This window comes from Molossus molossus, unplaced genomic scaffold (assembly GCF_014108415.1).
Source record: "Molossus molossus isolate mMolMol1 unplaced genomic scaffold, mMolMol1.p scaffold_m16_p_14, whole genome shotgun sequence".
Lineage (NCBI taxonomy): Eukaryota > Metazoa > Chordata > Mammalia > Chiroptera > Molossidae > Molossus > Molossus molossus.
The window spans coordinates 35523559-35771011 of NW_023425349.1; the positions used below are offsets into that span (position 1 = coordinate 35523559).

Genomic DNA, 247453 nt, shown 5'->3' on the forward strand with positions numbered 1-247453 from the left:
AAACACTGTACTATAATTATAAACCTTTATCTCCTGCATTATTTTATTATTTTAGAAATACTTTATTTTTTTTAGAGAGAGTAAGGAAGAGGGAGAGAGAGAAACATCCATGAGATACATGGATTGGCTGCCTCCTGCAAGCCCCCCATTGGGGATTTGGCCCACAACCTGGGCATGTGCCCTGACCAGGAATTAAACCAGTGACCTCTTCTGCATGGGTCCATGCTCAACCACTGAACCACACCAGCCAGGCTCCATTATTATTATTATTATTTTATTTATTTTTTATCCTCACCCGAGGATATTTTTCCATTTTTTTTGTACAGATAGAGTGGGAGGGGGAGAGAGGAAGGGAGAGAGAGAGAGAAACATCGACATGAAGGGACACATCAAGTGGCTGTCACCCACACGACCAACCAGGGCTGGGGACAAACTGCAACCGAAGCACGTGCCCTTAGCGGGAACCGAACCCGCGTCTCTCCGGACCGCAGGCCGACGCTCTAACCGCTGAGCCAAACTGGCCAGGGCTCCATTATTATTTTTTTAAATTGATTTCAGCCCTGGCTAGTTTGGCTCAGCAGTACAGCACTGGCCTGCAGACCAATGAGTTGCCAGAAGGGCACAAACCTCCATTGGGGTTTGTCCCTGCCCTGATCCTAGGTCTTGCGGGAGGCAACCAGTCCATGTGTCCCTCTCACTATGATCTTTCTCTCTCTCCCTCTCACTTTATCTTAAAATAAATAGAAAAATATCCTCTGGTGGGGATTAAAAAAGTGATTTCAGAGAGGGAGGGGGGGAGAGAGTGAGTGAGTGAGAGAGAGAGAGAAAGAAACATCAGTTGCCTCCTTTTCGCGCTAATTCTCAAACCCTGAATCCAGGTATGTGCCCTGATGCTCTGACCCTGCACGGAACCGCGAACGACCTTCCGGTGCACAGGAACATACTCCAACCAACCAAGCCACACCAGCTAGGGCTCCATTAGTCTTAATTGGTAAAGTTAAAACAGGTGAGATCTTGAGAAGATTATTCATGGTTTGGGAAGAAAAAAATCTGGCTTGGGTGTGAGGCAGGAAACAACTGAACCTCTCTAACCCTTTCTTTTGTGCTTAAAATGGGGAACAATCCCTTTTCTCAAAAAGTTTATATAACTTAATAAAAGCAGCTGGCCCTGGCTGGTTCGGCTCAGCGGTTAGAGCGTTGGCCTGCGGTCCCGAGAGACTCGGGTCGGTTCCCGCTAAGGGCATATACAAAAAATAATAATAAAAATAAATGTTCCTGTTTTCAAACACAAGGGGCTTGGGAATGCAGAATTCGATCCCACATTTAACAAGAAAGCCGAGAGACCCTCCGGTCCTGTAGAGGTTGCTTTTGAAGTCCGCTGGGTGCCGCCGATACCATAGCTAGCCTTGGCGTTTCCCGCGCAGGGTGCGAGGCTGAACGGGAGCTCCGGGTTGTGGGTGTGGAAACCTTCCTCCGCCAGACTACTTCTCGCAGCAAGAACCACGCTCGGCCACCTGGGAGGAGGCACCCATTGGGTATTAGTGTCAGATGCTGGCTCCGTCCGCTTATCCTTTCGGCCTTCCCTGGGCCACACCGCCTATAAACCTACGAGGCAAGGCTGCGCTGACGGGGGCCTGTGCTGTGCAGCAAGCTGGGAGTCGTAGTTCCCTCGCGCAACGTTTGTTGCCTTGAGTGGTTGGACCACGTCATATGATGCGAGCAGGGAAGCGACCTGGGGGGGGGGGGGAGGGTCTTGTGAGGTCATCACAGCGCGACACCGAGTTGCAGTTGTGGGCATCCTGGATGCTGTGAATAGTTCGGTCTTGATAATGCCGAGCACAAGAAATCCCGTAGAATCTCCCTTATGTACTCCATCCTTGCACCTTCCCCCGCCTCGGCATTGTGGGCCTTCCCCGGGTGGTTCGGGAGTTGCTAGATGAAGCAATTCCCTCCAGGAGCGGGCTGATGAGGCGCGCACAGCTGCGCCTGGTGACCCCTCCTTCGACCGTGACGTATAGGTCACGTGACGGGACGGGCCGCCTCTGCCGCCGCCGCCGCTTTGTAAGAAGCACATTGGCAGGTAACGAGCGGCGGCGGCGGGTGCCGAGTTCAGCGAGAACAGCAGCGGTAATTGGCACTCTCTCTCTCTCCTTCCCAGTTCCAGGCTCCTCAGTGCTATGGCGTGCCCTTCCTAGCGTTGGATTCAGGTCTTCTTTTCTTCAGACCCGTCTGTCTTGCCCCGGTGCGCTCCCGTGAGGAACGGGCCGAGCTTCCCTCGCCGGCTTCATGCGTCCTCAGTATGCGCAGGCCCGGTGTTCTCCTTCCTTTCCTCGGCCTGTTGCCCCGAGCTTCTTCCTGCCTACCTGGGTCCTAGTGGCCTGGCCCCACCCAGCCCCAGGGGGCGCCTTCCCCTCCCCCCCTTCTGGTTTCTGCCCTGGAGGGTGTGGTTTTTTACTTCCCACCTCTGTCTCTTCGTGACTGTCCTCGAGCTCCGGCGCCCCGCTGAAGCTCCCGGTCTTGACCACCTTTCCGTGTTCACGCCTGTCGCCTGCTAGTCCTGGGACTGGACCTCTTAGAGCTCAACTTCTGGGCTCTCCTTTCCCGGCTTAGCCAGAGGCATAGTTCAACTCTACTTCTTCTTTTTAATCTGGAAGGCTTTTGGTGTCAACTCAGTTTTCTCCTCAGTCCCAGTTCCTGTTGGCTCTTTGTAAACTAAAGCGCTTTATGTTATAATACATATAAAATATTATTCTTTCCTTAGTGTATTACATCTTTTTTTTTTTTTTGCCTCTGAATCACTTTCTCACTAGGCTGTCCCACCTTTCCCCCCGCGTTTTCAGTCTAATGAATTGCCCAGGCATCTCAAGTGCCACCACTCTGGTTTCTTATCCTTGTTCTTTTTAGGAGTTGATCCCGTCATCATTCCTGGTTCTTCCACCTCTGATATAATCCTGTAGTTTACTACCACCTCATATTGTTTCTACTTATATCCAAGGTATATGTCTGCCAGAATTTAGGCTTACTTGTCTTTCTTCAGCACTTGAGTATCCTAACAGTTGGGAGATTTTTAGGGTCTCCATAAGGTATCCAAACATCATTTTTTATTTGAAGGGCATATAATTAACTTCTGGGTGAACCCAGTTCTTTTGTATTTTCTTCTCTATTATGATAGTCTTTTTTATTTATTTATTTTTTAAGATATGTTTTTATTTTATTTTTATTTATTTATTTTTAATCCTCATCCAAGGACATTTTTCCAGTTTTTGTTCGGATAGAGTGGGAGGGAGAGAAAGGAAGAGAGAGAGAGAAACATCGTCAACATGAAAGGGACACATCGAGTGGCTGCCTCCCGCATGACCCAACCAAGGCCGGGGACAAATCGCAACCAAGGTACGTGCCCTTAGCGAGAACCGAACCTGGGTCTCTCTGGACCCCAGGTGGACACTCTAACCACTGAGCAACCGGCCAGGGCTGATAGTCCTTTTTAAACCAGGAGGTATGTGAGTAGTTGGGGTGTTCCTCACTCTTTGCCATGAAATTTACATCCTTTTTAGTGTTAGTGTCTCATAAAGGTGTTTGGAAGATGGACATAATACCTAAACATTAAGTGCCTAGTTTGGGATGGTGCCCATTTGCCTCAGGAAGGGGAATATATTCCACTCTTCCAGTATACCAACATCTCTTATCTTCCTGCAAGGGCCCCTTGGCTAGAGCTATTCTCCCATTGCTGTGAAGGCTTCCCTTATCTATCATTAGGCAGAAATAATTAGATTCCCACACTAGTCTTCTGCTTGCTTCCAGTGAGTTCCTCCTGATTTTACCCCCTTATGGCTAGTTCACATGTGTAATGAGATTTCTCCTCACCCCTGTCCTGCTTGTTTTCCACAGCTCTGATTTCCCCTTTTTGCTTCCTTGTTGCCTCTGACCCTCAATAATTAAGAAACAATTCAGAGAAGGGAGATTTGTGTTATGATTAATATGTGGCGGGAAATGGTGGCATGGGAATGAGGCCATGGGAAAGGCTTGTAATTGCCTCTCATGCTTGTTTCCTGCTGCTCTGGTTTCCTCTGGTCTCTCTCTTTAAATGGGGGCTGGACCAACAGTAGTCACTTGAAGCTGCCTTTAGCAAAAGGCTGGAACAATAACACCTCTGCTTCCCTTTCCTGGTAACTAACTGGTGCAGCCTGTACAGCACTTACCAGAGTATTAGCCTGAGTGACTTTTACTGTTTGGGAGGAAATAGTACGAGAACATGGTGAATAGGTTTACTGTAGAATGTATGAACCAGTCTTGAATATTTGAACTGGTCTGAGGTGAAGCCTTCAGTTTGTAAGGGTTAGTCTTGAAGTGTTGATTGTCTAGTCTTTTTTTTTTTTTTAAAGACACTTCTTTTTGGTGTAAGTATATTGTGACACTGTTCAAAAGAAGCTGTCTGAGTGAATTCACAGACTGAAGTTCCTTTGCTCTTAAACATCTATTTTATTTTATTTCTATTTGTGAGATAACTTGTAGGTCAGCAAATATCAGTTAGCACTTGTTAATTCGAGTAAATGGAATGTCCTTTATTTTTTTAAAATATGTTTTTGTTGATTTTTTTTTTTTATTAGGAAGGGAAAAAAGATAGAAACATCGATTGGCTGTCTCCTGCATGCCCCCTACTGGGGATTGAGCTGGAAACCCTGGCATATGTCCTGATCAGAAATTGAATTGGGACATCTCAGTCCAGGGGACCACGCTCAGTCCACTGAGCCACACGAGTCAGGCAATGGAGTGTCCTTTAAAAACTGAGTGTTTCAGTTGGGTGAAAAGGGTGGGTGGGGGGCATCTGTAATACATTCAACAATAAAGATAAGTTAAAAATAAATAAATAAAGGTTGAGTGTTATGGCACCTGTGGTGTTCTTTGTTGAGGTGGTGAATCGATATATTTTAGAAGCAGCTGTTTTCTCCCCCCCCACCCCGAAAAGAGAATGGAGATGTAACTTGAAGGGAGGCCAAAAGAGGGAAGATTTATAGGAACTATCACAATGTAAGCCTGTGGTAGGTTTTGAAATAATTTTGACCCCAACTATCAAATAAATATTTAGGAATAGAATCTTTTTTTTTTTTTTTTAAAGTTCAAGAACCAAATTAATAAGTTCAGACAGTTAACTGCATATGCTGATATTTTCTACTTTTTTTTTTCAGTTTTCTTGACTGCTTTTTTCAAAGATGTTGCATTCCTGTACTTTTTTAAGAAAGTAAATTAAGTTTTGAAATTTTTTAATATAGGTTTTAAAGACTAGGTTTGTGATTTCTGGCTGACAAAGCATGTGTGCTAGAATGAGTTTCAATTTTCAGATAATTCATTTCATACTGGAGTAATGAGCCAAACTGAATTGGAACCCAGTTAACTATGTGGAATTAATTTATGAAAGTGGGCTGGGATTAAGGAGTAGGTATTTTATTTAAGACTAGGCAGTGAGCTCTATTTTTAAAAGTTAGTGGGAATTTTTCGCTTGTTTTTCTCCATTTGGAACCCTAAAAGTAATAGAGCATGTATTTGATTGGGTTAAAACTTGAAAAATGTTTGTTAGGAAAATATTTTCAAAGATATATAGAGGAGGTACCCTGGCCAGTTTAGCTCAGCGGTTAAAGCGTCGGCCTGTGGTCCAGAAAGACTCGAGTTCAATTCCCGCTAAGGGCACGTACCTCAGTTGCAGTTTGTCCCTGGCCCTGGTTGGGTCGTGCAGATGGCAGCCACTCGATGTGTCCCTTTCATGTCGACGTTTCTCTCTCTCTCCCTCCCATTCTATCTTAACAAAATATGGAAAAATGTCCTCGGATGAGGATTAAAAAAAAAAAAAGATATATAGAGGAGAAAATTTCATTTGGATTTAGACTTGTTACTGTAACTTTGTTTCTTGCTATGATGGTGTGATAATTAACCTGTAAGACATCACTTAGGAACTTTTCTCACTTAAAGTTACACGTACATACATAATCCAGTAATACTTAATATGATTCTCAATTATTTTATTGATTTTTAGAGAGAGGAAGGGAGAGAGTGAAACATCGACTTGTTCCACTTATTTATGCATTCGTTAGTTGATTTTTTTTAAATAAAGAAAACTGCTTTCATTTTATGTATTTATTTATGTATTTATTTAATCCTTACCCAAGGATATTTTTCCATTGATTTTTCAGATAGAGTGGGAGGAAAGGAGGGGGAAATATAGATGTGAGAGAGATACATCGACTGGCTGCCTCCTGCATGACCCCAAGGGCTAGGGCTCGAACTGCAACTGAGGTACATGCCCTTGTCCAGAATTGAACTTGAGACTCTGGTCTGCAGGCCGAAGCTCCAACTGTTGAGCCAGACTGGCCAGGGCTCACTGGTTAATTCTTTTTTTTTTTTTATCCTCACCAGAGGACATTTTTCCATTTTTTGTACAGATAGAGTGGGAGGGAGAGAGAGGAAGGGAGAGAGAGAGAGAAACATCGACGTGAAGGGACACATCGAGTGGCTGCCCCCCGCACGACCAACCAGGGCCGGGGACAAACTGCAACCGAAGCACGTACCCTTAGCGGGAACCGAACCCGGGTCTCTCCGGACCGCAGGCTGACGCTCTAACCGCTGAGCAAAATTGGCCAGGGCATCACTGGTTAATTCTTGTATGTTTCCTCACTGGGCATGAAACCTGCAATGTTGGCTTATCAGGAGGATGCTCTAATCAGTTGTGCTACTGGGCCAGGGTAAGACTCAAATATATATATATATCTTTTTTATCCTCACCCGAGGACATTTTTGATATTTTGTTCAGATAGAGTGGGAGGGAGAGAGAGAGAGAGACATCGACGTGAAAGGGACACATCGAGTGGTCGCCACCCACACGACCCAATCAGGGCCAGGGACAAACTGCAACTGAGATATGTGTCCTTAGCGGGAACCGAACCCGGGTCTCTCTGGACCGCAGGCTGACGCTCTAACCGCTGAGCAAAATTGGCCAGGGCATCACTGGTTAATTCTTGTATGTTTCCTCACTGGGCATGAAACCTGCAATGTTGGCTTATCAGGAGGATGCTCTAATCAGTTGTGCTACTGGGCCAGGGTAAGACTCAAATATATATATATATCTTTTTTATCCTCACCCGAGGACATTTTTGATATTTTGTTCAGATAGAGTGGGAGGGAGAGAGAGAGAGAGACATCGACGTGAAAGGGACACATCGAGTGGTCGCCACCCACACGACCCAATCAGGGCCAGGGACAAACTGCAACTGAGATATGTGTCCTTAGCGGGAACCGAACCCGGGTCTCTCTGGACCGCAGGCTGACGCTCTAACCACTGAGCCAAACCGGCTAGGGCAAGACTCAAATATTTTTACATGTGATCCTCAACTTTCTCAGTGAATCAGACCTAGATATTATACCTATGAAGACTTTTGGAAGCTCACAGTTGCTTCTTGTTAATGATATCTTTCTCCCTTTCTGCTTTCTTTTGTTCGATCCTCTCCCACCCTCCTTTCTCTTTTTTTCTTATTTTTTTCTCCTTTTCCCTCCATTCTCTTTTCCTGCCTCCTTCTGTCCCCTCATTCCATACAAAAGCACTCTTAACACTGTCTCAACTGAGGAGATTGTAGGCCTTTTTATTCTACTTGGCACCATAATGTACTGCTTCTCAAGCAAGCAGATGAAAACCAAAAATATTTTTTCATCCACATGGGCCTGGAGCAAGGTGTATTGTGTGTGTCTACCCAGCTTGAATGTGTATTCTTTGGAGGATGGGAGTTTTCACTTGATAACAGTGTTTGGTGTTGTCAAATAATTAAATGAGATAAGTGTGCTTAAAAAAATACAAGTTTGGGTTGTCAGTGGGGGAAAAGGGAGAAACATCTGTAACAAAAATAAATTAATAAAAAAATTAAAGAGAAAAAAACAAGTTTGCCCTGGCTGGTGTGGCTCAGTTGGTTGAGTCTTGTCTCATGCACCAAGATGTCTCCAGTTAGATTACCAGTCAGGGCACCTGCCCATGTTGCAGACTTGATCCCCAGTGGTGGAGTGCAGGACTCAGCCAGTAGATCTATGTTTTTCTGTCCCTCTCCCTTCCTCTCTCTCTAAAAATCAGTAAAAATAAATATAAAGGAAACAAAGGAGAATAATAATAATAATAAAATGTTTTTAATCCTCACCCAAGGGTATTTTTACATTGATTGTTAGATATAGCTGGAGGGGGAGGGGAGAGAAAGAGAGAAAGATTGAGATATGGCATCGAACCAGAAACTCTTTTGTCCCAGGACTGACACTTGAACTGCTGAGCCAAGCTGGCCAGGGAAGAACAATTTAAATTAAAAAAAAAAAATACAAGTTTAACTGAAATATGGATTAGGGGGAAAAATGATTGGCTTTAGGATTAATGGATAAGCCTAATTTGAAATTGTATTTTAGACCAAACCAGCCCCCACCCCCCCTTCCCAAAATAATTTACCAATTTAGAGTAGGTTTTTGGGTCAGGTTGGTCGGCACTATTTTACCTAACAAAATATATTTGGGAAAATTTGAAAAACTTTGAAAGTACAGTAAATAATGACTTAATGCCCTGGCCGGTTTGGCTCGGCGGTTAGAGCGTCGGCCTGCGGTCTGGAGAGACCCGGGTTCGGTTCCCGCTAAGGGCATGTACCTCGGTTGCAGTTTGTCCCCGGCCCTGGTTGGGTCGTGCGGGTGGCAGCCACTCGATGTGTCCCTTTCATATCGATGTTTCTCTCTCTCTCTCTCCCTCCTGCTCTATCTGAACAAAGAATGAAAAAGTGTCCTCGGGTGAGGATAAAAAAAAAAAAAGACTTAATGATTTAACATTTTAATAGAAATTCTTGCTCTTTTTTCTTTACATAAAGTACTTTTTAAAAAGTCAGAGAAGAAGGTATATGAGGTATAAAAGCACATGTAGAGCCCAGGCTGCTGTGGCTCAGCAGTTAAGGTCACAGATTTGATTCCTGGTCAAGGGCAGGTACCTGGGTTGCAGGTTGCAGGTTCCACTTCCCTGACCCCAGTCAGGGTTGTGAGGGAGGCAACTGATCAGTGTCTCCCTCCCTTCCTTCCACTTTTTCTTTTTTTTTTTTAATCCTCACCTGAGGACATTTTTTCATTTTTTTGTTCAGATAGACTGGGAGAGGGAGAGAGGAAGAGAGAGAGAGAGAGAGAGAGAAACATCGACGTAAAAGGTACACATTGAGTGGCTGCCACCTGCACCACCCAGCCAGGGACAAACCGCAACTGAGATATGTACACTTAGCAGGAACCAAATCTGGGACTCTCTTGACCGCAGGCTGACGCTCTAACTACTGAGCCAAACTGGCCAGGGCCCTCCACTCTTTCTAAAAATCAATGGAAAATTATCCTCAGATGAGGGTTTACAGGAAAAAAAGCAAATGTAGAGCCCAGCCAGTGTGGCTCAGTGGATTGAGTGTTGTCCCATGGACTAAGAGGTCCCGGTTCGATTCTCGATCAGGGCACATGCCCAGGTTGTGGGCCTGATCCCTAGTGAGGGGCGTGCAGGAGGTAGCCAGTCGATGTTCTCTCTCATTGATGTTTCTAACTCTCTCTCCCTCTCTTTTTCTCTCTCTCTAATATCAGTAAAGGAAGAAAAAAAAAAAGATAAAAATAAGAATAAAATGACCAATCTAGAAGTAAACCATTGCGGCTATCTAAAAGCCCCCTACTCCCCTATATGCCATCTCTCAAGGCATTCCTTTCTCTTTCCTAGAGGTAACCATTATTCTACATTTCGGGTTTATTATTATTATTTTTTTAGAATAATTTTTACTTCATATATGTATATGTCCATAAATAATATATAGTTTATATTGCTCATATTCAGTCTTGATCTATATGGAATATTATGATTCTTCTAATACTTCTTTCACTCTTACATGTCTTAGATTTATCCCCAGTTGATTCTTATAGCTATCAATCACTTTCAGTAGTATGGTAGTCCATTATAAGGATATGTGATGGATGTTTGTCTCATTTCTAGTTTGTGTGTGTGTGATTACAAACCATAGTTGTCTTCTTGTGAACATTTCCATGTCCTCTCTCCCACCAAAACAAATAGATTTCTTAAGATTATATAAATAATTGGGAGTGGAAATTTGGGGCTGTATGTGAGATATGTGTAACTTTGCTAGGTAATCCCAAACTGTTTTCCTTGGTGGTGTACAGTCATTCTTTTTTTTTAAAATTTTATTTATTTTTTATTTGTTATCCTCACCCAAGGACATTTTTTGATATTTTGTTCTGATAGAGTGGTAAGGAGAGAGAGAGAGAGAAATATCGACGTGAAAGGGACACATTGAGTGGTTGCCACCCGCACGACCCAACCAGGATCAGGGACAAACTGCAACCGAGGTATGTGCCCTTAGCGGAACCGAACCCAGGTCTCTCCAGACCGCAGGCCAACGCTCTAACTGCCGAGCCAAACCGGCCAGGGCTGTACAGTCATTCTTAATTAGGCTCCTCATTGAAACACAGAATTTTGAGTGACTTTTTTCTCAGTTCACTTGAGGATGTTACATAACTGGTATCATTGTAGAAATCGTAAGGAAGAAGTTTAATTCAAACATATAATGGATACCTTAGACATTGGAACTTAATTTTCAAGAATGAATAGTTAAGAGTTTCACATCCTTGCCAACATTTGATATTGCTTTAATTTTTAATTTTAGCCAATTCTAGGCGGATGTTTTAGATCTTTTTAAAAAAAATTTCTTTATTGATTTTAGAGAGAGAGGAAGGGAAAGGAAGAGAAGGAGACATAGAAACATAGATGAGAGAATATCAGTTGGCCACCTCCTGCATGCCGCTCACTGGGGATCAAGCACACAACCTGGGCATGTGCCCTGTCTAGTAATCGAACCAGCGACCTTTTGGTGCATGGGTCAATGCTCAACCACTGAACCATACTGGCCAGGCTAGATACGTCTTTTATGAACACCACACAGCTGGATTTTGCTTTGTTTATACAACCTGCTAGCTTTAACTGGAGCATTAAGACCATGCACATTTATTGTAATTATGGATATTGTATTTTATTTATTTTATTAGTTTTTTAATCCTCACCTGAGAATATTTTTCCATTGATCTTCAGATAGAGTGGGAAAGATGGAGAGAGAGAGCAACATCAATGTGAGAAAGACACATTGACTGGTTGACTCCTGCACAACCCCGACCAGGGCTGGCTATTGATCTGTAACTGAGGTATATGCCCTTGACTAGAATCGAACCCTTAACTCTTTTGTGTGAGGGCCAGTGCTCTAAATGCTGAGCCAGACTGCCAGGGCATACTTATGGATATTTTAGATACATTTCTGCCACCATAGTCTTCTACTTGCCTGGTCTTTATTGTTTTTCTATTCTTTTTTAATTTTGATTTTTTTCTGTTTGGTTTCCTCCAACTTGTTTTTTTTTATCCTCACCTGAGGACAGTTTTCCATTTTTTGTTCAGATAGAGTGGGAGGGAGAGAGAGGAAGAGAGAGAGAGAAACATCTATGTGAAAGGGACACATCGAGTGGTTGCCACCCGCACGACTAACCAGGGCCGGGGACAAACTGCAACCAAGATATGCGCCCTTAGCGGGAACTGAACCTGGGTCTCTCTGGACTGCAGGCTGACGCTCTAACCACTGAGCAAAACCAGGCAGGGCCAACTTTTTGTTTTTTTAATTGATTTTAGAGGGAGAGAGGGAGGAGGAAGAGAGAGAGAAACAGAAACATTGATTTGTTTTTCCATGTATTTATTGGTTGCTTCTTATATGTGCCCTGACCGGGGATGGACCCTAAACTTTGGCACATCAGGATGTTGCTCTAACCAACTGTGCTACACGGCCAGGGCCAGTTTCCTCCAACTTTTTAATTTAAGATATTCAAATCTATAGAAGCTTAGAGTATAATAATGAACACATGTATACCTACTTAACATTTTGCCACAATGACTTTTCTTTGTAATACACACAATATCTTTTAAAGCTAAGTAAGTTAAAAGTAAAGTGCAGCTGGCTGGTATGGCTCAGTGGTTGAGTGTCAACCCATGCACCAAGAGTTGCAAGTTCGATATCCAGTCAGGGCACATGTCCAGGTTGTGGGCCTGATCCCCAGTGTGGGGCATGCAGGAGGCGGCCAATTGACGTTCTCTTGCATTGATGTTTCTATCAATTTCTCCTTTTCCCTTCCTCTCTCTCTAGAATCAATAAAGAAAAATATATAAAAAAAAAGTAAAGTGCAAATACCTTGATATTTATACCTAAGTATTTCCTTAGTAAGTATCTTTTTACAGTAAAGAGCTCCTCCTACAAATTAACACTATCATTCCTAGGAAAATGAATAATTATTTTATAATATATAATGTATAATATCAATAATTACATCTGGTGTGAGTTCACATTCAGATTTTTCAAATTGATTACAAAATGTCTTTTCTTTTTTTTTTTTTTTTTTTTTTTTTTTGTTCAGGTAGAGTGGGAGGGAGAGAGAGGAACAGAGAGAGAGAGAAACATCGACGTGAAAGGAACACATCGAGTGGCTGCCACCCGCACAACCGACCAGGGCCGGGGACAAACTGCAACCGAGGTACGCGCCCTTAGCGGGAACCGAACCCGGGTCTCTCAGGACCGCAGGTCGACGCTCTAACCGCTGAGCCAAACCGGCCAGGGCGAAAATGTCTTTTCAATCTTCCTGTCCAATCAGGGTTTCTGATTGACCCTATTTATGTATTATCACTGAAGTACAGGACTGAGTGATAATCCATGTGTTTTTATTGATTGTTTTAGAGAGAGAGGAAGGGAGAGAGATACAGAAACATCAATCAGCTGCTTCCTGCACAGTCCCTACTACTGGGGATCAAGCCTGCCACTCTGGCATGTGCCCTGACCAGGATCAAACTGGGATCTCTCAGTCCATGGGATGACACTCAATCCACTGAGCCATACAGGCCGGGCGATAATTCATTTCTTAAATGATTATTTTGTCAAATGTAATTGCTAGTCTGACCATCTGATTAGTAATACTGTACATAAATACTGCTATTACTTAGTTCAGATAATTCTTGCCACTGTTGAATACATTGTAATTTATTGTAGGATAAGTGTAACTGTCTTGGGCTTTTGGAAAGGCTAAAAAACGTTCTATGTATCCAGTTACTGCTGTGCAAACCTCAGGTTTTGAAATACCAATGAGAGATCCCTTTGATGTGTGGGAATGAGGCCAAGCTGTTACATTAATAAAAACTTTAGGTAGTATATTCTTATGCCATTTTATTTCTGTGAAATGCTCAGAATGCAGGTTAATTTAGACTAGGTCTAAGTGATAGTTTTTTTTTTTTTCTTTTTTGTTAATGATATACCATACTATACAGGTGCTCACTTGAACAAAGATTCATTGTTGAAACTTGTTAGCAACTGTTAGGTGTTACAGATACAGATGAATAATGTACTGTTCCTGTTCTTTAAGTGTTTACATTCTAGTGGACAAAGAGGCACAGACACAGTGCAGTTGGGAGTCAGGATGCTGTTGGAAGTGACAGGGGAAAGCACTAGCACTTAAGTCTGGATATTGGGCAGGATTCCTTGGGTGGGTGGGAGATTGAGCCTTGCTTATTCCTGTGTTCTTCCTATAGGATCAACTACTGCCAAATTCCTAAAGTTATAATTTTTTCTTTTGTTAGAATACTTTGAATTTGCTGTTTTTTTGATTACCATATTATATCTTTTGTTTGGACTTGATTGTCATTTATTTGTAGCAGCTAGTAAAAGAGAAACAAGATCATTTATTAATTTAATTTACTTATATTCTCCCTTACGGACATCTTTCCATTTATTTTTAGAGAGAGTGGAAGGAGGAGGAGAGAGAGAGAGAAAAAAAATCGATGTGAGAGAGACACATTGATTGGTTGCCTCCTGCACAACCCAACCAGGGCCAGGGATTGAACCGCAACCGAAGTACATGCCCTTGACCAGAATCAAACCTGGTCTGTGGGCCATTGCTCTAATTGCTGAGCCAAACTGGCCAGGGCGAAACAAGGTAATTATTATTTTTTTTTTTTTAATAATTTTTTTGTTTATTGATTTTAGAGAGGAAGGGAGAGGGAGAGGGAGAGAGACAGAAACATCGATGAGAGAGAACATTGATTGGCTGCTTCCTGCATGCCCCCCACTGGGGATTGGGTCCACAACCTGGCCATGTGCCCTGACCAGGAATCAAACTGGTGACCTCTTGGTGCATGGGTCAACGCTCAACCACTGAGCCACAATGGCCGGGAGAAACAAAGTAATTCCTTTTTTTTTTTTATCCTCACCTGAGAATTTTTCTATTTTTTGTTTAGATAGAGTGGGAGGGAGGGAGAGAGAGATAGAGAGAGAGAGAAACATCGAGGTGAAAGGGACACATTGAGTGGCTGCCTCCCGTAGGGCCCAACCAGAGCTGGGGACAAACTGCAACCGAGGTACATGCCCTAAGTGGGAACTGAACCCGGGTCTCTCCGGACCACAGCCTAATGCTCCAACCGCTGAGCCAAACCGGCCAGGGCGAAACAACGTATCTTAATGTAAGTTAAATTAATTTTCTTTGGGTCAACTTTTTGTTTTTTTTTAAGAGAGAGAGGAAGGGAGAGGGGGTGGGAGATAGAAACATTGATGAGAAAGAACATCAATTAGCTGCCTTCTGCAGGCTCGCCACTGGGGATTGTGCCCACAACCTGGGCATGTGCCCTGATCAGGAATCGAACTGGTGACTTCCTGGTCATGGGTCAACTTTTTATAGTAACTTATTGAATGTCTCAGTTTGTTTCCTCCAATCAAGGTCTCATTTTATTTTTATTAGAAATTTCCTGGTCTAATATCTATTCCTTAGTGAAATGCTTTTTTGAATTGCTGGAGACCAGATGACCTTTTGAAAATTCAGCTTATTTAGAACCTTTTAAATTCCTTGTGATTGGATGTGCTGAGGCAATGGTAGAAAAAAAATACCCCTGTATTTTCAGGAAAATCTAGGTGGTAGTTAAGGAACAAAACTCTTATTAGTTAAAATAAGCCATCTATTATTTTATTATCACCGAAGAGTTTACACTTTTTTAAAGAAAAAATTTGAGCTATTCTAATGCTTACCTCATTTTACCAAAAGATCCCAGCTGTAATGGCATGTAGCTAGCATTCCATGAATAGATTTATGTACTCTGATAGTCTAGCCATCTGTGGGACAAAAGACTAACCAGTGTTACAAAGGATTTTATTGGAGTGATAGTTGGCCATAGGTGTACAGCTTGGTAAATGCTAAAAAAATCATTGAATTGTATACTTAAAAGGGGTGAATTTTATGGTATTCATTATATCTCAGTAAAGTTATTTAAACTGAATAAATAGGTAATATTTTGAAATAGTATCAGAAAAGAAGGTGGTCAGTGTACATTAATTTTATAGTAGCTGCCATTTATGGTAGGTAGCTATTAGGGTCTGGGCTAAGTACTTGAGGTGTACATTATCTTGTTTGGTGCTTCTCACAGACTTGAGAAAGAGTAACATACTTGATCAGGGTTACTTAATCTAGTAAGTTAGGGAACCCAGGTCTATGTGACTTCCAAACCTGTGCTCTTGATCACAATACTGTACTACTGTACCTGTCTGAAATATTGCTATCTGGGAATACAGCCAAGTGCTAGCTGATAAGTCAAACAGTGTCCACATTTGTGGTACATAAGGCTGGGATTTTGCACTGGGTGGGGAATGAAGGATGGATATGCAGGTGGGCCCTTGAGTTTCTTTCTGTACTAGGTTCCACTAGGCCCATTTCTATAATTGAACCCCCTTTAATCTGTTTTGTATGCTGGAATTTAGTAGAAATTTGCTTGGACTTGATTTTTGCAATTCAAAAACAAACAAACCAGCCTTTGCTTCAGTTTGTCATTCTGGTTTTCCTGGCTGTTCTAATCAGTATGGTGAGCTGGTCTTTAAGGCGTCTGCCAATTTAGGTGCATCCTATGAGAAGGTCAGGAATACAACACTAAGAAGTGGCAATTGATAGCATACCCTGAGAAGAGAGACAGAGAGGAAGGCTATAAAATTACACTTAAGAATTCAAGCTGCTGTTAAGTAGTGCTGTTTAGTATTTTGTTAAGTGTCCCTAAAATGCCATAGTTATTAATGGACATTGAATAGAGTAATTGCTGTTTACATTTAGAGACAGAAAATGAGTAAAGGGAGGGTATGTTCAGTATGCGGTTGAGAAAACATGCTGGTGGAATGTGGAGGCAAAAAAGAAGGTACAATTTGGGAGAATGGTAGGGCCAATTTTAGGGAACAGAAAGAAATAGCTGTATTTTATCAAAAAGTTGATGGTTTGTGAACAGAAGTTGATGGTTTTTAGCAGTATTCTAGGAGAATAACAGTTCACTTTGGCATCAGTTTCACAATTTACATGGTTAAGACAGGTAAATAAAGGCATGAAGTTTCAGTGAACTAGAAAGGAGGCAATTCAGTAGTTGATAAAGGTGCCTTATAACTGATGGATTATATATATGACAGATTGACATGTCAAAACTAGTACTAGACAAGGGTTACCTAACTTACTCCTAAAAGACAAAGAGGAGGCTTAGGTACAAATAGTGACCCTTAATTCAGATACCTGTACTAAATTGATGGCAGAGAGAATGTAAAGAAAGATAGAGATCTAAAACCTTAAATCCTTTATGACTTAAATGTGTGTGGAAAGAAATGGTAGCATTAAAAGAATGGCTTAAAGGTTTTGAGCTCTGAAACACTTGAAAAATACTAGTGTCCCTTTTTTATTTTTTTATCCTCACCCGAGGACATTTTTCGATATTTTGTTCAGATAGAGTGGGGCGGGGGTGGGGGATGGGGTGGGGGGAGAGAGAGAGAGAAACATCTACGTGAAAGGGACACATCGAGTGGTCGCCACCCACACGACCCAACCAGGGCCGGGGACAAACTGCAACTGAGGGACGTGCCCTTAGTGGGAACCAAACCCGGGTCTCTCCAGATCGTAGGCCGACGCTCTAACCGCTGAACCAAACTGGTCAGGGCTCGATGTGTCCCTTTCACATCTCTCTCTCTCTTCCTCTCTCTCCCTTGGATGTGTGGGAAGCATCCAATTGATGTGTCTCTCTAGCATTGATGTTTCTCTCTTTCTCTCCCTCCTTCCCTCCCTCCCTCCCACTTTATCTAAAAAATCAATAGAACCCTGGCCGGTTTGGCTCAGCAGTTAGAGTGGTAGCCCATGGACCTAAGGGTCTTGGGTTTGATTCCTGGTCAAGGGGTTCAGGTTTGATCCCCAGGCCCAATCAGGGTTGTTCAGGAGGCTACCAATCAATGTGTCTTTCAAGCATCAATGTTTCTTTCTCTTTCTCTCTTTCTGTCTCCCTCTCTCTTTTTTATACTCTATCTAAAAAATCAATGGAAAAATATCCTCCAGTGAGGATTATCAAGAACAACAAAATCAATGGAAAAATGTACTCAGGTGAAGATTAACCAAAAAATCCCCAAATATGCTTTGAAAAAAAACTATTCAAGATTTTATTTTCTGGATTTATGAGGAAAGTTGAGGAACTATAATTAAAAAGTATGGGTCTGAAGTACTTTTTAAAAAACTAGTATTTCAGCCCTGGCCAGTTTGGCTCAGCGGTTAGAGCGTTGGCCTGCAGTCCAGAGAGACCTGGGTTTGGTTCCTGCTAAGGGCAAAATTCATCTTTTATTTTATTTTATTTATTTATTTATTTTTTGGTGGTACGTGCCCCTAGCGGGAACCGATCCCAGGATTCTCTGGTCTGTAGGCTGACACTCAACCGCCGAGCCAAATTGGCCAGGGCTTTTTTTTTTTTTTTTTTGGTGCAAAATTCATCCTTTAAAAGTATACATTTCAATGAGCTTTAGTATATTCATAAGGTTGTGCAAACATCACTATTTGTAGAATATTTTCATTCCCCCCCCCCAAAAAAACAACCTATATCCTCTAGCTATCACTGTATTGTTCTTTTCTCCTTCTAACCCCTAACAGCCACTAATTTATCTTTTCTCTATGGATTTGCCTGTTCTGGACATTTCATATAAATGGGGTAATACAATGTACATATGTGGTCTTTTGTGATTGGCTTCTTTTACTTGGGATAATGTTTTCAGGGTTCATCTATGTTGTAGCATAGATCAGAACTTTATTTCTTTGAGTGCTTGAATAATATTCAATTGTATGGTTATACCACATTTTTATTCATCAGTTGATAGACATGAGTTGTTTCTGCTTTTGGCTATTATGAGTAATTCTGCTATGGACATTCATGTACACTTTATTGGGTAAACATGTTTTCATTTCTCTTGGATATGTACCAGGGAGTGGAATTGCTTGGTTATATGGTAACTTTATGTTTAACTTTTTAGGAACTGCATGGAGAACTTTTAAAAACTTTTGGTGTCTGGGTCCTATTCTGAGCAACTCTGATTTTACTAGGACCTGGTTTCATTTTTTCAGAAGTTCCTCAGCTGATTGTACGGTGCAACAAGGGATGGTGGTGGATGGTGATCCACTATTCCAGTGTCTTAATCTTTATTTGATGATGAGACTTTCCTGATGTTTCTGGAGATATTACTACTTAACGTTTGGACATGGATAGAATGCCGACAACCTGGGTTCAAACTTTCTAGTGTTTCATGGAGTAGTGGTTTTTCTGGGCTCCTCCTAACTTGTTTTTACCATCCTATTGGTTCTTCAGGCCCACTGTGCCACCACAGGATCAAAACATGGCAGGAGAGGATAATAGCATAATTATTCAGTACAGGCATACCTTGTTTGATTGCGCCTCACAGGTATTGTGATTTTTACAAATTGAAGTTAAGACCCTCCACTGGCAAAAAAAGATTGCTAATCACTTTATGATGGTAGTCGAGCTGAAACCACAATATCTTGAAGGTATACCTGTCATTTCTTGTTACCAGAGCCTGTGAGGAACTTGGAAGATTTTAGAAATGGAGATTTAAAGCAAAAAACAGACTATAGTTCTGCCTCTGTATCTGTAGGTGGGTACAAATTCTGGGGGAGCAAGATCAGAGAATGTGAACAGAATTTGCTGTAAGTAGAACAATAAAAATAAAATGAGAGACAGAGACTTTATTTAACAAGAATTATTGGATTTATGAGAAAGTCATTAATGTTATGTTGTAAGTGGATGATGTATAAAAATTTTGTTTTAGCCCTGGCTGGTTTGGCTCAGCGGTTAGAGCGTTGGCCTGCGGTCCAGAGCGACCCTGGTTCAGTTCCCGCTAAGGGCACGTACTTCGGTTGCAGTTTGTCCCCGGCCCTGATTGGGTCGTGTGGATGGCAGCCACTCGATGTGTCCCTTTCACGTTGATGTTTCTCTCTTCCTCTCTCTCCCTCCTGCTCTATCTGAACAAAAAATGGAAAAAATGTCCTCGGGTGAGGATTTAAAAAAAAATTGTGTTTTAATTTGGCTAGTCTTTTTTTAATTAAAAATTTTTAATTAAAAAAACCAGATCCTTTATTAGTACTTGTCTATGAAGTAGTAACCTTCTAATGAAGGTATCATCTTGGTATTATTTGGTGGGTACTTATATGAATGTAATCTAAATAAAGTACAGTATTCCTGTAACTTGATAGGTCTTGTGAAATGCTATCTAGTATAGGCACCCCCCCCCTTTTTTTTTGGAGAGAAAGTACTTTTAGAAGGAGTAAACTGGTCATGATAATGAAAGGCTTTTCAAGGGCAAGGAGGGTAAAGAACCATAAGGTAGCTGCTGAACTAGGGTTTTGGGTAAAGACAGGGTTTAGAACCAAGAGAGTTGGAGCAGGACAGATGTCTGGAAACTACCATAGGCAATTAAATACTTTTTCCTTCCTGACTTTAGTTAACCTGAAAGAGAACTGTGAATATACCACATAATTTTTAATGTTTAATGTTCAAGAGTTCACCAGTACTCATCTTTTCCATTGGCAGATTATATACAAAGAATAGCAGATAATATTGTGGTTCCCTTGTCAACCAGCCCTGGGTTTAGGGGAGTTCAACCTTGTCCACCAGCTGCTTGAGTCCTGACCCTGCCCTCAGCAGCTGTGGAGAATAAAAGTATCAGCTTGGTCAGCTCCTGGCATGCAGGACACAAGCAGTTGAGCTGCATGGAATTGGATTTCATACTAGAGTTTCTTGGCACTCTAGCTGCTTTACTCTACCTTGGGTTGGGGATATAGACTCCTCTTGTTGGCTGCTCTGGGCCTCCCAAACCAGTTGAGATTCTTAATCGAAACTAAGCCGGTTCACTGTAGGAATGAATAAGTGAATTTCCTCTTCAGAAAAAGATTGAGAATAATGGGTATTTTTTTCCCCAAACATATTTTTTATCTTTCAGACAGTTGACATACAGTATTAGTTTCAGGTGTATTTTCTCAATAGAATAGGGTATTTTCTTAATAGAAAAAGCAAGAACACAGATTAGAAGTTAAATAATAATAAAAGCCCCCCCCCCCCCACCAGTTTCCCATATGTATCCCAAGGATAGGGGTGGGGATTTATCAGACTCTCTGAAATTCCTAAAGGGTTCATGGCACAGCCTCCTTCCTACCCCAAAGTGAGGAATCTTCCTCAGGCAGGTGAATTAATGAGTTGCAGGTTGGCTAGGAGGCACCATCTTTGCCTGGTAGGAGCTAGAAGGTGTAGAGGGTGGGGAGGGCTGGAAGACTGGGAAAAACCTTTTCTGCTTTTCTCTATACCAACCAATCTGTGAAAGTCCCCATCAGGGGCAGTGACTTGCTCAAGGTCACCAGCACCTTGGAGGCTGAGTCAGGGCCATGGAGCCAGTCTCCTGTCAGGCAAGCCACATAACCCTTCTGAGCTGCAGTGGCCTCACTGTGAACTGGGGACTCTTATGCTCACTGGCAGGGCATGGGGTGGAGGAGCCATTGAGGCTGGGTCTGCCACCCCCAGTAGGCACCTGTTTGCTTCCTAGTTTCTTTCTTCCTGGGCCCGGCTGTTGGTTTCTTCACCCAGTACTTAGAGCCCACGTCTGGTGCCTGGGATGTCAGGGACTCTCAGAGCTCAGGCCTCTCCCACACTTTCCCTCAGCTTATTCTCTAGGGTGGACGGTGATCACAACCCCTGCAGCTTTCCACCTCAGATCAGTTGGAAATTTCACAATTGTAAATTTTCACACTACCCTCCCTCCCTTTTAAAAAAAATAAAATAATAAAACAGAACTGGTAACAAAAACATTACAATATAGAGCCAAAAGGAGCACCTATGGGTATCTGAAAGGTTGGGGTGCTAGGTGAGATTCTGACTTAGAACCAGATCTTTTGCATCAGATATGAACTATACAGGTGATGCCAATAGTAATTAGGTGGTCTTAAAGAAGAAGAAGAAGCTGAATTAGAGTCTATTATATATCTATAATTGAGCAATTAGCCTTGTAGCATAGCATAGTGGGTTAGGACCAGACTGTGGAGCCAGATGGCCTGGGTGTGAGTCTTGGCTTTAACCAGTTACTAGCTGTGAATCTCTGTACGTATTAGTTTCCTGTTTGTAAAATGGGAGTAATATTATTTTGTACCTCAGAGTGTTATTGGGAAGGCTAATGACTTAATACTATGTATACTATAAAGCACATAGTAAAGCACATGGTGTCTGGCACATAGTAAACAGTATGTGTTTGCTTCTACTAATACTTACTGGATTTAGGCTTTTGGGAATGAGCGAGTAAGTCCTTCATTGTTGCCAGAGAGTCCCAACACCACTGGCTTCAGTATTGAGTGAACAGCATCTCTGAGCATTTTTAAAATAGATTTTTAGAGAGAGAGAGTGAGAGACATGGATTTGTTGTTCTACTTATTTATGCATTCATTAGTTTATGTGCTCTGCCAGGGGATTGAACCCACAACCTTGACATACCAGGATTTACTCTAATGAACTGTGCTACCTGGCCAAGGCCTCTCTCTCTGAGCATTCTTTTTTTCCTCACCCAAGAACACTTTTGCATTTATTTTGAGACAGAGCGGGAGAGAGAGAGGGAGGAAGAGAGAGAGAAACATCGATGTGAGAGAGACACATCAAGTGGTTGCCACTCACACGACCCCAACCGGGGCAAGGGACAAACTGCAACCGAGGTACGTGCCCTTAGCGGGAACCGAACCCAGGACTCTGGTTCACGGGCCGACACTCTAACCGCTGATCAAAACTGGCCAGGGATCTCTGAGCATTCTTGATGGAGACTTGCTTCTTGAACATAAATTGTATATTCTGTTTTTAGTGATAGAATCCTTGGCTGAAGAAGTATTTCATGTAATTTGGATTAATGATATTTGTTTGAAAGAAGATGTTCATATTCTGGGTTGTGAATTTATTTGAGGTAGTAGATGAGATATGCTGCTCCATTGTGTGAACCTCCTGGTTTTAGAGGTATCTTTCATTGTTGACATTTTGTGACACTATCTTAAATAAAGTCCTTTGGTGCTTTCACCAAAATCTTTTCAGTTCCTCAGCATGTTAACAGTGTTCTGTAGCTTTTCAGAAGGATCAAATGTGCCCTTGCTTTTGTGTGTGTGTGTGTGTGTGTGTGTGTGTGTGTAGGACTATGATATTATTATATGGTTTTTAGAAAAAAGTTTTCCTTACCTGTGTTTTTCAGTGTCTTAAAGTTAGGGTCAACAGCCCTGGCCGTTTGGCTCAGCGGTTAGAGTGTCAGCCCGCGGACCAGAGAGACCTGGGTTTGGACCCTGCTAAGGGAAGTACCTCAGTTGCAGTTTGTCCCCGGCCCTGGTTGGGGTTGTGTACCCGGGTTGCAGCCAGTCGATGTGTCTCTCTCACATCGATGTTTCTCTCTCTCCCTCCCTCCTGCTCTATCTGAAGATGAATGCAAAAATGTCCTCAAGTGAGGATTTAAAAAAAATAATAAAAAAAAGAGTTAGGGTCAACTTATGAATTAATAGAAGTTTAGGTGACTGTTAACTGTTATTTTCAGTTCATTCTAAACTCTGGAATCACTTGAAAACTGCAGCTGTTTCAATGAGGCATTTTATCTTCAAAAAAGTTCTTGAAAAAATAGCAGTCGATAAAACATTTTCTAAAAATGTCCCTCTACAGAAAAAGTCTTCGTAGTTTAATCAGGTTGGTTTATTCTGCTGGTGTACTTTTCTTACATTACAACTAATTGAGGCCATTCTTGCATTTAAATAATCTAGGAAGCTTTGTATAGTATTTTGCTGATTTCGTTTTTAGAAGTTAAAGATAAGAATTTGAGATCTTGCTCCCCTGGCATGTGTTGTTAAGTTTGGCTCAAATAAACTTATGAAAATAAAAAATAAAATAAAATAAAGTAAGAGGTTAAAGATGTAGTAGCAATTCTTACCTGTGTTAAATTCTGTCCTATCTTTTTAATTTAGTTTGAGGTGAGGGTTTTAAAATTTAGTTGGATAGATTGAAATAACCTGGTGCTTCCTTCAACTCAAGAACCTGTGGCATGCATGTTTGAGTTTCTGCTGAATTATTTTTAGAATCTCTTGCTCTTGTCTGTTTCTATTCTAAGAATTCTCTTGGAACCTGTTTCAGGGTAGTAGAACTCTTGGGGATGGAGAGGGATAAGAGGGGATGGAAAACAAGTGTAAACGGAATTCCTATGGTTTGGCAACTGGGTGCTTATTACAGAAGCATTCCTATTTACTGCAAATAACTCTGTTTCCAGAAAAGAAGACATAGAATTTTCCCATATGACAAACATGCTGATTTTTTAGCCTAGTTTCCATGCCATATTCATTGTCACAATTATTGGTGGCAGCAATTTTTAAGGGTATTGGTCATTATTTTGGTAACTTATGCTGTTACCTTGATTTATGAATTTACTGTCTGTAGAAGTTTTATATAAAATTAATATAAGAAAATTTATCTGAACCATACATCCTGTTAACTTGATATTTCTGAACTCTATTTTTGCAGAGGATTTTAGTACCCCCACCCAGGCTTGCACGGTGAACTCTCATTTTTTTTTTCTAGAACAAATACTCCAAAAGTTTATTTATTTATTTAAATTTTTATTGTTGAATGTATTACAGATGTTCCTCAATTTTCCCCTATTGACCCCCCACCTCCCCACTCCCGCCCCCCTCCCCCCTTTCCCCACACTATTGTCTGTGTCCATTGGTTATTGCATATAAGGTCCTTGGTTTATTTCTTCCCACCCCCCAACCCCTTTCCCTTTGAGGTTTGTCAATCTAGCAATGAATTTGTGCTTCTTAATCCCTTCACCTTTTTCACCCATTCCCCCAACCCCCCTCCCATCTGGCATCCAACAAAATGTTCTCTGTATCTATGAGAATGTTTCTTTTCTGCCTGTTCATTTTGTTTGTAGATTCCACTGTCGATAGATATGTATTCATTGCCATTTTGTTTGTTCATATATTTTATCTTTTTCTTCAAAAAGACCCTTCATCTCTTCATATAATAACGGTTTGGTGGTGATGAACTCCTTTAACTTTTTCTTGTCGGGGAAAGTTTGTATATGTCCATCGATTCTAAAAGACAGCTTTGCAGGATAGAGTAATCTTGGTTGTAGGTTCTTGCTTTTCATCACTCTGAATATTTCTTGCCACTCCCTTCTGGCCTGCAAAGTTTCTGTTGAGAAATCAGCTGACAGCCTTATGGGAACTCCCTTGTAGGTAACTAGCTGCCTTTCTCTTGCTGCTTTTAAGATTCTCTCTTTGTCTTAAACCTTTTGCATTTTGATGATGATGTGTCTTGGTGTGGGCCTCTTGGGGTTCATCTTGTTTGGGACTCTCTGTACTTCCTGGACTTGTATGTCTGTTTTCCTTCACTACGTTAGGGAAGTTTTCTGCCATTATTGTTTCAAATAGGTTTTCGATTTCTTGTTCTCTCTCTTCTCCTTCTGGCACCCCCAACATGCAAATGTTGGCATGCTTGAAGTTGTCCCAGAGGCTCCTTACACTATCCTCATTTATTTTTATTTATTTATTTATTTATTTATTTATTTATTTATTTATTTATTTTTTGCTGTTCTGACTGGGTGTTTTTTGCTTCCTTATATTCCAAATCGATGGTTTGCTTCTTGGCTTTACCTACTCTACTACTGAGTCTATGTAAATTACTCTTTCTTTCTTTCTTTCTTTCCTTCCTTCCTTCCTTCCTTCCTTCCTTCCTTCCTTCCTTCCTTCCTTCCTTCCTTCCCTCCCTCCCTCCCTCCTTCCTTCCCTTTCTCTCTCTCTCTCTCTCTCTCTCTCTCTCTCTCTCTCTCTCTCTCTCTTTCTCTCTCTCTTTGTTGGTATGTACCCCTAACAGGAACCAAATTCAGGTCTCTTTGGCCCGCAGGCCAATGATCCAACCGCTGAGCCAAACCAGCCAGGGCAATTATTCTTTATTTCAGTTAGTGCCTCCTTCATTTCTGACTGTGCATTCTTCTCTCTGACTGGTCCTTCTTAATGCTCTTGAGGCCCTTACTAAGTTCATTGAGCATCCTTATAAGCAGTATTTGAACTCAGCATCTGTTAGGTTGCTTATCTCCATTTCGCTTAGTTCTTTTCTTGGGGTTTTGTTCTGTTCTTTCATTTGGGACCTGTTTCTTTGTCTCCTCATTTTGGCTGCCTCCCTGTGTTTGTTTCTGTGTATTACTTAACAAGAGGTATGTGGCTAGCTGAGACCAGACGCTGCTTGTTTGAAAGCATTTAGGAAAACCTGAAGCAGGATCCAAGACAGGCCAATCCTGTGGTTAAGCAACTGGCAACAGCTTGGGTGGTCCTGAAAGTTGGGTGGGGCGGGGCCTCAGGGAATCACCAGGGCGGGGCAACCAGTGTGAGTCAGGTTGCTGGAATCCCAGATATGGCAGCTGTCTGCCACCCCAGGGAAGGGCTCACCAAAGGAACAAAGGCCTCTGACAGCACGCCTGTCCAGGAGAAAGCCCCTTCTCCAGCCCTTGCTCCAATGCCAAACAGCTTAGTTCTTCCCTGTATGTCTCTGGTGCCCCTGGAGCTGCCTCCCCTCCAAGCTTAGAGGAAGTGAGTTCGATAAGTTTGTTCACGGGCCCTTTAAGGAGCTGCCTGGGGCTCCAGCCTCATCAGCCTCCCTGAGCTTCAGTTCCCGCTGGTTTTTCCAGCCAGAAGTTATGAGGACTTCTCTTCCTGGCACCGGAACCCTGAGTGGGGTGTCTGGTGTGGGATGGGGACCCCTCAGTCCTCAGGAAGGACCTTCTTAGCCGAGGTATCCTCCTGATTTTTATCTGCCACACGTGGGTGTGGGGCCACCTCGTCCCCCTCCGCCCCTCCTACCAGTCTCGATGTGGCTGCTGCTTTAATTCTGTAGTTGTAGGACTTCCATTCAGCTTGATTTTAGGTGGTTTTGAATGATGGTTGTTCTGTAGTTTAGTTGTAACTTTGATGTGGTTGTGGGAGGACGCGATACCGTGTTTACCTACACCGCCATCTTGACCGGAAGTCTCTGAACTCTTAGTTTTATCTCTGGAAGTTTTTTGCTAAATATATTAAGCATTAAGACTTTTTTATGAATAGGAATTCAGCTATTCTGACATTTCATTGTTAGTCAGAATAGGAGAACCACATTGACAGAAAATAAGCTAGTCTGAATTTGTTTAGCAAGCATCCTTTTTTAAAAATTATTTTAATTTATTTTTGTTACGGATGTTTCTCCTTTTTCCCTCATTTTAGCAAGCGTCCTTTAGAAGCATGTTCTGGGGGTCATCACTATTATTATTTTTTTTTATCACTATTATTATTTTTTTTTCCCAAGGATTACATTTGCAATATTCATGGCAATGACCTTTCATAGTAACAATTTATGAATATATAACCCAGAACAATAAACTTCAATAAAAGAGAAAAATGAGCCCTGACCGGTTTGTCTCAGTGATTAGAGCATTAGCCCACAGACCAAAGAATCGCTGGTTCAATTCCAGTCAAGGACACATACCTTTGTTGCGGGAGGCAACCAGTTGATGTGTGTCTCTCTCATATTGAAGATAAATGGAAAAATAACTCGGATGAGGATTTTAAAAAAAGAGAGAGAGAAATGATTATTCCTAAAAAACGATATTTAAACTTAAAGTAAGTGATGTTCATGTTTCACAAAGCAGTTATTCTGGTTCAGCCATGGAACTGGGGCCATTATTATAGTCTAAGGACCCATTCATTATCCAGTGTGGATTGATGATTGGAATGGAGATATAAATTTTTATTTTTTTATTTTATTTTATTTTTTTTATCCTCACCCGAGGATATTTTTCCATTTTTTGTACAGATAGAGTGGGAGGGAGAGAGAGGAAGGGGAGAGAGAGAGAAACATCGACGTGAAGGGACACATCGAGTGGCTGCCACCCACACGACCAACCAGGGCCGGGGACAAACTGCAACCGAAGTACGTGCCCTTAGTGGGAACCGAACCCAAGTCTCTCTGTACCGCAGGCCGACGCTCTAACCGCTGAGCCAAACTGGCCAGGGCGAGATATAAATTTTTAATATCTATATTGAGGCAGTGAATTAGTAACATTTTAATAGTTTGAAACAAAATAGAGTTCATGGTTTTCCTGATTGACAAGTGAGGACTCAGATATATCAAAATAATTGGTTGGAATAGCAAGACTACATATATTAAAAGTCTGTACCTGAATCTTCAGGAAAACCATGAACTCTATTTTGTTTCAAACTATTAAAATATCAGAAAACTCAATCTTATTTAACTTTGGGTGGTGGGCACACAATGCATTATGCAGATGATGTTTCATAGAATTGTACACTTGAAATTTATATAATTTTATTAGCCAATGCACTACAGTAAATTTAAAAAACTCAATCTTGCATTCATTCAACTTAGCTGAAGTTTATTTCTGTACATGCAGATTTTCATCACCAGTTGACACTCCTGTAAGAAGAAATGTTTATTTTCATAAATGGGGGCACTGAGGAATAAACAGTTTAAAAGATAAATGAGCGCTGGCTGGTTTGGCTCAGCAGTTAGAGCATTGGCCTGTGGTCCAGAGACCCAGGTTTGGTTCCCACTAAGGGCACGTACCTCGGTTGCAGTTTGTCCCCAGCCCTGATTGGGTTATGTGGGTGACAACCACTTATGTGTCCCTTTCACATTGATGTTTCTCTCCCTCTCTCTCTCCCTCCCACTCTATCTGAACAAAAAATGGAAAAATGTCCTCTAGTGAGGATTAAAAAAAAAAAGATAAACGAGTCCGGCCAGTGTGGCTCAGCAGTTGAGCATCGACCCAGTACCAAGAGGTTGCTGGTTCGATTCCCAGTCAGGACACATGCGCAGGTTGTGTACCCAGTGTGGGGCATGCAGGAGGCGGCCAGTTGATGTTCTCTCTCATCGATGTTTCTCTCCCTCCCTCTCATTTCCTCTCTCTCTAAAATCAGTAAAAAGGGGGAAAAGAGTAAAATCCTGGAAAAAAAAGATAAATGAGAGAAGGGTTATATAATTCAATAAAAAAACAACTGTTGGAGATCTGTAAGTACAGTCGTGTGCCATTCTGAGAAATGCATTGTTAGGAAGTTTCATCATTATGCGAATATCATAGAATGCACTTACACAAACCTAGATGGTATAGCCTATGCTGCAAGCCTATGCAGCATGTTATTGTATTGACTACTATGGGCAGTTGTAAAATAGTGGTATTTGTATATCTAAACATATCAGATACAGTAAAAATACTGTAAAAGATAAAAAAAAAAAGGTATACCTCTGTAGGGCACTTACCATGAATGAAGTTTATAGGGCTAGAAGTTGCTCTGGGTGAGTTAGTGAGTGAGTAGTGAATGAATGTGAAGGCCTAAGTCATTACTGTACACTACTGTTGACTTTATAAACACTCTACACTTAGGCTACACTAAATTTATAAAGCAACATGAGATTAAACCAAGCACAAGAGAGGATGCTGCTGCTGCCAGTGTAATACAGCATACTGTTTTTGTTTTTTGTTTTTCTTTATTGATTTTAGGGAGAGGGGGAGAGAGAGAGAGAAACAATGATGAAAGAGAACATCAATTGGCTGCCTCCTGCATGCCCCCACCACTGGGGTTCAGGCCCACAACCTAGGCATGTGCCCTGACTGGGAATTGAATGGCAACCTCTTGGTGCATGGGTCCAACCTCAGCCATGTGGCCACAACAGCTGGGCATTAAAGTTTTTGTTTGTTTTTTTAATTCTTACGTGAGGATATTTTTTCATTGATTTTTAGATAGAGTGGAAGGGAGGGAGGGAGAGCGAGAAAAACATTGATGGGAAAGAGAGACATCGACTGGCTGTTTCTCACATGACCCCTACAGGGACTGGGGATTGAACCTGCAACCCAGGCACATGCCCTTGTCTGGGAATTGAACCTGAGACCCTTTGGTCCACAGGTGGATACTGTAACCACTGAGCCAAACTGGCCAGGCATGTTTTTGGACATTTTAAATGGACTTTGATAGAAACCTAAGGACTTGTTAGTGTGATCTCTTCTATTTGAATTATTTGCCTTTATATTTCTGTGTTACTATACCAAAAGGTAAAATGGTCCTGAAACTTTGTGTTTTAATTTTGCATGTTTGAATATGTTATCAGGGCAAATTGTTCTTTTTTAAGGTAATGTTTTTCAAGTATACATTACATTTTTTTTTTTGTTTTTTGGTTAATCCTCACCTGGGGATATTGGGAGGGAGTGGGAAAGAGAGAGAGAGAAACATTGATGAGAGAGACACCAATTGGTTGCCTCCTGAATACACCTCAACGGGGTGGGGGGGATTGAACCTGCAACCCAGGTATGTGCCCTTGACCAGGAATCAAACATGGCGCACTGACCACTGAGCAAAACTGGCCAGGGCAGTAGCATTGCCTTTTATTTTAACTGATGCTCCTCATTTCTCTGAAACATACACTTGGAAAACAAGATCCTTTCATAACTGTCTCTTTAATGTCTAATGGGTGACTCCAATATTTCTGGTTTTGATCTAGGGTGTTATCATTTATATTTTGTATTTTTCGTTAGGAAGTACCTCTTGTAGACCCAGAACCTTTAATTTTTGCCAGGAGCTGTAGATGCAAAGGTATCTCCATGTGGTGATGGTGGTAGAGTGCAAGGCTGAGGGAAATAAGAATTTAGGGCCTTGGTGATTATCTGAGTAGAGATGATCATAGGTACATAAGTGCATGCTTGCTCCCTGTCCAGTATGGCTCCATGGATTAAGTATTATTTCATGGACTGAGAGGTCCCAGTTCAATTCCCGGTCAGGGCACATGCCTGGGTTGCAGGCTTGATCCCCAGCAGGGAGTATGCAGGAGGCGGCTGATTGATGTTTCTCTCTCTCTCCCTAAAAAAATCAGTAAAAACATAAAAACATGTGCATGCTTGCTTATTATTTATTAACAAAGAAAAAAAGTTCTTGAGAAAATGATTAACAAGCCCTGGCCGGTTTGGCTCAGCGGTTAGAGCGTCCGCCTGCGGTCAAGAGAGACCCGGGTTCGGTTCCCGCTAAGGGCATGTACCTCGGTTGCAGTTTGTCCCCGGCCCTGGTTGGTCGTGCGGGTGGCAGCCACTTGATGTGTCCCTTTCACATCGATGTTTCCATCTCTCTCTCTTCCTCTCTCTCCCTCCCACTCTGTACAAAAAAAAAATGGAAAAATGTCCTCGGATGAGGATTTAAAAAAAAAAAAATGATTAACAAAATTTCCTTTCAGCCCTGGCTGCTGTGGCTCAGTTGGTTGTCATCCCATGCCAGTTCAACTCCCAGTAGGAGGCAGCCAGTCAATGTTTCTCTCTTGTCAATGTTTTTCTTTCTCTCTCTCCTTCTCCCTTCCTTTCTATGTGAAAAAAAATAATCGATAAAAATATACTTAAAAAGAGGACTTTGATAATGAGCTTCTAGGATTTCCTAAGAGGGAGGATATAATCGAGCCTAAAGGAGAGGAGTTAGAATGGTTAGGGCAGCATAGTATGTATGCTGCTGCTTCTTTTATATCTATCTATCTATCTATCTATCTTTTTTTAAACCCTCACCAGAGGATATTTCTCTATCTTCAGATAGAGTGGGAGGGAGGGTGAGAGAAAGAGAAAAACGTTGACGTGAGAGAGACACATTGAATGGTTGCCTCCGCATGACCTTGACCAGGGCCTGGAATTGAACCCACGACTCATTGGTCCATAGGCCAATGTTCTACCCACTGAGAAAAACCGGCCAGGTCAGTATGTATGCTTCTTTCCTGGACATTTCATCCATTGAATCATCTTGTTAAGTGGTGTACAGTGTAAAATTTTCAATTTTAATTTTCAGTATAGTAGCCTCAACATTCAAAAAAGTTTCGATATGAAGTACATTATTTCATGTGCCATATTTAGGCCAGTTCATTCAAACATATATTTGTAGGTCACAAGAGGGTTAGTCTATATCCAGTTTATACGCTTAAATGTGGTTCAGAGAGAAGGATATATAGATTTTCCCATTAATTATGTTAATCTAAAATAGCAGACCTTTAACGTTACTACTAGTTTATTGGATCTGTACCATCTCAGTGAACCTTGATGGGAAACATTTTCTCTAGAAAGGACATAGATAGTATGTTGATTAAATACCAAAACTAAGTGAAAGTTTATCGAGGGTCAGAGAGTATGTGTTTTCCCTAACTGTTCCTTTGGGGATAACTTTTGTTTTTAGGGGAGTTGAGAACCCATTTTAAAAAGTTTGAATTCTAAAATTTTGTTTTATGATCAAATTAATAGTTATATTTTTAATTTTGTACAATCAGGGATACCCTTAATCTTTGCAGATATTGTAGAGTTCTACTAAATTTTTAGAGCTGGATGTTTAACCTGGGTGCTCATGGACATTGGAGTAGAGTGGGGTCTCTCATGCAGGCTTTGGGGAGGAGTATGGGATATATAAACCTCATGAGATTTCAGGTAGCATTTTCTGTGAATACGTATTTTTCTGAGGAGAGAGCACATAGTTTTCATCAAATTGTCTTAAGTACTTAGTGACCCAAAAGGTAAGATTCACCATATTAGAACAAAACATCTTTAATGAAAGACATTATTTTAAAGAGTTATTTTACTGTTAGTGAGATTGTAAAAAACAAATCTGACAGCCAGGATTGTAATAAGCTGGAGAGCATTCTTTTAGGAGGGATGCTCTTAAATATGTATTGAAGCTTAACACCTATGGGAAAGGCCTCAGTGAATAGCTCTTCACCTGGCCATGTTGTCTGTGCCTTGTATAAGGCACATGTTGTCTGGACCCTTTCGAGTTTAAAATTAAAATCCTTTTTATGTTGTGGGATATTTCAGCAAGGGATGTGTTTATCTTAATCCTCTTTTCCTTTGATGATTCAGTTAAGTTGTAACCTTGAATTGACATTACAGTTGCTTTCCTGGTAACATGTGGATTAGTGCCACTAGCTATTCAAGATTTTTTTTTTTTTATTATCCTCACCCGAGGATATTTTTCCATTTTTTGTACAGTTAGAGAGGGAGGGAGAGAGAGGAAGGGAGAGAGAGAGAGAAACATCAACGTGAAGGGACACATCGAGTGGCTGCCACCCGCACGACCATCCAGGGCCGGGGACAAACTGCAACCGAAGTACGTGCCCTTAGCGGGAACCGAACCCGGGTCTCTCGGGACCGCAGGCCGACGCTCTAACCGCTGAGCCAAACCGGCCAGGGCTATTCAAGATTTTTTTAAATTTAATTTAATTTTTTATCATCACCCGAGGACATTTTTGCATTTATCTTGAGATAGAGCAGGAAGGAGAGAGGGAGGAGGAGAGGAGAGGAGAGGAGAGGAGAGGAGAGAAGAGAGAGAGAGAGAGAGAGAGAGAGAGAGAGAGAGAGAGAGAAACATTGATGTGAGAGAGACACATCGACTAGTCGCCAACCACACAACCCCAACTGGGGCTGCGGATAAACTGCAACTGAGGTATGTGCCCTTATCGGGAACTGAACCTGGGCCTTTCTGGTCCGCAGGCTGATGCTCTAACCGCTGAGCCAAACCAGTGAGGGCGCTATTTAAGATTTTTGCTTTTAGCCCTGGCTGGTTTGGCTCACTGGTTAGAGCATTAGTCTGCGGACCAAACGGGGTTTGATTCCTGGTCAAGGGCCCATACCTGGGTTGCAGGTTCAATCTCTGGCTCTGGTCACGGTTGTGCAGGAGGCAACCAATCGATGTGTCTCTCACATTGATGTTTCTCTCTCTCTCTCTCCCCTCCCCCCCTTCCACTCTGTCTGAAAATCAGTGGAAAAATATCCTTGGGTGAGGATTAACAACAACAACAACAACAAAAAGTAAAGATAGATACAACAAACTCCAGACCTCCTAAAAATTTTACTGCTGCCAAACCTGTACATTTCTTCATTTTACTGGACTCTAAAGAGGGATCCCTCCTCTTGTCCAAATGAATCATTTCCCATTATTGCTGTCTCAATTTATTTCTTCTCAGTTATCTCCTCTTCAGCTTCTAGGCCTCTTTTATTCAGTAAATTAAACACTTATCCCATATTAGGCCCTGGAAGAACAAAGGTGAAAGGGTAGATAAAATTGCTCTCATGGGGCTTACAGCAGTGTATTAGACTTGCTTAGTGTACTGCACCCTTGGAAGATTCTACTTTTTTTTTTATTAATCCTCACCAGAGGATATTTTTTCCATTGTTTTTTTTTTTTTGAGAGTGGAGTGGAAGGAGGTGGGGGCGGGAGGTGGGTAGAGAATGAAACATCCATGTGATGTGAGAGAGACACATCGTTTGGTTGCCTCCTGCACACACCTGGACTGGAGAGCAAACCTGCAACGCAGGTACATGCCCTTAACTGGGAATCAAACCTGCGATCCTTTGGTGATCCTCTGGTGTGTGGGCTGTCACTCTGACCACTGAGGCAAACCGACCAGGGCGGCAGATTCTACTTTGATGCTTTGTATATCGCCTCTTGCAAGTACAGTTAGTTTGCCATCTCTCTTCCTCACTTGCCTTGGCATTTTCTTCACCATTGTACCAAAACCATATTGGCAGTGGTCACTGGTGACCTCTTCATTGCAGAATTCAAATGGATATTTGATTCATGCAGTAATTTTAACTTCTTGAAGATATAAAGGGTTTTTCTTCCATATTAAATGTTCATGTCGTTCAACATTGCTATTTTTTGAGTTCATGTGACTAGTAGGAAAAGTTAGGAAGAATGATGGTAAAATATGCTTCAGGAGGGCTGTAAATTGTGTCTCTTTACATATGTCTTGTGCTTTGGAGACTGCATTGTCTACAGCTGGATGCTATGTGGTTTGTTTTCATAATTAAAAGTTTTGTCTCTTCCAGCCTAGCCTCTAGCCTCTGTTTTGCTAGTTTAGGATTGTGAAGACAACAGTTATTTTATAATTTAGTACCTATTTAGGTTTGTAGATTCTGTATGTCAAGAAATAAGCAGTTAGGACTCACTATATAGTACATCTCATTGATCTGTATAGAACCTTTCTAAGTTTTATTTCTCTCTGGACCGCAGGCTGACGCTCTAACCACTGAGGAAACTGTCCAGGGCGCAAGTTTTATTTCTGATTCTTAAAATGGGGATTATACCAAGTTTTTTTTTTTTAATCCTCACCAAAGGACATTTTTGCATTTATCTTCAGATAGAATGGGAGAAAGAGAGAGAGAGAGAGAAACATCGATGTGAGAGAGATACATTGACTGGTTGCCACCCACATGACCCCAACTAGGGCCGGGGACAAACTGCAACCGAGGTACGTGCCCTTAGCGGGAACTGAACCCGGGACTCTGGTCCGCAGGCTGACTCTCTAACCGCTGAGCCCAACCGGCCAGGGCTATACTGTTTTATAGAGTATTGTTCAGGATTACAGGGATTCATGTATATAAAATATTAATCTTGGTGATCAGCACATAGTACATTTGAATAAAAAGTTGTTTTCCAAAAAGTTCTGTATGTCTACAGTAATTCCCTACCTGTTTTAACTTCTTCCTGGATGTCATTCTCCAGAGGCAATCATTTTCAAGAAACTGTTAGGTATTTCTTCTGTTATTTATGTTTTCCCTATCTCCCTTTTTTCTCAGTTTATATTTATACTTTCTTTTCTATCCTTCCAGTATTTTATAATAATTTGTGGCTAGATCAGTATGATAATCATGTAAATGTTACAGTTGAGCCATGTTGTCCTTTTTTTTGGACTTAACTTTTTTTAACAGTTGCTTAGATTTCTATGTACCCATCACTGATTAACATCTAGGCTTTATTTCATATGTGAAAATTAACTTTGTAGGGTGGTCAGAAACATTTTCTTGGAGGCATCTCTTTGCTAGCCCTCTCTTATCCTCCTGGTCTGATTAGATTTGGTTGTGCTGAGGCCTGCTGCACAGCTATCATCTTGATCTTTTTTCGCTGTCATTTGTGAGAGCCTCCTCTCCTGTGTTGGACCCCCTTGTTATTCTCCATTAATCCGTTTTCTGTCCCTATAGATTTGTCTTTTACAGAATGGCATAAAAATGGAATCATACAGTATGCAGCCTTTTGAGTCTGGCTTCTTTTTATTTATTTCTTTATTGATTTTTAGAGAGAGAGGAAGGGAGCGGGAGCGGGAGCGGGAGACAGAGATAGAAACATCGATGAGAGGGAACATCGATTGGCTGCCTCCTGCATGCCCTCATCTGGAGATTGGGCCCAGAACCTGGGCATGTGCCCTGACCAGAAATCAAACCGGCGACTTCTTGGTGCATGGGGCGACGCTCAACTGCTGAGCCACACCAGCCGGGCGAGTCTGGCTTCTTTTACTAAGCATAATATATTTGAGAATTATCCATGTTATGTGCATCAGTGCTTGATTTCTTTTTTTGCTGAATAATATTCAGTTGTATGGCTGTGCTACAGATTACTCACTCTTTGAAGGACACTTGACTTATTTCCACTTTTGGGGGACTGTGAATAAAACTTAGACAGTTTTTTGAGAAAAGTGGCCCGTGGCTATTCCAAGTTACAAGGGAGACTGAGAAATTGTATTTAGCTTTTTGCCTTCTTTACCAGAGGAGGACAGAAAAATAGTATGTTGTGAATGGATTTTGGTAGTTAATTCATGGTGTCAATTGCCAGCGGCTGCCTCTTGGTTTGCTCTCTTGTTTTTGTTTTGTTTGTTCCATGAACTTCCTGAATTTGAGATATTGTATATGTGAACTAAACTTGTTTCTGTAATCGCATTGATTAGTATTTTGCTGAGTGTAGAATTCTAGGTTGGAAATTAAACTAAGGTGTTGCTGCACTGTTTTTTTAAAATTGTAAAATTTATATTAAACAATAATTGTCCATTTTCCCCTACTCCCAGTCCCTGGTAACCACCTTTCAACTTTGAATTTGATTATTTTAGATAACTCATATAAGTAGTAATACAGTATTTGTCCTTTTTTGACTGGCTTATTTCACTTAGCATAATGTCCTTAAGGTTCATCCATGTTGTAGCATGTGTCAGAATTTCCAGCCTTTTTAAGGTTGAATAATAAGTAGTTCATTGTATGCTTATCCATTCATCTGTCTATAGAAACTGGGTGGCTTCCACTTTTTAGCTATTGTGAATAATGCTGCTATGAACATGGGCATGCAAATAATCTCTTCAAGACCCTGCTTTCATCTCACTTATATGTGGAATCTAATGAACAGAATAAAGTGATGGGATAAAAAGGTCCATAGATATGAATGCATAGAACAGAATGACAAATCTCAGAAGGGAGGGGACGGGAAGAGACTAACCAAAGAACATATATGCATAGCCTATGAGCACAGTCAAAATACTGTGGGGAAGGCCTGGGGTGGGGTGGAGGCTGGTTGGAGGCAGGTATAAAGTGAGGGGAAATGTGGGATGTGTAATACTGTCAACAATAACAAAACAGACCCTACTTTCAATTTTTTTTATATATATTATTAGAAGTAGAATTACTAGATCATATGGTAATTCTATTTTTAATTTTTTTGAGTAACTATTTTATTGTTTTCCATAGTTGGCCACACCATTTTCAATTCCTACCAGCAGTATAGAAGGATTCTGATTTATTTGCATCCTTGCCAAAACTTGTTATTTTCTATTTTTAATTTTTTATTACAGTAGCCATCCTAATGGTTGTGAAGTGGTATTTCATTATTATAATCATGTTTTTATGGCATATTATATTATTTTTTATTAAAACACACTTTTTTTCCTTTATTGATTTTAGAGAGGGAGCAAGAGATAGAAACGTCAATGAGAGAGAACATCGGTTGGCTGCCTCTTTCATGCCCCCCACTGGGGATTATGCCCACAACCAGGCATGTGTCTTGACGGGGAATCGAACCGGTGACCTCTTGGTGTATGAGTTGACGCTCAATCACTGAGCCACACCAGCTGGATGATGACATATTTAGTTATATGCTTGACACTTAAGTAGCTATTCAGTAAATATTTGTTGAATAAATAAAGTAAAAATATATGCACGATTGTTTTGTCTCTTTGGAAGATTTGTTGTTTATAAGTGGCTTTTGCCTTTAGGTATGGCTTGCTCCTGGACATCACATTTTGAATTGGATTATTGCCAGGTAAAATCTTGGCTGGACACAGTTTTTGTCTTTGCGTTCAAATACCAACTGCAAATGGGAAGAGCAAATAAAACCACGTGTAGTAGTAACTATATGTAGTATAGTGGTAAAATAATTGCTGGTTAAAATTCATGGTTTTTGAGATTTTTATTTAGAATTGCTATACTTAAAAACCTTAGACTTCTTTTTTATCTTCACTCGAGGACATTCTTTCATTTATCTTTAGACAGATTAGGATGGGGGGAGAGAGAGAAACATCAACGTGAGATAGACGCATCGACTGGTTGCCTCCCATGCGACCCTGGTATGTGCTCTTGGCCGGGTCTCATTGATCCGTGGGCCGACGCTCTAACCGCTGAGCCAAACCAGCCGGGGCTAAACCTTAGACTTTTAGATTGCATTAGTAAAATTGGCTTAAGAATTGCCAGGAAAATCTAAAATCCTGCAGGATTGTTTTCTTGAGAAATTGTATTTTAGAGAATCTTTGATTTATCTCATGTTTACTCCTTATCCCTGTATTTTATCCTTGCTTTTTACTATGATTTGCAGGTTTTGCTCACCATGCCTGCTTTTTTGCAGATTTTCTATTTTGTATACACGTTATTTTGTATATACTGTATATGATGACTTCGGTGAGCAGTGACCGTTCCCGAGGTGCTCGGGAAAAAACACAGATTTCAGCGGCACAGGCAACACAACTACAGAAACAAGTAGTACAGGTAAGTTTTTGTGGAACTCTTGTTTGCTTTGTTTAGAATTATGGAAATTAAGGGAACATATGTGTTTTAAATGTTGTCCTTTGTAGGAAACCTGAGAATTTTAATTCTTATTTTTTAAAAGTAGATAGTATTCCCCGATCGGGTGGCTCAGTTGGTTGGAGCATCGTCCTGTATACACCAAAAAAGGTTTCGAGTTTGATTCCCAGCCAGGACACATACCTAAGTTGGGGGTACAATCTTCGACTGAGGCATGCATGGGAGGCAACCAATCGATGTTTCTCTCTCACATTGAACTTTCTCTCTCTCTCTCTCTCTCCCTTCCCCTCTCTCTAAAATCAATAAAAAACCTAAAAACATATCGTCAGGTGAGGATAAAGAAAAAGTAGATCGTATATAATAGGAAAGAGGAAATAACACTCAGGTCCAGTTAGATGTTGTTCCTTAGCTTTTTAATCCTGAACTTTTTCCTGCTACCTATTAACATCTAAGCCATCTCCTTTTCTTTATTATTAATCTAGGTGTATGCCTGGGTTATAATATGAAAGTTGAAATATACAGAGAAATACTACTCTGAAATAGATATATGTCTGAATTATAAGAGACTTACAAAAAGCTGTCGTTTCTTTCAAGCATTGTTACCTGGACAGAGTGTTTTAATTTTAGAATGTCTTTTTTTTTTTTTATGAATTTTTTATTTATTTTTTGTTACAGATATTTTACCTTTTTACCCCATTGGCACCCCCCACCCCACCCCCCCTCCACCCTGTCCCCGGCTTAGTTGTCCATGTCCATTGGTCATGCATACATGCATATAAGTTCTGTGGTTTATCTCTTCCCACCCCCCCACCCCCCATCCCCTCTTCTGAGGGATGTCAGTCTGTGCCTTACTTCCATGTGTCTGGGTCTAGTGTATTCCTCAGACTGTTATGTTCATTATATTCCGTATATAAGTGAGATCATGTGGTATTTGTCTTTTTCTGCTTGGCTTCTTTCACTTAGGATAATACTTTCCAGGTCCCTCCATGTCGTCTCAAAGGATAAGAGATCTTTCTTTCTTACCGCTGCATAGTACTCCATTGTGTATATGTACCACAGCTTTTTGATCCATTCGTCTACTGGTGGACACTTGGGCTGTTTCCAGATCTTAGCTATTGTAAATAGTGCTGCTATGAACATGGGGGTACATATATTCTTCCTGATTGGTGTTTCAGGCTTCTTAGGGTATATTCCCAGCAGTGGGATCACTGGGTCAAATGGAAGTTCAATTTTTAATTTTTTGAGGTAGCACCATATTGTTTTCTATAGCGGCTGCACCAGTCTGCATTCCCACCAGCAGTGTATTAGAGTCCCCTTTTCTCCACACCCTCGCCAACACTTGTTTGATGATTTGTTGATGGCGGCCATTCTGACAGGTGTGAGGTGATACCTCATTGTTGTTTTAATTTGCATCTCTCTGATGATTAGTGATGTTGAGAATTTCTTCATATGTCTCTTGGCCATTTGTATGTCCTGTTTGGAGAGGTGTAGAATGTCTTAATTAACAAGATTCATTTGTGTAAATATTTTATGTTAATAGTCCCTCCTTCTCTCCTTCTCAAATTTTTTATATTATTATTTTAAAAGAAGTATAACAATCCAAGTGAAATGCTAAGCACAGTACCTGGAATGAAATTGAGCACTTTATAAATGTTATTCATTAGATTCTCAAACCTTTTTTTAGAGGCAGTATAGAACTAAGTAAATAAACCTTATGCAGTCTATTATAATTGAGATTGATGATTGATTTTACTTTGATAGCTAATTACAAATACCTTTTATAATTATTTATACTGAAGTGCCCTGTTGATACTAAGGTACATAGGAAGTGGACTATACTTTTTATTTATTTGTTTATTTTTATCCTTACCTGAGGACATTTTTCCATATTTTGTTCAGACTGAGTGGGAGGGGGAGAGAGAGAGAAACATCGACGTGAAAGGGACACATCGAGTGGTTGCCACACGCACTACCCAACCAGGGCCGGGGACAAACTGCAACTGAGGAATGTGCCCTTAGCGGAAAATGAACCTGAGTCTCTCCAGACTGCAGGCCGACACTCTAACCGCTGAGCCAAACCGGCCAGGGCAGAAGTGGACTATACTTAATTGTTGCATCACATTTTAAAATATAAGGTTAGTCTTATATTTTGCTGCTATCAACAGATGTACATCTCTGTATTCAGTGCTTGCTCCTAAATACACCTGTCCTGATAGGTATTTATTTATAACTGACCAAGAAAGACTGTCTTGAGCCCTGGCCAGTTTGACTCAGCAGTTGGAGCGTCGGCCTGTGGACCAGAGAGTCCTGGGTTTGGTTCCCACTAGGGGCACGTACTGAAAAAAAAATGTTTGCTTCATGAATAGCCTCTCTCTCTTTTTGTTGTTGTTAACCCTCACCTGAGCATATTTTTTTTATTGTTTTTTTTTTTTTTTTTTTATCCTCACCCGAGGACATTTTTCCATTTTTTGTTCAGGTAGAGTGGGAGGGAGAGAGAGGAACAGAGAGAGAGAGAGAAACATCAATGTGAAAGGAACACATCGAGTGGCTGCCACCCACACAACCAACCAGGGCCGGGGACAAACTGCAACCGAGGTATGCGCCCTTAGCAGGAACCGAACCCGGGTCTCTCTGGACCGCAGGCCGACGCTCTAACCGCTGAGCCAAACCGGCCAGGGCAATTTTTTTTTATTGATTTTTAGAGAGAGTGGGAGAGAGAGAAACATTGATGTGAGAGAGACACATTGATTGATTGCCTTTAGCAGACCCCAACTGGGGCTGGAATGAGACCTGCAACCCAGATTTGTGCCCTGGACCAGGAATCAAACCCAAGACCCTTCAGTCTGCTCTAACCACGGAGCAAACTGGCCAGGGTATTTTTTTTTTAACAATCCCCACCCAAGGATATGCCTTTTAAAAATGGATTTTAGAGAGAGAGGTAAGGAGAAGGGGGGGGGGGAGAGAGAGAGAGAGAGAGAGAGAGAGAAACATCTATTGGTTGCCTCCCATACTCGTTCTCACCAGGATCAAACCCAAAACCTGGGTATGTGCCCTGATAGGAAATCAAATCCTCAACCCTTCAGTGCACGGGACAGTGCTTCAGCCAACTGAGCCACATCAGCCAGGGCAGGAATAGCCTCTTATCAAAGAAGAGATATAGTTATGAGCAATTATAGGTGCAACCCTGATAATAATGCAATATAAATTAAGCCCTGGCCGGTTTGGCTGAGCTGTTGGAGCAGCGGCCTGTGGACCAGAGAATCCTGGGTTCGGTTCCTGCTAGGGGCACGTACCAAAAAAGAATAAATAAAATAAAGAGGTGGGTTTGTTTTTAAAAAAAGAAAAGATATTTTGTTTTCTTTTTTTATCAAATCAGTAAGGATTAAACACATGGTCTTTTGAAGGAGAGTCAAATGAAATGGGAATATAAACTGTCTCCCACTCAAGTAAAGTCCTTGGGCTGATTTCCAAACAAGCAGTCTCCAGATTGGAGGAGGGAGGACTCCCTTCCTCCTACGGGTAGTCACTAAGAGTTTTTCCATGGACCTTTTGAGAATGGCTCATTTTCTCTCATTAGAAGAAAAACTGCCAACTGAGTTGTGGGAAGGATTCCTAGACCCTTAGTTTACTAATTTTTATTTTTATAAAAGTACTGTGAGAATTTCTTAATATTTACATTAGAATTTTTCATGTTCATTAATCCATTAATCTCATTCTGGGAAATAAATCCTAAGGAAAAACCTTAAAGGGGAAACTTTATTTTGTAAGATGTTTATGGCCCAATTCTAAATGTGTGTAGAGGAATTCTGAAATAACCTATCTAGGTAGTGGGATGAAGAGAGAAAACCATGAGCTCTTTGAATCTGAATAAACCTGGGTTTGGGCCCGGTGTCTGCCACTTTACTAGTTAGCTGAATTACGTAAGTCTCTTTGAACCTCAGTTTTGTTTTTTTAATTTATTTTTTATTGTTGACAGTATTATAGATGCCCCTCATTTACCCCCCTTTGCTCCCCTGTACCCAGGCCCCACCCCACTCCAGGCCTTCACCACATTATTGTCTGTGTCCATGGGCTGTGCATATATGCACATAAATTCTTTGGTTAATTTCTTCTTGTGTCCCCCACACCCCTCCCCTCTAAGATCTGTCAGTCTGTTCCATGCATCCATGTCTCTGGACCTATTTTTTTTCGTCAGTTTATTTTGTTCATTAGATTCCACATGTAAGTGAGATCATGTGATATATATATGTTATTTATTTATTTATTAGTTTGTTTGTTTATTTATTTATTTTCTTGCCCTGGCTGGTTTGGCTCAGCATTTAGAGTGTTGGCCCATGGACCAATGAGTCCCAGGCTTTGATTGCAGCCAAGGGCACTTACCTAGGCTGCGGTTCTATCCTTGGCCCCAGTTGGAACGTCTGGGTGGCAACCAGTCAATGTGTTTCTCTCACATTGATGTTTCTCTCTCTCTCTCAACCCCTTCCCCTTCCACTCTGTCTGAAGATAAATATAAAAATATCCCCATGTGAGGATTAAAAAATATATATATATTTTTTTCTTTATTGATTTTTGTTTTTCTAGAGAGATGAAGGGAGAGGGAGAGAGAGATGGAAACATCAATGAGAGAGAACATCGATTGGCTGCCTCCTGCATGATCCCCACTGGGGATTGGACCCACAACCTGGGCATGTGACCTGACTGGGAATTGAACCTGCGAATTCTTGGTGCATGGATCCTTGCTCAACTACAGAGCCACACCTGCAGGGCAAAATCATGTGATATTTGTCTTCCTCTGACTGGCTTATTTCGATTAGCAAAATAATCTCCAGGTCCATCCATGATGTTGAAAAGGCTAAGAGATGAACCTTAGTTTTAGTTTTTTAAAAACATGCTTTGAGAATTAGAAAAAAATTTCAAGAGCTGTACATGTTATTCCCGGATATCTTTTGCCCATATTCCCAGATGTTAACATTCTTACCATTTTTACTTTATCTTTTTCCTCCTTCCTACAAAGGAGAAACTACACGAACCTTTTCCTCTAAACCTCTTGAGAATAAGTTGCAGATATGATGCTTCTATACCTGTAAAAACTTGAGTGTGTATAGTATTTTTTTAAAGAAAAAACAAGGACCATCTTTGACACAATCACAGCACAATTTTCTTTTTTTAAATATGTTTTTATTTTTATTTTTTAATTTTTTTAATTAGAGAGGAAGGGAGAGAGATACGTATCCATTGGCCGCCTCCTGCACGCCCCCTACTGGGGATCTAGCCCACAACCCCAGGCATGTGCTCTGACTGGAAATCCAACTGGGACCTCTCAGTCCATGGGATGATGCTCAATCCACTGAGCCACACTGGCTGGGCAACAACACAATTTTCAAAAATCAGGAAATCACCTCATTATCCAACCTAGTCTGCAGATCGTATTTATATTTTCCCAGTTCTCCAAATAATATCCTTTTTAGCTAATTTAGTCTTTTTTAATGTGGAACTTCCTATTTCATGACATTGACATATTTGAAGAATATAGGCCAATTATTTTGTAGAATGTCTCCTAATTTCGGCATGTTTGATATTTCCTCACGATTAGAATGAGGTTATGCATTTTTGATAGAGATAGTACAGAGGTGATGATCTGTTCTTTTTTTTTTTTTTGGTACCTGCCCCTAGCAGGAACTGAACCCCGGACTCTCTGGTCCGCAGGCCAACGCTCCAACCGCTGAGCCAAACCAGCCAGGGTGATGATCTGTTCTTAATGCATCATATACTGGTGATCAATTTTTATCATTTGGTTAAAGTGGTGTTTCTCTAATTTGTGTGAGGAGAGGAAAAATTTTAGTTTTTAAAATTTTAATATGGTGTAATATATTCTTTGCAGAGAATGGTTGTAAGGAATTAGAAATTGCAATGAGGTATGATCAGGAAGTGGTAACCTTTATTTGTATTTTATATTTCACATGTTATGAAATTGCTATAATATTTGAAATTATGCTGGGAAATGCCAGGTTTTTTTTCAACTGAGAAAGGATGCAAAATTATACTTACAATATAGCATAACTGTTAAGACATTTAAGAAAAAAGTCTAGTAGCCCTGGCCAGTGTGGCTCATTTGGTTGGAGCATCATCTCATGCACCAAAAGGTTGCTGGTTCAATTCCCAGTCAGGGCACATACCTAGGTTGTGGGTTCGATCCCCAGGGGTGTGCATACGGGAGGCAACTGATCGATGTTTCTCTCATATGTTGATGTTTCTCTGTCTTTCTCTCTCTCTTTCTTCCTCTCTCTCCCTCTCTCCCCCTTCTTTCCCTTATTCCTCCCTCTCTAAAATCAGTAAAACAGCCTGGCCGGTGTGGCTCAGTGGTTGAGCATCGACCCATGCACCAAGAAGTCACCAGTTTGATTCCCGGTCAGGGCACATGCCCAGGTTGTGGGCCAGTCCTCAGTGGGGGGGCATGCAGGAGGCAGCTAGTCAATGTTCTGTTTCATCGATGTTTCTATCTCTCTCTCCCTCTCCCTTCCTCTCTCTAAAATCAATAAAGGGGAAAAAAATCAGTAAAATATATCCTCTGGTAAGGATTTTAAAAAAGAAAAAAGACTTGTAGATTATGTAAATAATTTCTTTGGTTGATGGGCATATTCCTACTTTATCATATTTTCCAAATTTTCTGGCTGACAGGTCCAACAAAAAACATTTGAGTGTGCTATAAAAGCTATCAACACTTTCTTTATTATGACAGTAGCTTAGCTCAGTATAAGCCAAGTGAATGGAATAGAGATCCAGAGGAAGAAATTAATAATGTTGCTTTTCTTGGCAAGACTTTTTCAACCTGACAGTAGTGTCATAGATGTCACTAATGCTTATTGTAGGAGAGAGTGCACTAACGCTGTTTAACTTTGAATTACCAGTTGATTCTGCTTATTCCTTTGATTTCACAAGCTGCATAGACTCCTCAGTTCTTTGAGCTCAGCCTGGCCTCTTTCCTATCATACTCTAATTAATGTTTGGTGCTTTGTTTAACTAATACTTTTTTTTTTTTTTTCTTTTTTCTGGTTGAAGGAGAATTTTTATTACTTTTATGTACAAAAAACTCAACATTGTATACTTAACCCAGCTTGGTGGCCAGTTATTTAGCCTTTGCCTTTTTCAGCTTAGCAATGTGAGCCACCAACTTTGGACCCAGGATATTGCCTCCCCAGAGGTGGCGGATCTCATCATATCTGTTGTAATTGGTCTGGATAGCCTCTACCAGCTTAGCCAGAGCTTCTTTGTCTTCCCAGTTAACCTGTGTGAAGGTGACAGTGGTGCAGGTCTTCCTGTGGTCTAAATGCCCCAACTTGGCCTTCCCCTTGATAATGCACTAGGGAACCCCCATCTTATGGCATAGGGCAGGCAGGAAGATAGCCAGCTCAATGGGATCCACATTGTTTGCAATCACTACCAGATATATCTTATTCTCCACCAGGGTGGTGACAGTGTTAACTCCTGCTCAAAGGACAGGTGGCCTCTTGATGGGGACATCTCCTTTGCCCACAGTTTTTTTCTCAACCTTGGGCAACCATATCTGCTTTTTTCTCTTGCTTTGTCTTTGGTTTGTACTTGTGGAGAAGTTTAAGCAGTTGAGTAGCTGTTTGGTGGTCCAAGGCTTGGGTGAACTGGTTAATGGCAGGAGGCACTTTCAGATGCTTATAGAGAATAGCCCTTTGCTACTGCAACCGAATGTAGGGGGGCCATTTGACAAAGTGGGTGAGGTCCCTTTTGGGCAGTATGTCCTGTCCAATGCCAAAATTCTTGGGCCTTTTCTCAGACAGGGGATTTACCATCTTCTTGGCCACCTGCTTCTTCAAGACAGCAGGGACTGACATCACCTTTTTCCCCTTAGCCTTCTTTCCTTTTGGCATCTTGGGCAGCAGGAGGAAAGAGCTAATTTTCTTCTTGACTCTAGGGTAGCTGGCAAAGATAAAAATATATAAAGGTCTAATTTAAAATGCTCTGTAATTCACCCAGCTGGTGTGGCTCAGTGGTTGAGCATCAACCCATGCACCAAGAGGTTACCGGTTGATTCCTGGTCAGGGCACATGCCCAGGTTGTGGGTCCAATCCCCAGTGAGGGGCATGTAGGAGGCAGCCAGTCGATGTTCTCTCTCATCGAAATTCTCTCTCATCAATGTTTCTAGCTCTCGCTCTCCCTCTTCCTTCCTCTTCCTTTCTAATATCAATAAAGAAAAAAAAAGCTCTGTATTTCATTAATATTCTGTGCTAGTATTGCAAAACTGGACTTGTTAAAAACTGTTGAGCCCTGTCCCGTTTGGCTCAGTGGTTAGAGTGTTGGCCTGCGGTCCAGAGAGACCCGGGTTGGGTTCCCGCTGAGGGCACGTACCTCGGTTGAGGTTTGTCCCTGGCCCTGGTTGGGTCGTGTGGGTGGCAACCACTTGATTCCTTTCACGTTAATGTTTCTCTCTCTCCCTCTCTCCCTCCCACTCTATCTGAACAAGATATCAAAAAAAAAAAAAAAATCCTCGGGTGAGGATAAAAAAAAACACAAAAAACTGTTGAGTGCATCAACTGCTTTTTCAGAAGTTATGTCTAGATAGTCTACACCCTTTCGAGAATACAACAAATTATATAATTGAAGAGAAATACAAAGAATGTTTGAGTCATAGTACTTAAGCTTAAAAAGCTATATCTGAATAAATTAGTAATTGTACTTACCTTACATATGGTAATGAATAGTGATTTGTAATGTAGGGGGAAACCAGTATAAAAATGAAAATATAGAAATATGTAGAAGTCCCAGACTTTTGGCCTATAGCAAAATATATATATATACATGTATATATGTGTGTGTGTGTGTGTGTGTGTGTGTGTGTGTATACACACACATTTTTTTAATCCTCACCTGAGGGTATGTTTTCACTGATTTTTAGAGCAGGAGGAAGGGAAAGAGCGAGAAACATTGATGTGAGAGAAACTTTGATTTGTTGCCCCTCTCATGATGCTCCAGCCAACTGAGCCACTCAGTCAGGGCTTCTTGTTGATATATTTGTAATGTATTTTAATGGAGTCAGGAGACACTTTTTTGTTTCTGTGATTTGTGTACATTTAGGAAACACAGGCAGTTCTCAGTTTTCAAGTTTAAATATTGCTATCTTTAGTGTTATTATTTGTGGCTATTTACCCCCCTGTTCCATTATTTTTTATTGATCCTACACTCTTTATCAGAAAGATATTAAAGACAGAGTCCCTGAGTTTGGTCTCTCTTGTATTCTGTGACATTACTGTGTGCTGAATTTTCTGTCTGAAATGTCTTGAGCTAGGAACATTCTTCTAATACACATTACACAGAGAGTGATTGTGTCCACCACTGGTCTGCAATTCACTTTCTTGGATTTTTTTTTTATCTTTTAATTTTAGCTCCTGTTTAACATCTGTTTCTTTCCCCCTTCTTTTCCTTTGCATTTTCTTTTTTACCTCCTCCATGGCTTCTTTTGATCTCTTGACATTTTTCCCCCTAATATTTTATTTTGAAAATGTTCAAAGACAAAGAAAAGTTGAGAGTTGTACTTTGAGCACCCATGTAACTCACTATGCTATATTTGCTTTATCACATTTCAAAATAAGTTCAAGACAACACTTTAGCATACATATCATCAATATTTGTTTAGGTCTCCATTTTTTTTTTTGAGAGAGAGAGGGTGGAAGGTGGGGCGAGAGAGAAACATCGATGTGAGAGAGACACACTGATTAATTGCCTCCCACATGCACCTCAACCTGAGCGGGGGATGGAACCTGCAACCCTTCAGTGGGTGGTCCGACGCTCCAACCACTGAGCAGTACTGGCCAGAGATCCTTTTTTTGTAAAGGTGAAATATACATACAGACACATTTTAGGTATATGAGATCATTTTTTGTTGTATGCATATACCTGTGTAACTTAGTTTCCTGTCAATATACAGAACATCATCCTCATCCTGGAAAGTTCTGCTGGTTAAATTTTGTTTTCTTGGTGCAGACATCTTGACTGTTTCAGGCTAGTGATTTTCTTTATGTACTGCTTTCACTTTCCCCCCGCCCCCAGCTCCCCCGTCTCATTTCTTTGTACCTCTTCACTTCAGACTCTTGTAGGTAGCCCATAACTCTAATATGGACTGTGTTCTAGTTTGCACATGTTGTATAGTCTCTTTCCTCAGTCTTTAAGTATAAAATGACACACAGAAAATCATCTCCCTTTACATTCCTTCCTTTTAATGGCAACCACGCTAGTCTAGAACTTCACTGCTGCATTCTTTGTTAAAATAGCTTCCTCCGCCACTGGGACGCAGCATGATATATATATATTGTTCATCTGGTAGATAAGAGGCCTATATGCCATTAACACCCACCATAAAAGTGTGAGTAAGGTACTTAGCACAGCACAAATTTGAAATGGATTACTACCTCTAAGATCCTTCCCATCAATAAACTAGAAGCTCTATTTTGTGATTTAATAATTTTTGTAATAGAAACTTTTTTTATCTTTTAGAAAAATGACGCTTCATGGATGAGTAATTTTGTTTTGTTTTGTTAATCCTCACCTGAGGATATTTTTTCCATTGATTTTTATACAGAGTGGAAGTGGGGGAGAGGGAGAAACAGGGATGTGAGAGAGACACATTGACTGGTTGCTTCCCACATACCCCAGCTGGGGCCTGGGATTATATCAAATCTACAGGCCAGCTCTCTAACCTCTGAGCCAAACTGGCCAGGGCTATGGTGTAAATAATTCCATAATGGTTGTTTTCCAGATTGTTGTTGGCCCTATTCTGTATACACTTTTAATATGTTTTTCTCAAGTTTGCATGCATATTGCAAGGGTGTATATTTGGATATTTTCTATTTTAAAGCCACAAGAAATTAGTCTACTTTTCCTTGCCTAATTGCCTAAGGACTTTTCTTTTTTATTGCTTTAATTAGACTGCCCAGTTCAAATGGCTAGAATAGTCATCCTTGTTTTGTTTTGGTCTTAGTGGGAAGGTTTTCAGTTGTCTTTCACCATTAAGTGTGATATTAACTGTGGATTTTTTGTAGTTGTTTTTATTAGATTGAGGAAGTCCCTTTCTAATTCTAACTTATTGAGTGTTTTTATCTTGGAAGGGTATTGGACCTTACCTACTTTTTCTGTGTCTATTGAAATGACTGTGTGGTTTTAACATGTTCTACTTATATGGTATATTAGATTGTTTGATTTTGAGATGTTAAGTTAACCTTGTATTTCTGGGATAAACTCACTTGGTCATGGTGTACAACTCATTTTGTTTGTTACTGGTTTGCTAAGATTCTGTGGAGGATGTTTTACCTATAATGATGAGATATTTTTCTGTAGTTGTCTTTTCTTGTGATGTCTTGCTTTTGGTATCAGGGTAATATTGATAGATTGAGTTAGGAAGTGTTCCCTTTTCTGTTTTTGGAGAAGTTTGTAAAGAATTGGTGATTTTTGGTGTTAATTCTTCTAATTCAAGCATTTGTTAAAGATTTTTAATTTTCCTTTAATCAGTTTCAGTAGTTTGTGTCTTTATTAATTTTTGTCTAGGTTCCCTAATTTTGTGGCATACATTTGTTCATGGTATTCTCTTATAATCCATTTTATTCCTCTGAAGTTGGTTGTAGCATTTCCTATTGCATGTCTACTTTTAATAACTTCATCTTCTCATTGTTTTCTTGGTTGTTCAAGCTAAAGTTTTGTCAACTGTCAATTTTGTTGACCTCCCCCACCTAGGACCAAGTTTTGGTTTCTTTGATTTTTTCTCTCTCTTATTTTTCTGTTCTCTATTTCATTATATCCTACTGTAGAAAATTTTGAAATAATTTTAAGATTTTCCAAAAAGTTGGAAAATATTACAGAGAGATCTCTTTAACTTTCACCCAGCTTCCCTTAATGTTAACACTTTATATCATGTGTTGGCACACTTTTTCTATAAAGGGTCACGTAGCACATATTTTATGCTCTGTACCACATACCATCTCTGTTGCATGTTCTTTGTTTTTGTTGTTTAACAACATTTAAAAAAAAATCCTCACCTGAGGATTGTTTTTATTGATTTCAGAGAGAGAGGAAGGGAGAGAGAGAAACATCAATGTGAGAGAGAAACATGGATCGGTTACCTCCAGTGTATGCACTGACCAGGAATCAAACCCACAACCTTTTTGGTGTACAGGACAAAACTCCAAACAACTGAGCCACCTGGCCAGGGTTTAACGACAGTTTTAAAATGTTAAAAACTTTCTTAGCTAGCACACTGTACAAAATCAGATCCCAGACTGTAATTTGCTAACCTCTGTTTTACATAACTACTTGTTAAAACTTAAGATAATAACATTGGTGCAGTATTTTTAAATAATAGATTTTATTTGAGAATAAAGTCTATTGTTTATTCATGTGTTTTTATTTTTTATTTATTTATTTGTTAATTTTCACCCAAGGATCTTTTTCCATTGATTTTTAGAGAGAGTGGAAGGAGAGAGTAAGAGAGAGAAAGAAACATTAATGTGAGAGAGAGAGACACATCAAGTAGTTGCCTCCCGACCTGGGCTGGGGATCAAACCTGCAACCCAGGTACGTGCCCTTGACCAGGAATCAAACCCATGGCCCAACACTGTACCTCTGAGCCAAACTGGCCAGGGCATAGGATATTACTATTTTGTTTTTAAGGACATTATAAGGGATACATACAGATGAACATTGAGATGAAGAGGCTCTAACCACTTAGCAAAACTGGCCACTAGTTTTTAGCGGGAACTGAACCCAGAACTCTCTGGTCCACAGGTCAACGCTCAACCGCTGAGCCAAACTGGCCAGGGTCACTAGTTTTTAAACTAAGATTCCTTTTCTGTTTCAGGATCCAATCCAACTAGTCCCTTTAGTCTCTTGTGATCTGCCATAGTTTTTATTTTTATTTTTTATTTATTGATTTGAGAGAGAGAAAAAAAACATTGATTTTTTTTGTCCCACTTATTTATGCATTAAGTGGTTGATTCATATATGTGCCCTGACCAAGGATTGAACCCATAACCTTGGTGCGTATCAGGATGACTGTAACCAACTGAACTACCTGACCAGGGCCCACAGTTTTTTCAGTTTTTGCTTGCTTTTCATGACCATCACACATTTCAAGTGTATATTTATTAGTTTTAAAAATAATTAGTACCTTTATTCTCTGAAAGTAAATAATTAGTATTTTTAAAAACCATTATGAATTTATGGATTTAAACATTTGATTGGTTTCAGTTATTTCTAGTTATTTTCCTTTTTGAAGTTCAAATTATCCCATCATTGGCCAGTGCAAGTGTTTTCAAGTTGACTCCTGAGTGGGTTTTTTTAAATTCATTTTTAATTATAGTTGACATAAAATATTCTTAGTTTCAATTGTATAACATAGTGACTAGACATTTTTATACTTTGCAAAGTGATTACTACAATAAATCTAGTAACCATCTGTCACTGTACGTAGTTATTATGATATTATTGACTATTCCCTATACTGTATATGACATCCCTGTGACTCCTGAGTCATGGCTTCTGAGTGCTTTCTTACTTGGTCCTAACAAGTTTTTGATAGTTTCTTCATAAGCTGGTGTGACAGGGTATTTCAGACTTACCTTGTACACTTCCTGCTTTATGCTTAGAGTCAGCCATTGCTTTAAGAAACCCTGCATTCTTTTAGTGGGAAATTTTATTTAGAGATCTCAGTCTACTAACTGATGGATGATGTTTATTATTACTGGGTTGGTCATTGGTCATAGGTCTTCTCAGTGGACAGAACTATGAAAAATTGCCTCTTGAGTTAATGCTTGTAGTTCAAAATCAGGACCACTTTTTTTTTTTAATCCTCACTTGAGGATATTTTTTCATTTATCTTCAGATAGAGTGGGAGAGAGAGAGAGAGAGAGAGAGAGAGAGAAACATTGACGTGAGGGAGACACATCGGCTGGTTGCTTCCTGTAGGACCTGATCAGGGCCGGGGACGAACTGCAACTGAGGTATGTGCCGTTGGCTGGAATTGAACATGCGACTTTTTGGTCTGTGGGCTGGCACTCTTAACTGCTGAGCCAAACCAGCCAGGGCCAAATTCAAGACTACTTTTATGTCACATGTTTATCACCTCCACTCTGAGAATCCTGGTTCCCTGAGAACTGGAGATGGTAAAATTAGGATATGCCAAAATCACTCATTGTATATAAAATCACTTTATGTATATAATACAGCACCGCCATCATGTTTTCCCCATTCTTACTCTGATTTCTCCTGAGCACAGTCTTTAACTTTTTTTTTTTATCCTCACCGGAGGATATTTTTTCATTTTTTTGTTCAGATAGAGTGGGAGGGAGAGAGAGGAAGAGACAGAGAAACATTGATGTGAAAGGTACACATCGAGTGGCTGCCACCTGCACAACCCAGCCAGGGCCAGGGACAAACTGCAACCGAGATACGTGCCCTTAGCAGGAACTGAACCCAGGTCTCTCTGGACCGCAGGCCGACGCTCTAACCCCTGAGCCAAATCGACCAGGGCTCTTTAACATTTTTAAAAGAAGTAGAAGCCCTGACCGTTTTGGCTCAGAGGTTAGAGCGTCAGCCCGTGGCCCAGTGAGTCTCTGGTTCTATTCCAGTCAAGGGGACGTACCTCCGTTGCGGTTGTCCCCAGCCCTAGTTGGGTTGTGCGGGAGGCAACCAGTTGATAATGTCTCTCTCACATTGATATTGCTCTCTGTCCCTCTTTCTCTCCCTCTCTCCTACTCTATCTGATGATAAATAGAAAAATATCCTCGGTTGAGGATTAAAAAAAATTAAAAAGAAGTAGATGCTCCTTTTTCATTCCAGAGACCTCCATAATTGTTGGCTTGTTTTTATAAAATATCTTGGTCATTGGCATCAGAAGTTGACAAGCTCAATATAAATGTTTAAATTCTCTGCTGGAATAGCAAGGTGTGCATCAAGCTCTGTATAAGAATTTTCTGGATTTAGGATTTTCAGCTTTACCTTCAAGTCAGTTGATAAAACAAATGTCTAATCAAATATTTTCTGCACACTTATTTCAAGGAAACTGCTTTGTTCAATTGATTTAACACCTTTCTGTAGTAGCTTTTAAACCCACAACAGTAACATGCAGGTTGATCACATTTGTAAACCCAAGGGTCTTGGTCTTTATCAATATTGGTGAAAATCATTCAACAACCAAGAGGCACTCTGTGTGTAGACCTGGGAAGTAGACCTTTTATACAACTTGTTTTTACTGTTGACTCTCTCATAATGTTTCCCTGTATCTGGGAATCATTGTCAGCTGCAACTCCATTATTCTACTACATAGCCACTATTTTTCTTTTTTTTTAATTCTCAAGATATGCTTACTGATTTTCAGAGAGGAAGGGAGGGATGAAGGGAGGGGGGGAGAGAGAGCGCGCGCACGACATTGATGTAGGAAACATTGATCGGTATGTACCCAACTGGGGATCTAACCCGCAGCCTAAGCATGTACCCCTGACTGGGAATCGAACTTGCAGCCTTTTGGTGTATGGGACGACGCTCCAACCAACCGAACCACCCAGCCAGGGCACCACTGTATTTGGTTATCTAGAATAAATTAGTCACTCTGCTAGAGTTGAGTAATTTGTCTTTTGCTTTCTTCTGTGTGATAGTTACTACATGGTTTTTCCCTATGACAGCCTTAATATAAGGCCCCTCAATTAATAGCCTTAAAAACATATTTTACTTAATAGAAGTGGCCCTTAGTTGAAAAAAATGATAATGTGACAGCCAATGCCAGACTGAAGTACAGATAGGTGTACCCACTGCTTCAGGGTACTGCTTTGGTACCTATGGCACCTGAATCTGCTATCAGGCCATCTGGAAGTTACAGAGATTTTTAAATAGTACTATGTCTACATGCTTTGTTCACGTACACATTGTATTTTGTACTTTCTCCCTTTGAGACATCATTTAGTTATTTATAAAATTTATTGATTTTAGAGAGAAAGGAAAGGGGGGAGGAGAGAGAAAGAAAAAGAAAGAAATACTGATTTATTGTTCTACTTAGCTATACATTCATTGGTTGCTTCTTGTATATGCTCTGAGCAGGAATCGAACCTGCGACCTTCTGATGCACTGGATGATGCTCAACCAACTGTGCCACACCACCCGGGCAGGCTCATATTTTATTTGCTTGAGTATCTTTTTAAAAAAACTTTTTTTTGTTAATCCTCACCCAAGGATACTCTTTTCCTTTGATCCTTTAGAGAGAGTAGAAGGAAGGGAGAGAGAGAGAGTCAGAAAGAAAAACATCGATGTGAGAAAGACACATCGATTGGTTGCCTCCTGAAGGACTCTGACTGCAACCCAGATATGAGCCCTTGACTGCAATCGAACCTGAGACCCTTCGGTTTGTGGGCCAATACTCTCACTACTGAGACAAATTGGCCAGGGCTGCTTGAGAATCTTTCTTTTTTTTTTTAATAATTTTTTTCTTCATTGAGTTTAAAGAGAGGAAGAGTGAGGGAGAAAAAGAAACATTGATGTGAGAGAGAAACATCAATTGGCAACCTCCTGCATGCCCCCCACTGAGGATCAGGCCCACTACCTGGGCATGTGCCCTGACTGGGAATTAAATGGGTAATCTCTTAGTGCATGGGTCGACGCTCAACCACTGAGCCACACCGGCAGGGCTGCTTGAGTATCTTAAATGTTACTGTATTTTATTTTTTCACAAAGCTTTTGACACATTTATTGATGCTTTTTATGTGGGAATTTTTTTCTTGTATAAGTCTCTTGCCCATTCTGCCTAATACCCAATGAATAGTTTTATTTTCCTAATTCAAATCTTTTACTAGAAAATGTCCAGTGTGGGTTGTTATGGGTTGATATTCTCAAGTATATGATGTGATTTGTTTCATATATTGAACATTGTTTTATTTACTTTCCAGACATTTTTCTTGAGTTGTTGTTGTTTATTGGCTTTTAGAAAGAGGAAGGGAAAGAGAGAAATATCTATGTGAGAGAGCTACATCAATCAGTTGCCTGCCATATGAGCCTCGGCCGGGGATCAAACCCACAACCTAAGTATGTGCCCTGACTAGGAATCTAACCCACAACCTTTTTGGTGTATAGGATGATGCTCCAACCAACTGAGCCTCCCAGCCAGGCTTGAGTTTTAGTTTTAAGCATTTGTACTGTTGTTCCCTTTCTGTCTTTTTCTTCTTTTTTTAAAAATGGTTTTGTTGATTTTAGAGAGAGAAGAAGGGAGAGTGGGGGAAAGGGAAAGACAGCCATTGATTGGTTGCTTCTGATATACAAGGGGACAGGGAATTGAATCTGCAACCTTGTTATGTGCCCTCCTGGGAAGCAAACCAATGACCTTTCTGGTGCTCAGCCAGGGCTGTCTTTTTCTTTTAAGAGATTTATATTATTCACAGGTTCAAGTTGGATTGTATTATGCCTATGTTCAATATTTAACGCTTCCTTTTCTCTCATTCCTTATCTTTTCATTTCTTAAAATTACTTTAAATATATTCCCCTTTCACTTTATTTCTCTGGAGGCATTCATTAACTGTTAAAAGTTTGTTTTGTGTTTCCTCTAGTTTAGTCTTCATTTTCACTTCTGAATTAGAAAAATCTAGATAGTCTTTTATGTCTTGTATCATTTTCTTCATGTTAAGTATCTTTTAGTACATTTTGAAACAAGATAGCAGTTTTGCTTTGTTCTCTAGGCACTTTTTTTTTTTTTTTTTGCCATGTTTTTATTGACTATAGGGGTATTATCCTGCTCCTTATTCTTTTTTAATTTTTTAAATTTTTGTTACAGACATTTTTCCTTACCCCCCCAATTGACACCCACCACCCCCAGCATTGTTGTCTATGTCCATTGGTTATGCTTATATGCATAAGTTATTTGTTTTGTCTCCCCACCATCCCCTCCTCTGAAGTTTGTCAGTCTGAACCCTACTTCTGTGTCTCTGAGTCTGTTTTGTTCATCACCTTATTTTGTTCATTATATTCCACAAATAAGTGAGATCATGTGATACTTGTCTTTCTCTGACTGGCTTATTTTGTTTAGCATAATACTCTATAGGTCCTTCCATGTCGTCTCAAAGGATAAGAGATCTTTCTTACAGCTGCATAGTATTCCATTGTGTATATATACCACAGCTTTTTTATCCACTCATCTGTTGATGGACATTTGGGCTGTTTCCTTTATTCTTTTTTTATTTCTCTTGTAATAAGTTTGCATGTAATTTGACCTTTATTTTTTTTTGCTGCTCATTTAAAAAAACATGTTTTTATTTATTTTTTAGAGAGAGAGTTAAGGGGGAGAGAGATGGAAACATCTATGTGAGAGAGAGACACTGACTAGCTTCCTCCTGCATGTTCTGTACAGCGGATCAAGCCTGTAACCTGGGTATGTGCCCTGTCCTGGAATTAAACTGGGACCTCTCAGTCCATGGGACGATGCTCAATCCACTGAGCCACAGCGGCTGGGCTTCTACTGCTCATTTTCATGTGAAATGAGTTTCCTTGTAGTTTTAGACAGCAATATGGTTCAGAGTGGCTTTCCCAATATCAGAGTGTTTCTTCTTTTTTGTAATTAGGTTGGCTTACTTTGTGAGATTTCCTCGCTCTGTTCTCCCACAACATGGAGTTTTTTTTCCCTGCGTATGTGGCTCAATCATAATTCTGTCCCTAGTTGTTTCTCTTGATGGGAGCTCTAGCTGGTTAGTTTCAAGAGTTTATGATGATAACAACCCCAGCTTTTTGAAACCTTTCTACAGTCCTGGCACTTAGTTTACTATTGGAGTTGTCAGCCCTGCCCAGTTTGGCTCAGCGGTTGGAGTGTTGGCCTGCGGACCAGAGAGTCCTGAGTACGGTTCCACTAGGGGCACGTACCAAAACACACACACACACACACACACACACACACACACACACACACACACACACACACACCCCCCCCCCCCCTACAGCTGCAGTTCTCAAATTGACCCACTTTACTTTCCAGTGAATACTTAACTACTTGGGTTTTTTCTGTTCTTAGATCAGTCAGACTCCCTAGTGTCTGCTGACTTTGCATGGACAAATTGATACCAGGCAGATCTTGTATCTGTTGGTGGTTTTTCTTTACTTGTTTGTATTTTGAGGTTTGTGAGGGATACAGTGTCACCTAGTTTTGTTGTTTATTATTGTGCATGTGATTTTGGTTTTGCTGTAAAGTTGCAAGAGTAGTTTAGAGAACTCTCATATATCCTTTATCAGACTTTTAACATAGTGCCACTTTTGCTGTATCATATTCAGTTTTCTATATTTTAATATCTATCTATACACATACACACATGCATTATTTGTTCTGAACCATTTGAATTTATTAAATACATTTTGTAGTATTTCCTAAGAATGAGAATGTTCCTTTGTACAGACACAGTTGCACAATAAAATTTTATGAATTTAGCATTGCTACAATGTTCTCTACGGTTCATATTCCAGTTTTGTCAATGTGGAATTGTTACTCATTCCAATAATATTGATTAGTTTTTTACCTCCAGTACAGAATCATCACATACCCCATTTTTTTGATACCTCTTTAGTCGCATTAATCTGGAACAGTTCTTAGCCTTTTTGTGCTATCCATAATGTTAGTGCTTTTAAAGAAATATAGTCCAGGTATTATATAAAATGTTCTTCAATTTTAGTTGTCTAATGTATCCTCATAATTATATTCAGGTTGTAGATCCCTGATTGCATTTATCTTCGGATAGAGCTGGAGGGAGAGAGGGAGGAAGAGAGAGAGAGAGAAACATCGATGTGAGAGAGACACATCGATTGGCTGCTACCCACATGACCCCAACTGGGGCCGGGGACAAACTGCAACTGAGGTATGTGCCCTTAGTGAGAACCAAACCCGGGACTCTCCAGTCCGCGGGCCAACGCTTTAACCACTGTTCCAAACTGGCCAGGGCTAGATCCCTGATTGGAATACTATATAACTGATACTGAGTATTTCTCAAAGTACCACACGTGGTATCACATATCTATCGGCTCTTCATGGAGGATGTTGATTTTAATCACTGCAGGTTTTGCCCATTTCCTCTGATTTATTGTTACTATGTTTTGTCTAGCAACTAAAAAACAATCTTGTGGAGGCACTTAGAGACCATGTGCAAAGTGCCTGCTCCTCATAAAACTTCCCCCCTAGCATTCATTGATTATTCTTTCCTGAACTAATATTTACGTTGTTGGTTGCAAAATTAAAATGTCTGTCTCTTTGTAGTCTTTTTATCACTGCCATATTAGTAAGTATATTTTTTAAAGTTTACCCTTCCTTCAACACCCTTCCATGGGCCACCATGGGGGTGAGCCTTACTGCTGCCTGTACCTGCTAGGACCTGTTTCTGACTGCCCCCACCTGAGCTGCTTTAAGTCCCAGACGTTAGGACAAAGTACAGTTCAAATACTCTGGAAAAATTATAAATTATTTGCTAAAACAATAAAATAAAATAAAAGTTTACTCTTACCAGTGATATAAGAAATTAAAAAAGAAATAAAAATTAAACCAAATACAGAACATTTTAAAATTATTAAATTGGCATTTGTTAAAGTTAGAAAAATTTTGAGGAAGCAGACTCTTTATTTTAAGATATGCTTTTATTGATTTTTTTTTTTTTTTTAAAGAGAGAGGTAGGGAGAGGGAGAGAAAGAGAAACTTTGTTTGTTTTTTATCCTCACCCGAGGACATTTTTTGATATTTTGTTCAGATAGAGAGGGAGGGAGAGAGAGAGAGAGAAACATCGACGTGAAAGGGACACATCGAGTAGTTGCCACCCGCACAACCCAACCAGGGCCAGGGACACACTGCAACTGAGGTACATGCCCTCAGCGGGAACTGAACCTGGGTCTCTCTGGACCGCAGGCTGACGCTCTAACCGCTGAGCCAAACCGGCCAGGGCGAGAAAGAGAAACTTTGAACAGCTGTTTCCTGCACACCCACCACTGGGCATCAAGCCTACAACCGGGCATGTGCCCTGACTGGGAATTGAACCAGTGACCTCTTGGTGCATGGGATAAAGCTTAACCAACTGAGCCACACCAACCAGGTGAAGTAGACTCTTTTAAACTGCTGGTGGAGTATACATCTTTGCAGACTTTGTGAAGAGTATTTTTTTTAAAAATATGTTTTTATTGATTTTAAAGAGGAAGGGAGAAAGAAAAACATCGATACGAGAGGGAAACATTGATCAGCTGCCTCCTGCACTTCCTCTGCTAGGAGTCCAGCCTGTAACCCTGGTGTATGCCCTGGCCAGGAATCCAACTGGAGACCTTTTGGTACATTGGATGACATTCAACCAACTGAGCCACACTGGCCAGCGCTGTGCAGAGTATTTTTGAGTAGATGGTATGAAGTTTCTTTTAATGTTTTTTTGGACATTTATTTCCCATCTTTATATTTATTCTAAGGAAGCTACTGTATATCCTTTTAGAGATATATATCCATATAGTATGGATATAGATACAAATTAGATATAAATTGGTTCTTTATAGTGTTTATAGTATATAGTGTATATCTATCTGTTTATATATCTTCCTTTGGAGATAGATATATATGTATACACACACACACATATACATACATATATCATGGCTATATATTACAACTTAGGTATAAATTCGATCTCTAGTGTTTAGGTAGTAATGAAAAATTTATAGATAAAATGCAGGACCTATCCAGTAGATTGGTAGGTAGCCAATAGACATTATGCTATAGATATTCACAATAAATTGTGTGTGTGTGTGTGTTTCCCTACAAAGTAGTATGTTTAGTATTCTGTTTTTTATATCAGAGAAATATGTATGTACCAAGTAACTAGTTTTGGTACTAGATGGTTATATTATGGATCACTGTAATTTTCTTACGGGGTGTGTGAGAATTTTGTAATTTAAGGAAATTTAATTGTTTGAAGCAATGAATATTGGTGTGCTTGGAACATAGCAAGGTTGAATGAATAAGAGTAAGAGACAACTTTTAGATTTGAGATTCAGAGAGTGGAAGATATTGTTATTAGGGAAAATGGATAAAAATTAATCATGTAGGCTTTCAGCTTCAGGGGCACCAATGGTTTACTTTCATTTGTAAAAGGTTGCCATTACCCAAAATGTATAACGGGGCAGTGCCATCTTTCCACAGCTCATCTTCCCTTTGATTTTTTCATTTTCAGTCATTTCATGCCTTTGGTACTTTTGGCTCTAGCACTGGGACTTCTCAGTTGGTTATGGGTCAGGGAAATGATTGTCTAATGTGCAGGTAGTTATAGTGAAAGTATATATGTAAGGGCCTGTATACGCTGGGTAACATTTGAGGTTAAATTGGCCATATGTGTAGACACTGACTTTGTGTACAAACATTTTTCTGGTTGTAATGGTGTAGCATTGTAGCAGTTCAACTGAGGTCACAACGGATAGGCATAGGTTGGTTTGAAGGGATTGGCCATTAGATTGGAGAGAACAGGACAAAGCTAGCTGAATCTTGTATAATCAACCACCCACATGGACTAGAGATTATTTGAAATATATATGTATTTAAAGCAGAGAAGAAAAAACTTGTTTATTCTTAGCTCTTGTGGGGATCATTCAGTAATTTGAACTGTTTAACTTTTTAACCATTTATTTTGGGAGTTAATATAAATTTTAGCTAACAAGAGTCATAAATTTGGGGGGGGGGACCATTTGGGAGTATTTTTACATTTATCAGAAAGTTGTAGAGATAGAACAGAGAGTTCCTGTATACTCCTCACATAGTTGCCCTGTTGTCATAACCATGAAATCTTTGTCAAAGCTAAGAAACCAAATTGCTATATTACTATTAACTCACTGCATAAAAGAGTAGCTTTTTTCATACCTTTCTAATTTATTACTCTTAAAAACACCACAAAACAGCCCAGCCGGTGTGGCTCAGTGGTTAAGCATTGACCCATGCACGAAGAGGTCACTGGTTCGATTCCCAGTCAGGGCACATGCCCAGGTTGTGGGCCCAGTCCCCAGTCGGGGCATGTAGGAGGTGGCCAATCGATGTTCTCTCTCATTGATGTCTCTATCTCTTCTCTCCCTTTCCCTTCCTCTCTCTCTAAAAGCAATAAAGAAAATAAATTAAAAAAAAAAAAATCACCACAAAATGAAACCTTATAAATTAAGTAATTTAATTTTTTAAAAAAGAGTTTTCAGTTAAAAAAGCAAATGGAAAAGAGTTTTCTCTCCCACTTCTAGGAGTATACCCTAAGAAGCCTGAAACACCAGTCAGAAAGAATATATGTACCCCATGTTTATAGCAGCACTATTTACAATAGCTAAGATCTGGAAATAGCCCAAGTGTCCACCAGTAGACGAATGGATAAAAAAGCTGTGGTACATATACACAATGGAGTACTATGCAGCTATAAGAAAGAAAGATCTCTTATCCTTTGAGATGACATGGGGGGACCTGGAAAGTATTATCCTAAGCAAAACAAGCCAAACAGAAAGACAAGTATCATATGATCTCAACTTATTTGTGGAATATAATGAACATAACAGTCTGAGGAATAGGGTAGTCCCAGAGATGTGGAAGTGGGGACTGACAATCCCCAGAACAGGAGGTGGTGGTAGAGACATAAACCACAGAACTTACATGCTTGTATGCATGAACAATGGACATGGACAACAAAGCTGGGGACAGGGCGGGGAAGAGGCGGGGAATCAGTGGGGGAAAAAGAAATATCTGTAACAAAAATAAATTAATTAAAAAAATAAAACAGTAAAAAAAAGTTTTCTGCAGAACTGACTGATTTCATATTTGAAAGTTTCTTTTTTAAAATTTTTGTTAAAACTCTTTTTTATTGCAATTATAAAAGAGTAACTGGCCTTGGCTGGTTTGACTCAGCAGCTAGAGCGTTGGCCCTTAGACCAAAAAGTGTCGGGTTTGATTCTGGTCAAGGGCACATACTGGGTTGCATGTTCTATCCCTGGCCCCAGTCGGGGTCCTGAGGGAGGTAACCAGTCGATGTGTCTCTCTCACATTTATATTTCTCTCTCTCCTCCTCCTTCCCTTCCACTGTGTCTAAAAATCAATGGGAAAATATCCTCGGGTGAGGATTAACAACAAAACAAACAAAAAAGAGAGTAACTTTAAAAGTAAATTTTATTTAGATGAATATAACCTTTTTTTTTTTTTTTTTTTTTTTTTTTATCCTCACCCGAGGATATTTTTCCATTTTTTGTACAGATAGAGTGGGAGGGAGAGAGAGAGAGAAACATTGACGTGAAGGGACACATCGAGTGGCTGCCACCCGCACGACCAACCAGGGCCGGGGACAAACTGCAACCGAAGTACGTGCCCTTAGCGGGAACCGAACCCGGGTCTCTCCGGACCGCAGGCCAACGCTCTAACCGCTGAGCCAAACTGGCCAGGGCCATATAACCTTTTTTCTTCAGAACTGACCATGATACTTTTTAGAGTTCACAGCAGAGCTTTTTTGCCTTTTTGACAGTAAGGCTGGCTCTAAGCCTGTGTCCTGGCAGTTGTTTATTTTCAGTTTCCTATTCTTCCACTTACTCTTGTGTTGGTTATTCCTATCTCCCCAGGGGAAAGAAAATTCAAATGAGTCAATGAAGATGAACAACAACTTTAGGTCATTTAGCCAAGTAAATAGAACCTTTACATTATTTAATTTGATACTTATTTACTTTATGCGTGCAGGTTGTATATGTTTTATATTACCATAGTGCTGGAGTGCTTGAGAGCTTTTATCTGTTTTGCATCAGATATTTGGCATCCAACATATTTTTGGTACTCAAATCTTTAACAATTGTTTGTACTTTTTAGGCAACAGCTGAACAGATGCGTCTCGCTCAAGTGATCTTTGATAAAAATGATTTGGAATTTGAGGCTAAAGTTAAACAGGTATGTTTCTGGCAAAGGATATTATCATCTTTGTAATCTATTTTTGTTATGTTTTAAAAGATAATTTTATTAGAGATTTTAATTTTAAAATATGCTTCTTGCTTAACTCTAACTTAATTGTATTTTGAACTTGTGATTAAATACCTGTATTGGCTAGAATGAAGGAATTGAGTATGTACCTCCTCTTGGCAGCAGAATCTTTGAGTTACTAGTGTTAAATATGAACAATGAGCTAGACTTTTGTGAAAGCACATTGACATTGTCTATACTTTTATATAGAAAGTATATTTAGTTTTTGGCAAGTTCTCAGAAAATTTCGTTTAATGTTAAAGAAGAATTTAATTGCCCTTTCAAACATGGTGGCGAGTGAAACATAGAAAAGTATAAAATTAAATTTTAGGATGATGTCTACATTTAGAATTTTAATGAGAGGACTTTTGGATAACATAATCTTAATTTCAAAATTTTTTTTCTGATAACACTTCTTTTCCCTTCAAGATTTTAGAAACCAAGCTACTATAACCCTTACCTCAGTTCAGACCTTGATGGAGGTCTACTAATAATTGTTCCATGAAGTGAATATGCTGCAGTGAACTCTTTAGCCTTTTACTGTGTAAAATCTTTGTTCTTATAGTTTCTGTCATCAGACTAATGATAATATTTTTGGAAGGGCACAAAAGAATTTATTAAAAATTATAGTACTTATTCTCTGGAATGAGATTTATGTACAATTTGAGACACACTATAAGTTATATTGCTTTTTATCTGAATAGCATAGCAGATACACAAGAGAAGTCACTGGTTCAGGAGTTCAGAGTTTTAAGTGCTAATTTTAGTTCTGTCTGTTACTGATCCAATCACTGGAGGGATTTTGATACTTAATGTGCTTCTTAGCAATTGCATATTGGGTTAGTCCAGATCACTGATAAAAATCTGACATTAGTAGTAGATATCTAAGGACCGAAGTATAATGGAAAGCTCTAAGAGTATATAGAACTTTTTGCTGTTTAATATAGGGAGGAAACGAGAGAGACAGATGGTGTAGTACAAAGAGCAGTATTTATGAGATCAGGAGACCCGGATTCTAGGTAGGCTTTTCTATTAATTAGTTTTTTGACTTCAGAGAGGTAACTTCAAATGTTGGGGTCAAACTATTTGGAACTGCAGCTAGTACATACTAAAATAGTTAAACACAGTTAAAATACAACAGATACTTAAATCATACATTTGTTAATTGATGATTGAGAAACCTGTATTGTGCCTAATCTGATTGTTCCTTGTGATGAAAATGTTAAGTAGCTTAATCTTCCGTGTTAAAGAGAATGCACCAAGGAGATTTCTTTGATTGCTTCAAACATAGCACCTTGTGGAATCTGCTCGAAAACATAATATATCTAGGAGTGAGTTTTGTGATAGCTGCAGAATTCCTTGTGAGACCTTAGGTGTTGACATATGTTATAATCCAAACAGTAATAGCCTATGTGAGGAACTTTGTCACTGTGCAAAATAGTTGGACTGGATGTTCTTTTAATGGTGGCCATATACACTTGGTCTTTGGGAAACATATAGTCCCACTTAATATTTGTGTAGTTTAGAATTTTAGGAATCCAGGCTGTGGAATGAGTTTGAGTAACTGATCCAGAGTATTCTGAAGATGTTGGTCTATACATATGTGTGTGCTGCTGATTAATAATCTTATATTGGTCAGCTTGAAGGAGGATTGATTCATAGTTTGACTCTTCTGATATTGGTGAAAAGACATGGGGTGGCCACAGACAAAACAGATAAAAGTTCAGAGTATAGAAGAGGCCATCTTCACATGGAAGAATGAAATGATTTCTGTCTTTATGGAGAAGAATCTTAAAATTACTATAAGTACCATTTTTTGGGTCTCCCTAACCCTTTTCTTATAATTTCAACAGCTTATGGAAGTGACAGGAAAAAATCAGGATGAATGCATAGTGGCTCTACATGACTGTAATGGAGATGTGAACAAAGCTATCAATATATTGCTAGAAGGGAATTCAGACACGGTACGATTATTAAGTGTTATTAATTGATTTGCACTGCTAAGATTTGTTCCCAATCCCATATTGCATTTTAAAATTAACCTTATTTGGGGTGGAGGTGGAGGGTATTGTGGGTGCCATTCCATATTTTAAATTCCAGAAAGAACACTAACCTGAAATGACTGTTTTGTTATATATGGTTTCTTCATGAAGTTGTAGAATCTGAGGACTCAAAAGAGAACTTGGTCATCTGCTCCAGTCTTATATGGTTTCCAAAAATCTCTGGGCCTGTGGACATTTTCACCACCTGAGAAAAACTTCTCTTGGATCCATTGCTCATATTTGTTTCTTCATCTCACTGGTCACCTCTTACTATTCTCTTATATCTCTAGACTAATAGAAAACCAGGATTTGCTGGTATATCTATTTACATATGTGTGAATATTCTACAGACACATTTTCATGACAGTTTGACAGATATATAAAAGGAGAAAAGTTTTTTGTTTGTTTGTTTTAAGCTTAGTAAAATTTGAGGACAATTTGCCCGGCTCATGTGGCTCAGTGGATTGAGTGCAGGCACCGTAGAGCTCATGTCTTTTATTTTAGGAAGGGTACAACTAAAGCCACACCAAGCAGTTATCAGCCCTAATCTTTTGATTCCTATGTGGAGACTGCACAGTATTTCATTTGTATTTTTACATTGAGTAGATCACTTCAGAGCAGATTAAAACAAATAGTAATTTATCGAAAAGGGGGTACAAAGATGAACACAACAAAAAGTGCCTACTTTGCCTGGCCAGAGTGGCTCAGTTGGTTGAGTGTCTGTGCACTGAAGGGTTGCCAGTTCAATTCCTGATCAGGGTACATACCTGAGTTGTGGATTCAGTTCCCGGTCCTGGGTGGGGGTATGTATGGAAGGCTGTCAGTTGATATTTCTCTCTCACATTGATGTTTCTCCCCTCCCCCCATCTCCCTCTCCCTTTCTCTCTCTCTAAAACAAAAAAACCCCATGTCCTCAGGTGAGGATTAAAGAAAAAAATTTAAAAGTGCGCCCTGGCCGGTTTGGCTCAGCGGTTGGAGCGTCGGCCTGCGGACCTGAGAGACCCGGGTTTGGTTCCCGCTAAGGGCGCATACCTCGGTTGCAGTTTGTCCCCGGCCCTGGTCGATTGTGCGGGTGGCAACCACTCGATGTGTTCCTTTCACATCGATGTTTCTCTCTCTCTCTCTGTTCCTCTCTCTCCCTCCCACTCTACCTGAACAAAAAATGAAAAAATGTCCTCGGGTGAGGATAAAAAAAAAAAAAAAAGTGCCTTCCTTGTCAGTGCTTAGGTTTAATCAGGTTCTCAGTTTTAGGGATAGGCTGTATAAAAATGAACTGCTGCCCAGCTCATGTGGCTCAGTGGATTGAGTGTCGTACCATGCACCAAGAGGTCGCCGGTTTGATTCCCGGTCAGGACACATGCCCAGCTTGTGGGCCCGATCCCCAGTGGGAGGCATGCAGGAGGCAGCCAATCAATGTTTCTATCTCTCTTTTCTTCTCACTTCCTCTCTCTCTAAAATCAATAAAGGAAAAAATAAAATTAAAGGTAAAGCCATGAGCCCGGCTTGTGTGGTTCAGTGGATTGAGTGTCATCCTAGTCAGGGCACATGCATGCAGGAGGCAGCTGATTTATGCTTCTCTCTCACATCAGTGTTTCTATCTCTCTCCCCCTTGCGCACACTCTAAAAAAAGCAATAAAAACATTTAAAAAAAATAAGTCATGAAAACAAACTTTGTCCTATTGACTAACTTTACTTTGTGCCATAGTCTTCTGAAATGAAATTATTACTTTGAAAAAATGTCAAGTGGACCTGTTCATGATTTTGTTGTTATTAATCCTCACCTGAGAATATATATTTTGTAAGTTAATTTGTTTGTGTTTTGTATGAGGGGTAGGAGAATTTTTTTGAATGAGCTGGTCTGGAAAAGCTGCTTTTCTGATTATTAAATGTGATGTCTGGGTGAACCATTTCTGTTGGACTTTCTTCAGACCTATTCTACAAGTAGCCAAATACAGATGACGAAGGTTGACAGTTATGTTGAAAATCTACGTAACTTTTTTACTTTGAAGGCCTGTATGCTTGTAGACTGTTGTGCAAAAATAAGTGATATTCTCTTTGGCATTTACTGTGGTGTTAAACCAATTGCCCCTTAAAGGTTCCTTTTCTACTTTCCCCCACAAATAAGTTCTTAGTAGACTCTTTGTAGAGTTCACAAACCCATCCTTTGCTGAATGAAATGGAGTAAGATGTTTCTCTCTTTCAAATGTTTTACATAGAAAGTCTGTCCCTTTATAATGATTATGTACTTTTAGGTCTGGCAGTATAAAGACATTTTAAATTCATACACACACACACACACACACACACACCCCTACCTTATGCTCATCCCTACTGTGTATAAATTTTCCAGGACCTCTTGTTAAGAGGACAAGATTCTGTCTTACATAATTGTCTTGTTTATTCATATTAGTGAGCATAATAAATTGTATTTGTACACTGGAATATTTTCTGGAATAAATAAGTTTTATTGTTCTTTCTAATTAAAAAAGCAATGCAGAAAGCGATAAAGGTCAAATATATTTAAATGTCCTAACTTAGCCCTGGCCGGTTTCACTCAGTGGTTAGAGTGTTGGCTGATGGACCAAAGAGTCGCGGGTTTGATTGCGGTCAAGGGCATGTACCTCGGTTGAGGTTCAATCTCTGGCCCTGGTTGGAGTTGTGCGGGAGGCAACCAACCAATCTCTTTCTCTCTCTCCCCTCTGCTCCTCCATCTGGAAATCAGTGGAAAAATATCCTTGGGTGAGGGCTGAAATAAAAAAGATCTTTATCAAACATTGGAGGTGGAAAATAACTTGTTTTAATTTGCAATTTTTCACATCTGATCATTTTCACATGAGTTCATCAGAGGTTTATAGATATCAAAAGTTTTTCTTTTAAAAATGTTTTAAATTTGACCTCCACTGTTTTGGAAATAATTTAGCTATATCTCTTAATTTCAGTGTATTAATTTCTAGTGCTTATGTTTATTTGGATCTACAATGTTAGTAATTTCTTTAGCTTTTTTCTTTTAAGCTTAAAATCGCTATTGCTCATACTTTGGGGATTGAATAACTTCAAATCTTTTGTGAAATAAGGTAGATTATGAAAAACAAAATAATAACAAATGGACCAGTTTTGCAATTTTCTAGTAACACATCCTGATTGATATCCTGCTACTTACATTCACAAGAACATATTGTCTCATTCTTTTATCAGCAATTTTTAAATACGGGGTGGGGCAAAAGTAGGTTTATAGATGTTCGTATGGAAAATAATACAATGATTAATAATAATATACAAGAATAAACACTTTTGTGTACTCATAACTGTAAACCTACTTTTGCCCTATCCTGTATATGGTATGATTTGATTTGGTATCACCGTTAGAGGAGAGGTAGAGAAGGGAGGTTATATAAATAATTGACTTCTCATTAGAACAAGTCTTTGAGGTTAAACTTAGGATACTTAACTTTATATAAAAAAAAAAAAAACTAACCCAAAATTTTATTCATCTATTAAAATTTTTTTGATGGTTACTTTGTATAACTGCATAGGGAAAGCTGTATTCCTGAGAATTTAGGGCATCATTTTTTTTTATCCTCACCCGAGGACATTTTTCCATTTTTTGTTCAGATAGTGGGAGGGAGAGAGAGAAAGAGAGTGAGAGAGAGAAATATCGACGTGAAAGGGACACATCAAGTGGCTGCCACCTGCACAACCAACCAGGGCCAGGGACTAACTGCAACCGAGGTACGTGCCCTTAGCGGGAACTGAACCCGGGTCTCTCTGGACCGCAGGCCAACGTTCTAACCGCTGAGCAAAATCGGCCAGGGCTTAGGGCATCATTTTATGTAATTTTGTAATCTTTGAGCTAATCTGTGTATTTAATAGATTTAAACCTTACTACTGAGGTATGTGAGGGTGGCATAGAGTGGAACTTGGGGGAATTACATTTACTTTATCCTGAAGTCACTATACGAAAAGGCTTTTTGGTGAAACAACATATAATATGGTGTCAATTCAGCTAGTTGCTGTAATCTTTTGTGCTCTATATAGCAAAGGAGCTTAGCAAGAGGTTTGCCGTCTTTATCATCAGAAAGGAGAACTATATGGAAAAGAATTAAAATGATAGGAAAGCAAGCTGCAAGTCATGGGTTATTAGTTTTGGAAGATGCATGCACCTACTCTTGATAATTGCACGTACTTTGAATGACAACTCTGAAAATGACAACTCTTATTTTCGGTAGACTTCATGGGAGACTGTAGGGGGGAAGAAGAAGAATTTTGGAAAAGAAAGTTCAGAAAACAAAGAGAATAGAGAGAAGAAAAGTGAGAAAGAAGTGAGTCGTGGACGTGTAAACAACAACCGGAAAGGAAGAGGTGGCAATCGGAGAGAGTGTAAGTATAGACCTTTCTACTCAACTTTTTTTTTTTTAATTCTCACTCGAGGATATTTTTCCATTGATTTTAAAGAGAGTGGAAGGGAAGGAGGGAGGGAGGGGGCGAAAGAGAGAGAGAGAGAGAGACAGACATAGATATGAGAAAGAAACATGAATTGGTTGTCCCCTGCACTCGCCCCCACCAGGGCCAAGGGATGGAACCTGCAACCCAGGTTCATGCCCTGACCAGGAACTGAACCTTTGACCTTCACGTGCATGGGACAATATTCTTAACTCACTGAGCTACACTGGTTTGGGCTCTCTTCAACTTTTTATGATGAAAATTTTCATGCATATTGAAAATCTGAAAAACTGGTCCAATGAATGCCCATAAATCCACTATCTCAATATGCCATTTGTTTTTAATGTTAACATTTGAATTCTTATGAACTACTTAGTTAACTTAGTAACTGATGCAATTTTATATCAGCATTGACCTGGGCTGCAGGTAGTTGTATTGTGTATTAAGACTGCCTTCTGTTGTGACTCAGGTTGTGAATCCTCTAATTTTAAAGGAGGATTTTCATTCACTGATAGATGAATCTGTTTATTCTTCCCCACCTAGAGATACTCATGGTATAGGCAAAGGTTAAATTAAGTGTGTTGTTGAATAGGGAAGATTTTCTCTAAACTTTACATTTGACCCAGATTTTGTCATGATTTTCTGAAAATGACAACCTCCTGTATAGACATGCCAAAGTAGCTAAATTATGAATGAGTAAAATGTAAGTTTTAAACATATCACTGTAGAAACTGTTTTTCTTATCCTCACGTGAGGCTATATTTATTGATCTGAGAGAAAAAGAGAGAGAGAGTAAAAGAGAAACATCGATGTGAGAAACATTGATCCGTTGCCTTCTGTATGTGCCCTGAGCGGGGATCAAACCCGCAACCTAGTTATGTGCCCTGACTGGGAATCAGACCCACAACCTTTTGGCATACAGGACAATGCTCCAACCAACTGAGCCACCCAGTCAGGGCTCACCTTATAGACTTTTGCTAGTTTATTCCATGAATATTTATTGAGTACCTACTAGTAGCAAGTTCTCTTATAGGCATAAAGCAATGAATGATTCAGAAATCTTTGCCCTCCTAAAACTTACATTTTAATGGAGGTAGAGTGAGATGTAACAATAAAAAAGTAACATATTTCATATTAATATATTTTAATGGTGTTTTGTAGAAATTATGTTAGGGGAAAAATAAGAGCAGAGGGGTGGGGATTATAGGGAGAGGTGTAGCAAATTTATTTAAATTTATTTTTATTGATTATTTTTTTTTTTTTTAGAGAGGGAAGGGAGAGAGCGATAGAAATACCGATGTGAAAGAAATACATCATTTGGTTGCCTCTTGCATGCCCCCAACGGGGACCAAGTCCGCAACCCGGGCATGTACCCCAACCAGGAATCAAACCAGGACCTCCCCATCCATGGGACAAAGTTCATTCCACTGAGCCACACTGGCTGGGTGTGGTGTGGCAGATTTAAATGGAGTGGTTCCTCAATGACAATTTATAGGAGTTAATCCCTGAAAGAGATCAGGGGAACAAGCTGTGCCAATATCACTCATAAAATTTCTGTATTATGTAGAATCATTAATGCCAATATAGGTATGAAAAGAAGAAAAATCTTTTAGCATCTTCTGGACAGAAAAACCTATCTCTAACAGTGATTTCTTCAATAGCTCTATATTTTCTTGGTGGTGTTATTTTGCTATTCTATGCCTTTCCAGACCTTAAACCTAACCAGTGATTAAATTTGTGGTATATTACATAGTTGAATAATGAAAATGGCTTTTTGAAGGAAACTTACTTTAGGGGAGGGCAAGTCCAAATTGAAGAAAGAAAAAGTGGTATGTCATTTTAATTTCTTTTTAGGATTTTTCACCTATGCATTAATTAGAAAGATGTGCTATTACTCAGTTTTTGAGCCACTTTTGTTTTTCCTCTATTTTTTTTAACCCTTTGATTACATTTTAGCCTTTTTAAAAAAGTGTTTTTGTTCTTGCCTTTGATAGCCATCTGGTATGATTATAAGAGGTGCTCTTTTATTTCTTAGTTAGAGGTGAAGAGAATGGAATTGATTGCAATCAAGGGGACAAGATTTCGGACCGTGGCAAGCGAACCCGTGGTAGAGGTAAGACAATGAAGGAGAAGGAGATGCTTGTGATCGGAAGAAGGAGACAGGCTGTTTGCTGTACTGGGCTTTAAGGTGACAGTGTACTCTGAGAGAATGGTTCAACTTCTGAAATCTTTTGATTCATTTACTGGTGTATAAATGAATAAAGTGTTTGGATCATGTAATTTTGAGGAAACCTATTGGTTATTTTCAAATGAGCTGTGTATAGGACAACGTTCCACCCAGCTGTGCCACCCTGCCAGGACTACCCACTGGTTTTAAAATTAAAATTATTTGCCCATTGATTATTTCCTTCCCTCCTCCCATTTTCTGTTAGTGATCATTTCTTAACATTTATTAATTTGGGATGTCACTTTAAGAATATGGTTTTGGCCCTGGCCAGTTTGGCTCAGCGGTTAGAGCATCGGCCTGTGGACCAGAGAGTGCCGGGTTCAGTTTCTGCTAAGGGCACGTACCTCGGTTGCAGTTTGTGCCCACTCTGTTTGGGGTCGTGTGGGTGGCAACCAGTCACTGTGTCTTTCTCACATCGATTTTTTTTTCTCTCTTTTTTCCCCCTCTCTCTCTCCTGCTCTGTCTGAGGATAAATGCAAAAATGTCCTCGAGTGAGGATTAAAAAAGAATGTAGTTTTGCCCTAGCCAGATAGCTTAGTTGGTTGGAGCATTATCCCATACATGTAAAGGTTTCAGGTTTGATTTCTGGTCAAGGCACATACTTAGGTTGTAGTTTCAATCCCCAGTCTGAGTGGTAGGGAAGGCAACTGATCGATGTTTCTCTCACTCTCCCTCTCCCCTTCCCTCCCCCCCTCTTCTCCTCTCTCTCTCCCCCCTTTCTCTCTCCCTAAAATCAATAAACGTCTTCAGGTGAGGATTTTTTTAAAAAAAGAATGTAGTTTCATATACCTTAGAGTCCTTACTGAATTTCCTCAAGATTCTGAAATCAAATACATGACGTAATAATGTATAGACCCTGTTTTGATTCAGTGGAGGGGCTACCTGAATTAACTCACATTGTGTTTGATCCATTATTCAATGCACTTGTGACTCTTCTCTAAATGAGCATTTTATAGTGACAGACTTTTTCAGAAACACTATGCATAGAAATAATGCAGGTAGTACATATACTACCAACTCTCTTATCTGTTTATTCATCTAACAATAATTTACTAAACCTCTACTCTATGGGCCAAGGTAAATGATTTCCAGAGATCAGAAAAGGACAAAATTATGTACGAATTTGCCAGGCACAGTCAAAATAAGATTGGAATTATCAAATAGATTTTAATTATTATTCCCTGTTCTGGACTTTTTTATTATGACCAATTTTAAATATAGAAAAAAAGTGGAGAGAGTAGTTAAATGAACCCCATGTCCCCTCACTTTTATTTAACAGTACTTAAAGTTTTTAGCTATTTTGCTTTGTATGTTTCTTTTATTCCTTCTTTCTCGGCAGAAATATTTTATTTATTTTTTTATCCTCACCCGAGGATATTTTTCCATTTTTTGTACAGATAGAGTACAGGAGGGAGAGAGAGGAAGGGAGAGAGAGAGAGAAACATCGACGTGAAGGGACACATCGAGTGGCTGCCACCCGGACGACCAACCAGGGCCGGGGACAAACTGCAACCGAAGTATGTGCCCTTAGCGGGAACCGAACCCGGGTCTCTCCGGACCGCAGGCCGACGCTCTAACCGCTGAGCCAAACTGGCCAGGGCTCGGCAGAAATATTTTAAAGTAGGTTTTTGTTTGTTTTTTAATCCTCACCTGAGGACATTTTCCCATTTTTTATTCAGATAGAGCAGGAGGGAGAGAGAGGAAGAGAGAAAGAGAAACATCGATGTGAGAGAGATACATCAAGTGGCTGCCACCCGCACGACCCAACCAGGGCTGGGGACAAACTGCAATCAAAGTACATGCCCTTAGCGGAAACTGAACCCGGGTCTCTCTGGACCACAGGCCGACGCTCTAACCGCTGAGCCAAACCGGCCAGGGCTATAGTTCATTTTTTAAAAATGTTTTTCTTTGCCCTGGCCGGTTTGGCTCAGCGGTTAAAGTGTCGGCCTGTGGTCCAGAGAGACCCGGGTTCAGTTCCCACGAAGGGCACGTACCTCGGTTACAGTTTGTCCCCAGCCCCAGTTGGGGTCATGCGGGAGGCAGCCACTCGATGTGTCCCTTTCACGTCGATGTTTCTCTCTCTCCCTCTCTCTTCCTCCCACTCTACCTGAACAAAAATGGAAAAATGTTCTCAGGTGAGGATAAAAAAAAAAAAAAAAGATTTTCTTTATTGATTTTTAGAAAGAGAGGGAAAGGGAGAGAAAGATGGAAACATCGATGAGAGAGAACATCGATTGGCTGCCTCCTGCATGCCCCCCTCCCACCTGGGATCAGGCCCACATCCTGGGCATGTGCCCTGACTGGGAATCGAACTGGTGACCTCTTGGTGCATAGGTTGATGCTCAACCGCTGAGCCACACCGGCTGGGTGAATATATATTTCTTTTATAAAACCCTCTCTTCTCTTTTATGCACATCTTGCTTTCTGGTTCAAGTATTTTAGATATCATTTAATCATTTAATGATTTCTTATCAGAATCCCTTTTTAAAGTTTTGCCGATATTTATTTAATATTTAACCACTGTTAGCGCAATTTGCCACATGAATACCATTGAAATTAATTCTCTTTCGTCATGGGTGCACACGAACCCGTTTATGAAGAGCAATTATGTTTTTTCTTTTGCTTTCTTTCTTGGTAACAGTGTTCATTATAGCAAAAAAGAAACTATTCTTGAGATATTATCTACATACCATATAATTCATCCATTTAAATTATATAATTCAGTGATTTTCAGTGTGTTTATAGAATTATGCAACCATCACCATCATCAATTTAAGAATATTTTGATTGCCCTGGCTGGTTTGTTTCAGCAGTTGGAGCGTCGACCTGCGGACCAGAGAGTCCTAGGTTCAGTTCCCACTAGGGGCACGTACCAAAAACAGAAAAAAAAAAGAATATTTGATCACCTCAAAAAGAAATTCTGTACACTTTATCAATTTCCAGTTTCTCTATCGTCCTCATACCACACCCTAGCAATAAACAGCCAGTAATCAACTTTCTGTCTGTATAGAATTCCCTATTCTGGACATAACATGTAAATAGAATCCTATAGTGTTTTTTGTTTGTTTATTTCACTTTCTTTTTTTATCCTCACCCGAGGACATTTTTGCATTTATCTTCAGACTGAGTAGGAAGGAGAGAGTGGGGAAGAAAGGGAGAGAAACATCGACATGAGAGAGACATGAGTGGTTGCCACCCGCACAACCCTAACTGAGGCGGGGAACAAACTGCAACCGAGGTACGTGCCCTTAATGGGAACCAAACCCGGGATTCTCTGGTTCCCAGGCTCTAACCGCTGAGCCAAATTGGCCAGGGCATTTGTTTCACTTTCTTTCACCTAGCTTAATGTCTTAAAGGTTCATCATTGTTGTAGCATGTATCAGTACTTCCTTTTATGGCTAAATAACATTTCATTGTATGGATATATGGACAAGGTAGTGTTTGGTTTTTTTTAACCATTGCTTTTTGGCAGTGTTACAATAGACAGTAGCCACTGATAGGCATTGTTATTAGGATTCTTTTACTTTTTAGGGCATTTCCCTCTATTCCATCTCTGGGAATAGAGTAGATTTGTTAAGACCATATTTTTTAATAGTTTAACTGAAACTGTTGGATAAGTTAACTATACATGATTAATATACATTTTAGTTATATTTGCATAGCTTATATAGCTCCTGGCAACTGCCTTTCTCTGAATTTGAAAGGTATTCTTATATACCTCATATACATGGAATCAAAATATGTGTCCTTTTCTAACTGACCTGTTTCACTTAGCTCAATGTCCTCAAGGTTCATCCATGTTGTAGCATGTGTCAGAATTTCCTTCTTTTTAAGGCTGAATAATATTCTACTGTATGTATATACCACATTTCACTGATCTATTTATCTACTGATGGACACTTAGGTTGTGTCTACCTTTTGGCTATTGTGAATAAGGCTGATATTAGTGTTCAGATATCTTGTTAAGACCCTATTTTCAAATCTTCTTGGATATATAGCCAAATATGAAATTGCAGAATCATGTGGTAATCTATTTTTAATTTGGGGGGGAACTGCCATACTGTTTTCCATAGTGACTGCAACATTTTGCATTCCTACCAAAAACAGAGCGCAAGGGTTTCAATTTCTCTACATCTTTGCTGTTATGTTCTATACATTTTCTCTCTGTTATCAGGTTTCCCTAATGATTAGTGATGTTGAGAATCTTTTAATAATGCTTTTTGACCATTTGTATATCTTCTCTGAAGAAATATTCAAGTCCTTTGCCCATTTTTGAATTGGGTTGTTCATTTTGTTGTTGAGTTGTAGTTCTTCATATAGTCTCTTTATCACTCCTTTTCAAATATATGATGCGCAAATATTCTGCAGATTGTTTTTGTACTCTATGGATAATGTCTTTTTAAAATTTCTTTTTCTTTTTTTTTTTCCAGTCCGTGTTTTATTTTATTTTTTTATTTTTTTAAATCTTTATTGTTGAATGTAAAGTGTATTACAGCTGTTCCACATTTTTCCCCCATTGACCCCTCTCTCCACTCCCGCCCCCCTCCCGCCTTTTCCCACACTATTGTCTGTGTCCATTGGTTATGCATATAAGTTCTTTGGTTTATTTCTTCCAACTCCCCCAACCCCTTGCCCTTTGAGGTTTGTGAGTCTAGCAATGAATTTGTACTTCTTAATCTCTTCACCTTTTTCACCCACTCCCCCAACCTCCCTCCCATCTGGCAACCAACAAAGTATTCTCTGTATGTATAAGAATGTTTCTGTTATACCTGTTCATTTTGTTTGTAGATTCCAATGTCGATAGGTATGTATTCATTGCCATTTAGTTTGTTCATATATATATATATATATATTTTTTTTATCCTCACCCGAGGACACTTTTTCATTCTTTGTTCAGATAGAGCAGGAGGGAGAGAGAGAGAGAGAAACATCGATGTGAAAGGGACACATCGAGTGGCTGCCACCCGGACGACCAACCAGGGCCGGGGACAAACTGCAACTGAGGTACATGCCCTTAGCGGGAACCGAACCTGGGTCTCTCCGGACCGCAGGCCGACGCTCTAACCGCTGAGCCAAACCGGCCAGGGCCATATATTTTATCTTTTTCTTCAAAAAGACCCTTCATCGCCGGCCTGCGGTCCAGAGAGACCCGGGTTCGGTTCCCGCTAAGGGCACGTACTTCGGTTGCAGTTTGTCCCCGGCCCTGGTCGGTCGTGCGGGTGGCAGCCACTCGATGTGTCCCTTCCATCGATGTTTCCCTCTCTCTCTCCCTTCCTCTCTCTCCCTCTCACTCTATCTGTACAAAAAATGGAAAAATATCCTCGGGTGAGGATAAAAAATAAAAAAAAAAAACAAAAACAAAACAGACCCTTCATTATTTCATATAATAACGGTTTAATGGTGATGAACTCTTAACTTTTTCTTGTCTGGGAAAGTCTTTATATGGCCATCGATTCTAAATGACAGCTTTGCAGGATAGAGTAATCTTGGTTGTAGGTTCTTGCTTTTCATCACTCTGAATATTTCTTGCCACTCCCTTCTGGCCTGCAAAGTTTCTGTTGAGAAATCAGCTGACAGCCTTATGGGAACTCCCTTGTAGGTAACTAGCTGCCTTTCTCTTGCTGCTTTTAAGATTTCTCTCTTTGTCTTAAACCTTTTGCATTTTGATGATGATGTGTCTTGGTGTGGGCCTCTTGGGGTTCATCTTGTTTGGGACTCTCTGTGCTTCCTGGACTTGTATGTCTGTTTCCTTCACCAAGTTAGGAAAGTTTTCTGCGATTATTGTTTCAAACAGGTTTTCGATTTCTTGTTCTCGCTCTTCTCCTTCTGGCACCCCCAAGATGCGAATGTTGGTACACTTGAAGCTGTCCCAGAGGCTCCTTACACTATCCTGATTTTTTTGGATTCTTTTTTCTTTTTGCTGTTCTGATTGGGCATTTTTTGCTTCCTTATATTCCAAATCGATGGTTTGCTTCTTGGATTTACGTACTCTACTATTGAAGCTGTGTAAATTATTCTTTATTTCAGTTAATGCCTCCTTCAATTCTGACTGTGCATCCATGATTTCTGACAGGTCCTTCTTTATGCTCTTGAGGCCCTCACTGAGTTCATTGAGCATCCTTATAAGCAGTATTTTGAACTAAGTATCTGTTAGGTTGCTTATCTTCATTTCGCTTAGTTCTTTTATTGGGGTTTTGTTCTGTTCTTTCATTTGGACCTGTTTCTTTGTCTCCTCATTTTGGCTGCCTCCCTGTGTTTGTGTCCGTGTATTACTTAACGAGAGGTATGGGGCTAGCTGAGACCAGATGCTGCTCATTTGAAAGAATTTAGGAAACCTGAAGCAGGATCCAAGACAGGCCAATCCTATGGTTAAGCAAGTGGCAACAGCTTGGGTGGGCCTGAAAGTTGGGTGGGGCGGGGCCTCAGGGAGTCACCAGGGCAGGGCTACCAGTGTGAGCCAGGTTGCTGGAGTCCCAGATATGGTGGCTGTCTGCTGCCCCAGGGAAGGGCTCACCAAAGGAACAAAGGCCTCTTACAGCATGTTTGTCCTGGAGAAAGTCCCCTCTCCAGCCCTCGCTCCAATGCCAAACAGCTCAGTTCTTCCCTGTATGTCTCTGGTGCCCCTTGAGCTGCCTCCCCTCCAAGCTTAGAGGGGGAGGGTCTGATAAGTCCGTGCGTGGGCCCTTTAAGGAGCTGCCTGGGGCTCCAGCCGCTTCAGCTTCCCTGAGCCTCAGTTCCTGCTGGTTTTTCCAGCCAGAAGTTATAGGGACTTCTCTTCCTGGCTCTGGAACCCTGAGCGGGGCACCTGGTGTGGGACGGGGACCCCTCAGTTCTCAGGAAGGACTTTCCCAGCCGAGGTACCCTCCTGATTTTTATCCGCCACACATGGGTATAGGATCAGCCTGTCGCGCTGTCCCTTTCACCTCCGCCCCTCCTACCAGTCTGGATGTGGCTGCTGCTTTAATTCCATAGTTGTAGGACTTCCATTCAGCTTGATTTCAGGCAGTTTTGAATGATGGTTGTTCTGTAGTTTAGTTGTAACTCTGATGTGGTTGTGGGAGGATGTGGTACCACGTTTACCTATGCCACCATCTTGACCGGAAGTCCTAAAATTTATTTTTCATAGTGTCTTTTTATATTGATATCTAATGTCTGTTTTATTCTTTTTTAAATTAAATTTAATTTATTTTATTCATTTTTTCCTTTATTGATTTTAGAAAGAAAGGAAGGGAGAGAGAGATAGAAACATCGATGGGAGAGAACATTGATTGGCCTCCTCCTGCATGCCCCCCACTAGGGATTTGGCCCACAACCTGGGCATGTGCCTTGACCCAGAATCAAACTGGTGGTCTTTTGGTGCATGGGTCGATGCTCAACCACTGAGCCATACCAGTCGGGCTGTTTTTTTCTTACTTGCCTGTGCCATTGGTGTCATAGCCAAGAAATCATTAACTGGATGCTCTGAAACTTTTGCTCTATATTTTCTTCTTAGAGTTGTATAGATTTAGATCTGTAGGTATTTAATCCACAGGTTAGGATTTTGATCAAGAAAGGCTAATGAGTTATGGAATAAAGCTTTTTCTTCTTGCTAGCTGTCTTGCTTGCTGGCACTTTGGTTATAGGTTAAAGTCCTGGTATTAAAAATGGTGTTGAGTAGTACAGTACCCCCAGCTTACTTAACAGTTTCCTCTATGTTTTTCATTTCATTTTATAGTAGAGGCTTTACAATGTCATGTTTTTTGCACTAGCTTGTTTTAAAAGACCCATGCTATTTTTATAATATAACCTGCCTATGTTAAACTGCTACATATCACAAATGGAATACAAGCAGATAAAATTTTTTCTATCCTTTGAAATCAATAACGGTAGGTAGTTTTTCAGTAGGGACCAGCAGATTGAGTGCATTGGAGAAAATTATGGTGCTGTTAGGAACAATGACAATATTGAGTAGGTGTACATAGAACAAAGTTGGTCAAATTGTTGTTATATGGGACATAAGTATTATTTTACACTATACTTTTTTTTAAAGGATTTGGACGTGGCAGAGGGAGAGGGGCAGGAAGATTCTCAACCCAAGGCATGGGGTAAGTGTAGCCATCTTATTTTTGTAGTTATTACCTTCTCTAGTTGTTACTCTCAGGCTTTCCTTTTTCTGTTCTATACCTAATTTAGTCTGGTGAGTCAGAGAAAGTAGTACAGAAGTAAAGGAGTACAAATAAAATTGTATTGCAATGGGCCTTAGAGCAGAGTTTCTAGCCTTGACTCTGTAGACATTTTAGATTAGATAAGTTTGTTAAGGTGGTTGGGTGTCCTTTACATTGTAGGGTGTTTAGCAACATCCTTAGCCTTGTCCTATTAGATTCCAGTAGCACCCCTTCTCAAGTTGTGACAATCAAAACTGTCTCCAGACGTTGCTATATGTTCCCTGGGAGGGAGGTGCACAATCACCCCTTGCTGAAAACCACTGCATAAGTTATGTGGGTTAAATCCAGTAATTGTCTTTGAATGGTAAGTAAATGCAATGTTTATCTATGTAAAAGTGATAGGTTTCTCCTGAATTGTAATGGTGAATGGTGACCATACTGTGTTATTTATTAAATAAAAGGTATAATCAGTTGTTTTTTCATTATTTCTTATTGTTCTTTTACTTTTTGCTGCTTTTAAAATATTAGCTCCCCCAAGATTTTTAGGAGAAAAAAAAGCTTTTAAGCATTTTACAGAAGCCGTTTATAGATTCCAGTCAAGAAAAGAAGGGAATTGGTTCCTGGAAAAGCCCTTTGTTTCTCCATAGCTTTAGCACTGTTGGGGGCCACTTCCTTCAGGTGGTACTTCTTGCTATCTGTTTTCTGCCTGAGTTCCCTGTAGACAAAGGAAGAATTGAAAAGACAGGGAGTAAACACTTAAACATGCATGCCCAGCCCAATAGCTTTAAACCAGTGGTTCTCAACCTTCCTAATGCTGTGACCCTTTAATACAGTTCCTCATGTTGTGGTGACCCCTAACCATAAAATTATTTTTGTTGCTACTTCATAACTGTAATTTTGTTACTGTTGTGTCTTAGGCGACCCCTGTGAAAGGTTTGTTCCACCCCCAAAGGGGTGTGACCCACAGGTTGAAAACCACTGCTTTAAATTGTTTTGGGAATATTGCTGTTTACTTAAAAAAAAAAAATTATTTTGTGATTTCTTAAAAAGTTAATATTATCACAGTTAAGCCAGAAAAAAATTCTGTGAAAATTTTAGAGATAGTATTTAATTTGACTCTAGTTATTAGACCTGAGTCATGGGTGTTTGGGATAAAGGAGGTATTTAACAAAACATTTTTGTTTGTTTGTTTCTTTTTTTTTTTTTTCTATCCTCACCCGAGGATATTTTTCCATTTTTTGTACAGATAGAGTGGGAGGGAGAGAGAGGCAGGGAGAGAGAGAGAGAAACATCGACGTGAAGGGACACATCGAGTGGCTGCCACCCGCACGACCAACCAGGGCCGGGGACAAACTGCAACCGAAGTACGTGCCCTTAGCGGGAACCGAACCCGGGTCTCTCCGGACCGCAGGCCGACGCTCTAACCGCTGAGCCAAACTGGCCAGGGCCGTCTTTTTTTTTTTTTTTTATCATTTTTCCATTTTTTCTTCAGATCGAGTGGGAGGGAGAGAGAGGAAGAGAGAAAGAAACATCAACGTGAAAGGGACACATTGAGTGGCTGCCACCCGCACAACCAACCAGGGCCAGGGACAAACTGCAACTGAAGTACGCGCCCTTAGCGGGAACCGAACCCAGGTCTCTCTGGACCACAGGCTGATGCTCTAACCACTGAGCAAAACCGGCCAGGGCTTTGTTTCTTTTTAAAAACACTTATGTCCATTGTTTCTATACAAAAAGGGTCATAAATAACTGTTGTAAAAGGTTCAGAGCCAAACTTGGATTCTGACTTGGGAAGGAAAGACTTGTTGCCTGTTTAAATGTGTGTTTAGTTTTCGGGGGGGCTTTCCATAGAGCCCTCATGCTGCCTAGAATGATTATGTCTCCACACTTGCTTTAGGATTCAGAGGACAGCAATTTAGGGAAACAGTGGTATCTTATAAGAGTGCATGGAAAGTTTCTAGGCAATTCTGCTTTTCAGATCTACATCTTAATGGCAAGAGGAATTAGTTATAATTAAATAGGAGAAGGAAGGTGAAGTTTCTTAGTGTCTCTTAGAAGGGACAGGACTTATTTTGTAGAAGATGATGTACAGTTAATTTTGTGACTTTGGTGATTGCTTCATTTGTCTTTATTCTTCATTTCAAACCCCAGGACATTTAATCCTGCAGACTATTCAGATTCTCCATCTATAGATGGGTGTGGGACAAAACCAGTAGGTTGGGAAGCTGCTCAGAATGGTGCAGATGAGGGAAGTGGTAAGTGTTTATTCTTTTTTTTTTCTTTCTTTTTTGGTTAATCCTCACCCCCAAGGATATTTTTCCATTGAGTTTTAGATAGTGTGGAAGGGAGGGGGAGAGAGAGACAAAGAGACAGAAAGAAAAAGAAACATCAGTCAGCCACCTCCCGCAGGACCCCAACCTGTGCTGGGGACCGAAACCAAAACCCAGGTACATTCCCTTGTCTGGGAATCAGATCTGAAACCCTTCATTCTGAGGGCCAGTTTTCTAACCCGCTGATCCAAACTGGCCAGGGAAAGTGTCTATTCTTTTTTTTTCTCCCCTTTATTGATTTTAGAGAGAGAGAAAGGGCGAGGGAGAGAGAGATAGCAACATCAATGAGAGAGAACATCAATTGCCCCCCACTGGGGACCAGGCCCATAACCTGGGCATGTGTCCTGACTGGGAATTGAACCGGCGAGCTCTTGGTGCATGGGTGATGCTCAACTACAGAGCCACACTGGCTGGACAAGTGTCTATTCTTTATCAGAGATGTATTTTCAGTGTTTGAATTAACATGCATATAAAGATGACATCAGAGTGTGCTGGTGGAGAATAATGAAAAACAGTCTGTTGTCCTACCTCTGTTAACTTGTTCTTATGCCTCCAAAGTCTCTCACTTATAAATCTCATTGATTGGTCGGCTGGTGTGGCTCAGTGGTTGAGCATCGACCCATGCACCAAGAGGTCGCCAGTTCGATTTCTGGTCAGGGCATATGCCTAGGTTGTGGGCCCAATCCCCAGTCGAGGGCATGCTGGAGGCAACCAATCGATGTTCTCTCTCATCGATGTTTCTATCTCTCTCTCCCTCTCCATTCCTCTCTCTCTAAAAATCAATAAAGAAAAAAAAAATCTCAATAATAATAAGGTATCCCTTTCTACACTCTGAGAAATATATTAAATGTATATTTTAATTACAGTCAACATTCAATATTATATTAGTTTCAGTTGTACAGCATAGTGGCTAGACATTTATATAACTTACAAAGTGATCCCCTTGGTAAGTCAAGTTACCCCCCACCCCCATCAGTGTGTCAGGGATTTATAGAATTTCTTAGCAGAATACTTGTTACTGAAAATACTTACCATTGCTAATGGTAGACACTAAAATTTGACCAGATAAAGTGGTAGTTAATAGATGGGTTTGGGGCAACACTTGTTTTTGCGGGTTTTTCTGTGTCCTGCTGTTTTTGGATTCTTTTATAATATTCATTGGTAGATATTTGTTCATTAGTCATGTTTATTTAATATAGCTCTTTGGATAATTCGTTTATGATAATAATTACTGTGATTGTATTTATAAAGACATAATTTAAGCCTGGCTGGAGTGTCTCAGTTGGTTGAGCATCATCCCATTTAAAGAAAGGTTGCCTGTTCAATTCTGGGCAGGGCACATGCCTGGGTTGCAGGTTTGACCCCTCGTCAGGAGTGTACAGAATCAGTGGATCTCTGTTTCTCACATTTCTGTTTCTCTCTCTCTCTCTCTCTCTCTCTCTAAGCATGTCCTCAGGTAAGGATTAAAAAAAAAATTAAGATATAATTTGACACTTCTATATAGCATCAACCATGGTAAAAAAAAAAAAGATTACATCACAGAAGCACAATCAATGAACTAGAAATCAAAGATACTATAGAGATGATCAACAAAAGTTATAAATGGTAATTTGAAAAATTGATAAACTTATGAGAAAAGGAATATTGATATTGCAATTATAGTTATTATAGATGTTAAAATATCATAGGAAGATACTTTATGTCAATACATTCTGTGTTAACATTTGAAATTACACATTAATCTTACACAAATATAAAGTCTTAAGCCAAAATACTGGAAAACAGAATTCAGTAACATAGAAAACGGATAATACACATCATGGCCATGTTAAATTTATACCTTGTATTTAAATTTGTTTAACATTTAAAAATAAATCAACTCCTAGACATATATTCAAGATAATCGAAGACTTAGGTTCACACAAGTGTGCATAGAAACATAATTCATAATAGCTAAAAAGTGAAAACTAAATGTCTTTCAGTGGATATATGGGTAAGTGTAATGTCTATCATCCATACAATGGATGGATTCCATTCTACCATAAAAAAGAATGAAGTACTGATACATGCTGCAGCATGGATGAACATTGAAAACATTATGCTGAAAGTGACAGAAGCCAGTCATAAAATACCATATATTTTATTTTGTATGATTTCATTTATGTGAAATGTCCAGATTAGACAAGTACATAGAGACAAAAAGTAGATTGATGGTTGCTGAGAGCCAGAAACCTTTGGAAAAAATAGGTACTGACTACTAATGAATTCAAGATTACTGTTTGGGATGGTGAAAATATTCTGGAATAGATCGTCATGATGATTGCACAACTTGTGAATATGCTAAAAACTACTCAATTGTGTACTTTAAAAGGGTGGACTTTATGCTGTTTAAGTAATATCTCAATAATAAAAAATGAATTCTATGTATTACTTTAACAGAATAAAGGAGAAAAGTCATATCATTTCAATAAGGAAAGCATTTTACAAAACCCAACATTCATCCTGATTTATTTTAAAAAGCCAGGCAAATCTGGAATATAAGGAAATTTCCTTAATCAAATAAAGATATCTACAAAACTTACTGTAGGCACTACAGTTAGTGGTGATGTGTTGAATGTTTTTTATCTGGGACAAGATAAAGGGGCTTACTCTCATTATTTCTATTCACTACTGAACAAGAGGTGTTAGTCATTACAATAAGGAATATAGAAGGAAAATGAGAGATGGAAAGGAAGGAAAAACACGTTTCATTTCTGATAATGTTACAAAAGAATCTATAGATAAATTATTAAAATTAGTAAGGGAGTTTTATTTATTTATTTATTTTTAATCCTCACCCGAGGACATTTTTCCATTTTTTGTTCAGATAGAGCGGGAGGGAGGGAGAGGAAGAGAGAGAGAGAGAAACATTGACGTGAAGGGACGCATCGAGGGGCTGCCACCCGCACAACCAACCAGGGCCGGGGACAAACTGCAACTGAGGTACAGGCCCTCAGCGGGAACCGAACCCAGGTCTCTCTGTACCGTAGGCCGACGCTCCAACCGCTGAGCCGAGCCAAACCGGCCAGGGCAGTAAGGGAGTTTTAAAAGGTACTAGATAGAAGTTCAATAAGCCTATATTTTTTTCCTTTTTATTGAATTTATTGAGGTGACACTGGTTAACAAAATTATACAGGTTTCAGGTATACAGTTCCACAACACATCATCCCTGTACAATGTGTTCACCACCCCAAGTCATATCTCCTTTCATCACCATTTATTCCCCCATATCCTCCTAACCGCCTCCCCCACAATCCCCACACTGTTGTCCATATCCATGAGGGTTTTTTTTTTGCAGTTCATTTTATTTTTGTTATAGATGTTTCTCCTTTTCCCCCCATTGACACTGTCTTCCCAATCCTGCAAGCCCCGCCCCAGCATTGTTGTCTATGTCCATAGTTACACATACATGCATATACATTCTGTGGTTTATCTCCCCCCACCCCCACCCCATGCCATCCCCCTCTTCTGAGGTTTGTCAGTCGGTACCCTACTTCTATGTCTCTGGGTCTATTTTGTTCATTAGCTTGTTTTGTTCATTATATTCCACAAATAAGTGAGGTCATGTGATATTTATCTTTATATTACCCTGATTTGCTTGTTTCACTTAGGATAATACTCTCCAGGTCCCTCCATGGCATCTCAAAGGATAAGAGTTCGTTCTTTCTTACAGCTGCATAGTATTCCATTGTGTAAATGTACCACAGCTTTTTTTATCTACTCATCTACTGATGGACACTTGGGGTGTTTCCAGATCTTAGCTGTTGTAAATAGTGCTGCTATGAACATAGGGGTACATATATTCTTCCTGATTGGTGTTTCAGGCTTCTTAGGGTATATTCCTAGAAGTGGGATTACTGGGTCAAATGGCAGTTCAATTTTTAATTTTTGGAGGTAACACCATATTGTTTTCCATAGTGGCTGCACCAGTCTGCATTCCCACCAGCAGTGTACTAGAGACCCCTTTTCTCCATACCCTCTCCAGCACTTGTTCGATGATTTGTTGATGGCAGCCATTCCGGCAGGTGTGAGGTGATACCTCATTGTTGTTTTAATTTGCATCGCTCTGATAATTAGTGACAGTGAGCAATTTTTCCTATGTCTCTTGGCCATTTGTATGTCCTCTTTGGAGAGGTGTCTATTTAGGTGCTCTCTACATTTTTTAATTGGGTTCTTTGTCTTCCTTTTGTTGAGTTGTATGAGTACTCTTTGTTTAACCCCTTATCTGATTATCGTTGGCAATTATGCTCTCCCATATAGTGGATCCCCTTTCCATTTTGATGCTTATTTCTTTTGCTATGCAGAAGCTTTTTAGTTTGATGTATTCCCATGTGTTCATTTTTTCCTTTTCTCTTGCATTAGGTGTTTCAGTGAAAATTCTGCTGCATGTGATGCCTGAAATTTTGTTGCCTACATTTTGTTCTCAGATTTTTATGGATTCACGAGTCACATTTAAGTCTTTTATTCATTTTGAGTTTATTCCTGTGTATGGTGCAAAAAAAAAATTTGCATGTAGCTGTCCAATTTTCCCAACAGCATTTATTGAAGAGGCTGTCTTTTACTCCACTGTATGCTCTTGCCACCTTTGTCAAGTATTAATTGAGCATAATGATGACTTGGGTCAATTTCATGGTTCTCTGTTCTGTTCTATTGATCTGTATGCCTCTTCTTATGCCAGTACCAGGCTGTTTCAATTACTATGGCATTGTAGTATAACCTGCTATGGCAGTGTAGTATAACCTGATATCCAGTATTGTGATTTCTCCTACTTTGTTCTTCTTTTTCAAGATTGATGTGGCTATTTGGGGTCTTTTTTGGTTCCATATAAACTTTTGGAGTATTTGTTCTAGTTCTATGAAGTATGTCGTTGGTATTTTGATGGAGATTATATTGAATCTATAGATTGCTTTGGGTAGTATAGACATTTTAATCATGTTAATTCTTCCATGAACAAGGTATATGCTTCTGCTTTTTTATATCTCCCTCTATTTCTTTCTTCAGTGACCTGTAGTTTTCTGCAGATAGGTCCTTTATTTCTTTGGTTAAGTTTATTCTTAGGTATCTTAACTTTTTTGCCTCAATGGTAAATGGGATTGCTTTTTTAGTTTCTCTTTCTGTGAGTTCATTGCTGGTGTATAAGAATGCCGTCAATTTCTTGACCTTAATTTGGTATCCTGTAACTTTGCCAAGTTCATTTATTAAATCTAGAAAGATTTTTGATAGGTTCTTTTTTTTTTTTATCCTCACCCGAGGACATTTTTCCATTTTTTGTTCAGATAGCGTGGGAGGGAGAGAGAGGAAGAGAGAGAGAGAGAAACATCGACGTGATAGGGATACATCGCATGGCTGCCACCCGCATGACCAACCAGGGCCGGGGACAAACTGCAACCAAGGTACGTGCCCTTTGTGGGAACCGAACCCAGGTCTCTTTGGACTGAAGGCCGACTCTCTAATTGCTGAGCCAAACCAGCCAGGGCTTGATAAAGTGTTTAGGGTTTTCTATTTACAGTATCATGTCATCTGCAAATAATGACAGTTTCACTTCCTCCTTTCAAATTTGGATTCCTTTTATGTTTTCTTCATGTCTAATTGCTGTGGCTAAGACTTCCAGTACTATGTTAAATAAGAGTGGTGAAAGTGGACATCCCTGTCTTGTTCCTGTTCTTAGGGGAAATGCTTATAGTTTCTGCCCATTGAGTATGCTGTTGGCTGTAGGTTTTTCATATATGGCCTTTATTATGTCAAGACATAATCCCTCTATTCCCACATTGCTGAGTGTTTTTTTTTTTATCTTCACCCGAGGACATTTTTTGATATTTTGTTCAGATAGAGTGGGAGGGAGAGAGAGAGAGAGAAACATCGATGTGAAAGGGACACATCGAGTGGTCACCACCCACACAACCCAACCAGGGCCGGGGACAAACTGCAACCGAGGTACATGCCCTTAGCGGGAACCGAACCCGGGTCTCTCGAGACTGCAGGCTGACGCTCTAACCGCTGAGCCAAACCGGCCAGGGCCATTGCTGAGTGTTTTATCAGAAATGGTTGCTGGATTTTGTCTAATGCTTTTTTAGCATCTATTGATATGATATGATATAAAAATGGTTTTTATCGTTCATTTTGTTTATGTGTTGTATCACATTTATTGATTTGCAAATATTGTACCATCCTTGCATCCCTGGGATGAATCCCACTTGGTCATGATGAATAATTTTTTTGATGTCTTGCTAGAACCAATTTGCTAATATTTTGTTAAGGATTTTGGCATCTACATTCATCAGGGATTTTGGCCTGTAGTTTTCTTTCTTTGTAGTGTCTTTATCTGGTTTTGGAATTAGGATTATGCTGGCCTCATAAAATGAATTTGGAAGTCTTCCATCTTCTTGGATTTTTTTTAAAACAGTTTGAGGAGAATGGGTGTTAAATCTTTATTGAATGTTTGGTAAAACTCCCTTGTGAACCCTGCTGGGCCTGGGCTTTTGTTCGTGGGAAGTTCTTGATCACATCTTCAATTTCCTTAATTGTTATTCATCTGTTCAAGTTTCTTAAATCTTCCTGGTTCGGTTTTGGGAGACTGTGTGTTTCTATAAATTTGTCCCTTTCGCCTAGATTTTCCAATTTGTTGGCATATAATTGTTCGTAGTATGTTTTAATGATCCTTTGTATTTCTGTGGTATCAGTTACTTCTCCACTTTTGTTTCTGATTTTGTTTATTTGGGTTCTCTCTCTTTGTTTCTTGGTGAGTCTGGCTAAGGGTACATCAACCTTGTTTATCTTTTCAAAGAACCAGCTTTTGTTTCATTGATCTTTTGAATTGTTTTTAAAATTTCTATGTTGTATGTTTCTACTCTGACTTTTACTTTTTCTTTCCTTCTACTTGCTCTGGGTTTTTCTTTTTGTTTACTTTCTAGTTCTTTAAGTTGTAGGGTTAGAAAGTCAATGAGGAATTTTTCTTGTTTCTTGAGGTAGGCCTGTAGTGCTATGAACTTCCCTCTCAGGACTGTTTTTGCTGAGTCCAATAGATTTTGTGTTACTGTCTTTTCATTTTCATTGGTTTTCAGAAAGTTTTTAATTTCTTCCTTGATCTCCTTGGTAACCTATTCGTTGTTTAATAACATGTTATTAGCATTGTGATCTGAGAAGATCTTGATATGATTTCAATCTTCTTGAATTTGTAGACACTTGCTTTGTGTCCTAACATGTGATCTGTCTTTGAGAATGTCCCGTGTGTACTTGAGAAGAACGTATATTCTGCAGCTTTAGGGTGAAATGTTCTGTAAATATCAATTAAGTCTAACTGATCAAGTTTGTCATTTAAGAACTCTGTGTCTTTGATTATTTTTGTTTAGAAAATCTATCTAGTGGTGTCAGTGGGGTGTTAAAGTCACCCACTGTGATTGAATTGCTGTTAATCTCTCCCTTGAAGTCCTCCAGAAGTTTTTAAATATATTTTGGTGCTACTATATTTGGTGCATATATGTTTACCAGGGCTATATTTTCTTGTTGGATTGATCCTTTAATATTATGTAGTGACCTTCTTTGTGTCTTATTATCATGAAGGTGTTTTTTTCCCTCTCTTTTTTTTTTAATTCCTACACCCCGAAGCCCTACAGCCCAACACACCTGACAACTATCAGTCTGCTCTGTCTATGGGTCTGTCTCTATTTGGCTTGATAGTTCATTTTGTTCATAAGATTCCATATATGAGTGAAATTATATGGTACTTGTCTTTCTGTTTCTATAAGCCATTAACAAAGAGAAAATGGGAAAAAAAAAATTGATAGCTTCCAAAATACCACATGACTCTGAGGAAGTCTAATGATATGCAAGCTGATAAGACTTCTACCTATGCAAACATAAAATATATACATTCATGGTAAAATATAAAATTGAGAGAGTCAAGAAAACAAATAAGTGGAAGGATTTATCATTTTTAGATATTTCAAGTCTCACTTTTGGGAAGCTTAGTTCTTACTGACTCACTCTTTGGATTTATTAATGCATGGTAGTCCACCACATGAAAACCAGCCCCACTGCTTTGGTTGGTGTTGTTCAGTTGGTTGAAGCATCCTCTCATTCACCTAAAGGTTTCGGGTTCAATTCCCAATCAGGACACATACCCTAGGTTGTGGGTTCGATCCCCAGTTGGGGCATGTATGGGAGAAAACAGATTGATGTTTCTCTCTCTCTCCCTTCATGTCTCTCTAAATATTAATTAAAACATATCCTCAAGTGAGGATTAAAAAAAACAAAGCCCTGGCTAGTGTGGATCACTTTATTGTAGCATTGTTTTATATACCAAAAGGTGACAGATTTGATTTTCAGTCAGGGCACATATGCAGGTTGCAGGTTCGATCCTTGATCAGAGCACATATGGGAAGCAGCCAATCAATGTTTCTCTTTCACATCAATATTTCTCCTTCTCTCTCTCTGTCCCCCTTTCTCTAAAATCAAAGAGGTAGAAGTGAATTCCAACAAATACATGTAGGTGTATAAACACTAAAATACACTGTTTCTATACTAGCAGTGAACAATTGAAAATTGGAATAAAAGAAAAAAAGCCCAGTACTATTTATAGTAGTACAAAAACATGAAATATTTAGGTGTAAATCTGACAAAGTATATGCAGGGTTTGTATGTTGGAAATCATGAAACATGAGAAAAAAGCAGACCCCCCCACAAAAGGGAGATATTCAATGTTTATGAATTGGACGACTCAGTATTATTGAATGTCATTTCTCCCCAAATTGATGCATGGGTTTAGTACAACTTTCACCAAAATCCTAAAAGATTATTTTTGTGTAAATTGACAACTTGAGTCTGAAATATTTATAGAAAAATTTACTAACTAACATTGCCCAAACGATTTTGAAAAATAATAACAAAGTTCAAAGACTCAATATTCCTTCATTTCAAGAACTTATTCTGAAGCTATGGTAATTAATACTATAGAATTGACAGAAGCACAGAATGTCATCAAGTTGCACTTGATGTCTTATAACAGCTTTATTCATAATCACTGCTTTTCTTTAAAAAAGAAGTGTTCATTGATATTTAGAGAAAAAGGAAGGGTGAGGGGGAGAGAGAAACATTGATGTGAGACCACAACCTCATTTGGATGCCTTGACCAAGAATCGAACCAGCAATTTCTTGGGACATACCCAACCAACTGAGCCATACCCTTCAGGGCCATAATCACTCAATTTTTTGTTTTTGTTTATTAATTTTAGAGAGAGAGGAAGGGAGAGGAAGAGAGAGACATCCATGAGAGAGAACATCGATCGGTGCGTCCTACACACCCCGACCAGGAATTGAACCCTTGCATGGCTTGATGCCCAATCACGGAGCCACACCATCCAGGCCATAATCCCTGATTTTTACTCTTTTTTTTTTTTTTTAATCATAATCCCTGATTTTTATTTATTTTTTTATTATTTTTAATTTTTAATTTTATTTTTTGGTACCTGCCCCTAGTGGGAACTGAACCCGGGACTCTCTGGTCCACAGGCTGACGCTCCAACCGCTAAGCCAAACCTGCCAGGGCATAATCAATGATTTTTATTTTTTTTGCTTTATTTATTTATTTTTATTGATTAATTTTTGTTACAGATGATTCTCCTTTTCCCCCCCACTGATTCCCCCCTCCCCTCCCCTTCCTGCCCCTTCCCCAGATTGTTGTCCATGTCCACTGTTCATGCATAATTATTGATTTTTAAAACAAGTGTTAAAACAATGTTGACTTAGTTGATTAACTTTTTTTTTTCTTTCTCATACCCCTTCTTCTTCTTTCTTCTGTTTTCTGTTTTCTCTCTCTCTTCATGCTTCTTCCCCTCATTTTCATTTAGAGTAGCAGATTCCTTGCTGAAAAACATTTGGATAATCAATTGTATTTGATGCAGAATACAATTGAAGGATGTTTGTTTAGCTGATGAAGTGCTGGCTATTTTTCTAGAGATGTCACGGAATGGTTTTGTCTTGTTGATAACGCAGAGTTGAGTCTAGTCCTCAGTCTTACAGGTTCAGAAATAAGACTCTTCTTAAAAATGTTTAAATGGATTTTTGAGAGAGGAAGGGGTGGGGGAGAGAGAGGAGCATCAATTTGTTGTTCCTCTTATTTATACATCCATTGATTGATCCTTGTATGTGTCCTGACTAGGGATTGAACCTACAACCTTGGCATATTGGGACAAAGCTCTAACCAACTGAACTACCTGGCCAGGGTCCAGAAACATGACCCTTGACAGTATAATAATCACATCCATTCCTTAGAGTCACATTGACACTAACCAGAATAGAAAGAGTGAAGGATAGTTAGAACGTTTACTTATAAATGTACTAAAAACAATATAAATGTTAAATAGTTTGGAATGCTCTCCTTAACAAGTGGGAAAGGAGCCTGGTGAAACTTGAAATGAGAAAAGCATAGCTGATGCAAATTAAATATTCAAGGGCCATCTGGCTAATAAGATTCAGACTTAAGTCATAGTTGACTGTCACAGTATGGATTACAGTAAGTTTCCCTCTCCTTGGAGCACAGTATACAGTATACTGAGCTTTGATGCATTCCTTTCTTTGTTTTATTTGCTGACCCTTAATTGTTTTGATATGTTGAAACCTTCCATTTTACATTGATCTGTAGAACTGGCATCAGATGCTCAAAATGTACGTCAGGATCTGCCAGAAAAAAGTTCTTATGGACACAAAGGTATGAATGTTTTATTTTTTAAATTTCCTTAGTTACGAATTTTATAAAATGCTTATAGTATCTTCCATTTTTATCTAGTTTAATTAATAAAATCCATCAGATGAATGTTTATCATCTATATATTTACAACTACTTGATAAAATAATCATCACCTTTTGAATACAGAAGTGTTTTTCAGATGGGCCTTCAAGGCACCACAGATTTTTGCCTCATCGTTTTCCTTTCTCCTCCATGGTTGCTTTATATGTGCGTTACACAAAAGACCAACATCAAGTTAAATCTGACATAAGACATTCATGTCAAATATATTGTTTTAAACTAAAAATAAATTAATGTCATTGATATTTTCATATCTGTTTGAAATATAGGTCTATAAGCCTGTACTGGGAACCAAGTTCTTATTGTAAAATTTTTTTTAAAGTGTCATTTTCTTTACTGATTTTAGAGAGAGAACGAGAGAGAGAGATAGAAATATTGATGAGAGAGAACATCGATTGGCTGCCTCCTGTATGCCCCCCACTGGGGATTTGGCCCACAACCTGAGCATGTGCCCTGATCGGGAATTGAACCTGCGACCTCTTGGTGCATGGGTAGATGCTCAGCCTCTGATCCACACCGGCTGGGCTTAGTGTAAATTTATTTATTTTTTATAATTTTACATTGATTTCTTTTTTTTATTGTAAACTTTTAATATTCCAAAATAGGATTAGGACCTGACCCTGTTTTCTATATTTGAGGTCTCTGTGTTACTGCAAGAACTTGGTCCTGGCTTCTGACATGTGGCTTTCCCCTCTATTGCCGGCCATACCACCTTACCATGTTGTACTGCTCCTTACAACTATGTACATACATTGTCTTCTACCTACTTTTAAATGTACTGAGATTCTAACCCTATTCTGCATGTCTAATTTTGTATTTTAATTTTCATATGCTTAAGAATTACCTAAGATATTAAGTTTTATGTTATAAGTATTGACCCACAACTTAAATTTTTTTAGGAAAAAAGAAAGTAGCCCTGGCCGGTTTGGCTCAGTGGTTGGCATGTCGGCCTGTGGACCAGAGAGTCCCGGGTTCGGTTCCCACTAAGGGCACATACCTCAGTTGCAGTTTGTCCCCGGCTCCTATTGGGGTCATGTGGGTGGCAGCCAGTCGATGTGTCTCTCTCACATTGATTTGTCTCTCTCTTCCTCCCTCTCTCCCTCTTGCTCGTTCTGAAGATGAATGTAAAAATGTCCTCGGGTGAGAATTAAAAAAAATATATATGTTTTAAACTTCAGGATGCTTTTAACATTTTATTTATAGGTTTTTGTAATGCCTCATTGTTTTCTCTCTTCTGGAATGTCCCTTCTTTATATATCTGTCTGTTCAGATATTTTCCAGCCTTCAAGTTTTTTGCTGTGCTTCATCTAACCCCATAAGCTTTTTTTTTTTTTTTTTGGTACGTGCCCCTAGTGGGAACCGAACCCAGGACTCTCTGGTCCTCAGGCCGACACTCCAACCGCTGAGCCAAACCGGCCAGGGCTCCATAAGCTTTCTTTTACTATTCTAACTTTCTTTAACCTCTTCTTTTTACTCCAAATTTCCAGTGTATTAATCAGATTCATGTAATTTATCATTGTTCAGTAATATACAACCTTTATCACTCACAAAATTTTAAATTGTCTTTCCTGTGAGATATGATTTTAGTACTTAGAAAAATGCTTAATGTGTAGGCTTCTAACTCAGTATTCTTTGGTTTATGATTGATAATGAAGGGGATCTAAGGAAAATTTCATCATAAATAGTTTCCTATTATAATTTTAGATGCCTCAAAAGTGAAAGTTTTAGGAATGATATTTGAGGCTTTGAAATTGTTTTAAATTTCTTGATTAGAGTATTTCTAAAACTGTTCAGGTCAAAATTCAGCTTTTTGTAGAATTTCTCCATCTTTAAATTTGAGTACTGTCTTCTAGGATGAGTTTGACAACATGAGCATAGGGTAGGTTGAATAGAGGTGGTATCAAGAACACTGTGGCCCTGGCCCGTATGGCTCAGCGGTTGGAGTGTTGGCCTGCGGTCCAGAGAGACCCGGGTTTGGTTCCTGCTAAGGGCATGTGCCTCGGTTGTAGTTTGTCCCCGGCCCTGGTTGGTCGTGCGGGTGGCAGCCCCTCCATGTGTCCCTTTCACATTGATGTTTCTCTCTCTCTCTCTCTCTTTCTCTCCCTCCCACTCTATCTGAACAAAAAATGGAAAAAATGTCCTTGGGTGAGGATAAAAAAAAAAGAACACTGTACTGGCCATCGTTGAAATTAGTCCAGTTGTGAGCTTGTAAAACTATACATACGTTTGGAGAAAAGTCTGGAAGGAAATACATTAAAAGATTGGAGATTACATATTAGCACTTGGAGGAAAGTCATATTGTAGAAGGAAGAGTGAATGGCTTACCTTAGATTCATTTAGCTTCATGTAGAGTGTGCTAAGGAGACCTGTACAGGGGCCTAGAGACAAGGTTCTAGTACTCATTTCGAACAGGGACTAATTTCACCTGCTTTTTTTTCACTATTAATTCTTTCTACTTTTGTTTAAGAAAATAGTTTAATTCAAAGAGATGTTATGAATTTTCATGGCATTTCTCGAGAAATTACAGAAACCATTTAAAGATATGAGTGAGCCAGCCCTGGCTGGTTTTGCTCAGCAGTTAGAGCGTTGGCCCTCGAACCAAAGACTTGCAGGTTCATTTTCAGTCAAGGGCAGGTACCTTGGTGGTAGTTCAGTCCCCGGCCCTGGTCAGGGTCTTGCTGGAAGCAACCAATCTATGTGTCTCGCATCGATGTTTCTCTCTCTCTATTTCTCCCTCCCACTCTGTCTGAAAATAAATGGAAAAATATCCTTGGGTGAGAATTTAAAAAAAAACAAAAAAGATATGAGTGAGTCTACCCAGGATCAGATTGCCAGTTCAAGTATTGAAATCTTTATTCTAGCCTTACTGTTGTAGTTGACCCTTCAAGAACACAAGGATTAGGAGTGTCAGCCACCCTCCACATGTGCAAGTTTTAAACATCTCCCTTTTATACTCACATAGTAGCATATCTTAGGTAATATTTTACTGCGAAGCCATATCCATAAATCCATAGATTCTACATTTGTTTGCCATAACCAATTTTAATTAGGGACATCCTGTTTAAAGTATTCTAAAAAGGATGACTTCCGGTCAAGATGGCGGCATAGGTAAATATGGTATTGCATCCTCCCACAACCACATCAAAGTTACAACTAAACTACAGAACAATCATCATTCAAAACCGCCTGAAATCAAGCATAATGGAAGTCCTACAACTATGGAATTAAAGAAACAGCCACATCAAGACTGCTAGGAGGGCAGAGGTGGACGGGCTGGTCCCACACCCATGTGTGGCGGATAAAAATCAGGGTATCTCGGCTGGGAAAGTCCTCTCTAAGGAGTGAGGAGGCCCCCGTCCCATACCATGTGCCCCACTCAGGGTTCCAGTGCCAGGAAGAGAAGTCTCCATAACTTTTGGCTGGAAAAACAGCGGGAACTGAGGCTCAGGGAGGCTGAGGTGGCTGGAGCCCTGGGCAGCTCCTCTTGAAGGGATCGTGCACAGACTTACTGGGACTCTCCCTCTAAACTTGTAGGGAAGGCAGCTCAAGGGGCACCAGGGATATACAGGGAAGAACTGAGCTTTTTTGCACCTGAGCGGGGGCTGGAGTGGGGGCTGGAGAGGGGGCTTTCTCTTGGACAGGCATGCTGTAAGAGGCCTTTGTTCCTTTGGTGAGCCCTTACCTGGGGCGGCAGTCAGTCGCCATATCTGGGACTCTAGCAACCTGGCTCATACTGGTTGCCCCGCCCTGGTGATTCCCTGAGGCCCCGCCCCACCCAGCTTTCAGGCCCACCCAAGCTGTTGCCACTTGCTTTTCCATAGGATTGGCCTGTCTTGGATCCTGCTTCAGGTTTCCTAAATTCTTTCAAATGAGCAGCATCTGGTCTCAGCTAGCCCCATACCTCTCGTTAAGTAATACACGGAAACAAACACAGGGAGGCAGCCAAAATGAGGAGACAAAGAAACAGGTCCCAAATGAAAGAACAGAACAAAACCCCAAGAAAAGAACTAAGCGAAATGGAGATAAGCAACCTAACAGATGCTGAGTTCAAAATACTGCTTATAAGGATGCTCAATGAACTTAGTGAGGGCCTCAAGAGCATAAAGAAGGACCAGTCAGAGAGAAGGATGCACAGTCAGAAATGAAGGAGGCACTAAGTGAAATAAAGAATAATTGCCCTGGCTGGTTTGGCTCAACGGTTGGACCATTGGCCTGTGGACCAAAGAGTCCTGAATTTGGTTCCTGTTAGGGACACATACCAAGAAAGAGAGAGAGAGAGAGAAGAGGGAGGGAGAGAGAGAAAGAAAGAGAGTGGAGGGAGGAAGAGAGAGAGAGAAAGGAAAGAAAAAAAGAAAGAATAATTTACACAGATTCAGTAGCAGAGTAGGTAAAGCCAAGAAGCAAACCATCAATTTGGAATATAAGGAAGCAAAAAACACCCAGTCAGAACAGCAAAAAAAAAATCCAAAAAAATGAGGGTAGTGTAAGGAGTCTCTGGGAAAACTTCAAGCGTGCCAACATTCGCATCTTGGGGGTGCCAGAAGGAGAAGAGCGAGAACAAGAAATCGAAAACCTGTTTGAAACGATAATCGCAGAAAACTTTCCTAACTTGGTGAAGGAAACAGACGTACAAGTCCAGGAAGCACAGAGAGTCCCAAACAAGATGAACCCCAAGAGGCCCACACCAAGATACATCATCATCAAAATGCAAAAAGTTCAAGTCAAAGAGAGAATCTTGAAAGTAGCAAGAGAAAGGCAGCTAGTTACCTACAAGGGAGTTCCCATAAGGCTGTCAGCTGATTTCTCAAAAGAAACTTTGCAGGCCAGAAGGGAGTGGCAAGAAATATTCAGAGTGATGAAAAGCAAGAACCTACAACCAAGATTACTCTATCGTGCAAAGCTGTCATTTAAAATCGATGGCCATATAAAGACTTTCCCAGACAAGAAAAAGTTAAAGGAGTTCATCACCACCAAACCGTTATATGAAATGATGAAGGGTCTTTTTGAAAAAAAAAAAAGATAAAATGTATGAATGTATGAACAAACAAAATGGCAATGAATACATATCTATCAACAATAGAATCTACAAACAAAATGAACGGGCAGAACAGAAACATTCTCATAGATACAGAGAACATTTTGTTGGTTGCCAGATGGGAGTGGGGTTGGGGGAATGGTTGAAAAAGGTGAAGGGATTAAGAACAAATTGGTTGCTAGACTGTCAGACCTCAAAGAGAAGGGGACTGGGCCCTGGCCGGTTTGGCTCAGCGGTTAGAGCGTCGGCCTGCGGTCCTGAGAGACCCGGGTTCGGTTCCCGCTAAGGGCGCGTACCTCGGTTGCAGTTTGTCCCCGGCCCTGGTTGGTCGTGCGGGTGGCAGCCACTCGATGTGTTCCTTTCACGTCGATGTGTTCCTTTCACGTCGATGTTTCTCTCTCTCTCTCTCTGTTCCTCTCTCTCCCTCTCACTCTACCTGAACAAAAAATGGAAAAATGTCCTCGGGTGAGGATAAAAAATAAATAAATAAAAGAGAAGGGGACTGGGAGTTGGGAAGAAATAAACCAAAGAACTTATATGCATAACCAATGGACACAGACAACAGTGTGGGAAAAGGCGGGAGTGAGGAAGAGGGGGTCAATGGGAGAAAAATGAGGAACATCTGTAATACATTCAACAAGAAAGATTAAAAATAATGAATAAAGCATTCTAAAAAGGACTGTCTCTCTCTCCCTCCTTCTCTCCCTCCTTGCTTTCTCCCTCCCCGTCCCTCCCTCCTATTCTATCTTTAAAAAAAAAAAAATCAATGGAAAAATATCCTCAGATGAGGATTTAAAAAATAATAATTAAAATTAAAAGGATTCTTCCTAGGTAACACCATCAGTTTACTTATAAGGTGGTTGGCTATTAGGTTATTGACATGATTCCCAGGAAATTAGATCATCATCACTTAACATTTTTCTTAGGAATGTGCCCCTCCTTTTCTTCTCTTTCTCCTTTCCACAAACAAACCTCATTGAAGGTCAGATACTCATTTCTTCCTATTGAAGAACGGAAGACATTCCTAATTCCACTTCTTGAAGGGTGGTTATAGTGAATATTTTAGTATATTTTCTTTTAAAACCATTTTCTCTGGTGTGTTTTCATGCATGCTTTAAAATAGTGGGCCTATACTTGTTTCAGAATCTCTTAAGTACTAGAGTCAGCATATTTGAATATCAGTACTTTTCTTTAAATCACTTAATTGTGCCTGGCCGGTGTGGCTCAGTGGTTGAGCATCGACCCATGCATCAAGAGGTCGCCTGTTCGATTCCTGGTCAGGGCACATGCCCACATTTGTGGGCCAAATCCCCTGTGGGGGGGCATGCAGTAGGCAGCCAATCGATGTTCTCTCTCATCAATGTTTCTCTCTTCCTCTCCCTTCCTCCCCCTCTCTAAAATCAATAAAGAAAGAAAAAAATAAATAAATAAATCACTCAATTGTTATATAGATTATTGTTCTTTAAGAACTGTTTGATCGCATCCTCTGTATCTGTTTTTCAGGAGTTATATCACCAGACTTGATAATGAGCAGGACTAATGTTCAGCTTTGCTGGAAACCAATTAGCAAACCATACAGTAGAGCTAATTACCTTATAAAAGGATACTTTTCTATAAATATGATAATTCAGTAATCCACCTGAAAGGATCCTAGGCAGACCTGCCTTTATTGAATATTTTTTCTGTGTTTAACTTTATACATACGGAATGATCTCACTGTTTAATGTGTATATTTATGTCGTGCCCATACTTTCTTACTCATGGGCAGAATTGCCTGGATATCATTTACACTGAAGCAGAATCAATTTTAGACATTGCTTTGAGTTTTTGTGGGTAGTACCTAGCCAAGTTGCATTTGAAAACTTGATAAATTTATTGAGAGTGGATTAAGAGCCTCATAGTTCTTAGACTGTAGACTAAATTGCTAATGAGATACATAGTGTATCTCATGCAGTACACAATAGAGAATCATTTGGAATAAGACAATATTTGATGTTATGGTGTATGCTGTGATTGTTGTCAACAGGGGCCTGGAAAAATTCTGTGGAAGAGTGGACAACAGAAGACTGGACTGAAGATGTAAGTGTTTAGTACCAGATCAGACCCATCTTTCTTCTGGTTTCTGGTAGGGGCATATATATTTTGAGGAAAGCCTGAGTTATCTTATGGCTGGCTGTTCATGGCTCTTTTTCAGAAGTCTGTGATTACCATGGGTTTTTTGTTTTGTTTTGTTTTGTTTTAGTAGACAGAAGGAGGTTGGTATTTTGAGATTTTTAAGAAACTTGGTGTTGTTTTTTTTTTTTTAATGTTTTTATTGATTTTTTTTTTTTTTTTTTTTGAGAGAGAGGAATGGAGAGAGAGAGAGGAGTGCAGAGAGAGAGAGAAACATCTGTGTGAGAGAGAAACATCAATTGGCTGCCTCCTGCATGCCCCCTACAGGGGATCAAGCCTGCAACCCAGGCATGTGCCCTGTCCGGGAATCAAACCGGGATCTCTCAGTCCACGGGATGATGCTCAATCCGCTGAGCCACAGTAGCCGGGTATGCCTGTTTTTTTACTTCCTTTTTTTCTAGTCTCCCATTTTTATCGATATTATGAGTATCATAATAATTGTCTTGCCTAACTTATAGGGTTTTTCTGTGAGGCAGATGAGGTCTTATGATAAAAGTCAGCTAATAAGCAGTTCAGATGTAAACACATACAGGAATATTATTATTCTGCTATATAGACCACATTATATCACAATGTAATTTATAATTAGTGAAAATAATTTGCACAGAGAATTTGGCTGTCTTCTTTCCTCAGGAGTTATCAAAAAAATCTGAAAGTTTTCTGAGATGATACAAAGTAATGGTGATTGAAAGATAAGTAATCTAAAATACGAATCCTAAATTCCTTCTAGAGCTTAGAATAATAGCTATTCACCTTTCCCTCCTCTTCCCCGTTCTTTAAAAAAAAGAAAGAAGGAAACAATTCAATTTTCTGTTAATTTATTTTTATTTTTGTTATTGATTTTTAGAGAGAGAGTAAGGGAGAAGGGGAGAGAGAGAGAAACATCCATGAGAGAGAACATTGATTGGCAGCCTCCTGCATGTCCCCCACTGGGGATCAGGCCCACAACCTGGGTATGTGCCCTGATTGAGCATCAAACCATCGACCTTTTGGTGCATGGGTCGATGCTCAACCACTGAGCCACACTGGCCAGGCAACAATTTTCTGTATTGTATCAGGGTGAGATTGGATGTCAGTGATTTCTGTGGCTCTTACTTACCTTGAATTTATTATTATTTTGAAAGCTTTAGATCTACTCTTATCATTTTTTTCATTGAAAAAAAGAATTACTCCTTTATCGCTTCACTTTTTCTTAACTCTAATTTTTAAGATTCTTTAAGGCAAAAATGGATTACTTGGGACTCTTAAGATAATAGCTTGGAACAGGGTTCAACATTAAGCCCTTCTTGTTGAAACATTAATCAATTCAGCACTTTTTGTTTTTACAGAAAATGAACACCTACTGTTTGCTCTGCCTCTGCCTGAATATTTTTTTTCTTCTTTTTTTTTAAATTTTTTATCCTCATCCGAGGACATTTTTGCACTTATCTTCAGATAGAGCGGGAGGGAGAGAGGGGGAAAGAGAGAGAGAGAAACATCGATGTGAGACAGACACATCAACTGGTTGCCACCCAACTGGGACAGGGACAAACTGCAACCTGGGACTCTCTGGTCCACGTGCCTATGCTCTAACTAACCGCTGAGCCAAACCGACCAGGGCCTGAGTAGATTTAAAAAAATTTTTTTATTTTCTTTATTGATTTCAGAGAGGAAAGGAGAAGGAGCGAGAGAGAGAAACATTGATGAGAGAAAATATTGATTGGCCACCTCCTGCACATGCCCCAACTGGGGATTTGGTCCACAGCCTAGTCATGTGTCCTGACTAGTTGGTGCATGGGTCAGTGCTCAACCACTGAGCCACACCAAGCCCGGCTTTGCCTGAATATTAATGTCTGAGGATGTCTGATTTTATATAGCATGTCAAAGTTCTGAAACATTTAGAATTGATAAGATTCTAAATGTTGATAGCATTATTATTAGTTTCTTATATTATCTTATTAGATCAACATTTGTCAGCCTTTAAAGCCCATGTGCCACTTTAAAAATGTGAAAATAGCCTACCTTTCAACAATGTCAATTGAGGTTTCAAAAATCTTTATTCTGTGTGCCTTAAAAATGCATGAAAACAATATGCATGAATATCTGAACAATTCTATTGAGCGTTAGAAGCCAGAAAGGATTGCATATTATAAAATTTCACTTAAAATTCTAGAAAATACAACCTAATCTGTAGTGACAGAACGCACATTGGTTGTTGCCTGGGGATGAAGTGAGTGGTGGAAGGGATTGATTACCCAGAGATAGGAACAAATTTGGGGGGTAATAGGTAATGTTCACTGTCTTGATTTGGTGATGGGTTCATGGGAGTACACATATGACAAAACTCATTTAATATTTTAGGTTGAATGTTTACAGTTTATTGTATGTCATACCTCTATAAAATTATTTTTATAAAAGCAGCAAGGAAACCTATGGCTTAATAAAAAATAAATAGAGATTATTAATAAACAGAATACTAAAGCCGTTTGTCTTTGAGGAAAGAAAACGTCAGCTATTGTGCCTTTTCAAATTTCTCCACTCCTTTTTTTACATTTATGATGACATTGGTGGTGGTTTTATTGGTATTCTCATTTGGTATAATGTCAAATAGTGAGACTAGAACTTTAACCCTGGTCTGACTTTACTTCACTGTGCTATTTCCCTAATGTGTAATCTTTATTGTGGGCTTATCAATCTAAAATTACCTTAACTTTGCCTGGCTGGTGTGGCTCAGTGGTTGAGCATCGACCCATGTACCAAGAAGTTGCTGATTCTATTGTGGGCCTGATCCTTAGTGGGAGTATGTAGGAGGCAGCCAGTCAATGTTCTCTCTCATTGATGTTTCTATCCCTCTTTCCGCCTCTCTCAAATCAATAAGGAAAATAAATAAATAGCCCTGGCCAGTTTAGCTCAGTGGTTAGAGCGTCGGCCTGTGGTCCAGAGAGACCCGGGTTCGGTTCCCGCTAAGGGCACATACCTCGGTTGCAGTTTGTCCCTGGCCCTGGTTGGGTCTTCCAGGTGGCAACCACTCGATGTGTTTCTTTCACGTTGATGTTTCTCTCTCTCCCTCCCTCCCACTCTATCTGAACAAAAATTGGAAAAATGTCCTCGGGTGAGGATTAAATAAATAAATAAATAGAAAATAAATAAATAAAATTACCTTCACTTTAAGGAACTTACTTGCCATGATCACCTGTATATTTCCTCTCCATTAGACTACCTTTTGGTTGAACTATAATGAGAGTACTGGCAACTAAAAATTGTTACGAACTTGATACATTTTTTGTTTTATTATTTTATTTTAATTTTTTAATCCCTTTCATACAGCTTTCTGAAACAAAGGTCTTCACTGCCTCTTCTGTTCCACCAGAGAATCATGTCACACCTGCGCAAAGGTAAATACTTTTTGCCATCTTTTGTTTGTTGTAATTGAAACTTCTTGCCTCAGGAAAATTGTTTTGGTTCTTGCATCTCTCTTATTATTTTGACCTTTTCTTGAATCTCTTTGTTTTTTACCCCTTTCTGTCTGAGACTTTCTTTTATCCCAAACCTACCTGGTGAGCTGACAGAGCCTCCATCATTTCCACTGTTGAATTAAAATAGCCATAATATTTGTGATTTGTTATCATTTATGGCAGAGATTATGTTAAACCTATGTAATGGTTCTTTTTTACTTTTGTAAACTTGGTTTTTGACAGATAAACTTAAAAAAAATATATCCTTTGGTTTCTTCATATAATACCATTTATTTAGATCTCAGGCTAGTACAAACTTCCCATTTTTTTATGGGTTCTACTAGTTTTAATCCTATTGTCTCATAGATTACAGAAAAGGAGGGAGCTTTGGAGGATAATATGTATATGTGTACAAAAGTGAATTTTTGAAAAGCATTTATTTACATCCTAGTTTTCACAATAACCCTAAAAACTTATGATTATAGTTTCAAAATACTGTGATCTGAAAGCCTTGATATCTGACACCCGAATTGAAGGCAGTTTTGAATCTTACATGCTCACTTTACATGGTAAATAAGATATTTATAAGACTTTTGTACAGGGAAATATAAACAAAGGTCATATCTTACAATATATTGTTTTTTGAATTGCTCAGAATTTCTTGTTAAATGGATATAACTTTATTGTATTTATTACTCAATTTGTTAGGGTTATTTTCATCTTTTAAAACAATATGAGATAGACATACGTTCCAGAAAATAGGGCTATAATATTTTTCATGCATGTATCTCATCAATCTTTTGGAATAGAACTTGGCTCTGTTTTTTGTAGCAATGCAAGATTTTGGGTCTGGGTCATATGTAATATAATTACCTTGGGTTTGTATCCCTGAAGTATCCCATAAGCTAGAACATTACCTTGGAATCCAAAATAGTGGTCTGGGACTTCAACCTGGTTATGGGAAAGTCTGAGTGGTAGTGCGTAGTTAGAGGAACTCAGGCCCAGGAACTTTGCTCTGTATCAGCAATGAGTGTTGAATGATTTCACCTCAGAATCTGTCTCAGAGGCATGGTGAACTTTTCAGTTAGAAGAACTGAATGGAAACTGGCATTTGAATGGGTTTAATGGGGCAAATTATCTTGTTAGGTAATTCTGTGCACCTTGCAGGACCCATGGAGAAGAGTTAGTATTTCACTCAAATGTCAGGTAGTATCTATGTCTGGAAGATCATTTCTTCCTAATGCTTTCAGGTGTTTAGGCCATGGTTCTCAAATTGGAATATTTGTCTTTCTGGGGACATTATAAGAGTTGTAGTTAACAGAGTATTTGTTAATATATTGTGCACTCTGTCCTGAATATTTATTATCATTATTATTATTATTATCATTATCATTATTATTATTTTAATCCTCACCTGAGGATATTTTTCTATTTATCTTCAGATGGAGAGGGAGAAGGAGGGAGAGAGAGAGAAACATCAATGTAAGAGGGACACATCGACTGGTTGCCTCCCGCATGACCCTGACCATGGACAGGGACGAACCGCAACTGAGGTGCATGCCCTTGACTGGAATCAAACCCACAACTCTTTGCTCCACAGGCTGACGCTCTACCGCTGAGCCAAACCAGCCAGGCCCTTTCCTGAATATTTAAGAGAGAAAATTATATGAAATTTATACAAATCTAAATATATTATTGGATAGAATGCAGAACTTACAGGAACATTTATGATAAATATGAAACTGCTTGAATGGTATATTATGGCTGTCATCCTCTTTGTCTCAAAATATGGATTCATTGCCTTTAGGAAAGTTTGAGACACTATTTCCAAGTAATAAAAGAGTAAAATATACTAAAGGAAATGAGCCAGACTTCAGAAAATTGTTTATGCTTGCTCAATTGTTCTAGATTTTCAAATCAGTTGTCACTGTTTCATTTCTGTGGAAATGTCTCAATGCACCTTTTCAGTTTTCTTCTCTGCAAAGCCCTGCTTCAGTCTCTGTGGCTTCATATACTTTTTTGTGTGTGTGTTTGATGCCCTCCTCTTGGCTCCCCCTAAACACCAGTTTCCAAAGGTTTTCCTCACTTAAGTAATTTTTGGCATGAATTTACTTTATATTGATTCACTTATCAAATTCATTTGTTGGTAAGATTTGTTTATGACTTGTTCCTCATTTGCTTTTTGTCTGCTTAGCATTGATCTGGTAGCCTTGCTCCAGAAGCCTGTTCCTCCCAGTCAAGCCTCAGAAATCAACTCCTTTGAAACTTCTCAACAACAGGGCTTTGGCCAAGCCCTTATCTTCACAAATTCTCAGCACAACAATCAGATGGCACCAGGGACTGGCAGCTCCACTGCTGTCAACTCCTATTCTCCTCAGAGTCTGGTAACTCACTTTTATTTCAGTATGGGATTTTAAGAAATGTACCTATGAGTAAATATATCCTAGAATGATACATGTCTTATAACTATTTTCTAAATATAAAACTTTCTGTAGTACATTTCAGTCCAGAAAACAATGATGTGTTCATTTCCAAGCACATATCTGATGATTCCATGTGGAATTCAACTATTCTGAGTTTTCTGGACAAAGATAAAAATATATATTTTTTTAAGTTTAATCTTTTCAGTCATAATCACTCAGGCATCCTTATTAATGATTTTTTTTGGATTTTATTTCAAAGTCTGTCCCAACTTAAGATGTTAAAATTTTTATTTTCCAATTTACTTAAGTGCAAATATTTTTCAGTACTGGCTTGATGAAATTGTAAAAACAGACCTAGGTCTGCCTAGGTGCCTGGTGGTGGTGGTGGTGGTTTGCCTAGGTGCCTGGTGGTGGTGGTGGTGGTGGTGGTAGTAGTAGTAGTAGTAGTAGTAGTAGTATTTTATAGTTTTATTTGTTTTGTTATTCTACATACTTATTGCACTTTTCCTTAAAAGGCCACACTATGGCTCTGGCCAGTGTGGACCAGTGGTTAGATTGTTGGCGTGCACACCAAAGGGTTGCAGGTTCGATTCCTGGTCAAGGGTACCTATCTGGGTTGCTGGTTCAGTCCCCGGCCCTGGTTGGGGTGTGTGCGGTAGGCAACCAATTGATGTGTCTCTTTCACATTGATGTTTCTCTCTCCCTCTCTCTCTCTCTTCCTCCTTCCCTCCCTCCCTCCCTCTCACTCTTTCTAAAAAGGAAAAAAAAAATCAATGGAAAAAATATCCTCGAGTGAGGGTTAACAAAAAAAATTTTTAAAGGACACATTCTGTAGAAGAGACCCTTATAATTTGGATGTGCTTTTGTTGAAACAATGTTATCTTCTGCTGCATCTATAACACTGACCTCTCATGAGGATTAGCTGCCATCAGAAAGAACTAAAGGAATTGTTAGTGAAGGATATAAAGATAGGTTAGTGGAAGTAGAGAAGCTTAGAGCATAGAATGTAAAACATTGTAGCTGCAGCATGGGGGAGTGAAGTCTCTGTCTAACTGTATGCAGTTGGGAGTTGGCAGAGGGGAGGTTGGAAGGACCATAAACATAGATTCACAGCTTTCACTAATGATAATTATTTTGGTTCATTTTTATAATGTTTTACCTGAAATCTACTGTTGAAAAACAGAATTTCTTATTAATATGATACAATATTTTCCTCTTACCTCAAAATCATTTGCTGTACCCTAATAAAATATAGAATTCAATATGGAAAATTTTTATTGCTATCTTCTGCTCTACACAGTCATATCATGTCAAGTATATCTGGCTTGGGGTATACTTGGCATTTTTAGTGCCATTGATAATTATGCATAAAAGGGTGTCAGTGCTTGAAGTAGGACAGCCTAAGCCATAGTGCTACTGGCATATTGATGTCATGTCCTTGCTGACTTGCTAGAATCTTAGCCAGGCCACTGAGAGCATAGATAGGACATGAGTTGTTGTTTTTTTACAGTGACCTTCAGTATTGTTGCTTCTTGTCATGAACAACACCTTGAGAAATTGGTAAGAATTGTTTATATAATGTATTGGAGCAGTGATTTTCAACCCTGCTATACTTTTATAATCAGAAGGGAACTTAGTAAATAATAACAACAGTAATAGTTATAATAATAAAATAATACTAGAGTCTATACAAGACCAGCAGAGTTTTAAAGTTGATTGAACTGTGTAGGTGGAATTGAAAAATCCTTGCTAGTTTGAGTCATTGATGCAGTAACTTCATTGTGTTGTAAAGTACACAGAAAGTGCATTTGACAAAATTGGCTGATGCAGGATGGAATATAGATAGGGAAAAGATGAAGAGTAGAAGCATCATCTGAGAAGACTTCATTGAACAAATGGGCTTGAGCTGGGTTTTGGCAGATTAGTAGCAACGAAAGACCAGTGTAATCGGCAGCATGAGCCAGGAATCTGTAGTTGTGATAAGTAATGTTAGCACAAGTGTTCTAATAGGAACAGATTCTGCGAATGATGTGTAATAACTGCTCACAACCTAAAGTTTTGCTCACACTGGAGAATTTGGATTTCCTTAGAACAACTAGGATATTCTGTACCTTTGAATATTGATAGCATAAATAATTATTTTAACTTTCTAGATCTGGCCTCTTGAGGGAATTAAAATAATTTCTGTTTTTGACCTTTTAGGTGGTTTTGAAAGTTTTTTTTTTTTGACGAACTTGTTTTTTCAGAAACTGAATGATTTCGATAATATAAAAATGCATTTGATCCAGCATTATGTTCTCTAGTCATAGGCTTACATTTTCCTGAGATCTTCATTCCTGACCTGACAGGATAAAGGGGAGGTATAACATTGTCTTTTGTATGCTTGCTTGTGGGACGTACTTGGTGTTCCTAGTCATCTGAACAACTTGAAATAAATTCATCAGTATGGTGGGTATTGCTCAATACAACGATACTTCCTGTGTCTGATTTTGGAATACTCACTTTTTAAGTAAGTGCTGTGACCTGCGTTTAATCTTGCAGACCTTGTGGCTGATCTGTTCTAATCATTAAAGATAATTACTGTTCTGCACATTAAGAAAACACTGTTTTATAAGCTTATGTTTGTCATTTAATTCATGGCATTCCTCTTTAGTTAAAAAAAAAAAGTATTTTGTTTGTGAATTTGTGACATCACTTTTTCAAAATGTCAATTTCTTAAAAATCCAGGGACTATGTTTTCCTTTCCTTTAACCTCTTATCACAATCAACAAGGATTGCTGGATTTATTAAAGTCAGATCTTATTGCATAGTAATATTTTCTTGTAGTGTTTACTCATACAAGCCCTACTAATTCAGATGTTCTGGATTATAGTTTTTTTCCCCCTAGAACTTACTTTATTTATTTATTTATTTATTTATTTATTTAATCCTCACCCGAGGACATTTTTCCATTTTTTGTTCAGATAGAGTGGGAGGGAGAGAGAGGAAGAGAGTGAGAGAGAGAAACATTGACATGAAAGGGACACATTGAGTGGCTGCCACCCACATGACCAGCCAGGGCCGGGGACAGACTGCAACTGAGGTACGTACCCTTAGCGGGAACCGAACCCATGTCTCTCTGGACCGCAGGCTGACACTCCAACCGTTGAGCCAAACCGGCCAGGGTTGGATTATAGTTTTTAAAATTCTTGTAAAAATATTTGGCATGTTTTAAAGCCTGGGGTAGAAATTCCGTATTGTTTAGGATTTCTGCTTTCTTTCCTTTTAAAGTCATCCGTCCTTGGTTCAGGATTTGGAGAGCTTGCACCTTCAAAAATGGCAAACATTACCACATCCCAGAATTTGGACCAGTTGAAACCTCCAAGTTTGGGCCAGTTTACCACCACCCCAAGTTCACAGCAGAATAGTACTAGTGCCGCCACAACCACTTCTTCTTGGGACCTCAAGCCCTCAACTACCCAGTCCTCAGTCCTTAGCCATTTTGGTAAGTATACATTTTCTGTGGTAATTCACCCCTAAACATTAGCAGAAGCTGTTGATTTATGAACACTACTGTGGAATTTATCCAGAGATGTTCTTTTCTTTCTTTCTTTTTTAAACTTCATTTACTGGTTTGAGAGAGAGAGAGACATTGATTTGTTGTTCTACTTATTTATGCATTCATTGGTTGATTCCTGTATGAGCCATGACCAAATCAAACCCTCAACCTTGGTATATGAGGACAATACTCTAACCAACTGAGCTACCTGGCCAATGCCCAGAAATGTTTCTTTTTTCCTTCTTTTTTTTTAAATCCTCACCCAAGGATATTTTTACATTTTTAATCTTCAGATAGAGCAGGAGGGAAAGAGGAAGGAAGAGAGAGAGAGAGAGAGAGAGAAACATCTCTGTGAGAGAGACACATTGATTAGCTGCCACCCGCACAGTCCTAACTGGGGCCAGGAGCAATACTGCAATCGAGATATGTACCCCTGGCCAGAATCGAACCCGGGACTTATTGGCCTGTGGAATGACATTCCAACCGCTGAGCCAAACCAGCCAGGGCAGAGATGTTTCTTTTTAATAGAACTTCAAAAAATTTCTGAATTAAATCAGTCAGCTTTGTATCATGTAAATATATACCTGCATTTATTTGTTATTAGTAGTAGTATACACCTTGAAGAGATGTGCAAAAGCATGGAAAAGGCATGCAAATATAAGGAAACAACTTTGAGTAAAATGGCTAGACAGAATTTGCTGAGCTATCTGAGAAAAGAATGGTGACAGAAAGTGGAATGTTAGACAACATTTTATTTTATTTCATTGTTATATTTTTTAATCTTCACTCGAGGATATTTTCCCATTGATTTTTTTTCAGCTAGGGAAGGAGGGAGACGGAGAGAGAGAGAAACAACAATGTGAGGAAGAGACATCAATTGGTTGCCTCCGCACAACCCTGACTGGGGCTGGGGACTGAACCTGCAATCAAGGTATATGCCCTTGACCAGGAATCGAACCTGTGACTCTTTGGTCCACAGGCTGACACTATAACCGCTGTGCCAAACCGGCTAGTGTATGCACAACATTTTAAGTCACACCCTCTGGATTGCTTTCTCATTCTAACATTTGCATGTATCCACCGTAAATCGGTTCAGCCTTACCATCTGTGGTTTATAGTTTAAAGGCACCACATGTAAGTAGGAGGTTTTCTAAATTCTACTTCCATAGATTTTGTGACATTAAGCTACTACCATTTTCTTTTCTTTTTTTTTTTCTATCATCACCCGAGGACATTTTTGCATTTATCTTCAGGTAGAGCGGGAGGGAGAGGAAGGGAGGAAGAGAGAGAGAGAAACATCAATGTGAGAGATACACATTGATTGGTTGCCACCCACACGACCCCATCCGGGGCCGAGGACAAACTGCAACAGAGGTACGTGCCCTTAGTGGAAACCAAACCTGGGTTTCTCTGGATTGTAGGCTGACGCTCTAACGGCCAGGGCTAAGCTACCATTTTCCACCAACACACATCACATTGTATTGAGGAATAGCAGGGGATTGCTTTACACATAGGATTGGTTATAGGACTGGTTTATGTTTAGGGCATATTAAGAGACATGGAGGCACATTTCTCTGCTGAATGAAATGACTTACTGTCATGGAAGTACTTGAGATTATTCCCAGGTTTGAAGTGATGCCTACCAAGGAAATTCGTGAGAGACTCAATACCCAAGGTTTTTATTGGGCTTTGGGTGAGGGGGACAGTTACGTAGGCAACCTCTGCCTACCACCAAACTTCCAGATTCTTAGAAGGAAAGCAAGTGTTTGATGTAAACCATGCTGGACAGATATTCAAGGCACAGAATCTCCTTTATTGTTTAGAGTGTTGGCACTCTTTCCCTAGAACATAGGAAAATTCTGTATTCACAAACACTAGCCAAGAGCCAATCTTGCAAGTCAGCATTTCTGATGGCAGCTATGGCCTCTTATGTTAACTTCTTTTAATCCTTACCCGAGGATATTTTTCCATTGATTTTTAGCTAGAATGGGAAGAGGAGAGGGAGAGAGAGAAACATTGATGTAAGAGAGAGACACATCGACTGGTTGCCTCCTGCATGATCCCGACTGGGGCCAGGGATTAAACCCAAAACCGAGGTAGGTGTGCTTGACCAGGAATCGAACCTGCGACTCTTTGTCTGAGGTCCAACACACTAACCACTGAGCCAAACCCACCAGGGCTACGTTAACATTTTTCGGCATACTTACTGAGTGATAGTTTTTATATTTGAGCAAGTCATTTTCATATTCTTTTTAAAGCTTGTCTTTTTTTTTTATAGCTGCCTCTAATATTAAGTTCCAAAATAAATTCATCTAAGATGGAAATACACTAATTCATGGGCTGGTAAACCTTTAACTGGATCTGCTCCCTGTTTTTGTAAATACAGTTTAATTGGGATACAGCCACAGTCATTTATGTAATTACTTTCAAACTACAAAGGCAGATTTGAATAACTGCTAACAGATGGATTTTGAAGTCTAAAATATTTTCTATCTGGCCCTTGGCAGAAAAAGATTAATAAAGGTAGCATTTTATTTTATTAGTTTTATTTATTTATTTATTTTTATTTTTATTTTTTTTAAATCCTCACCCGAGGACATTTTTCCATTTTTTTGTTCAGATAGAGTGGGAGGGAGAGAGAGGAAGATAGAGAGAGAGAGAGAGAAACATTGATGTGAGGGACACATTGAGTGGCCGCCACCCACACAACCAACCAGGGCCAGGGAAAAACTGCAACCAAGGTACGCGCCTGTAGCGGGAACTGAACCCGGGTCTCTCTGGACTGCAGGTCGACGCTCTAACCACTGAGCGAAACCGGCCAGGGCTAGTTTTATTTTTTATTTTTCACTTTTTGGTCAAATAGGAATTAAATATTTATTATCTGATAATGATTTTAGTTTGTTTTGCTGTAACAAATAATTGAAGAAAGAGTGTTTTCAGGGAGGAAAAACTGACACATTTAGAAGGTTCCCAGAATTGGACAATGTTTATGAATAGAGCTTCTAACACCTGAATTTTCACACTCTACACCACGAACTCTCAAAATGACCACCTAGCTTCTACAACACAACAACTTTTCAACCAAGTGGTGTCAGCCAAAGGTACAGTGAGGAAGACTCAAGTGAAGAGTGAAATGGCAGCATAATCCCTGAGGAAGGAGCCGTGGCAGCTTACAACTAAGGAGTTCTCTGAAAGTATCAATGCAATAAGTGACATACAGACCTGAATTTTCTCTATTTGTGTAGTGTTTAACATTTATGTTAAAGTGATTAATAATTTTTGTGGTGAATTTTAGAGGAACAAAAGACAAACATCACACAGCCACCAGCCAAGCACCTAATAACCAAACCCTAAAGTAGCTTTGATATTCCTCAGGCAAGCCTTTGGCCTAAGAGAGAGATAACCAACCTGGATATGGCTGAATAAGGACTTAAAGTCAAAATAACTAGCAAAGAAAAATACACAATCAATGACTTGATGTTACATATGGCTGTAATGTAGAAAAACTGTAAACTGCAATTTAGTGTTAATACTAATCAGAGACTTCAGAAAACTAGCAAGGCCTAAACCATAAGGATAAATATACCTTATGTTCTAAGTCTGCCAGTTTCGGATTTAAACTATATATTCATGTCTTGTAGAGTACACCCTGAACAAAATGCACAGCTAAAATAAAGGAGATAGAAGGTACCCAAAACTTAAGACAAGAGCATATGTACATAAAAATCCTTACTGGAACCATAGAACTTAGTGAATGAAGGCCATTCTACTGAAGTTTTCTTTTCATCTTAAAATCCTTTTATCTAGCAATAAGTTAAATTAAAGACAGACAGCTCCACTTGCATTAATCTACAGAATAGTCCATATGCCGGTGTGAGGATTCTTATTCCAATACCAGTACAGCTAGCCTGATTTTCCACTAGTGATATTTTGGCAAATATGTCAAAGAGGCGATCAAAGACAGGACAAATTGTGAGTTTCTCCCTAGGAAGGTCATCCTGCCCTTTTCCTCTTCCACCCGACCCCTAAACTAATGGGAAAAAAATAAAGAGTGCAGTAGTAGCATCAGGGTGCACTGCCAGTCCACATTGGGGCCTTAATTGTTGCCTTCTCCACCATCGTCGTCTTGCTGATTAGCTTGTCCAGAGCGTTAGGTTATCGCGAAGGAGCTGCATGATGAGAGTGGAGTCCTTATAGGAGTCCTCATTGAGAGTGTCCAGCTCAGCAATGGCATTGTCAAAGGCGGTCTTGGCCAAGGGGCAAGCTTGCTCTGGGGCATTCTGGATCTCATAGTAGTTAAGAGCCAGGCCTGATCTAATAGGGTGAGTAGGCTGCATCTGCTACTTGCTGATCTCATGGGCTTCACTTTAGGCATTCTCAGATGATTCCACAACAGTGGCCTTTTTCTCTCCAGGGGCTACTTCAGCCAGGTAGTGATAATAGCCCCCTTTCATCTTCAGGTAAAACACTTTGCTCTCATTGCAATTCTTGATCAGGTAGTTATCTAGCAGACTATAGAACAACCATCATTCAAAACCACCTGAAATCAAGCTGAATGGAAGTCCTACAACTATGAAATTAAAGAAAAAACCACATTGAGACTGGTAGGAGGAGGGTAGCAGGGGTGGGGGGATGGAGGCACGGACCACCAATGTGTGGTGGATAAAAATCAGGAGGGATACCTCAGCTGTGAAGGTCCTCCCTGAGGAGTGAGGGGTCCCTGTCCCACACCAGGCTCCCAGCTCAGGGTTTCAGTGCCAGAAAGAGAAGTCCCCGTAACTTCTGGCTTTAAAAACCAGCAGGGTTGAGGCTGAAAGAGCTGAGGCCTCTGGAGTCCCAAGCAGTTCCTCTTAAAGGGCTAGCACATGGACTTACTCAGACTCACATCCTTCCAGCTCCAGCATGGGGGAGGAAGCTTGAAAGGCACCAGAGACATATGGGAAAGAACTGAGTTGTTCGGCATTGGGGCGAGAGTGGAGAAGCAGCTTTCTCCCAGACAGACGTGCTGGTGGAGGCCCTTGCTCCTTTGGTGAACTCTTCCCTCAGGGAGCTGGAAGATGGCTGCCATATCTGGGACTCCAGCAACCTGGTTCATACTATTTACTCCTGCCTGGTGATTCCCTGAGGCCCTGCCCCACCCAACTTTCAGGCCCACCCAAGCTGTTCCCAGTGGCTTTATATAGGAATGGCCTGTCTTGACCCCTGTTTCAGATTTTCCTAAATTCTCTCAAAAAAGCAGCTGGCCTCAGCAAGCCCCATACCTCTTGCTAAGTGGCCCCAGGCCTGTCACTAGGAGCAGCCACCTTTGGTTCACAATTTGGTTTTGCCTGGTACCTCCAAGCCCAGCACAAGTAACAGCCATCTGCAGATTGATTTGTAGCTTATGCCTGGTGGCCCTGGGTAGAACACAGGCAGTGGCTGACCTTGCCCCAGAGCCAGTACACCCAATGGACAGCTTCAGACCATGACAGAGCCCCACCACCCAATCACCTCCATAAGCAACACAGTCAAGGAGTGGACTCCATGGGTACCAGAGCCCTGCTGAAGTAAGCCTTGCTCTGTGTACTGGGCCTGTGCACAGCTGGTCCTCCAAGAAAGTCAGAGGTCAGTGGGCACAGCCAGTCCTTGCAGCTTATCAGCCTGAGTAAATCTCTCCCATTGATGTGCCAACAGCAATTTTGACTCAATTACAACAGAAGAGTATACAGTCCACACGAGGGGTGTACCTGGAGGGCACAGCTGGGACAGGACACCTAAAACAATAAGCCAATCTAGGAAGCCTAGGAGGCATAGCAACTCTACCTAATACATAGAAACATGTATTATGTATTAGAGAGGCAACCAAATTAAGGAGACAAAGAAACATGCCCCAAATGCAAGAACAACCAAATTCCAGGGAAAGAACTAAACGAGAAGGAGATAAGCAATATAGCAGATGCAGAGTTCAAAACACTGATTATAAGGATGCTCAAGGAACTTAGTGAGGGTCTCAGAGCATAATAAAGGACCAGTCAGAAATGAAGGAAGCACTAACTGAAGTAAAGAATAATTTACAGGGGATCAATAGTAGAGCAGGTAAAGCCAACAGGGAAATCATTGATTTGGAATATAAGGAAGCAAAAAACACCAATCAGAACAGCAAAAAGAAAAAAGAATCCATAAAAATGGCAGTATAAGGAGCCTCTGGGACAACTTCTAGCATACCAAAGTTTGCATCATGGGGATGTCAGAAGGAGAGCAGAGAGCAAGAAATTGAAAACCTGTTTGAAACAATAATGTCACAAAAATTCCCTAATTTGGTGAAGGAAACAGACATACAAGTCCAGGAAGCACAGAGGGTCCCAAACAAGATGAACCCCAAGTGGCCCACACCAAGACACATCATCATCAAAATGCAAAAGGTTAAAGACAAAGAGAATCTTAAATGAAGCAAGAGAAAAGCAGTTATCTACAAGGGAGCTCCCATAAGACTGTCCCCTGATTTCTCAAAAGAAACTTTGCAGGCCAGAAGGGAGTGGCAAGAAATATTCAAAGTGATGAAAAGCAAGGACCTACAACCAAGATTACTCTATCCTGCAAAGCTGATAAAGGGTTTCCCAGACAAGAAAAAGCTAAAAGAGTTTATCACCATGTATTTATGGCAATAAATACATATCTATCAACAATTGAATCTACAAACAAAATGAGCAAGCAGAACAGACAGACTCATAGATACAGAGAACTTTTTATTGATTGCCAGATGGGAGGGGAGTTGGGTGAAAAAGATGAAGGGATTAGGAAGTATGAATTGGTTGTTAGACTGAGAAACCTCAAAGAGAAGTGAGGGTTGGGCTGGAAGAGATAAACGAAAGAACCTGTATGTGTATATGCACAACTAATGGACACAGACAATAGTGTGGGGAAGGCAGGAGAGAGGTGGGAGGGGGAGGAAGGGGCAATAGGGGATAAAGAAGGGACAGATGTAATACATTCAACAATAAAGATAAGTTTAAAAAAAAAAAAAAAAGTGACTAAAATTGAAGGATACCACCCTGGTCAGATAGCTCAGTAGGTTAGAGCATCATCCCTATACGCCATAGGTGGCATTTCAGTCCCTGGTCAGGGCACATAGAAGAATCAACCAATGTATGAATAAATAAGTGGAGTAACAAATCAATCTCTCTCTCTCTAAAACTAAGTAAAAAATAATAATAATAATAATAAAATTCAAGGAGGCCTACAATGAAGTAAAAAAATGGTTGAGCCCTGGCTGGTTTGGCTCAATTAGAGCATCCGCCCTCAGACCTAAGGGTCGTGGGTTTGATTCTCAGTCAAGGGCACGTATCTGGGTTGCAGGTTCAGTCTTCAGCCTCGGTCAGGGTTGTGCAGGAGGCAACCAGTCGATGTTTCTCTTTTCCACCCTCCCTTCCACTCTATCTAAAAATCAATGGAAAACTATACTCGGGTTAGGATAAACCAAAAAAAAAAAAAGTCAAGGCCCTGGCCTGGTAGCTCAGGTGAATGGAACGTAGTCCTATATACCACAAGATTTTGGGTTCGATTCCCAGTCAGAGTACATACTTAGGTTTTGAATTCAATCCCTGATCGGGGCACATACAAGAGGCAACCAATCAATGTTTTTCTCTCAAAAAAAGAAAAAAGAGAAAGAAATCACTGGAAACATCTTCAGGTGAGGATTTTTTTAAAAAAGTGGTCAAAGAGGTATGGACATGTTGAGTTCATAGGCAAAAAATACATAAGTATATCAATGATGCTTAACTGAACTTAGATAATTTTATTTTGTATCGTTTATACCATTTTCTACCACTTAAACTAGGAAGGGTAAAAGTTTGATATTATAATATATTAAAAAGCATGTGTTCTATCTATGGATAGAAATTTTGTCAAATTTTAAAATATAGTTAACTTTAGAATCGGCAGCTCTATTTAGCTACTGATTCTGTAGATATACTTACACTTGAGCAAAGTGTCTTATATAAAAATATAGTTATTGCAATATTGTTTTCCATAGCAAGAGACTGGAAAACTTAAAGTCCATTAACACAGTACTAGTTTTAGAATATGATACCTGTGTACACTGGGTTACTATGTGGTCTTAAAAATAAAATAGCTCTTTACACATGAATGTGGAGTAGTCTCTGAAACCTTAATGGTTTATGAAGAAGCAAGATAGGTAGATATAGAGTGTGTGTGTGTGTTTCTCTGTATATGTATGTATATTGAAATACTATCTCTAAAGTTATTCAAGAAACTGGACACATTGTCTCTGGAGTGAATCTGGGGACAGGGTGGAAGAGTGATTGATAGTCATATACATTTTTGTACCTTTTGAATTTTGTAATATTACATATGTTAGTGAAAAAAATTAATAAATTTTTCAGAAGTTTAGTAGATTATCTGTAAAGCAACAAAATATAAGTGTCTCTTAGCTAAAGGTCAGATGCATATAGCAACTCCATCCTATTCTTACCCACTTCCAAACCAATATCTTTAGCATAAACTGAATCTCCTTTCTGCTTAAGAAATTAGCTACAGCCCAGCCAGTGTGGCTCAGTGGATTTTGAGCATTGCCCCATGGACTGAGAGGTCCTGGTTCGATTCCTGGTCAGGGCCCATGCCTGGGTTTCTGGCTTGATCCCCAGTGGGGGGCATGCAAGAGGCAGCCGATCGATGTTTCTTGCTCACATTGATATTGTTCTCTCTCTCTCCCTTCTTCTCTCTAAAAAATCAATAAAACATATTTTTTTAAAAATTAGCTACAAACACATTCAGGCATCCTTTTCCATTTATCAAATACAGGGGTGGTCAAAACTGGGTTTGTAGCTGTAATACAAATAATACAATAATTAGTAAATAATAGAAGCCCTGGCTGGTGTGGCTCAGTTGTTTGGAGCATTGTCCCGTACACTGCATGTTTGTGCTTTTGATTCCCCAGTTGCAGGTTCAGTCCCCTGCTGGGGTGTATATAGGAGGTAACCAATTGATGTTTCTCCCTGTACATTGCACGCACACACACATGCACAGAGAACACTGATGGGATTCAGCTAGATAGTGGTTGGGAGAAACTGGTGGTGACTATACCTCTTCACTACCAGTGATGGTGGAAGAGGGAGCTCTAATCCCGTGTGCCAAAATAATTGATTGAATTGATTGTTGCTTGCTTTTTCTTTACCCTTTCTTTACATATTTTCTAGACTTTAAATCTCAGCCTGAACCATCCCCAGTTCTTAGCCAGTTGAGCCAGCGACAGCAACACCAGATGCAGGCAGTCACTATTCCTCCTCCTGGGTTGGAGTCCTTTCCTTCCCAGGTAAAATTACGGGAGTCAACACCCAGAGAAAGTACCTCCACTGTGAATAAACTCTTGCAGCTTCCCAGCCTGACTGTCGAAAACATCACTGTGTCTGCCCACCAACCACAGCCTAAACACATCAAACTCCCTAAGCGGCGGATACCTCCAGCTTCTAAGGTGGGTATTGCATCGTGAAGCCCTAGTCCCAAGGTGGATATATTTTAACATTTAGCTTAAGTGTTGGGTTAGCAAGTCTCAGAAACTTGCTGTATCTTTCAAGCACATAGCTTACTGCTTTTTGAGGAATTGGCAGTTTCTGAGTGACTGGGCTAATGTTAGAGGGAATGGGTTTGTGCTGAGACAGGAACTATTAATTCAAGTCACAGGATCTGGCTCAAAGAATCTGTTGATCTTGTGTGTTTAGCAGTGCCACATAGATGGAGGATGAGTGTGTTTAGCTGTGCCACATAGATGGAAGGTGAGGATTGACCAGATAATACTTAAGCCTCTCAATCTGTGGGTCGCTACCCCTTTGAGTGTCAAACGACCCTTTCACAGGGGTTGCCTAAGACATAACAATAGCAAAATTACAGTTATGAAGTAGCAACAAAAATAATTTTATGGTTAGGGTTCACCACAACATGAGGAACTGTATTACAGGGTCGCGGCATTAGGAAGGTTGAGAACCACTGCTTTAAGGACTTCTCCTTTACTCATCCACAATCCCCTTCCTTATTGCTCTAAAGAAGCAGTTGGTAGCAGTAACCATTCTCCTGTTAACTTAATTTTTCTTTGCTCTTTTCCCTTTGTCTCTTTTTAAAAATCCTATTCCTTCTGGTCTTTTCTTCCTTGTTCCTCAGGCCTGCCACCTGTGCCCTGAGAACCCAGTGACCGTTTGGCTCTGGTATAGGCCTTTGGGACTTGGGATCCATGACCTCTGTTCCTGACAGCTTTGCTTTTTCAGATCCCAGCTTCTGCAGTGGAAATGCCTGGCTCAGCAGATGTGACAGGATTAAATGTTCAGTTTGGCGCCTTGGAATTTGGATCAGAATCTTCCCTCTCTGAATTTGGATCAGTTGCAAGCAGTGAAAATAGTAACCAGATCCCCATCAGTTTGTATTCAAAGTCTTTAAGGTACACAACTTTGCACTTCTCTGGTTTTAAGTGAAGTAAGTCTTTTGTTTGCCTGGTAAAATAAAATAGAGCCGAAGAAATCACCTAGTGGAGACAGACAATACACCCTGTGGTAGTGGGTTTGTGCAGCCATCATCAGTATCTAATCCAGAACTTTTCTTCCATCACCCTAAAAAGAAACCCTGTGCCTATTAGCAATCACTCTCAATTTCTCCCTCCCCTTAGACCTTGGCAACCAATCATCTGTCTCTATTTGCCTATTCAGGACATTTCATTTAACTAGAATCATGTAGTTTATGGCCACTTGTGACTGACTTCTTTTACTCAGCGTAGTGTTTTAAGGTCCATCTATGTTGTAGCATGTATGCATTTTGTTTCCAAATAATAATCTTATTGTGCCAATCTTTCCCATTTTGTTGACCCATTCATGAGTTGATGGACATGTGGGTTGTTCCCCCTTTTTGGCGTGGTAAATCATGCTGCTATGAACATCCAGTTACAGATTTTGTGTGCTTTTGGTTCTTTGGATGTATACCTGGAAATTGCTGGGTTATATGATAATTTATATTTAATCATTTGAGGAAGCATCGAACATTTTCTACAGTGGCTGCAGCATTTTACATTTCTATGAGTAATCTCTGAGGGATGCAGTTTCTTCACATCTTGCCAACACTTTCCTTCAGTGGGATATTTTATAACTAGAGAAACCCAGATTTTAGATTTTGTTTTATTAGTTAATTTTTCCACTTTCCAGAGCCCAAACCTGCTCTTTGCTTGGGTTCCCTTTCTAAAGATGGCCTCAGACATCTGGATTCCTTAAAGATTCTTAAAGCTGTCCCTTTGCCTGCCAATTAAATTAGGTGGGTCTAGTTTGGGGGGGGAGGGTAGGGCTGGACTGGGTTGTTTGAATCTTCAGTGCATTGTTAATACATTTAAAGAATATAGTAGTATAAATGTGTGGTTGCAGGCATGTTTATTTAGAGTATGACAAAGTAAAGTGATGAAAGAGTTCTACTTCATGAAGCCATGTAAATTGACACAAATTTATGTCTAATACCTTTTATTCTTTGTAGTGATTCTTTGAATACCTCTCTACCAATGACCAGTGCAGTACAGAATTCCACCTATACAACTTCAGTCATTACCTCCTCTAGTCTGACTAGCTCATCCCTGAGCTCCACTAGTCCAGTAACAACGTCTTCCTCCTATGACCAGAGTTCTGTGCATAACAGGGTTGCATACCAAAGCTCTGTGAGTCCATCGGAGTCATCTACAGGAACTGTCACAGTAAGTGGTCTTTCAGGTTCCTTGTCCTATTTATGGAGCTCAATGTGTAGTTTGGGAAATTAAGCTTTTTTTTTTTTTAATCCTTACCGAGGATATGTTTATTGATTTTTTTTTTTTTTTCTTGAGAGAGAGAGAGAGAGGAAACATCAGTGAGAGAGAGAAACATTGGTTGCCTCCCATACATTCCCAACCTTACATGCCCTGAGTGGAGATTGAACTCGAAACCTAGATATGTGCCCTGACCTGGAATCTAACTTACAACCCTTTGGTGTACAGGATGACATTCCAACTAATTGAAACACCCGGCCAGGGCCAGAAATTAAGCTTTTTGATTGAGACTTTCTTTTACAAATTTCTTAACCTTTTGAGTAGAATTCTTGTAGTCTGTTGAACTTGCTAACAGTAGGCTTCTCATTTGAAACCTGCATTTCAAGCACTGTAAACACAGGAGTACATGTAAATGGACCCAGGCAGTTATTATAAGGATAGTATGACACACCTCAAATTATTCATAGTGGTTTGGATGGGATAAGAGAGAACTATGATCTTATCTGTAATATTTTAGTTTTCTGTAAGGCAGAGGTGTTCAAGCATTACTGATGAAAGCTACTTTAAAAAATAGATAATATAAAAAATATTAAAAATAGCTTAATTGGCCTAGTAGAAATTTGGGTACATTTTCAAGTCTTCTTCTAAGCAGGAGATATTTGTACATCCCTACTTAAAAGTTTTATTTTGTTGTTGTTTTTTAACCTTCATTTTTTTGTTTTACAGCTTTTATGTTAGATAGTTTCCTCAAATATTTGGTGACTCCAGGCTGTCTACTTAACACTAAAAGGTTAAAGGCTGATTTGGGGTGGGGGGGTGTAGGTTGTTGAATGTGGGCTTTGATGTGAGACAGCATAGGTGGGCTATTTCTTTATGTTTACTCCTTTGTCAGCCCCTTTGGGCCTTTTCAGTTGAGCTTGTTTAGATTTTCCAGGGACTGCTCTTTTAATCTCTCCCCTATAGAGCCTATGCCTGTCAGTGTCATAAGAACCTAGTGGGAAAAGAAGGCTATCCTTGGAATATTCATTTTGTCTACATTGACTTAATTCATCTGCTTTTTGTAGTATCCCTGGCCATGTCTCACCCTCTTGGTAACTTATGGGAAATGGTGGGAGGGGGCATTGACCTTATTGTGCAGAAGGTGGGAGGGAGGAGAGGGGGGATCTGATTCTGTACAGTCTTTAAGCAAATTCGTCTTCATTTAACCCGCTTCATTTAACCGAGGCCGCTCCCACTTCCAAAATTATCTGATATATAGAAATACTGAGTTGCTTGGTATGGTTCTTTGTTTTCTGGTTTTTGCTACTGCTGGCTCAGGATTTGGTTTTACCAGGCCAGCTAATTCACCTATATTTGTTTTTCTGGGTTTACTTTATTTTTTTTCCTTTATTGATTTGAGAGAGAGGGAAGGGAGAGAGAACATCAACTGGCTGCCTCCTGCATGCCCCCCACTGGAGACTGGGCCCACAACTCGGGTGTGTGCTCTGACTGGGAATTGAACCAGCAACCTTTTGGTACATGGGTTGACACTCAACCACTGAGCCACACTGGCCGGACTGGGTTTACATATTTTTTAAAAGCCACATTTTTTTGGTTTGTCCTCTCTAACATGAAGTTTATTTCTGTGCTTTCCAATACAGTAACCACTAGCCACATGTGGTAGTTTATTTAAATTAAATAAACAAGCCCTGGCTGGTTTGGCTCAGCGGTTAGAGCATCAATCTTCAGACTGAAGGGTCTCGGGTTCGATTCCAGGTCAAGGGCACGTACCTGGGTTGCAGGTTCAATCTCCAGCCCCGGTCAGGGTTGTGTAGGAGACAACTAATCGAAGTGTCTCTCTCACTTCAATGTTTCTCTCTCTCTCTCCCCATCCCTCTCTTCCACTCTATCTAAAAATTAATGGAAAGTTATCCTCAGGTTAGGATTAAAAATAAAATATAATAAACAAAAGTTCAGTTCCTCAGACACACTAACCATATTTAAATGCTCAATATCCAGATATGGTTAGTAGTTAGAATATAAGACCATGCACATACTGAATATTTCCATTATTGCAGAACGTTCCCTTGGATAGTGCTGGTCTGTACAGTTTCTTTTTTTTTTTTCTAGGTTTTATTTATTTATTTATTTATTTATTGGCACATGCCCCTAGCGGGAACCAAACCCGGGACTCTCTGGTCCGCAGGCCGACGCTCCAACCGCTGAGCCAAACCGGCCAGGGCACTGGTCTGTACAGTTTCTAAACATAAGTCAGACTACTTGATATCCAAGCTTAATCTTTGGTATCTCCTCGACATCTCAGTTCCAGCTCTAACTTTACTATTACTGTTCACCTCATTCCTTGCCTGGCTAGCTAAACTAAAACCCCTATAGGTTTCTGATTTTCCTGACCATTTATACTTCTTTACATTTGCTACCGCCATCTTTCTGCCTAGAATTTTCCCCATCACAAATAATGGGACTCCTGTGTTGTGTTAGTTTGTCTGTTGTTTGTGTTTTAAAAATTATTTTCAATGTGGAATGAAATATTTTTCCGGTCTGATGGCTGTTGTTCCTTGTTCCCCTTTTCTAGTCTTTGTGTCTGGTATAGTTTTGAGAAGACTTCTTTGTATGTCAGGGTTTGTGCTATTCAGGATGCATATGCTCGGTGTTGTGTGTGTATGTTTAGTGATCAGTGATCTTAGTTTAGAGGGAGGCAGAATAGCAGAACTCTGATTGCTCTCTACCTGTCATTATATATTGGCAAGTTGTGTTGTTTCCCACTCCCTACCTTTAACCTTTTTTTTTTAAATCCTCACCTGAGGCTATTTTTGCATCTATCTTCAGATAGAGCGGGAGGGAGGGAGGGAGAAAGAGAGAGAGAAACATCAACGTGAAAGAAGCACATCGATTGGTTGCCACTCACACAACCCCAACCAGTGCCGTGGACGAACTGCAACCGAGGTACATGCCCTTAGCAGGAATCAAACCCGGAACTCCCTGGTCCACCGGCCGACGCTCTAACTGCTGAGCCAAACTGGCCTGGGCCCTTCCTTTAACCTTTTAACTCATGGTTGTTTTTTTTTTTGTCCTAGCAGTTCTATTTTATTGTTTACATTTCTTATAAATAATCTCAGATTGTTTTAAGAATAAAATGTGTTGTTAAGTAACATTTCATGAACAGAAATTATACTATATTTGGGTTAATGTAGAGGTAACAGCTATAAAGTTTCTCTTTTTCTTTAGTAGTTTTGACATTTGTAAGAAGGAAATTTCTGTTAGCTTCTTTCTCCTATTTAGGGACAGTGTTTGAACCTTATAGACTCCATTATCATTCACTCTATGCCATGTCTCCCCTGCTCAGTCTGTGGAAGCAAATTTTTTCCATGTGAGTCAGTTCTAATGAAATGTCTTATGTTTAACTCAAACCAGTTGTTTTCATGTTCTGCTCTTTTTGGGACTTCCACACTATCCTAATCCATTCTTCCTTCACCCAGTTTAGAAAATCCATGTTTCAAAGTAGCATCTCGTTTTTTTGCATTTATCTTCAGATAGAGTGGGAGGGAGAAAAGGAGGAAGAGAGAAATATCAATGTGAGAGAGACACATCTACTGGCTGCCACCCATACGACCTCAACCGGGCGGGGGACAAACCACAACTGAGTCATGTGCCCTTAGTGGAAACCGAACCCAGGACTCTTCTGGTTCGCAGGCCGACGCTCCAACCACTGAGCCAAACTGGCCAGGGCATAGCATCTCTTTTTTTTTTTTGAGAACTATTAATGTAAAATATCATTCCTTGTTTGAAAGCTATCTTTTATAATTTGGAAACTTACTTTCTTGCATAAGTGATATTCAGGAGACAGACTATACATGAGACAGAAAGGCTTCTTGTGATTTCATTATAATGAGAGTTCCTAAGTTATTTGTACTGCTTAATAATTTTTAGAACTATTTTTTTTGTGATTTGGACCTTACGTTGTATCATTGTTAACATAAATTCCCAATCTGATTTTCGAAAATGTCAGCTTCTCGAGATTTTTTAAGAATATTTTATATTGGCCTGGCTGCTGTGACTCAGTTGGTTGAGTGTCATCCCATGCACCAAAAGGTCGCTGGCTCAATTCCCGGTCAGGATACATACCGAGGGTGCAGGTTCGATCCCTGGTTGGAGTGCATATGGGAGACAACCAATTGATGTTTCTCTCACATATCAGTGTTTCTCTCTCTCCCTCCCTCTCCTTTTTTCTCTCTCTAAAATCAGTAAAAACATACTTTTTTAAAAAAAAGGAATTTGGCCCTAGCCTGTGTGTTCATTGGTTAGAGCATCAGCCAACAGACTGTCTAAAGGGTTGCAGGTTAGATTCCCGGTTAAGGGCACATACTTGGATTACAGGGTCAATTTCTGGCCCCGGTCAGTGTGCATTTAGAGGCAACCAAATCGATGTTTCTCTTTCCCCCACTTCCCCCCTTCCACTCTCTAAAATTTAGTAGAAAAATATACTTGGGTGAGGATTAACAAACAAATAAAAAGAATTTGTCATATTGCCTCTCATTTTATGAAAAAACAGGCCACTGTTCTTTGATTATGTTTCATGTGTTTGTGGCTAAATCCTAATAGAGAGTCATCTAAGTTTTTTTTTAATTTTTGTAAGTTTACTTTATTTTCTCTTCCTTATAGAATGGACATGGAGGTGGTCAAAATCAGCAGACAATAGACAGTAAGTGTATAAGCTAACTATTTTTGTCATGGCTGGTAGTGGAAACCAAACAAAAAAAGAACATCACTAACTTGACAAAGAACACAATAGGTTAATGGCTAATTCTACAAAAATAGTCCTTTTAAATTTTTCTGATAGTTACTTCTGATTCATTGTTGGTACCCTTTCTTTGGGAGGGTTTAAATGTTCAGCTAGAGATTCCCATGTGACCAGATTGTAGCTGGTGGTTTTCTTAGTAATGAGGTAATAGTTTCATATTATTTTGCCTTGGTCAGACAGCACCTGGAGTGTAGTATTGATTTAAAAGATGCTTTGATCAGAGGAATGGGTTCTAAGATGGTGAAAGGCTTCCACTCCAATAATATGAAGGACTTTTAAAGCAAAAATTGGTGTGCTAGTTCAGGAAAGACATGTTCATTGCCTATAGGTTCTGACAGACTATTGCTAGGAAGAGAGAGATAAAATGTTGCTCACTATAAACACTTGGAAGAAAATGAGCCCCCCCCATTCCACTCCCCCCCCCCCCCCCCAGTTTCAGTACAGAACAGTGATCATTGGAGATAGCCCAGGTTCTTAGCTAGCCTGTCTCTGATGGTTTATGGTGATTTTTATGATCATTCAGAAAGGCAAGTGGATATTGAGTATGGAAGCCAGAAAGACTCTCTCTTTATTTAAGATTTTTTTGGAACATGGACTTGTTGTTTTACCAGACCTGGACTGGGTTAGAGTTGGAATTGAAATGACACGCATGATTTACCCAGAGTTTTGGTATTGCTGGGCTGCCAGAGCTATTTGGCGATACGTAGGTAGCTCTGAGAACATCGTATATCAGAGGAAGTTCTCATTTCACAAGCCATAGTGGCAAGTTTCTTTTGTCTAGACATGGAGTTGAGAACACATGGAGGTGTACTAGATTATTTGGAGATTTTTAAATGAGATAATGAGATATAAAATGTTCGGAAAACATAGTGTGTATTTTAGATACGTACTCTCTCCTCCACCCATTCTCTTTCTTTCATACACACACACACTTGTTCTTCAAGAAGCCTTTTGTGGACCTGTTTTCAGCATGATCCAAGACCCAGGGAGGTAACTTTTGTGGTCTAAGTTTTGGGTCAGGTACATTTGTGGTGTCTTCATTTAATTTCTGTAAAAACAGGTATCATATTTGGAATAAACTGTCAGTAAAAAGCAAGCCTCAGGAAAGTAAAGGCTACTGTAAGAATTGACCACATTGTCTGTTGAACCTGTTGCTGCCTGTGCTTGTTTTCTAATCACTCTTCCTTTTAAAGACTAGTGTGTTTTCTACTGGGCTCGTAGGGAGTGCTGCAGAAGGGTAATGGTCGCTTCTCCTTCTTAACTAGAAAAGACAATGATGCTTTATTTCCAAGCACATATCTGAGTTATATGTGTGGATGGCACTAAAACTGAGTCTTTTCTGCCATTAGAATTGATTGCACTTGTGGTCTTCTGAAAGCCTTATGTGCTCTGAGGTTACTCTCTTCAAGCACATGTGAAGGAAATGCTCCTTGTGCCTTTGAAAGAAGGTGTTGGACAGTGGCTGTGTGTTCTTTCTGCAGATTTTAGGCATGTGTAACTCCACAATGTATGTACGCTGGGCACTCAAACCCCACTGGCTCTAAATTGGCTATGAAGTTTCACAAGGTCACCCTGATTGGGTACTGATTTGATGGAGGGAAAAATGTACTCCCTTGGGTGATCTTGCCCACCAGATTTTGCCTGTCCCATGTTGTGCTTTTTAAGGAAATTTTGCCTTACTTTATGATTATATATATCAAGCTCAGAGCTTCTTTCTGGATGTGGCTTAGGGCTGACCTGGCTTCCTTTAGTTGGGGAAGTATGTCTACATCATAGGACAGTTGTTTATTATAAACATGTCGTTTCCTACTCAGCCTCAGTCCTGTGTGCATGACCATCGTGTGTCCTTTTGATTATTGTATCTCACAGAAAAGAGACTGTCTGGAGACATGCTGGGCATTTTCCATGGGAAATGTAACTATATATGTCTCAGCTGAGCCTGACATATCACAAGACATTGAGCATATTTTAGATATTCACAGTTGGATATGGAGTGAAACAGATCTGTTTCTTACAGCTACTTCATCCGTTCCAGCTCCAAAGACAACAGACCCTCCCTCCACCCTTCCATCTGTGGCCTCCCTGCCCAGCACCAGCCCCTGCAATACACTTCTACCCTCTGCATCTCAGCACACTGCCACTTTGTCCTCGCCTGGTGACCTGTCCAGCAGCTCCCTCTCTCAGCTTAGCAGGTATGGGGAAAATATGGGCCCAGAATGAGAGGCCCACTGGGACAAAGTCCTGAAGCTCTTCCTATGAACAAAACCCACTTGTTCCCTCTAGCACCATGTCCTGGCCTTTTGCAGTAATGCTCTAGAGTAGGTTTGGACTGGGTGGGGTCACCAAAGCACCAAAGACAAAAAGCTTGTATGCTTGAAATGCCACCTGGGAATGGGTGGAGCCAAGGGGTTGCTGCTACTCTAGGGTGCCACTAGCTGCACCTCTCCTCTCAGCTCTGGACTCCTGTCACTGATGCTGAGTGAGATTGATGTTGGATTTCTGAGCATGTCTCTGACTTGCACTTGTCATGGCTTCAGACCAAATTATTATAACAGGGTGTAGGAGAATGGGTTTCAATTGGTTCTTACCCTGGGTTTTCTAAGTAGAGTTCACCTCTTTCTCCCTTTAAGCCAGGAGCAAAAGCATTTGATTTGAATTTTGAATTTGTTGGGACTTCAGGCTCTGATTCTGGCATTTGGGGTTGAACACCGGAGCTTTCTTCCCTCACACACAGATTTAATGGGGTCTCCAAGGCTGTTCTTAGTGCAGTCCTATTCTTTTTCCAGTCTAAAGAGTAGATGATTATGCTGAATGAAACTGGCCCTGGAGATTTCCCAGGTCAGGATGGATGTTCCAGATCCTCGTGGTGGGTGACCCTTTAGATCATTCTAACCATTAGAACACCTGGAGTGGGTTCCTAGGTGATGGAAGTGAAGCTGAGGCTTCCCCTGAAGTGATGGGACAGGCTTATATCTAGCCCACCTAGACACGGTGGCTCCATTTCTGTAGAGTGACTTGGTTGGGTGGACATATGTGGTACTCTGTTTTGTCTTCTAGTTCACTCTCGAGTCATCAGAGCAGCCTCTCCTCTGCGCACACAGCACTCTCTTCCAGCACGCCACACACAGTAAGTGCCCTTTGGTCTCCCCCAGCCCCCATCCTTCTCAGGGAGCTTGGAGCTCAGGCATCTGCAGGTGGGCCTTTAGTTTGTGGATTTTAAATATCGGAGATATTAAAATATCTGAGATAATCTCAAATTGCTTGACTATAATGTCTCGATCTAAGTATGTGGTTTGAGCTGTTGATTTCCTAGGCACCATGGAAGACATCTTATTTTCTAAGTTCATGTCTCTGTGGAGGAATTGCTTCTCTAGACCTGATAATGTGATGGGCAGTGTTGTCAGGTAGTGAATTTACTCCCAAGAATTCACTGAGCTTCATTTGTTATAGGAAACCTTTCTGCCTAGCAGGGGTGATTTATTCTCTGGGAAATGTTATATTGAGGCATTTGCAAACTTTAGAGGAAAGTAGGCTCATTGTTAACTTCAACTTGGGTTCCACTAAAAGTCAACTTTAATGAAGACCATTTTTTCTGGATAACCCTCTGTTACTTTGTGAAGGCCAGTGTAGAGAAGGGAAAAGGGAGAGCTTATGTTAGAATATCCATCATTTGCCATGTTTACACACATATCTCTCTCTCTGAGACTGACAGCCCTGGACCTTACCCCAGTCAATGTAGCTCTATTCTTCTTTGATGGTGGTCATGGTGGGGATTTTCCTACTTCTGGCATTAGGTATTCTGTTCACTGTTAGCTCTGGCCATCTCAGGCCATTTCCCCTAATTCAGAGGCAGAGACTTTGGGAAGGTTGATATTGAAGAACAAAGTCAGGAAGGTGGGAGTGGCAAGAATGGAAGCACAAGTGAGTGCCAACAGGAAGTCCTAATGTGCCAAAGAGTAACCCTATGGTTATTGAAGTATGGCTTCTTGAGATCTGAAGCTGGAAGAAGCACAGTTTCAGTGGTAGAGGTCAGTCTAGATTGTGGTGGGTTGAGGCATGCATGGTTGTGAAATGGTGAGGAGTCAGGGTAGTGGGAGGATATTTAACTAAATGCTAGGAGAGACTTGAGCCTAAAGATTGGAGGGAAGAAAGGTGCCTGAAAGACCAGGCCAGTTTGGCTCAGTGGTGACAGTGTTGGCCTGCCGACCAAGGGTCATGGGTTCCATTCCTGGTCAAGGGCGCGTACCTGGGTTGCAGGCTTGATCCCCAGCCTTGGTCAGGATAGTAGGGGAGGCAACCAATTGATGTGTCTCTCTCACATCGATGTCTCTCTCTCCCCCTCCCTCCCGTTCCCCCGCCCCCATCTAAAAATGTTTCCTCAGGTGAGGATCAACAAAAAAAGAAAAAAAGAGCCTGGCCTGTGCGACTTAGTAGTTGAGCATTGACCCATGCACCAAGAGGTTGCTGGTTTGGTTCCCAGTCAGGGCATATGCCCAGGTTGTGGGCCCAATCCCCAGTGGGGGGCATGCAGGAGGTGGCCAGTCAATGTTCTCTCTTATCCATGTTTCTGTCTTCCTCTCCCTCTCTAAAAATCAATAAGGAAAAAAAATTAAAAGAAAGAAACAAGAAACTTGCCTGAAAAAAAAAGAGCAAAATGTCTCTCCTGGAAGACAGGAGGCTTCTGGCAAGGTTGGAGTGGATGGGTCCCCAAGCAGAGAGGGAAGCTTTGGGTACAGATGAATAGGGAAGTCAGGAAACTGGGGAAATTTGTTTTCTCTGAAGAAGAGATCAAGTCATTTGCTGCAGAATGAGGTGATGGAAAAGGATCAGTTCTATCCTCCCATCAAGATCTAGCTAACATTGAGGCTTTCAAACTCTGATTTTCCAAGTGAAGTATTAGGCATGGTTCTTTGTCATAAAACAACACAGAGCACCACCTTCATATCAGAGCACAAGGTGGATACCTCTGTCCACCTGCCTGTGCCCCATGTTGGGTCAGTGGGAGCCATGAGTTGCCCTGAGCGTGAGCACTGTCTAGCTGACCTCTGTTCTCCGGGCACTGGTGGTCAGAATCCAGTGCTCTTATTCGAATTGGTTAGCAGCACTCTGTGTCTTGTCAAGAAACTCCAGCCCTGGCTGGTTTGGCTCAGCGGTTGGAGCGTTGGCCTGAGGACCAGAGAGTCCCGGCTTCGGTTCCCGCTAGGGGCTTATACCACAAACAAAAAAGAAACTCCAAACAACCATGGCCAGAATTGCTTGTCCAGGGAGTCTACACTTTGTCAGTGTGACAGAATTGCCACATTGTTAATATAGTTGTAACATTTATTAATGAAAGGTATCAAAAAGTATATACTGAAAACGTATTCTCTCATCTGCTTGGTTCTACCCCTCTTCCTCCTATTTGCTTGATCCTCTAGAGTTCTTTTTAACCTATAAAATAGTAAATGCATACACACAATCATTTTTGTCCATTTTCTATAACAGAAATGGGATATTTCATACATAGTGTCCTTCAACATTTTCTCCCACTTAATAAGTATATCTTTGAGATGTTTCTGTGTTGAAACACAGTTCTTTGTTCTTTTTTCACAGTTGTCCTGAATTACAGTATTTAATCAGTCCTCCACTCTTTAGGACCATTTTCAGTCCTTTTTAAAGTTTATTTTCTTTATTGATTTTTAGAGAGGAAGGGAGAGGGAGAGAGAAACATCGATGAGAGAGAACATTGATTGGCTTCCTCCTGCATGTCTCCCACTGGGGATCTGGCCCACAACCTAGGCATGTGCCCTGACAGGGAATCAAACTGGCGACCTCTTGGTGCATAGGTTGACGCTCAACCAGTGAGCCACACCAGCCGGCCCTGGGCTTCTTTGTTCTGGTTTGGAGGCTGGTCTCAGTCTTAAAATATTTTTTCTTTATTGCTCTTTTATTTTTATTTTATTTTATTTTTATTATCCTCACCCGAGGACATTTTTCCATTTTTTGTTCAGATAGAGCGGGAGGGAGAGAGAGAGAAACATCGATGTGAAGGGACACATCGAGTGGCTGCCACCCGCACGACCAACCAGGGCCGGGGACAAACTGCAACCAAGGTACGTGCCCTTAGCGGGAACCGAACCCAGGTCTCTCTGTACCGCAGGCCGACGCTCCAACTGCTGAGCCAAACCGGCCAGGGCTGGTCTCAGTCTTAACATAGCCTTTCCCTCCCTATTTGTGCCTTTCTCTGCCCAGCCACCACGCATCTCTTCCACCTTATTATTAGCTGAATTCGAGCAGCTAGGTAAGATTCCTGGAACTCAGGCTCTTCAGAGCTTTCTTCTGGGTTTTGCCCTTTCTTCCTAGGTGGATCTTGTCAAGTAGGCGTCAGGGCAGGCCTTGCCCTTCTAGGTAGGCCCTGGTGGCCTGCAAAATGTCATCCGGTTCTGGAGCAAAGGCCTCTTGGTCACCTATGACTTTCAGATCAGAGTAGCTAAGAAGCTGGACTGCCTGTGGCCTCTTTTCAACTCTCCTGAGACTACTTGCTTTTCTGTGAGGTGGATTCTAACCTCATGCTCAGATGGTCTGTGTTCATTTAAGATTTACTTGGGGTTTTTATGCCATGTGGAATATACCAGAACATGGGCAAATGTAAGAAGTTTTAGGAGGGTTTTGGTTATAAAGCTCGGGTTTGTTTTTTTTATATCCTTACCCGAGGATATTTTTTCCATTTTTTGTTCAGATAGAGAGGGAGGGAGGGAGGGGGAGAGAGAGAGAGAGAGAGAGAGAGAGAGAGAGAGAGAGAGAGAGAAAGAAAGAAACATCGATGTGAAAGGGACACATCTAGTGGTCGCCACCCGCACAACCCAACCAGGGCCAGGGACAAACCGCAACCGAGGTACATGCCCCTAGCAGGAACTGAACCTGAGTCTCTCCAGACCACTAGCTGACGCTCTAACCGCTGAGCCAAACCGGCCAGGGCTATATCTCGGTTTTAATAGTTTTGATACTTAGCTTAAAAGTTGTGTTCTGGCCCAGTTGGTGTGGTTCAGCGGACTGAGCATTGTCCCATGGGCTAGAGGTCTTGGTTGAATTTCTGGTCAGAGCATATGCCTGGATTGCGGGCTCCATTCTGCATACACATGTGTGCCTGTGTGCGTGCCTCTGTGTGTGTGTGTGTGTGTGTGTGTGTGTGTGTGTGTGTGTGTGTGTGGTGGGGGGATTGTGCAGGAAGCAGCCAATCAGTTCTCTCTCACATCAATGTTTCTTTCTCTCTGTCTCTAAAAAAATCAATAAAAACATATCAAAAATAAATAAAAAGTTGTGTTCTGATGGCCTAATCTAGCTTCAGTGTGAGAGACTACAGAGACTGTGTGGTAATGTAAGCACTGAGCACAGAGCCCCTCAGGTCAGAATCTCAAGACTATAGGCCCAAATGCCAGGCCAGGTTTTCTTGCCTCTCATGCTTTGCCCCAGATCCATATGTCCTGGCTTTTTATTTTGCCAGCACTCCAGTGTGGAGAGCACCCCTTCCCTCCAGTCCTCAGCCACCTTCTCAACAGCTACAACTTCTGTCTCGAGTGCCACATCCTCAGGGCTCAGCCTTTCGAGCAGCATGAACACAGTGAACAGCCTCTGCCTGGGTGTAACCACTGTGAGTGCCCCCAGCAGCAGTACCAGAGTAACACCCTTGGTGACCTCAGGTATGTGCCCCAGAGGCCTTTCCCACCTACCCCCAGCCCCTCATTGGGTAGGCAGGAAGCAGTTCTCAAAGGTGCACATTTGGCTTCCAGGGAGGATGGCCAGAAATTGACAGGGCATGGTGGGCAGCCACGCACATCAGATAATCAGTCTCCTTCCAGCCCTGCCGTTGATCACTTGTCCTATTTGTTCCACTGACGTCTTGAAGCCCAGTTCTTCCAGTGCTGATGTGGGTGGGGATGGGTGAAATTAGTCTTTCTGGATGGGTTCCCCTGGGCAGGATTCCATGGCAGCATTGTGCTTCTAGCTCCCCAGTCTTTTCTGTTCTCACTCATCCCTGGAGCTACAGTGACCTGGTGACATAGAGAGGCCAGGGAGCAGCTATCACTGGTTATTTTTGATTATTGTATGTGACTGATAGCCTGTCAGCCACACCTGGGCAGTCTATGTGGGCCAAGCAAACTGTGGTTTTGTAGGAACTGCTAAAACCCACATTTGTCATGCCCTATGTCCCTCTCCTGGCAATTCCCAGGCTTCCTTCTGTTCTCAGGAGGCAGATTTTTAAAATTTTATTGTTGACACTATTACAGAGGTCTCCCATTTCCCCCATTTTTGCCCACCTCCACCCAGACCCTCAGTTTTTCTTTATGTTCAGGTTAGTCCAGTGCAGTGTGACCTTCAGGAGTGGGGGGCGGGGGGGGGTTCTGCCCAATATGGAAACAGCCTGAATGTGGGACACATGTTTTCTGTCTCTCTAATTCCTAGCACAGCCTTTCCTCTTGGCTGTGGCCCCAATTAGGTCAGGACTATGACGGTGAGCTCAACACCCCCAGCTCCATAGTAGCTGAGGAATCTTACCCTTTGTGGTAGCCACTTCACTTGGTTTGATTTTTGTTTTTACAGGCAAAGTGCCCTCCAACCTGCCCCAGGGGGTGCCTCCCCTGCTGCCCAACCAGTACCTCGTGGGTCCCGGAGGATTGCTTCCTGCCTACCCGGTGAGTGCATGGGGGAGTTCCTGGCCAGCCTTGGCTCCCCTGGCCGGACCTAGTGAAGGAGGGCTGTGGGTTGCTGCTAATCCTTACCTGTGCCCTTGCATCTCTGCCAGTTGGAACCCTGGTATTTCGCCCCCATCTTGACTGCATCAAGTCAGGGTGTCTTCTCACAGTAGTTAATCCTGGTCCCCTTCCTGAGTGTGTCCTATCATCTCATCTTGTTTGGGCCCCCACATAGGCCTGGGCTTCTCAGAGGGTAATGTGTTGTCCCTAACACCCTTTTTGGTCCTTACATAGATCTATGGCTATGATGAGCTCCAGATGTTGCAGTCACGGCTGCCAGTGGTGAGTAGGATATGGAAGTGGGCTGGGGGGGTGATGGTGAGGCTCTTTTACAGAACCTTTCTCCCTTTACCTTGATTGCCACCCTGCCTGGCCCTCAGGACACTCAACCTAAAGCTGAGGAACCTGCTTCCAGTTGGTAGTTGTACCTGGTGCAACTGTAGCTTGGGCATATGAATGTCCTGTGCTCACCCCCCGGGGAACTTAAAGAGCACTGGACCTGGGCCCCCAGTAGTCAGTGCCCCTGCTAAATGTGGGTCATTCTCTTCTTTCACTTCCCTCCCTTTTTTGTTTTTCTTTATTGATCTTTAGAGAGAGAGGAAGGGAGAGGAAGAAAGAGATAGAAACATCAAAGAGAGAGAACATCAGTTGGCTGCCTCCTACGTGCTCCCCACTGGGGATTGGGCCCACAACCTGGGCATGTGCCCTGACCAGGAATGGAACCGGCGACCTCTTGGTATATGGGTCAACGCTCAACCACTGAGCCACACCGCCGGGCTTCTCTCCCTTTTTTAAAAAAAGAAGACACAATGCCCTGGCCAGTTTGGCTCAGCGGTTAGAGGGTTGGCCCGTGGACCAGAGAGACCTGGGTTCAGTCCCCGCTAAGGGCACATACTTTGGTTGGAGTTTGTCCCTGGCCCCAGTTGGGGTTGTGTGGGTGGTGACCAGTCTCTCTCATATTGATGTTTCGTTTCTCTCTCTTCCTCTTTCTCTCCCTCCCGCTCTATCTGAAGATAAATGCAAAAATGTCCTCGGGTGAGGATAAAAAAAAGAGACACAACACATGGGGTTCTTTACCTGCCCCTAGAGTTTTTATAGTCTTCTCCTTCAAAGTGCCATTCAGTGTCTTTGGCTTCGGAAGTGGCCCATTGGTGATGCTTATAATGGCACCTTGCTCTTCTGTCCCTAGCTAAGTGAGTACCTGGAAATGACTGACTTTAAGGACCCTTCTGGGTTTGGCCTGCCATTGCTGTTAGAAAGAATGCTGGCTCCAGGATCTCACTGGTTGCTGCAGCCTCACTCTGAAGCCAGGACTGTCTCTTTTTTTTTTTTTTCCAAATCTTTATTGTTGGATGTAAAATGTATTACAGATGTTCCACATTTTTCCCCCATTGATCCCCTCCTCCCCACTCCCGCCTCCCCTCCCACCTTTTCCCACACTATTGTCTGTGTCCATTGGTTATGCGGTTATGCATATAAGTTCTTTGGTTTATTTCTTCCCACCCCCCCAACCCCTTTCCCTTGGAGGTTTGTCAGTCTAGCAATGAATTTGTGCTTCTTAATCCCTTCACCTTTTTCACCCATTCCCCAACCCCCCTCCCAACTGGCAACCAACAAAATGTTCTCTGTATCTATGAGAATGTTTCTGTTCTGCCTGTTCATTTTGTTTGTAGATTCCATTGTTGATAGATATGTATTCATTGTCATTTTGTTTGTTCATACATTTTATCTTTTTCTTCAAAAAGACCCTTCATCATTTCATATAATAACGGTTTGGTAGTGATGAACTCCTTTAACTTTTTCTTGTCTGGGAAAGTTTGTATATGTCCATCGATTCTAAATGACAGCTTTGCAGGATAGAGTAATCTTGGTTGTAGGTTCTTGCTTTTCATCACTCTGAATATTTCTTGCTGCTCCCTTCTGGCCTGCAAAGTTTCTTTTGAGAAATCAGCTGACAGCCTTATGGGAACTCCCTTGTAGGTAACTAGCTGCCTTTCTCTTGCTGCTTTTAAGATTCTCTCTTTGTCTTGAACCTTTTGCATTTTGATGGTGATGTGTCTTGGTGTGGGCCATCTTGTTTGGGACTCTCTGTGCTTCCTGGACTTGTATGTCTGTTTCCTTCACCAAATTAGGAAAGTTTTCTGCCATTATTGTTTCAAACAGGTTTTCGATTTCTTGTTCTCGCTCTTCTCCTTCTGGCACCCCCAAGATGCGAATGTTGGCACGCTTGAAGTTGTCCCAGAGGCTCCTTACACTATCCTCATTTTTTGGATTCTTTTTTCTTTTTGCTGTTCTGATTGGGCATTTTTTGCTTCCTTATATTCCAAATCGATGGTTTGCTCCTTGGATTTACGTACTCTATTATTGAAGCTGTGTAAATTATTCTTTATTTCAGTTAATGCCTCCTTCAATTCTAACTGTGTATCCATGATTTCTAACTGGTCCTTTTTTATGCTCTTGAGGCCCTCCCTAAGTTCACTGAGGTTCTCACTGAGTTCATTGAGCATCCTTATAAGCAGTATTTTGAACTCAGCATCTGTTAGGTTGCTTATCTCCATTTCGCTTAGTTCTTTTCTTGGGGTTTTGTTCTGTTCTTTCATTTGGGACCTGTTTCTTTGTCTCCTCATTTTGGCTGCCTCCCTGTGTTTGTTTCAGTGTATTACTTAACGAGAGATATGGGGCTTGCTGAGACCTGATGCTGCTCGTTTGAAAGAATTTAGGAAAAACCTGAAGCAGGATCCAAGACAGGCCAATCCTATGGTTAAGCAAGTGGCAACAACTTGGGTGGGCCTGAAAGTTGGGTGGGACGGGGCGGGGCCTCAAGGAGTCACCAGGGCGGGGCTACCAGTGTGAGCCAGGTTGCTGGAGTCCCAGATATGGTGGCTGTCTGCCGCCCCTGGGAAGGGCTCACCAAAGGAAAAAAGGCCTCTGACAGCACGTTTGTCCCCACGAAAGCCCCCTCTCCAGCCCTCGCTCCAGTGCTAAACAGCTCAGTTCTTCCCTGTATGTCTCTGGCGCCCCTCGAGCTGCCTCCCCTCCAAGCTTAGAGGGAGAGAGTCCGGTCCAAGTCTGTGTGCGGGCCCTTTAAGAGGAGCTGCCTAGGGCTCCGGCCGCATCAGCCTCCCTGAGCCTCAGTTCCAGCTGGTTTTTCCAGCCAGAAGTTATGGGGACTTCTCTTCCTGGCACTGGAACCCTGAGCGGTGTACCTGGTGTGGGACGGGGACCCCTCAGTCCTCAGGAAGGACCTTCCCAGCCACGGGAGCCTCCTGATTTTTATCTGCCACAGTTGGGTGTGAGACCAGCCCGTCCTGTCCGCCACCCCTCGCGCCTCCGCCCCTCCTACCAGTCTGGATGTGGCTGCTGCTTTAATTTTGTAGTTGTAGGACTTCCATTCAGCTTAATTTCAGGCGGTTTTGGATGATGGTTGTTCTGTAGTTTAGTTGTAACTTTGATGTGGTTGTGGGAGGACGCGATACCGCGTTTACCTATGCCACCATCTTGACCGGAAGTCCAGGACTGCCTCTTTAATTTGACCCTTGCTTCAAGGATAAGGCACTGGGCCTTCCCTGGGATGGCCAGGTGAACAGGACTGCAATGGAGGAGGGCGGTGGAAGAGAGGCATGCTCCCTGCTCTGACAGCCTGCAGGCTCCTGCAACACTGACTCCTTTCTTGGTATGGTTTCTCATACTCCTTATTTCCTGGACTCCTGATAATTTTCAGCAGCACAACTGTCCCATTGTTGGGAAGTAAAAAGCTGTTTGGATACTGGTGTCCCCTACCCTAGATATGGCCTTTCCTATTCCCTGGAGAAGCAGTTTTCTCCCCAGTGAGGTGTCCTTCCTCAGACTCCTCCCCATTGGTGTTGCTGTCTACTCCTCCCCACCCTCAGCCCCCACCCCAACCTGGCCACCAAAAGCTTAGGGAGCTGAAGGTATCACTTCTACCTCCCATGGCCAATGGCTGAAATTCTTATCTCGCAGAACTCCTATCCATCTGCTGAGGTATTTCCCGAGGAATAGGCCAGTAGCTGGGCCACTCTTCCCCTGTGTGCCAACCAGGAATCCATTGCACTGTTGCCCAAGGGTCTGCTGGACTCTCTAGCTGTTGCCCACGTCCCCAGAGAAAGGATGTTGAAACCATAATGGCAGATTTCTAAGGTGGTCAACAGAACTTAGGGTCTCTGGGGATGTCTGAGCCTTAGGACTCTGTGGGAAAACTGGAAGTGGCCCTGATACTCATGAAATCTCACAACCATCTGGCCCAGGAACCCCAGGCCATCAGGGATGGAATGCAAAAGGTGGTCCTGAATGAGTCTACATGTGGGTCCTTTTTGGACCCTCAGGAGTGGCTCATTGGAATCCCAGCCTTGGGAGTCATCTGCCTTGTACTCCTTTTATCATTTTGTGCCTTAAAAGAAATTACCTCTGGGTCTACCTTTTGAGATACAGTGCTTTCATTTTCCCCTTTGGTCATTCCTTAACCTTGGACGTGTTTTTGTTCCTGCATTTGGATAGTCTTTTCTTCTATGAAAGAGCTCCTCCTCCTGGTCTTTCTCTAGGCCTGTCTCCGGTTGTGTTCCTACCGACTTTTTGCTTTCCTAGCCCTGCCTACTCCTGGGGTTCTGGGCTGAGGATGCTACTTGGAAGTTGAGGTTTCTTGGAAGTTGCCTGGAGACGAGGCTGAAGAAGGGTACAGATGTCATTCTCAGCCAAACCCACAAGGAAAGCAGGAGGGCTTTCCCTTGGCTCCGAGGCTAGGGTGTGGGATGTCTGGGACTACAAAGCCCTGGGTAGTGAGTAAGGGTCAGGGTAGGCCTCCCCTTTTCCACATAGCTGCATTGTGTTTTGCGCTCTTGGGATTCACACTTCCCCTGGCTCCTATGGGGTCTCGGGGCAGAGTGGGTGAGAGACACATTCAGCACCTTACCTGGGATCCTGCTTGTGCCTACCTGGCACTGCTGCCCTGACCTGTTAAACATTTTAGGACTGCTCTCCTGCTGAGTCCTTGTTAGGTTTCTACTGTCCAGTCAACTTTCATAGCTTCTCTTTAGCATCTCTCACATAGGAAATGCCAGGGAGTTGGTTCTGCCTGTGGCATTCACCACCATCCATCTGCAGTGTAAACTGGATGTATGAGACTGGACCTTTGATGTACGTGCCCATGGAAGGCTGAGGGATTTGTCCGTGTCTGCATGCTATGTCCTTTGTGACTGCCACATTGTACAACCCCAATGGACATCATTGACTTTGTGCTTGTGACAACCCTGTGGTCTAGCATTTCCTGGGAGGTAGCATCACATGGAGTGCCTGTGCTGCCTGCTGGGCCTGCTCTCTAGGGAGTGGGGCATAGCCATTCTGCTTATTGAGCCTCCCTGGTCTCTCCTAGGATTACTACGGAATTCCTTTTGCTACACCCACAGCCCTTGCCAGCCGAGATGGGAGCCTTGCTAATAACCCATATTCAGGTTAGTCTGTTCAGGGACTGGGTGGGGTCGGTAGGCCTGTAGCTAGTCCCAGGTGTCTGGAAATAGAAGGGCTAAGAGAGGCCTGTTAGTTTCCCATTGTTGAGCTGGCAGCCAGGCCTATTCCTGTTTGAAGGAGGCAGCCTGGCTTTTTTTCCTGGTCAGATAAGGGCTGTGACTAGAATTAGGTGTTCCTCTTCTCCTAGGTGATGTCACAAAGTTTGGCCGAGGTGACTCTGCATCACCTGCACCCCCCACTACACTGGCTCAGGCACAGCAGAGCCAATCCCAGGCCCACCACACCCCACAGCCCTTTCTGAATCCTGCGTTGCCACCTGGCTACAGCTACACTGGTCTCCCCTACTACACAGGCGTGCCCAGTGCCTTCCAGTATGGGCCCACCATGTTTGTGAGTATTTGTGGGGGCTGTAATTCCAGCTGCAGGGAGCAGAAGCAGGGAGGGAGGAACATGACCCCACTTACAGAGTCTCACCTGGCCTTCAGGAATGTTTTAGGCAGGGTGTGAGATTGCTTTACTACCTGTTTTTAGATCCACCATGTGTTGCACTAACAAACACAGGTCCCTTATGATTGTGTCCCTGCTGCTTTACACTAAGTCGGGGGTACCTGACCTGCTCTCCCCTGCCCTGTTCCTCTAATGCCTCTCCTGCTTGCCCCACCAGGTCCCTCCGGCCTCAGCCAAGCAGCATGGTGTGAACCTCAACACCCCCACCACCCCTTTCCAGCAGGCCAGTGGTTATGGCCAGCACAGCTATAGCACAGGTGAGAGGTGCTCCCAGCACGGAGACATGAGTAGGACAGGCTTTCCTAGCTCACACATGCCTCTTGTACCCTGCCATGCTAGGTTATGATGACCTGACCCAGGGGACAGCAGCGGGAGACTACACCAAGGGTGGCTATGGTGGATCATCACAGGCACAAAACAAGTCTGCAGGTTCTGGGCCTGGCAAAGGTAGCGTCTGTCCCTCCTTTCCAGGACTGAGGCACAGAGTAGTTTTCTCCTCCCTGACTCCTCCTCAAGCAAGGCTATCACAGAGTGCCCCTGGAGGTGGGGGAGGCTAGAGCTGGGACCAACTGCTGTGGGAACAACTGCTTTTCATCCTAGGAGTGTCTGTGTCTTCAAGCACCACTGGCCTACCTGATATGACTGGTTCTGTCTACAACAAGACTCAGGTGAGAGAGGAGCAGGTGGGTATGTAGGTTTGTGGGAGGTGCAACCCAAGCTGGTTCTCACCATTTTCTCTTTGCCCTACAGACTTTTGATAAACAGGGATTTCATGCAGGAACCCCTCCACCGTTCAGCCTGCCCTCAGCCTTGGGTTCCACTGGGCCCCTGGCCCCTGGAGCAGCTCCTGGTTTTGCGCCCCCACCATTCTTGCACATTCTGCCTGCCCACCAGCAGCCTCACTCACAGCTGTTACACCACCACCTTCCGCAGGATACCCAGGTGAGCCCAGTGATGGAGGCAGCCACCCTGCCCTGGGTTGGGAGTTCTGCTCCAGCCTTGACAGCCTTCTCTCCTCCTCCTCCTCCTCCTCAGAGTGGCTCGGGTCAGCGCAGCCAGCCCAGTTCCCTGCAGCCCAAGTCGCAAGCCTCCAAACCTGCCTACGGCAACTCTCCATACTGGACAAACTGAGCCTGAAAAGAGGGGTGGACTGGGGCAGGGCTCACCCTGAGCAGGAGAAAACACATGGAGCCCATTTCTGGGAGCCCGGCACCCATTCCTAGAATTCCTGAGACGTGTTACTGTGTCAGCCGAGCCTCTGTGGGGAGCCTGCCTCCCAGACTCACTATTGTATGTATTGTATCTATGTATGTATGTGTAAATGTGACAGAAATCTTGGGGGACTAAGGGGTGCAGCTGCTACTCATCAGGCCTGTTCTCCCCACTCAAACCCCTTTTTGTTGTAGCAAAATAAGCCCCCTTCCCCCTTCTGCCTTCCGCATAGCCCCACTACCAGGAGGCTGCTAGGGGCAGTGTCTGGAAGGGCTATTTTAAGGTAGTTGAGTAGGGTAATGGGATCAGGTACCAATGAAGAATCACGACTTAATCTTGCACCCTTGCAAACCATTATTTGAGTTTTATTCCCTGTGTAATTACTTTATCCTTCTTTTTGAGAAACTGGTCCTTTTGTCATTTGTCATGTTCCTCTCCTGCCAAATCTTGAATCTGGGAATAGTAGAGATACCCACCCTGCTCAACATGAAGTGGCACCTGTTTGTCTTCATATAGAGCAGGGGTATCTACTTCCGGTCTGGTCTTGTCTCCAGAGACTTGCCTTCCTCTGGCTGACCATTTTAATAACAATCTGAATTTGTACTCAAGAGATGTTCAGCCCGTCAGCTCCCCTTTAAAAAATAAAATAAAAAATATGCTCTACGAGAGCACATCTCCATGCAAAGGCTCCTCTATTCCAGTTGTCCTGAATCAGGTGGGTGACTGTTTCAGGGTTTTCTCTTTTGCCCAAAGTCCACCTAATAAAGTTCTGAGAGCACGCAGTCTCTGTGTGGTGTGACTGAAGGGCAAAGACCGTCTTCATTATAGTTCCAGGGACTCTTGGGTTTCACAGGGCTGAAGTAGAGCCCATGTGGTCAGTCTTCCTAAACAACCAGTTGTGAGGGCTAAAATTGGTATTCCTTTCTTTGCTTGGGCCTTCTCTTGCCATGGCCCTAACCAGTTAACATCCAGGGAGTGAAAAGGTAAATGATAAGGCTGAAAAGACAGCAAACATTCCTGACAGGGCACAGGCAGTGTTTACTGGAGTTAACTTTGCTTTTCTTGCAGCTCCATAACAAACTTACCAGATAGGGTAGTCTTTTATAGGGCCCATCAGCAAGAATACCAGGGCAGGATAATTTATTTTCCAAAAGAGCAGAGGTAATAATTGCAGACATGGTTCTAGGCCTGTAAGAATAAGTTTGAACAGCTAAACCTTTGCTTTTCAGTCAGCCAAATGCAGTCTTGAGTGACCATCAAGGCTGTGGTAGATCAGATGACTAGGGAGTCAGGGTGTTATGAATTAGGTGAGTGGGTCCTGGGTAGGTATCTGCTCCAGAAAGTCCCACACATCTATTCACCTGGGATCAGGATTCTTACTTCCCTTAAGCTAGTCCAGCAATCCCTCTTGCTTCCAGGCCACCAGGCAGGGAGGAGCCAGGACCATAAACTTCCTGTGTCTGGCAGGAAGCATGTTTCCCCACTTGTCTGAGGTATAACTGTGCTGTAACTTGGCAGGCAGCTCAGGCCTAGAGGTGTTGTCTGAGGCATTATAGCCTCTCATAATCACCCCTTTAGACTAGGCTAAATAAGCAAACAAAGTGAGTGTTGCTTCAAGTCAAGTATTGGTCAAGTCAGTGTGCCAGGGTTGCAGTCTTTACTTTTTCTTTTGCCTCTAAAATCAATGGTCATTTCATCAGATCGGAGATGTGCTGCTGTTAATCCACAGCCTGGGATCCTGGCCTTAAAAAAAAAAAAAGGTAAGTGCTGCCCTGGCCGGTTTGGCTCAGGGGTTAGTGTCGGCCCGCAGACCAGAGTTGCAGGTTTGATTCCAGTCAAGGGCACGCACCTTGGTTTTGGTTTGGTACCCAGCCCTGGTCAGGGTCATGTGGGAGGCAACTAGTTGATGTGTCTTCCTCACGTCAATGGTTCTCTCTCTCTCTCCCCCTCCCTCCCTCCCACTCTATCTGAAAAGAAATAGAAAAATATCCTCCACTGAAGGATTAAAAGAAAAAGAAGTATCCACAACTGAAACTAAATGGGAAGTTTCATTAAACTATGTAATCGCCTGCCAGAACCCTACTTTTAGCAGCAGGAAATTGGGAAGTAAGTGACAATTAAAATGAATGTTCTCACCCTGGCCGGTTTGGCTCAGCAGTTAGAGTGTCGGCCTGTGGACCAGAGAGGCCCAGGTTCGGTTCCTGCTAAGGGCATGTGCCTTGGTTGCAGTTCGTCCCTGGCCCCAGTTGGGGTCGTGTAGGTGGCAACCAGTCGATGTGTCTCTCTCACATCAATGTTTCTCTCTTCCTCCCACTCTATCTGCAGATAAATGCAAAAAAAAAAAAAAGTCCTCTGGTGAGGATATTAAAAAAAAAAGTGTTCTCCTGCCCAGCTGGTGTGGCTTAGTGGGTTGAGCGTGGTCCCAATGGACTGAGGTCCTGGTTTAATTCCCAGTTAGGGCACATGTGGCTCCATCTCCAGTAGGGGCGTGAAGGAGGCAGCCGATCAATGTATCTCTCTCACACTGATGTTTCACTCTAAAAAAATCAATAAAAACGTACTTAAAAAACAAATCAAATGCCCTCCTAAGGAGCACAGTGGAGCACCCCTCCATCCTTTCCACTGACCTACTTGTACTGGCAGATTGTGCCCTATTTCAGAATTAAGGTTAACAAATGGCTGTGTCCTTAATACCCTTTCTTAAAGCCAGGTAAGAATTAGGGGTATTTATTCTGCAAGGTGAGCTGAGCAGAATGTCATAAAAGGCAGGTCAGCAAGAGTTGGTTTTTGTTTGTTTTAATTTTTCAGCTGTGTCCTGGGCATAATCTTCAAGGGAACAGCAGAGATACTAAGACCACTTTTTAGTTTTAACACAAGAAAAAGGTCATCCCATGGGGAAGTAGCAATACAGGTATATTTTATTTCACATTTTATTAGTAGACAGATGGGCAGAAAAAGACAAAATAAACCACTAAAGGGGAAGTCAACACAAAATGCATCAGATATTTTCTCATAAGTTAAAATGAAGAAAAAAATCTACAATTTCAGCTAAGAAAACTATTAAAGTCAGGTGTGACCTGCTGGTTTCAGAATAGTTGAAAATTGCATCTGAATCTTTTTGTAAATGTAAACCTTATATCAGGACGGGAGGGGTGGAGAGTTAATTTTCAGTGGAGAACTACACATTTTCCCCTTCAATCTCTTACCATACATGTCCCCAAAATAAGGAAACCAGCAAATAAAGAAGCAAATAATTATCAGGGAAGAAAGAAGGGACTACAGAAAAAAGTCTGGCTAATAGAAAAGAACTTTGGAATGATATGAAATAGAAAGGGGAAGACTTTGAGAAACAACAACGGAATCATGATATTACACTTTCTCCACCCAGCTTCAAAAAACACAGACTTGAACACCCAGAGAGGCCTCCACTAGAATCAAAAGGAATCTAAAAATGCAGGATTTTGAGCTCATTAACACCAAATCAACACAAGTGTACTCACAAGGTTCTAGCCTGAGATCTTCACTCCTAAAAAGAAAGTTACAAGCTCAAGTTTTCTTTTGCCACAGGATGTGTTTCTCAAGACAGAGCTCTGGAACCAGCATCTGGGTTTTACAAGTCAGTGTGAGCTACCAGAATGTCTACCTGCTAGCTAATCAACACACCCCAGTCTTCTGATTGTACTCTTATCAGAGGCAAACCCAGCCCTCAATAGTAACACGCCAAAGGGCTGAGGTACTACCTCCACCTGGCTCTCTGGCTCCCTGAGTCAACGTGCAACAGGCCAACGGGGCCTAATGGGACAGGGCTGAGCAGCATAGCACCTCCCACAATGCCAAGGTGCCTGGTCTGCCCTGGGAAAGAAATGCTTTAGCAGTAAGGGAAAAGGAAAGCTTAATTTTAAGGATCCAATAGAGCAAGACCAAGCTATTAGCTGTGAGTGAATGAGTGTGTGTTTGAGGGCAGGGAAAATAGTGGATAATCTGCATTATGAGAGACTTTGGGCTCCATTATTTTTGCAGGTTATTTGGAAGCATTAAGAAACGTGAGGAGTAAACAGCTAGTTCCAACATCCTTCTCATGAAAGTTTCAAGTCTGTTTTGTCACAAAGAGCAGCTGTTTTCTGAATCTGACTGGTCACTAGATCCATGGGTGCAAATAGCCCTGGCCCCGTGGGGATTGGACACATTCTGAGATCAGGCTCAATACTGTCCCATTTGAACCTTAGCACGTTAAACGTTCTCACTTAATACTAGACCAAACTTCAGAGGCCAGAGAGAGTTCGCTGGGAATTAGTCAGCAAATGTTTGGAGAGTTTGAAGAGCGAATGAAAACCCTGAGATCAGAAAGGAAGGAGGAGCTAAGGAAGTAAGCATCACCTACTCTGTCCTAGGATCCATCCTACCATGTCCCTCATCAACTCTTGTTCTTTCTGAGCTAAGATCTGAAGAAAAGGAGTTGACACTAGTGCACAGAGATCTGAAGTAGGATTATAGTCAGTCTGCTATATTTTCCTTCCAAATCCTGTTACTTTGCATTATAATGATTTCCCCCACTGAAAGAACACTGCCCTTGTATGAATTGGCCTACTCCCATAAGAACAAAAATCCCCGCCAAGTTCTGAAGTCTCTGGTTGGTGAAGGCTGATAGATCTCAGAATTGAAGTAACACGTGATTGAGACCAGGGAAATCAAAGCTGCAGCAATTGCAGGGCAGGAAGATCTAGGGTCACCTAGACACTGCCTGCAGCCAATTCCCTCAGCCCTGCCAGGAAAGTCAAAAGAAGCTCAGGGCAAGCTCCATGCACAACTTCTGCTTGCACTCCACAGCCAGAGTACATTGAAAGTAGAGCAAAGTCCAGGTCACATCTAATGAGGAAAGGTAACCGGTCACTCTTGTCTCACATATATCCACAGTTAGCACTAGCTCAATGAAAACCAAAATCTTAACACATGCACCTAGTATTAATACTGAGTAATTAAAACTGGCTACTTAAAAAAATATATATACTCATGGTGAGAGTGTATCTTTGAGGGAAAGGCCTTGTTAAATATATAAAACAGATGTTTTCTCTCCCAACAGTGGTTGCCAGTAGTTTTGACTTTTTCCCCCAGCAGCATCAACCAAAATTGGCATAGTGATTTTTAACTCTTTGTTGCCATCACTAAGACTCCACACACACACTAATCCCTACTCTCTCACCCCACTCCCTGGGGGGAGGGGGTGGGGGAAGAATAACTCTGCCTTTAAAATAAATAGCAATCAAGTGCTCAGTTCTATGTAAAGTATGAAGATTTATTTCAGGCTTTAGATCCCAATTGATTTCAAAAACCAAAATCTGATTTCTTTCCTCAGAACAGCTGAGGCCTCTGTGTTAGGATGATTTTCTGGAGGCTGAAGGGGCTCTGTGCCCTTAGGAACACATTTCATCAGTCTTAGCACAGAGTCCCCGATGCCCACGGTACCCCAGACTTAAGAATGGGAAAGAAACAAAATTCACCACCATATAGGGCTGAACAAATGCACACACACTAATGTAAATGGAACGGCTAAACCTTGGCAATTTTTTTTTTTTCAGTTTTGTGGGATTTTTGTGTTTTTTTATTTTTCCATTTTCTTTTGCTACCCAGCATATGCAGCACTTGTGAACTCCCAATGGTTTCCCAGCTTTAAACACATTAAACGTCTTGATGAAAGACTATTTAATTCTTCAAGAATCTAAAAACAGACCAACGTGTTTTGCTGTGAACACTTTGTAGAGACGAAGTGAGGCAGGGGTTTGGGTTTAAAGAAAAAAAAAAAAGAATCAATACAGTGATGGAAGGGTAAAGAATGCAAGGATTCGGACATTCTGTAGAGGATTACCTTCTCTCCATTAAGTGGTCCATAAAAAGGAGCAAACTGAGATCCATAAGGGGAGTCAGCAAGAGCCGTGTTTGTTTTCCCCGCCCCCTGTGATAGGTTTTTGCTTCAGGACCACTGCTAGGTCCTCACTTGCTCCCCTCCCTTTGGCCTGAGATGGCAGGGCAGTACAGGGGCTTTGAAGGAGCAGGTCACGACTCCTCATTCCCAGAATCATCATCATCATAACAGTCGGCATCTTCCTCCTCCTCATCTTCATCATCAATGTCGTCGTCATACAAGTCGTCATAAAGCAAATCTGAGCTGTTGTCATTGGAAGGCACTTTAGTTTTGATGCAGTATTCTGCCAGGGTCGTGGGGACTTTCACTCCATCTTTTTCTGCTTCGGCTTTAGTGGCTGAAACCTGTTTTCTGAAGGGAGGAGGAGGATAGTTTATGTAAGTCTCTGTCTTGAAGACATACTTATACTTGGCATTCCTAAATAATCAAGATTCTTTATGACTGAGGTTTATAAACTTTTAATACCTGCCTTGAAAGCATCTGGAGCCTCTACTACACCAAAGGCACTCAGCCTTTCAAGTGCCACTCTGAAGGACACTTAATAATGACCTTTTGAAAGATAGTGGATCTTAAATGTTGGTCAACCTCTGATATTTTTTCTCCTAGTCATAGTTATCTCATGTCAATGTCTTAAGACCTAATTGATGCCTCTCAATTTTCCATTACTTCCCAAATCAGAATTTACATTCAAGCAATATAAAATTACTTACAATTCTCTTGATATGCCAAGCTGTTACACACCTGTGTTTTAGCAAAGATGTTTCTCTCTCCCTGAGGAGACTGTTTCTTCCCCCTTTTACTGGAAAAATTCTTATTTGTGAGACATTGTCTTTCCTAGGAACTCCATAGCATTATATCTGTATAATGTTATCTATTATATCTGTATCTGTATCTTGTTTAAGCTTCTATAGCTGCATTCATATGGTCACTTGTTTGCTAAGTAAAGTGAGCTCTCCAGGGAGGAGTACAGCTTAATGACTTCGCAGTGCACCTGACACAATGCTGGTGCATAACAAATGCTGAAAGAATAAAAGAATGAGATAAACCCTTAAATTAAGAAATATGAAGAGCTCAGAATTAAATAAAAATAATAAAATAAATAAATATGAAGAATACAGATACCTTGAAAATATCCAAGCACTCTTCACTTACTAAATCCTACCTTTCCTTAAACATCAGGCTCCAATCCTATTTTTTATGAAGCATTCCTATCCTTGAATCCTCAATTCACTTCCGTTCCTCTAAGTTTTTATAGGTCCTTATTATTTATACTAATTATCTTGAATCTTTGGCATATACCAGTCACCTTGGTGGCTGATAAAAACAAAACACAGGTGTCTAGATTCTATCCATGCCTGTAATTTCATTAAATGACTATGGTTCAGGGGTAGGTGGTTCTAAAGGTGTTTCCAGTGGGCAGGAAACTGAGAACTGCTAATCTACATTATTCAGCTATCAGATGACATGCATTTTTTTTGTTTTTAATATAACACGGTATACTTCTTGTCACTCAGATAAGAACTTAAACATCACCTTAGAGGAGGCTTGTTTTGACAACCCAATTTAAAGCAATCATCTCATTACTCCTTCACATTACCTTACTAATCACTATCCATTTTTTTTTTCTTATGATCCTCCTCGTTTGTATCATGCTGACTAGATTTATAGAAAGAGGCTCTATTTGTATAAATTCTATTGCTTACTAAAGGATGCACATAATGTGCTGGAACCATCCTTGGGGTATACAAAAATGCAACTGTATTAAGGGGAATTGGATTTATTGCAATTTAAGTACCAATTCTTATGTATTGTTATGAAAACTTTATGTCCTGCTCAGGAAAGACTCAAGAGCCTAATAATACCTTCTACCTTTTTTTCCCTTCTACACAGAAAAACTAAAGACCCAAAAAGTTAACATAAAAGGTCACATGAGGGGTGGCAGAGCTAGGAATAGATTCCAAATCTCCTAATTCTTATTCTAAGGTTCTGTTAAACCATATACTAATGTTGCTGATAACGATAATGCCCAAAAGAACAATAGGGCTTCATTAAAATTTTTGAAAACAAAAGTACCTGGAATGTCTGAAATAGCCTGGGTGCTTGCTACACTTATTTAATGGACATGCTGAAAGTCCAGAACAATATCAGCATCCCTAAAATGATTACAAGGGAGAGTTTGCAAACTTGACTGGTTTAGAACCTAGAAGCTCTGGTTCCCAGGAAATCAGATCTGCTGCAATATTATCCTGTAGTATGTGTTCTCTCAAAAGCCAAAGTAGCTCAGGCACAAATCTCTTCACAAACAATAAATCTAATTGAGAAAAATGGAGTAGACAGAGAAGTTCAACTTAAACCCCTGGTTCTAGGATATTACTTTGGTTCTAAGTATAAAAAGACCTGAAGTTATCAAACTGAAGACAAAGCACATTACCTAATGATTTCAGCATATTCTTTGTCTTTTCCTTTACTGTCCCTCCATTTCCTGAACATAACCGAAGCATCCACATTGGCTGGGGAGAAGGTGTTGGGCTCATTAAGCAATGAGATTACACTTAACAGGATAGTCCTAGAAACAGGAAAAAAAGTCAGCTATAAAGACTCACATTCACAAGACTCATAAGTATTCTTTTAAATTTAAGACTACAATAATTGAGACCTTAGGGAAATGGAAATAGAGTATCATAAAATTCTGTTTTCAGTACTATGCTAGTTAGGCTAACTAGGAGACAAAAGCAGAGGGAATATGTGAATCTAGCATGACATCATGTTGCAGGGTGTAAAACTGTAGAAGATACTGTCTCAACTGGCTACATGTTCCAATCTGCAAAAAGTAGAGGTCTGGAAACTTTTCAAGTAACATTTTAGAAATTACAAGTTAAGTGCAACAGGAAAAAGAAAAGCAAAAAAAAAATTTAACTTCCATGCAATCTTCATGGGAGAGGGTAAAAATGATGCTACTCAATACATCCAATTCTAATCATGGCCGCTAAGAAGATCTAAAAAAACAGTATTACATACAAATGCATTTCTTTTCCATATGTTTAAGGGAAGACAGATAACCAAGAGAATGGAGGAAAAAGAACTAGTCTCTTAATATATTTATTCAAAAATTTTTACTAAGCACCAAGTGAGATGTTGGCTGTACCATAGTGAACAACTAAGATGTCATCCATGAATTCCCAGGGCTTATATAGCTTGTGGGAGATATAAACAGGCAATTTTCATCCACAGATAAAAACTAGATACTTTAATCATGGGGAATAAAATTTCAGTTAGAATAACCAAAAGAGCACAATAGGTTCCGAAAATATTATAAATTATTCCTAGCCTTTTTTTCTTCCCTACAAGCTATGAGCATGTATGTAAGAAGAAAAATGGGAGGAAAAATTAAATTTCTCTACCTTTTCTCATTGGTGTGAGGTTACACATTGTGTTGTTGCAAAATAGCCTTTTGCTCCTGGCCCCAAACAAAAATTAAAGGGAGGGAACCAGGCAATTAGATGTTTGATTTGATGAAACCTTTTCCTAAAAAGGGTAAAGAGTTTCTGTTATGTGATTACACAAATTATGACAAAGGCACTTTCAAAGAAAAACTTCTCATCTAGTTAAAATCCATTTATCACACACATACACATTTCTATTAGATTAGAAATAACTCCTTGCCCTTCCTGCCAAGATCCTTCTGGTTTTCTCCAGTAATTACACTAAGCAGATTAAAAGAAATTCATCACTGTCAATAATGGAAAATGGACTGACATAACATCCTAAGAAGCAAAAGAAAAATGTAGGTAGAAAATTCCATAAGGATTGCCTTAGAAGAAAACATACAAAACCTGTTAGAAAGATAAGCAGGATAAGGACAAAATGTAGTATAAACATGAAAAAACAAAACAAGACAAAAATACAGCTTTAATGGTCTAGATCACCACTGTATACTTATAACTGTCTATGATGGTAGAAATGTATAATCTGTGTTATGCAATAACTAGCCACATGTGGCTATTGAGTACTTTGAAAAGTAGCTTGTGCAACTGAGGAACTGAATTTTTCATACTAAATAAGTTTTAATAGCCAAATGTCTAGGTGAATCATGTTAATTAGGAAAATTTCCCCACAAGTTAGTTTCATCCAGGTGCTTTTTCTTACATTTTGTGTATATTATTAAAATACTATTGGGAAAGATAATTTTTAAAAATGGTGAATCATCCATTTCTACCAAAAGAAAAGCTCCTTCTACTACCATGTCCTTCTAAACTGAAATCCATGATGCTTTCAGAAGCATCAGGTACTATAGTGGATTGTGATAATAGTTAACCCAGCACGTTTTCACTTCCTCCCTTCATCAGGAAAGCAGAACCTTTTTTTGTTGTTGTTAGGAGAATCGATTTCCATTGGTTCAGGTGGGGTTAATCTTCCCATACCATCACGCCACACCTTCATACAAACTATTTACACCCACAGCAGTAGACATTCCACCAAGTGCTAAATGCTGGCCAAAGGATTCCATCCATCTTGTTGTGATGATGGGTTTGGGGATATGCATGTGACTAAGCAACCATTTTTCTAACCTAGTAGCAGAAAGAGTTTTTACTCTTGTCGGGTTAATAACAGAATATGGAAAACATAGAGTAGGTGGCCTTCTTTGTCACTAGTGGTGAGAGCCTGCCTAATAACAAGGCCAATATAGAATTAAGATTTTTCCCTCAAAGATTACTGATGCAAATCAAAAGCAGTATCCTATTCAAAATTTCCCAACCAGTATGTTGTGGATGGGTTTCAGGTTAATTATACCTATACTGATTCCCTCATCAGCTGGGTGGGTCAGACCTGAGACAACTTGAGTCTCTGAAACAACAAATTCTGGCCAAAGGAACATCTTCAGTTTACTACACTGTGATCTACATATACTATCATTTCATTTTTCCTATGTACCATGATGAAAAGGTTTGGAGAAAATGTCATACACAGTTTAAACTGTCTATCACTTGTCCAAAATAATTTAACACAGGCATTACACCGGTAGCATGGTAAACTCCGCAAGGTAAGTGTTATTAATCCTGTTTTTATAGAATGGAAAAACTAAACTGCTAAGACAGTACTGGCAGAATGTACAAAATATGGTCTTCTTTGTTGTTATTTTCAGTAAATGTTTTAAAATCTTTTTTCCCCCAGAACAACAAATGGCACAAAGTGGAGAGGGTTAACAACAGGTGAAAAGAAGGAAAAAGAAAGACCAAATAATGAAACTATTATCCTTAAACCTACGCCACACCCCCAGCCCCAATGAAGAGTATACTCAAGCCCATTAAAGGGACTGGTTTCCTGCAGATCATGAACAAAGGCGAAGAAATCAGGAAAACAACATACACTCTTTCTTAGTCTCATTCTGTCCATATCAATTCACAGTTCCACATGAAGCTCCGGTTTTTAGTAACACAGAGTTGCATTTGTCCATTTAGACAATCTTGTGGCACCTGGACATAAATTTCTTGGATTAGCAGAATAGGCTCTGAGGGCCCATCCCCATTTCAGTTCCCATAAAGAAAAACACACTGACATTCACTAACTGTGGGTATGAAGGAACAAATCTTGTCCAAACCAGTGGTATAAGTAAGTGTTCAACATGTGTTACAATACAGAACAGGCCTAAACCAGTTAAGAATTTGGGATAAATTAAGAGTTAAGTGTTTTCAACTTACTGCACAATTCCCATAACCACCACCACCATTCTAGAGGTATTCCTAGAAATAAATGTGCTCTCTTCACCCCTGCTTTAAGCAAGGACAAGGGACTATAGTAAAAGTTTTCAGAAAATAGAAAAATGCCAAGAGAAAGGAAGTACAGACAAAAGGATAGGCAAAGGCACTCTACACAGTCTTCAGGTTAATGTTTCAGATCCTTTTGCCTGCTTCAGTATCTTTGTCAGAGATAATATGGCTATCTTCTTTGGAGTAAAATATAAGTTTGTAAACAATAAAACCACCCAAAGAAAATGAAGGCCAACTAGTTATACACACAAACAAGCAAACAGCAAACTAACTGTAAAGTTCTATAGAGCTAAGACATATTTTAAAAGAAAAACTATGGAAGCATTTAAGGGAGACAGGAAATCAGAATTAGGTATCTATGACCCAATGGGAAATATTGTATTTGCTCCCTTTCAAGAAAGACAGTAGTCAATGAGATGGGTCTACCCTTTCTCTGCTACTATGTCACAAATACTCTGGCAAGAAGGGCAGAAAACTGGCTCTAGCACACAAAATGAGATCTGGCTTATGGATTTGCCTGGAAACTTAGCAGGAAATGTTTGGAATTTTGCAGAATTAAAGATTGGCAACTTTCCTCCAGTGTGTACATATACCCTCCAAGCAGCATGTGAGAGATAGAAAGGATTCATTCTTAAAAATCTAAATTTAATTGATTCTTAAAAATATACACATTCACATACATAGAGATGCAGAGTGAGATATGGTCATTGAGATTCTTAGGTTTTACAGGCCTAGCATAATCTGATGGAAATGTGTGTGGAGCCCTGGCCAGTTTGGCTCAGCAGTTGGAGCGTCAGCTCGCGGACCAGAGAGTCCTGGGTTCAGTTCCCTCTAGGGGCACGTACCAAAAAATTAATTAATTAATTAATTAAAAGTTGATGCTTTAAAAAAGAAACTGGTGTATGGAGAGGAGAAGCCTAGTACCTGACCCTTCTAAACTGACCCGAGTTCTTTTAATCTCTCATTTACACTATTTCTAAAGTTAAAACTCAGTCCTCATTACATGTTTTCAAGATGGGAGAATGTAAAGAGAACATTGTTATGATTGGGAAAATGTGGTAGCTTAATAGGTCACATACTACAAAGATTTTTCTTTATGCTGGTAAAGCAACTAACAAATATAACAGTTACTGCTCTCCAGTCCTGAAGCTGCCACTGTTGACTAACATATCCTTGAGAACACGTGGTAGCAATGAGGGCCTTATATTAAAATACAGGGGTGGGCTTTAAAAGTAAATTTACAATCGTTCATATAGAAAATAAAATAATAAATAATACTACAAGAATAAAATTGTATTCTTTCAACTGTAAACCTACTTTGCCCCACCCTCTATATCTATTTTCTTAACCTTTCTTTTTTGTTATTATTATTTTTCTTAATCTTCAGATAAGAGCGGGAGGGAGAGAGAGGGGAAGCGAAAGAGAGAAACATTGATGTGAGAGAGACACATCGACTGGTTGCCATCCACACGACCCCAACCGGGGCCAGGGACAAACTGCAACCGAGGTACATGCCCTTAGCTGGAACCGAACCTGGGACTCTCTGGTCTGCAGGCCGACACTCTAACTGCTGGGCCAAACCAACCAGGGCTATTTTCTTAACCTTTCTAAGTATATACTGGATTGAACAAAGAACCTAAAGAAATAAGTAATGAGCATAATCAATAGTTATCTGATAAGTCTTGAGCAGACAGACCCTTTGGTATGCATGTCCCAGAAAGTGGGAAACAACTTGGTAAGGACTGGGTAAGAAATCCTGGTACAAGTCAGAAAGTTTCCAATTCTTTGCTTTTGACAAAAGTGGAAATCCTAATTGAGTTACCAGCTTTCAGATAATTAAAAATGATTAACAAAATGATTTAATCAATAAACAAATGGGGGCAAATGGATCAATTTCCTGTGCAGAAGAATATGAAATAATTTATACTCATATCCCAGCCTCTAGAAGATACAATTCTCTACTCCTTCAAGTGTGGGCTGCACTTATACTTCCTTCCAAAGAGTACAGAATATAAAGAGAGGAAAGAGTAACTTTACAGTGGAGAAACCCTAAAAAAACAGAGTTTCAGACTGGTAATAAACGTTAGCATCAACAGTGACAAAACATGTTGATAGTATGTGCTCTTTTTTTTTTTTTAAATCCTCATCCGAGGACATTTTTCCATTCTTTATTCAGATAGAGTGGGAGAGAGAGAAACATCGATGTGAAAGGGACACATCGAGTGGCCGCCACCCGCACGACCCAAGGACAAACTGCAACTGAGGTACATGCCCTTAGCGGAAACCAAACCCAGGTCTCTCGGGACCGCAGACTGACGCTCTAACCGCTGAGCCAAACCAGCCAGGGCGATAGTATGTGCTCTTGAAACAACATAATGAAAATATAGGGCTGACCCTTGAAAAACGCAGGGGTTAGAGGCACGGATTTCTGTACAGTAGAAATCCATATAAAACTTTTCACTCTCCCCAAACTTAACAATATGTGACCCTCACTATCTACGAAGGATCAGTTCTAGGATTACCCCCACGGATACTCAAATATGTGGATGCTCAAGTCCCTTGTATAAAATGGTTTAGAACAATGAATGCATACAGTTGGCACTCAGAATCTGCAAACTCCCCAAAATATTGTTTTTGAGGTGTGGTTCCTTGAATCTGGAGATGCAAAACCCAGGGATATAAGAGGGCCAACTATATATTTATTGAAAAAAAAAATCCACTTCTAACTGGGCCCATGTGGTTTAAACCATGTTGTTCATGGGTTAACTGTACTTTACCTTTGTGGTTTTCCTCCCTGCTATTCATTATCCAGTCTAATAATCAGAAAAACAATCAAAAAATACCAATCAGGGGACAGTATGCAAAATACTTAATCAGTATTCCTCAAAATTGTCAAGGTCATCAAAAACAAGGGAGTCTAAGAAACTGTCACAGTTGCCTGAGGAGACATGCTTATTAAATATAATGTATCTTACATTGGATTCTGTAGCAGAAAAATGACATAAGGTAAAAACTAAGGAAATGTGAAAGAATATGGACTTTAGTTAAAATAATATATTAATATTGGTTCACTATAATAAATGGAACCACACTAATGTTAGATGTTAATAATAAAGAAAACTGGCAGGTGCAGGGTATATAGGAATTATACTTTCTTTATAATTTTTCTGAAAATGGCCCTGGCCGGTTTGACTCAGTGGTTAGAGCGTCGGCCTGTGGTCCAGAGAGACCCAGGTTTGATTCCTGCTAAGGGCACGTACCTCGGTTGCGGCTTCTCCCAGGCCCTGGTTGGGTCGTGCAGGTGGCAACCACTTGATGTGTCCCTTTCACGTCAATGTGTCTCTGTCTCTGTCTCTGTCTCTCTCTCTCATCCTGTCTCTCCCTCCCACTCTATCTGAACAAAACATCGAAAAATGTCCTCGGGTGAGGATTTAAAAAAATATTTTCTGAAACTGTAGAACTGTTCTAAAAATTTCAGTTATGTGGAGGATGGGGGAAATGTCAAAGCCACAGTGAAATGCCACATCTACACATCAGAATGGCTATAATTTTTAAAAGCAGATAATAAGTGTTAATGAAGACCTGGAGAAACCAAAATTCTCACACACTGCTTGGTGGGAATGCACTATTTAGTATAGCCACACCAGGAAACAGGTTGGCAGTTCCTCAAAAGATTAAACATTAAGCCCTGGCCGGTTTGGCTCAGTAGTTGGAGCATCGGCCCGCGGACCAATGAGTCGCAGGTTCGATTCCAGTCAAGGGCACGTACCTCGGTTGTGGTTTGTATCCGGCCTTGGTCGGGGTTGTGCAGAAGGCAGCCAGTCAACGTGTCTCTTTCATGTTGATTTTTCCTTTTCTTTCTCTTTCTCTCCCCCCCCCCCCCCGCCCCCTTCCCTCTCTCCCGCTCTATCTGAAGAGAAATAGAAAAATATCCTCAGGTGAGGATTTAAAAAAAGTTAAACATTAAAAGTTACCATATGATGCAGCAATTTCATTCCCAGGTATATATCCAAGAAAACAAAAGACATGTACATGTACAAACTTATACACAGAGTTTATAGCAACTTAATCCTAACAGCCAAAGAAATAGCCTGAATGTCCATCAACTAACGAATGGATGAACAAATTGTGATATAAGTATTCAATGGAATATTATTCAGCCATAAAAAAGGAATGAAGCCTAGGTTGGTTTGGCTCAATGTTTACAGTGTCAGTCCTGTGACAGAAGGACTGTAGGTTTGATCCCCAACCCCAGTTGGGGTTGTTCGGGAGGCAACCAATCCATGTCTCTCTCTCATAACAATGTTTCTCTCTTTCTCTCCCTTTCTCTCCCTCCCCGACCCCTTCCTCCCATGCTCTCTAAAAAAATTTAAAAAATCAATGAAGCCCTGGCTGGTTTGGCTCAGCAGTTAGAGCACTGGCCTGCGGTCCAGAGAGACCCGGGTTCGGTTTCCGCTAAGGGTGCGTACCTTGGTTGCAGTTTGTCCTGGCCCTGGTTGGTCGTGCAGGTGGCAGCCACTCGATGTGCCCCTTTCATGTCGATATTTCTCTCTCTCTCTCTCTCCCTCCCACTCTATCTGAACAAAAAATGGAAAAAAATGTCCTCGGGTGAGGATTAAAAAAAAAAAAAATCAATAAAAAAATATCCTCGGGTGAAGATTAACAAAAACTAAAGGAATGAAATATGATACATACTGCAATGAGGATGAATATTGAAAATATTAAGTTAAGGTCAAGAAGCCAGACACAAAATACTACATATTATAAGATTCCATTCATATGAAATGCCCAGAATAGGTAAATCTATAGAGACAGGAAGGAGACTGGTGGTTTCCTAAGTGGAAGGGTGAAATGAGGTTGAAGGATAATGGAGTATGAATGCTAACTGGTATAAGTTTATTTAGGGGTGATGAAAATGTTCTAAAATTAATTGCAGTAATGGTTGTACAATGCTGTGAGTATATTAAAAACCTGTGAATTGTACACTTAAAATCAGAGAATTATGGTATGGAAATTATATCTCAATAAAACTTAGTTTTTAAAAAAGACTGACAACAGATCACTATGTGATTTTTGCCAAATAATTCACAGGAGTTAAAAGAACTTGGTTTGCCAGGCCTGGGTGGCTCAGTCGGTTGAGCGGCGTCCCATGCACCACAAAGGTTGCTGGTTCGATTCCTGGTAAGGGCACATGCCCAAGTTGCAGCCTCAATTCCTAGTAGAGGGCATGCAAAAGGCAACCAATTAATGTCTCTCTCTCTCTCTCTCTCTCTCTCTAAAATCAGTACAACATATTTAAGAAAATAAAAATAAGATAAAAAATTATAAAAAAAAAACTTGGTTTGACCACTCTAGTCCATTATCATATGGAAGTAAGGTTTTTTACTCATTGCTTCTAATATACATATTAGTGTATATATATTTATATTACCCATACATATATGTATATAAAGTTGAAACTGTATTCTGCCTCATTTTAGCAATATAATAATTATTCAAGCCTTGGATGGTTTGGCTCAGCGGTGAGAGTGTTGGCCCACAGAACAAGGAGTCGCAGGTTTCGATTCCGGTCAAGGGCACGTACCTCAGTTGTGGTTCATCCCTGGCCCTGGTCGGGTCGTGCAGGAGGCAACCAATCGATGTGGCTCTATCACATCAATGTTTCTCTCTGTCTCTCTGTCTCTTTCTCTCCCTTCCTCCCACTCTATCTGATGATAAATAGAAAAGTATCCTCGGGTAAGGAATAAAAACCAAAAAACAATTATAAAAATTAATAATAATTATTATTCACAGATACATAAATGAACTGAAAATAAATGTCTTTTAATGTGATGCATTTCTAATAATTAATTGTAAAAACTTGTATTGCTTTAATCAACTATATATTAATAAAATAATTCAACATAGAAATAACTAGGCTTTACTGTCACAAGTAATCAAGGAACATCTATTACTGACTTTTGTTGTGAAAACTATTATAGGATAAGTAATATAAGGCTATCAAACAAAAAAATTTCAAAGGGGGAGGGGTGGGATGTGTGTGTGTGTGTGTGTGTGTGTGTGTTACGTGCCGTAGTGGGAACCGAACCCGGGACTCTCTGGTCCTCAGGCCGACACTCAACCGCTGAGCCAAACTGTCCAGGGCAAAAGGTATATTTTTTAAATTATTTAAATTTGTGATATAAAGAGTTCCACTTAAAAACATGCAATAGTATACATAGTTTTGAAGATTCTTTTAAGGGTTATGTGACCAACCTACACATATAAAGCACTATTAAAGAAATGGATGACTAAATATCCATCTACCTAGATAGATGAATCAATAGGTCAATCAATAAAGGAAATTACAAGAAATATACAAGCCTTCCAAATTGTAAGAAACATCCACATATATTTAAAACAAAGAAAAAACAATAGATAATGGAAGCTTTTTTAAAGTAGCATGTAGCTTGGCCTGAGCGGCTCAGTTGGTTGGGCGTCATACTGTGCACCAAAAGGTTGCTGGTACAATTCCCAGTCAGGGCACACACACGCCTGGTTGGGGGCTTGATCCCCAATAGGGACTAGGCAGGACGCAGCCCATCAATGTTTCGCTTTCACTTCCATGTTTCTCTCTCTCCCTCTCCCTTCCTCTAAAAATCAATTAAAAAAAATTTTTTTAAAGAAGCATGTAAGGTCAATTTTCAGTTTTCATATAAAGAGTAAGACTTTTTTGCAAAAAGTAATAAGAATCCTAGAATAAAGAAGCAATCACTCCAAACATGGAAGTCAAGAGATCCAAAACACAGATGGCACTTAAGATAATCTAAGAGAAAGGATCCAGACTAGAAAATTGTTTCCAAGGTGAACATAGAGAAAAATAAGTAACATATGCATTATCGCTCTATAAATATAACTCTTCAAAATGATGCATACATACTACTTAAAGCTCTAGCAGAAAAGAACCAAATATAAAAGGATTCTTTTGGACTTATTAAAAAATAATATCCAGCCCTGGCCAGTTTGGCTCAGCGGTTAGAGCGTCCGCCTGCGGTCTGGAGAGGCCCGGGTTCGGTTCCCGCTAAGGGCATGTACCTCGGTTGCAGTTTGTCCCCGGCCCTGGTTGGTCGTGCGGGTGGCAACCATTCGATGTGTCCCTTTCACATCGATGTTTCCCTCTCTCTCTCTTCCTCTCTCTCCCTCCCACTCTGTCTGTACAAAAAATGGAAAAATGTCCTCGGATGAGGATTAAAAAAACAAACAAACAAACAAAAAAAATAATATCCAATCTTAAGAACAACTTCAAAACCAGATTATTTCTTATTAACCTCTTACCTGACATTCTGAGTAGGATTCCACCTTTCGGAGGGCAATTCACCACTCTGTGGGTCATCTACAGGCGGATGAAGAATTGAAATGCATACATCTCCATTCTACAAGATACAAACCACATTCAGTACTCAAAAATATGATATAAAAAAGGGACATCAGTTCTGCTGAAATTTCTTTTATTCCTCCAACTTGATTTCTTATCATTAGAGTAATTCTGCTTTTTCTTCACATTTGGAATTAATTGTTAAAGAATTAAACATTTCATATTATAAACATTCATTTTGACCAATCTCCAAGATATATTTCTTTAGTTAAAAGAGCAAAACTGTAGCCCTGGCCAGTGGGGGTCAGTGGTTACAGAGTCAACTCAAGCACCAAAGGATCTTGGGTTTGATTCCTGGGTCAAGGGCACATGCTTGGGTTGCAGACTCAGTCCCTGGCCCTGGTCAGGGTGCATACAGGAGGCAACCAATCCATGGTTTTCTCTTTCCTTCCCTCTCCCTTCCACTCTCTAAAATCAATAGTAAAATATCCTCAGGTGAGGATTAACAACACAACAAAAAAAACCAACACCAACCAAAAACACTGTATATCAGTAACATCATACTTCCAAAAAATCATTCCAAAACAGACAAACATGATAAATCAAGATTCAAAAGTCTTGGGGAGCCCGGTCTGTGTGGCTCAGTGGTTGAAGCATCAACCCATACCCCAAGAGGTCGCTGGTTTGATTCCTGGTCAGGGCACATGCCCAGGTTGTGGGCCAAATCCCCAGTGTGGGACATGCAGGAGGCGGCCAATCGATGTTCTTTCTCACTGATATTTCTCTCTCTCCCTCTCCCTCTCCCTTCTTCTCTAAGATCAATAAAGAAAAAAAATTTTTTTTTAATCTTGGGGAGCAACTAAATAACTATTTCCAGGCACAACTGTATATAAAGTACCTATAAAGAAAATAAAATAATCTGCCCTTGCTTAAAATCTGCATAGACATGCTCTATCACCTTCAATGTCAATCGCTGGTTTTAATAAGTATGATTTATAAAAACTGAAAACATGCCTCACAACACTTTAATTGTAATTCTTTCAGTATAGGGGAGAGAAGAACTCACCACTTTTGGTTTTATTTTTATTATTATTTTTTAAATTTCTTTATTGATTTTAGAGAGAGAGGAAGTGAGAGGGAGAGAGAGATAAGAAACATCGATGAGAGAGAACATCGACTGGCCGCCTCCTGCATGCCCCCACTAGGGATCAGGCCCACAACCTGAGCATGTGTCCTGACCGGAAATTGAACTGGCGACCTCTTAGTGCATGGGTCGATGCTCAACCACTGAGCCACACTGGCCGGACACCACTATGGTTTTAATATTTTGGTTTGTAAATTTAAATTATAGGGCCTAATCCACAGATAATTTAGTTTAAGTCAAATACATGGATTGCTTACCATAGGCAAAAATATACTGCGATTCAGTAGAAAAGATTGAGTTAGATAGTCACCTATCTCTTGATCTAAAATGAAAGCTTCACGTCGGCCTGCGGTCCGGAGAGACCCGGGTTCGGTTTCCGCTAAGGGCACATACTTCGGTTGCAGTTTGTCCCCGGCCCTGATTGGTCGTGCGGGTGGCAGCCACTCGGTGTGTCCCTTCATATCGATGTTTCTCTCTCTCTCTCCCTCCCACTCTATCTGTACAAAAAATGGAAAAATATCCTCGGGTGAGGATAACAAAAAAATAAAATAAATAAAATAAAATAAAATGAAAGCTTCAAACTTTTTAAAAATTAGAGGTATAACTATATAATGTGCAAAAATTCTTACATATACAATCCATATTTATTTATTTATTTTTAAAATCCTCACCTGAGGATATTTTTCCATTTATTTTCAGAGAGAGTGGGAGGGAGGGGTAGAGAGAAAAAAACATTGATGTGAGAGACACATCAATTGGTTGCTTCCCACATGTGCCGACTGGGGTCAGGGATCAAACCTGCAACCCAGGTACTGGCCCTTGACCAGGAACTGAACCTGAAACCCTTCAGTGCCCAGGCCTGACTCTCCAACCACTGAGTCACACCAGCCAGGGCAATAACAGAACATTTTTAAAAGAAAAAAAAAAATAATAATAATATATTCCTTTTTTTTTAATTGATTTTAGAGAAAGGAAGGGAAAGAGAGAGAGATAAAAACATCGATGAGAGAGAACATCGATTGGCCACCTCCTGCATGCCACCCACTGGGGATTGGGCCTACAACCTGGGCATGTGCCCTGAACGGGAATCAAACCGGTGACCTCTTGGTGCATGAGTTGATGCTCAACCACTGACCCACACTGGCCAGGCCCAAATAATATATTCTAAAACTCTATTGTTTGATGTCATGGGACTAGTAAAAAAGCATGAAAGAGCCCAGCCGGTATAGCTCAGTAGTTGATAGTCGACCCATGTACCTGTTTGATTCCTGGTCAGGGCACATGCCCCAGTTTCAGGCTCAATCCTCAGTAGGAGGTATACAGTAGGCAGCCAATCAATGTTTTTCTCTCTCTCTAAAAAAAAATCAATAAGCCCTGACCAGTTTGGCTCAGCGGTTGGAGCATCGGCCTGCGGTGCAGAGAGACCCGGGTTCGGTTCCCGCTAAGGGCACGTACCTCGGTTGCAGTTTGTCCCTGGCCCTGGTTGGTCGTGCGGGTGGCAGCCACTCGATGTGTCCCTTCACATCGATGTTTCTCTCTCTCTCTCTTCCTCTCTCTCCCTCCCGCTCTATCTGAACAAAAAATGGATAATTGAGGATAAAAAAAAAATCAATAAGAACATAGTTTTTTTTTTTTAAAAAAAAAAGCATGACAGAAACAAGGAGAGAAAAACTAGGTATAGACAGCAGATTCCTAAAAAGTAGTGTGGACATTCAAGATTCTGAATCTGCCTTTCTTTAGTAACTTTCCCATATATATTTGCGATTGGTTTGATGGCTAAAATAAAAAGATAATTAAAAAAAAAAGTTGTGTGGAAGAATGAAAGGTTTAGTGGCCTTGAATAATGAGTACAATTTTTAACAACCCAAGAGAAATTTAGACATGAGTTTGCCTGGATAAATAAATCAACATTATAAATGATAGAATAAAAAGTGCTTGAGTAGTTGTATTTGTTTTGTAATACTACTGTAACAAATTCCACAAATTTAGTGGCTTAAAACAACACAGACTTATTATTCTATAGTTTTGTAAGTCAAAATTTTACTGTGCTTTCACAGGGCTAAAGTCAATGCATTCCTTCCTGGAGGCATTAGAATCCCTTTCCTTGTCCTTTGTAGTGTCTAAAGGCCACCACATTCCTTTGCTCTTGTCCCCCTCCCCTATCCTCTAATCCTCAAAGCAAGTATTGTTTTATTTCTATGGAACTTTCTTTCAAAGTCACATTTCCCCTCACTCTCATTTTCTGCCTACCTCTTCCACCTTAAAAGGACCCTTGTGTTTATACTGGGTCCACCTGGATAATCCAGAATAATCTCCTTATTTTTAAGGTTAGCTAATTAGCTACTTTGATTCCTCTTTAACATGTATCCTAATATATCATAAATTCTAGGAAGTAGGAGTGGACTTCTCTGAGGAACCATTCATTATTCTACCTACTAAAGTAGTGAAGAACTTAGTTTGAATAAAAGATAGAGCACAAAAATTAGGCCAAAAATTAGAACAAAATTACTTTGTTCACAGTTTAATATAAATAAAATTTCTGAGCAGTGGAATGACAAACAGATTTGTACTTAAAAACTACATATTAAAAGGACATCTACACTAATGCAGAAAAGTATCTGACAAAACCGAACACTTTTACATGATAAAAAACACTCAAAAAACTATGAATAAAAGTGAACTTTCTTAATATTAGAGGGTTTTTATGAAAAACCCACCGCTAACATCATACTCAAAGGTGAAAGCTTTTCTCCTAAGATCAGGAACAAGACAAGGATACCCCATGCTCACCACTGCTATTTAACACCTTCCTCCAGGTTCTAGTCAGAGAAATTAGACAAGAAAAAATAAAATAAAATGCATACTAATTGAAAAGGAAGAAATAAAACTATTTCCATTTGCAAATGATAAAAATAATTCCAAAGAATTCACAAGAAAGCTACTAATAAACAAGTAGAGCTAATAAAACAAATTCAGCAAAGTTGAAGGATATAAGATCAATACTCAGAAATCAGTTTTATTTCTATACACCAGTAATAAATACCCTAAAAAGGATATTAAGAAAACAATTCAATTTACAACAGCATCTAAAAGAATAAAAACTCCTGGCCAGTGTGGTTCACCAGTTGAGCATCGTCCCATGCACCAGGAGGTCGCCGGTTCGATTCCTGGTCACAGGGCACATGCCCAGGTTGTGGGCCTGGTCCCCGGTGAGGGGCGTGCAGGAGGCAGCCAATTGATGTTCTCTCTCATCGATGTTTCTCTCTCTCTCTCCCTCCCTCTCCTTTCCTCTCTAAATATCAATAAAAAAAGAAATTTTTTTTAAAGAGTAAAATATGAAGGAAAAATAAACAGAAAAACATCCTGTGTTCACGGGTAGATTTAATGTTAAGATGATAATATTCTCCAATATGATCTATACATTCAACACAATCCCAATCAAAATCCTAGCTTCCACCCTGGCCGGTTTGGCTCGGCGGTTAGAGCGTCAGCCTGCGGTCCACAGAGACCCCGGTTCGGTTCCCGCTAAGGGCATGTACCTTGGCTGCAGTTTGTCCCTGGCCCTGGTTGGGTCGTGGAGGTGGCGGCCACTCGATGTGTCCCTTTCACATCGATGTTTCTCTCTTCCTCTCTCTCCTTCCCGCTCTATCTGAGTAAAAAATGGAAAAATGTCCTCGGGTGAGGATAAAAAAAAAAAAAAAAAAATCCTAGCTTCCCTTTGTGCAGAAATTGACCAACTGAGCGTAAAATTTATATGAAAATTTAAGGAAACCACAATAGCAAAAACAATCGTGAAAAAAAATAAAGTGAGAGGATTCCCACTTTCTGGTTTCAAAACATACTATAGTTACAGTCAACATGATGGTTTAGAACTGGTGTAGTGATAGAAATCAAAGAAATATATAGACCAAAGGAATAAAACTAAAGAGTCCATAAATACACTTACACATCTATAGTCAATAGATTTTTGACAAAGATGCTAAGTCCATTCAATGGGGAAATAATAGTCTCTTGGTGTATCAAGACAACACTCTAATCAACTGAGCTACCTGGCGAGGGCGTAATTTAAACGTTTTAAAAGAAAAATATATAAGGAGAAAAGCAAAATTTAAATCGAAACAAGCACAACAGAGTTAAAACCTTCAACAATATATATTATTAAATCACCAAATCAGTCAAAATCTTCTAGCTTCTGTTGACTTTCTACCTTATTCATTTTGGTTCACATGAAACAAGATTAAATTCACACATAGATTTAGGGAGTTCTATTCAAACATTCTACAAAAACGGTTTGTCTAATGTTTTAGAAATAAAGAATATTTTACAAATCAATTAATAATGACTTTTAAAAAAATGATAAAAATAATAAAAAGTTTTTTACCAGTTACCAGAGAGAAGTTATTTATGTTAATTTATCCAAGTAGCTAAAGCAAATAAACTATATTAGGTTATACACATCTGACTAGCTGATAAGAAAACATTCATAATCATCTGAAGAACATTTAAATGAATCCCAAGAGAAATAATTTATTTAGGTCTCTTCTTAAAGACCTACTAAAATTATGTAAATTTTAAATGTTCACTGAATGCACAGTAAAAAATAACACAATATATAACAAAATCTTAATAGCAATCAGCACCTTAATGTGAATTAAGATTACAGAGTCCAAGCATGTTGTTTCAGGTTATTTAACAACATAATACAGAAATAGAGTCTGTCTCACCTAGAAGAACAAAGAGCAGCTAAGGACAAGTAATACATGTTTTAAGTTTTCCATTCCATACTCTGTTCCAAATACAGTCTGTAGTTTACTTAATAGTTTTGATAAATGTACCATGGTTGTTTAAGAAAGTAACCTTAGAGGAATCTGAGTAAAAAGTATAGAATAACTTTCTGTACTATTTTGGAAGCTCTTCACATCTAACATTATTTCAAATTTATTCTTAAATGTAGATTTAAACTTAATACCTTTAGTATGCTTTTCAAACACGGAGACATTGAAATAAAAGAATTTTAATAAAAACTATTCTAAATGTTTTAGACTTTTTAATTTTATATTTAAAATTTATGAGCCAAAAAGAGAAAAAACTCATGGACAAGGACAACAGTATGGTGACTGCCAAAGGGAAGTGGGGGAGGGTACAAGGGGATAAATGGTGATAGATGGAGACTTGACTTGGGGTGGTAAACACACAATACAGGGTACAGATGATGGTTGTAGAATTGTGCACCAGAAACCTGTATAATTTTTAAACCAATATTACCCCAATAAATTCAATTAAAAGGGAATAATAAAATAAAGCCCAGCCAGTGTGGCTCAGTGGTTGAGCGTCCACTCATGCAACAAGAGGTCACTGGTTCAATTCCCAGTCAGGACATATGCTCAGGTTATGGGCCTGATCCCCAGTGAGGGGCATGCAGGAGGCAGCCAACTGATATTCTCTCTCATTGATATTTCTACCTCTCTCTCCCTCTCCCGTCTTCTCTTAAAAATCAATAAAGAAAAAAAGTTTTTTAATAAATAAATAAAATAAAATAAAATTTACATGAAATGAATGTAAAATAATGAAGTTAAGCAGTTTGCCCTAGGCTTTAAAGATCAGAGAATGCATTATTACAACTTTGTAATCAATTCTAGAGCCCACTGGCTGGGCTAAGGTGATTTCTTTGGCTTTATTATTTGATTTCTGGGTAGAATAACCATTAAAATAAATTCTCACCTGGCTGGTGTAGCTCGGTAGACTGAGCATCGTCCCATGGACTGAGAGGTCCTGGTTCGATTCCAGGTCAGGGCTCATTGCCCAGTGGGGGTTGTGCAGGAGGCAGCCAATGAATGTTTCTCTCTCACATTAATGTTTCTCTCTCTCCCTCCCTTCCTCTCTCTCTCTCTTAAAAATAAATAAATAAATAAATTCTCAGAGAAATAAAAAAAATACTACACAGAAGCTATGAGATAATCCCACTAAACAAAGACGAAAAAAACAACAAAGAGAACGAAATGTATGTTGGATGAACAAAGGAGATGAAGCAGAACCAGCTAAGCTACTATTTGTTTTACTATCTGAAAAAATTTACTATCATCAAGTAAGAAGGTAAAAAATTCTTATTATAAAATATATTGCTATTTCAAGGATTCAAATGTACTTCTAGTCAAATTATACCCCCTGTGAACATAATGATGTACGGAGTATAGAAAGACCATAAATGTGGACAGCAAGAGAGAAATAGTAGAAAAAGGTATTTGTGAAGGTTAATTTTACATGTCAACTTGACTGGGCTAAGGGATGCTCAGAAAGCTGGCAAAATAGATGTTTCTGGGTGTATCTGTGAGGGTATCTGTAAAACAGATTTAGTGTTTGAATCAGTACATTGAGTAAAGATCTGTCCTCACCAAGATGGCAGGAACCATCCAATCCACTGAGGGCCTGAATAGAACAAAAGGTGGAGGTAGAACAAATCCTTTTTCTCTTCTTCAGCTGGGACATCAGAACTCTTGGTTCTCTAGCCTTGGGAATGATACTTAACACAAGCAGCTCCTGGAGTATTGGGCTTTGGCTTTGGATGGGGAGTTACACCATTGGCTTCCCCTGGTTCTCAGACCTTTGGATTGAGAATGAATTATATGTCTGACTTTCCTGGTGCTACAGCCTGCAGAGGACTGACTGAAATTTCTCAGACTTTATAACCGTATGAGCTAATCCCTTTAATAAATCTCCTCATATATATATTTCCAGGTATCCTATTGGTTCTATTACTCTGGAAAACCCAAATACATTATCCTTACTTTTACCTGGTCTTTTTGGTGTAATTTAAACATATAATTTGTAATAATGGATTTATTATACAGGACTTCTTGCTATATCAAGTTTTTTCCGTTTTTGGCCTATCATCCATCTAAATAATTACAAAGATCATAAACTGTGTAATTAGGCCAGTCACCATTTACATACCCTTAATTTTATTATTCCAAAGAGCAACGGTTCTGCAGACTTGGCAACAATCTTCTTTAAAAATTTGTAAGAGCCCTGGCCAGTTTGGCTCGGCGGTTAGGGCGTTGGCCTGCAGTCCCGAGAGACCCAGGCTCGGTTCCCGCTGAGGGCATGTACCTCAGTTGCGGTTTGTCCCCGGCCCTGGTTGGGTCGTGCGGGTGGCAGCCCCAAGGTATGTCCCTTTCACATCAATGTTTCTCTCTCATCCTCTCTTTCCCTCCCACTCTATCTGAACAAAAAAATGGAAAAATGTCCTCGGGTGAGGATAAAAAAACAAAAACTAGTAAGAGACCCCAAAGAGCTATCGCTCACTTTCTCTCTCTCTCTCCAAGCCACATGAGGACACAGAGATAAGCCAGGAAGAATGTCATCACCAAAAACCAACTATGCTGGCACCTTGATCTTGGACTTCTAGCATCCTGAATTATTAGAAAATAAATTTCTGTTGTTTAAGCCATCCTGCCTATAGTATTTTGTTATGGCAACCTGAGCTAAGACAACATGTAGAGTCTATCTTCAATAATTATTAAAACAACATTTAGAAATACCATACCCTAATGATAAGTGGAATAGTAGTCAGACTGGTATATCTTTTTTTTTCCTCTATCCTCACCCAAGGACATTTTTCCATTTTTTGTTCAGATAGAGTGGGAGGGAGGGAGAGAGAGAAACATCGACGTGAAAGGGACACATCGAGCGGCTGCCACCTGCACAACCAACCAGAGCCAGGGTCAAACTGCAACCGAGATACGCGCCCTCAGCGGGAACTGAACCCAGGTCTCTCTGGACCACAGGCCTACGCTCTAACCGCTGAGACAAACCAGCCAGGGCAGACTGGTATTTCTTTACACTGTTGGTCACTATAGAGAGTAAGTAGTATGTTTTGAGAATCATCAGGTCTAGAATCAAAAATAACTTTTCAGAACAAGAACCTTAAATGAAATAGAAAAATATTTTCCTATCATTTACCAAGTAGCCTAAAACACACCATTTTACTGTAACCTTTATTTAATGGCTGCATTAGTTGCATGTATTTGTGAACACTGTACAGAAAAAATTATCTGTATACGTCTTCAAAAAACATTCAGAATTGCCCTGGACGGTTTGGCTCAGCTGTTAGAGCGTTGGCCTGCAGACCAAGGAGTTACAGGTTCAATTCTGGCCAAGGGTATGTACCTCAGTTGTGGTTAGTCCCCGGCCCCAGTTGGGGTCATGTGGGTGGCAGCCAATTGATGTTTCTCTCTCTCTCTCTGCCTCTCTCTCTGCCTCTCTCTCTACCTCCCTCCCTCCCACTCTGTCTGAAGATAAGTATAAAAATGTTCTCAGGGCCCTGGCCAGTTTGGCTCAGGGGTTGAGTGTTGGCCTGCGGACCAGAGAGTCCTGGGTTCGGTTCCCACTAGGGGCACATATCAGAAAAAAAAAAAATGGCCCTGGCCAGTTTGGCTCAGCGGTTAGAGCGTCTGCCTGCGGTCCAGAGAGACCCGGGTTCGGTTCCCGCTAAGGGCACATACTTCGGTTGCAGTTTGTCCCCGGCCCTGGTTGGTCGTACGGGTGGCAGCCACTTGATGTGTCCCTTTCATGTCGATGTTTCTCTCTCTCTCTCTTCCTCTCTCTCCCTCCCACTCTATCTGTACAAAAAGATGGAAAAATGTCCTTGGGTGAGGATTTAAAAAAAAAAAAAAAAAAAATGTCCTCAGGTGAGGATTAAAAAAAATTCAAATTCTTTTTTTTTTTTAAACTAAAGCGCCATACTATATTCTACAACTCACTAGTGCTAAAAGAATCAAATATTAAATGCTTCTGTGTACTTTTCACTCAATCTTATAGTGAAACCTGAAACTACTATAAAAATTTGTGTACTATAAAAAATTTTTTCAATATTATTAAAAAAATTATTTTAAATAGTTTTTATTGATTTTAAAGAGAGGAAGGGAGAGAGAAAAAAACATCAATGAGAAAAACATGGATCGGCTGCCTCCTGCATGCTCCCTTACTGGGGATTCAAGTTCAAAACCCAGGCACGTGCCCTGACCAAGAATAGAACCAGCAACCTCTCCGTGCATAGGACGATAACCAACTGAGACACACTAGCCAGGGCTGAAATTTTAAAATAAATACTAAAGAGCAGTGAGATGAGTTGCCATAAATGTCACATTCATAGTGAAGAAAATGTGCACGAAAACCTCACTTATTAACATGGTTTATGAAGCAAATGGGGTTTCTCATTGGTTGTCTACTTCTGAACACACAACATGTAACCAGGAAACTATTTTTTATTTACTGAACATATTACAAAAAGCAGAAAGGAGTAGATTGTGCGGTATAATCATTTATGACAAGTTCATATTAAATTTCTTCTCCAAGTTTCCCTCGATATTTATAAATTTCACAAACATGGCAATGATAAAGAAAAGTTAGAATAAATAAATTCACTCATATAAAACAGCAGTATTTTTAACTTTTGGGGCCGTAATAATGGGTCTGTGGATGTATTTAAAACTGTAACCAAAGTGCTTGTTATTTTTAAAACTTGACATTTTAAACAATATGTCCTACCAATAATAGTCTATATTTATTTTTAGTACTTATCAAATTAATATACCAAAAACTCTTAATCAATTTCTATATTTTAAAATTTAAGTAGGCATTTGTTTTTTTGCATTGTTGTTTTGTTGTCGTTATTGTCAATTGTTCCCTACTTTCATCCCTAGTCATAAGCAACTCTGCAGTACTTTGGTGACTAGAGCAACTGATATCAAGATCTACTATGTTGTAGCATAGGAGGGTGAGTAGAAAGCAACTTCCAAGAATATCTTTTTGGCCAAGAACCATGTGCCCCAACAATCTCTAGAATCACAAAAAGTTACATTCTGATACCATTTCCAGAATGCAGCAAAGGTAAATTAACTAATATGAGAAGAGTCTCTCATGATCCCTTTGACTACATCAAATTTAATTTCTAACTATGACTTACCACTACCATTTCTTTTAGTTTTTTATCCTCACCCAAGGTATGTTTTTTAATTTTAGAGAGACAGAGAAAGAAAAAAGATTGATTAGAGAGAAACACTATCAGTTGCCTCCTGTATGTGTCCCAAACGGGACTGAATCCACAATGAAGGTAAGTGCCCTGAATGGGAACGGAACCTGCAACCTTTTGGTGTATGGTGTGATGCTCCAACCAACTGAGCCACCTGGCCAGGGATATCATTTCTTTTTCTTTTAATCGTCACCTGAGGATATTCTTCCATTGACTTTTTTTTAGATAGAGTGGGAGAGATGGGGTGGTGGGGGAGAGAAAAAGAGAGAAACATCGATGTGAGAGAGATACATAGATTGGCTGCCTTCCTTCCACATGACCCCAATCAGGGTCAGGGATTGAACCTGCAACCCAGGCACGTGCCCTTGATCAGGAATCGAATCCGAGACCCTTTGGTCCTCTGGCTGATGCTCTAACCACTGAACCAAACAAGCCAGGGCTATCGCTTCTTTTAAAACAAAACATTTATGGCATGGAAAACAACCAAATATTTATAAGATATGCATGCATTATTTTGTTGTTACATTTTTTATTTAAAATATTTTTAAAAATAATGATCCAATGCTACCTCTTATGATATAGAACTAAAGAGCCTGCACCTAAGTAGTAAAACAGTGAAAAGGAAAGTTTATCTACCTATATTTTCTTCCTTCAGAGCTCTGAATCCTTTAGTCTGGTTTCATTTTTGAGAGGAGTTTGAGAATTAGAAAACAGATGGAAACAAGTAAGTATATGACTTTGAGGTGAATTAGTTCTCAATAGCAAGACAAAAGCTGGAGTATTCTCAATTCTCTCTTGCCATCTAAAATCTACATATACAACATAGTTCTGAAGGCAAGAACTTTTGATTATTAAATGGACAGAAACACAAAAATATTTTATGTGTACTGAACTCAGTTTGAACTTATGAAACAGTGAATTATTTGTATAGTCTCCTCTCCTACAAAAGGATAACTTTGTTATACAGAATAGTATAAGGTATTCACTGTTGTTTATTTGTATTACAATTAGGTCAAATACTAAAAATACTAAAGAAAACAATATTCTAGGAGCTTTATTCTGAAAATGTGACTACATATCATTCTTTGAGTACTAGTTTGTTCTGTTTTAAGAAGGAAAGAAGAATAAAGATAATGCCTTACAGAAAAAGTAGGCCGTGAAAAACAGTAAAGCTATTCCAGTGTTCTAATTTATATAGACTGAGATCCAATTCAGGACCCTAGAGTAAGTTCTCCATTTCTCGCCTGCAAGCATTTTAAAGGCTATATAGCTGTTTCTGCAGCAAAAGTGCTTCCCAAGGTCCACCAGGCAAAAAAAGAGAGACTAGATAACTAAGGCTGCAAATTTTAAAAAGCAAATCTAACGTTTGGTTCATAGCTATAATAAAATGACACAACTTCAGAACCCTACTGCAATGAAAAAAATTACAGAATGGTAAAGGAGTTAACTCAAAGGCTATTTAGTGGGCCCTGACATATTATTCTGAGAAACATAATGCGTCATTCTAGCATCCTTACAGATAGCACAAAACTAAGTAAATTTCATCCACAAAACTAGAAATGATTTCCCCAGGCATGTGGGCCTTGTCCAGTAAAAGAACCTCACCTTGGATTTATTCCAAAAGGGGCTCTCAATTGCTCTGCGGCAACTCCTGAAAGGAGGGCAGTCCAAATACAGTAGGATAAATACCCCCAAAAAGCTGAATCTTTTCACAGCACAGGTGACCCTTGCTGTAAAGCTAGAGGACAGGTACACAAATAAATCTGTATGACTTTATATACCAAATTTAAAAAATGCAAATGTTACACATATGCATTATAATCTTAGCAATAAGCAGCAAAGATTTAAAATCTTAATCTTAAATTAACTATAATATACATTGGTATTATAAAACTACCCTCAATTTTCAAGAATGAAACTAGAGATTGCTAACTAAGCGGGAAACCATAAATAGTCCTTTGTAGCTATAGCATTAACTACCACCACAGCATTCTGAGATTATAAAGGCTATTTTAAAGAATTATATCTAAAAAACAAATCTTCAGAGAAATTTATGATAGATCTCTTACCTCATAAATGTTGGGGTGCCACATTTTGGTCAAGAACCTGAAGGTAGGTGGTGAATATGGGTAGTCAATAGGAAATTTAATATGCGCCTGAAAAATAAGAAAAAACACAAAATGCTAATAAATGAGACTAAAGGTTATTCATCTGCCAAATAATTCACCCTGTTACACCTCAATGAAATAAAACTCCTTTGTATAGAGTAGACTCAGGGGATTAAAATAGCTCATATATGTTTTGTTAGCCCAAAGGCCAGGGTTATTATTAGCATCACTTCAAATATTTCTTAAGTGTGTTAAATCAACAAAATTCAACAGCTATGTAATTATTAACTGAACTCACATGAGTGAAAACAGTATTATGGACAGGTGTGTCACATTAATCAAAATAATTAATATAACTTTACAGAACATAATATAGAACAAAGAAATTTTTTTTTTTTTTTTTTTTATCCTCACCCGAGGACATTTTTCCATTTTTTGTACAGATAGAGTGGGAGGGAGAGAGAGGAAGAGAGAGAGAGGGAAACATCAATGTGAAGGGACACATCGAGTGGCTGCCACCCGCACGACCAACCAGGGCCGGGGACAAACTGCAACCGAGGTACATGCCCTTAGCGGGAACCGAACCCGGGTCTCTCTGGACCGCAGGCGGACGCTCTAACCGCTGAGCCAAACCGGCCGGGGCCAAAGAAATTTTTTTTACTAATTTTTGTTACAGATGTTTCTCCTTTCCCACCACTGATTCCCCCCTCCCCCTCCCTCCCTGTCCTGTCCCCAGCTTTGTTGTCGTCTTTTTTTTAACTCACACAATTTACCACCTAAAAAAAATAAATGCTACCATTTTGAAATAGCTCCTTCCAGTAGTTTTTTGATGCATACATATGCTTATTTATTTACAAAACTTATTTCCAAAGATTTAAATACACTGTCTTTTATACTTTTTCCATCTATGTCATAAACACTTTCCTGCCATAATCTCCAAATGTATGATTGTTAGTATCTATATAATGTTCCATCACATGGATATATAGATGAATCATTTTTTAAAAAACTATTTTATTTTGAGACACTGGGTTTTCCACTCTTTTGGTATTATACATACTGCCTTCATTGAATGTCCTTGGCAGTATCTCATATTTCAAAGGTAAAGAAATCCAGAAAAAGCCTCATCTAACAATACCAGTAAAATGGAGTGAAGAAAAGAAAAAAAGGCTTGGCCTATATGGCTCGGTGGTTGAGCACTGACCACTGCACCAAGAGGTCGCCAGTTCTATTCACGGTCAGGGCACATGTCCAAGTTGTAGGCCAAATCCCCAGTAGCGGGGAATATAGGAGGCAGCCAATTGATGTTCTCCCTCACTGATGTTTCTCTTTCACTCTCCCTTCCTCTCTTTATAAAATCAATAAAGAAAAACAATTTTAAAAAAAAGAAAGGAAGGACAAACTAAGAGTAAATAAGCTAAGGACAGCCCTGGTGGTGTGGCCTAGTTGGTTCAGCATCATCCCTTGCCCCAAAAAGTTGCCAGTTTGATACCTGGTCAGGGCACATGCTGGGGTTGCGGCTCTATCCCTGGTAGGGGGTTGTGCAGGAAGCTGCTGACTGATGTTCCACTCTCACATAGATGTTTCTCTCTCTCCCCCTCTCCCTTCCCCTCTCTCTCTAAAAATCAATTAAAAAAAAAAAGTTAAGCACATTAGTGAAAATGGCAGAGTCAGAACCCCCCAAAATTCTTTCTTCAATAAAAGCAATGAGAAAATTGTCAAAAACTCCAAGAATCAACTTCAGAATCTAGAAAATAACCAAAGGCTTGCAACAATTCAAGGAGTGTCTATTCAAGAAAAACAGCTGAACTTCAATTAGAACAGTGAACTTTGTTGTGTTTTAACTTGCCCTAGGTTCCTGTCCTGCTCTCCAGAGCCATGGTAGCCTTAATACTAAGTGTTCACACTTGAAGTGAAGGCTAGCAGCCACAGAATGAACTGGAACTTCTTCAAAGCCTTACTTCCAAAGAACTGTCATTATTTGACCTTACTGGCAGTTCCTAGAAGAACCCACTTGCCTCTTTGGTCAAACAACAGACTAAACAAAAAATGTAATAGGAAAAACTGGAATATGAGAAATCCATAAAAGCTTTGAAAAGCTCTGACAAATTCCTAAGAATCTAGATGACCAGGACCATGTAGGGCTGTGCATATGCCCAGGCTATATGCACATACTCGGCAAAGACTTGAGAAATAATCAGAAGATCCTAAACTAGCACCTCTGGCTATACTTGAGGATCTGTACAAGAAGGAAGTGAGGGCTAAGAAGTTTCCAACTGCCTAGCTAAGTATTAAAGGCATGACCAGGGAAGCACCCAGAACTCCTCTACAATGCCCAGGGAAGAACTCCTCTATAATGCCCAGGGGAGTGGCAAGGAGAGAGGAGAAGAGAGATCTATGGAAATCCCAGTTGCTTTCTTTTCAGAAATGGCAAGATTGGTACTAAAATTCATATAATAATTCAGGGGACCCAGAATAGTCAAAACCATCTAAAAATAACCAGACAATACACACTTTTCAATGTCAAAATATACTACAGATTTACAGTGATCAAGACAATTCAATGGGATTTGAAAAAGACAACACATTGTGCTGAGAAAACTGGATATTCACATGCAAAAGAAATGGAGTTTTATCTTCTAAAATAGCCTTGTTCAGAACAAGGCCTACCCTCAGGGGAAAGTAGTTAACTACAGCCTAACCTGCTGGGATAATCAGAGCCTCATTGACTTGGGGGAAGGGAAATACAATACCCAACCCCAGCCTGAACTTAACCCTAAGAGGGGAGAAAAAAAAACTGAGAAACTCGTGTGAAAAATTCACAGTCCAAAGGCAAGGGCTCACTAAAAGACTGAGACCTAATCATAACAGTATAGGATGCTTTACCTTCCCCCCACACCTCACCACATTAGTAATTTATTTTTACCTTAGTAATTTATTTTTACCTGGTACATAAGCAGTTCTTTTTACCTGGTACATAATATCCACCCATCAAGAAAAAATTAGAAGGCATACAAAAAGGAAAATCACAAATGAAAAGACAGCAATTATTAGAACCAGACAAGGCAGAGATGCTGGAATTATCAGAACAAGATTTTAGAACAACTATGATTACTATTCTGTGGATTCTTTCTTTTTAAATTTATTTTTGCCATGGCTGGTTTGGCTTAGTGGTTAGAGGGGTAGGACCTCAGATTAGAGCTGCAGGTTCCTTTCAAGTCAAGGGCATGTATCTTGGTTGCGGTTGGGTCTGCAGCCCTAGTCAGGGTGGTGCAGGAGGCACCACCTGTCTGTCTCTCCTCTCACCACCCCAACTCTAACTGAAGAGAAATTTAAAAATATCCTTGGGTGAGGATTAAAATTTTTTTTAATTTACTTTTAATATAAATTGATATACATTAGTTTTAGGTGTACAATACAGTGATTCAACATTTATATGCCTTACACAAAGTGATCACCACAATAAGTCCAGTAACCATTTGTCAGTGTACAGTTAATATGACATAACTGACTATTCCTATGCTGTACATTACGTACACATGACTTATTTTATAACTAGAAGCTTGTATGTCTTAATCGCCTTTCCCTTTTCCTCTCAACACCCCTTCCTTTGTCAACCACCAGTTTGGTCTCTATCTATGAGTTTGTTTGTTTTTCAGATTCTACACATAAGTGAAATCAAACAGTATTTATCTTTCTCTTATTTCACATAACATAATACTCTCTAGGTCTAACCATACTGTCACAAAGAGCAAGACTTCATTCTTTTTTTTTTTTTTTATCATCCTCATCCGAGGACATTTTTCCATTTTTTGTTCAGGTAGAGGGGAGGAAGAGAGAGAGAGAGAGAGAGAAACATCGACGTGAAAGGGACACATCGAGTGGTTGCCACCCGCATGACCAACCAGGGCCGGGGACAAACTGCAACCAAGGTACGTGCCCTTAGCGGGAACCGAACCCGGGTCTATTAGGACTGCAGGCCGACGTTCTAACCGCTGAGCCAAACCGGCCAGGGCATGACTTCATTCTTTTTATGGCTAATATTCCACTGTATATATACCACATCTTACGTCATCCCTCTATTGATGAACATCTAGCTTGCTACCATATCATGGCTATTGTAGACAATGCTGCAATGAACATATGGGTGCATATATTTTTCCTCCTTATTGTTTTCCATCTTCTTCAGATAAATGCCCAGAAGTGGAACTGCTGAGTCATAGGGTAGTTCTATTTTTACTTTCTTGAGGAACCTAAACATTCTAATGGATAAAGCAGACAGCTTGCAAACATAGATGGGGCAATGTAAGCAAAAAGATGGAAATCCTAAGGAAAAAAAAACAAAGAGAAATGCTAGATTAAAAAAAAATATACTATAATAGAAATGAAGAATGCCTTTAATCAGCTTATTAAGACTAGGCACAGCTGAAGAAAGAATCTCTGAATTAGAGGACATATCAACAGAATCCTTGAAAACAGAAAAGCAAAGAGAATCAAGACTGGAAAACAAACAAACAAAAAAAACCAGAACAAAACAAAAAAGGATGGTGGGACAACTACAGAAGGTGTAGCACATTGTGATATCCCCATTCACGTAATCACAATGAACAAAAGGCACATTAACAAAAATGAAAAGACAACCCACAGAATGGGAGAAAATATTTGCAAATCATTTATCTGATAATGGACATGCATCCAGAATTTGTAAAAATAAATATGTAAAAATAAATAATTTATTTTTATCCTCACCGGGGACATTTTTCCACTTTTTGTTCAGATAGAGTGGGGGGGGGGGGGGGGGGGAGAGAGAGAGAGAGAGAAACATCGACGTGAAAGGGACACATCGAGTGGCTGCCACCCGCAAGACCCAACCAGGGCCGGGGACAAACTGCAACCGAGGTACGTGCCCTTAGTGGGAACCGAACCCGGGTCTCTCTGGACAACAGGCCGACGCTCTAACTGCTGAGCCAAATTTGTTTGCAGTTTGTCCCCAGCCCTGGTTGGGTCATGCGGGTGGCAGCCACTCGATGTGTTCTTTCACGGCGATGTTTCTCTCTCAATCTCTCTCTCTCTCTCTAAAAAAAAAAAAAAAAAAAAAGCTTTAACTCTGTAATAGATAACTCAATTTTAAAATGGACAAGCCCAGCCAGAGTGGCTGTATGGATTGTCCATGGACTGAGAGGCACATGCCTGGGTTGCAGGCTCAATCCCCGGTAGAGGGCATACAGGAGGCAGCCAATTGATGTTTCTCTCTCACATCAATGTTTCTCTTGCTCTCTCCCTTTCTATCTCTAAAAATATATATTAAAAATAGGCAAAGGGCCCTGGCCAGTTTGGCTCAGTGATCAGAATGTCGGCCCATGAACCAATGAGTCATACATTCGATTCCAGTCGGGCACATACCTCGGTTGCGATTCATCCCCAACTCTGGTTGGGGTCATGCAGGAGGCAGACGGTCAATGTGTGTCTCTCACTTCGATGTTTCTCTCTCTCCCTTTCTCTTTCTTTCTCTCCCTCCCTCCCTTCCACACTATCTGAAGATAAATGAAAAAATATCTTGGATGAGGATAAAAGAAATAAATAAATGCAAATGGGCAAAGGTCCTGCCAGTGTGGCTTAGTGGATTGAGCGTCAACCCATGCACCAAGAGATCACCGGTTCATTCCTGGTCAAGGCACATGCCTGGGTTGCGGGCTCAATCCTCACTGGGAGCAAGCAGGAGGCAGCTGATTTATGATTCTCCCATCCATGTTTCTATCTCTATCTCTCTCTTCCTTCCTTTCTTAAAAAAAATAAATAAAAACAATACAGTATTTAATAAAAAATAAAAATAGGTCAAATATCTGAAGACATTTCTTCAAAGGGGATTTTTTATAAAATGACCAATAAGCATATGAAGAGATCTCCACATAATCAGCCACCAAGGAAATGCATTTCAAAAGCACAACAACATACTACTTCATATCCATGAGGATGGCTATAGTTATAGAGACAGATAATAAAAAACATTGGCCAGGATGCCTGAAAGTTGGAGTGTTTTACACATTGCTGGTGGGACTATAAAATGGTATAGTCACTTTGAAAAAACAGTCTAGTAGTTTCTTGAAAGAATAAACATAGTTACCATGTGAGCCATCCATCAAGTCTACTACCAGGTGTATGCCCAAGAGAAATGAAAACATTACATCCACACAGTAACCTATACACAAATGTTCGTAACAGAATATTAGCCAAAATGTAGAAACAACTGAAATATCCATCAACTGATAAGCAAAATGATGTATATATTCATACACTAGAATATTAGTCAGCAATGAAAAGAAACTGACACATGCCACAATGTAGATAAACCTCAAAAACATTAGCTACATAAGAGAAAACAGTCACGAAAGACCACATATTTATGAAATATCCAGAACAGATATAGTAGTTGCCTAGGACGAAGGGGGCTCACATTGTGAGGAAATACATGACTCTTAAAAGGTATGGGTCTTGCCCGGCTGCTGTGGCTCAGTGGACTGAACGTCATCCCATGGACTGAGAGGTCCCAGTTTGATTCTAGGTCGGGGCCAGGGTTGTGGGCTCGATTCCTGGTGGGGGGCATGCAGGAGGCAGCCGATCGATGTTTCTCTCTCACGTCAATGTTTCTCTCTCTCTCTCCATTCCTCTCTCTCTCTCAGAAAAAAAAAAAATCAATAAAAGACATATTTTTTTTTTAAAAGGTATGGGTCTTTTGGAGGGAAATGTTTGAAAACTGACTGTGAGGATCACTGAACAAATTTATGAATATACTAGAAATAACTGAATTATGTATTTAAATGAGTAAACTTCATATATGTATTAAAATCACAATAAAGCTGCTAACTGAAAAAAGAGCTGTAGCCCAAAAGTAGTCATACCCAGTAGCAACAAGTACTAGATTTTCCTCAGCTCTTGATTTCTAAATATCATTCATTCTCTAATAACAGGAACCTAGGCTAGTTGTAGAAAAAGTTGATTCTGGAACTGGGGCACAAAAATTCCAAATGAACCTGGAGCATCTTATAGTGTCTGAAAGTAAGGAAATGCTAAAGAAAAAAGATGGAGGCACCAACCTGAAAGGGGCTCCTTATGGCAAAGCCTAAAACAATTCACAGTATTGGATAATAAACAAAAGCATAAAATAAATATGAGTACATATTGGTATAAATTATTGAATGAAAAAATATTGGGGAAGAAGAAACAAATCATCCTTACAGTAGTACTCCCAACAATATATGTAGAAACATCCCATTCAGGAGGTAGAGTTTAATTCCCCTTCTCTTGAGTGTGGCTGGACTTAATGACTCAATTCCTAATAATAAAGTATGGAAAGGAAGAAATAGTAACTTCACAGTAGAGAAAACTGGCAGTGCCACCTTAACCAAGTGACCAAGGTTAACATTGCCAGTGCTAAATCATGTTGAAATCATAACCTCCCTGATATGATGTGGTGAGAAAAACATTTCATCTCTGTGGTGTTTTTGTCCCCAAACCCACAACTCCTGTCTAATCTTGAGAAAAACGTTATACAAACCCAAGTGGAGGGACATTCTACCAAATACCTGACCAGTTCTCTTCAAAACGGTAAAGGTCATGAAAAACAAAAAAATATGAAGAACCAATCAAATACTGAAGGAGTCTAAGGAAACATGACAATTAAATGCAACATGGTATCCTGAATTGGATTCACGAATAATAAAAAGACATTGGGGTGATAGGAGAAATGAAGTATGACTGCTAAGAGGTTATGAGATTTCTCTGGGGAAGTGATAAAATACACTGAAATTAGATGGTGGTGATGGTTGCAAAACCTTGTGAATATACTAAAAACCAATGAACTGCATGCCTTAAAAGGATGAATTTTATAATATGTAAATTAGAGCTCGTTTTTTAAATACAGAATACTAGTGGAAAAACTGGTGGGGAAGGAAAAAGAAAGGAAGAAAGGGTTTTAAAGAAGCTAGAGTTGCCCGGCTGGTGTGGCTCAGTGGTTTGAGCCTCGTCCTATGGACTGAGAGGTCCCAATTCAATTTCCAGTAAGGGCACTTGCCCGAGTTTCAGGCCCAATTCCTAGGTAGGGGGCATGCAGGAGACAGCTGATCGATGTTTTTCTCTCTCTCTCTCCCTTCCTCTGTCTCTAAAAAAGTAATAAAAACATATTCTTTTTTAAAAAAGAAAGAAAGCTCGAGTTGCCCAGGCAGGTTTTGCTCAGCAGTTAGAGCGACAATCTGCGGAACAAAGGGTCTCAGGTTCAATTCCCAGTCAAGGGCACGTACCTGGATTGCAGGTTCTATCCTGGCCCCGGGATCTTGCGGGAGAACACCACTTGATGTATCTCTCTCACTTCACTGTTTCTCTCTCTCCCTCCTTTTTACTCTATCTAAAAATCAATGGAAAAATATCCTCAGGTGAGGATTAATAACAACAACAACAACAAAGAAAGCTAGAGTGACTATATGAATATTAGAGAAAGTATACATTAGAATAAGGAATATTATCAGGGATAAAGAAGACATTTTCATAATAATAAAGGGGTCAATTCACAGAGAAGACATAATTCTAAATGCGTATACATCTACCAACAGAGTTTCAGAATACAAAATAACTGAAAAATTATATCACTGAAAAGAAAAATAGAAAAAATCCATATACAACATCACTTTTCTCTCAATAACATAAAGCAGAAGTAGACAGAAAATCAGTAAGGATATAAAAAACAATACACCACTCAAAAACAGCGCCATACAAATCCTTTTCCTGGATACGTGGAACATGCACCAAGATGTGTCATACTCTGGGACATAAAACATATCAACAAATTTTTAAAAAAATGAAATCATACCACTGAACACAACTGAATTAAATTAGAAATCAAGTTAATTAGAAATTCCAAAATATTTGGAAATTAACAGAATAAATAACCCATGGTTTAAAGAGCCACATTAATGAGAAAATATTTTTAATTCAACACGGAAACTTACAACATACACCTAAAGCAATACTCAGAGAGAAAAAATTTTTTTTTTTTTTTTTTTTTTTTTTTTTAATCCTCACCCGAGGATATTTTTCCATTTTTTGTACAGATAGAATAGGAGGGAGAGAGAGAGAGAAACATCGACGTGAAGGGACACATCGAGTGGCTGCCACCCGCACGACCAACCAGGGCCGGGGACAAACTGCAACCGAAGTACATGCCCTTAGCGGGAACCGAACCCGGGTCTCTCTGGACCGCAGGCCGACGTTCTAACCGCTGAGCCAAACCGGCCAGGGCGAAAAAATTTTTTTTTTTTAATTTTTTTTCCTTTATTGATTTTAGAGAGAGGGGAAGGGAGAAGGAGAAAGATAAAAACATTGATGAGAGAGCCCTGGCTGGCTTTGCTCAGTGGTTAGAGAGCGTCGGCCTGTGGTCCAGAGAGACCTGGGTTCAGTTCCCGCTAAGGGCATGTGCCTCGGTTGCAGTTTGTCCCCGGCTCTGGTTGGGTTGTGCAGGTGGCAAGTACTCGATGTGTCCCTTTCAGGTTGATATCGAGAATCTCTCTCTCTCTCTCTCCCCCACTGATCAGCCTGAGTAAATCCCTCCCACTGACGTGCCAACAGCAATCAAGACTCAATTACAACAGAAGGGTGTACAGTCCACATTAGGGGTACACCTCGAGATCACAGCTGGGGTGATCAGGTAGGCAGTGCCACTGGACCCTACAGGACACCTACTACAATAGGCCACCCTAGGAAGCCTAGGAGACAAAGCAACTCTCCCTAACACATAGAAACAAACACAGGGAGGCAGTCAAAATGAGGAGACAAAGAAATGTCCCAAATGAAAAAACAGAACAAAACTCCAAGAAGAGAACTAAATGAAATGGAGATAAGCAATCTAACAAATGCAGAGTTCAAAACACTGGTTATAAAGATGTTCAATGAACTTAGTGAGGGCCGAAGAGCATAAAAAAGGACCAGTTAGAAATGAAGAATGCACTAACTGACATAAACATAATTTACAGCCCAACCAGTGTGGCTCAGTGGATTGAGTGTTGTTCCATGTATTGAGAGGTCCCAGTTCAGTGATAAAGCTCTCTGTGAGCCATCCAAGGAGCCAGTAGGGGTGGTGGTAGATAAGAGTTCTTCTGGAGTAGGTTGAGTTCCAGTCCCTGCAATTTACAAATGGGAAACCAATATCCTGAGAGCAGATGGTACTTTCCTAAAGAAAAATCATCCAGCCCTGGCCGGTTTGGCTCAACGGTTAGAGCATTGGCCTGAGGTCGAGAGAGACCCGGGTTCGGTTCTCACTAAGGGCATGTACCTCGGTTGCAGTTTGTCCCCGGCCCTGGTTGGTCATGTGGGTGGCAGCCACTCGATGTGTCCCTTTCACATCAATGTCTCTCTCTCTCTCTCCTTCCCACTCTATCAGAACAAAAAATGAAAAAATGTCCTCTGGTAAGGATGTATAAAAAAAAATCAGTATCAGATATATCGCCATATAATAACCAATTAGAAAATATAATAAAGGAAAAAAATTTGCAAGTCATATATCTCAGGGATTAATATGCAAAATACATGGAATTCCTAAAACTCGACCACACACACACACACCCCAATTCAAACAAACAAAATAAGCAAATGACCAACAAGTACTGAAACAATGCTCAACATAAAAAATAAATTAAAAAAAAAAAAGAGCCCTGGTTGGCTTGGCTCAGCAGTTAGAGTGTCGACCCAGGGACCGAAGGGTCTTTGGTTGTCCAGAGCACGTACCTGGGTTACAGGTTCCATCCCCAGCCCTGGTCGGAATCATGCAGGAGGCAGCCAATTAATGTGTCTCTCTCACATTAATGTTTCTCTCTCTTCTTCCCTCCCTCCCACTCTATCTAAAAATCAATGGAATAATATTCTCAGGAAAGAATTAACCAAAAAAAAGAGCTCAACATCACCCAATCATTAGGAAAATGCAAATCAAAACTATAATGAGCCCTGCCTGGCATGGCTCAGTGGTTACAGCGTGGCATCAAAAGGTCAAAGGTTCGATTTCTGGTCAAGGGCACATACCTCAGTTGCAGGTTTGATGCCCAACCCTGTTCGTGGCTCATGCAGGAGGCAACAGATACACGTGTCTCTCTCTCTCATGGATGTCTCTTTCCCTCTCTCTCTCTGTCCCTGTCTCTCCTCCTCCCCATTCCCTTTCACTCTCTCTAAAAATCAATGGAACCCTGGCCAGTTTGGCTCAGCAGTTAGAGCATCAGCCCATGGACTGGACAGTCCCGGGTTTGGTTTCCGCTAAGGAAGGGCACATACCTCGGTTGCAGTTTTTCCCCGGCCCCAGTTGCGGTCATGTGTGTAGCAACCAGTCGATGTGTCTCTCTCACATGGATGTTTCTCTGCTCCCCTTCCACTGTATCTGAAGATAAATGCAAAAATATCCTCGGGTGAGGATTAAAAAACAAACAAACAAACAATGGAAAAATATCCTCAGGTGAGGATTAACAACAAACAACTATGATGAGATGCACTTCACACTCAGGATGACTAATATCAAGAAAACAAGTATTGGCAAGGATGTGAAGAAACTGGAACCCTATTTTTTTTTCTTCAGTTTTTATTACAGATATTTCTCCTTTCCCCCCCTTAGACACCCTCCTCCTCCCCATAGGTGAGAACATAAAATGGTATAGTCACTGCGGTAAACAGTATGGCGGTTCCTCAAAAAATTAATAGAATGATCATATTATCCAGCAATCCATGTCTGGGTATATACCTAAAAGAACTGAAAGCAGGGCCTCGAAGAGATGTTTGTACACTCACATTCACAGCAGCATTATTCACAATAGCCAAAACGTGAAAGCAACCCAGAGCACATCGAGAAATGAATAAGCAAAATATGGTCTATATATAGAATGAAATAGTATTCACCTTAAAAAATTTTTTTGCAATATGCTACAACGTGGAAATTTGAAGACATTATGCTAAGTGAAATAAGCCTGTCACAAAGACAAATACTGTACGATTCTACTTACATGTGTTACTGAGTAAAATATAAAAACAAAGTAGAATAGTGTTTGCTAAAGGCTGGGGGAGAAAAAATAGGGAATTATTGTTTAATGGGTATACAGAGTTACCTTTTTACAAGATAAAAAGTGTTAGGGAGATGAGTGGTAGTGACGGTTGCATAACAATATGAATGTATTTAATACCAGTAAACTGTACACTTAAAAACAGTTTAGATGGTAACTGTTATGTGTATTTTACCACAACAAAATATATTTATTATAATATATAAAATAAAAGGTAAAGATGTCATTCACAATAGCAACACAAATTATAAAGTAGTTAAGAATTATGTATTCTTGGTTAACTAAAGAATTCTATAGTGAAACAGCCCTGTACGGTTAACTCAGTTGGCTAGAGCACTTTCTGATATGCCAAGGATACAGGTTCAATCCCCAGGTAGGGCAGATACAAGAATTAACCAATGTGCTCACTCTGATATAAAAAAGATTAGTATGGCTGTGCGCAAGGATGACATGCAAACTCATGAAGCGTTCTATATATATACATATGTATATATTTTTTTATTTCTTACCTGAGGATATTTTTCTATTTATCATTAGACAGAGTGGGAGGGAGGGAGGGAGGAAGAACGAGACAGAGAGAAACATCAATGATTCTCCCCGCAGGGCCAGGACGTTCAGGAGGCAGCCAGTCAATGTGTCTCTTTCACATCGATGTTTCTCTCTCCCTTTTTCTCTCTCTCTCTCTCTCTCTCTCATTCCCTCCCTCCCTCCCCTTCTCTTTCTCTCCCCCCCTTCCCTCCCTCTCTGCCTCCCTCCCACTCTATCTGAAGACAAATGGAAAAATATCCTGGGTGAGGATTTAAAAAAAAAAAAAAAAAAAAATCAACCAATGAATGCATAAGTAGAACACAAATCTGTTTCTTTCTCTCCCCCTGCCTTCCTCTCTTTAAAATCAATTTTAAAAATAAAAGAAATTCTATAGAGAAAACTTGAATAAGGAATATAGGGAAATCATCCAAGTAAACTGTCCCCAAATTAATCTATAAATTCAATATACAATCCCAATAAGCATTCCAAATATTTTCTGCTTATTTGTTTATTTAATCCTCAATCGAAGATATTTTTTCCATTGATTTTTTTAGAGAGTAGAAGGGGTGGGGGAGAGAAAAAAACATTGATTTGAGAGAGACACATCGATTGGTTGCCCCCTTATGTGCCCCAACCAGGGCCGGGAATTGAACCCAAGACCCTTTGGTCCACAGGCCAATGCTCTAACCACTGAACCATGCTAGCCAGGGCAATGTTTTCTGCTTATTTAATTCAACAAACTTATTCTAGAATCTCTATCTAGAATAGAAATTGGAGGACAAGCACCTAGAGACCCTCTGGGTAGCTACTACCCTGGTGGAGGGCAATATGGCAGCAGGATACCCCCTAGTAGTAGATATGGAGGAGGTCCTGCCCCTAGTGGGCCTTATGGACACCCCAACCTTGGGGGACTCGCCTCTGGAGCTCCAAGAGGACCATATGGTGGTGTGGCCACAGGGGACCCCTATGGTCAGCCACCTCCAAATTCCTACAGTGCCCAGCATCCCAGGCCTTCTGGACTGGGGCACCCCTCCCAACGTGGATCCTGAGGCTTACTCCTGGTTCCAGTCAGTAGACTCCAATCACAGTTGCTACATCTCCATCAAGGAACTGAAGCAGGCCCTGGTCAACTCCAACTGGTCCTCATTCGGAGATGAGACATGTTGATAATGATAAACATGTTTGAGAAGACCAAGTCCGGCCGCATAAATGTCTACTGTTTCTTAGCTCTGTGAAAATTTATCTAGCAATGGAAGAAACTCTTCCAGCAGTATGACTGAGACCACTCGAGCTCCATTAGCTACACAGACCTGCAGTAAGCACTGTCCCAAATGGGCTACAACCTGAGCCCCCAGTTCATCCAGCTGCTGGTCTCCCGCTACTGCCCATGCTCCGCCAATCCTGCCATGCAGCTAGACCGCTTCATCCAGGTGTGCATCCAGCTGCAGGTTGACTGAGGCCTTCTGGGAGAAGGACACAGCTATGCAGGTCAACATTTGGCTCAGCTTCTTGGATGCTATGACCCAGCCCTCCCTACTCCAGGGCACCTTTCCTGGCTCTTTGAAGTGGGAAAAGTACGGGGGCCTCTCCTTTTCCTGACCCTCCTAGAAAAAGATTCTCCCTTGCCTGATGCAGTGCCTTCCCCAAGAGAGCTGGGAGTCTTGTGTCATAGCCACCAAATAGTGGGGTCCTAGGCCAAGGCCACATGGGTAGGGGCATGACCAAGGAGAGGATTGGAAGTTAAAATGTCCTTACAGCCCTGAACATGTAAGTGGCACAGCATAGCAGCAGGAGAGGAAGATGCCGGTCATTGTAATGAAGTTTGTGTCCAACCAGCTGGACTCCAGCCTCTAGCTTTCCCTTCTGTGGCCAGATGCCAGTGGTAAGTGTTCATTGGCCTCTTACTATGAGCACTTGTCTCCCCTCACCCATGCTGTCCTGTCAGATGAAGCCAGTTTCTCCAAAGTGGAATCTGACCAAGCATGAAAGAGATGTGCCCAAGGGACCAGTGGCTTGGATTCCACCACCGTCACCATGCCCACAGCCTATGTGTGTTAACTTCTAGCTGCCTGGGGGCCGTCCCTACTCAGGGAGCTTGAGCAGTCTGCTCTCTGGGCATCATGGGCCAGGCTACTGAACTCTGCAGATCAGACCCCTCACTTGCCCACCACTCTCTGCTTGGCTTCATTCCCCAGCGGACAGTTGCCACCTCCCACTGCCAATGTTTTTTCTTTGTTTTTTTCATTTGGGGCCAAAAGTTCAGTGAAACTGTAAGCTTCAATAAAAGGATAAAATTGTTTCAAAAAATAGATAAATAAAAGCAATATAACTTGATACTGGCTTGAGAATAAACAGAACAGACAGAGAATTCAGACCTATATAGGAATTCAATGTATCATAAAAGAATTTTATAATTAAAGGAAATCATCTTGGGAAAAAGAGATTGCTTGGTAAAAAGTACTAGGAAAATTAATTTTCCACACAGAGGTAACACATATGTCCTCAAGGTCTAATGTAAAAGAAGAAACAACAAAGTTAAAGCAAAACTTCAAAAAAGCAAAAATTATAAAGTAAAAAAATTTATTAATCTGATTACATCAAATTTAAGTTTCTCTTCATTCAAACAGATTACAATAAGATATTTCATATACAAAGAACTCCTACATGCCCTGGCTGGCGTGGCTCAATGGTTAGAGCATCAGCCTGCAACACAAAAGGTCTCAGGTTCAATTCCTGGTCGAAGGGAACCTTGGTTGCAGGTTCCCAATTGGAGCCGTGCAAAAGGCAACCAATCAATGTGCTTCTCTCACATCAGTGTTTCTCTCTATTTCCTCCTCCTTCCCTCCCTTCTACTCTCTCTTTAAAAAAAAAAAAAAAAAATCAATGGAAGAAATATCCTCCAGATTTAAAATACATAAATAAATAAATAAAATAAATCATGGGGAAGGGGGGAAGAGCTCCTATAACAAGAAAGCAAAAACATTAACCACATTCCAAAAAACTGGCAAATATATATAAATAGGCACCTTACTGTAGAGGAACTACAATAATCATTATAAAGAGATACTCAAACCAATTATCAGAGAAGGACAAAATTTAAAAAAGACAAAAAGGAAAGCTGTTTATTGTCAAGTGTTGGCTGGAACGCAAAAATAAAGGAAAGATTATGTACTGCTCATTAAGAGTACAGATTTTTTTCCTACTCTTTAAAAAATTTTTTTTATATTTTTTTCTTTATTGATTTTTTTGAGAGAGAGAAGGAGGAAGAGGGAGAGATAGAAACATCGATAAGAGGGAACACTGATTGACCGCTTCCTGCATGCCCCCCTACTGGGGATTTAGCCCACAACCTGGGCATGTACCCTGACCAAGAATCAAACCAGAGACCTCTTGGTGCATGGGTTGACGTTTTTTGTTTTTTTTTGTTTTGTTTTGTTTTGTTTTTTATCCTCACCCAAGGACATTTTTCCATTTTTTGTTCAGGTAGAGCGGGAGGGAGAGAGAGGAACAGAGAGAGAGAAGCATCGATGTGAAAAGAACACATCGAGCGGCTGCCACCCGCACAACTGACCAGGGCCGGGGACAAACTGCAACCGAGGTACATGCCCTTAGCGGGAACCAAACCCGGGTCTCTCAGGACCGCAGGCCGACGCTCTAACCACTGAGCCACACTGGCTGGGCTTTCCCATTCTATTATACTATTCTAGAGTACAATTCTACACAGATTAGTCAAATTAAGTATATTTCCCCTATAATCTAGCAATTCTGCACCTGGGTCTATATTTCAAAGAAATTCTCAAAATATATGTAATAGGACCCATACCTGCATGTTCAATATAGCATTGTCACAAAGTGAAGATGGAGACAACCTGGGTGATCACCACTGAGAATGGACAGGTAAATTTGATAGAAGCGTATCACATAAAGTTATGTAATAGTCATAAGCAATTATGTGTACATGAAGCACCATGGTTGGATCTTTAAAATATGCTGCTTAGTAGGAAAAAATTGATGGAATGAAATATGAAAAATAACTAAATTACATAAAGTAAAATACATGTGCACAAACAATACACATTTTGTAGGAAAAAGTACAAGTTAAAAGGTACATATTAGAATGGTTGCCTATGGCAGGAGGAGAGAAATAAAAGTGGGGTATGAGGATAAAAAGAAGGAAGTAGCACAAAAAGTAGTTTGCAAAGACCAATGACGATAATAGACTATAAACTGAGAATTACGATTAACTTTAACATTCTGCATCTACAATCCAAAAAGAAAATATTTGTGGATAAAGTAATTTGCAGAAATTTAATAATAATTCAGGAAATTCAATACATAATTCAATTAAAATTAAAAAGTTAGCCCTGGTCGGTTTGGCTCGGTGGTTAGCACATCGGCCTGCAGACCAAAGAGTCTTGGGCTCAATTCCGGTCAAGGGCACATACCTTGGTTGTGGTTTGTCCCCAGCCCTAGCCAAGGTCGTGTGGGAAGCAACCAGTTGATGTGTTTCTTTCATATCGGTATTTTTTCTTTCTGTCTTTCTCCCCTCCTTCTCTTTTTGTCTCCCTCCCTCCCTCCCACTTTATCTGAAGTTAAATAGAAAAAAAAGCCTTGATGAGGATTAAAAATAATTATAATAATAGTAATAATAATAAGTTAAAGACAAATTTGCTTTGGAAGAGAGAATCCTTTTACATATCCAGAAGAAATCCTGATAGTAGGCCTTATATACCACTTGAAAAATCTTGGGTAGTGCTGGAAAACAGTTCCTTCATAAATCACCTACTTAATTACCATTTACCCTCATTCCTGAGACAGCTGAGCCTTCCATCTTAATTTTTTCTTTGTTAAAAATTAACCTTAATTTTCATTAAGGTTTTATTAATATTTCATACATATTAATTTAAAAAATATCAGCAAGTACAGATGTTTTTAAAGAGAAAATAAAAATCACAAAAAGTATAGTAAATATACCTACTCACCCTTCACCCCTGCTCTGACAGAGGCAAAGATGAGAACTGGAAGAGAAAAATAGGCTACCTGTCTTAGAAAGCAAGGAGGTAGAGAATGGGTCTTCTCATTCCTAGTATTCAACTAGCCCAATTTCCCAGAATTGTGCCAAGGACCTGGCACCAATTAACTATGCCTAAAATTGCTGCCAATGCCTGGAAGTCCTAGCCAGCCAAATTTGTCCCCATTCATATTTATACAGAAGTGGACAAATGCCACCAGGTGGCACCAAACCTCAGCCAGGACCAGGTCAGATTTGGATCAAGCAGCTTCAGGCCAGCAGAAATAACACTAGGCTCATATTACATATAATTAGATTTTTTAACTCCACCTACCTCGTTATGGTAGAGTTTTAATCACCACCAACCAGATAATCATTCTGAACATTCTGGAATATGACCTTCCAGACTTAGATTACATTTTAATACTTTAGTATATTGTTATATATTAAAATAACTGGTGTGTCACAAGAATTTTTGAAACATGCAATACACGACTATTCAGAGGCACTGAACTCTTTTCCTTTAGACTATCAAATAAAAAAATGACAACAGCCAATACAACAATAGCTATCCAATGTGAATGAATCAAAATTATACCTATTTTTTTTTGTCAGTGTAAAATATATTTTTTGGTGTGCCACAGATTTTTAGTAATTAGTTTATGTGTGCCATGAGTTGAAAAGGGTTAAAAATTCCTGGCCTAAGGTATAAAATGGGAAAAAGAAGTAGGAGTGGGGGGGGGGGGGATAAATGGATACATATATACATACCAACCAACAAACAAATAAGAAAAGATCTTTTTTTGCCCATATTATGGGCAAAAAATAAAGATGAAGAGCCATGAATTGCGAATCATGAATTCAATTCTAGAAAGTACAATTATAAAAAAAAAGATTTAGCTCTGGTCAGTGTGGCTCAGTTGGTTGAGCGCAGGCACCCAGAAGTTACCGGTTACTGGTTACCGGTTCAATTCCTGGTCAGGGCACATGCCTGGGTTGCAGGCTCAATAACCGGGGTTGGGCCCTGGCTGGTTAGACTCAGCGGTTAGAGTGTCAGCCTGTGGTCCAGAGAGACACGGGTTCAGTTCCCGCTAAAGGCACATACCTCGGTTGTAGTTTGTCCCCGGCCCTGGTTGGGTCGTGCGGGTGGCAACCACTCCATGTGTCCCTTTCACATCGATATTTCTCTCTCTCTCTTCCTCCCACTCTATCTGAACAAAAAATGGAAAAATGTCCTTGGGTGAGGATAAAAAAAAAAAAAACCCGGCTTTGGGGTGGGTGTGCGTGCGTGCGCCTGGATTGCAGGCTCAATACCCGGTGGGTGGGTGGGTGTCTGTGTGTAGGCAGCCAATCAAAGTGATGTTTCTCTCTCTCCTTTCCTTTTTCTCTAAAATCAATAAAAACATTTTTTAAGATAATAAAATGGTCTAAATAAATATTGGCATGTGTGACTGAATGTGGGAGTAGGGCTCGCCTCAGTTGTGGCTTTATGCTGGAGATAACTATAGGAGGGAGGTAGATAACTAAAGACTCCCTTTCTCCATTTCTAAAAAGCTGAAAGAGGTTGCTTCTGGGTAGTAGGGAGTGGTAAGTGACTAGTCTTTTTATAAACTTTATAGTATGTTTGACTTTAAAAAGAATATAGCTGTCCTGGCCAGAGTGGCTTAGTTGGTTGGAGCATCGTCCCACACACCAAAAGGCGGCAAGTTCAAAGTGGGACCTCTCAGACCATAGGACGACACTCAATCCACTGAGCCACACTGGCTGGGCCCACCAACTGATGTTTCTCTCTCACAGTGAGGTTTCTCTCTCACTCCCTTCTCTCTGAAATCAATTTTTAAAAAGAAAAATAATAATAACAGTGATATAGTGGAATTGTTTTATAAATGAAAATTTTAACTTAAAAGAAAATTTTAACCTAGCAAGTCAGTTATGTGAAGGTAGTAAGAAATCTGGATTGGCAGGATTTAGAGGGGCCGGCAAATTTTCAGAGGTAAAGAGTAAGCCAGAAGTCAGGAATCCAGATAGGCAAGTCAGTTATGTCATCAGCCATCAGGAAACTGATGAAACTCGTTATTGCAAAGGACATCTAAACCATGAGTTGGGTAGCTCATGAGTTCAGCTGATCTCAGGGCACAGCTAGTCTCATATCATGAGATGAAGAGTAAATACAGATGATTGAGAAATGAAGTAACTAATGACAGCCAAGTTACCAGTTTACACAGTAGTCTTCCTTGCAGTTACTGCCACTTTCAACACCCACAGAATCAATGCATCCCTACACCCAGGAACAATTTTGACTTGATTACTATGTATAGCTCTTAATCCTCCGACTCTGTTGAATCCTGAATGATCTAACTACTAGACTCCAATCGCCTTCCTCCAATCCAAATGCCAATGTGAGCCCAATTCTAATTCTGAAGTTCTTGTTTTAAAAGTATACTCAGTTTTGCCCTGGCCGGTTTGGCTCAGCAGTTAGAGCATCGTCCTGCGGTCCAGAGTGACCCGGGTTCGGTTCCCACTAAGGGCACGTACCTCAGTTGCAGTTTGTCCCCGGCCCTGGCTGGGTCATGCGGGTGGGCAACCACTTGATGTGTCCCTTTCACGTCAATGTTTCTCTCTCTCTCTCTTTCCCTCCCACTCTATCTGAACAAAATATCGAAAAATGTCCTCGGATGAGGATAAAAAAAAAAATTATACTCAGTTTCTGCTCGCCTGTTGCCAATAAACCTCCCTGTCTGAACTTCCAAGTATCTTGTTTTAGGAGCCAGGGCAAAATACTAATCTGTGTAACCTCGGACTCAAACTCCCTGTGAGCCATAGTTTCCCCACATATATAAAAGTGGTTCAGTGACACCTCATGCTCTAAGAAATATAAGATAGTAGTAACTCTTCAATTACAGATAGTAGCTTACTGTTCTAAATTCTTTAAATATATTAACTTATTTAATTCTTAAAACTACCCTATGCAGTAGGTATTATCAAACCCATGTTACAAATGAGATAAATGAAGAAAAAGGGTTTTAGAAAACTTGCACAAGGTCACACAACAAGTAACTAATACAGTCTGGATATTACAAATAAGTATATATATATTCCCTTTAGCATGGGGAGAACACATATTAATCACTCAATAAACAGTACCTAGTATTATCTTCTTAATTCTCTGTTGAGTAGAAATTTTCTCATTTTAGATTAGACTCCTCTTGGCCTGAAAAATTACTGGAATTTAATGGAAATTGGACTGTTTTCTACATGTGTGAAGCTGGCTCATTTCCAAGCAGTCTTATTTCAACCAAACAGGCAAGTCTAGAACCTTTTCCATTTTCCCTAACTGGTTCTAAATAATAACTATATAGTACTAAATAATAATCATACTCTATCAGGTCACAATATTTGCAAATAGTTTAATGACTAATAGAATCAGGAAAGAAAAAAAAACAAAAACATATGATCATCTCCACAGAGACGGAAAAGGCATACAACAGAATTCAATATCCATTCTTGATTTTTTAAAAATCCAGATATTTTAATAACATGATAATGCATATGTCTAACCTAAAATCCAACATAATTTTTTGTTGTTGTTATTAATCCTCACCCCAGGATATTTTTCAATTGACTTTTAAACAGAGTAGAAGGGGATGGGTGGGTGGGTGGGAGAGAAACACTGATGTGAGAGACACATTGACTGGTTTCCTCCCACAGGGGTGGAACCTGCAACCCAGGTACGTGCCCTTGACCGGGAATCAAACCCCTTCGGTTCTGAGGGCTGAAGCCCTAACCACTGCAAAAAACCATCCAGGGCTCAATATAATTTTTTATTATTATTTTTATCCTCGCTCGAGGACTTTTTTCCATTTATCTTTAGACAGATTAGGAGGAAGGGGGAGAGGGAGGGAGAGAGGGGGAGGGAGAGAGAAAGAGAGATGGATGCGAGAGAGACACATTGACTGGCTGCCTCCCATGCAACCCCAGCCAGGGCCGGGGACAAACTGCAACAGGGGTACCAGCCCTTGGCTGGAATTGAACCCAGGTCTCATTGGTCCGTGGGCCGATGCTCTAACCACTAAGCCAAACCAGCCAGGGCCCAATATAATTTTTTTAAAATTTATCTTTATTGTTGAAAGTATTCCAGATGTCCACCCCTTTTCCTTTACTGAACCACTCCACCCTGCTCCCAACTCCTCCCATGCCAACATAATTTTTAGTAAGTGCCAAAAGCATTCTCAATAAAGTCAAGAAAAGATATACTTTATCATAATAGTTATATTTCTGCATGTGCAGCCAGAATAATTAAATAGGACAAAGAAATGTGTAAAATACGAAGGAAGGAAGGAAGGAAGGAAGGAAGGAAGGAAGGAAGGAAGGAAGGAAGGAAGGAAGGAAGGAAGGAAGGAAGGAAAAGGAAAGGGAAGAAAATAATTCTTCTCAAGTTACATAGTTTGCTTAGAAATCTAAAGAGAATCAACTGGAAAATTATTCCAAATGGCAGAAGAACACAGTGGGGTGCTAGCACAAATTAACACAATAAATTCAAGATGAATCCCACAAATATCTATTTATAAAATAAAATATCCTATTTGAAATAGCAATAACAAGTTACCTAGAAAGAAACAAATGGGCAAATTCGATAACTAAAGGAAAAGAATGAGGGTACTTACTCTTTAATTATACGAAAATATGTTAAGTGTGGAAAAAAAGAATGCTGCTATTAAGTATGCTACCATTTATGTAAAAAAATATCTGGACACAGACCTTACACGAAAAAATTAACTCAAAATGGATCACAGACATAATTTAAAACACAAAACCATAAAATGCCTAGAATACAACACAGGAAAAAATCTAGATGACCTTGGATTTGGCCACTTTTTTTTTTTTATCCTCACCCGAGGACATTTTTCCATATTTTATTCAGATAGAGTGGGAGGAATAGAGAGAGAGAGAAACATCGACGTGAAAGGGACACACTGAGTGGCTGCCACCCGCACAACTTAACCAGGGCCGGGGACAAACTGCAACCAAGGTACATGCCCTTAGCGAGAACCAAACCCGGGTCTCTCTGGACAGCAGGCCAAAACTCTTAACCGCTGAGCCAAACCAGCCAGGGTGGATTTGGCCACTTTCTATTTACAATGCCAAAGGGGTACACACATACACACACACACAGAATTGATAAGATGGGCTTCATTAAAATTAAAACATACTCTCATCAGCCCATGGACCAAAGGTTTGATCGTTGGCCAGGGCTGGGGTCCTGCAGGAGGCTACCAATCAATGTTTCTCTCTCCCCCTCCCTTCCATTCTATCTAAAAACCAATCAAAAGCCCTGGCCGGTTTGGCTCAGCGGTTAGAGCGTCGGCCTGCGGTCCTGAGAGACCCGGGTTCGGTTCCCGCTAAGGGCATGTACCTCGGTTGCAGTTTGTCCCCAGCCCTGGTCGGTTGTGTGGGTGGCAGCCACTCGATGTGTTCCTTTCACATCGATGTTTCTCTCTCTCTCTCTCCCCCTCTCTCCCTCCTACTCTACCTGAACAAAAAATGGAAAAATGTCCTCGGGTGAGGATTAAAAAAAAAAACAATCAAAAAAATTAAAAATAAATAAATAATACAATGAGATTACACTGCATATCTATTAGAATGGTTAAAACCCAATACACTGCCCTGGTGGGGTTGCTCAGTTGATTAGAGTGCGGTCGTGATATGCCAAGATTGTAGTTTTGATCCCGTTAGGGAACCTACAAGAATCAACCAATGAGACATCAAAATTACAACAAAACTACAGAACAAACATCCTTCAGAACCACCTGAAATCAAGCTGAATGAAGTCCTATCACTACAAAATTAAAGCAGCCGCCACACTGAGACAAGTAGGAGCTATGGAGGCGTGGACAGGCTGGTCGCACACCCACGTGTGGCGGATACAAATCAGGAGGGCTACCTCCGCTGGGAAGGTTCTCCCTGAGGAGTGAGGGAGAACACCAGGTGCCCCAACTCTGGGTTCCAGTGCAGGAAGAGAAGTCCCCATAACTTCTGGCTAAAAAAATAACAGTGGGAACAGGCTGAGGGAGGCTGAGGCAGCTGGAGCCCCAGGCAGCTCCTCTTAAAAGGGCCCAAGCACCGACTTACCCAGACCCGCTGGACCTGCTCCCTCTGAACTCCAACGTGAAGGGGAGGCAGCATGAAAGGCAACAGAGACATACAGGGAAGAACTGAGTTGTTTAGCATCGGGGTGAGAGCTAGAGAGGCAGCTTTCTCCTGAACAGATGTACTGGTGGAGGCCGTTGTTCTTTTGGTGAGCCCTTCCCTAACAGGGCAGGCAGATGGCCACCATATCTGGGACTCCAGAAACCTAATCGTACTGTTTGCACCGCCCTGGTGATCCCCTGAGGCCCTGCCCCACCCAACTTTCAGGCATACCCAAACTCTTTCCAGAGGCTATACCATAGGATTGGCCTGTTTGGGCTCCTACTTTCAGATTTTCCTAAATTCTCTCAAACAAGCAGCATCTGGCCACAGTGAGCCCAACACCTCTCGTTAAGAGGCCCTAGGCCCAGCACTAGAAGCAGCCAGCCTTGGTTCACAGCTTGCCTTTGCCTGGGAAACTCCAATCCCAGTACAAGCAGCAGCCATTGGCAGATCGCTCTGAAGCGTATGCCTAGTGGCCCTTGGTAGAACACAGGCAGTGGCTGACCTTGCCCTAGAGCCAGCACACCCAGTGGACAGCTTCAGATCACGTCGAAGCACCACCACCAAACCACCTCCACAAGTGACACACTCACGGAATGGACTTGGGGTACCAGAGCACTGCTGAAGTAAGTCTGGTGGTGGGCCCCTGCACAGCTGATCATCCACGGTAGTCAACTGTTAGTGGTTAGTGCACAGCCAGTCCTTGCAGCGGATCAGCCTGCACCGAGGGCCAACAGCAATCAAGACTCAATTACTACAGAAGGGTGTAAAGTCCACATGAGAGGTGTACCTCGAGGGCCCAGCTGGGTGATCAGAGAGGCTGTGCCACCGGACTCTACAAGACACCTTCTACAACAGGCCTCCCTAGGAAGCCTAGGAGACATAGCAACTCTACCTAATATACAAAAACAAACACAGGAAGGCAGCCAAAATGAGGAGACAAAGAAACATGCCCCAGATGAAAGAACAGAACAACATTCCAGAAAAAGAACTAAATGAAATGGAGATAAGCAATCTAAGAGATGCAGAGTTCAAAACACTACTTATAAGGATGCTCAATAAACTTAGTGAGGGCCTCAAGAGCATAATAAAGGACTAGTCAGAAATGAAGGATGTACTAACTGAAATAAAGAATAATTTACAGAGCCCGGCTGGTGTGGCTCAGTGGTTGAACATCGACCCATGCACCAAGAGGTCGCCAGTTCGATTCCCAGTCATGGCACATGCGCAGGTTGTGAGCCAAATCCCCAGTGGGGGACATGCAGCAGGTGGCCAGTCAGTGTTCTCTCTCATCAATGTTTCTGTCTTTCTCACCCTCTCCTTTCCTTTCTCAAATCAATAAAGAAAAAAAAAATTTTTTTTAAGGATACTATATGGGGAATCAATAGTAGAGTAGGTGAAGCCAAGAAGCAAACCATCAATTTGGAATATAAGGAAGCAAAAAACACCCAATCAGAACAGCAAAACAGAAAAATAAATTTTAAAAAATGAGGACAGTACAAGGAGCCTGTGGGACAACTTCAAACGTATCAACATTCACATCATAGGAGCATCAGAGTGAGAAGAGAGAGGGCAAGAAACTGAAAACCTATTCAAAAAAATAGTGACAGAAAACTTCCCTAACCTGGTGAAGGAAACAGACATAAGTCCAAGTAGCACAGAGAGTCCCAAACAAGATGAACCCAAAGAGATCCACACCAAGACACATCATCATCAGAATGCAAAAGGTTAAAGACAAAGAGAGAATCTTAAAAGCAGCAAGAGAAAAGCAGTTAGTTACCTGCAACGGAGCTCCCATAAGGCTGTCAGCTGATTTCTCAAAAGAAACTTTGCAGGCCAGGAAGGGGTGGCAAGAAATGTTTAAAGTGATAAAAAAACAAGGACCTCAACTAAGATTACTCTATCCTGCAAAGCTATCATTTAGAATAGATAGCGATATAGTTTCCCAGACAAGCCCTGGCTGGTTTGGCTCAGTGGTTAAAGCGTCAGCCTGTGGACCAGTGAGTTGCAGGTTCGATTCTGGTCAAGGGCACGTACCTCGGTTGCAGTTTATCCCTGGCTCTGATTGGGGTCGTGCATGAGGCAACCAGTCGATGTGTCCCTCTCACGTCGATATTTCTCTCTCTCTCTCTCTCCCCCTCTCATTCTATCTGAACAAAAATGGAAAAATAGCCTACACTGAGAATTTTAAAAAAAAGGTGCTTCCCAGACAAGAAAAGGCTAGGAGTTCATCACCACCAAACCAGTATTATATGAAATGTTGACGAGTCTTCTTGTAGAAGATTTAAAAAAATAAACAATAAATGGCAATAAATACATATCTAACAACAACTGAATCTACAAACACAGTGAGCAAGCAGAACAGAAACAGACTCATAGATACAGAGTATTTGTGGGTTGCCAGATGGGAAGGGAGTTGGGTGAGAAAGATGAAGGGATTAGGAAGTACAGATTGGCTGTCAGACTGATGAACCTCAAAGGGAAGGGGGGAGATGGGCAATAAGACAGAAAGCAAAGAATTTATATGCATGTATGCATAACCAAAAGACACAATAGTGTGGGGAAAGGAGGAGGGAGGCGGGATTGGGAAGGAGGGGGTCAAGGGGGTAAAAAGAGGGACATCTGTAATACATTCAACAATAAAGATAAGTTAAAAAAAACTGAAAACTAAAAAAAAGAAGCCTGGCCGGTTTGGCTCAGCAGTTAGAGCACCGGCCCGCGAACCAGAGAGTCCCGGGTTCAGTTCCCACTAAGGGCACATACCTCGGTTGCAGTTCGTCCCTAGCCCGATTGGGGTTGTGCGGGTGGCAGCCAATCGATGTGTCTCTCTCTCTCTTCCTCCTTTTCTCTCTCCCGCTCTATCTGAAGATAAATGCAAAAATATCCTCAAGTGAGGATAAAAAGCAAAAAGCAATGAATGTATAAATAAGTGGAACAACAAATTTATGTTTCTCTCTTCCTCTAAAATCAACAAACAAAATAAAATAAAATGACAATGAATATGTTAAAAGAAAATAGAGAAAAAGATGGGCAGCCCGGCCAATGTGGCTCAGTAGTTGAGCATCTATCCATGCACCAAGGGGTCGCCAGTTCAATTCCCGGTCGGGGCACATATGCAGGTTGTGGGCCAAATAAATCCCCAGAGTGGGGCATGCAGGAGGCTGCCAACTGATGTTCTCACTCATTGATGTTTCTATCTCTCTCTCCCCCTCCCTTCCTCTCTCTCTAAAATCAATAAAGAAAAAATATCAAAAAAAGAAAAGAGATGGGCAGAATGAATTTTAAAATATTAACAAATAATTTGAACTATTCTCTTCAATCTAAAAAATATAAACCTAAAATACAGTATCTAGAATTTGGAACTCAATGGGTAGATTTAACAGCAGATTTGGGACAGAATCAAACAGGATTAGTGAACTTAAACAGCTTAATAGAAAACAACCAAACTGAAGCACAGGGGGGAAAAGGACAGAGCAGAACAGAGTGTAGGATATAGGAGATGGTTATAAAAGGTCTAATATATATGTAAATGAAAGAGACAGAGAGAACATGGCAGAAACAGTATTTGAAGAGATAATGATCAAGAATTCTTGCCCTGGCTGTTTTGGCTCAGCAGTTAGAGCGTCAGCCTGCAGTCCAGAGAGTCCCGGGTTTGGTTCCCACTAAGGGCACGTACTTTGGTTGCAGTTTGCCCCTGGTTGGGTCGTGCAGGTGGCAGCCACTTGATGTGTCCCTTTCACTTCAATGTTTCTCTCTCTTTCTCTCTTCCTCTCTCTCCCTCCCACTCTACCTGAACAAAAAATGGGGGGAAAAAAAAGAATTCTCCACAACTGATGAACAATATTTATACATATTTAAGAAGCTCAGTGAATCAGAAGAAAGATATGTGCAAAAAACTACATCCGGGCACACCATAAACTGTTGAAAACAAAAACTGAGAAAGTCTTACAAGTAACCAAAAGTAAAAAGACAGTAAAAAGACAGTACCTGAAAGCAGCAATTAATAGCAATAATAGTATTGATGGCTGACTCATTAAAAAAAACTAAGGAAGCCAATATATACAGAACGGAATATTATTCAGCCATAAAAAGGAAGAAAATCCTGCCATTTGGGGCAACATGGATGAATATCGAGGGCATTAAGCTAAGTGAAATAAGTCAGACAGAGAAATACAAATACTGTATGATCTAACTTATATGTGGAATCTAAAAAAGCCAAACTCATACTTTGGTTTCTCTTCAGATCATATAAATGTTTTGCCTTCTACTAAAAAAGTCAAACTCATAGAAACAGAGTATGGGTGTTGGAGGGGTATGGAGAATGAGGAGGTATCGATCAAAGGGTAAAAACTTCCAGTTATAAGAGGAACAAATTCTGGGGATCTAACATAAAACATAATGAATATATAGTTAACAATACTGCATTGTATACTTGAAAGTTGCTGAATAAATCTTTAATGTTCTAATAACCAAAACAAAGATGGTAATTGTGTGAGGTGAAAAATGTGTTAAATGTATTAACCAAAATGATCATCATTTTGCCACATTGTAGACCTTCAACTTATACAAGGTTATATGTCAATTATATCTCAAAAAAGCTGGGTTAGAAGAGAAATTAAAGAAGCCAGAAAATAAGAATATATTAACCTTGGAATGATTAAAGGAAAATATAAGCCAGCTTAGAATTCCACAACCAGCAAAAAAAAAAAAAAAAAAAATTCAATAAATAAAAGATGTTTTCAGGCAAACAAAAGCTGAGAGAGATTGTTGCCAGTAGACTTGTGTACTACAAAATTTATTGAAAGGAAGTTCTTTTTCTTTTTATAACATTTTTTTTTTTAGAGAGACAGAAACATGAATGTGAGAGAGAAACATTGATCAGCTGCCTCCTACATGCCCCCTAATGGGGATCGAGCCCAAAACCTGGGCATGTGTCCTAACCAGGAACCTCTAACCCTAAACAGAACCTCTCAGTCCATGGGACAACATTCAATCCACTGAGCCACACCAACCGGCTGAAAGGAAGTTCTTTAGGCTGAAGGAAACTATCTCCAATTAACGTCCCACTGCAGGAATAAATGAAAAACACTAAAAAGAGAACTATGTAGTTAAATACAAAATATTTGTGACGTAAAAGTACATATAAAATTCAAATTTTAGAGTCCATAAAATAAAGTTTTACAGAAACACAGTCATGCTCATTATTTATGATTTGTCTATGGGTGCTTTAATGCTGCAATGGCAGAGTTGAGTAGCTGCAATAGAGACTATATGTGGTGCCCTTATCACTTCACAATGCTGTATTATGGTGTACTACAAACTGCAATAATGTAGTTAAATTCAACAGCATTTTAAGTATCACATATACTGCTGTACAATGACATTTCTATTTTTGAGTGAACAGCCCATGTCAAAACAAGAAAAGCATGCTTCAAATGTCCTAGGTTAAGGGACAGTGGAGTCTATTTTTTTCCCATCAAATTAGATAGGATAGCATTATCTTATTATGCAGCGACACTATAACAATGCCCTAAGACTACAACATACACAAACACTGCCTAATTTTACTACAACAGTCCCCCAACTCAGAGTAAAGAGATAGAAAAATTAGAAATGTTTAAACTGAATCTCAACACAGAATTTCTTTATAAAATAAAACAATGAAAGCACAACCAAACTAGGTGTCTGAATGACTCATTCATCAGCCTGGCAAGGAAAGCCATTTACTGATGGCTAGTTAATTAAGTCATACTTGATTACAGCAGTCAAAGAACTGTGTAAAGAAAATAAACTTGTTTAAGATTATTAGCCTTTCAGAGAGAACAGCTGTTCAAGCAAGTTGAGTATATTGGGAGCAACATCAATAGTCAATTAAAAAACAAGGCAAATAATTTCTAGCGGATTTCCTCGGCTCTTGATAAGCCAAAGACGTTAATGATTACTGCTCAGTTGTTTAGTTGAACAGTCAACACAGTTTGAAGTGACTAAAGAATGAGCCTTTATGAATGTCTGATAAAAACTACAGGAAAGAATATTTGCAAACTTGAGAAAAAACACTAATTCAGTACCACCTAAAGTGGAATCTGCTAAGAAACATTACAAGTGCTACTGGTAAAAATGTGTGTGGAACACAAAAAGGCTTAGTTGAATAAATTAACAAAACATGAAAATGTATAAGGTTTCAAGCCTATGGTTATCCAGTGTATTATTCATCAACAGGTACTTTGTAAAAAATATTTGAATCCATCATGCTTATTAATGAGTAATGCCAAAAGATCAATTTCATTCAGTTTCATGGATTTAACCATCACCAGTTCCAAAACAGAAGCCAAAAATCTGACTTGCCCCACCACGTAGCTCTTCAGTGACTTGGTAACTGATGTTTTATCACAATTTTTTGAGCTCAGAAATGAGCTCAAAATTTTTCTAAAGAAAAAAAAAAGCCTCAACCATTATTATAAATCACTGAATGACTTTGTAAATTAGCTTTTGCTGCAAACTTGATAATGTTTCTTGATGACTTTAAAATAAAACTGTAGCCCTGGCCGGTTTGGCTCAGCGGTTAAAGTGTAGGCCTGCGGTCCAGAGAGACCCAGGTTTGGTTCCCGCTAAGGGCACGTACCTTGGTTGCAGTTTGTCCCCGGTCCTGGTTGGGTCATGCAGGTGGCAGCCATTCGATGTGTCCCTTTCACGTCGATGTTTCTCTCTCTCTCTCCCTCCCTCCCTCTCCCCCCCTACCCTCCACTCTATCTGAACAAAAAATGGAAAAATGTCCTCGGGTGAGGATTAAAAAATAAATGAATGAATAAATAAATAAATAAAATTGTAAGGCAAAATATTGCTTATATGTGAAACATACTGCAGTAAACCATATACTTTTTTTTTTCTTTATTGATTTTGGGGAGAGAGAGAGAAACATCGATGTGAGAAAGACACATCGATTGGCCACCTCCTACATGCCACACACTGGGGATTTGGCCCACAACCTGGGCATATGTCCTGACTGGGAATCAAACCAGCAATTTCTTGGTGCATAGGTCAACGCTCAACCACTGAGCCACACCTGCTGAGCAAGCCTATTATTTCAATGACAACTAAAACTGTTAGAATCATAGGTAATGTAAATCTTCCTGTTCAGTCAAGAGTTTAAAAAAAAGTGAGGTCTACATTCCCACACAAATTTGCAATCAATATTATTTTCGCAACTCAGAGGACAGTTTCATCATTGTTTTTCAAAAATTTGAGCCAAATACAATAAAAATTTACATTGTATTTTAAAATCCATTAACTGTGCAATTGAGGAGTTCCCATCTAACACTCAATTGGAAGTGATTAATCTGCACTATAATAACATGCATAACAATTATCAAAAGACTCTAACATAATTTTATGAATGGCTTCTTTCTAAGAGATGCTAAAATCGTATAGCATGTGCCTTGCTATAGGCACAATGGATTGAGCACCGTCCCATGGACTGAGAGGCCCCGGTTCAATTCCTAATCAGGGCACATGCCCAGGCTGCGGGCTTGATCCCCAGTTAGGGGGGGCATGCAGGAGGCAGCCAATCGATATTCTCTCTCACATGGATGTTTCTATCTCTCTCTCCCTTCCTCTTGCTCTTAAAAAAAATCAATAAAAACATATTTTTTAAAAATCATATTTCTCATAGACTGATGTCTGTATTTGGCATTATTAATCTGGTAAAAAAGACATTTTAAAGAGGAAATCTCACTAGAAATCAACATAAATAAATGTTTGAAACAATTTTAATGATAATAAACAATATAACTTTGAACCCCAATTTAGTGACACATTATCTAACTCCCCCAAATTCCATTCTTCTCACTAGTAGTCTTGTATTAGCATTACCAAAAAATATGCTCAATTATTTAGATTTTGAATTTTGTCAATAAAGATTTATAGAAATTTTTTTCTCATTTTTTTTTCTCATTACATAAATAACTACATAACATCTTTGATGTTGCTTCTTGTCCCTCAAAGGCTTTTTTGTTGTTGTTGTTAATCCTCACCCAAGGATATTTTTCCACTGATTTTTAGATAGAGTGGACAAGAGAAGGGGAAAGAAGGAGAGAGAAACATCAACATGAGAGAAATATATCAATTGGTTGCCTTCCACAGGACCCCAATCTGGCCAGGGATTGAACCTGCAACCCAAGTATGTGTCCTTGATGAGGATACAAACCCGTAACCCTTTGGTGGAGGGCCAACGCTCTAACCACTGAGAAAAAACAGATCAGGGTCAATTTTTTCCCCCCCTTAATTTTAGAGAGAGGGTGAGACAGAGGAACAGAGAAAGAGAGAGTGAGAAAGAAACATCAATCAGCCACCTCCTGAACATGCCCGGACTAAGGAATAAACCCACAACCCAGGCATGTGCCCAGACTGGGAATCGAACCCGTGACCTTTTGGTGCACGGGATGATACTCCAAACAACCAGAGCCACACATGCCAGGACTACAATATGGCTTTTTACAGAAAGTGATGTATATCTATCTAGCCCTGCTAACTCTGTCCCATCCCCAATGCTCAGATTACATTCTCAAATACCATTTCCCACTAAAACCAGGGCTTCTCAGAGAAACCAATAGTTACAAATCTGGAACAGCACATGTTAAAGATAATACTGGAACACTTGGGTCATACCAGATAGCAAGATGTTATAAGACTACATGGAGTGCCCCTGCTGGAGTTGCTCAGTTGGCTGAGCATCATCCTGTGCACTAAAAGGTTGCTGGATCAATTCCTGGTCAGTGCACTGGATTGTGTGTGGGAGGCAACAGACTGTTGTTTCTCTTTCACATCAATGTTTCCTCTCTCTCCCTTCCTCTCTCTCTAAAATCAATAAAAGGGAAAAAAAAAAATTTAAGCCCAGCCACCCAGTGTGGCTCAGTGGTTGAGCATCGCTAGACCCATGCACCAAGAGGTCACCAGTTTGATTCCCGGTCAGGGCACGTGCCCAGGCTGTGGGCCTGATCCCCAGTAGGAGGCAGCCAGTCAGTGTTCTCTCTCATCAATGCTTCTCTCTCTCTCTCTCTCTCTCTCTCTAAAATCAATAAAGAAAAAAAAAAGAAGTCTGCAATCTGGAAGAGGGCTCTCATCAGAACCTGACCACACCGGCTTCCAACCTACAGAACTGTGAGAAATACATTTCTGTTGTTTATAAACTCCTCAGTCTATGGTACTTTGTTACAGGTACTCAAATGAACCAAGCAGAGGTTCACAGGCGTGAGTGTGAAGAACTGCAGCACAGAAGGCAGCAGTAGGGAAGCCAAAAGAGCAGCTGACTAGAGGAGGTGAACAGAAGAAGGTGGTAGCAAGGCAGTCCAGAGCGGAAGGAGTGCCAGAACACCATCTTAGAGTTGAGATGCTTGCACATGGTAAAGGAGCACCAGCCAGAGCTGGGATTAGATGGAGAAGTGGTTATATGGAAATTCGTTACATTACTCTCTTCATTTCTAAATCTAAAACATTTTGTTTCAAAAAAATTAAGAATTCTAAAGATGTATGGGGTAAAGCTTTCTGCAACATTAGGAACAAAGCTGTAACAAATGTCCACCAATAGGCCGTCGAATAAATTATAGCATATATATACCACATAGCAATTAAGAATTAGAGTATACATGCATATTTTTTCATGAAAAGATAGTTACAACATTTTAAGTTAAAAAGCATATTACAGAACAGTTTCTGTAACATGATCCCAATTTATAAATCTGGAAGGACACAAAAAGAAATACTCTGAGAAATAGGAGCATAAGTAACTTCTTTTTCTATTTGCTTATCTGTATTTCCTCATTTTTAGGCAGTGAGTATGTCTCAGAAGTGTAATTAAATGTTAAATAGTGGCTACTAAGTCCTGGCTGGTGTGGCTCAGTGGTTGAGCATCAACCCATACACCAAGAGGTCACCAGTTCAATTCCTGGTCACGGCACATGCACAGGTTGTGGGCCAAATCCCCAGTGGGGGGACGTGCAGGAGGTGGCCAATCAATGTTCTCTCTCAGTGATGTTTCTATCTCTCTCTCCCTCTCCCTTCCTCTCTAAAATCAATAAAAAGAAAAAAAATTTTTTTTTAAACAGTAGCTACTTAAAAAGCTAATACAGTGACAACATGGACAGTGGTGAAGTAGGAAGCTCCAGGAATCTGTCCCTATACCTAGTGACTGAGCTGGCAGAGACTGTCTGAAGTAACAACTACTGTGATATTATGGCGTCTAGTTAAACACTTGCAGCATCCAGGAGAGAACAGCATTATTTACAATAGCCAAAACGAGGAAACAACCCAAGCTCCACCAACAGATAAATGGTTTATTAACAAAGTATGTTTTATTTTTTTTTTTTCAGCCATTAAAAAAGGAATGAGATTCTGATACATACCACAACACAAATAAACCTTGAAAACTTACTAAGTGAAATAAACCGGACAAAAAAGGAAAATATTGTATTATTTCACTTATAGTAGGTATCTGAACTAGGTAAATTCATAAAAACAAAGTGGTTTTGCCCAGCGGATAGAGCATTGGCCTGCGGACCAAAGAGTCGCAGGTTCGATTCCAGCCAAGGGCACATGCCTCAGGTGCGGTTCGGTCCCCGGCCCTGGTCGGGATTGTGTGGGAGCCAATCAACTGATCTCTCTCTCTCTCTCTCTCTCTCTCTCTCTCTCTCTCTCATCGATGTTTCTCTTTCACTCTCCCTCGCACTCTGCCTGAAAAAGAAAAAAATTAGCCAGAAAGTAGAATAGAGGTTACTAAGGCAGGGGAAATTGAGGAATTAATTCAATGAATACAGAGTTTCACTTTGGGATAATGAAAAAGTTCAGGAAATAGACAGTGGTGATGGTTACACAGCATTGTAAATATACTTAACATCACTGAATCATGCACATACAATAATTAAAATGACAAATGTTACATATAATACAATCTGAAAAGCTATGTCACCAAAATATATGAAAAATGATCAATATAGTTTACTTTTTAAAATTTTTTTAGAGAGAGATAGAAACATTGATGTGAGAGAGATACATGGATTGGCTGCCTCCTGCAAGCACCCAACTGGGAATCGAGACCACAACCTGTGTATGTGTCCTGACCAGGAATCAAACCAGACCTCTCAACCCATGGGATGATGCTCAATCCACTGAGCCACATCGGTCGGACTAATCATCATAGTTTAACTACCTCTCCCTCATAATCTTCTATTAGTTAGAAAATATTTTTATTGTAAAGGAACTATTGAGATCTTGTTAGAAACTGTCACAAATTTCAAATTAATAAAATTCAAAAGAATGAGGATTTGCTATACTACAAAAGATATAACTTTTAGATCATCATCAGTCATTTTCTACATATTTTAGCAGGGAAAAAATTTTTTTTTGTTCTCGAGCGAATGATATGAAAACTGCCCTATTTTTTTTTTTTCTTTATTGATTTTCAGAGAGAGGGAGAGAGAGATAAAAACATCGATGAGAAAGAACATCGATTGGCTACCTCCTGCATGCCCCTGACTGGGGATCAGGCCTACAATCTGGGTATGTGCCCTGACCAGGAACTGAACCGGCCACCTCTTGGTGCATGGGTTGATGTTCAACCACTGAGCCACACTGGCTGGGTTGCCCTGTTTTTAAAATCACTTTTTCTTCCAAAAAATCTGAATATGATGTTTATCAAAATTCACAGAACTGAACACCTTAAAAATTAATTTTACTGCATATATTTCCACAGACTTGAATTATAAAAGTAGGATAGCATTTAAAGTTCAACCGAAGAGTATGAAATAATTTATCAGTGATTATTATATATTGATTCAATGAAATGGACACTAAGAAGACCTGAGTTGTATAGCTCTCTCTCTAAAAAATTTCCCCTATAACTTTGAACTGGTCATTTCCTTCCCTAGCCCTTAATGTCTTTATTTGAAAAATTAGATGATCGCTAAGATCTCTTCGGACACTAAAAACTAATCCTAGTTCTTATAGTTAGACTGCAAGACATTTTATTTACTTATTTTTATCCTCACCTGAGGACATTTTTTCCATTTTTTGTTCAGATAGAGTGGGAGGGAGAGAGAGGAAAAAAGAGAGAGAGAAACATGGATGTGAAAGGGACACATCAAGTGGCTGCCACCCGCACAACCCAACCAGGGCTGGGGACAAACTGCAACCGAGGTACGTGCCCTTAGCAGGAACTGAACCCGGGTCTCTCTGGACCGCAGGCCGACGCTCTAACCGCTAAGCCTAACCGTCCAGGGCTAGACTGCAAGACATTTTAAAAATGAACAAAAAAATCAGCACTGTATCCTTTGCAAGTCTGTCTTCTAGTTAGCTAAGCATTATTAATCTTTAAAATCCTAGAAATATTTTCCTTTAATTGAAAAACCAAGGATATAATAAAATATCATCTTTTTCATATTCATAATGTTGATCCTGGCAGAGAGCAGTTGGAGATAACAAACAGCCTATATATAGCAAGCAGCTTCTTTCAAAAGTTCATGACCGTGAATTTTTTGCTTGTTTAATTCATTCAACCTCAGAAATAGGTGCATCTACGTAAGTACTCAGAAAATATGACTTGGTTATATTTTTTTAATTTTTATTTAGGGGTGAAGTTGGGGAGGTGAAGGTGGGGGGGCCACGTGGGGAGAAAGAGATGATAATAATCGTTTAAAAACTGTCGAAAGCCCCCCAAACCATGATACACAAAAAGAGGAGAAAAGGCGGGGGGTGGGGGTTGGGTGTAAAGAGAAAGAGCCCTCATCCTCCATTTTTAACAATACTTTTTTCTTATTTCTTCAGCTTTATTAGAGCATAATTGACAAACAAAACTAAGAGTATTCAATATGCAATTTTTTTTACTTTTTAAATACATAGCACAACATTCACTTTGTTGGTGAACACCTTTATAAGGTTTATCATGTACATAGATTCTTGTAACCACCACCATAAATACAAAACAATTCCAACACCTTCAAAGAATTCCCTCACACTGCCCTTTTGTAGTCAAAGCCTCCGTCTACCCCTAACCTCTGGCAACCACTGATCTGTTCTGTGTGTCTACAGTTTTGTCTTTTTCAGAATGTTATCTAAATGAACTGGACCCATTCAGAATGTAATCTTATGAGACTGCTGTAGTCTCTGTGATATTTATCCATGTTACTGGTGTATCAACAGCTGGCTCCTTTTTATTGCTGAATAGCACTTCATAATATAGATAGATATATCAGTTTGCTTATATATTCACCCACTGAAGGACATTTGAGTTGTTTCCAGTTTGGACAATTATGATTACTGCTGCTATAAACATTTGCATTCACATTTTTGTATAAACTTAATATTTACACAAGCTTGTATTGTTCTACAACAATTCTTAGAAGTGGGATTGCTGGGATATATGGTAATTGCATATTTAACTTTGTAATAAGCTGCTAGACTTTTCCAGAGTCTGCATTGTCACCAGAAGTATGAAAGTTCCAGTTAATATTCTTCCTCACCAACACTCAGTACTATCAGTACAATATTTGATTTTAACCATTCTAAAAGGTATATAAATAGTACCTCAATGAGTTTTCTTTCTTTTCTTTATTGATTTTAGAGAGAGGAAGGGAAAGGGAGAGAGAAATAGAAACATCGATGAGAGAACATCGATTAGTTGCCTTCTACACAAGGGATTGCCCGCCACAAGGGATTGGCCCACAATGTGGACATGTGCCCTGACTGGGAATCAAACCAGTGACTCGGTGCACGGGTCAACGCTCAACCACTGAGCCACATGGGTCAGACCCTCATTGAGGTTTTAATTTTAATTTTAATTTTCCTAATGACTTATGATGAGCACCTTTGCATGTACTTATATGCCATCAAAACATCGTTTGTGAAACGGCTGTTCAAATCTATCACTCATTTTTTAAATTGGGTTGGGATTTTTTTCCCCTACGTTGTTGACTTTTGAAAGTTCTTCATAGCCCTGGCAGGTTTGGCTCAGCAGTTAGAGCATCGGCCTGCAGTCCAGAGAGACCCAGGTTCGGTTCCTGCTAAGGGCATGTACCTTGGTTGCAGTTTGTCCCCGGCCCTGGTTGGGTCATGCGGGTGGCGGCCACTCGATGTGTCCCTTTCATGTTGATGTTTCTCTCTCTCTCCCCCCCTCCCACTCTACCTAAACAAAAAAATGGAGAAGTGTCCTCGGGTGAGGATTAAAAAAAAAGAAGTTTTTTTCATAAATTCCGGAGACAGGTCCTTTCTCAAATATATTCACCCAGTTTATGACTTATCTTTTCATTATCTTAATTGTGACCATCACATAAAGTTTTTAATTTTGATGAAGTTCACTTCAATTTTTTTTTTTCATCCTCATCTGAGGACATTTTTCCATTTTTTACTCAGCTAGAGCGGGAAGAAGAGAGGAAGAGAGAGAAACATCGATGTGAAAGGGACACATCGAGTGGCTGCTACCCACACGACCCAACCAGGGCCGGGGACAAACTGCAGCCAAGGTACATGCCCTTAGCAGGAACCGAACCCGGGTCTCTGTGGACCGCAGGCTGACGCTCTAACCGCTGAGGCAAACCGGCCGGGCCACTTCAATTTTTTTTCATAGATCATGCCTTTGCTGCTATATATATAAGAGCTTTTTGCCAAACCCAAGGTCAAAAAAATCTTTTCCAATGCTTTCTTCTAAAGGTTTTTTTTTTTTTTACTACTTTATGTTTTACATATAGGTTTATGATCCATTTTTAGTTGATTTTTGTATATGTTATATAAGTTCAGGTTCAACCACAGGTTGAAAGGACTGTCCTTTCTCCACTGAATTATGTTTGCAACTTTGTCAAAAAAATAAAAAATCAGTTGACTATATTTGTGTAACTGTATCTCTGGGCTCTCCAGTCTGTTCCTTTAGCCAATACACCACACTTTGTTTGTTTTTTTTCTTTTTTTTTTGGTTAATCCTCACTCGAGGATGTTCTTCCATTGATTTTTTTTTTACAGAGTGGAAGGGAGGGAGGGAGAAAGAGAGAGAAAGAGAAACATCAATGTGAGAGAAACATTGATAGGTTGCCTCCCATACACACCCTGAACCCACAACCTGGGTATGTGGCCTAACCGAGAATCGAATCATGCATGGGATGACACTCAACCAACTCAGCCACATCAGCCAGGATAACAATTATCCTATTTAATAAACAAAAAATCGCCCAAGCCGGTTTGTCTCAGTGGTTAGAGCATTGGCCTGTGGTCCGGAGAGACCCGGGTTCGGTGCCCACTAAGGGCATGTACCTCAGATGCAGTTTGTCCCCAGCCCTGGTTAGGTCGTGTGGGTGGCAGCCACTTGTTGTGTCCCTTTCATGTCAATGTTTCTCTCTCTCTCTCTCTCCTTCCCACTCTCTCTGAATAAAAAATGGAAAAATGTCCTCAGGTGAGGATTAAAAAAAAGAAAAAGAAAGAAAAAACCAACCCAAAAAGAGGACAAATATAACTTGCATAAAAATTACCAATGGCCAATAACATGAAATATAAATTTCATTAATCATTAAAAAGAAACAATCATCGCCCTGGCAGGTTTTGCTCAGAGGTTAGAGCGCTGGCCCATAAACCAAAGAGTCCTGGGTTCGATTCCAGCCAAGGGTCTGTACCTCGGTTGTAGTTCGTCCCTGGCCCCAGTTGGGGTCATGCGCATGGCAACCAGTCAATGTATCTCTCTCATATTGGTGTCTCTCTCTCTCTCTCCCTCCCACTCTGTCTGAAGATACATATAAAAATATCTTCAAGTGAGGCCCTGGCCGGTTTGGCTCAGCGGTTAGAGCGTCGGCCTGCGGTCCGGAGAGACCCGGGTTCGGTTCCCGCTAAGGGCACGTACTTCGGTTGCAGTTTGTCCCCGGCCCTGGTTGGTCGTGCAGGTGGCAGCCACTCGGTGTGTCCCTTCACATCGATGTTTCTCACTCTCTCTCCCTTCCTCTCTCTCCCTCCCACTCTATCTGTACAAAAAATGGAAAAATATCCTCGGGTGAGGATAAAAAAAAAAATCTTCAAGTGAGGCCCTGGCCGGTTTGGCTCAGCGGTTAGAGCGTCGGCCTGCGGTGCGGAGAGACCCGGGTTCGGTTCCCGCTAAGGGCACATACTTCGGTTGCAGTTTGTCCCCAGCCCTGGTTGGTCGTGCGAGTGGCAGCCACTCGATGTGTCCCTTTCATGTCGATGTTTCTCTCTCTCTCCCTCTCTCTCCCTCCCACTCTATGTGTACAAAAAATGGAAAAATGTCCTCAGATGAGGATAAAAAAAATATATATATATCTTCAAGTGAGGATTAAAAAAAAAGACAATCATCAAAAAGGCTAATTTATCAGAATTGCAAGTTATATAGTTTGACAATACCCATATACATTATATTATGGAATATAAATTTGTATTTTGAAGGGTATTTTAACTATCTAGTAAAATTTATATACACATACCACTTAATCCAGTAAACCCACTCAGTTATCAAAAGATACGTGAAGTCCTGGCCAGAGAGCTCAGTTGGTTAGAGCATAGTCCTGATACACCAAGGTTGTTGGTTCGATCCCCAGTCAGGACACAGACAAGAATCAACCAATAAATGTATAAATAAGTAGAACAACAAATTGATGTTTCTCTCTGTCCCCCTTCCTTTCCCCCTTTTAAATAAATTTTTTAAAGACATGTAAAATGTCCCTTTGAGTTTTGCTTACAAGAGTACAAAACTGAAAACAATTAACTGTCCATCATAGCAGAACAGTCACAGAGTATATCCTTAACTGATATACTAGCAACAATTAAGTAATGATATAATCCAAAAATATTGATAATGGAAAGATCTCCAAGATAAACAGGTTAGTTTTTAAAAAAGCAAATGAAGAAAAATACTTATACTATAGCCACATTCATAGTTTAAATATGCATAGATATGTTTGAATATGCATATAATATTTCTCAAAGATTTCGTATCAAACAGTTAAGTGATTTTCAGGGAAGAGATTGAATTTCATACTGCTTGAATTGTTTTCCTAGACTAGTTTAAATAAAAATAATAAATTAATGTCCTTAATAAATGTCCCTCAAGGCCATGGCCAGGTAGCTCAGTTGGTTAGAGCATCATCCCAATACGTCAGGGTTTCAGGGTTTGATCCCCAGTCAGAGCACATAAAGAATCAACCAATGAATGCATAAATAAGTAGAACAAACAACAAATTGACATTCGCTTCAAAAATAAATAAATTAAATAAAGTCCCTGATTACATCTCTAATGTCAAAAAATTTAAATTCCTGTGTAACATATGCATGACAGATTAACTCCAATACTTAGTATTTTCCCCCACCAAATCTACTAACCTGAATTTAAATAGCTTCATGTTGGAGCTGTAATGTAACTAGGTTCTTCGTGGGAAGATTTAAGAATTAAAACAGAGCCTGGCCGGAGTGGCTCACTGGTTGAGCATCAACCCATACACCACGAGGTCGCTGGTTCAATTCCTGGTCAGGGCACACAACCAGATTGTGGGCCAAATCCCTAATGGGGGACATGCAGGAGGCGGCCAATCGATGCTCTCTCTCATAGATGTTTCTATCTCTCTCTTATTCTCCCTTCCTCTCTCTAAAATCAATTAAAAAAATTTTTTTTTAAAGAATTAGCCCTGGCCGGTTTTGCTGCATGGTTAGAGTGCCAGCCCATGGACCAGAGAGTCCCGGGTTCGGTTCCCACTAAGGGCATGTACCTTGGTTGGTTTGTCCCCGGCCCTAGTTGGGGTCCTGTGGGTGGCAGCCACCCAATATGTCTCTCTCACATCGATGGTTTTCTCTCTCTCTTCCTCCTTTTCTCCCTCCCGCTCTATCTGAAGATAAATGCAAAAAAGTCCATGGGTGAGGATAAAAAAAAAAAAAATGAATGCAAAGAGAGCCCTGGCCAATATGGCTCAGTCCGTAGAGCGTCGTCCCATTACCCAAGAGGTTTCCATTTGATTCCAGGTCAGGGCACATGGGCGGGTTTGTTTGTTTTTCTATTCCTCACCCAAAGACACATTTTATCTTCAGATACAGTGTGAGAGAGGGAAGGAAGGAGAGAAACATAGATATGAGAGAGAACCATCAACCTCCTGTATGACCCCAACCAGAACTAGGGACCGAACCACAACTGAGGGTACACTCCCTTGACTGGAATCGAACCTGTGACTCTCTGGTATGCGGGCCGACACTCTAATTGCTGAGTCAAACCGGCAAAGGCACATGTGTGGGTTTTGGGTTTGATCCCCGGTAGGGGGCGTGCAGGAGGCAGCCTCTCTCTCATGAATGTCCCCCCCATATATATCTTCCTCTCTAAAATCAATTAAAATATATATATATGTGTGTGTGTGTATATATATATACATATACACACACACACACTTACTTTTTTTTTTTAAAGAATTAAAACAGGCCCTGGCCAGTTTGGCTCAGCGGTTAGAGCATCGGCCTGCGGTCCGGAGAGACCCAGGTTCGGTTCCCGCTAAGGGCACGTACCTCGGTTGCAGTTTGTCCCCGGCCCTGGTTGGTCGTGCGGGTGGCAGCCACTCGATGTGTCCCTTCACGTCGATGTTTCTCACTCTCTCTCCCTTCCTCTCCCTCCCTCCCATTCTATCTGTACCAAAAAAAAATGGAAAATATCCTCGGGTGAGGATAAAAAAAAAAAAAAAAAAAACAGAACTCAGTAGCTCAGTTGTTTAGAGCATAGTCCCAAAACACCAAGGTTCTGGGTTCAATCCCTTGGTCAGGGCACATACAAGAACCAGCCAATGAATGTATAAATAAGTGATTAAGTAGAACAACACATTCATGTTTCTTTCTTTCTCTCTCTAATAAATAAATAAAAATAAAAAATGAATTAAAGAAGAGAAGAAATAATGTAGGAAAAATTGGTAGCTGAAAGTTTGGAGCTAGAATTTTCCATGATTACTTTATACAAATGTCTGGTAACCTCCAGTGTTAGAAATATAGTAACTTTCCATTACTTTTAGTACTATAATAATATCCTTTAGTTTGTAATAAAATATAATTATAACCAGTCCAATAGTGAAGTCCTTAAAACTAAAGACAACAGTCAAGCAGTTAAATACATTCAACTGCCAACAAATAAAATTTTTTTAAAAAATAGAGAAAACAAGTGTTGGTGAAAATAAAAAGAAATTAAAACCTTATACACTGCTAGTGAGAATGTAAAATGGTATAGCCACTTTGGAAAACAGGTTAGCCTCAAATGATTATACATAGTGTTGTCATATGACTCTGTAATTCTATTCCTAAGTAAATACCCAAGAGAAATCAAAACATATGCCCACAGTAAAACCTGTAAACAAATGTCCACGTCTGTATTATTTATAATAGCCAAATAGTGGAAAAACCAAATGTCCATACAATGGATCATTATTTATTTTATTGATTTTTAGAGAGAGAATAGAGACATGGATGAAAGACAAACATCAATTGGCTGTCTCCTGCACACCCCCTACTGAGGATCGGGCCCACAATCTGGGAATGTGTCCTGACTGGGAATTGAACCTGCGACCTCTTAGTGCATGGGAGGATGCTCAACTAACCGAACCACACTGGTCAGGCACAATGGAACAATATTTAACAATAAAAAGAAATAAAGTACTGATAACATGCCACAACATATATCAATCTTGAAAACATGCTAACTGAAAGAAGCCAGTCACATAAAATTATATAGTATATGATTTCATTTACATGAAGTACAAATCTATACATTTACAGAATAGGCAAATCTATAGTCACAGATAAGTAGACTGGTTGCTCAGGCTTAGGGAGATATGAGGAACGACAGCTAATGAGTCTGGAGTTTCGTTTTGGGGTGATAAAGATGTTCTAAAATAGTTGTGACGATGGTTGTACAACTCTGAATATACTATGAACCAATGAAATTGTATATTTAAATGAGTGAATTATATGGTATGTAAAATATATCTCAATGAAGCTGTTTTGGTTTTTTTTGCTTTACTGATTTTAGAGAGAGAGGGAGGGAGAGAAACATCGATGAGAGAGAACATCGACTGGCTGCCTCCTGCATGCCCCCGCACTGGGGATTTGGCCTACAACCTCGGCATGTGCCCTGGCTGGGAATCAAACCAGTGACCTCTTGGTGCATGGCTTGATGCTCAGCTGAGCTGTTTTATTTTTTTTTTATCCTCACCCGAGGACATTTTTCCATTTTTTGTTCAGGTAGAGTGGGAGGGAGAGAGAGGAAAAGATAGAGAGAGAGAGAGAAACATCAATGTGAAAGGGACACATCGAATGGCTGCCACCCGCACAACCAACCAGGGCCGGGGATAAACCGTAACCGAAAATACACGCCCTTAGTGGGAACCAAACCCGGCTCTCTAACCGCTGAGCCAAACCGGCCAGGGCTGTTTTGTTTGTTTTTAAAAGGAGAAAGGGAAATCAATCAATTAAGAAAGTCTTAAGAGGCATATCAACCAAATGCAATTGTGAACCTCATTTTGGATCCTGATTCAAACTAAAAGTCTATGAGACAACTGGGTGGATTTGAACACTGATGGGATATTAGATAATATTAAAAAATTGTTTATTTAGCAATTATAAGACTCAAGTCCTTATCTTTTAGGGACTTGAGCATTTAGGGATGAAAGGATATATTGTGTGAAATTTACTTTAAAACTATCTAATTGGGAGAAAAGGGAAAGAATCCATGAAGTTTTCAAGAGGTCATTCACAATGGACTGGGTCTTAAAATATAAACTAGAGTTCATTGGACTAAAGAAGGCAAGAGAAAAGTTGAAAAGAACATTTCAGACCGATAACAGCTTTTGACAATAGCACTGTCAAAGATTACCTATCAGATAAGAACAGGAAATAAAGTTGGAAAGGCAAGCAAGAAACGGATTATGAAGGGACTGTATGCCACACAAAGAATTACTAATTTTGTGAAAGATGAGTTGATAGCTTGAACAGGTCAGATTAGAGCTTTAGAAAGATAAACTCTGCCCTGGCTGGTCTGGCTCAGCAGTTAGAGCATCAGCCTGTGGACCAAAGAGTCATAGGTTCGATGCCCAGTCAAGGGCACGTGTCTCAGTTGTGGGTTCAATCCCTGGCCCGTCAGGGTCTTGCAGGATGCAACTAGTTGATGTGTCTCTCTCACATCGATGTTTCTCTACCTCCCTCCCTTCCTCCCACTCTTGAAAGGAAGGAAGGAAGAAAAAAGATTGATTAACTTGGTGGCATCACAGACTAGAGGGGCCTAAAACAGAGTAAAGAGGCTACTGTCACAGTGCGAGTGACAACTGAGTGTGAACTTACATAGTGGCAGTAGGAATAAAGAGGAAGAGCTAGCCCTGGCCGGTTTGGCTCAGCGGTTAAAGCATCGGCCTGCGGTCCTGAGAGACCTGGGTTCGGTTCCCGCTAAGGGCACGTACCTCGGTTGCAGTTTGTCCCCGGCTCTGGTCAGTCGTGCGGGTGGCAGCCACTCGATGTTTCTCTCTCTCCCTCCCACTCTACCTGAACAAAAAAAAAATGGAAAAATGTCCTCGGGTGAGGATTAAAAAAAAAAAAAAAAAAAGAGGAAGAGCTAAATACCAGAGACATGAGGTACTGAAAATTATGGGATATGTGGAAAGAGGAAGCAGAAATCATCTCAACTGATTTCCAGCTTCTAGGCTTATGTGACTGAGTAGTCATTGTCTAATACCCAGGAGAGTAAACACAGAAGAGGCTTATGGGGAAAAGTAGAGTCCAGTTTAGTGTTTTAGTCTTTAGTATAAATAGGATATACTGGTAGATGTGTCTAAAAGGCAGGCAAAAACTTAAGATTTAAACGTCTTCAAGACATAGTAGGTGGCTGGAACAACTCAGGAGAATTTAACAATTCACAACAAAGAAACAACTTAGTCTGGCTGGTGTGGCTCAGTGGTTGAGCTTCGACCCATGCACCAAGAGGTCACCAGTTTAATTCCCGGTCAGGGTACATGCCCAGGGTGTGGGCCCAATTCCCAGTGGGAGGCATGCAGGAGACAACCAATCGATGTTCTCTCTGATCGATGTTTCCATCTCTCTCTTCCTCTTCCTTCCTCTCTCTAAAATCAATAATGAAAAAAAACTTTAAAAAAAAAAATCTACACATCTAAAATGCACTTCTAGCCTGCTTTTATTATTATTTTTCTTTATTAATTTTAAAGAGAAGAAGGGAAAGGGAGAGATAGAAATATCGATTTGCTGCCTCCTGTATGCCTCCCACTGGGGATCGGGCCCACAACCTGGGTATGTGCCCTGATCAGGATTCAAACCAGTGACCTCTTGGTACATGGGTCAATGGTCAACCACTGAGCCACACAGGTCGGACTAGCCTGCTTTTAAAAAATCTAATGTCTTGCTCTGTCTGGTTTGGCTCAGCAGTTAGAGCATCAGCCTGTGCACTGAAGGGTCTTGGGTTCAATTCCAGCCAAGGGCACGTAACTGGGTTGCAGGTTCAATCCCCAGTCTTGGTTAGGGCACGTTCAGGAGTCACTCTCTCACATCGATGTTTCTGTTTCCATCCCTCTCTATCCCCCCCCCCCCCCTTCACTCTCTAAAAATCAATGAAAGAGATAGTCTCTGTGAGGGTCAACAACAAAAAAGTTTCATAATTTATTATTTCTGACTTCAATGAATTGTTAAATGTCTTCAAAATTTTAATAAATGTATCTTTTTATTTTAATTAGAAAATAAAGATCTATTGTCTTTGATGTTCTAAAAAGTTAATGTTAAAAAAAAGAGAGAACTAAGCTTAGCTTTGGGCAGTGTGGTTCAGTTGGTTGGGCATCATCCTGTGCACCAAAAGGTTGCCACTTCAAATTCCTGTTAAGGCACATGCCCAGGTTCCAGACGTGATCCCCAGCAGGAGGCAGCCAATCAATGTTTTGCTCTCACATGGATGTTCCTCTCTCTCTACAAATCAATAATAAAAACATCTTTAGCTCGGCTGGATTGAGTATCGTCCCATGGACTGACAGGTCCTGGTTTGATTCCTGGTCAGGGCACATGCCTTGGTTGAGGGCTCAATCACCAGTGGGGGGTGTGCAGGAGGCAGTTGATCGATGTATCTCTCACATCAATGTTTCTCTCTCTCTCTTCCCTTCTTCTCTCTCTAAACAAACAAACAAAAAAAATCAATAAAAATATGTATTTAAAAGAAATCTTTAAAAAAAAGACATTAAAAAAAGAAGAAGAACTGGGCTTGTTCTATTTTATTCATTAGATTTTCCAAATAAGGTTAAGCAAACTTCATGTTCATGAGACTACAGAAGTCAAGGTTGCTATAGCTAGCAGATTTTACTAATGCCTCTCATTATTGCTGCTTGAGAACTCTTATTTTATAAGATTTAAATGACAAGAGAAGCATATACAAAGATCCTAACTTGCTACATAGTACTATATAACCAAGATTTCTAACTTAATTCATTTTTAACTAAATCTTCAGCTACCAAGAACATTAGATTTAATTGAGGCAACCTGGCAACTACAGATAGAATTTATAACCTAAGAGTTTGTTTACTTATTTTTATTTATTGATTTGAGAGAAAGAAAGGGAGGGAGGCAAGGAGAGGAACATCAATTTGTTGTTTCACTCATTTATGCATTCATTAGTTGATTTTTTTTTTTAATCCTCAACTGAGGACATTTTTGCCTTTATCTTCAGACAGAGCGGGAGGGAGAGAGGCAGGAAGAGAGAGAGAAACATCAACGTGAGGAGAGACACACCGAATGGCTGCCACCCACACGACCCCAACCAAGGCCAGGGACAAACTGCAACCAATGTACATGCACTTAGCAGGAACCACACCTGGGCCTCTCTGGTCAATGGGCTGATGCTCCGCCACTGAGCCATATCAGCCAAGGCCATTACTTGATTTTTTAAATTTTTATTTTATTTTTCCATCACCATTTATCCCCCTCTATGCCCTCCATTGTTTGATTTTTTTCTTTTTAATCCTCACCTGAGAATATTTTTCCATTGACTTTCAGATAGAGAGGGAGGGAGGAAGGGAAGGAGAAACATCATAAAAGAGAGACACATCAATTGGGTGCCTCCCGCATGACCTGGCCAGGGAAGGAATCGCAACCGAGGTACGTGCCCTTGACCGAAATGGAACCCATGACAATTTGGTCCATGGGCCAATGCTCTAACTGCTGAGCCAAGCCAGCCAGGGCCCTTGTTTGATTCATGACCAGGGAGCAAATCCAAAATCTTGTCAAACTGGATCAACACTCTAATCAACTGAGCTACCTTGGCCAGTTCTACACTTTTTTTAAAACATTAGCACTGATGGCTCAGCCAGTGTGGCTCAGTGGATTGAGCATCACCCCATGGACTGAGAGGTCCTGGATCGATTCTGTCAGCACATGCCCGGGTTGCAGGCTCAATCCTCTGTAAGGGTGAATGCAGGAGGCAGTAGACTGATGTTTCTCTTTCACATGGATGTTTCTGTCTCTCTCTTAAAAAACAGCACTGATGTTTTTGCCACAGGGGTTAGTACCTTAATGGCTTAAATATATCGTTATTCCTATCCTTGTTTAGCCAATGGGGAAAATAGCAGTTAAGTGATAAGCCCAAGATGGGACTTTTTAAGTAGTGTTTTGTTTTGTTTTTAGAAGCCTACTACAAGAATTCAAATGACCTTTGCTTCCTTCAAAGCAAACACCTTGGAAGGTTGGCTATATACCCACTCCAACAGTACTACACAGCCACTACTCAAAACAATTTAGGATTCCTTTTTTCAGAGCCTGTTATAGCACAACTTCTTAATGTCCTTATTAGTGGAGAATCTTTACTTTTGTGATGTGCATTCTGTTTTGTTAAACATTCAAAAGTGATTCTCAGATTCAACTTAGTAAATAAGGTAAATAATCTGAAGTAAATAATACCTTCAAATCATATCAAGGATCTTCTATCAAATAACAAAATTTTTTGTTTTGCTTTATTACATAGTATATCAGATATGATTATAAGTAAACTTAAAAACCTGTTTTCTAAGCTTTAAGTCATTGTTTCTATAAAAGATTATACACATTGTACAAGTTTTGGTAACTTTGCCAATTCTTGATATTATCTTATAAATGGAGCCATTGTTATTTTCAACAAGATAGTAATCATTCAGCCTTGCTGGTGTGGCTCAGTAGTTGAGCATCGACCCATGCACCAGGAAGTCACAGGTTCAATTCACGGTCAGGGCACATGCCCAGGTAGCGGCCCGATCCCCAGTAGGGGGCATGCAGGAGGGGGTCAATGGATGTTCTCTCTCATTGATGTTTCTTTTTTTTATAATCCTCACCTTAAGATATTTTTCCATTTATTTTCAGACAGAGCAGGAGAGAAAGAAAGAGAGAAACATCCATGTGAAAGAGACACATCGATTGGTTGCCTCCCGCATGACCCCAACCAGGGCCAGGGACCAAACTGCAACCAAGGTATACGCCCCTAACTAGAATCAAATTCACGACTCTTTGGTCCACGGGCCCACGCTATAACCGCTAAGCCAAACCAGCCAGGGCTCTCTCCCTCCCCCTTCCTCTCTCTCTAAAATTAATTAGGCCTGTGAACCAGAGAGACCTGGGTTCGGTTCCCACTAAGGTCATGTACTTCAGTTGCAGTGTGTCCCTAGCCCTGGTTGGGGTTGTGTGGGTGGCAGCCAGTTAATGTCTCTCTCACATCAATGTTTCTCTCTCTCTCTCTTCTTCCCTCTCTCCCTCCCACTCTATCTGAAGATAAATGCAAAAATGTCCTCGGGTGAGAATTTAAAAAATTCCAGTTTGCCCTAGCCAGTGTGGCTCAGTTGGTTGGGTATCGTCCAGTGCACCAAAAGGCTGCCATTCAATTCTTGGTCAAGGCACATACCTGAGTTATGGTCTCTTTCCCCGGTAGGGGGCTTGCAGGAGGCAGCACATTAATGTTTCCCTCTCATATTGATGCTTCTCTCTTCCCCCTTCCTCTCTAACACTCAATAAACTATTCTTTTAAAAGTTTAGCTTTTCCAGTGATTTAAAAGATATAAATTGAACTCATTGTAACAATCTTCCCCCATAATTTGGAAGGGAAAATAATTACTTGTTCAACCTTTAAACTTAAGTACAATTTAAAGTATTTCCTTCTAGCCCTGGCCAGTTTGGCTCTGTGGTCAGAGTGTCAGCCCGCAGACAGAAGAGCCTTGGGTCTGAATCCCAATCAAGGGCACATACCTGGGTTGCAGTTCAGTCCCCAGCCCTGGTTAGGGTGGTATGGGAGGCAACCAATGAATGTTTCACTCTCTCTCTTCCCCTCACACTCAATTTGAAGATGAATGGAAAAATATCTGGGAGAAGGAGAGAGAGAGAGAGAGAAAAGCATCGATGTGAGAAACACTGATAGATTGTCTCCCATACACATCCCAACAAGGAGCTCAAACCCACAAGCTGGGTATGTGCACTGACCAGGAATTAAACCCAAGACCCTTTGGTGTAAGGGACGTCACTCCAACCAACTGAGCAACAGTGGCCAGGGTTAATGTGATTTTCTTAAAGCTCCACTTTTACAACTCCAAATATCATCCTAAGTGGTGAAAGATCTCAGTAACAGAATAACACAGATAATCTGGTATTACAACTTTCTAGCTGAGGACCTAGGTTGTAGTGTTCTACATACAAGGCTATTTGCAGGACTGGAAGTTTCTCTGGGTGCATGAGAGTGAGCGAGTGGTGAGTGAATGGGAAGGCTAGGGACATTATACTACTGTAGACTTTATAAACACTGTACACTTAGGCTATACTAAACATTAAAAAAATTTTTTCTTCAATAAATTAATCTTAACTTACTGTAACTTTTTTACTTCATAACTTAATTTTCTAAAACATTTTCTTTACTCTTTTGGACTAACACTTAAACAAAAAGACATTGTACGGCTATACAAAAATATTTTCTTTATATCCTTATTCTATAGGGTTTTTTTTTTTTTTTGGTAACTTTTTTACTTCTTAAATTTTTTTGTTATTGTTGAAAACTGAAACACAGCCCTGGCCAGTTTGGCTCAGCGATTAGAGAGTCGGCCTGTGGTCCAGAGAGACCCGGGTTCGGTTCCCGCTAAGGGCATGTACCACAGTTGCAATTTGTCCCCGGCCCTGGTTGGGTCGTGCTGGTGGCAACCACTCCATGTGTCCCTTTCACGTCGTTCTCTCTCTCTCTCTTACCCTCCCCCTCAATCTGAACAAAAAATAGAAAAATGTCCTCGGATGAGGGAAAAAAAAAAAACTGAAACACAAACACACACGTTAGCATAGGTCTATACAGAGTCAGGAGTATCAACATCACTGTCTTCCACCTCTACAAACTGTCCCACTGGAAAGTTTTCAGGGTCAGTAACACACATGAACTGTCATCTCCTTAACAATGCCTTCTTGTGCAAAGCTTCCCAAAGTATCTGTCTCAGGTTCTTCTTGAGGTGTCACTCTTTTCAGATATATGTCCACAGTGGTTTGCTTAATTTTTTTTTCTTTACTGATTTTAGAAATAGAAACATCGATGACAGAGAACATCAACTGGCCGCCTCCTGCATGCCCCCCACTGAGGTTCAGCCCACAACCTGGGCATGTGCCCTGTCTGGGTTTCGAATCAGCACCCTCTTGGTGCATGGGTCGATGCTCAACCACTGAGCCACACCGGCCGGGCAACTTGAGGATATTTTTTCCATTGATTTTTAGAGAGGGGGGAGAGAGAATAATCAATGTGAGAAAGACACATCACAATGGACACAGACCTTAGGTTGGGGAAAGCAGGAGAGGGGTGGGATCAGGGAGCAGAGTCAATGGGGAAAAAAGAGGGACATCTGTAATACTTTCCACAATTAAAAAAAGACACACTGGCCAGGGCAATGTTTTCAAACTTTTAAGGAGCTTATTGAGGTCTATGAAAGCTTCTGCTAAATTCTTCACTATAAATTTTCTTGTGGTCCTTTTTCATTTCAATGTTTTTTAATTGATTTCCGGGAGACTAAGGAAAAGGGAGAGATAGAAACTTCAATGATGACAGAAAAACATGGATCGGCTGCTCCCTGCCTGCCTCTCTCCCATCCTCCTCCCCAGGGGTCAAGCCAGCAACCCGGGCATGTGCCTTGATAGGGAATTGAAACGGAGACCTCTTAGTGCTTGGGACAACACTCAACCAACAACCAACTGACCACACTAGCGGGCGGCAGGTCCTTCTCTTTCTTCTCTGTAGTTTCCCTTTCTCTTGCCCCTTTTTCAGCTATATGTTCCTGTTCCAGTTCCAACAACTCATCAGTCAATTCCTCAGAACAACCTCAAGGAACTCAACATCACCCTCATCCACTCCCAGCTTAAAGTTGTTTGCCAGTCTCACCCACAGCCTTGTTGGTTTTTGTAACCTCCTCCTACTTGGCAAATCCTCTGAAGTCATAGGTGAACCTCCTGAGTGTCTTCTTCCAGATGCCATTCATACACTCCTTGGTGACATCACCCCAAGCCCAAGCAAGGTTCCTGATGCAGTCATAGATGTTGTAATCCTTCCAGAATTACATGTGTTTTCCTCAGTTACAGCCAATAGCCTGAGCAAAGGTCCTCCTCAGGTACTAGGCTTTAAAAGCTGCTCTGATTCCTTGATCCATTGATTGGATCAAAGAGATAATGTTTGGAGGGCAAAACATCACATTGATATTGGGATGAAGATCACCAATAAAGAGATGTCCAGGAGTATTATAAATAATAAGCAACATCTTAAAAGGTATATTATTCTCCAAAGAGTACTTTTCCATTTCACTGGCACAGCAATCCAGGAGGGCATCTTGGAAGAGGAGTTGGGTCATTCACAACTTCTTATTGCTCCTATAGTACATTGGCAGTGTGTGCTTACTGGTATCCTTAAAGGCCCTGGGGTTTTCACTGTGCCAGATCACAAAGGGTTTCAATTTGTAGCCTGTAACACTGCCCTCAAATAAGACTGCTCTCGTGTCCTTAAAAGCCTTAACTTGGCCTCCATAGGTGGATGAAAGTCCTTTCAGGCATCTGTTTCCAGAATAAGGAGGTTTCTTCATATTAAATATTTGCTCTGGCAAGTAATTTTCCTCCACAATCAGCACATCTAGAGTTTCTAATAAACCTTCAGCAGCCTTCACATCAGCACTCTCAGACTCACCACTCACTTTTCATTATGTAATGAATAACAATACTTGAATCATTTAAACCACCCAGAGCTAGCAATAAATTCAACATTGTAGTTGGATCCAGCCTTTTCTTTCAACATTGTAAACAAACTTTTTGCTTTGGCCATGATCAGATGATCACAGTGCTGAGAGAGAGATGCTTCTGTGCTTAGTCTTCAATCCAGTCATTGGGAGTTTCTCCATGTCTGATATAGGCCCATGTTGAATTTGTGTTAGTCACCTTGCTTCTTCTGATGAAGCAGATCCTGTAACAACTTGAATCACTTTGTTCTTGTTCTCCCAGCCATGGTGAAATAGGACATGCCTGACTGGTGAGCAATAACCATCACTGATTTTCTACCTTACTAGTTTTTTGTTGTTGTTGTTAATCCTCACTCGAGGATATTTTTTCCACTCATTTTTAGAGAATGGGGAGGAGGAAGGGAGAGAGAGAAACAGCAATGTGAGAGAGAGACATAGCTTGGTTGCCTCCCGCAGCTGCCCTGACCTGTCAGGCTGGGGATCGAACCTGCAACTCAGGTACGTGCCCTTGACTGGGAATCAAACCTATAACCCTTCAGTGGATGGGCCGACATTCTAACCACTGAGCAACACTGGCCAGGGATACCTTCCTAGTTTTTTTTTTGTTTTTTTTTTTATCCTCACCCGAGGACACTTTTTCATTCTTTGTTCAGACAGAGCAGGAGGGAGGGAGAGAGAGAGAAACATCGATGTGAAAGGGACACATCGAGTGGCTGCCACCTGCACGACCAACCAGGGCCAGGGACAAACTGCAACCGAGGTACATGCCCTTAGCGGGAACTGAACCCGGGTCTCTCCGGACCGCAGGCCGACGCTCTAACCCCTGAGCCAAACCGGCCAGGGCCCTTCCTAGTTTTTAACCACTCTAATTTCATTTCCAGGTCAATGACCTAGCATGGCTTCTTTTTTTTTTTAATCCTCACCTGAGGATATTTTTCCATTTTTGTTTAGATAGAGTGGGAGGGAGAGAGAGGAAAAGAGAGAGAAAAACATCGACATCACACATCGCACGACAGGGCCGGGGACAAACTGCAACCAAGGTAAGTGCCCTTAGCGGGAACTGAACCCAGGTCTCTCTAGACTGTGGGCTGACACTCTAACCGCTGAGCCAAACTGGCCAGTGCTCAGCATGGCTTCTTAAGGGCAACATTAGCAGTGATTTTATATGCCTGGGGGCCAAGATAAACAAAACAGTACCAGATTAAATCAAATACAAGTGAAATGATGCAATCAAGACACATGGTAAACCTAAGATTTTGAGGGTGCTGCAGGTATCAGCACAACACACTGTTTTACAGCAAACATTTTTTTTTTATCCTCACCTGATGATATATATATATATATATATATACTATATATATATATTTTATATAAAAATATATATATATATTTTTTGCATTTATCTTCAGATAGAGCGGGAGGGAGGGGGGAAGAGAGAGAGAAACATCGATGAAAGAGAGACACATCAAATGGTTGCCCCCTACACGATCCCAAACAGGGCCAGGGACAAACTGCAACCAAGGTACATGCCCTTAGCAGGAACTGAGCCTGGGGACTCTGGTCCACGGGCTGATGCTCTAACTGCTGAGCCAAACCGGCCAGGGCAGCAAACTTTTTTTAATAAGTAGAAAGAATGCACTAATAAAATAACATGAAATAGTATAATATGTGAACCAGTAACAGTCATTTATTATCAAATATTACATACTGTACAATTGTATGTGCCATATAAATGGCAGCAGAGGTTTAACCACTAGCACCACAAACATGTAAATTATTCGTTGTACTATGATGTCACTAGATAATAAGAATTTTTCAGGTCCATTATAATCTTATGAGACCACCATTGTATAAGTGGTCTATTGTTAAGCAAAATGTAGGTCCCCAAATAAGTTAATTTCACTCAACATTGTTTTGTTATAACATTGATGAGATGCCATAAAAATTTAACTCGTTTACATCAATTAGCCTATGGTGAAATTGATTTCATTGTCATTTCCCTGAAAGTCACAGAACCTACCAAAGACATTAAGTGAGCATTTACTGTATATAAAATGAGATTAACACTAACCATACCTCACAGGAGGATTATATGAGATATTCTGTGTCAAGTATGTGGCACAGAACAGACACTCAATAAACATTAGCTACTAATACCTATATTACTATACTTAGTAGAGTGTATCTGCAATTAGATATATAGCATTCAAAGTTTTAGCATGTTTTAAGTGTTTATTCTACTTACCTTGCCAAAAGGTTCATAACAGTTAACTCAATTTTTAATTTGTGTTGTAACAAATATATTTTTACTTTTCTTCTTATTTTTTATCCTCACCCGAGGACACTTTCCCATTTTTTGTTCAGATAGAGTGGGAGTGTGTGGAGGGAGGAAGGGAGGGGGAGAGAGAGAGAGAGAAACATCGACGTGAAAGGGACACATTGAGAGGTTGCCACCCGCACGACCCAACCAGGACCGGGGACAAACTGCAACCAAGGTACGTGCCCTTAGCGAAAACCGAACCTGGGTCTCTCTGGACGTAGGCAACGCTCTAACCGCTGAGCCAAACTGGTCAGGGCCATGTATATTTTTTTTTATCCTCAACCGAGGACATTTTTCGACATTTTGTTCAGAGAGAGTGGGAGGGAGGGAGAGAGGAAGAAACATCGATGTGAAAGGTACATATCCAGTGGTTGCCACCCACACGACCCAACCAGGGCCGGGGACAAACTGCAACCAAAGTACGTGCCCTTAGCAGGAACCGAACCCGGGTCTCCCCATACCGCAGGCCAACACTCTAACCACTGAGCCAAACCGGCCAGGGAAGGGGGCCATATTTTTATATTTGTTATTAAAACAAATCAAGTAAAGGTGTTTAAAGTGGACTATTCACTTTCTATCTTTTATTGTTTTTTTATCCTCACCCGAGGACATTTTTCCATTTTTTGTTCAGATAAGAGTAGGAAGGAGAGAGAGGGAGAGAGAGAAACATCGATACGAAAGGGACACATCGAGTGGCTGCCACCCGCACGACCAACCAGGACCGGGGACAAACTGCAACTGAGGTATGCGCCCTTAGCGGGAACTGAACCCAGGTCTCTCTGGACCGCAGGCCGACGCTCTAACCGCTGAGCCAAACCAGCCAAGGCTTCACTTTCTATCTTAAATACATACTCCAAAATCTGAATTTTCCAATTCTCCTATGGAAGAATATTTACCTAATATCAAACCTTAGCAATCTGAACTAATGTTATCTCTTCAATTTAGTATCAACTATTCCATTTACCTCAGGATCAACTTATTTAAAGGTACATTAAGTATAAACTCCTGATAACAATTTGTTGCTGAATAAAGTTGAAATAAATTAGTTCTGTATTTACAGAACACAAAAAGGTTCAATCTTACTTGGACATCTATGTTAACTGTATGTGAAACCGTTCAAAAGTTCAGGAACACAAAAGAATTAAAGCTTTTAAATATAATCTTTCAGCCCTAGTAGGTTTGGCTCAGTGGTTAGAGCATCAGCCTGAGGTCCAGAAAGACCCAGGTTCGGTTCCCACTAAGGGCATGTACTTTGGTTGCAGTTTGTCCCTGGCCCTGGTTGGGTCGTGTGGGGAGGCAACCACTCGATATGTCCCTTGCACGTCAATGTTTCTCTCTCTCTCTCTTCCTCTCTCTCCCTCCCACCCTATCTGAAAACAAAAAATGAAAAATTTAAATATAATCTTTCAGCAAGATGGAGTTCTGTAGTTCTAATATATCTGAATGTATAACTCTTCCTCATTGTTATTTTCCCATAACAAGATTAGCAGAGGTGGACTGGTTTCTTGTATAACCTACTTTATTTCACTTTTCTCCAACAGATAGGTTCTTCTACAGCCTTAGACTATAATCACTAATAAGTTTTAAAGATGGAACAAAACATTTTACCAAAATAGACTGTGTTAATATTGACAAATGGTCTAACTGGCCTTAAAACTTAAAAGCTTTGATTTTAATTACCATTTACAGTTGCATCAATTGCATCAATAACACTTATACTTCTTATCTGTATTTTAAAGTCTACACGTAGATTTTTTTTTAAATTTATCACCCGAGGTTATTTTTCCACTTACCATCATATAGAGCGGGAGAGAGAGATAGAGAGAAACATCGATGTGATAGAGCCACATAGACTGGTTGCCTCCTGCATGACTTGACCAGGGTCAGGGACAAACCACAACTGAGGTACGTGCCCTTAACCAGAATCAACCTACGACTCATTGGTCCGAGGGCCAACACTCTTAACTATTGAGCCAAACTGGCCAGGGCTACGCAAAGATGTTTATGACGATCATTCATGAAAGTTCTATGGTTACCAATATCGTTATACTTTCCCTTACTATACATAGGTTGTGACTCTTCTATAGTGTTTTGCCTTTGATGAGTATTCAATAAATATTGTTTACTAACACAAATCTCTGAAACAGGAATGAACATGCTGCAAAGAAAATATTAAGACCTAAATCCTTTGTTCACAAATAATCCTTATTGGCGCTCTCCTTCTCAAGAGCACACCCTTGCCTTTCCTCTTTCCTGTCCCCCTCTTTATCCCCTCCCCACCCCCCGCAAGGTGTGTTACCTTTACCTCTCTCTCCCCTAAGCTCCAAGATGTTTCTTTTGCCTCTTTAACTTGTTTTCTGAGCCTATTTCTTCTACCTCCAATGACTTTTTAAATAAACTTGCTCTGCCCTGGCCAGTTTGGCTCAGCGGTTAGAGTGTCGGTCGGCCCACGGACCAGAGTCCCGGGTTTGGTTTCTACTAAGAGCATGTACCTCAATTGCAGCTTGTCCTGGGCCCCGGTTGGGGTCGTGTGGGTGGCAACCAGTAGATGTGTCTCTCTCATGTTGATGTTTCTCTCTCTTCCTCCCGCTCTACTTGAAGATAAATGCAAAAATGTCCTCAGGTGAGGATAAAAAAAATAAAAATATAAAATAAACTTGCTCTTATAAAAAAAAATAATAATGTAAATCTTCATTATCAAATTTAAGACACTAATGCTAGCATTTCCATATGTTTTTATTGATATTTTAAAGAGAGAGAAAGGGAGAGGGAAAAACATCAACTAGCTGCCTCCTGCACACCCCCACTGGGGATCAAGCCAGAAACCCACACCAGCTGGGCTAATGCGAGCATTTAAAAGAAATTATCAGGCCCTGGCCAGTTTGGCTCAGCGGTTAGATCGTTGGCCTGCGGTCCAGAGAAACCCGGGTTCACTTCCCGCTAAGGGCATGTACCTCAGTTGCAGTTTGTCCCCGGCCCTGGTTGTGTCGTGCGGGTGGCAACCACTTGATGTGTCCCTTTCATGTCGATGTTTCTCTCTGTTTCTCTTCCTCTCTCTCCCTCCCACTCTATCTGAACAAAAAATGAAAAAAATGTCCTCGGATGAGGATAACAATAATAATAATAATAAAATATAAAAGAAATTATCAGGCGGCCACTGTGGCTCTGTGGAATGAGTATTGTCGCATGGACTGAGGTCCCGGTTCAATTCCCAGTCAGGGCACATGCCCAGGTTTCCATCTTGATCCCCAGCAGGAGGCAGCCAATCAATGTTTCTCACATCGATGTTTCTCTCTCCCTTCCTCTCTCTCTAAAAAATCAATAAAGACATATTTAAAAATAAATAAATAAATAAAATAATCAGAAGTCTTAGCTGGGTAGCTCACTTGTTGGAGCATCCTCCCAAAGTGCCTGGTCAGGGCACATACAGGAAGCACATACAGGAATGCATGGATGAGAACAACAAATCTGTCTGTCTCTCCCCTGCCCCTTAAAAATCAATAAATAGTAAAAATTAAAATATTACCAGATGAGCCCTGGCTGGTTTTGCTCAGTGGTTAGAGTGTCGACCTGCAGTCCGGAGAGACCCAGGTTCGGTTCTCGCTAAGGGCACATACCTCGGTTGCAGTTTGCCCCTGGCCCTGGTTGGGTCGTGCGGGTGGCAGCCAGTCGATGTGTCCCTTTCACATCGATGTTTCTCTCTCTCTCTCTCCCTCCCACTCTATCTGAACAAAATATCAAAAATGTCCTCGGGTGAGGATAAAAGAAATAATAAAATAAAATAAAATATTACCAGATGATTTCAATGCAATGTTCTCTCACAATCAGGTCACAAGTGCCACAGGACTGATGAAAACTGTAAGACTTCATGGCTTCTAAGACTCATCCCAATTTCAGAGGAGTTAAAAACTAAATAACTAGGCATCATGGAATCAACTTAATATGGTAAAAGCACCTTCTAGGAGGTGCTGTATTTGCCATGGAGGAGAGCACTAAAATTATATTTAGTGCCCCCAAACCACTGGACATTAACTATGTTTCAATTTACAATGTTGCCTTAGTTCACATTAGTTTACTCAAGACAATGTCAACTTCCAGAAAAGGTTACAGCTAAAAACCCTAAGAGGTATTCTCAAAATGAATAAAGAAAAATTTTTTAAAAAGAGCCCTGGCCAGTTTTGCTCAGCGGTTAGAGCGTCGGCCTGCGGTCCAGAGAGACCCGGGTTCGGTTCCTGCTAAGGGCATGTACCTCGGTTGCGGTTTGTCCCCGGCCCTGGTTGGGTCGTGCAGGTGGCAGCCACCTGATATGTCCCTTTCACGTCGATGTTTCTCTCTCCGGAGGACATCTGATCCTCACCGGAGGACATTTTTCTATTTTTTGTTCAGATAGAGCGGGAGGGAGAGAGAGGAAGAGAGAGAGAGAAACATCGACGTGAAAGGGACATATCAGGTGGCTGCCACCTGCACGACCCAACCAGGGTTGGGGACAAACCGCAACCGAGGTACACGCCCTTAGCAGGAACCGAACCCGGGTCTCTCTGGACCGCAGGCCAACGCTCTAACCGCTGAGCCAAACACGCCAGGGCGAAAAATTTTTTTGTTAGTCCTCACCCGAGGACATTTTTCCGTTCATTTTTTTAAACTAGAGTGGAAGGGAAGGAGGAAAAGAGAAACATTGATGCAAGAGAGACAGCAACTGGTTGCCTTCTGCACGACCCTGACTGGTTGGGGAAATCAAACCTACAACCCAGGTGCATGCCCTTGACAGGGAATCAAACCCTCAACCCTTCAGTACAATAATGTAAAAGCTGAGCCAAACCAATTAGGGCTTAAAAGAAATTTTTAATTGATTCATCATACAATTGTTTTTTAAAAACAGCATTACTCCTGGCTGGTGTGGCTCAGTGGACTGAGCACTGTCCCATGGACTGAGAGGTCCTTGGTCAGAGCACATGCCCGAGTTTCAGGCTGATCCCCAGTAGAGGGCGTATAGGAGGCAGCTAATCAATGTCTTGCTCTTACATCAATGTTTCTATCTCTCTCTCCTTTTCTCTCTCTAAAAATATCAATAAAAACATATTTAAAAATAAAAATAGTGCCCTGGCCTGTTTGGCTCAGAGGTTAGAGGGTTGGCCTGCGGACCAAAGAGTCCCAGATTCGGTTCCCAATAAGGGCAGGTACCTCGGTTGCAGTTTGTCCATGGCCCAGGTTGGGGTCATGTGGGTGGCAACCACTTAATGTGTCCTTCTCACATCGATGTTGCACTCTCTCTCTCTGTTCTCCCCTCTCTCCCTCCCACTGTATCTGAAGATAAATGCAAAAAAAATCCTCAGGTGAGGATTAAAAAAGTAAATAAATAAATATAAATAGCATTACTTTTATAATTTTAAAGTTGTTTTTTAGTTGCCTATCAAATCCTCTAAATAAGAGATTCTTAACTTGTCAGTTAACCCTCTGAAAATGTATGGAAACTAGTTTACATGTGTCTATTTTTTTCCAGAGAAAATTTATCAATTTCTCAAAAGGACCTATATATCAAAAGACTAAAAATCACTTTCTTAAAAGAATTGTTTCAACTACATATTAAGAATTAGAGAGTCGCCCAGCCAGTGTGGCTCAGTGGTTAAGCATCAACCCATATACCAAGAGGTCACGGGTTTGATTCCCGGTCAGGGCTCATGCCCAGGTTGTGGGCCTGATCCCCATTGAGGAGCATGCAGGAAGCGGCCAATCAATGTTCTTTCTCATTGACGTTTCTCTCTCTCTTTCCCTCTCTAAAATCAATAAAGAAAAAATTTTTTATAAAAAAGAAAAGAATTACAGAGTCAAAAAAAAAAAGAATCACAGAGTCATAATCTGACTCTATATTCTATAATCTGAAGGACATCTCCAAGCCAAAATTTAAGTTTGGGGTTTTTTTGGGTTTTGTAGCTTTTCTTGGGTGTGGGGTGCAGGAAATAGATTCATTTCTTCTAGAACAAATAATTATTCAACCCCTTATTTAAAAAAAAAAAAATATTATTGAGCCCTGGCCAGTTTGGCTCAGCGGTTAGAGCATCGGCCTGCGGTCCAGAGAGACCCGCGTTCGGTTCCTGCTAAGGGCATGTACCTCGGTTGCAGTTTGTCCCCAGCCCTGGTTGGGTCGTGTGGGTGGCAGCCACTCGATATATCCCTTTCATATTGACATTTCTCTCTCTCTCCCACTCTACCTGAACAAAAAATGGAAAAGTGTCCTCAGGTGAGGATAAAAAAAATATATATATATTATTGAGGAGGTTCTTTAATATAAATCAGTGCTAAGTCTGATAAAGAAGCTCCTATTAAGAAAAACTTTGAGTATATAACAAATACTTTCTAAGTTATCAGTCTGTGGAGTTTTCTAAAAATAAAACACACTTATCTTTGATATACCATCGAATTACTGAATGAAATCAAAACTACAAAGAGGTCACTGCTATACTTCAAACTTTATGCATCAATTTAAACTTTCATGTTACGTACATTTATAGAGGCACACTCAGTTTCTCATCTCTAGACTCACTGTTATCATGCTTTTAGATAATTAATGTAGGAACTCCTAGGAGGTTATATACCAAAGCAGCCACACTACGTTAAGATCATTACCAGAAGTTTTTTGAAAAAATATATTTTTTAAAGGAATGAGATCAATGTATTAAAAGTCATTAAATGCTGACTTCATCAACAATAGCAAAATTGTGGAGCAATTTTGGTGTTCTCAGTGTTCTAAGCCATCTCCTATTTTGTGTTTTGTAATGATAGACTCAGAGGAAAAATTCAAAGCAGCAAAGAAATTCACTTGGTAAGTCAATGAGATCAAGAAACTGGACAAAAAGATAGCAAGGCCACAAAAGATTTTATAAGAAACCAAAAATCAGACACAAGAAACTACCTTTGCCTATCATACATCCATAACACTACCCCCTCAAAGCTAAGAAGCACAATGATTCTAGATATTTAAAAAATAAAATATAATAAAAGCAGGATGAATCAAGAAATCGTGAAATAGAAGTCTCACAAGTCTCTAACACAACAGACGTCATAGATAAAACAGACTGGAGCCAACTATTTCATGGTGAAAAAGATCAATTAGAAACCTACTAATATGTAAAAGTTAAAGGAGTTACATTATGAAAAAATGTAGAGTGACTGACAGGGCCTTGGCTGGGTATCTCAGTTGGTTAGAGCATCCTCCTAATACACCAAGGTTGCGGGTTCAATCCCTGGTCAGGGCACATATAAGAATCAACCAATGAATGCAGAAATAAGTACAAGTCGATGTTTCTCTTCCTTTCTCTCTCTCTCTCTCTCTTTCCCCTTCTCAAATCAATAAATAAAATATGAAAATAAAAAATAAAAAAAATGAATGACAGTCCCACTGCCTTCAGAAACTATTATGCAAAATGGAGAAAAGAGTTTAACTTGAAAATAAATTATACTAAGTGTTGAAGGGCTATAATTTGATATGGGAGAATAAATAGTGATAGGGAAAGTTCTGTGCCAACTTTCAATTACAGCTGTAGTGGAACATACTAAAAGCCTTATTTTAAGACAAAAACAGTGAAATAAAAAATAATGGTTTAAAACCTATCACTAGTGTTAACTGCTCATGACCATAAATTTGCCTGTTTCCAATGAAGGATTTTAGGATACAAGGCCACACAATGAGGAAAAAAGTGGAAGAAATGAAATTGAACAAAATTCTCACAAGACTAAAATATAAAACCTGTTTAAGAACTTTCCTACATTTTTATGTCACAATTAAAGGTAAAAACACTCAAAGAAATCTAACACAACAAAATTGGAGATTAAACCATTCTTTTTAAATAGGATTGAAATAAAAAAGCATGTAATTTAAATCAGTGTATGCTACAGGGAATCCTCTTTACATACTACCTATTCCAAACTGAGAAGGCTCTCCACACTCCTTTCACAGTTACTTAAGCAAAAACATTACAATTTGAAAACACAGATGTACTTTTTTTAAACAAATTCCATTGGAGTGAGATTATTTCAACTAATACACATTTACATTGACTATCAATGATACTTTCTGGAAAACAATACTTTTTGGAAATAAACTTTACTCCACTAAATTTGGACACTAAATTTTCCTAAAATGCTGTGCTAGAAGTTATCACGTAAATTCTATTTTGTGCAATTTTTCCAGTATCCATAAATGAAAGTTTATACTTAACAAGAAATGTTCTTCAACTAATAACTTTTATGTTTACTTTGTGATTTTAAATGTCTGCATCTGAAAAGTATAGTGTATGGTGGCCACAAAAGACAAGGCATAAAAAAAAAAGATAAGACATAAAGTTGGCAGGGGTACTGCCTGGCTGGTGTGGCTCAGTGGCTAAGTGTCCACCCATGCACCAGGAGGTCACTCGGTTTGATGCCTGGTCAGGGCACATGTGCAGGTTGGGTGGGCCAGATCCCCAGTGGGGGGCATGCAGGAGGAGGCCAATCGATGTTATCTCTTATCAATGTTTCTCTCTCTCCCTCTCCCTTCCTCTCTCTCTCTCTAAAATCAATAAAGGGGGAAATTTTTTTTTTTAAAGTTGGCAAGGTTACTGCTAAAAGCATGCTTTTATTAGATATTCCGTGACTGTCACAGGTGTGAACATTCCTCTATCAATTCTTGACGTTTTTCTACAAAGTTGACCCAATTTCAAGCCTGAATCTGAGTCTTTCCACCTTTAGAGGGTAAAAAACAAAAATAGTTGGGTAGTCCTAAAAATACACATAACTACATGACTTAAGATACTCATTTAAAACTTGTGCCAAGATAGCACCTCCCTTTAAAACAAACTGTGACTCACTGCTCTATTTTACCTGACTTTGGAAATAAAAAAACTAAATGGATTCCTAAACACTCATTTCCCTCAATCTCTGTACCTACCATTTAAAATGTTCGATCTTCAATCTGTGATTCGTCCCTTTAAAAATGGTAAGAAATTAAATAATAAAATAGAAAAAACAACAACCTCAATATTTCCAAGTTATCTACCATGGAATTCAAAACAAAACACCAAATTCAAGAATGTTCTAAAGTCATGAAAAACAATGGAAACAATGTGTATGGTCACTATCTACCAAGCCCGTCCTACTCAATGAAACCCTCTCACCTCAGATGATACTTTTAATCTGTGAGACCACTCAGTTGCTAGTTAACCACCTGAGCAAAGGATTTCAACTTCGTCTCTCTGGGAAACTATCAATCTCCCTACATAATAAGTTCCACCCTCTGTAGATATTTCTGCATGTAGGAACAAAAAACAAAACAAAACAAAACAGCTGTAAAGTTGGGGGCAGGGTGAGGACAAAGGGCATTTTGAAACACCACAGAAGTAAATAGAGAATGTGAACAGAAAGGGGGCTAGATTCAAGTTCCTTCAAGTGGATAAAGGTGAGAAAAAAGCAGGTACCCTTGTTTACCACCCCTAGGCTCCTATTACCGCCCACTGGAATGCAAAGTGTTGGAACTACCACTCCGCAGAAGCCCATCAAATCCTCAAAATGTCAGGTCACCAGGCAGCCTCTGGAATGACAGGCCAATACCCCTCCCCCACCCCCAGCCCCCAAAAAAAGAAAGGTCCAATCCAATAAGTGCAGGTCACTCTGCCCTCTGGGGCAGTTCCAGCCGGCTCAGGGATGGTTCTGATGGGAGGACGAGAGGGGAAAGACAGACCACCTTTCTTTCCTTACAATCCTCAGTTGAGGAAACAAAATAAAACAAAGACAGCCCTCCTCCTCCCGGGGTCAATCACTACCCTAGCAAGAGAGGCTTTCTTATCTCCCGGTGCAGTCTGGCCCCCCGCCCCCGCCCCCAGGACAAAGAAAAGGCACCCGGTGAGCAAGGCCTTCCTGCCTCCACGGGTGGGGGGAGGGGGCTGCCGAGGTGACGAGCCCCTCAGCTCACCCGCGCTCACACTCCTGGCCCTGAAAACAGCCGACAGCCGCGGGGAGTGCAGGCCTCCGGGGAGGAAGCCTGGTTTGGGAGGGGTTGGGAGTACCTTGAAGTAGCCGCCTTCGTAGAGAGTGTTGGGGGGTCCGAAGATGGCAACCTCCCAGTTGTAGAGGTCGGACTCATCCACCAGGGTGATCCGGAAGCCCTCCACTGGTTCCTCCTGCAGGGATTTCAGCTCCAGCATCAGGGCCTTCTGCGAGCTGGTCATCTGCTGCTGGGCCATCGCGGCGGCGGCGGCAGCGCCGGGCCGGGGCCCCAGTCCTCACGCACCGGCCGAGCCGGACCAGGCCCCTCCCCTCGGCTCGCCCTCGGGCCGGGCCGCACCGGGCCCCGGTCTTCACACACCCGACGGGCCGGACCAGGCCCAAGACGGCCCGTGGGCCGGCCCGGGTCCTCCTCACACACGACGCGGGCCGGGCTGGGCCCTTCTCCTCACACTTGGGCCAGGTAGGGAAGGGGTTGAGAGAGTTAGGGGAATTCACTCCCGGTCCCGGGCCTCCCCCCCCCAGAGGGGGCCTCAACTTGGGGGGGGGGAGAAAAGGTGGAAGCGGAGAAAGGCGGCGGAGGGCCCGCGATGGTGAGGGGAGGGGGCCGGGCCGGCCCGGGAGCGCCGCGCTCGCTCGCCCTCTCGTTCTTCTCAGGGACTGCCGGGGCCGGAGGGCGCGCGGGGCCGCAGGGCGGGGGGAGCGCGGCGCGCGGGGGGTCTCGCGGCGGCGGTGGCGGCGCGGGGGGAGGGGCGGCGGCTTTGGAGGAGGAGGAGGAGGAGGAGGAGGAGAAGAGAGCGCCTCGCGCCGCGGGAGCGACACAGCCGAGAAGAAGGAGGGAGGGAGAGAGGGAGGAGGGGCACACGCCGGGAGGGGGGCGGCTCTCGACGAGTGGCGGCCCGACGCGCGTGCGCGTGAGCGCGCCCCTCCCTTCTCCGCCCATCTCGCCGTCCTCCTCCTCCTCCTCCTCCTCCTCCTCCCACTTCCCCGCCTCCTCTCAGCCGCCCAGCGTGGTAGCGGCGCTTTGTGACGCCGGCACCTGTCCCCCGCCCTTAAAGAGCCAAGCGGCTGTAGGGGCCGAGGGTAGCCTCAGGGGTATGCCCTTGGCCCCAACAAGATGGTTCTACGGCTCGACGCCCTGGTTCCCAAGGCGCCCGAGGAAGGAACCTCTGGTCCTAGAGCTTTCTGCGCCCTCCTCTCCGTCTGTGTATCCACAGGCCTCCTTAGCCTTCCTCCCTAGGGATCTAATCCTCTACAGGCCCCTCCCCTTGACTTACTGTACGTAGTCCCTGCTCTCATTAGGTGCTTGACAGGAATGTGCTGAGAATGTGGGCCTTATCGTGGGAATAAGTGTCCCGACCTCTCTTCTGCAAGTTCAGCCCTCACCCCAGTGTGTACTTGGAGGGCAGCGTGTCACCCATTTAGAGGAGTGAGTGGGACTGGTTTCCATCCAGAAATGGGGCAGGCAGAGGGACCAGCTTCTACTTCCCTTCTTAAGTGCAAAGAGGAAGCTGTAGGAAGTAGAGCAGTGGTTCTCAACCTTCCTAATTCTGCGACCATTTAATACAGTTCCTCATGTTGTTGTGACCCCCAACCATAAAATTATTTATTATTTATTTTTATTTTTTTTGTTCCATGCCCTTAGCAGGAACTGAACCCAGAACTCTCTGGTCCTCAGGCCTACGCTCCAACCCCTGAGCCAAACCCGCCAGGGCCATACAATTATTTTCATTGCTACTTCATAACTAATTTTGCTACTGTTATGTCTTAGGCAACCCCTGTGAAAGGGTCATTGGACCCCCAAAGTGGTCGCGACCCACAGGTTGAGAACCACTGAAATAGAGTAATAATAAAACTGACTGAACCTGGGTTCCCAGCCTTCCTCTGTGTGTTTTGGCACAAGTGCTCTGGGAATCCCTCAGTTTACCTCTTTGAAGTACTGTGGATGAACTTTGACCCCCCTACAGATCCTTTCAGTTGAAGGTTCAACCTGGAACTGAGAGACTTTTTTTTTTTTTTTTTTTTAATCCTCACCCGCGGACATTTTTTCACTTTTTGTACAGATAGAGTGGGAGGGAGAGAGAGAAAGAGAGAAACATCGACGTGAAGGGACACATCGAGTGGCTGCCACCCGCACGACCAACCAGGGCTGGGGACAAACTGCAACTGAGGTACATGCCCTTAGCGGGAAGGAACCCGGGTCTCTCGGGACCGCAGGTGGATGCTCCAACTGCTGAGCCAAACTGGCCAGGGCTGGAACTGAGAGACTTTTAAGATAATCATGACTGAAGTGAGATGTGGAGACAGTCTTCAATCCCCATGATTTAAATAGAATACCTTTTTTAAGAAGACATGTACTATGATAACATTTCCTTGAAAAGCCAAGATACTGTGAGAGTGCCACATACTTAGAATTGGGGGATCAAAAAGATCTTTGAATGCATAACCAATGGACACAAACAATAGTGTGGAGAAAGCAGGAGGGGGACAGGATTAGGGAGGAGGGAGTCAATGGGGAAAAGGGGGGGGCATATCTGTAATACATTCAACAATAAAGATGAGTTTAAAAAAAGTCTTTGGTTCCATCCCTGGCTTCACCATTTACATTATATTGCCTCTTTCTTTTTCATTAGCTCTGTAAAAGAGGGTTAATTATACCTAACATAAGCAATTGTAAAGATGAAATGAGATCATTTATATACAAAGTTTAGTACAACAACTGGTACATAGTAAATGATTCATAAATAGGAGCTTTAAAGAAAGAAAAAATAATTTAAAAGTGTAGCTGTAATCTGGATTCAACCCCTTCCATTATTTAATAGACTTTTAAAAATAAGTTTTAGATTATAAAAAAATTGAGAAGATAGTAGTTTTCCATAGGCACCTAATTTATCCCATTAATAACATCTTACATTAGTACAGTATGTGTATTATAATTAATCAATATTGATATATTATTATTAACTAAGGTCTTTATTCACATTTTCTCAGTTTTTATCTAATGTCCATTTTCTGTTTCAGGATCCCATCCTGGACACCATACTATATTTAGGTTTCATATTTTTTTAGATTCCTCCTTTTCTAAAATATTTTTTTTATTGATTGTGGAGAGAGAAAGGGAGAGGGAAGGAGAGAGAGAGACCATGAGAGAGAAACATCAACATCAATCTACTGCCTCCTGCATCCCACCCCCAAACCCCCAGGGATCCAGCCCTGGAGCTGGCAACCTGGGTATATGCCCTGATCAGGAATCCAGGAGTCAAAAGGGGGACCTCTTGGTGCATGGGTAATCACTCAACCTCTGAGCTACATTGCTACACTGGCCAGGCTGTTAGATTCCTCTTGACTGTGACAGTTTCTAAGACTTTACTTGTTTCTGATTACCTTAACAGTTGTGAAGAGTGCTAGTCAAGTATGTTATAGAATGTCCCTCAGTTAGGATGTGTGATGTTTTTCTCATGAAAACTTGGGTTATGGGCCTTGCTGGGGAAGATGACAGAGGTAAAATGACATTTTCATCATATCATATCAAGAGCACATAATATCAGCATGACTTATCAGTGTTGATATTGACCTCAATCACCTAGCTGAGGTAGTATTCAGGTTTCTTAACTATAAATTTACTCTTTACTTCCTTTCGCTATTGTACTCTAGAAGGAAGTCACTGTGCACGATCCACACTGAAGGAGCACCTTTATTTTTTTGTTCTTTTTCTCAGAGATGAAGTATTTTTTTGTTGTTGTTGTTGTATTTTTTTTGTGTGTGTGGTACGTGCCCCTTGTGGGAACCAAACCCGGGACTCTAGTCCGCAGGCCGATGCTCAACCGCTGAGCCAAACTGGCCAGGGCAGGTCTTGGTATTTTAAAGAATCATTCCCTGCCCTGGCCAGTTTGGCTCATTGGTTAGAGCCTTGGCCTGCGGACCAGGGAGTCCTGGGTTTAGTTTCCATTAAACCCAGTTGGGGCCGTGTGGGTGGCAACCACTCAATGTGTCTCTCTCACATCGATATTTCTCTCTCTTCCTCCCTCCCTCCCTCCCGCTCTATCTGAAGATAAATGCAAAAAATAATAATAATAATAATCTTTCCCTAGTTCCCAACTCTACTCTGTAGGCCATGAGACCAAAGTCCATTGGAATGAGAGCTCACTTCAGAGGAGGGGGAGTGTTTGAATCAATGCAGCCACTCCTCCCAAAATGATGGTGTATGACTGGTTCTGGCTTCCTCTCTTCCACCACTCAATTTAAGGACAAGAAGATTGCTGACCTGGAAACGTGGGAGATGATGATGATGTTGACACTTTTAATAACAAGACTATGAGTAGACAAATAGGCAGAAAGTTCATCTTCAAAGCATTGCACCCACATACACTCATCATAGCCCCACCCTGACCCAGAAGATGGTAGATCCTTAGTGACCCACTGGAACATACACCTGGCACCCAGACCAGAAGCTGTGTTCCCTGGGCTCAGATTAACTCACAAACTCATAATAAATATCCACAGTGGCCATGGCTGTAAGCTGAGTGGTTAATAAACATACACCTGTCTGGGAGGCTCACAACCCAGTGTGTTAATGAGTTGTGTATTTAAGGTTCTCCATTTTCAGGTCAGAGGAACTAAAATTTCACAGAATTTGCCTCATGTCTTTAATCCTAGCAGGTAAGACATTGTTTATTAGTAGGTTGAAACTATCTTATTCATCCCTGTATCCTCAGCAACCAGCATACTATCTAACACAAAGTAGACACTAAGTATGTAATTTTTCTCATAGGCTCACAACCAAGGGCATGGATACAATCATTAACTACAACAACAAATCACAGATTGAACCCCCACTCCCCACCTCCATGTGTAATAGGATTTTTCAGACACATAGAAGGTGCTCACGATTATAAATTCTATAAAGCTGACAGGTCTTGTTCATAACCATATACAAGCTCCTATAATGTTTGGCAAATAGTAGGCACTCAAAAGATTTGTCAAAAGAATGAATGGCATCCCTGACCAGTGTGGCTCGGTTGAAGTATCATCCCTTGCACAGAAGGTTCTCGGTTTCACAGGTTTGATTCTTGGTCAGGGCTCATACCCAGGTTGCAAGTTGGGGAGTATACGGGAAGCAACCAATTCATGTTTCTCTCTCACATCGCTGTTTCTCTCTTCCTTTCCCTTCTTCTAAAATCAATTTTTAAAAAAACGAATGAATGGCAGAAACAGCTCCCTAGAGCTTTTTCATATTGTTTCATAGGGGCAAGTAGAGATTGATTTGACTGATTGGTGCCCTCTGGTGGTAAAGAAAACAGGGATATTTAACCTCACTCTGTGGCATCTCCTGGTACTCTACAACCAGGATCTACTTGACTGAAGAATCAATTACCTTTCTGGCAAAGAAAAAAAGATATGGAAATCTTGGTCAGATAAATAAAAGGGAGGGGTACTTGCTTTAGAAAAATTAATTCTGACCTTAAGGGGTCAAATTTTTTTTCATTATGCATATCTTAACACATGTAAACCTTGAATAGTGCTCTTCTTTTTTTTTTATTCCTCACTCGAGGACATATTCCCATTTATCATCAGATAGAGTGGGAGGGAAGGGGAGAGAGAGAGACAGAGAGAAACATCGACATGATAGAGCCACATCGACTGGTTGTCTCCTGCATGACCCACCAGGGTCAGGGATGAACCGCAACCGAAGTATGTGCCCTTGACCAGGATTGAACCTACAACTCATTGGTCTGTGGGCCAATGCTCTAATCACTGAGCCAAACCGCCCAGGGCCTTTTTAATTGATTTTAGAGAGGAAGAAAGAGGGAGAGAGAGATGGAAACATCAATGAGTGAGAACACTGATTGGACACCTCTTGCATGCCCCCCAATGGGGATTTGGCCCACAACCCGGGCATGTGCCCTGACTAGGAATCAAACTGGCGACCTCTTGGTGCATGGGTCAATGCTCAACCACTGAGCCACACCAGCCAGGCTTGAATAATGCTCTTAAGGAGCCACAATATTCCTTTAATAATAATAGTTAAGCCTGGGGCAGTTTGGCTCAGTGGTTAAAGCATCGGGCCTGAGGACCGAAGGGTCTCGGGTTTGATTCCTGGTCAAGGGCACATAACTGTGTTCCAGGTTTGATTCCTGGCCCTGGTCAGGTTCATGCAGGAGGCAACCAGTTGATGTGTCTCTCTCACATTGATCTCTCTCTCTCTCTCTCTCTCTCTCTCCCCCCCCCCCCCATGCTCTTCCTCCCGTTCTATCTAAAAATCAATGGGAAAATATCCTTGGGTGAGGATTAAAAAAAAAGCTGAGCCCTGGCCGGTTTTGCTCAGCGGTTAGAGCATCAGCCTGCGGTCCCGAGAGACCCGGGTTCGGTTCCCGCTAAGGGCATGTACCTTGGTTGCAGTTTGTTCCCGGCCCTGGCTGGTCGTGCGGGTGGCAGCCACTCGATGTGTCCCTTTCACATCGATGTTTCTCTCTCTCTCTCTCTTCCTCTCTCTCCCTCCCACTCCACCTGAACAAAAAAAAAAAAAAGCTGACACTTGTGCATTATGTAACAGGATCTTATTTTTCTTTTTTCTTTATTGATTTGAGAGAGAGAGAAAGTGAGAGGGAGAGAGAGAGAGAAAATCAATGAGAGAGAACATCAATTGGCTGCTTCCTGCATGCCCCCCACTGGGGATTTGGCCCACAACCCAGGCATGTGTCCTGACCGTGAATCAAACTGGCAACCTCCTGGTACATGGGTCATTGCTCAACCACTGAGCCACTCTGGCGGGGCTGTAACAGGATCTTTATATGAAGTATTCCATTTAAGTCTCACAAAAAATTCATGACATGGTCATTACTAAAATATCTACTTAACTGTGTGTAATAAGGCTTAGAGAGGTTAAGAAAGTCACCCGATGGCCTTGGCCGGTGTAGCTCAGTTGGTTGGAGTGTCATCCCATGCACCAAATGGTTGTGAGTTCAATTCCCCATCAGAGCACATGCCTGGGTTGCCAGTATATTCGAGAGGCAACTGACCAATGTTTTTCTCTCTCTCTCCCTTCCTCTCTCTAAGATCAATAATAATGATAATAATATATTTTGTTTTTGAAATTCACCCAGTAAATAAATGGTAGAACCTGGAGCTGAACCTCGGCTACACTTTAGTGTGACTGCTCCTAACCATTATGCTGTAATGTTCCTAGTCTAACGTGCCCACAGCAATCTGTGCATATTATCACCTTAACACAATATTGCAATTATTTGTTTACCTCTTTCTCCTAGCCTCTGAGGTAGTCTTAAAAAAGAGCCATTCATTCACTCAACAAATATTTATTGAGT

General features: G+C 40.7%; 2 protein-coding genes, 2 non-coding genes and 2 pseudogenes across 8 annotated transcripts; 4 read left to right on the forward strand and 2 right to left on the reverse strand.

Annotated features, from left to right (window-relative positions):
• The first annotated feature begins 37854 nt into the window (after positions 1-37854).
• Positions 37855-142398, forward strand: UBAP2 (ubiquitin associated protein 2). Of its 2 annotated transcripts, XM_036261415.1 has the most exons (29): positions 37855-38297; positions 62958-63017; positions 63199-63276; positions 65199-65309; positions 69614-69764; positions 71863-71940; positions 80084-80138; positions 82350-82453; positions 93207-93272; positions 100433-100485; positions 103885-103952; positions 106207-106396; positions 109706-109919; positions 119168-119442; positions 120230-120399; positions 121473-121686; positions 126394-126433; positions 128550-128724; positions 129590-129659; positions 134016-134211; positions 135113-135204; positions 135499-135546; positions 140651-140729; positions 140933-141135; positions 141410-141509; positions 141592-141699; positions 141853-141920; positions 142003-142194; positions 142288-142398. In XM_036261415.1, exons 1-29 carry the CDS (start codon positions 38199-38201, stop codon positions 142381-142383), a joined length of 3453 nt encoding a protein of 1150 aa, XP_036117308.1. In that variant the 5' UTR covers positions 37855-38198; the 3' UTR covers positions 142384-142398. The 2 variants fall into 2 exon arrangements, with proteins under 2 accessions (XP_036117308.1, XP_036117309.1); XM_036261416.1 differs by lacking the exon at positions 62958-63017.
• LOC118629782 lies at positions 45439-46234 on the reverse strand (annotated as a pseudogene).
• On the forward strand, positions 106517-106599 carry LOC118630373. Its single transcript, XR_004959610.1, has one exon. It is a non-coding gene; the product is annotated as a small nucleolar RNA SNORD121A (small nucleolar RNA).
• LOC118630374 lies at positions 127794-127875 on the forward strand. The gene has a single exon (XR_004959611.1). It is a non-coding gene; the product is annotated as a small nucleolar RNA SNORD121A (small nucleolar RNA).
• Positions 142399-145398: 3000 nt separating the features above from the next.
• On the reverse strand, positions 145399-240782 carry UBE2R2 (ubiquitin conjugating enzyme E2 R2). 4 transcript variants are annotated; one of them, XM_036261420.1, is made up of 6 exons: positions 182025-182076; positions 181883-181908; positions 174750-174836; positions 161467-161564; positions 150816-150950; positions 145399-148735 (listed from the first exon to the last, which is right to left on the reverse strand). In XM_036261420.1, exons 1-6 carry the CDS (start codon positions 182059-182061, stop codon positions 148516-148518), a joined length of 603 nt encoding a protein of 200 aa, XP_036117313.1. In that variant the 5' UTR covers positions 182062-182076; the 3' UTR covers positions 145399-148515. The 4 variants fall into 4 exon arrangements, with proteins under 4 accessions (XP_036117313.1, XP_036117312.1, XP_036117314.1 ...); XM_036261419.1 differs by lacking the exons at positions 181883-181908; positions 182025-182076 and adding an exon at positions 198543-198652; XM_036261421.1 differs by lacking the exons at positions 181883-181908; positions 182025-182076 and adding an exon at positions 174286-174418.
• LOC118629937 lies at positions 186326-189001 on the forward strand (annotated as a pseudogene).
• Positions 240783-247453: the final 6671 nt, after the last annotated feature.

Bases quoted from the DNA above. Each gene is read 5' to 3' on its own strand.
- UBE2R2 (XM_036261418.1), bottom strand. From the start codon at position 240,370: ATGGCCCAGCAGCAGATGACCAGCTCGCAGAAGGCCCTGATGCTGGAG. The intron at 150,951-161,466 runs GTAAGAGGTTAA...TCCTGTTTCTAG, and splicing joins AATCCTACTCAGAATGTCAG to GACTATCCTGTTAAGTGTAA. The intron at 148,736-150,815 runs GTAATGTGCTTT...TCCTCCCTTCAG, and splicing joins GAATATGCTGAAATCATTAG to AAAACAGGTTTCAGCCACTA.
- UBAP2 (XM_036261415.1), top strand. From the start codon at position 38,199: ATGATGACTTCGGTGAGCAGTGACCGTTCCCGAGGTGCTCGGGAAAAA. The intron at 119,443-120,229 runs GTGGGTATTGCA...TTGCTTTTTCAG, and splicing joins GGATACCTCCAGCTTCTAAG to ATCCCAGCTTCTGCAGTGGA. The intron at 141,136-141,409 runs GTGAGTATTTGT...TTGCCCCACCAG, and splicing joins AGTATGGGCCCACCATGTTT to GTCCCTCCGGCCTCAGCCAA.